This window comes from Chiloscyllium plagiosum, unplaced genomic scaffold, assembly GCF_037043375.1.
Source record: "Chiloscyllium plagiosum isolate Xiang-an unplaced genomic scaffold, Cpla_swu_hap1 HiC_scaffold_18, whole genome shotgun sequence".
Lineage (NCBI taxonomy): Eukaryota > Metazoa > Chordata > Chondrichthyes > Orectolobiformes > Hemiscylliidae > Chiloscyllium > Chiloscyllium plagiosum.
Genome location: NW_028270156.1, coordinates 9,099,168 through 9,365,402, shown reverse-complemented (window position 1 = coordinate 9,365,402; position 266,235 = coordinate 9,099,168). Strand labels below are relative to the sequence as shown.

The window sequence follows — 266,235 nt, the reverse complement described above, 5'->3', positions numbered from 1 at the left end:
GTTGAGTATTTCTGCAGTGTCCTTTTTTAAAAAAGGCTTTCTGTTTTGCATGCCTCAGGATGTTCTCAACATAACTATTGGGAACAACACTTTATACTGTATGAGGAAGATAATGCTACAAAACATATTTATGCACATTATTTTAACAGTTAAGATGTGACTTCACTTAAAACTTCAAACTAGGTTATCTATTTCTCAAGGGCAAGTAGTAGAATGGGAAAAACGCTGGCCCAACAATCAATTCTGTGAATGAATAAAAAATACTGCTGACTGGCACGTGAGGTGTCTCAATAAACTTTCATAAAACAAAGAACTGCAGACGCTGACGATCAGAAACATGCAAGAAATTGCTGGAGAAACACAGAAGGTTTGGCAGTTTCTGTGAGGAGAAAACAGAGTTAATGTGTCAAGTTCTGAAGAAGCCTCACTAGAAATGTTAATTCTGTTTCTCTCTCCACAGATGCTGCCAGACCTGTCGAGTTTCTCCAGCAATTTCAGTTTTTTGAGTGTTTCAGATCTTCAGCTCTTTGTCTTTTTGGGTTTGCTTGGTGGCTGGAAAACGTTAATACAGGACTCATTTAAAAACGAAATGAAGCTCAGAAATAGTAAGTGCATTGAGACACATTTAGAAATTGTTGGAGAAACTCAGCAGATCTGGCATCATCTGTGGGAAGAAAGGAGACATAATGTTCTGATGTCTCTCCATTCAGAACTGATAGCAGCTCAGAAAAAGTGTTGTTAATGCTGGAGCTGAATTTGGGCAAGGGGAGGTTAGTAATGGGAAAAGTGAGTGGATCGGTGGAGACGGAGAGATTTGAAAGTGTTCGGTAAAGAAGGAAATTATGGATAGCAGACCAGAACAGAAGAAAAGCTGCATAAGTGATAATAAAGAGCTAAGAGGAGAAAATGGGTGAATTCTGCTGAATGAAAGCAGCATTATGAGATAATGGGCCCAAAGTATGCAAGATTGTGCTAAAAGCCTAAATGCTAAATGTCATAACAGGACCAGGTGTGGGGGTGGGTGTAAAGCATGGAAGGATGGAATCAGGCTCCAAAGTTATTGGAACTGTATGTTGAGGCCTAGAGGCTGCAGACTCCCAGGTGGAAAATGAGATATTGTCATCTAAGCTTGCATTGAGGGACATTGGAGCACTGCAGCAGGTCTGTGACAGAAATATTCATCAAAGAACATGGTGGTGTGTTGAAGTGGTAAGCAATTGGGAAGTCAAGGTCATTTTTGCAGACATAACATAGATATTCTTCACAGCGGTCATGCGGACTAATTTAGCTTGGTTTGAATAGTCATTCAGATTAAACATAGGACACCCACTGGTTGTTACCACTTGAGAGGGAGATTAGTATCAAGGAACACAGTTTAAGAACGTGAGATCTTCCTTTACAGATGGAGAAAAGGAGGGATCTTTTTCTTCACAGAGATTTTTTGAGTCTGTATTCCAGTTCAAGCTGGAGCATTGAATTTATTCAATTTTGATCATTTATTCACAGGATGTAAGCATCACTTGCTAGGTCAGCAATTATTGCCCATGCCTAATTGCCCAGAGAGCAGTTAAAAAGTTAACACATTGCTGAGGGACTGGAATCACATGTAGGCCAGACCAGGTAAGGATGGCACATTTCCTGAGGGTGGGAGGGGAAAGATTTAAAGGGGCAACCTTTTCACACCAAGGATGGTGATTGTATGGAATGAGCTGCCAGAGGAAGTGGTGGAGGCTGGTACAGTTACAACATTTAAAAGGCATCTGGATGGATATATGAATAGAGGGATATGGGCCGAATGCTGGCAAGTGGGACTAGATTAATTTAGGATATCTGGTCAGCATGGACGAGTTGGGCTGAAGGGTCCGTTTCTGTGCTGTACATCTCTATGGCTCTAAGTACATTGGTGAGTCAGAGTTTTTTTTTTTCCCTGACAATTGACACATCATTGGCTCTGTAATTTCAGGTTTTAATCCAAATTCCACCATCTGCCTTCACAGGATTCAAGCCCTGGTCCCCACGATCTTTGGTTTAACACCATTCAGCCATTGCCTCTCCCCAGAGTTAGATCTGAGTTAAATCTAAGTTAGATGGACTTTTGGTAAACTAGGTTTATGGGGTTGGGATGGGGGTAATGGAGGGGACAAGGATGAAAATTAAGACCAGATCAGCTGGTCTTGTTAAATTGGAGGCTGAATAGTATGCTCCAGCTCCTACATTCTATGTCCCTATGTGGCTTACATACAAGGCATGGGGAGGGAGGACCTGCCTAACTCCAGATCTGGTCACTTCCCATTTTATATCAGAAATCAAGACCATTTTGGTTGTAAGTAAATCAATAATTTTGTGATGTTTACCCCACTCACTCCTCAGGAATATCTGTAATTACATACTATTTTCATACAAAATAATCCTCTTCAGAAATAAAAACGATTCTGCAAAACAGAACTATTGTGCACGCTGGAAATCTGAATTACCTAAAATCTGTAAGCGTTGGAAGCATTCAGGAAGTCAGGCAGTGTCTGTGGAGAGAGAAACAAGAATGAGTATTTCATATTGATGGCATTGTCAGTACTTTCAAGGTTACAGGGGTAGACTGTGGAAGGCTTGGCAGGTGAGTTTCGAAAATATACCAAAATATGGCAGCAGTGCTGCCACATCCAGTTGCGAGTGGTAGTGGCTAATTAAGCAACAAATTACATGAGGAAGCTTTATGTGCACCTCCATCTTTGATAATGGCAGACATAAAATGATGTCATTCAAATATTTTGAGTAGGTGATTCATCTTGGCTTATTCCAGAAGACCCATCATCATTCCTGATCCCAGTTTTCAGCCAATTTATGACCATAAGATTATTAAAAGGTAGGAACAGAAGTAGACCATTTGACCCATCAAGTCTGCTCTGTCATTCAATGAGATTGTGACTGGCCTGATGTCCCTCAACTCCACTTTCCTGTTTTTTTCCCCATAACCCTTGATTCCCTTACTGATTAAAAATAAGCCGATCTCAGCGTTGAATGTACTTATTGACCCAGCCTTGACAGCCATGTACAGTAAAGAATTCCACAGATCCACGGATCTTAGAAAGAAGAAATTCCTCCTCATCTTTATCTTAATTGGCTCATCCCTTACTCTAAGATGATGCCCACTGTCCTTATCTCTCCCACAAGGAGAAACAATGTCTTTGAATCTATCCTGTCAAGTCTCGTAAGAACTGTATGTTTCAATAGCGTATGTTCTCAGTCTTCTGAATTCCAGCACGTACAGGCCCAATCTACACAATTTCTCCTCATGAGATAGTCCCTCCATACCTGGTATCAGTCAGTGAATCTTCTTTGGACTGCCTCCAATGCCCTTAGATAAGGGGTCCAGAACTGTTCACAGTATTCCAGCTGTGATCTGACTAATGCCTTGTATAGTTTTTGCAAAAATTCCACACTTTTACTCAACTTTACTTATTTATTCACAGGTGCGTTGGAGACTGAGGGGTGACCTTATAGACGTTTATAAAATCATGAGGGGCATAGTTAGGATAAATAGACAAGGTCTTTTCCCTGGGATGGGGGAGTCTAGAACTAAGGGGCATAGGTTTAGGTTGAGAGGGAAAAGATTTAATAGATGCCTGAGGTGCAACTTTTTCACGCAGAGGGTTGTGTGTGTATGAATGAGCTGCCAGAGGAAGTGGTGGAGGCTGGTACAATTACAACATTTAAAAGGCATCTGGATGGGTATATAAATAGGAAGGGCTTAAAGTGATATAGACCAAGTGCTGGCAAATGGGATTGGATTAGGTTAGGATATCTGGCCGGCATGGACAAGTTAGACCAAAGGGTCTGTATCTGTGCTGTACATCTCTATGAGTCTCTCGCTCTATGTGAGCATCACTGGCTGGGCCAGCAGTTATTGTCCCTCTGTAATTGCCCAGAGGGCAGTTAAAGAGTCAACCACATTGCTGTGGAACTGGAATCATATGTAGACCAGACAAGGTAAGGATAGCAAATTTCCTTCCCTGAAGATATTACTGAACCAGATATGTTTTCCTGACAATTGACACATCATTAGATGATTCCATTCTCTTTGAAACAAATTTGAAGCATCCCATGGAATATCAAGAAATGAATGAGTGCCCTGGATACTGCAAAGGCAATTCCCACTGTAGCGTTAAAAGCATGTGCTGTAGAAACAGACTAGCCCCTATCCAATCTAGTTCTGTACACCAACAAAGCTGGAATCTACCTGAGTAAATGAAACATTGTCCAGCTACATCCTATAGTTGAAATTGGACAAATCCAATTCAGGTAATTCCCAGCATTTCAATCTACAGTCAACTGTCAAGGTAACATTCACAAAAATATCACATCATTTACTTACCAAAAAACTGCCCCTGATTCCTTCAGGGCCACTTTGCTCAAGACCACATGACATCCTTGGTCCAAACATGGGCAAAGGAACTGAATGCCTGAGCTGAGTGACTTCACTTGACATAGTATTTGTCAGAATGAGCCATCAAGGATCATTTGTAATAGTAGTCAGTGGGTATCAGGAGGAAAATGTTCCAGTAGCTGAAACCACATGTAGCACAAAGGAAGAGGATTGTAGTTACTGGGGGTAGGCAATTATCTTTGTGATGGTGGTGATCATGGTAGTCTCACTGGTCTAGCAATCCAGACACACCAAGTTAGTGGAGATTTAGGTTTGAATTCCCGTACTGATTTTGAATTCAATAATAATTTGGTATAAAAAAGATATGGTCATTTACTAATACCATTAAAGGAAGGAAATCTGCCATCTATATCTGTGCCCAGTCTGACTCCAGACTCACATCGATGGTTGACTCTTTGCCTCTGGACCCTTAAGCCTGTGATGAACAACTTGTTTAAAGAAATACCAGATCATTGTCGCAGGGGCTTCTCAAATGCAATGTCCCAGGCCCAACAATCTTCAATTGGTCAGGCAGCATCTGCACAGAAAACAGAATTATGTCTGCAGCTGGTTGACCCTTCATCAGAACTAAAAGTGTAATGAAGAAGAAATCACTTGAAGTGTAATTCCTTTGTGTTAATTACAGATGCTGCCTGAGCTGCTGAGCATTTCCAGCAAAAAGCTTTTAATCTGGAAATGATCCTGACTCATGGTTATATTCTTAGAGTAGACTGTTCTATGCTACAGTTCACACTGAATCATTGGCATGTTGAGTTCATGCTCACAACCTGGGTCGACAACCTTAATAACAAAAAGAGTTATTTTATAAAATGTAATTGGAAACACAATACCTCAGAGCCAACATGACAAAGCAGTGGCTTTAAGAGGTTATGTTGGCCTGGTTTTTCTTTTGGAGAGAGATTGTAAGGTGGAGGCACCCAGCAGTCTACCAAAATCACTAGAGTAAATGGCATCTGAGGCTTTGGGGATTTTGATTTTAAATTGGAACAAGAGACGCAGTCTGGATGGGTGGAGTGAAGCTCTCACAAACTAGGATGCGTAGGTTTTTTTCAGTTTTTAAGTTTTGCCTTTAAGCGGTTGCAGTTGTTGACTTGAAGAAGTAGAAGCTATCTTCTCCCTCTCTTGGTTACTGGACTTCCTCTTTGCCGCTGGGTTCCCAGTGAGACAATTCTATTTCACTGAATTTGCCTTTTTGGCAAAGGGTATGTTTATGGGATGTTACTATATGGGAACAGTTAATTAGTAATAGGTACTGTATCTATTATTCTGTTACGTTTCCCAATAGAGTTAAGTTCATCTAAGTTCTTTCTTTTGTTGTATTTAACTGTAGTGTTTAAATGAATCATGCATTGCTTAACATCTGGTACAAAGCACATTGCATTACATTACAGGGGTGGCACAGTGGCTCAGTGGTTAGCACTGCAGCCTCACAGCATCCCTGTTCGATTCCAGCCTCGGCCAACTGTCTGTATGGAGTTTGCACGTTCTCCCCGTGTCTGCGTGAAATTCCTCCAGGTTCTCTGGTTTCCTTCCACAATCCAAAGTTGTGCAAGTTAGGTGGATTGGCCATGCTAAATTGCCCGTAGTGTTAGGTGCATTATGCAGGAAAAATGTAGTGGAAATAAGAAAATGGGTCTGGGTGGGTTACTTTTTGGAGGGTCGGTGTGGACTTGTTGGGCCAAAGGGCCAGTTTCCACACTGTAGGAATTCTAAGTTCTAAGACTCTACATCTGCCTTTCAAATAAAAACAGGTTAGAGTCTAGGCTATGTTCTTAAAATATTTTGAGGAGTAAGGTCTGGTCAATAACAGCTATAATGAGAATAACAATGACAAACAGGACAGACCTGTATTTCAACATTGTAAAGGATTTTACAAAGAGACTGATTTCATTAGAGAGAAGTTTGAGAGGTGGGGTAATTGAGATATCAGAGGGTTAAATCGAGTGGACAGTGGGAACGTTTTTCCTCGGATGGTGATGGCTAGCACAAGAGGACATAGCTTTAAGTTGAGAGATTATAGATATAGGAGCACCTTCTTAACCTGCAATCTTCTTCCTGACCTCTCCGCCCCCAACCCCACTCCGGCCTATCACCCTCACCTTAATCTCCTTCGACCTATCGCATTTCCAACGCCCCTCCTCCCTACCTTTTATCATAGCCTGCTGGACACACTTCCCTCATTTCTGAAGATTCTCCTGCTCCTTGGATGCAGCCTGACCTGCTGCGCTTTTCCAGCAACACATTTTCAGCTCTGATCTCCAGCATCTGCAGTCCTCACTTTCTCCTCGAAGATGATAGATATAGGACAGATGTCAGAGGGAGTTTCTTTACTCAGGGAGTGGTAGGAACGCACTGCCTGTGACAGTAGTAGACTTGCCAACTCTAGGCGCATTTAAACGATCATTGGATAAATATTTGGATGAAAATGGAATAGTGTATGTTAGGTGGGCTTCAGATTGGTTCCACACCGAAGGGCCTGTACTGCGCTGTAATGTTCTATGTTCTATGTAGGTAGCAATCTGCTGGCTCAATGTAATAAATTTTAGGTTTTGATCTAAATAGAATCCCTACAATACAGATAGAGGCCATTCAGCCCATCAATCCTCCAAAGAGCTTCCCGCCTAGACCCACACACCTATCCCCTCATTTCCCATGGCTAACCTACTTAACCTGCACATCCCTGGATGTTATGGATAATTTAGCATGACCAATCCACTAACCTGCACATCTTTGGACAGTGGGAGAAAACGACCACCCGGCGGAAACTCACGCAGACACAGGGAGAACGTGCAAAGTCCACACAGATAGTTGGCAAAGCTGTGAGGCAGCAGTGCTAACCACTGTGTCACCATGTTGCTAAATTATCTTGAACATAACATTCCAATGCTCATTATGATTTGTGACTCATTTCTCTGAGGTAACATAGCCATTTTGTAATTTAAATGTTGTGTTGTAAATTTTAAAAATAAAGCCAGTAAATAGGCCACCAAGGAACAGTGATTAAATACTGTTTAATGGCAAGGCAATAAAAATCAGGCTCTTTTTACAAAGTTGAGGCATTTGTTCAAAACTGTTGATCTGTTTAAATGTTATGTGACAAAGCTAATCCCATTTTTTCGAAAAGCTGTTCATTCACTCAAGGAGATTCTGTCCTTGGTTTGTTTTAGAGGGGCCCAAAAACTGGGCGGGGCTCTGATCAGTCTGTTTTGTAACAGAGATGAAAGGCATTTTGAGAGGCTTTTGTTTATATGTAAACAGATGAGATTTCAGGCCAAAGTGATCATGCTTCAGAAGTGACCTGTATAATCAAAGGTGATTGGTCAGTTCTTTAGCTAACCTGAGCTGAGCAGTTTTAGTTCAGTCTTGTTTGGAGTTCAACAGGGAGCTGTATGGAAGCTGTCTCTCTCTTTTCTGCCCTTCAACCTCAACCTGTAAGCATGTGTTCCATTGATACTGGTTTTTAAAGGGAATTTGCTTATTGGGACTATTGTGTATATTTGGAACAGCACAACTAAGTCTAGTTGGATAGGCTGAGTTCTGTAGGGTTTCTTTATTCTGTCCTTTGTATTTCATTGTGTAATTTTGTGAATAAAATTTTGTCTGTTTTAAAATCTAGTAGTCAACCTAGTTGTCTTACTCCAGGTAATTTTCACTGTACACTTACCAAAACAAATTGCAAAGCTATGGTCTGGGGCTGCCTGCTTAAGAATGCTTTGAATGGTCTGGCTTAGTTCAAACAGTTAAACCTTTCATTCATTTTCTGCACATTGAAAAATGCAACACATCCTTTAGTTGTGATTAAAATTGTTTCAAAGTTTAGTTTATGGCTAAATCATTTTCTTCATGGTATAGGTGAGACTTGACATACTAGCAACAGAGAGAGAATTCAACAGGGGTTCATTAGACTCATTCCTGGAATGGAGGAACAATTGATTAGACTGAGTCTTTATTTCCTCGAGTTTAGAAGAATGCAAGGAAAATGCATTCAAACATACAGAATTTTCACAGGGTTTGACAAGGTCAGTGTAGGGAGGATGTTTCCCCATGACGTGTAGACATCAGATGTGGGTGTGCAAGTGGTGTTGGAGATATAGAACCAGAGGCACAGTCTCAGAATAAGGGACCACCCAGTTGGGGCTGAGATGCGAAAGACTTTCTCCACTCAGAGCATTGAGAATCTGTGCCCTGAAGACAGTGAGGGCTCACAAGTTGAGTATGTTCTATATTGAAATCAATAGAATTCTAAAGACTAAAAACATTACAGGATACAGGGATATTGCAGGAAAATGATGTTGAGTCGAGTGTCAGCTATGATTTCACTGAATGGCAGAGCAGACTTGGAGGGCCGAATGGCCTCCACCTGCTGCTATTTCTTCTGGCCAATAGCATTACCGATATCATCTTATCATTGAAACTGTCAACAGTTGGACTTTACAGTTTGAAAATGAACATAATGCATATCAAGGAATTGTAATCCGCAAATGACCCATTCTTAAATTCTTGGCCTTCTGTCCGCCTTGTTGCTTTCACCTGAACTACTCACAACAAGGGTCTACACAAACGTCAAGTGTATATAGCTGAAAATTGATATCTATCCCTCCAGCACTGACTTCTGACTGTTATGCATATCGAGATTTGATCTTGTGTCACATATGAGACGGATTGTAAGCTATTAGGTTGTAAACCAGCCCTTCCTTTTGCTGATGGTTCATCTTTATTAGTGACAGGAGAATCTTTCACCAGTAACTGACTCAAGATCAGCTCAAATGAATTCAATAGTTTCCACTCACACTCACACCCAACACTTGACTTCATCAGTTATGTAACCTAGTCACACAAGAGTCTGGAAAACCATTTAAAATGTTGCATTCTGTAAGCCTTGATGAGTTGGCAAGAGTTAGCGTCTAAATTCAGGGTTAACTTCCAGGATTGCATGCCAGTCCAGATGGAGTAGTTATTAGATCAATGGTAGTATTCACAGCTCTGACTGAGGAAGGGTTGTTTCAGGCTGTACTCCAGACAGCCTCGGGCATGTGAAGATTGGGGCACCAGCACTAAGTTGACACTCAATAAGAGTGTGGGGTACCTCCTTCCTTGAATGTAAAGTTTAAGAGGGGAAATTTGGCCTTGGTGGCTGCACCCCTCCAAAAGGAGGCACACAAAAAATAATACCCAGTAGGAAGGCAATTCATCTGCCCAGCTCCAATAAATAGCTCAAGGATCAAATGTGTAAGTCTTGGGTTCAATCCTGTTCAAGGGTAGATGTTGATTTGATTTGGTTCATTGTTGTCATTGTTGTACTTAAGTACAGTGAAAAGCTTTGGTTTGTGAGCAGTACATGCAAATCATACCAAACAAGAACATTCAGATCATAGGGTGTTTGGACAGAGTGAGGCATACAAGGTTACATCTACACAGGAAGTGCACAAAAGCAAGGTCAACATTAGATTTGAAATTACAGAGGTCCATTCAGCAGTCTCAGAAGAGCAAGGAAGAATCTTGACAATAACTGAATGGTAAATGTTACATCCAACCAGCTAACAATTATCTTAGTCATACTTGAGTAGAATAGTTCCATCTGCTATGAAACTGTACAATGATGTCTCTCTATAAGTGTGTATCATGAAAGTTAGCTGCAGTTCTTTAGTTCACAGAGACTTCTGAAAATTGCGGGCCAAACTTTAGTATTAAAAAAAATTGTGGTCAGATCAGAAGTTAAAAATCTCAAAATAAAACCTAACTCTTAAACAATTTGCTTTAGGTTTAACAGACAGCCAATCTGGTCTGGGAAGACAGGTTGGCAATTTAAATTGTTTATGAGCCTCTTATTTAACCTGCTGTTTAGCATTAATTGTGGCCTACCTTATACCCCAGGCCTGGGAAAGCCAAAGAGCTGAAAGGAAGTGAGTACATTGTTAGGGAGATCAGAAATGCTGTTACAACAGAGCTTGTTGGCTAAGAGGAAAAGACACAATTCCTTCACTGTGCCTTCTTGTCTCACCACACAGAGAGATACCTGGTGCAGACGATCAGACTTCGTTGGGATTATATACTCCAATTCCAGTGTAATTCTCCCTCTAAAGATGGGGATCTCAATCTTACCCCCACCTCCTACAAGATGCAAATCACTACTGTGCATGGGAACACAACACCATCTCTACCCCCAGGATTGAATCCCTCTCTGTAACCAGAGATCAAACTTACATTATCCCGTGGTCTGCTGCAGAGCCCTCTGTAACAGGCTGGAAGCTGAGCCCAACAGTCACGCTACCTTCCAAATGAGAAATCTGACTGAATTGAAAAGATACCTGTACACTGTGGATAAAACGTGAAATTCCAGGTCATAGAGTCATGGAGATGTACAGCATGGAAACAGACCCTTCAGTCCAACCCGTTCATGCCGACCAGATATCCCAACCCAATCTAGTCCCACCTGCCAGCACCCAGCCCATATCCCTCCAAACCCTTCCTATTCATATACCCATCCAAATGCCTCTTAAATGTTGCAATTGTACCAGCCTCCACCACATCCTCTGGCAGCTCATTCCATACACGTGCCTCCCTCTGTGTAAAAAGTTTGCTCCTTTGGTCTCTTTTATATCTTTCCCCTCTCACCCTAAACCCATGCCCTCTAGTTCTGGACTCCCCGACTCCAGGGAAAAGACTTTGAAAATTTATCCTATCCATGTCCCTCATAATTTTATAAACCTCTATAAGGTTACCCCTCAGCCTCCGACGGTCCAGGGAAAACAGCCCCAGCCTTGTCAGCCTCTCCGTATAGCTCCAATCTTCCAAACCTGGCAACATCCTTGTAAATCTTTTCTGAACCCTTTCAAGTTTCACAACATCTTTCCGATAGGAAGGAGACCAGAATTGCATGCAATATCCCAACAGTGGCCTAACCAATGTCTTGTACAGCCGCAACATGAGCTCCCAAACTCTATACTCAATACTCTGACCAATAAAGGAAAGCATACCAACCGCCTTCTTCACTATCCTATCTACCTGCGACTCCACTTTCAAGGAGCTGTGAACCTGCACTCCAAGGTCTCTTTGTTCAGCAACACTCCCTAGGACCTTACCATTAAGTATATAAGTCCTGCTAAGATTTGCTTTCCCAAAATGCAGCACCTCACATTTATCTGAATTAAACTCCATCTGCCACTTCTCCGCCCATTAGCCATCTGGTCCAGATCCTGTTGTAATTTGAGGTAACCCTCTTCATATTTCACATTTGAAACTCTAAATCTCCCTGCTTGGATCAGTGTTGGGAGCCTTGTTGTTTGCAGTTATATATAAACAATTTGTACTTGAATTCTGGAAGAGTTGACCAGTAGGTTCATAGGTGATACAGAGATTAGTGGGGTAGTAAATAGTGAGGAGGATAGCCTTAGGTTATAGGAGGATATAGATGGGCTGGCCAGATGGGTAATCAGTGGCAAATAGAATTCAATCTGACAAAATGTTTGGTTATTCAGGACAAACAAGGCAAGGGAATACATAATGAACAGTAGGACCCTGGGAAGCACCGAGGTTCAGATGGATTTGGTGTGCATGTGTACCACTTCCTTATGGCGGCAGCTCAGGTGATTAAAATGGTTCAGAAGGAATGTGAGATACTTGCCTTTACTGGCTGAGGCATTGTGTTTAACAGCAGAAAGGTTATACTGGAACCAGTATGAAAGTTGGTTAGGCCACAGTTAGAGTGTGCATTTCTGGAATCCACAGTGGAGTAAAGGAGACTGGGGTGAGGGAGCGAGGGGGTGGTGGTGGTGTCATGACAGTAAGAACATTTTTCCATTTGACAGAGGGATCAATGACTGTAGGCTAGATTTAAGGTAAGGGACATAAGGTTTAGAGGAGATTATTTTTCACTTAGAAGAAGGTGAAAATGTGGAACTCAATGCCTGGAAGGGTGGCAGATCCAAAAATTGTCATTATATGTAAGAGGTATTTAGACATACATTTGCGATGCCAAGGCACAGAGGACCAAATGCTAGTAACTGGGATTAGAATAGTTAGATGGTTATTTTTGACTGGTGTAGACTTGATGGGCTGAAGAGCCATTTTCTGTGCTGTAGATCTCTATGACTCCTTGACATTAGATGCAAATACATGGGAAGAGGTGATCCAGAAATGTAAACATATTTCCCATCACCTTCAAACTCTCAGACCATAACAAATATCGAGAATGTAGATCCAGTTGGGTCATACCAGGAAATGATGATCTCCCAGAGAGACTCCAATGACCCTTTCATGACAGTTAGTGGTATTACCATCGCTGAATACCCACTATTAATATCATGGGGCTTACCATTAAGCAAAAGGTGAATCAAACTGGTTATATAAATACAATGGCTTCAAGACTGAGTCAGGTGCCAGAAACTCTGTGGAAAGTAACTCACATCAAAGCCTGTTCACCATCAACAAGGCACAAGTCAAAAATACGATGGAATACTCTCCAATTGCTTGCATAACTGCAACAATCCATGTTCAAAAGCAATACGATCTGGGCAATATCCAGGCTTGGGCTGACAAGTGGCAAGTAAAATTCGTGCCACACAAATGCCAGGCAAATCCTCAATAAGAAACAATCTAATCACTGCTCATTGACATTCAATAGTGTTACCATCACTGAATACCCCCAGCATCAACATTCTTGGGGGATTATCATTGACCAGAAACTAAACTGCACTCACTGCATAACACAATGGCTATAAGAACCGATCAGAAGCTAGGAATACTGCGATGAATAACTCATCTCCTGACTCCCCAAAGTATGTCCATCACCTACAAGGCACAAGTCAGGAGTGTGATGGAATACTCCCCACTTGGCCTGGATGGGTGCAGCTCCACCAATGCTCAAGAAGCTTCACAGAATCCAAGACAAAGCAGCCCACTTGATAGGCACTACATCCACAAACACTCACTCCCTCCAAAACCAATGCTCACTTGTACGAGTGTGTACTATCTACAAAATGCACTACAGAAATTCACAAAAGATCCTTATCAGAACCTTGTAAACACATGACCATTTGTATCTCAAATGACAAGGGAAACCTCCATCTGCAAGTTTACCTCCAATCCACTCATTATCCTGACTTGGAAATATATCGTCGTTCCTCAACTGTCAATGGATCAAAATCCTGGAATTCCGTCCCTAAAGGCATTGTGGGTTTACTGACAGCACATGGACGGCAGTGGCTCAAGAAGGCAGCTCACCATCACTTTTTCAAGTGGACAGGCAGTAAATGCTGATTGGTCAGTAATACCTACAACCCACAAGTGAACAAAGCAAAATCTTTATATCATCATGCAGGACAAAGCAGCCCGTTTGATTAACACTTTCAACACTCCAATCTCCATTACCGATGCTCAAAGGCAGGAGTGTAACATCCACAACACATACTTCAGGACGGCTAGAGAGAGAATTCACCTTAGAGAGAGTACTGTGCAGATTTGCCAGAATAATACTGCAGTGAGGAGAATTAAATTATAAGTGGAGGTTGCTTGGGCTAAGCTTGTGTCCCTTGACTATAATTGAGTAAGTGTTGCTGAAATGGAAGCATTTATGAAATAATTAAATAATTTGATTGCATAGACTGAATGTTTCCTTTGGTCGGGGAGTCGAGAACAGGTGGTGTTATGTTAAGAGCATGACCATTTCAGGGAGATGTTGAAGAGTAATTATTCACACAAAAGGTAATGCACATTTGGTACTCACCACCCCATTGTCCTAAAACAAAAACTTGCTGAGAAATGGTTAATTGTAACTCTCAAAACTGAAATAAAAGCAACATATTCTGGATGCTGAAGAGCTGAAATAAAAGCAGAAAGTGCTGGAGAAACTCAGCAGACCTGAAGACAGCAACAATTTAATGTTTCCACTCTAATGACCTTTGAATTCTCAATGAGTTCTCAAGAAGAGTCACATTGGACTCAAAACATTAACTGTTTCTCTCTTTCCACAGATGCTGTCAGACCTGCTGGGTTTCTGCAGCATTTCCTGTTTTTATTTCAAAACTGAGGTTAATAGTTTATTTTTGTCAACAAGAGTGTTAAGTGATATTGAATTAATCTGTGAAATTCAGTTTAGATAAAAAATTGAAGTAAGTGTCACGAGTTTAAGGGGCTGGATTACCTACTCCTGTCGAGGTAAAAACAATGACTGCAGATGCTGGAAACCAGATTCTGGATTAGTGGTGCTGGAAGAGCACAGCAGTTCAGGCAGCATCCAAGGAGCTTCGAAATTGACGTTTCGGGCAAAAGCCAGTACCTACTAATCCAGTACCACTAATCCAGTACCTACTCCTGTCCCATTGACGCAGTGAGGGATAATTAGATACACAATAGCAACATTACATGGACACCAACGTAGGGGTGGAGTGAAGGACAAATGGTATTCTGAAACAAAAGCAAAATTGATTTGTGCAGAAATAAGTAGCAGCATAGAAATTTTTAATATATAATTGAGATGAAAATACAAAGAGTAATCTCAAGCTTTCATCTTTGCAAATGCTCTGTTGCTCTAATTGAAAAGCACATTGTCAAAAAACATCCTGTTTCCTTACACAATCATACCAACTAAACTGAAATGATTAAAAAAAATTATATTTGAAAAAAAATTAGTACAGAAAAGATTAATTAGCACCAATGACATTCTAAACTGTGAGAGAGATGTCAAATATTTATCAGTTATGTAAGGTACTCAAGGTAAGTCAACAGTGGAAAGTGCACAAACATCTTTAGGAATATGTTGGTGCCATGCAGTCCCATGAAAGCCTGAGAATCCATAGTGATAAATGATCAATGTGCATTCTATGGGGGTGTTAGAAACAGCTTGGATACCAAACCATCTAGACTGGATGGACTGCAGTCACCTTGAACCTAACCTGTCTTTTGGTGTCTTTGCAACAAAATGAAAGGGTCTTTTTTAGTGAATTTTTGCTGTTGCCACTTGCCATAAAATAAAATAAAGGGTTGATACAAGTGTTGAAGCTGCAGATAGCCATCTCCATTGAGAAACCCACATCTGAGCTGTAGACTAGTTGTGTCTGGTTGCTCCAGAAGGCTCTCAGTATAATGCAGGCGTTCCTCACCAGGTGGTAGGGCAAGTACATGAGGCCAAAAATGATCAGAACTGAGTACATCAACCTGAAGAGTTTCTTCTTCTTTTGGGTGCAGTGCTTCTTGAGCTCCTTGGTACAGTTCCAGTAACAATAGCAGATGGCAACAAAGGGCAGGAGGAAGCCAGTCACTGTGCTGATAACTGTGTAAGGTAATGTCTTGTTGGTGTTGTCGGAGAAGATGTAGAGGGTGCACACCGTTTGATTTTGGGAGCAAGGAAGGATGAAGGTCATGAGGGCAGATGGAATGCTGACTACAGTGGTCAGCACCCAGATCCCCACACACACAAACAAGGATTGTCGTCTGCTCAGCAAGAGGATGGACTTCAAAGGGTGCACCACAGCCAAGTAACGGTCGAGGCTGATGCAAGTCACAAAGTAAATGCTGGAGTAGAAGCAGGTGTGGTACATACACCTTACCATCTTGCAAACAAAATCTCCGAAAACCCAGTGCAGCCTGGCAAAGTGGTAGTAAATGAGGAAAGGGAGGGTTAGCATCCATGTGGTGTCAGCCACTGTGAGGTTGCAGAGGAACAGAGTGCTACGGTTCCAGGGCTTGTTCTGGTGGACCATAACCCACAGGGCCTGGCAGTTCATTGTCAGCCCAATGACCAAAACCAGCAGAAATGCTGCTGGGATCACATAAATCTGAATGAAGAACAACGACTGTTCCTGATCCAATTCACAGAAAACAGATTCCAACCCCTGCAAAAGAGGAATGATTGACATAGTTGGGGAATGATGAGGCTTAGTGTATTCACAAAAGCATTGATTGTTCTGTCAATGATCTGGAGCTAATTAAACACAACATGCTACAACAAGGTGTCACTTTCAGTATTAACCATTTTTAGAATACATTACCACCTTTTACAGATGCAGTTCATCACCTCCTAGCTGATCTCAAGCTCTTGAATTGAAGTGATTTTAACCCAAAGGCAGTAGGTCAAAACTCTAAACCTGCATGATTAATACCATTCTCCTGCCTTGCTTTTGCACAGGTTGAGCTGTGGGGCTTCCCATGTGATTAAAGAAAATATTACTAAAAAATAAACACCTGACTCTTCTTTCATATGGTGACCACATGCTTAAAATTGCAAGTTCAAATGTTTTTAGGTTGCAATTGTGTATGGGGGACTGAAAAATATCCCAGTCGAGAGTGGGCACTGGAAAAGCACAGCAGGTCAAGCAGCATCTGAGGAGCAGGAGAATCGACGTTTCGGGCATAAACCCTTCATTTTCCTGATGACGGGCTTATACCCGAAACGTCAATTCTCCTGCTCCTTGGATGCTGCCTGACCTGCTGTTTCTTTTGCAGCACCACACTCTTGACTCTGATCTCCAGCATCTGCAGTCCTCACTTCCTCTTCCCTGAAAAATATCCCACTGTGGTATCAGAAAAATCAAAGAACAATCCTTTTCACACAAAGAGTAAACTTGAAAATCTTCCCCATCATTCACAGAATGTGGGCATTACTGGTTGGGCCAGCATTTATTGCCCGTCCCCAATTATGTATCTAGATTCACATGTAGATCCGACCATGTAAGGACAGCAAATTTCCTTCCGTAAAAAGCATTAGTGAACCTAAATATGCTTTTAAAGTAATTGTCAGTGGTTACAAAGCCACCATTAGATGAACATTTTATTCCAAGCTTATATTAAATAGACATTTTGCCACTGGGTATGATTGGGATTTCAACTCATTCTCACAGGACATTATTCTGGTATTCTCGATTACTCGTCCAGTACGTTGCTACTAAGTCATCACCACCCCCCTAAAATGTACCCCTTGAAGGATCAGAGATTGAAAACCATAATTTTCTTGGATGGTGGGTAATATTAAAGAGTATAGAGAAAAGAATCTTCAACTTCATTTTAAATTGGCAACCCTTTATTCTGATATTATGCCCTCAGGTCCATGAGGGGAATCAACATTTCCACATCTAGTTTTCTGCGAGTTAAGGTCTAATAATGTTATAACAATGCCATCAATAAATAGTTTTCTTTTTAAATTTAAGACCAGAATTCAGAAGTTATCTCAGTGCCTGGATCTGTGAAATGTCTTTAGTCCTTGAACATCAATGTAAGATTCCATTATTTATCCATGGCACCAACAGTTGCCTTCCTTTCAAAGAAAATGCAGGGAAAGTACAAAACAAACTCTTGTCACCCTAGGCACTGCAAGTATATAAATTGGAAGATTATTTGAGTTCATTGATCCAACATGTGATGACTTGTGGTGCACCATTTCACTACAGGTACTATATATTCAAGACTATTCAAGTGCTGGAAAGTGGCAGTAGAGTAGCTTACAATAGTTTTCTTGAATGAGACTTGATGGGCAGAAAGGCCTCTTCATTGTATTATTCTATGCTTTCAATGTCTGCAGCATTTCAGAATCACTTGCCTTTTCAATTTGAAATTACTAGTAAAACGAATCTTGAAAGTGAATGGTCATAGAGTCATAGTATTCAACAGCGTGGAAAAAGGCCCTTCGGGCCATCAAATTTGTGCCAATCGAAAACAACCAGCTAACTATTCTAATCCCATTTTCCAGCAACTTGGCTCATAGCCTTGTATATCTTGGCATTGCGAGTGCACCACTAAATATTTCTTAAACGTTATAAGGATTTCTGCCTCTATATCCCTACAGGAGGTGAGTTCCAAATTCCCACCATCCTGTGGGTGAAAAGAGTCCCCTCACATCTCCTCTAAACCTCTTGCCTCTTACCTTAAATCAATATCCATGGTCACTGATTCCTCCACCAAAGGGAATAGTTTCTTCCTCTCTACCCTATCTATGCTGCTCATAATTTTATACATCTCAATCATAGTACTATCTCAGTCTCCTCTGCTCCAATGAAAACAATCCCAATCTGTCCAATCTTTCCTCATGAAAAAGGGGCAGGTGATGGCCTAGTGGTATTATTGCCAGATTGTTAAATTAGAGACCCAGTAAATGTTCTGGGGGGTCTGGGTTCAAACCTGGCCACAGGAGCAGATGGTGGAATTTGAATTCAATGAAAAGGAAAAGGATTTTGGGTAATCCAAGATAGAGGATGGGGAAAAACTTGTGACTGTAAGAGCTGCTCCTTTTTTGAGTTATTTTCAGTGTGGGAGCTGATTTCCTCAAATTCCAGAAGCAGTAATTACTGTTTTATAAGCTGTTGCATTGTTTTGGAACTTTGGGGAAAACAAAATCAAACGACACTTTAAAAAGAAAGAAGAGAGACAAAGGCTGTGACCACATGATGTGATTAGGAAGGATTTAGAGGGATATGGGCCAAATGTTGGCAAATGGGACTAGATTAATTTAGGTTTTCTGGTCAGCATGGACAAGTTGGACCGAAGGGTCTGTTTTCACGCTGTGCGTCTCTGTGACTTTATAACTGAAACTCTCCATGCCAGGAAACATCCTGATAAAATCTCCAGTGCAATCGCATCCCTCCTATAATGTGGATTCCCGATTAGCTGCTTCTGTAATTGATACATTCAATCAATTATTCATAAGTTTGAGATAAAAAGCGTTGGCTGCTCCAAGAGGTCTCCTGGATTGTTCTTTTAACCTCATAGTGATAGCACCAATTCACTCAATGCACCTCTGGCCAAAGCTGAGATCAGTTCCCTGAAAAGTTATTTTGTTAACTGCAAACTTTCCTGATCAACCATAAAACCAAGATAGAAATCCATTCTGGAGGATAGATAACCCTACTTCACAAGGGGCCTCAAACCTGGAATTAACTTGCAAAACGTGAGGGCTGCTTTGAAATTCTCACACCAGAAGCATAAATCTCAGAATTTCATGAAATAATGGATACTCAAGTGTCAAATGATTTTACCTTCTCCAATCAATAATTTGGTGATGTACCAACTCTGATAAACTTTTATTGCCCCTTGCCATCTCCTGCCCCTTAAATCCATTCAGATTCCAAATAATTGTACATGAAGGACGATATTTGTAACAAACAGGTTTAAAATCAACAGGTTATTCCTTTTTTTAAAAATAAAGCCTTTCATATAGAAAGACAAAAGGAATGAAATTAGTTCGGGTTCAATCTGGATTGAATACTCTCACTAATAGTAATATTGGAAAATATGCTGCTGATTATTTGAATAGCCCACTTACTTGTGTAGTTGTGACAGCCATGCCTCCAGTTTCTCTAGTCTTCCAAAGTGGGCAGTTTGAGCTTTACTGGCTTGTCAGTTACTGACTCTGCAGCGTTCAGCTGCTTATTACATTTTCACTAGGTAACCCGGCTATGTCGGGGGGGGGGTGTGTGTGATCAGAATGCTATTATCTAAACTGTTACCATGTCTACCAAAACCTACACTACGTGTTGGATCCTGTATCCATAACAAGATTAAAGGTACGAGAAAAAAACACAGTCAACAGAGATTGGTGTGAACTGGGTCAGGTTAATTGACGTTTTCACACAATGGCTTACACCTATAGAATCCAGTCCAAATTAGAGTCCAGAAATCATTCCTTCTATACAAATGTTGGGGAATAATGTTTTCTGGCTGGAACACGAAGAGGTAAATTTAGGGTTTGCTGTGGAGAGAAATTATCTCCTCCTTGCTTTATTTAAGGATCTATTGAACTGAGGTAGCCCTCCACTTCAAATCATAGAATCCTTACAGTGCAAACAGAAACCATTCAGCCCATCTGCACCAACCCTCCGAAGAGCATACCACACAGACCCATCACCACGAACTAACCCTGCAATTACCATGGCTAATCCACCTAGTTTGTACACCTTTAGTGCTGGGAGCCAACATTGCTAACCACTGAGTGACTGTGCCTACCTTATCAGGGAATCTGTGGAACTGGTGATTATTGGGAGCATTGGCAAGACCAAATCTGCAAGACTGTGGAGAGTTTTGGCTCCCTTATTAAAGGAAGGATGCAAACACATTATAGACAAAGAGGTTTACTAGATTGATATCAGGAATGAGTAGATGGTGGAATGATTAGACAAGGTAAACCAAATCATCCGCCGACATTTCCGCCAACTCCAAACGGACCCCACCACCAGGGATATATTTCCCTCCCCACACCTTTCCACCTTTCGCAAAGACCATTCCCTCCATAAATACCTGGTCAGGTCCACGCCCCCCAATAACCCACCCTCCCGTCCTGGCACCTTCCCCTGCCACCGCAGGAATTACAAAACCTGCGCCCACACCTCCTCCCTCACCTCCATCCAAGGCCCTAAAGGAGCCTTCCACATCCATCAAAGTTTTACCTGCACATCCACCAATATCATTTATTGTATCCGTTGCTCCCGATGCGATCTCCTCTACATTGGGGAGACTGGACGCCTCCTAGCAGAGAGCTTTAGGGAACATCTCCGGGACACCTGCACCAATCAACCGCCCTGTGGCCCAACATTTCAACTCCCCCTCCCACTCAGCCGAGGACATGGAGGTCCTGGGCCTCCTTCACCACCGCTCCCTCACCACCCGATGCCTGGAGGAAGAACGCCTCATCTTCCATCTCGGAACACTTCAACCCCAGGGCTTCAATGTGGACTTCACCAGTTTCCTCATTTTCCCTTCCCCCACCTCACCCCAGTTCCAAACTTCCAGCTCAGCATTGTCCCCATGACCTGTCCTACCAACCTATTTTCTTTCCCACCTATCCACTCCACCCTCCTCTCTGACCTATCACCTTCATCTCACCCCCATCCACCCATTGTATTCTTTGTACCTTCCCCCACCCTCCTCCCTGACCTATCACCTTCATCCCACCCCAACTCACTTATTGTACTCTATGCTACTTTCTCCCCACCCCCACCCTCCTCTCATTTATCTCTCCACCCTTCAGGCTCTCTGCCTCTACTCCTGATGAAGGGCTTTTGCCCAAAACGTCGATTTTATTGCTCCTCGGATGCTGCCTGAACTGCTGTGCTTTCCCAGCACCACTCTACTCCAGAATGATTAGACAAGACTGGGCTTGTGTCCATCAGAGTGTAGAAGAAGGAAGGGTGGCTTGATCGAAGTAAGTAAATCTTGCAAGTTTTGATAAGGTGCACATAGAAAGATGTTTCTTCTTAGGGGGAGTCCAGATCTGTTTAAAAGTTAGACATCCCCACACTTTCAGGACAGAACATAGAACAGTACAACACAGTACAGGCCCTTGATATTGTGCCAGCCTTTTATCCTACCCTAAGATCAGACTAACCTACACACCCTTCATTGTACTATCTTTCATGTGCCTATCCAAGAGTCACTTAAATGTCCCTAATGTATCTGACTCTACTGTGACTGCCAGCATTGCATTCCACACACCCACCACTCTCTGTATTAAGAACTTGCCTCTGACATCTCCCATAAATATTTCTCCAATTACCTTAAAATTATGCCCCCTCATGATAGACATTTCCACCATTGGAAAAAGTCTCTGGCTTATCCACTCTACCTATACCTCTCAACATCTTGTACACCTCTATCAAGTTACGTCTCATCCTTCTTCACTCCAATGCGAAAAGCCCTAGATCCCTCAACCTTTTTTCATAAGACATGCCCTCCTATCCAAGTAGTATCCTGGTAAATCTCCTCTGCACCCTCTCTAATGCTTCCACATCTTTCCTATAATGAGGCGACCAGAACTGAACACAATATTCCAAGTGGTCTAACCAGGGTTCGATAGAGCTGCAGCATAATCTCACGGCTCTTAAACTCAATCCCCTGCTAATGAAAGCCAACACACCATACACCTGCTTAACACTCTTTAAATTTGGGTGGCAACTTTCAGGGATCTGTGGGCGTGGATCCCAAGGTCTCACTGTTCCTCCACACTGCTAAGAATCCTGCCTTTAACCCTGTAATCTGCATTCAAAGTTGACCGTCCAAAATGAATCACTTCACACTTTTCCAGGTTGAACTCAATCTGTCTTCTCAGGTCAGCTCTGCATTCTGTCAATGTCCTGTTGCAACCTATAACAGCTCTCCACACTATCCATAATTCCATGAACCTTTGTGTCATCAGCAAACTTACTAACCCACCCTTCCAAATAATCATAGATCCTGTCTGTCAGAATTCTCTCCAATACTTTGCCCAGCACTGACGTAAGATTGATTAGTTTGTAATTCCCAGAGTTATCCCTATTCCCTTTCTTGAACAAATGAATAATATTTGCCATCGTCCAATCATCTGGCACTACTCGAGTGGACAGTGAGAATGCAAAGATCACCACTAAAGGTGCAGCAATCTCTTCCCTCACTTCCTGTAGTTTACCTGGGGTATATTCCATCTGGCCCAGGGAATTAATCTATCCTTATGTTTTTCAAAATTGTCAGCACATCCTCCTCCGAACATCAACCTGTTCTGGCATATCAGTCTGTTTCACACTGTCCTCAGAAATGTCAATGTCCCTCTCAGTAGTGAATACTGAAGCAAAGTATTCATTAAGGACCTCCCCTATCTCCTCCAAATCCAGATGCAAGTTCACTCCACCATCCCTGATCGGTCCCCACCCTCACTCTGGCCATCATCTTGTTCCTCACATAAGTGTAAAACGTCTTGGGGTTTTCCTTAATCCTACCCACGAAAGTTTGTGCGAAGATTTGTAGCTCGGGTGCTTGTTGTTGTGGTTCTGTTCACCGAGCTGGAAGTTTTTGTTGCAAACGTTTCGTCCCCTGGCTAGGCGACATCATCAGTGCTTGGGAGCCTCCTGCGAAGCGCTTCTTTGATGTTTCCTCCGATGTTTATAGTGGTCTGTCCCTGCCGCTTCCGGTTGTCAGTTTCAGCTGTCCGCTGTAGTGGTTGGTATATTGGGTCCAGGTCGATGTGTTTGTTGATGGAGTTTGTGGATGAATGCCATGCCTCTAGGAATTCCCTGGCTGTTCTCTGTCTGGCTTGCCCTATGATAGTCGTGTTGTCCCAGTCGAATTCATGTTGCTTGTTGTCTGCGTGTGTGGCTACTAAGGATAGCTGGTCGTGTCGTTTCGTGGCTAGTTGATGTTCATGTATGCGGATTGTTAGCTGTCTTCCTGTTTGTCGTATATAGTGTTTAGTGCAGTCCTTGCATGGTATTTTGTACACTACATTCGTCTTGCTCATGTTGGGTATCGGGTCCTTTGTTCTGGTGAGTTGTTGTCTGAGCGTGGCTGTTGGTTTGTGTGCCGTTATGAGTCCTAGGGGTCTCAGTAGTCTGGCAGTCAGTTCCGAGATGCTCCTGATGTATGGTACCCACGAAAGCTTTGCCATGGTCCTTTCTGGCTCTCCTAAGTCCACTCTTCAGTACCTTCCTGGCTACCTTGTAACCTTCTAAAGCCCTGTCTGATCCTTGCCTCCTCAACCTTAAGTAAGTTTCCTTCTTCCTCTTGACTAGACGCTCCACATTCCTTATCACCCAAGGTTCTTTCAACATACCATCCCTTCCTTGCCTCAGTGGGACAAACCTGTCCAGCACTGTCAGCAGATGCTTCCTAAACAACCTCCACATTTCTGTTGTGCATTTTCCTGAGAACATCTGTTCCCAGTTTAGGTGCCCCAGTTCCTGTCTAATAACATTGTAATTCCCTCTCTCTCAATTAGATATTCTCCCATACCATCTGCTCCTATCTCTCTCCCTGACTATAGTAAAGATCATAGAGTTCTGATCACTATCACCAAAATGCTCTCACATCGAGAGATCTGACACCTGGCAAAGTTCGTTGCCTAGCACCAAATCCAATATGGCCTCCCAGGGAAGAAATTTTCTTTTCCTCCCAGATGATGTGGAACTTTAGAACTCTGTGCTTCAGAACGTGATGGAAATGTGCTCATAGAGTCTGTCACAAAGTTGGTCCATTTTTTCGAAAAGCTGTTCCTTTTTCTCAAGGATATTGTGTCCTTTTTTTCAGAAGGGTGACAAAACTCTTCCGGTTCCGATTAGACTGGTTTGATATCGAGATGAAAAGGATTTTGAGAGACCTTTTGATTATATGGAAATAGATGAGACTTCAGGCCAAAACCGTCATGTTTTAGAAGTGACCTGTATAATGGAAAGAAAGTGGTCAGCTGTCTAGCTGAGTAGTTCAGTCCAGTTGGGAGTTCAACAGTAAGCTGTGTGGAAACAGGCTCTGTCTCTCTCTTTCTGTCATTCTAACTTCAACCTGTAAGCATCTGATCCATTTTTTAACTGTTTTTTTAAAGAGGGTTCGCTTATTGGGACTGTTGTGTATATTCAGAACAACATAATTAATTCTAGTTTGGATAGACTGAGTTCTGTAGGGGTTCTTTATTCTGTTCTTTGTTTTCATTGTGTAATTTTGTGAATAAATTTTTGTCTGTTTTATAACCTGGTAGTCAACCTCGCTAACTTACTCTGGGTAATTTTCACTGTACACTTACCAAAACAAATCGCCAAGTTATGGTCTGGGCTGTCTGCTTGAGAATGTTTTGAGTGGTCCGGCCCAGTCCATAACAGACTGGGGGCTCTTTGCGGGATTTTAAACAGCGAGTGGTAGGTGCTAGTGTCTTTATTTCGGGTGTTGGTTTGGTTGGGTAGACAAAAATTGTGATAGGAATGACTCTTTCAGTCGCCAAACGTTTTCTGGATGTGGATGCAGTGACTTTGGAAGTTTTGCATAAAGTGAATAAGACCAAGCTGCGGAAATTAGCAGGGGAGCTGTATTGGAACTGCCTGCTTCTGTGAGGAATGGAGAGATAATTACAGCAGCAGATCAGCATTTAAACTTGCTGGAGAAACCAGCAGAATCTGTAGTGATGGCAAAAATTCAATTGCAAATGTAGCAGCTTGAGTTAGAGGCGAGAGATAAGGAAAGAGCAGCAGAAATGAAACAGTTTGAGTTACGATTAAAACCAGAAGAGAAAGAAAAAGAACGAAGGGCTCTAGCAGAAGAGAAAGAAAAAGAGAGAACTTTTGATCTTCAGAAAGTGACACTTAAAAAGGAAAGTCAGCTTAAAAGGCTTGAGATAAAAGCTGAAGGCAAGTCTCATGAGGAAGAGAGCAGGGATGTGCAAACCCATGGTGGGCGAAAGCCTGATGAGAAATTGTTTAAGTATGTTCAAGCATTGCTTAAATTTGATGAGAAGGATATGGAAGCTTTTTTCATTTCATCTGAAAAAGGGGCTAAACAGATGCAGTGGCTATGTGGGTTTTGTTGATCCAAACGAAACTTGGAGGTAGGGCTAGTGAGGTATTCACATCACTATCGGAGGAGGTATCTGGGGAGTATGAGCAGGTGAAAAAAACCATTTGAAGTGCATCTGAGCTTTTGCCAGAAGCCAACAGACTACGTTTCATGAATCTAAGGAGGGATCCTGGTCACACCTATATTGAGTTTGAAAGGATCAAACAGAGGAATTTCGACAGATGGATAAGAAGTTTAAAAACTGAGCAAACCTCTGATAGCCTTAGAGAGGTAATTATTTTGGAGGAATTTAAAAAGTCACTGCCTGAAGTAGTGCGAACTCATGTGGAAGAGCAGGGAGTTAAAACAGCGAGGTTAGCAGCTGAAGTGGCTGATGGTGATGAGCTGGTTTATAAAACACGATGTGGCTTCTAGAATCGATTTCCATAAGACCATAAGACATAGGAATGGAAGTAAGGCCATTTGGCCCATCATGTCCACTCCGCCATTTAATCATAGCTGATGGGCATTTCAGCTCCACTTACCCGCACTCTCCCCGTAGTCCTTAATTCCTTGTGAGATCAAGAATTTTTCAATCTCTGCCTTGAAGACATTTAACGTCCCGGTTTCCACTGTGCTCCATGGCAATGAATCCCACAGGCCCATCACTCTCTGGCTAATGAAATATCTCCTCATTTCCATTCTAAATTGATCCCCTCTAAGGCTGTTCCCATGGGTCCTAGTCTCCCAGCCTAACAGAAACAAATTCCCAGCATCCACCCTTTCTAAGCCATACATTATCTTGTAAGTTTGTATTAGATCCCCCCCTCAACCTTCTGAACTCTAATGAATACAATCCCAGGATCCACAGCTGTTCACCATATGAAATTTCAGTCCATGAGTGATAGAAAGCGGGGCAGAGACATCCTCACGTGCAAAGGGAAAGGTAGAGCTCAGTGAAGATTACAAGGATAACTTACCTCAGGGTAAAAAAGAAACTCTTGAGGGGGACAAAGAAGTTAAAAAGCTCTGGTGTTTTCATTGTAATAAAGTGGGCCACACAAAATCACAGTGTTGGTGGGCTAGGAGAAAGCCAGATGTAGGAAAACCAGACAAGCCTGGGAGTTTTGTTGGACTAGTAACAAAAAGCACAAGGGAAGTTAGACAACTGCCTCAGAGTGTACAAGATGATCAGAGGTTGATTACGGAGCAAGTGCCAGATCTGCTTAAAAAACATACATGCAAGGGTAAAGTTTATTCACGTAAGCCAGGAGTAGCAGGTAAAGAGGTTCCAATATTAAGGGACACAGGATCCTCTCAGTCTGTAATGTTGAAGGATGAGGAGATATATACTCCTGAGGGACTATTGCCAGAAAAGGGACTGGTAACAGGAATTCATGGTGAGACAAAAATGTGCTCAATTATGTAAAATGAGGTGAGAGAGTCCAGAGAAGAGTAAAGAATTTGTGATAGGGGTATTGGACAAACTCTCAGCTCCAGGAATACAATTTGTCCTTGCAAATGATATAGCTAATTCACTGGTAGGCATGCTGCCTACTCTAGTTGAAAAGCCAGTGGGGATGCAGGTAACTGAAGATTTGGAGAATATTTATCCAGGAATTTTCCTAGGTTGTGTGATCACAAGATCACCGAGGCAGAAGTTGAAGCAGGACAGAGCAAAAGGCACAGATAAGGAAGCTGACATAGCTTTATCTGAGACATCTTTTAATCAGATAAGTGGGACAGTGCAGGAGCAAATAGATAAACATGCAAGTATCTTTAGCTCTGCTAAGCTGATTAAATTACAGCAGTTGTATCAAAAGACATATACAGCAGGTGAGTGAATGCATCCCTGTATGTTATTACTTAACAAATGATGTTTTAATGAGGAAATGGAGACCATCACACATTCAATTAGATGAGAAATGGGCAGAGATTCATCAAATTGTTTTACCAGTATGGTATAGGAAGGAGGTGCTGCAAGTGGCGTATGAGCTACCGCTTGGAGGTCATTGAGGGGGTGAGGAAAACACAGACTAAAACACAAATACATTTTTACTAGCTTAGACTACACAAGGATGGAGTTGAATTTTGCCAAACATGTCATACATGTCAGCTAATCGGAAAACCCACAGGCAGTAATAAAACCTCCACCATTAATTCCTATCCCAGTGTTTGGGGAACCCTTCACAGGAGTCAATTGATTGTGTTGGTCCACTGCCTCAAACAAAAGTCAGAATAAGTATTTATTAACAATAATAGATGTGTCGACTAGATTTCCAGAGGCAATCACACTACGCAACATCACAACAAAAAGGGTTGTAGAAAAATTACTTCAATTTTTTATTAGATATGGACCTCCATAAAGTCAGATTAATGATCAAACTTCACATCCAAACTATTCAAGGATGTTATGGATAACTTGGGAATAAAGCAATTCCAATCTACTGCGTACCATCTGTAATCGCAGGGAGCGCTAAAGAGATGTAATCAAACATTAAAGACCATGTTGCGGGCTTATGGATTATCCAGATGATTGGGATAAGGGAATTCCATTTGTACTTTTTGCGATCAGAGATGCACCAAATGAATTGATAAAATTCAGTCCATTTGAATTAATTTTTGGGCATGAAGTAAGAGGATTGTTAAAATTGATTAAGGAGAAATTAGTAAGTCAGAATTCAGAGACTACCCATTTAGACTATGTGTCAAATTTTAGAGAACAATTAAATAGATCTGGAGAGTTGGCTAGACAGCATTTAAAAGTATCACAGCTACAATGAAACAGGAAGCAGATAAGAAATCACAAATTCACCATTTTGAAATTGGGGATAATGTTGCTTCCAGTGACAGGTGAGCCTTTAAAAGCAGTGTTTTAGTGGACTGTATCACATTGAGAAGAAATTGAGTGAGGTGAACTACTTGATAAGGACTGCAGACAGGAAGAAATCTCACAGAGTGTGTTATGCGAACATGCTCAACAGGTATTTTGACAGGGAAGGAAAGCAAGAGGAGAAGGGGTTAATGATTACAGCACAAAAGGAGAAAGCAAGTTCAGAGGATTCTGAATTGGATATTCCTCAAATCAAATTGGACAATGAGGAAGTTGTCAAAAATTGGGATAAACTATTAAGTTACCTTCCACAAGAAAATCAAAATGACCTAAAAGAGTTATTACTATCACATAGAGAGATATGTGAAAATAAATGGGAAGTACTAACCTAATTGTGAATGATGTAGAGATAGGAGATGCTATTCCGATTAACCCTCTAAAGTTGGCTCAGGTTCAGAAGGAGATAGACCACGTGCTCCAAGATGGCATAATCAAAGTGAGTTACAGTGACTGGAGCTCACCCATAGTCATGGTGCCAAAGCCAGATGGTTATGTGTGGACTATCGCAAAGTCAGGGTCTTTACAAAAACTGATGCGTATTCAATTCCATGGTTGGAGGACTGTGTCGATAAAATGTGACAAGCAATTTACATTTCTAAGTTGGACTTGCTCAGAGGCTACTGGCAAGTACTTCTGTCAGAGAGCGCAAAGGCAATTCCTGCTTTTATAATGCCAAATGGACTATATCAGTTCAAAGATATGTCTTTTGGTATGAAAAACGGTCCAGCCACATTTCAGAGACTGACTAATAAGGTCATTGCCAGGTTACACAGTTGTGTTATTTACATTGATGTCCTGGTGGTTTTTAGTCACTCATGGAAGGAACATTTTCAGCATTTATCGGACTTGTTCATTCGTCATGGGAGGGCAGGCTTGGTGGTAAACCTGGCTAAAAGTGAATTTGCCAAAGCCCAAGTCACCTTCCTGGGCCGTGTTATTGGACATGGACAAATGGCCCCACGGGATGCGGAAACGAAAGTAATTTGGGAATTTCCCACACTGTCGATGAAAAAAGTAAAACTACAGTTCTCGGGGGTTGAGTGGATTTTACCGAAAGTTTGTGCTGAACTTTGGCCATGAATTGTTAAAAAAGGGCAAGAAATTTCAGTGGATAGCGGACTGTCAAAAGGCATTTTACAGCCTAAAAATGGTGTTAACCACTGCCCCGGTATTAGCCACACTGGATTACATGAAGCCTTTCAAGGTGGCTATCGATGCCAGTGATGTGGGTGTCGGTGCAGTGCTCCTGCAGGAGGCTGACGAGGGAATGGAAAGACCCATCGGGTATTTTTCCAGGGAATTGAACGTGTATCAACAGAAATATTCAATGTTGGAGAAAAAGACTTTAAGCTTGGTGTTGGCATTACAACATTTCAGTGTTTATATTACCAGCAATGCATCTGAGACAATTGTATACATTGGTCACAACCCATTGACATTGTGGAAAAATTCCAGCCTGTTTAGATGGAGCTTGTTGTTGCAGCCATTCCATTTGAAAACTGTGCATCTGGCAGGTCGTGAAAGTGTGATTGATGATGCGTTGTCGAGACTCAAATGAGATACGGGGGTGTTCGGTGGCGGGTGTGCCGTGGCCTGGATTTGCATGTGGTTGTGCATGTTTGCATGGGAATAGCTAGTATAGTGTATATGTGTGTTTTATACTACAAACCAGTGTGTTATTGAAGGGTTTTAAAAAGAAAGCCATCTTTTGGTATAGATGGTTCATTTTTTTAAGGGGGAAGGTGTCACAAAGCTGGTCCCTTTTTCCGAAAAGCTGTTCCTTTTCTCAAGGATACTGTGCCTTTAATTTTTTTCAGAGAGGTTATAAAACTGTCCCAGTTCCAATTAGGTTGGTTTGAATCAGACATGAAAAGGATTCTGAGAGGCCTTTTGTTTTTATGTAAACAGATGAGACTTCAGGGCAAAGTGGTCATGTTTTAGAGGGAAGTGGTCAGCTCTCTAGCTGAGCAGTTCAGTCCAGAACCAGTTGGGAGTTCAACAGTGAGCTGTGTGGCAACAAGCTCTGTCTTTCTTTTTCTGCCCTTCTAACTTCAACCTGGAAGCATCTGTTCCATTTGTTTACTGTTTTTTAAGCTGGGTTCGCTTATTGGGACTGTCGTGTATATCCGGAACAGCATAATTAAGTCTAGTTTGGATAGACTGAGTTCTGTCGGGGTTCTTTATTCTGTTCTATGTTTCTCATTGTGTAATTTTGTGAATACATTTTTGTCTGATTTAAAACCTGGTAGTCAACCTCGCTAATTTACTTTGGGTAATTTTCACTGTACACTTACCAAAATAATTTGCAAAGTTATGGTCTGGTCTGCTTGCTTGAGAATGTTTTGAGTGGACTGGCCAAATCTATAACAAGTCGCAGAGTTTTGGAACTGTATAGCATGGAAACAGACTCTTTGGTCCAACTTATCTATGCTGACCAGGCATCCTAAATTCATCTACTTTCATTTTCCAGCATTTAGTCTATATCCCTCTCAACCCTTCCTGTTCACATGTCCATCCAGATGCCTTTTAAATATTGTAACTGTACCAGCCTCCACCACTTCCTTTGGCAATTTATTCCATACACACACCATCCTCATTGTGAAGTCCAGAGATGCTTTAAACTACACAGTACAAGCAGTCAGCTGAGCAGGTTCACTGCTCCTTTTGCTCACCTCCCACGTGGTGTCTGCTCTCCCTCTTGTTACAAAGTGCAGTTGTTTTGATCCTTTATTCCAAAGTTCCAAAATAATACTACAGCTTAGAAAACATTAATTACTCTCCAGGAAATCAGCTCCAACACTGAAAAAAAAAATCAAAGAAGTGCAGCTCTTATAGTCACAATGTTCAGCCATCCTCCATCTTGGATTACCCAATGTCTCGAAAATTTAGAGAAACGAATGATGACCTTGTTCTGTCTGTCCTGCTATTGGAAATCCATAACAAGTAAAAAAAAAGTTACTAGTTTTTTGAACGGTGCTTTAGCTTCAAGTGTCTTCAAATGTATAACTTCTGAAAATCTGCGGTTAGTAAATTTGTGAATGAATAGAATAATTTGCAGTGGAATTGTGGATTGTGCGGAAGGATGTTGCAGATTACAGAGGGACAAAGATGAGCTGCAGAGCTGAGCTGAGAGGTGGCAAATGGAATTTAATGCAGACATGTGTGAGGGATTCACTTTGGAAGGAGTAATAGGAATACAGTGTACTGGGCTAATTGTAAGAATCTTGGTAGTGTGGATGACCAGAGATCTCGGTGTCCATGTACATAGATCCTTGAAAGTTGCCACCCAGATTGATAGGGTGTACGGTGTTTTAGCTTTTATTGGCAGAATGATTGTGCTTCAGAGCCATGAGGTCATGTTGCAGCCGTACAAAACTCTGTTGCGGTTAAGAGGTGACTTAATAGAGACTTAATAGAGACATACAAGATGATCAGAAGATTAAATTGGGTGGACAGTGAGAGCCTTTTTCCTCGAATGGTGATGACTAGCATGAGGGGACATAGCTTTAAACTGACGGGTGAAAGACATAGGACAGATGTCAGAGGTAGTTTCTTTACTCAGAGTAGTAGAGGCATGGAATGCCCTCCCTGCAACAATAGTAGACTCGCCAACTTTAAGGGCATTTAAATAGTCATTGGATAAACATATGGATGATTATGGAATAGTGTAGGTTAGATGGGCTTCAGATTGGTTTTATGGATCAGCGCAACTTCAAGGGCCAAAGGGCCTCTACTGCACTGTATGTTCTATCTTCTATGTTCTGTTAATCAAGTTATTATATCTCCATAAGTGTAAGGATAAACTGTGTCTCTAGAGTTCTTGTGGTGCAATAATATCTGTGTTCAAGTCTGACCTGTAACTAGATCCCACACATATACAGATGCTCTATTTGGTAATGGTTCGATATACTCTACTGACACTCACCTGAACGATTCTTCATAAACTGGTGCAGGTTTGATTTGAACTTGACATTTTGCCACTAACCTGACACACGGCATTGTTTTACAGAACTGTATGACATGAAGACCTGGCCATTTGGAAAATGCTTGTTTATTAATGATTGGGTTTTCCATATTTCTATATATCTTGCTTTTATAATTTAATGTGTTACCCACATTATCGCTTCATGATATCTGGGTGATATTATCATCCACTGAGCAACTGTCCAACTATCATCAGGTTTCCATTTTTAGCGTACTAACATTACAGAACTCATTCAGTCTCAACTTCAGAACAGGCTGATTGTAACTAAGCAAATGTAGACCACTCAGCCCCTCAAACCTGCTCTGCTAATCAAACAGAATAGGGTTAATCTGTTTGTGTTTTGAATTGCACATTCCCACCAATCCTAAATATTCCTTGCAAGAATCTACCCAACTCCACCTGTAAAATATTCAGTGAGTCAGAGGTAAACAGGGTAGTGAAGACGGCATTTGGCACATTTGCTATTATTGGTCAGTGCATTAAGTATAAGTTCACAAGTACAGCACGTAGTGTCCTTGAGACCCTTCGGGAAAAGGAGAGGGTAGATCCTATCGAGCGGTTCCCCGAGCAGACTGTCAAAGCCATTTGGTAGAATGCCTCATCGCCAGAATTTTCCCACAAGCACCAAGACATGGCTTGGCTGGTGGTGAGAAGGGCTCTGCCTGTGAGATCCTTTATGCACGCCCGGACTCTCAGCCGCACCGCACGCTGCCCTCGAAGTGGCTGCGGGGGAGGACGAGACTGTCACTCACCTCCTTCTGGAATGTGCCTATGCAGAAGAAGTCTGGAGAGGAATGAAGTGGTGTTTGTCGAGATTCGTCCCGAGCAGTGCTGTGACGCGGGACTCTGTGCTCTATGGTCTGTTCCCCGGGACGCACACCGAGACGAACATCAACTGTGCCTGAAGGATCATCAACTCGGTGAAGGATGCTCTCTGGGCGGTCCGAAACCTGTTGATCTTCCAGCTGAAGGAGTTGACCCCGATTGAGTGTTGCAGACCGGCACATTCCAAGGTCCAGGACTACGTGTTAAGGGATGTGTTGAAGCTTGGGGCAGCTGTCATTAAGGCGCGGCGGGGAAAGACCACCGTGTAATGTCTGCCTGCCTAAACACAGGGGGCTGACGCAGTAAGGGGGCTCCGCTGACACCCCCCCAGCTAAATATGTGGATAGTAATCGTACAGACTGGTATATATGACTGATTACTCTGTCTCTGTATACAAAGAAATGGAATGTTTATGTATGTATGGCATGACCAATTGTACAGATCATCAAAATATTTTATGAATAAAGTATATTTTTGAAATTAAAAAAAATAAGTCCACAAGTACATAAGATATAGGAACATAGGTCATTCGGCCCATCGAGGCCATTCGATCATGGCTGATATGTTCCTCACTCCCATTTTCCTGCCTCTTCTCCATATCCCTTCAAGCCATTACCAATTAAAAATTTGTCCAACTTTGTCTTAAATTTATTCACTGTCCCAGCATCCCCCGCACTTTGGGGGAGCGAATTCCACAGTTTCACAACTCTTTGGGAGAAGTAGTTTCCCCTCAACTCTACCTTAAATTTGCTCGCCCTTATCCTAAGAATATGACTTCTCATTCTAGAATGCCCCACAAGAGGAAGCATCTGCTCCATGACTATTTTATCCACACCTTTTATCATCTTGAATACCTCAATTTGATCTCCCCTCATTCTTCTAAATTCCAGAGAGTGTAGGACTAAACCAGGAGTTGGGGTGTCATGTTTGGTCAGTATAGGATATCGGTGAGGCCATGCTTGGAATGCTGCATTCGATTCTGACCTCCCTGCCAAAGGAAAAATGTTGTTAAACTTGAAAGGGTTCAGAAAATATTTAAAAAGATGTTGCTAGGGTTTGAGGGTTAGAGCCATAGGGAGAGGCTGAATAGGCTGGGGCTATCGGAGGCTGAGGGGTGACCTTATAAAGGTTCATAAAATCATGAGGGGCATGGATAGGGTAAAAAGCCAAGGTTTTTTTTCCCCTAGGGTAGGAGAGTCCTAAACTGGAGGGCATTGATTTAAGGTTAGAGGGGAAAGGTTTAAAAGGGACTTAAGGGACAACGTTTTCACGCAGAGGGTGGTGCATTTATGGAATGAGCTGCCAGAGGAAATGGTGGAGGCTGGTACAATTACAACGTTTAAAAGGCATTTGGATTAGTATATGAATAGAAAGGGTTTAGAGGGATATGGACCAAATGCTGGCAAATCTGGTTTGGATTCCTGTTATTTGCTAGAAATATTCCCCAAATGAATACAGAGGAATCTTGATTATCCAGCATTTGATTATCCGAATATCGGATTATCCAGCAAGATCGCAAGATCCCAATACTTGGCTAAACTATGTTATCCGGCATTCGATTATCCAGAATTCAATTAACTGACCGAAATACTTCCCGGCCGAGACCTTCGGATAATTGAGATTCGTCTGTATATTTCTAAGTCAAGCAAAATATTTGAGATAGAAAGGTAAGCCATCAATTCTGGATTATGTGTCCATATAATTAGCATACTAACCTTCATTGCTCAGATCATTGAGTTTAGGAGTTGGAATGTTATGTTGAAGTTTTACAGGATGTTGCTGAGCCCACTTCTGGACTACTGTGTCCAGTTCTAGTTCCCCTGTTATAGGAAGGATATTATTAAAGCTTGGGAATGTTCAGAAGAGACTTACTCAGATCTTGCCAGGAACGAAGGGTTTGAGTTTAGATTCCCTTCAATATTGAAACAGGCCCTTCAGCCTAACAAGTCCACATCAACCCTCTAGGAGAAAGTGAGGACTGCAGATGCTGGAGATCAGAGTTGAAAATGTGTTGCTGGAAAAGCGCAGCAGGTCAGGCAGCATCCAAAGAGCAGGCCATTCCTGAAGAAGGGCTCATGCCTGAAACGTCGATTCTCCTGCTCCTTGGATGCTGCCTGACCTGCTGCACTTTTCCAGCAACACATTTTCAGCCCACATTGACCCTCTGAAGAGTAACCCACCCAGACCCAGTTCTCTACCCTATATTTACCCCTGACTAATGCATCTAACACTATGGGCAATTTAGCATGGCCAATTCACCTGATCTGAACATCTTTGGATAGTGGGAGAAAACACAGACAGTTGCCCGAGGTGGGAATCGAACCCGGGTCCCTGGCACTGTGAGGCAACAGTGCTAACCAGTGAGCCACCATGCTGCTCCTTATTGGAACAGGCCGGATAGGCTGGGAATCTTTTCAATGGAGGTTGAGGGGTGACCTTATAGAGGTTTATAAAATCATGAGGGGTACAGATAAAGTAAATGGCAGGTGTCGTTTCCCTCGGATGGGGAATTTCAAGACTAAGGAGCATATTTTTGAGGTGAGAGGAGAAAGATTTAATAAGGACGTGACAGCAATCGTTTTAGTTTGTAGTGTGCAATGAGCTTCCAGAGGAAGTGATGGATGTGGGTACAATTACAATATTTAAAAGACATTTGGATAAGTTCATGAATGAGAAATGTTTGCTGGGATATGGGCCAAGATCAGGCAGGTGGGACCTGTTTACAGTTTGGGATTATGGTTGGCATGGACTGGATGGACAGAAGGGTCTGTTTCCATGCTCTATGACTCGGTGATTATGACTCTCTATTCCAGAGACAGTCATACAAAATAGCACAGAAGTGTTTCAAAACATCACAAGCAAAGATGAAAGAATGGACGGACAGATATGCTGAAACTAAAACATTTCAAACAGGAGATGAAGTATTAGTATTATTATTATTAAAAGAAAGTGCTGGAGAACACTTAGCAGGTCTGGCAGCATCTGTGGCAAGAGCTAACATTTTGAGGTCAGTATGACTCTTTTTCAGAGCTGAAAAGAGCTGTAAAATGCTGTATCTTCATTGTATAGATAGAGGAGTGGGGAGGAGCAAGTAGGGGAGATTATGAGAGTGTCCAGATCAAAAGGCAGATTAGTGGTAAAGGAGTGAATAAGGTCTCTTTTCAAGGACAGAAGTCACACGATAACAAGTTATAGTCTAACAGGCCTATTTGAAATCACATGCTTTTGGAGCGCTTCTCCTTCATCAGGTGAAATGAACTTAGACTTTATCTGAAGAAGGAGCCATGCTCTAAAAGCTTGTGATTTCAAATATACCTGTTCGACTATAACCTGGCATCATGTGAGTTCCAACTTTTTCCACCCCAGTCCAAAACTAGCACCTCCGTTTCCAGGAAGAGGCAGCATCGGCCTCTCACGGCCTTCCTGATGGGACCTTGCACTGCGTCAACTAGACTCTGTCACTAAGTGTAAGCTAGGAAATAACAGTAAAGAACCATATAGAAATAAAACCAGGGAAATGAAGATGGGATTGAGAGTAGGGGGTGAGGCAGAAATCATTTTATTAATTCTTAAGAAGTCAAAATGGTTGAGACACCAAATATTCTAAGGTGTACTGTCAATGCTAGATCGTTAGTTTGGTTGTAATTATGATTCACCAGCATCTCCCTCTAACTGGAAACTCCTACACAGATCTTGGAAAAGTCAAATCCTTAAGGTTTCTGTGTGTATATAGACTTATAAACAATTTTAAAAACCCACACATTTAAGTGAAAATGTGTGTAGAAAATAGAAAAATCTGAGTGGTCATTGTTTTCACATGATGAAATAATTAATTTAAATGAAGCCACCGACCTGTCTACACCTGAAATTAAATCCCAAAGGAATCGGAGACTAGAGGTCCTGCCCATAAAGAGTTTCAAGCCAATCGGAAGGTTATATTTTATTCATTCATATTATTTGGTCACTGTTTGAACTTATTGCTTATCCTTAATTGTCTGGACAAAGCTGGTGAACTGCCTCTTGGATTGTTGTGGTCCACGTGATGTAGATTGACCCAAGAATGTTCTAGGGAGGAAGTTTCAGGATTTTGAAACAAAGGCACTTAAGGAACAGCATATACTTCCAAGTGAATGATTTGGAAGGGAAATTGCAGGTAGTGATGTTCCCATGTGTCTTTGAACATTGCCCTTCGAGATGGAAGTGGTCATGAATTGGAAGGTGTTGTGTGAGGAGCCTTGGTGAATGTCTGCAGTGCATCTTCTAGATGGTACACGTTGCTGCTACTGAGTGTCAGTGGTGGAGAGAGTGAATACTTGTGGATATGGTGTCAGTCAAATGGGCTGCTTTGGCCTGGATGATGACAAGTTTCTTGAGTGCTGTTGAAGCTGCACTGATCTGTGCAAGTGGGGAGCATTCCATCACATTCCTGACTTGTACTTTGTAGATTGGCTTTGCGGTGACAGGAGGTGAATCACTTGCTGAAGAATTCTCAGTCTCTGACCTGCTTATGAACCCATGTTGTTTTTAATGGCTGGTTCAGTTCAATTTCTGCTAAATGGTAAACAACAGGATGTTGAGAGTGAGGGATTCAACAATGGTGTTGCCATTGAATGTCAAGGGCTGATGGTTAGATTCTCTTTTGTTCGAGATAGTCATTGTGAGGTGCGAATGTTACTTGCCACTTGTCAGCTCAAACCCAGATATTGGCCAGGGTCTTGCTAGATTTGGAGATGAGTTGCTGTAGAATCTGAGGAGTTGTCAAGGGTGATAGGCATTACACAGTCATCAGTGAATGTCCCCCACTTCTGACCTTCTACTGGGGGAAGGTAATTAATGGTGTAGCTATGATTGGTGGTGTTCATGACCATATCCTGAGGAACTTCTGCAGAGAGACACAAAATTAAGATGACTGACCTGGATTATAAATGACCTGGATGAGGGTGGGTTAGTAAATTTGCAGACGACACTAAGGTTGGTGGAGCTGTGAATAGTGAGGAAGGATGTAGTAGGTTGCAGAGAGACATAGATAGAATGCAGAGCTGGGCTGAGAGGTGGCAAATGGAGTTTAATGTGGACAAGTGTGAGGTGATACACTTTGGACGGAGTAATCGGAATGCAAAATACTGGGCTAATGGTAAGATTCTTGGGCGTGCAGATGAGCAGAGAGATCTTGGTGTCCATGTACACAGATCCCTGAAAGTTGCCACCCAGATTGACAGTGTTGTTACGAAGGCAAACAGTGTTTTGGCCTTTATTAATAGAGGGATTGAGTTCCGGAACCAGGAGCTTATGCTGCAGCTGTACAAAGCTCTGGTACGGCCACACTTGGAGTATTGTGTACAGTTCTGGTCACCGCATTATAAGGAGAATGTGGAAGCTTTGGAAAGGGTGCAGAGGCGACTTACTAGGATGTTGCCTGGTATGGAAGGAATGTCTTACGAGGAAAGGCTGAGGGCCTTGAGGCTGTTCTCGTTAGAGAGAAGAAGGTTGAGAGGTAACTTAATAGAGACATACAAGATAATCAGAGGGTTAGATAGGGTGGACTGGGATAGCCTTTTTCCAAGTATGGGGATGGCAAACACGAGGGGACACAACTTTAAAGTGAGGGGAGATAGGTATAAGACAGATGTCAGAGGTAGTTTCTTTACTCAGAGAGTAGCAAGGGTATGGAATGCTTAGCCTGCAACGGTAGTAGATTCGTCAACTTTAAGTCCATTTAAGTCGTCATTGGACAGGAATATGGACGTACCTGGAATAGTGTAGGTGGGATGGGCTTCAGATTAGTATGGTAAAAACAATGACTGCAGATGCTGGAAACCAATTCTGGATTAGTGGTGCTGGAAGAGCACAGCAGTTCAGGCAGCATCCAAGGAGCAATAAAATTGACGTTTCGGGCAAAAGCCCTTCATCAGGAATAGAGGCAGAGTACCTGAAAGGTGGAGAGATAAATGAGAGGAGGGTGGGGGTGGGGAGAAAGTAGCATAGAGTACAATAGGTGAGTGGGGGAGGGGATGAAGGTGATAAGTCAGGGAGGAGGATGGAGTGGATAGGTGGAAAAGAAGATAGGCAGGTAGGACAAGTCATGGGGTCAGTGCTGAGCTGGAAGTTTGGAACTGGGGTGAGGTGGGGGAAGGAGAAATGAGGAAACTGTTGATGTCCACATTGATGCCCTGGGGTTGAAATGTTCCAAGGCGGAAGGTGAGGCTTTCTTCCTCCAGGCGTCTGGTGGTGAGGGAGCGGCGGAGAAGGAGGCCCAGGACCTTCATGTCCTCGGCAGAGTGGGAGGGGGAGTTGAAATGTTGGGCCACGGGGCGGTGTGGTTGATTTGTGCGGGTGTCCCGGAGATGTTCCCTAAACGCTCTGCTAGGAGGCGCCCAGTCTCCCCAATGTAGAGGAGACCGCATCGGGAGCAACGGATATAATAAATGATATTGGTGGATGTGCAAGTAAAACTTTGATGGATGTGGAAGGCTCCTTTAGGCCTTGGATGGAGGTGAGGGAGGGGGTATGGGCACAGGATTAGCAATTCCTGCGGTGGCAGGGGAAGGTGCCAGGATGGGAGGGTGGGTTGTTGGGGGGCGTGGAACTGACCAGGTAGTCACAGAGGGAACGGTCTTTGCGGAAGGCGGAAAGGGGTGGGGAGGGAAATATATCCCTGGTGGTGGGGTCCATTTGGAGGTGGCGGAAATGTCGGCAGATGATTTGGTTTATGCGAAAGTTAGAATGGTGGAAGATAAGCACCAGGGGCGTTCTGTCCTTGTTACGATTGGAGGGGTGGGGTCTGAGGGCGGAGGTGCGGGATGTAGACGAGATGCGCTAGAGGGCATCTTTAATCACTTGGGAAGGGAAATTGCGGTCTCTAAAGAAGGAGGCCATCTGGTGTGTTCTGTGGTGGAACTGGTCCTCCTGGGAGCAGATATGGTGGAGGCGGAGGAATTGGGAATACGGGATGGCATTTTTGCAAGAGGTAGGGTGGGAAGAGGTGTAGCTGTGGGAGGCAGTGGGTTTGTAAAATATGTCAGTGTCAAGTGGGTCGTCATTAATGGAGATGGAGAGGTCCAGGAAGAGGAGGAAGGTGTCAGAGATGGTCCAGGTAAATTTAAGATCAGGGTGGAATGTGTTGATGAAGTTGATGAATTGCTCAACCTCCTCGCGGGAGCACGAGGTGGCGCCAATGCAGTCATCAATGTAGCAGAGGAAGAGGTGGGGAGTGGTGCCGGTGTAATTATGGAAGATGGACTGTTCTACATAGCCATCAAAGAGACAGGCATAGCTGGGGCCCATACGGGTGCCCATGGCTACCCCTTTGGTCTGGAGGAAGTGGGAGGATTCGAAGGAGAAATTGTTAAGAGTGAGGACCAGTTCAGCCAAACGAATGAGAGTGTCGGTGGAAGGGTACTGTTGGGGGCATCGGGAGAGGAAGAAATGGAGGGTTTGGAGGCCCTCGTCATGGCAGATGGAGGTGTAGAGGGATTGGATGTCCATGATGAAGATGAGGCGTTGGGGTCCAGGGAAACGGAAGTCTTGGAGGAGGTGGAGGGTGTGGGTGGTGTCTCGAACATATGTGGGGAGTTCCTGGACTGGGGGGGGTAGGACAGTGTCGAGGTAGGTAGAAATGAGTTCAGTGGGGCAGGAGCATGCTGAGACAATGGGTCGGCCAGGATAGTCACACACCAGATGGCCACCTTCTTTAGAGACCGCAATTTCCCTTCCCACGTGGTTAAAGATGCCCTCCAACGCATCTCGTCCACATCCTGCACCTCCACCCTCAGACCCCACCCCTCCGACCATAACAAGGACAGAACGCCCCTGGTGCTCACCTTCCACCCTACCAACCTTCGCATCAACCAAATCATCTGCCGACATTTCTGCCACCTCCAAACGGACCCCACCACCAGGGATATATTTCCCTCCCCACCCCTTTCCGTCTCTGCAAAGACTGTTCCCTCCGTGACTACCTGGTCAGGTCCACGCCCTCCAAAAACCCACCCTCTCATCCTGACACCTTCCCCTGCCACCGCAGGAATTGCTAATCCTGTGCCCACACCTCCTTCCACACCTCCATCCAAGGCCCTAAAGGAGCCTTCCACATCCATCAAAGTTTTATCTGCACATCCACCAATATCATTTATTGTATAAGTTGCTCGCGATGCGGTCTCATCTACATTGGGGAGACTGGACGCCTCCTAGCAGAGCACTTTAGGGAACATCTCTGGAACACCCACATCAATCAACCACTCTGCCCTGTGGCCCAACATTTCAACTCCCCCTCCCACTCTGCTGAGGACATGGAGGTCCTGGGCCTCCTTCACCGCTGCTCCCTCACCACCCGACGCCTGGAGGAAGAATGCCTCATCTTCCGCCTCGGAACACTTCAACCCCAGGGCATCAATGTGAATTTCAACAGTTTCCTCATTTCCCCTTACCCCACCTCACCCCAGTTCCAAACTTCAAGCTCAGCACTGTCCCCATGACTTGTCTTACCTGCCTATCTTCTTTTCCACCTATCCACTCTACCCTCCTCCCTGACCTATCACCTTCATCCCCCCCCACTCACCAATTGTACTCTATGCTACTTTCTCCCCACCCCACCCTCCTCTCATTTATCTTTCCATCCTTCAGGCACTCTGCCTCTATTCCTGATGAAGGGCCTTTGCCCGAAATGTCGATTTTATTGCTCCTCGGATGCTGCCTGAACTGCTGTGCTCTTGTCGCACCACTAATACAGGTTCGGATTAGTATGACAGGGCGGCGCAACATCGAGGGCTGAAGGGCCTTTACTGCGCTCTAATGTTCAACAATTACAATCATCTCAGGTGGCATGGCGACTCAGTGGTTAGCACTGCTGCCTCAGCACCAGGGACCCGCATTTGATTCCATCCTCCTGTGACTGTCTGTGTGGAGTAGTACATTCTCCCCATGACTGTGTGGGTGTGCTCTGGTTTCTTCCCACAGTCCAAAGATGTGCGTGTTAGGTGGATTGGCCATGGGGAATGCAGAGTTACAGGAATTGGGGGGTCTGGTTGGGATGCTCTTCAGAGAGTTGGTGTGGACTTGATGGGCTAAATGACCTGCTTCCACACTGTAGGGATTCTATGATCTCGTTTGTACTGGGTATGACTCTGACCAGAGAGGAGTTTGCCCCCATTTCCCAGTGACTCCAGTTTCTCTAGGATTCCTTGATGGTATACACGGTCACATGCTGCACTGATGTTCAGGGCAGTCACCCTTACTTTCGCAGTTTTGGGGGTGGGGGATCTTACAGTCAGTCGCACCATGGAGGAGACCATGACTGCTCCCGGAGACTTCCTCAGGATACTACAGGGTGAAGTTTCTCATACATAGTTTCTACATTCAGTTCAGAGGAGTACAAGGGTTTTATCACCCTAACTGAGATGCCAGAGTTACCATCAGTACCAAGGAACAAGAACATTGTTTCATGTTGGGGTCTGATCTTGGGTTGCAGGATTTCACCAGTATCAGAAGGAAGGTCAGGGGAGTTAGTGTTCAGCAGATGCAACCTCTGCCCAATGTCCAGTTCTGTCAATTGGATTTGCAAGAAAAACCATCTCACCTCCTGAGTTAACACCATAAGGCACACATGCAGCTGGGTTCACTCCTGTGGCTTGGGGCCTATAAGTATTTCTTTATTTACTGCCTGGAAGTAATTCCAGTGGTGGAAAAGTTAGTGTGTTTTGGGTACACCCACATCCTGCCTAATTAAATACCTTTCCTACATCCAGTATTGATCTTTTGGCTGCAGAACTTTCTCCATCTGTGTGCTTCAATCAGTTCTTTTTTCCATCTGATTGACTCAAGAGACAGATCATCACTTGTCCCGTTCACACAGATCCCTGATCCAGTGCAGAGCTCTATGTTAGATTTTGATTTCCAGCACCTCAGAGCCCACAGGGAGACTGTGGTCAAGTGCATGTGCATTGATGGTCAATAGCATGCTGCAGAACCCAGGCCAGACACGTTTTCTCAACAGCTCAATGCAATGTTGCCTTTTGAGAAATATCAGCTTGAAAGTTACTGTTCGGACAAGTCCCACATTCACAATTCAGTGGCTCACACAATCTACACAATGAATGCTGAAGGTCATTTGTAATAAATCTAGATAGAAGGCAAAGCCATTACACCACTAGACTTTTTTTTGTGGCTAATTTTATAAACTGACAATTAAAGTGCATTCAGGCACATGATTTAAAACAGGTGTCACTGTTTAAATTAAACATGTCTATCCCAGGTCAAACAGTAGGATTAGATAACAGCACAACAAAGTCTCAATTGACGCACCTTAACCCATTCAATTCATTCTATTTGTGTCACAGGGAAGGTGATTCTTATTCCCTTGCCTGGTCCAATAATGAGGACAGGAAGTCATATTGGCAGGTGAGGGAACTTAAGGTGTGGTTGTATCAAGTTGATTGATTTGGTCTTCATTCAGGGGGGTGCAGCATTATTGCCTGACAGTGCTGCAGTTGCAATAGACCCAGCAGGAACTCCAGTCACTGATAGGTCGCCTCTCCCATGCTTGCGAGGATTTGGGGCTGACTATGAATCTGAAGAAGACTAGTGTCCTGGGACAGGACACAGAGACACTGCCGGTCATCACCATCGATGACTAAAAACTCAATGTTGTCCATCAGTTTACATACCTTGGCTCTACCATCACTGACAACCTCTCCTTGGACACAGATATCAAAAGAGGATTGGGAAAGCAGCCTCAACTCTTGCTCGCCTCATGACTTGAGTATGGACAAATCCCAAGTTGACAGTGAAGACAAAACTGTCAGTTTACAATGCCTGTGTCATAAGCACACTGCTGTATGGCAGTGAAATGTCCCAGACAAGAGAGGAGACTAAACACCTTCCACTTGAGGAATATCCGTTGTATCCTGGGCATATCCTGACACAGAGTGTCCAATGCAGTATTCCTATCTCTCGCTGGCCTTCCCTGTATGTATACTCTGCTCAGGCAGCAGAGACTGCGCTGGCTGGGCCACGTCCACCACAAGGAGGATGGATGCATCTCCTCTATGGAGAGATTGCATCCAGGAAGAGACCCACTGGGTGTTCCCAGTTGCGCTACAAGGATGTCTGCATAAGGGGACATGAAGGCACTTGATATTGTTACGGAGTCCTGGGAACAGCCTGCAGCTGACCGCATGAGCTAGAGAAGGACCCTGAGTCAACCCCTCAACACAGGGGAAAGGAAGCTGATGAGCGCTGCAGCAGACAAGCAGGCACGAAAGAAGGAGTGCAGCAGCTCTCGCAGATCAACGACCACATACAGATGTGACCTCTGTGACCGGGACTGTCACTCCAGTATTGGTTGCTCCAGGGAAGCAGAAAGCTAGAACAACGAGGATGCAACCCATGGTCAGCCATGACTGAAACGGGTCTCATTCACTCGTGGGGAGGTGGGACCCATTCATGAAGAATTGAGAACAAGAGGGCATAGATTTAAAATGTTTTATAAAAGAAGCAAGTGTGATATGAGGAAAAACTGTTTCACACAAGAAATCATTAAGGTCTGGAACACACTGACCAAGAATGTTGTAGAGGCAGGTTCAATCGAGGAATTCAACAGGGAATTAGATGATTGTCTGAAATGGAGATATGTAGGGAGTGTTCTGGGGTGGAGACAGGAAAATGGCACCAATTCAATTGCTCACTTGGAGAACTGACAGAGACACCATGGTCTCCTTCTTTAAAAATCAGGGATGGCACATTTAAAACAGATGAGGTGACATTTTTTCTGAGGTTGCTGAATGTTTGGAATCCTCTGAAAAGGTGGTGGAAGCAGAGGTGTTAAATATTTTTAAAGCAGAGGTAAATAGATTGTTGTTAACCAAGGCGGTGAAATGAGCTCAGGGTCAGCAGAATTGTGGATTTGAGGTTACAACCATCATCTTTTTGAATGGTCGACTCATTGCTCCTTGCTCCTACATTTGCATGTTTGTAGGTGGGACTTGTACAAGACAGAGAGATGAGCCATATCACTGAATCTTGAAGGAAGTTCCTATTGAAACATGGATGCACCAATGGTTATCCTTCAAAATTCTATGAATGGTTCCTTCATAGTGGAAGGTATTTAAGGAGAAAGATAAATGAAGAATGGAAATTTATAATACCTATTAGTTCTACATTATGCATTGGGAAAATGTTAGGGAAGAGGTTTGATAACTGGAGACTTAGAAATTAACATTAATATTGGCCAGAGTTAAAGTAGATGACCGCTAGAATCGGGGATTGTCATCTCAGAATAAGGGTTCACCCATTAGGACTGAGATGAGGATGAATTCCTTCATTCAGAGGTGATGAACATTTGGAATTCTCTACCCCAGAGGGTTGTGAAAGCAAATCTTGAGGAACATCATGACAAGAAGATAGATTTCAGATAACGTTAAAGGGATATGGGGATGATGTGGGGAAGTGGCACTGAGGTACAGTCATACAATCGTAGCGTCATACAGCATGGAAACAGAATCTTCGCTCTAACTCATCCAATCTTACCAAGTTTCCTCAACTAAACTAGTCCCATTTGGCCCATATCCCTCTAAATCTTTCCGACACATGTACCTGTCCAAATGTCTTTTAAATGTTGTAATTGTACCTGCATCTACCACTTCCTTTGGTAGCTCGTTCCATATACAAACCACCATGTGTGTGTGAAAAGTCCCCCCCCTCAAGCTCCCTTGACTGAATGGGAAAGCAGGCTTGAGGGGCTGAATGGTCTGCACTTGCTCCTAAAACCTATTATGCACCTAACATTTCCTGTTTGGAGGTCAAGATCTGAAATATTTTTTCAGGGTTCCTTTCCGTGATATTGCCAAGATCTGCAGGATGCGTTGAGAATTTTCAGTTATTTGAGATTTCCAACAGTTGTAGTATGCAGCTTTTAACTTAGAAAATGCTTTTGGTTTGTTAGGTAAAGACAATGAAGGTTCAGTTCCACACCAAATAAATCTTGTTGAAACAGAGACCATGTTGAGACACGTGGAGGGACAAACTCACATCTGGACTACTCAAAATTCCTCAGACAGCTCATAAGAGATCAAAAGGAACAGCAAGTATATGAAAACAATACAAGCTGCAATTCTAAAGGTGCTCTGTGCCGATCAGTATGAGTGGTGATTTGCCAAAGAATGTAGGACGACAGTGTTCAGTTTAATGGAATGCAGCTGTATTTGACATCCAGACAGGAATCTAACTATGCCTCCATCCAACTGAGTAAAACCAGGGCATTTAATGTTGTGTGTCTTAATCTGGTATTAACTCACCGCTTGTACTGAGAGATAAATTCCAGAATGTCTATTTGCTGGAAGTTGTTATTGAAAACTTCCAACTGGGTTGGATTTGTCCTGTATCTTTTGTGTCCCGGACACACCTGGGCAATTTTCCACATTGTTGGGTAGATGCCAACATTGTAACTGCACTGAAAGAGCTTGGCTAGGGGAGCAGTGAGTTCTGGAGCACAAATCTTCAGTACTCTCGTCAGCATGTTGTCAGGGCCCAGAGCCTTTGCAGTATCCAGTGACTCCAACTGTTTCGTTTGCAAAATAAGCCATATCAGACTCAAAACTTTAATTCTGTTTCTTTCCATGTCAGAGTTGCTGAGTTTCTCCAGCAATTTCTGTTTTGACAGGAATGCAAGTCTTTCGTTATGGGGCATCCCCATGAGGTTAGTTGTCGGTGGGTGCAATGTTTGGAGGTTAGAGTTCCTGCCTTGGGCTGGGAGCATATTCATAATGTGGTCAAACAGGTTGACTATAAACCTGCATATCTTTCCACCATACACCAATCTCAGAGGTTATGTGTGGGAGACATTCCTAGTTAGCCGTATGATAGTCAGGAAAAGTCATAAAATGCCGACAATTATAAACAGGTCCAGGCAGTGGGCTGTGGAGGGGGTCATTTCAGCCTCTTCTGAGGATATTTTTGAGCCTGGGTCTCAATAGAGAGGGAGTGCGTGGTGTTCACCAACACTCTCGTTGCCTTCAGGGATAGGTGGGGAAAGCTTGGGGTGGTTTGCATTATTACCCCTTCCAGCTCTATTTTGATTTAATCCCTACCCTCCCCCTTCACTTTTTCTTTTCCACACAGCTTTGCCCTGAGTGGGCTTTGCTTGGTGTTGGCTCCCCAGCCACATGAGGAGTGTTTTTCCCTGATGATGGAAATATTGAACAAAATTATTTGCACAATGGTGTTGAAAAAAATAGAATCTTTTACAGTGTGGTAGCAGGCCATTCAACCCATTGGGTCGACACTGACTCTCCGAAGAGCATACCACCCAGACCCAAACACTCCTGCCCTATCGCTGTAACCCTCCATTGCCTCTGGCTAACCCACCTACCCTGCACATCACTGGACTCTATGGGTAATTTCCCATGGTCAATCCACCTAACCTGCACATCTTTGCACTGTGGGAGGAAATCCAGAGGAAACCCACGCAAATATGAGGAGAATTTGCAAACTCCACACTGTCTCCCGAGGGTGGAATCGAACCCACGTACTGGTGCTGTGGGGCAGCAGTGCTAACCACTGAGCCACCATGCTGTCCATGCCCCTTTCCTCTGCAAATTGGACCCTCTATCATCACTATTCACAGCTTTAGAACACAACCTATAAGTAAAAGTGCTTGTGGCCACAGCCGTTTGGATTTCTGGGAATGTTATTTGAGTAGAGAGATCTTGTGGATCAGATTGATACCAGCAGCGTGGGGTTTGACCCCTATTCCAAAGGCCATTGGATCAGTGATCTGCTCTTTACCCACACTGGAGATTGATTCCGATCTGCCCTCCCTTGTTGAACAAATAAAGAATTGGGTCTAATAGCAGCGGAACCCAAATCCCATCGAGGTTGGTGCATTCCCTTTCTGATTAATCTTCACTTAGAATCATAGTGATGTACAGCATGGAAACAGACCCTTCGGTCCAACCCATCCATGCTAACCAGATATCCCAACCCAATCTAGTCCCACCTGCCAACACCCGGCCCATATCCCTCCAAACCCTTCCTATTCATATAACCATCCAAATGTCTCTTAAATGTTGCAATTCTACATGTACCACCCGCTGCATGAAAACAATGCCCCTTAGATCTCTTTTATATCTTTTCCCTCTCACCTTAAACCTATGCCCTCTAGTTCTGGACTCCCCGAACCCAGGGAAAAGATTTTGTCTATTTATCCTATCCATGCCCTTCATAATGGGAGGGAGGCGAATGTTGTTCCTCTTTTCAAGAAGGGTAATAGAGAAATCCCTGGCAATTACAGACCAGTCAGTCTTACGTCTGTGGTCAGCAAAGTTGTGGAAAGAATTGAGAGATAGGATTTATGACTATTTGGCAAAGCGTAGTGTGATTAAAGGTAGTCAGCATGGCTTTGAGAGGGGCAGGTCATGCCTCACAAATCTTAGAGCTCTTTGAGGAGGTGTCAAGACAGGTCAACAACAGTCGAGCAGTGGATGTGGTGTATATGGACTTCAGCAAGGCATTTGATAGGGTTCCCCATGGTAGGCTCATTCATAAAGTCAGGAAGGATGGGATACAGGGAGATTTGGCTATCTGGATTCAGAATTGGCTGGCTGACAGAAGGCAGAGAGTGGTTGCGGTTGGAAAGTATTCTGCCTGTAGGCAGTGTTGAGTGGGGTTTCGCAGGGCTCTGTTCTTGGGCCTCTGCTGTTTGTAGTTTTTATAAATGACTTGGATGAGGAGGTTGAGGGGTGGGTTAGTAAATTTGCAGATGACACAAAGGTTGGAGGTGTTGTCGATAGAATAGAGGGCTACTGCAGGCTGCAGCGCAACATAGACAGGATGCAGAGCTGGGCTGAGAAATGGCCGATGAAGTTCAACCTGGATAAATGCGAAGTGATGCATTTTGGAAGGTCAAACTTGAATGCTGAATATAGGATTAAAGACAGGATTCTTGGCAGTGCGGAGGAACAGAGGGATCTGGGTGTGCAAGTACATAGATCCCTCAAAGTTGTCACCCAAGAGGATAGGGCTATTAAGAAAGCATATGGTGTTTTGGCCTTCATTAAAAGGGGGATCGGGTTTAAGAGCCGCGAGGTTTTGCTGCAGCTGTACAAGTCCCTGGTGAGACCACACTTGGAATATTGTGTCAAGTTCTGGTCGCCCTACTATAGGAAAGACACAGAGGCTTTGGAGAGGGTGCAAAGAAGGTTTACCAGGATGCTGCCTGGACTGGAGGGCTTGCCTTATGAAGAAACGTTGAATAAGCTCAGACTTTTCTCTCTGAAGAGAAGGAAGAGAGGAGACCTGATCGAGGTGTACAAAATAATGAGAGGAATAGATAGAGTCAACAGCCAGAGACCTTTCCCCAGGGCAGGATTGACTGGTATGAGAAGTCATAGTTTGAAGATATTAGGAGGAAAGTATAAAAGAGACGTCAGAGGTAGGTTCTTTATGCAGAGAGTTGTGAATGCATGGAATGCATTGCCAGCTGTGGTGGTGGAGGCAAGGTCATTGGGGACATTTAAGTGACTGCTGGACATGCACATGGATAGCAATGAGTTGAGGAGTGCATAGGTTAAGTTACTATATTTTACATTAGGGTTAAATCTCGGCACAACATCGTGGGCCTAAGGGACTGTTCTGTGCTGTACCTTTCTATGTCCTAAAGCCATGTTGACTATCCCTAATCAGTCCTTGCCTTTCCAAATACATGTACATCCTGTCCCTCAGGATTCTCTCCAACAACTTGCCCACCACCGAGGTCAGGCTCACTGGTCTATTGTCCCCTGGCTTGTCATTACCGCCCTTCTTAAACAGTGGCACCACGTTAGCCAACCTCCAGTCTTCCAGCACCTCACCTGTGACTATCGATGATACAAATATCTCAGCAAGAGGCCCAGCAATAACTTCTCTAGCTTCCCACAGAGTTCTAGGGAACACCTGATCAGGTCCTGGGGATTTATCCACCTTTATGCGTTTCAAGACATCCAGCACTTTCTCCTCTGTAATATGGACATTTTGCAAGGTGTCACCATCTATTTCGCTACTTTCTAAAACTTCCATATTCTTTTTCACAGTAAACACTTAGTACCTGTTTCCTCATGCCTCATCCCAAAACCTTACTGACAACCCTGCAATCAAACTCTCACCACAGCACCAGTGGTAAATCAGAAGTCTGAATGACAGAAAAAAGCACAAAAGCTGAATGAGTTGCCGTGACATTGTAAAATGTTTTATTTAATTTGTAGTCAGGTAAAAAGCAGATGTGTTATACAAGTATTCTGAATAATCAAAGTTGTGTCATTTGAAAGGCAAATAGTCTTATGAGAAACAATCTCCTGATACTGGAAATCAGCAACGTGGAATATCATCTGCAATGAAGTTGTCATTAGAAGGAGAGGGAGAACCAGAATGAGTGCAAAAAAACAGGTTTACAAAAATACACTGTACAAATTAATGATGAAAAGCAGCTACTCACAGGCATGTAACATTTTTCCTTCATTGAAACAAAGTAATAAACATATAACTGTAGCCAATATGCATGAAATACTTGGACACATTTGTTTCCCCCAAGCGCCAAAGTCAACAATGCTCAGTCTGGCTGCCTGGAATAGGCAAAATCCCTCTCTAACGGGGTTCACAAGGTAGGGCAATACTGATCTGTATAGGAACTGTAAACATATATGGCTTTATTGAGTTCTTTGTGTGTAAGGCATATTTTCCCTCTGTGCAATGTTAAAGGGAGTTATTTGACTCAACTGTTTGAGAAAGCAGCAACAGTCTAGTAAGGGACTTGCAGTTTTCATTTTTGCCTGAATGCACTAAAACAAGTTGAGAAAACCAGTTTCCAGGAAGAGGATAGGTTTGATGCGCCTGCAATGGTCAGATGGGAAGTATTTTGAAAGAGAATGTTGCATGGATGTGAATATTTTAATGTTTTTTGATGTTTCCTTTGAAGGCACTGAAGTTTTTTTTTAAATCTATAAAAGCCTTTTATAGCAATAGTTCATGGCTAATTATGCTGAGTTCATGATTTATAGTTCAGTGTCCCGGCTTAGTCTATTCTTTTCATACAGATTAGATGCAGGTACATTTAATATTTACAACAGTTATGGAAATATTATACTCAATACATGCTTGTATCTCACTTTACACAATACTAAAGCCTACAGCTCAAAACCCTTCAGAATCTCGTGACTTTGATGCATTTTAAGTTTTCACTTCTAACTGTGGGGGGTGGACATGCATCAATATTTGATTATTTCTATAATGCAAAGGTTAAAGATATTGAATAATATTTGCAGATTAAAGAATCCTGACTCATTTCTCTCCTGACACCATGAGAGTACAGGATAAGCACTTGCACATGAGAATTCATTTAGAATTTGCCACATAATGCATCAACTATTATTTTCCCCCGGGCTCCCTGCCAGCCTACAAATGACTAGTCGCATCACAAATTTCTCAGCCGACTAACTAGTGTTCAGTGTAAAACTATTGAGTAACGTTCAAGAAGTATGGAAAGGGTATCTCATAGATGCTGCATGTAGAATGAAGATGAATCTACAGGAACCAGCTCATCCTTGCATCGCTAGACCAAGCAGATTTCTCTAAGTGGCAGATTGCTCTTCAGATGAGTCTAACACAGCACAACAGAATGATTTTTATGCTGAAATACAGCAACCATCTGGTCAGGGGCAGGTATCCCACCACATCTGCTTGTGTGCCACTGAAAATTGAATCAGTCAACAAGTTGACTTCTCAATTTAGCAGCAAGCCAGTTTTGCTACAGCAAGCACAGAATCTGAAACAAACAGAGAGAATGCTGGAGAAATCTGGAGAAAGAAATGGAGTTAATGTTTTGAGTTTGGTCCTACTCCTCTCCAGAACGATAACTGTTTCTTCACAGATGCTGCCAGACCTGCTGAGTTTCTCCAGCATTCTCTGTGTTAGTTTTAGATTTCTAGCATCTGCAGTATTTTGCCTTTGGGGATTTTCACTAGTCTGATGTTACTGTGCATTTTGATTCTTGCACATTGAGAATTCTTATATCTTTGGTTTTGCGTTTCCATGTTAATGATAACTGATTTTTAAAAATATATATATAGTTCTGAGTTATCACTGCAGTAAATCAAACTGCTTTCTAGGTAGAATCCCCACAGTGCTGAAAGATGCCACTTAGCCCATTGTGTCTGCACTGATTCAACTCCCCTACCCTATACCCATAATCCTGCATTTCACATGGCTAACCCACTTTGCCTGCACACCTTTAGACACTATTGGCAATTTAGCATGGCCAATCCACCTAACCTACATATCTTTGGACTATGAGAGGAAACCAGAGCACCTGGAGGAAACCCACACAGACATGAGGAGAATGTGCAAACTCTACGTAGAGACTCGCCTGAAGCTGACATTGAATCTGGGTTCCTGGTGCTGTGAGGTAGCAGTGCTAACCACTAATCCACCGTGCCGCCCTGTACTTTACAGATAGAGGTTTACAAAAATCTTTTAAGAATTTCAGAGTGTTAATTCACAAGCCATGAGTTTGTGCGGTTTCAATTGATTTGATCAACTTTAAGTGAAATAAATTTTCAATTCTTTTATGTCTATGTTGTTCAGTCAGGACACATTAAGTGGCCAGCAGTGTACAATGATGAAGTAAAACTGTAGCTTTAAAACCTATGGGTTTTATTAACAATCAGAATATTAATGATGGCATCTGAAACAGAATTTAAAATAACCATGCCTCTTAAAAAATATTATAGTAAAAAGTTAGCCAGTGTTCCCACAGTGATAAGGGCAATTAGAAGAAGCAAATTTTGTCAATATTTATGTTACCTGAAGCTGAGATGGCCCTGCAGTGTGTGTTTTTAATCGGGATGTGGGTGTGTGTGTAAAATAGGACAGCTGCCTGGCCTGCTAATTTCCGTGTCCACCTCGAACTTAGCCTCATATTACAGAGGGTGGGCAGGTGGGCAAATTAGCAACCTTACCCAGAAACTTTAAGTAAATAACTAAAGAGTCAACCAAGCTCATTCAAAGGTCAATTGACCACGATAAATGCTGGCATGATCCAATTACAGCTGGAGTGGGCAGCTTTGTTCATAAATGCCCACATGAAGAAAAGTGGTACTGACAAGAGCACGGTGAATCATTTAGGGAGGTTCCCCATGTCCCTACCTGACAGAATCTGCCAACCCCACTATGCTGTCCTTGGATTCTAGGATCTCTCCCACCCTCATAGCTCAGGACCTGCCTTAGGAGTGTGAGGGGGGAGGGGGTGGTAGAGAGGCGGGGAGATGTGCAGGGGCTGCAAAGATTCTCTTTGGGCCCTCTCCCTGCAGTGACCACTACTCAGCCCTGGTGTTGACGGGAGTGATCAGATTGACTGGCAATCCATTTTGAATAAGATCAGAAAAATCCAGAGAACCGCAGACGCGGGAAATCAAAATCAAAACCAGAGATTGCTGGAAAAACTCAGCAGCTCTGGCAGCATCGGTGAAGAGAAAGCAGAGTTAATGTTTCAGGTCCAGTTCTGAAGAAGGGTCACTGGACACAAAACCCTGCTGTCTCTCCACAGACTTTGCCAGATGTGTTGAGTTTTTCCATTCAGTTTCTTTTTTTTAATTTCAAACAAGATTAGTCCTGGTTTTAATGGCAAGAATGATCTTCAGTCCTTTTTCACAGTACCATGTCTATTATGTGACCCAATGGTTTTCATTCACAAAACAAAACACATATGGACTTGCAAAGGATTTTTAGAACTTATAAAACTTCTAAACTTCTAAAGCAAGTTTACAAAATAGCTCTAAATGCAATGAAAGAAAACCTATGATAGCAGATGTAAATGCTGAAATCATTGAATTCTTGGCGGTGAGACTGAAGTACTGTTGAAATCATCTTGCTGCAGCAGCTAATGGGAAAAGGAAGAGTAATCCTTGATACATTATACACAGCAGAGTGCGGTCTTATGTCTTTGCTATTGATAGCTTCAGCTACTTTTGCCTCCATGTCTGAAGGGTCAGGAAAGATGTCTGAATCCAATTTGAGGAGCCAAATGGAGATAGGTTTATCAATCCTATGGACTTGGGAATTTTGAGGATTCTGCAATTGACAGCAGAAGAAATTCTTGATCTTAGAAAGAGAATGTTGCCGGGATGGGGGGGATTGCTGAAGGGACAAGATGTGGTGCAGAAAGACTCTGAACAACTGATGCGTGGAGGGGAGATCCATAGATTGGAGGTTCACAAGAACAAACCATAAATGTACTCAAATGATGGGCAAGTGAGGATTTTCACTGTTTGCTTGTGATGATATACGTAATTTGTATTGACAACTTCACTCCCCACTCCCAGTTCCTGTGAATATGGAGAAAAGTGGAAACAACCTTACTTGGGGATACCAGTCACTGATTCACTTCTCTGCTCCCTGGTTTGCCACAAGATGGGTTACGGTTAGATGTGTCCACTATGCCAACTTTGCCAACAGCGGAAAACATGTCCTTAGCTCTCAGTTCCTACCAATTTTCTTACAGATGCTCACGGTCAAAAACCCCCCATGGCAGATCAGCTGGTTGGGTGAAAAGCTCAGTGCTAGCCCTGAGTCCATGAACGAGGGTCACCACTCACCGCCCCCGCAAAATGGGAATGAATGTTAAATTTAACCAGCAACTTCGAGGAGGCAATGGTGCCCAGGTTACAGCCAGTGCACTTCACATTCTTGCCTTTACTAGGGTGCAATGTCTTGATAAAGATCCTCCTAATGATCTACAGCAGGAGACTCAGTCAAACATGACACCAACATAGTGGTGGATAGCCACATCTGTGCCACTGACATTGGTCAGTCCATCTCCTCACTCCTCTCATCAAAACTGCACGGCCCGAGTTTTCAGCAACGACTGTTTTTTACTTAAGGGTGGCTTGTACGGTGTCCTCTAATAGACATTTTCCACTGGTACTGGCTTTACTGCAATCAAAAAGACTTAAAATTAAAACTGCATTATATATTTAAAAAGAATTCTGTGCTTGGCAATTGCCTATGACCTGAAGTCAGTTTTTAAAGATTATGGTCTTTGGAAAAAAAAGTGATTGAAACTGGGGACTAGATGAACACATTTCTACTTCGACTTTGTGCAAGTCTCTGAGGAAACTAGAACTCTGACTGGATTAATGTGGAAGCACACCTCCTAGAAGTTTGTACAGCAAGTCCTCACTTAAAACTCTGATTACGTCCCTTAAACTCATAACTTTAAGTGAAACAACCTTAAGTGAATCATTGATTCCTATGGGAGCCAATGTTAAAGTCTGAGTTAGGTTCCTTTGGGCAATTTCTTTTTAGCCCAAAACAAAAAACATGTTGAAATATTGTACCATACATGCACAGCACTGTACATTCACAGCTGAAATAACTTGCAAACTAAAATAGAACACAGAATATAAAGAAAATCAAGATCTTTACAGTACAATACAGTATTGTTCAAAATATTCTTAAAATACAGTACCTTAGATTGACCAGGTGCCATCCAATCGTGGAGGATAGTCAGTGCAGAGAGCCCACCAACTTCCACCAGTAAATGGAGCCCATCAGGACAAGTTTGGAACCTACAGGCGGTGTGGGGGAATGGTGAACTGAGTGGCCCAAGAGGCAGACAAAGGCAAGATTATGAGGGGGTGAAGGGGGCGATGGGGAACAGAGATGGCAAGCCAGGAGAGGGATGAAAAGTGGTTTGGGGGCAAACAGGGGACAAGACCCACCACAAAGGCGAAGGAAGTAAAGCCAGGGGGAAGAAAGCATGGGGATGTAACTGCATCAGGTTAGGCTGGAGGTTAGGGGACAACTATGTGATACCAGGATTGTGAATGTAAATCAGAAGAAATGCAGGCCTTAAAAATAAAACAATGTTAAAGTGAACACATTGTGCCAGATAACTTAAAGCATGGATTTAGTGTGTGAAAAATACGCTTTGCCAACAACTATTTTCCTTTCATTAAGACCGTACTGACCTGGGAATAATCACAATCTGATCCTCTATTTTACATATGGCCCATTCACAGGTAGCAACAAAGAAAACCTTCCCCTGGTCTATTGGACTAGTTACTACTCAATGCACTCTTCCTATTTACAAAATAACAGTCATACCAGAATACATCAGAAATAACTCAGAGAAGGGTTAATCAGCCTAATCAAACAAAAACTGCAGATGCTGGAAATCAGAAACAAAAACAGAAATTGCTGGGAAAACTCAGCAGGTCTGGCAGCATCTCGGGAGAGAAAGCAACGTTAATGTTTCGGGTCCAGTGACCCTTCAGAACTTTTTGAATAAGGGTCAGTGAACCTGAAGCATCGCTTTTTCTCTCCCCAGATGTTGCCAGACCTGTTGAGTCTTTGCAGCAATTTCTGTTTTTGTTTATCAGCTTTAAAAGCTGAATTGGATGGGTTGTCGCATGAGGTAAGATTGGGCAAGCTAGGCCTGTTTTGGCTGGGGTTCAGAATAAGAAATTCGATTGAAACCTATAAGATCCTGAGGATAAATGTTGACAGAATTTAGAATCTCATGGGAGAATTTAGAACTAAAGATCAATGTCTTCAAGAAGCCATAGTCCAATTAAAACAGAGATGAGACAAAAGGTTTTTTTTTCTCAAAGTGGGTCAAGAGTCTTTGGAACTCTCTGGAAACAGAGTTTTAATATATTTTTAAGGCAGCCGTGAATAGTTTTTTTGATAAGCAAGTGTGTTGGGGGGAGTGAGGGAAGAGTATTGGGGCTTACGATTAGATCAGATATGATTTTATTAAATGGTGGATCAGGCTCCCCATGCTTATGTTTGTGAATTTATTTTGTTTTTCAGAGAAAAGGTCGTTTTCATTCGCACCTTGGTGAGCCTACGTTTGGGTAACGTACGATCTCTGTGAGCTGCCTCCGTGATACCACATGGGAGGGTGGGGGTCTCCCCCCAACCCTGCTGACCTTTCGGTCCATCTCTGGGCTTTCAGGAAGGAAAAGTTCTTGGGGAACGGGGAATGGCACCATGTCAGCCCAGTCTCAGAAGCTCGCTGGAGGGACCTTACCTCAAGATACCATGGGGTAGATTTTATGTCAGGCAGGTTTTTGGTAGGGGGGGGGGGCGTGCATACAAAATATGCTGAGTGCCCATCCCACCTCCTTCCCACCCATCCCGATCCCATAATACAAAGGAGGGAATACGTTGCCCTCTAGGATGCCTGCTCTTTGGCCGATTGAAGCCAGTTAACTGCCCGCTACACTGGTATTTCACAGCTTCAATCTAGCTCCACTTTCAAGACACACTGGGCATTGGCAGGTGGCCAACGTGTCTAGGCTCTTTAAGAATATCCTTCTTTGATGTCTCTTTATGTCATCCATAGCATGTTATTGCTGCAGGATCGGCTTTTTGAACGTCCATTTGTCTGCTGGCACAGGTTGGGACATCTGTGATTAGAACACACTCACTCCACACCTATTCTGCACTCCAAACAGCCACCTCTTTAAAACATCTTTCAAAGAAGGTTTTAATGCAACCTCCGAGTGTAAATTTTGATTCTAAACTAATTGCATATTTCTTGACTTGTCATTGAAACTAGAGCACGATCCAACATTGTAGCAATAAAGAGGTGTGTAGCATTTAGCTGTGGCGGTATTACAATAAACTGATGGCTTTTTTATTCAGCATGTGCATAAAGTTAAGAATTTTGAACAACCATATCTTTGACACAAAGAAGTCTTTTCTTATAGCAATCTGCCCAGACATTTCCTGTGTGAATGGGTCATTGAGATTTCAGTAGTTACACTATGTGCATTGGTGTCTCACAGTAGTTTCCACTTTAGATTTCATAGAACATGACTTTACTTTGTAAGTTATTTTGTGTAAGTTTTGTTTCATTATGTTACAGACAGTACTGTCGGTCTGATGAAGGTAGATGGAAGAGAAAAGGCGGCGAAGGAATAAAAAGAGACAAGAGACAGAAAAGGAGCGGCCGAGAGAAGATAAAGCAAATATGATGGAGTCAACAACCAAAGGAGTCAAACCAAAAAACATTGCACCTGATCACAAGATTGCATTGGTTCTCATTCTAGATCAGATAAGGTTTAACATAGATTTATAACTGATATCTTGACATTCTTCATTATCCTATATGTGAGCTTTTCAACAGGTCAGTAATGTTTTGGACGGTTTAACAGTCAGTGTTTCCTTGACAACAATAGAAGTGTTCATACGTCAAAGGAATGGCACAGCCAGGGAGACAACAGGAACTGTTAATTGCCAGGTTAGAAAACCACTCTCAACTGTTGCTGCACCAAAAGCATTAGCTCAACAACTTGACAGCAGCATCGTAATTAGTTGCAGCAACTTCGCCATTGCTGGAACTGTCGTCATAGCAGGCCGTTCCTCGCCAAATAAACAAATCAATTTGCTTTACCATGGCAGACACATGAGTCCTTTCTCGCTGCGTTTTAAAGCTGGACTATAACTGCTCGCTCAGCAGTTCCACCTTTTCTGCCTGCACGGAGACTTCCTTGTTTCCAGCACAATTCCCTGAGCCAGCAAGTGTCTCTCTCAGTTTATTGAGCTCATACTCGTGCAAAATCTTCTGCGTTAAATACTTCTCCCGTTTTATCCGAGCTTTCACCTCACTCGGGACATCCGGAATCAGTGCAGCGATTGCAAACTTGACCAGGAAAACAACATGCTGGAAGTGAACAGCAATAACAAAATAAAAACCATAAATAAATCCACATCTACAGCACCGTGGACCTAGTCGGATAAACAGAGAATATTAGAATTCAACAATGAAAGTCATTAGCATGATGTTTCATCTGGGGGTTCAGGGATAGAAAGTTTCTGAGTTCTATAACACCTAACAATATCCTAGGCACTGGTTAATGTGCTCCAGGGAACATTACAGGCCATTTTGCTATAACGTGAGTTTTGTTAGCCCTACTTCACTATAACGCGATTGACGAATTGGGGCCATTGTTTCTAAAGTGTGAACTTTTATAACGTGTGTTGGCTGTAACATGATTATAGTGCCAACATTTTAATCGCTGTTTCTAAAGCGTGATTTTTCTATATCACGGGGTTACACAAGAACGTAAACATCACATTGTAGAAGAACTATCTGTATTCCGAAATAAATATTCAATGTTTACTTGTTTGAATGGTAAAGGTGGAAAGGATGTTTCCTGTATTGGGAAAATCCAGAATTAGGGGCCACTCATTAAAAAGAGAGGTTGGGTGAATCTCTTTTCTCTCAGAAGATGCTAATCTTTGGATCTGTCTTCCTGAACAGGTTGTGGGAGTAGAGTCCTTGAATATTTTTAAGGCAGCTGTAGATAGGTGCATTTTAACCAAAAAAAAAACGTTATCGGGATAAGTGGGAATATCAATGTGAGGTTACAATCAGATCAGCCATGAATGGCAAAGCAATTGGGAACGTGTCTGAGTACTCTCTGTAGCTTCTGCTTTGTACATTTGTGATGAAGAAGTTGCATTTAAAGAATGACATTTGGCTGCTTTACTGGAGTCAATGTGTTGGCAGTAAGATTCCAGAAACGAGCGGTTTTGAAATAATGACTTAGAGAGATGTTTGTTCAGAAACTATGACAGCTCCATAGCCCTTTTCATTAACATACAGAATCATTGATTCTGTACAGTGTGGAAGCAGGCCATTCAGCCTATCGAGTCCACAGTGACTCTCTGAAGAATTCCACCCAGATTCATTCCCCCCTCGCACCCTCCCCCAGGGCTAACCCACCTAACCTGCACACCTTTGGACTGAGAGAGGAAACTGGAACACCTAGAGGAAACCCAAACAGACATGGGGAGAATTTGCAAACTGCACACAGTTGCCTGAGGGTTGGATTGTACTTGGTTTCCGGGCACTATGTCAAGAAATAGATGTCGTTCTAAAAAGATTTCTTCACCTAATCTAACCTGCCAAGACGGTTTACAAATTTAAAACTGGAGCTATTTTCACTAACAGGGCATCATTATTTCATAGCTCCAATTTAATAAGGCTCAACCTGGTGAGCGAACAGCTGAGCAAGATGAGAGGGAGCTGCAGAATTTGCATACTATTGAAGTGCTGGTAAATACACAATTCTATTAAAAAATATATTCACAGGTTATGGGTGTCACTGGCCTGCACTTTTTGCCCGGGAGCAGTTAAGAGTCAGTCACATTGCTGTGGGTCTGGAGTCACATGTAGGCCAGACCAGGTAAGGTTGGCAGATTTCCTTCCCTGAAGGAGATTAGTGAACCAAATAGGTTTTTTCCACTTACAATGAACAATGGTTTCATTAGACTCTTTAACCCATAATTGTTTGTCTCCAGAATTTTTTTTTATATTCTATGGCAGAATTCGAATCCACATCCCCAGAACATTAACCTCAGCTTCTGGCTTAGTAGCTTAGTGATAATACCACTTGGCCATTGCCTCCCCATCTGAGTAAAGGTGGCAAATTTCAGATGGTGGGAAATTAAGCCTGCTGACCTTCTCAGAGGCAGCTAGCTTCAGGGTTATACTGTGAATATTAATCTCACTCATCTGAGGGAGTAAACCAGTGTCAATATGAATTGACATCAACAAACTGTTAGTTAATCAAATTCCTTCCAAATTAGAAACCACAATCCTATCAGCCTATGTGCTCAGCAGCTTTAATAATATTTTTTCAAACACTTGCATTTCACAATCAGAGGTTAAACTCTAAGAAGAGATTTTAATGATACCTCTAAGATGATAATGAATGCCATTTTTGCAGCCAAGATATGCCAGAACTGCATGTTGTGCTTATACTCTGATGGATGTCCTGCAGGGTAACGATAATCCTTATACCTGCACATTTGAAAAGGAAACATCTTTGTGAAATGAAAAAAGTCTCATTCAGTTTGCTATCAATAACAGCAACTTTTGACAGTGGTCTGAAAATCAAAACACTTCAGGTCAAAGCAGCCCTGACTCCCACACAAGTGATAATCAGAATTCCCCTCTAGCCAGACAGACAGGGGGTGTGCATGGGAACCCTGTAGAATCCCATTGCAGCAGACTCCAGGGGAATGGCCTGGGAAAGTGAACTTTCCCCCTGTACAACCTCCTCACATCTGCAACCCTCCAAAAGTCTACACTTAATTTGGAGAAGTTGGACAGTTCTGATGAAATTGAGTAATTAGTTACCCAGGAAAGGTTAGACTATTAAATGCAGAGTCTATCCCCACGTTTATCTCATTCAAAACCCACAGATCCCTTAAAAACCTAGATATCGATCCAAGAAGCCCTTTCCTGCTCCTGATACACATCTCCCCAGTCAGTAGCACCCACACCCTCATCTCTGCCAGATTAAGTCCCAATTCTGTGACCCAACCAGCAAACGCATCCTGTTGCCAAAACTGGAGCAATCTCCACCAGGACGCAACCTGACCCCTACTCCCCCTGCAGACCCTAACTGGTCCCCTAATACTAGAGCGAACCACCTACAGTCATTATCTGTCTGCCCAATCCTCAGTGGACCCACCCTGAAAACCTACCTGCCCCCTCCCTTCTTATAACCTGCCTTCCTACCCCACCCTTATTAACTGTCACCTTACATACCTGGCACACAACCCACTTGGCACCTTACCCTCTATCCCTCTGGCACCCAACCATCCTGGCACTCTTAATATCACACCCATTTTCTGCATACACTGTTTGATAGCAGCTGTCACAGTGACTCTGTGCGATTCCTGGCCTTTGAAATTCAGGATGTAACAGCTGCTGTGAGCAAAGGGGCACGGTTGGCCTTCCTCTGACAGTTCTGTGCTGTGAAAGTACTGTCACAATGGAAGTACAGTTCCACATTTCAGCGGAAGCGCATCTCAGAAATGCGGAGCTCCCTTCCTTCATCAACAAGGGCAGTAATGTCAATCTGAGGGAGATTGCCACTGGCAGGAAAATCAGGCCCATTTTCAAACTTTGTCAAAAGAACTAGATTGTTCTCTTTCGTTTAAAAATACATTTATAACTGAATCACCATTGGTAATCCACTTACCCGCAAGAAGGACATAAAAGTGTTTGTGAAATCCTTACCGGCAAGTGAGGATTTCTGAATTTCTTTCCAAGTTGGGGTGTATCTTTGAAACGCTGGCGATTGACAGACTGTTGTTGATGTAGCCTTGCATGGGTAGTCGAGGATTTTCAGAATAAGCATACATGTAAACTAAACGGGGAATCATATCTGAGGTAAAAGCCACAATGAAAGCCTAAAAGAATTTGAAAGGAGGAGTCATGATTGTAGTACAGGGTAATTGCATATTTCTACATAAATAAACCATTTTTTGAGAAGTTAGATATATTAACGGGATGGTGAAAACCTTACCAATTTGAACACTCATTATAATATTATTCCCAAACTAATTTGTCCTACACTGCTAACATGTAATTTATTGGAAAAAGGAAATAATATCTCACACAATTATACTACAATGAAAAAATTAGTTAAATTCCGCCCATTTTCCAGCATCTAATTGTGAAAAAAAAAAAATCAGTCTTCTGGAAAGTCCCTTAAAGCATTTTTAGGAAAAATTGGCAAGTTTTTTTCCTTCATTGTTCAGCTTTCTCTCTTCTCTAGGAGATGTACCACCAAATCGTAATTTGTTTTGGGTGCTTATGTTTAAAGGATTGTGAAAATTAGTTTATTTGAAATAAAAACAGAAGGTGCTGCAGAAACTCAGCAGGTCTGACAGCATCTGTAGAGAGAAAACGGAGTTAATGTTTCGAATCTATTGATACTTTTTCAGAACCTCAGGGTCACTGGACTTCACGGGAAATATTCAGTTTCATATTTCCAGCATCCACAATATCATAAGAAATAGAAACAGGAGTAGGTCACTTTGCCCTTCAGCTTGTTTTGCTATTTAATGGGATCATGAGTGATCCAAATTTCCTCATGTCAGGAAAATGGGACATTTCCCTTTAATCCTTGACTCCCCTGCAGATCAAGAACTTATCTTAGCCTTGAATAAAATCAAGGAATCTATCCCCACAGTTCTCTGTGAGGAGGAGTTCCAAAGACTCTCAGAGAAGAAATTCCTCCTCTCTCAGTCTTAAATTGGTGCCCCTTTTTTCTGAGACTATGCCCTCCAACCCTAGACTCTCATGTGATGGGAAACATCCCCTCAGCATTTAACCTGTTCAGCCCCTGAAGAATCCTAAATGTCCCCATGAGATCATCTCTCATTCTTCTAAGCTGCAGTGTGCACAGTCCCAATCTCTTTAGCCTTTGCCCATAGACAATCCTCCATACCAGGGATCATTCTAGTGAACCTACTCTGAACTGCCACCAACTGAAAGATACCTTTATTTAAATAAGGGGATGAAACTTCTCCAAACATGGTTTCACCAGCACCTCCTACACAATTGCTGCAGGAATGATCCCAAAATCAGAGATGCCTGTCATTTCAATAAACCATCAGGTATACTTGCCAACATTTCTGTCCTGGGGTGACTGTGATGTTCTAATGAAACACAATGTATTCTCAAAAAACAACATCTAATTTTCCAATTAGATACTCGACAGCCTCAAGGTCTCAACATTGAATTCAAAACCTTCAGAGACTGATTACTTTATACATGCCCTCTATTTTTCTTATATTCTCATTCAACCCCCTTCCCTAAGTTTGTAACTTGCTTACTGTGCACTCAGAAGAAAGGACTAATTCCCTTCTTACGCACCTCAATACACATCCTTTATTCATCTATTATTTTTCTCTCTTCACTATTAACAACCCATTTTTCTTTTTGACTGGGCCACTATACATTTGCTTAAAAATGTGTTGCTGGAAAAGCGCAGCAGGTCAGGCAGCATCAAAGGAACAGGAGAATCGACGTTCGGGCGTAAGCCCTTCTTCAGGATTCCGGAACCCTCCAACCACAAGGGTTGAACTCAGATTTCTCCAGTTTCCTCAATTCCCCTCCCCCCACCTTGTCTCAGTCAAATGCCTCAAACTCAGCACCACCTTCCTAACCTGCAATCTTCTTCCTGACCTCTCCGCCCCCACCCCCACTCCGGCCTATCACCCTCACCTTGACCTCCTTCCACCTATCACATTTCCAACGCCCCTCCCCCAAGTCCCTCCTCCCTACCTTTTATCTTAGCCTGCTGGACACACTTTCCTCATTCCTGAAGAAGAGCTTATGCCCGAAACGTCGATTCTCCTGTTCCTTGGATGCTGCCTGACCTGCTGTGCTTTTCCAGCAACACATTTTCAGCTCTGTCAAAAAAGAACCTATTTTCCAATTTATTTTCATTCCAAAGAGTCATGTCAGACTCGAAACATAAACTATTTCTCTCTCCACAGATACAGCCAGATTTGCTGAGTTTCTCCAGCATTCTCTGTGTTTGCTTCAGATTTCCAGCAGTATTTTGCCTTATTGTGTGCTGAAAAGTTTTGCATCTATATTTCCTAAGTCATGTTTTATAAAAAGAAATTGTTTATCAAAAAAACTTTGTTGGTGAATTTCAATTCTGCAATCAATAGTTCAGAACATAAACTTGGCCATAGCAATGTATCGGTAAAACCTAAATTGCTGGAGACAATCAGCACGTCTGGCAGCACCTGTAGAGAGAAAGCTAAGTTAAGTTGATTCATATACACTATTTGCTGAAGAAAAGATCAATGTGGACTCCACCAGTTTCCTCATTTCCCCTTCCCCCACCTCACCCCAGCTCCAAACTTCCAGCTCAGCACTGTCCCCATGACTTGTCTTACCTGCCTATCCACCTATCCACTCCACCCTCCTCCCTGACCTATCACCTTCATTCCCACCCCCACTCACCTATTGTACTCTATGCTACTTTCCCACCACCCCCACCCTCCTCTCATTTATCTCTTCACCCTTCAGGCACTCTGCCTGTATTCCTGATGAAGGGCTTTTGCCTGAAACATCAATTTTCCTGCTCCTCGGATGCTGCCTGAACTGCTGTGTTTTTCCAGTTACCACTCTAATCTAAACTCTGGTTTCCAGCATCTGCAGTCATTGTTTTTACCACTTTGAAGAAAAGAGTACAATTTGGATGAATGCCATAAAAATATCAACTCTGCTTTCTAAAGTGATTCCTGTGTTTATTTCATAGAGTCACAGCATGGAAACAGACCCTTCAGTACAACCAGTCCATGCCGATCAATATTCCAAACTAAATTAGTGCCATCTGTTTGTACTTGGCCCGTATCCCTCCAAACCCTTCCTACTCATGCACTTATATAAATGTCTTTTAAATATTGTAACTGCACCTGCATTCACCAGGAACCGCCCTCTGTGTAAAAAAGTTGCTCCTCATATCCTTTTTAAATCTTCCTCCTGTCATCTTTGAAATATGCCCCCTAGTCTTGAAATCCTGCACTATATGGAAAAGACACCTGCCATTCACCTTACCTATACCCCTCATGATTTTAAAAACCTCTATCAGGTCACCCCTCAAACTTCTGCACTCCAGTGAGAAAAGTCCCAGGCTATCCAGCCTCTCCTTATAACTTAAACCTTCCAATCCTGGCAATATCCTGGTAAATCATTTCTGAAATATCCTTCCTACAACCAGGACAGATTTCCACATCTGGAGTTCTTTGTTTTATTGAGAGAAAGTGAGGACTGCAGATGCTGGAGATCAGAGCTGAAAATGTGTTGCTGGAAAAGCGCAGCAGGTCAGGCAGCATCCAAGGAGCAGGAGAATCGACGTTTCGGGCATAAGCCCTTCTTCAGGAATGAGGAAAGTGTGTCCAGTAGGCTAAGATAAAAGGTAGGGAGGAGGGACTTGGGGGAGGGGCGTCGGAAATGCGATAGGTGGAGGGAGGTCAAGGTGAGGGTGATAGGCCGGAGTGGGGTGGGGGTGGAGAGGTCAGGAAGATGATTGCAGGTTAGGAAGGCGGTGCTGAGTTTGAGGCATTTGACTGAGACAAGGTGGGGGGAGGGGAAATGAGGAAACTGGAGAAGTCTGAGTTCATCCCTTGTGGTGGAGGGTTCCCAGGCAGAAGATGAGGCGCTCTTCCTCCAACCGTCGTGTTGCCATGGTCTGGCGATGGAGGAGTCCAAGGACCTGCATGTCCTTGGTGGAGTGGGAGGGGGAGTTAAAGTGTTGGGCTACGGGGTGGTTGGGTTGGTTGGTCCGGGTGTCCCAGAGGTGTTCTCTGAAACGTTCCGCAAGTAGGCGGCCTGTCTCCCCAATATAGAGGAGGCCACATCGGGTGCAGCAGATGCAATAGATGATGTATGTGGAGGTGCAGGTGAATTTGTGAGGGGGGAGGTGTGGGCGCAAGTTTTGCATTTCTTGCAGTTGCAGGGGAAGATGCCGAGGTGTTTTATTGGAAATGGGTAATACCTTGTCGAGACTTCAGAGAGACAATGTTCTCCACTAAACTTGGTCCTAAGGATAATTTATTAAAATCCCTACAGTGTGGAAACAGGTCCTTTGGCCCAACAAGTCCACATCGACCTTCTGAAGAGTAACCCACCCAGACCCATTCCCCTACCCTATATTCACCCCTGATTAATGCACCTAGTCTGCACATCCCTGAACACTATGAGCAATTTAGCATGACCAATTCATCTTTGGATTGAGAGAGGAAACCGGAGCACCCGGAGTAAACCCACGCAGACACGGGGAGAACACAGACAGTTGCCCGAGGCTGGAATTGAACCCGGGTCCCTGGCGCTGTGAGGCAGCAGTGCTAACCACTGAGCCACCATACCACACACTTCAAATATAGTACAGAAGGTATCACAGTTTTGTGGGACAGGCAGGGTAGACCATGTTTTTTTTTCTTTTGGTTTGTCCAAAGTATACTCAAGGGACTTTATGAACTAACCCTGCTCCTTTTCCTTACTTTCTGGCAAGATTGTAGTCTGACTAAGACCTGTAGTAATACTGCTTTATACACATGACGCCAACAGTCTGACAGTTACCAAAGGATGAGGTCGTTAGTTAGCTCACCAAGCACACACTGGCCAAAGAACTACAACGAAAACTGAAACACCCTCGTCAGCAGATCAACCATTCACTCGGCCCAGGAATTCACTGACAACCTTAGGAACACTGATATTGAGGAGGATGAAGTCAAGGTTTCATTCAATGTCACAGCTCTATTCCTCTCCTTTGATACATCACTAGCCAAAGAGACAATTGCCACACCACTAGAGGAGCTGGTGAAAATGACTCGCAGAAACACCATCAGCACTGACAACAAACTCAAGCTATTAGGCCTATTAGACCTACGCCTCACCCCCATTTTGTCTTCAACAGCCAGAATAAGTCAACGGCACACCATTGGGCTCTGCCATCTCAGGACTCATCGCAGAAGCGGTCAGGCAGAGATTTGAAAACACAGCCCTTCCCCTAATCTAACTATGGATACAATACGTGGACAACACATTTGTCATCATCAAACATACTAGACTGGTAGAAAAACACTATTCACCGGCATCAAGTTTAACAGAGAGGAAGAGAACAATAGACATCTCCCATTCCTAATTGTCATGGTAGAATGGATGACCAACAGAGGATTTACAACTAAAGTACACAGGAAATCCATCCACATGGAGCAGATCCTTAATTACTATAGCAACCACCCCAACATCCACAATCGAAGTTGTGTCAAGACCCTATCCAAAAGAGCCATGACACACTGCAACACACCAGAATTGCGCAAGGCAGAGGAAGAACACATACACAAAGTCTTTGCTAACAATGGATACCCCATCAGCTTGGTCCACCAATGCTTGCCCAATAGACAATGCCAAGTAGACACTGTATCTGCCAACATTCTTGCCACCCTACCCTACGTGAAGAACACATCAAAATGAACTACCAGACTGTTACAACTACTGGGTATTATGGTGGCACTCCAACCAACAGCCACACTATGCCAGTTACTTAGCAGGACTAAGGACCCCATATCAATAGCATGCAGGACCAACTTGGTATACACAATGCCTTGCAACAACTGCAACAAGCACTACATCGGACAAACAGGAAAGCTAGCCATCCAATTTCACAAACATCAACTGGCTACTAAATGACATGATCCACTCTCCCTCATCTCCATATACATGGACCAAGAGGGCCATCAATTCAATTATGACAAATTTACTATCCCAGAGACACGACAGAGAGTTCTTGGAAGCCTGGATTTCAACCAAAAAGGCCATCAGTAGATATATAGAGATAGACCCAGTGTACAAACCGCTGCAGAGAAGACCTGGAAGTGACACTCCCCCCAACAGATCAGACCCACATTAAAACCAAAAGAACAACAGTGCTTCATGGAAGTCACACTGATGCTGTTACCCAGCATGGTAAAAAAAATTTGCTTGATCACCTATTAGCTCATAGAGCTAACCAACAACCTCATCCACAACCCGAGCTACAGATCTTTGTGAATATGTTAAAAATTAGCTACCAAAGGACTATAACATATAATCTAGGCAACTCCCAAGTCCACGCCAATGGGGAAGTACTTAATTCCTTGTTTTTGGCCTCAGTTCAAGGTTGGCCACGTTTCTTCGCAAGCAAGGACCTTGAAAATCTGAATGAAGTATTTTGCATAAAGAATTTACGGTGCTACACCAACTGGCATGAATACTTACATTTGTAACCACAGAGAAAACGGCCACACCGTTCAGAATCTGGTGCCATATTCCTATACTGTGAGCCTTTGCTGCCATGGGTCTCTTGAACTGTGTGATGAACTTCCAGGCATCCACACGGATTTCGATAATGTTGTTGAGCAGAGCAAGAACTGGTGCCAGAGGAAATGAGGCCACAAAGAGAGTGACAAACCCAAACTGGATAACTGTAATAGAAACAGCGCATAACACAGCTTAAATCCTTTCCGTTCTCAATGCTCTTTGTCATGTTTCATTTATGACTGGCTTTCATTATTACTTAATGGAAAGATGGCTTCAAATTTTGACCACAATTACATAAAAAGGCACTCCAGAAACAGGATTCCCTTATGCTATTTGCTGAAGAAATCATAATGAAAAGAGTATAATTTGGAAGGAAAAATGGGAGGCACGGTTGCTCAGTGGTTAGCACTGCTGTCTCACAACGCCGTGGACATGGGTTCGATTCCAGCCTCGGGGCGACTGTCTGTGTGGAGTTTGCACATTCTCCCAGTGTCTGTGTGGGTTTCCTCCGGGTGCTCCAAAATCCTCCCACAGTGCAAAGATGTGCATGTCAGGGTGGATTGGCAATGCTAAGTTGCCTATAGTGTCTAGGGATGTGCAGGTTAGGTGGCTTTTCCATAGTAAATATGGGGTTAATGGGATAGGGTGGTATGTCTGGGTCTGGGTGGGATGTCCTTCGGAGGGTCAGTGCAAACTCAATCAGTGCACTTCCCTGATTCTATGAAAATGCCATGAATTTAAGATTTAAGTTTGTGTTAAAGTGGAGTTAAACTCATGAAAAATATTCACTTTTAGATATTACATTTTATTTCCTCCTTTTGTGCAATTTTTCCTTCAACTACTTTCTACCTTATCGTAGAAAGATTACTTGGATATACCTGAAATGGGTCAATTGTCTAATGACAAAAGGTTTTTCTCACTGGAGTTCAGAAGGGTAGGAGGTGACTTGATTGAAATGTGTACGATCCTGAGGGGAAATATATTTCCTCTAATGGTAAAACCCAGTCCTCGGAGTTGCTATGTGAAAATAAGGGATCACCTATTTAAGGAGAAATTATTTTCTTGAGGGTTGTAAGTCTTTGGAATTTTTTGTCAAAAAGCACTACAAGCAGAGTCCTTGGATATTTTTTGAGGCAGCAGTAGACAGATAGATTACGCATAGGGGTGAAAGGTTATTGAGGGCAGGTGGGAACTGGAGCAAGATTCCCGATGAAGGGCTTTTGCCCGAAATGTCGATTTTCCTGCTCCTCGGATGCTGCCTGACCTGCTGTCCTTTTCCAGCACCACTCCAATCTAAATTCTGGTTTCCAGCATCTGCAGTTCTCACTTTTGCCCTGGGAACTGGAGGAAGCAGATCTTAGAATCATAGAATCCCATTCGGTCCATCACGACCACACTGAGCCTCTGAAGAGTATCCTGTCTGCCCTATTGCCATAATCCTGCAATTCCCTACCTAGCCTGCATATCCCTGGGAAATTTAGTGTGGCCAAGCCTCCTAACCAACACATCTTTGGACTGTGGGAGGAAACCCATGCAAACACGGGGAGAATGTGCAAACTCCACAGAGACAGTCGCCCGAGGCTGGATTTGAACCCAGGTCTGCTGTGAGGTAACAGTGTGAACCACTGAGCCACCTAATCGCTGGCAGAACAGGTGTAAGAGTTGAGGGGCCTACTCCTGTTCCTAATTCATATGATGGCTTGTTCATAAGTATAATACTTTTCCAGATCAACACAACCTCCTGTTTTTGTTCTCAGACTTTTTATTAGAATATTAACTATTCAATGCTTTCTTTCCATCTACTCCAGTCCTTCCAGTTCTGTCAGTGTTCTGAATAAGAAAGCATACAAACTGTTATTACAAAGCGCAGCGAGGGAAATACTTGAAAATGACAAGGCTTTGAAGACTTTGTTTTGCAAAGATTGTCTTGGTTCAATTTGAAAGTATGTTTGTAATAAGTTTCCTGCTTAAAGGAAATAGGAAACAAAACAAATTTAACAGAGAAAATCCTAATATTTATGAGTCTTTAGTTCAATATTGTCATTTTATAATATCTCATAATTTTGTAACACCATTAAATTGAGTCCAACAATTATAGAGAAGCGCTGTACAAGAACCAAAGGCACAGGCTGACTTTGGTTTTATGCAATTATCAACGATTAATTATCAATTATCATATCAACTATTCAGCTAGAACTCATTTGGCATGTGGAGGTAGAAAGGAGATGATAATTCAACATGAGTTACAGAATCATACAGTATGGAGGCAGGCCCGTCAGTCCAACTCATCCATGCCAACCAGGAATCTGAAACTGTATTAGTCCCATTAGCCTGCGTTTGGCCCATACCCCTCTAAACCTTTCCTATCCAAACATCATCTTAATGTTGTAATTATACCCACACCCACCACTTCCTCTGCCAGCTCATGGTGTACAGGCACAGCCCTCTGTGTGAAAAAGTTGTCCCTCTGACCCCTTTTAAATCTTTCCACTCTTACCTTAAACCTATCCCCTTTAGCTTTGGACTCCCCTACCCTGGGGAAAAGACCTAGGCTATTCACACAATCCACACCCCTCATGATTTTATAAGTCTTTGTGAAGTTACTCCTTTGCCTGCAATGCTCCAGGGAAAGATGACCAGGCCTATCCAGTCAATCCTTTAAACCCATCAGACCCAGCAAATTCCCTTTAAATTTGTTTCTGTAACCTTTCTAGTTTAACAAGCCGATAGTCACTGGGATGTTTTCCAACTGCTCATGAAGAAGCAACATTGGAAAAAAAAAGATTGGATTAGGTTCCCTGTTTACACCCTTGGGCCAGCATGTTGAGCAGAGATTTGTGATGATACTGTGGCTTTAAGAGGTCTATTTTGTCCTTTTCTTTTCAAGAGAGGTTTTAAGGCAGAGAAAATGCACACTCTACCAGTCCCACTGGAGTAAACAGCTTGACGGGGCCTTGATTTTATTTAAAATTTGGAACAATAGAAGCAGCTTGAATGGGTGTGGTCAAGACCCCACAGAACCAGGATTTTTCGTTTTTAGCTTTCAGCAGTTGCTGTTGGGGTCTTGAAGAAGTGGAAGCTATTTTGTCCCCCTCTCGGTTACAGCTAAAAGCTGGGGGTTCTCTGCTAACTGCGGGAGCTGCATGTGAGACAGTCTGTTTACTGAATTTGCCTTTTGCCAAGAGTATGTTTATAGAATGTTACTATATCGGAACAGTTAATTATTAATAGTTATTGTGCCTATTATTCTGTTAAGTTTTCTAATAGAGGCAATTTACACCAATTCCTAATTTCTTTTGTTGCATTTTAACAATAGTGGACGAATAAAGTGTATTCTACCTTAAATCCGATAGTTCGACCAATCAAATTGCAACTGGAACATAACACTTTAACTTTACCTTTAAAATAAGAAAATGTTGGGGTCTATATTTTCTTCTGAACATTTTGAGGGGGGTTTGGTCTGGTCCATAATAGATTAAAGAATGTCGAAAGAACAAAAATATTTTGTAGTATTCGGGGAACTGACCAAACAAGCAACTGGATATTGTAACCTTGTGAAAGGAAGGAATTTGGGTGATTCGGGCTAAAATTAATTGATGGTCCCAGTAAAGAGACAAGATAGTTCAATACTGGGAGCATTTCTCTCCTGTATTTCTGATTTGATATTGGTCAGTTATTTCACTCACCCATTTCTAGATATTCATAGAAAAGGCCAAGTTGCCCCATATCCTGTAAATCGTGGTCCTGCTCCCAACGAGAGTACAGTCTCTCTGGATGGTGCCTGGCATTCCGACTCACCCACCAGTTTTTCACCCAGCTGCAGAAGAAAGCAGTGAAGAAATGAAAGGTTAATGTCACTGGTGCTGAGAGTTCACCTGGTACTCCTGTGTGATGTCACACAGTCTACTTTATCTTGGTGAGTCATGACATGTTGTCCAGCAGCCACAATCAATACACAGGGTGATGTCAAAGAGTCACATCATCTGGTCCCATCTCTGAAGATTATACATTGTCGCTCGGGCTCAGAGTTTCAAGTTCGCATTTTAATGACAAAAACAAGTAGTTGAGGTTTGCTTTTGACCGGTGGGGACTCAATGGGCCAAAGGGCCTTTTCTCTGTGCTGTAGACCTCAATGACTCTGGCTATTTATCAAAGTCAGATCAGGATTCAGAAAGTGAATGATGTCAGATATAAGCTCCACATTTGGGATGAGAAGGGAAGTTATTAATTGTCTTTTCCCCTTCACCAAGGGTCTCTGGAGGACCAGAGCACTTGGGTTTAGACTATGTAAAAATAGGAATAGTTTGGATATTGTATACTAGGTTATGGACGAGGAGTATCATTGGGGAGAGAAGTCGTACAGTAGAAATGATTCTGCAGGGGTTAATGTTCACATTACATTGACTTCATCCATTGTATTGATGTCACATACATTCTGTTGATGGAGACCAAAGATTATTGTCTCACCTTCAAAGAAAGCCTTTTGGGCAGCACGGTGGCCCAGTGGTTAGCACTGCTGCCTCACAGCGCCAGAGACCTGGGTTCAATTCCCGCCTCAGGCGACTGACTGTGTGGAGTTTGCACGTTCTCCCAGTGTCTGCGTGGGTTTCCTCCGGGTGCTCTGGTTTCCTCCCACAGTCCAAAGATGTGCAGGTCAGGTGAATTGACCATGCTAAATTGCCCATAGTGTTAGGTAAGGGGTAAATGTAGGGGTATGGGTGGGTTGCGCTTCGGCGGGGCAGTGTGGACTTGTTGGGCCGAAGGGCCTGTTTCCACACTGTAAGTAATCTAATCTAATCTAAAAAAAAAGCAGATGTACATGTACCATCATGCCAGACCAAATACCATTGTATTTATTGCCATCATAAAATAAATCTTTTTGTTATCCAGGGACAGTGCCTTTGTTGCGGGCACTGTACTCACTCTGCTCTATCCTCTACTGCTAACTACTAGGTCAGCCCAAGCCAAAGGCAGATTGGTTATAGAAAGCTCCTTCAAACCAACCATAACCAGTACATACAAAGTCATAGAGATGTACAGCATGGAAACAGACCCTTCAATCCAACCCGTCCATGTCGACCAGATATCCCAACCCAATCTAGTCCCACCTGCCAGAACCCAGCCCATATCCCTCCAAACCCTTCATATTCATATACCCATCCAAATGCCTCTTAAATGTTGCAATTGTACCAGCCTCCACCAATTCCTCTGGCAGCTCATTTCATACCCGTACCACCCTGTGTGTGAAAAAGTTGCCCCTTAGGTCTCTTTTATATCTTTCACCTCGCACCCTAAACCTATGCCCTCTAGTTCTGGTCTCCCCCACCCCAGGGAAAAGACTTTGTCTATTTACCCTATCCATGCCCCTCATAATTTGTAAACCTCTATAAGGTCACCCCTCAGTCTCCGACGCTCCAGGAAAAACAGCCCCAGCTTGTTCAGCCTCACCCTATAGCTCAAATCCTCCAACCCTGGCAACATCCTTGTAAATCTTTTCTGAACCCTTTCAAGTTTCACAACATCTTTCCGAGACCAGAAGGAAGGAGACCAGAATTGCACGCAATATTCCAACAGTGGCCTAACCAATGTCCTGTACAGCCGTAACAGGACCTCCCAACTCCTGTATTCAATAATCTGACCAATAAAGGAAAGCATACCAAACGCCTTCTTCACTATCCTATCTACCTGCAACTCCACTTTCAAGGAGCTATGAACCTGCACTCCAAGGTCTCTTTGTTCAGCAACACTCTCTAGGAACTTACCATTAAGCGTATAAGTCCTGCTAAGATTTGCTTTCCCAAAATGCAGCACCTCGCATTTATCTGAATTAAACTCCATCTGCCACTTCTCAGCCCATTGGCCCATCTTGTCCAGATCCTGTTGTAATCTGAGGTAACCCTCTTTGCTGTCCACTACACCTCCAATTTTGATGTCACCTACAAACTTACTAACTGTACCTCTAATGCTCGCATCCAAATCATTTATGTAAATGACAAAAAGTAGAGACCCAGCACCGATCCTTGTGGTACACCACTGGTCACAGGCCTCCAGTTTGAAAAACAACCCTCCATCACCACCCTCTGTCTTCTACCTTTGAGCCAGTTCTGTATCCAGATGGTTAGTTCTCCCTGTATTCCATGAGATCTAACCTTGCTAATCAGTCTCCCACGGGGAACCTTGTCGAATGCCTTACTGAAGTCCATATAGATCACATCTACCTACTGGTCAAAGAACCAGAAGTGGTCATCTGGGAAAATAGCGCATGGGTATATCAGGGTAGATCTGAACCCCACCACAAGGAGAAGAATTCCAGATAAAAAAAATGTTCAAACAAGTTCAGATCAACCATGATCCTATTAAATAGCAAAACAGGATCAAGGGGCTAAACGGCCTACTGGGTGAAAGTGAGGACTGCAGATGCTGGAGCTGAGTTGAAAGTGTGGTGCTGGAAAAGCACAGCAGGACAGGCAGCATCCGAGGGGCAGTAGAGTCGACATTTCAGGCAAAAGTCGACCTTTAGAGCAAAGTTTCCTGATGAAGTGCTTTTGCCTGAAATGTCGATTCTCCTGCTCCTCGGATGCTGCCTGACCTGCTGTGCTTTCCCAGCACCATACTCTCGACGCTAAACGGCCTACTCCTGTTCCTATTTCTTACCGTCTGCAGTTATTGGCACTTTAAGAGCATTATCGCTTGAAGATGATACAGACAGTCACTTAGCAGCTAAAATGTGATTATTGAGAGAGAGAGAGAGAGAGAGGAAACTGTGGGATGCTGGTTAGAAGAGTTGGGGCAACAGTATGGGCTAATAAAAGTGAGAAAATCCAGCCACACTTAGAAAATCCAGAGGCCTTAGTGAAGGGGGCTGAGTAGACACAACTGAAGGCCCCATAAAACCATCAGATAGAAGAACAGAATTAGGCCATTCAGCCCATCAGTCTGCTTCAACATTCATTGATTGGTTTCTCAACTCCATTCTTCTGTTTTCTCCCCATAACCCTTGATCCCTTTATCAATCAAGAACTTATCTATCTCTGTCTTAAATACACTCAATGATTTGGCATCCACATCCCCCTGCGGAAATGAGATCCAAAGCTTCACTACCATCTGGCTGAAGAAATTCCTCATCTCAGTTCTAAAGGCTCATCCCTTCACTCTGAGGCAGTACTCTCGGGTCAGAGTCTCTCCTACTAGTGGAAACATCTTCTCCATGTCCACTCTATTGAGGCCTCTCAGTATTCTGTAAGTTTCAATCAGATCCCCCTCATCCTTTTAAATTCCATTGAGTACAGACCCAGAGTGCTCAATCACTCCTCGTATGACAAGCCCTTCAGCCCCAGAAATATTCTTGTAAACCTCCTTTCGACCCCCCTCCAATGCCAGCATAGATACGCGGTCTTAGAAATACGGCCTGAAACTGCTGACAATATTCCAAACGCAGTCTGACCAGAGCCTTATACAGTCTCTGCTCTTGTATTCTACCAGTCTTGAAATGAATGTTAACATTGCATTAGCCTCGCTAACCGCCAAATGAATCTGCATGTTAACCACCAGAGAATCCTAAACTAGGACTCCCAAGTCCCTTTGTGCTTCAGATTTCTGAAGCTTTTCCCCATTTAGAAAACCATCTATGCCTTTATTCTTTTTACCAATGTGCATAACTTCACACTTTCCCAGGTTATATTCTATCCGTCATTTCTTTTCCCATTCCCCTCGCCTTTCCAAGGCTTTCTGTCACATCTCTGCTTCCTCAACACTATTTGTCCCTCCATCTATCTTTGAATTATCCGCAAACTCACCTCCAGCAGGGTAACAGTGGAGATTCTAAAGGAAAATAAGGTACATGATCAGAAAAGGAATGCAAGAGATTGTAAATGAGACTTCTTACCTCTCAAAAAGAGCATCACAATATTGACATTTGGGCACAAAAAGTACAACTAAAAAGTAGGGAATGGGCCAGGAAATAAATTTAGATTGTGTTTACAGAGTCTGGCAGAAGATAAAAATGTCAAGAAATATTAAAGATTTAACAAGCACCAGAGCTCAGTAATTAAGCTGTTGTTCTGGCAGGAAGATTTGTAAAGTCCACAACTAGATAACTTTATTTGAAAATACTGGGTAGATGGAAGTGTTTGATGCTTTAGACTGTCAGCGGCAGAAGGGCGACATGGTGGCTCAGTGGTTAGCAATGCTGCCTCACAGCACCAGGGCCGTGGGTTCAATTCCAGCCTCGGGCGACTGTCTGTGTGGAGTTTGTACGTTCTCCCTGTACATGCGTGGGTTTTCTCTGGGTACTCTGATTTCCTTTCACAGTCCAAAGAAGTGCAGGTCAGGTGAACTGGCCACGCTAAATTGCCCAAAGTGTTAGGTGCATTAGTTAGCGTCAGGGTGGGTTACTCTTTGGAGGGTCGGTGTGGACCTGTTTCCATACTGTAGGTCCTCTAATCAAATGTGCATTTTATCCAAGAAGACTCTATCTTAGTTGTTTAAGACAGGAAAACCCCAAGTGAAGTGGATTGCCATCATTTTGATCGTGGAGTTGTGGGAAAACCCTTAAAGGGGGAGAAAACCCACCAGCCAGTGGAACGATGCAAAGAATCAAATTTAAAAAACATTGAAATCAGCACATTGCAAGAGCACTGCAAGATTTTGATACCTGATTCAACTTAAGGACAAATAAACCTCTTGAATGAGCATAACTGAACCAAAAAGTTCAAATTCTAGCAGAATCCATCGATAATTTAATGAATGGCCTGCACAGGTGAAAATCTGTGAATATGGAAATTTGAAATGATAATTTATAACAGGCAGAATCATTGTTAAAATTCATGATGATTTTTGGTTTGTCAGTTTTGTTACTGTCGAAGGTAGATTTACTCTCTTCAAATTGCGCTGAAAGCAGAAACCTGAAAGAGTCACAGGAAAATTCAGAGAGGAAAAGACCAACACTACCTCACGGGGGGACAAAGGAGCCTATTCACTTCATAATGTATAGCCATTCTAGAGAGGTATGTGACACACCCACAGAAGAACAACTCAAACAGCTGATAATATAAACCAGTGACAGCACAGCATTATAACAAGGTCACATAGGTACAGATAATGTCCAGTCATCACTCTGGAACAGCATTATAATAGCAACGTTTAAGAGACATTTGGATAGACACATGAACAGGTAGGGAATACAAGGATACAGACCATGTGCAGGCAGATGGATTCACTTAGAATGACATCATGGTCAGCACAGACATGGACCTTTTCCTGTGCTCTAACGTTCCATGTTTTCTATGTTTGATGAATGTTATATTTATAAAGCTGCAGGTGATTTTCAGACAATGTGCAAAAGTAAGACATGGTTTCTGAACAGTGGAAGTACTGGTGGTTGCACAAGTGAAGAATTCTATACAGTAGAACATCCATGACCATTATTAAGATATATACATTTGATGTGATACTTCCATGCGAGAAGATACCTGATCTAGCTGATCCAGATATGCCAGATGAAGCAAAATTCATCTATGTCAATTGATAGCCTTTTAATTTTGGGCTTGATGCAGGATAAAGTTCCTGATCAAGCCTGTTACCATGACTGAAGAAGCAAAGGTTATGGCCTACAGAGATAGGACATTACAGACCTGTATAGCCCAGTTGATTCACACCTACAATATTCAGAATGACAGTGACCTGCAGACCATCTAGATTGGACACACAATGATGCCAGACACTGGAATCCACAAAGGAACTACATTTCAGGCAACAGTGTTTCAGCAGCAAAGCAGAGAACAATAAAGAAATTTGAAATGATAACAGCAAAAAGTTGGAAGGTCTTCCTCTCCCGAGCACTCTCAACCCACAAAGTCAGTGCCTGGCAAATAATCAACTTGCAACAACAAACATTTAGAAAACCCAAGATATCCACAAATTTTAGTACTGCTAGAGAAATAAGACAGCAGCTAAATAGTCATGAGTCAGGTCATTATCGCAACTGAAGGACTCAAAAAACCTTAACTGAAATTGCCTTTACCTGCACTAGACACTCTCCCCTTCCCTTTTCTGTTTATTTCCCATGCTTCTGTGTGTGTGTGTTTCTGTTGCGTTTTTGTTATCCTTTCAGGGTTATAAATGATGCAGACCTTTCTTAAACTCAAGAAACCATTGTAACTTTTATCTAATTATGTTTTAATTCAAGTGTGGTAGTTTTTTGTTAGAAAGGAAATAAAAATAATTCTTGAAACCAACTGAGAGAGCTTTAAAGAAGATTTCCCATCTTCACTTGGTTGTAACAAGTATATAAAAAGCAATTTTACAGCAATATTGAAGTATATTGCCCAGTGTACAACCAGTTTCCCATATAAAAGTGATCATATCAGCCAACAAATCTTCTACACCATGCAAAGCAGCGGGATTTAAAAATATATATACTTACGGCAAAAACGATTCCTGGATATTGCCCCAGATTTGCTTACCGGCCATAATAATGGTAAGCTGTGTTGTCAGCTCAATGAGACAGCCACCTGGGTCACACTGTGAAAAGTGGGCAGAGAGAAGTCAAATGTAATAAAGATAAACATTCAGCAAACAAATACTTCAAATGGAAACACTCTGAAAAGTCAAAGTGACATGTCTCTTCATGACTTTTTATAAAACAGTGAAGCGTAGTGATCAACCTAAATGGGGCACATTGGGAATGGTTCATTTCCCATAATGTTTTACCGAGATACAGCAAAGTTGCCATTCAATACCAGGTATGATTAACTCTGTGACTGGGGTATATTGGTGGGCATAAGTGCCTTCCAAACAGTTGGTTCCCGGCCAGCAACAGGATTTAGGGTGGCTCAATGGTTAGCACTGGTTCCTCACAGTACCAGGGATCCAGCCTCTGGCGACTGTCTGTGTGGAATTTGGATGTTGTCCCTGTGTCTGTGTGGGTTTTCCTCCAGGTGCTCCAGTTTCCTCCCGCAGTCCAATGACGTGCAGGTTAGGTGGGCTGCCGTGCAAAGTTGCCCCATAGCTTTCAGGTATGTGCTGGTTAGGTGGGTTAGCCATGGGGAATACAGAATCATAGGCTGGGCGTGGGTGGGATGCTCTTTGGAGTATTGTCACAGACTTGATGGGCCAAAAGGCATCTTTCCGCTCCATTGGGACTCTATAATTAAAATTCAAAAATCTCTGTGGTTGCTTTCACTCAGTATGACAGTGTGGATGGGTGACCATGAATGGGACAATCCCTTTTATTTCTCTCCGGCATCAGGACATAGTTCTGAATCACAAGGTTCATCAGGACAAACATCCAAGATTGATGCTCCAGTCCAAGGCTGAGGGGGTGCTGCACAGTCAGAGGTACCACCTTTCAGTTAAGACATTAAACTGAGGCCCAACCTCCCCCCCCAGGCAGATATAAAAGAACCCAATGCAACATTTTGAAGACAAGCTGGTGAGTTAATCCTGATGTCCTGGTCAATATTTACTCGTAAATGTCATCTGTAATTGACATAACACTAGTTATGAGGAGTTATTGGCTTCAAATTGACTGCTGTGTTTCCTACGTTACAACAGTGCCTACATTTCAAAAGCACTTCAAGAGATTGTAAAGCACTTGGAGACCGCCTATGGGCTTAAATCTTTTAGACATTATTAAAATGATGGAAGTCTTTCTTTCTTTCTCCAAATTTTATTCCCACTGAAATTAAAGCTGAAAAACCTTCTGCAGAAGGGTCACTGGACTCAAAATGTTAACTTTGCTTTGTCCCACGGATGCTGCCAGACCTGCTAAGTTTCTCTATTTTGATTGCTGATACTGACTTGCAGTTTTTGCAACAGCCGAAATAAACCACAGGAGGGAGCACTTGGCATAGTAAAGGACCCAAAGCTTGAATACAAACCAAAATCCCTATGGAAGTATTAAGATCAAAACGGAGACCAATTAATGGAGCCATTCTTAATGCACTCAAGGAACCAATTATTTGGAACAGCAGGTACAGTACACTTTAAAATTAGCAAACTTTCCATTTGTGTGAGCAGGAATTACGACTTACAGCCTTCAACAATTTTTTTTTGGAGGATATATGTGGTTCATTAAATGTTGCATTTTGGCAAAGTCTGTGTAGTAAAAATTTATCTTTGATGTGTCCATCACCAGCCTCCTACTTCACTCTGTGACCTCACTGTTTAAAAGTCCCTTCCTCCTTCCCCATGGCCTCACCTCCTCCCTATCTCTGTATCCTCACTCACCAAGTCCATCTGACAAAATTCACCCTCCTCCTCTTCCTCAGCCCCATGAAATTGCTCAACTCCCCTCCCCGAAAACCCCAACAATCTGGAATGTTCTGCCAACGGCCAGCCTGTTTCTAGGGATTCTGGAAGGTGAGTTGGGAGAGAGGGACAGCGGAGTTGGGAGAGAGGGAGACAGGGGAGTGGGGAGAGAGGGACGGGGGAGTTGTGAGAGAGACAGGGGAGTTGGGGGAGAGAGGGACAAGGGCGCTGGGAGAGAGAGGGACAGGGGAGTTGGGGAGAGAGGGACAGGGGAGCTGAGGGAGAGAGGGACAGGGGGAGTTGGGAGAGAGAGGGACAGGGGAGTTGGAAGAGAGAGGGACAGGGGAGCTGGGAGAGAGAGGGACAGGGGAGCTGGGAGAGAGAGGGACAGGGGAGCTGGGAGAGAGAGGGACAGGGGAGCTGGGAGAGAGAGGGACAGGGGAGCTGGGAGAGAGAGGGACAGGGGAGCTGGGAGAGAGAGGGACAGGGGAGCTGGGAGAGAGAGGGACAGGGGAGCTGGGAGAGAGAGGGACAGGGGAGCTGGGAGAGAGAGGGACAGGGGAGCTGGGAGAGAGAGGGACAGGGGAGCTGGGAGAGAGAGGGACGGGGGAGCTGGGAGAGAGAGGGACGGGGAGCTGGGAGAGAGAGGGACAGGGGAGCTGGGGGAGAGAGGGACAGGGGAGTTGGGGGAGAGAGGGACAGGGGAGTTGGAAGAGAGAGGACAGGGGAGTTGGGGGAGAGAGGGACAGGGGAGTTGGGGGAGAGAGGGACAGGGGAACTGGTAGAGAGAGAGACAGGGGAGCTGGGAGAGAGAGGGACAGGGGAGCTGGGAGAGAGAGGGACAGGGGAGCTGGGAGAGAGAGGGACAGGGGAGCTGGGAGAGAGAGGGACAGGGGAGCTGGGAGAGAGAGGGACAGGGTGGTTGGGGGAGAGAGGGACGGGAATTGGGAGAGAGTTGGTCGGGGAGTTGAGAGAGAGAGGGACGGGGATTTGGAAGAGAGGGACGGGGATTTGGAAGAGAGGGATAGCAGAGTTGGAAGAGAGGGACAGGAGAGTTGGAAGAAGGGGACAGGGGAGTTGGAAGAAGGGGACAGGGGAGTTGGAAGAAGGGGACAGGGGAGTCAGGAGAGAGGGACAGGGGGAGTCGGGAGAGAGAGGGACAGGGGAGTTGGGAGAGAGGGACAGGGGAGTGTGAGTAGCATCTGGGATGTTTTGGGGCATGGCGGGGTGGGGTGGTGTGGAGGGTGAGTACTGCTGGAAGTTGTTGGTGGGGGAGGAGAGGTGGTGGTGAACATTGCTGTGGGTACTGGAGAGCACAGATACTCCAGATGATTTACTTAGAGCCACACTCCTGAGCATTCTTCACACCCATGGTGAAAACCCCTTAACTAAATCTGTGTAAAATTCACGGTAAATACAGGGAAAACAGCCCAAGTCAGCCTGGTTCCTCCTAGCCAGGGAACAATCTGGTCAGTGCAAAACTGGCAATCAGGAATGTAAACTTTCTGCAGCGGTGCCATGGTTGTGCTTATGTTGGGATTTCCTCAGGGTCCTGACACGCATGGATCCTCCAAGGTCTCCATGCACCTCCAATTCCATTCCCTCGCACATCCCACCTTCCCCATAATGACTTTGTCTTCATCGACTTTGCCCCGAACATTGGAATTCAAACGCTAAAGCTTTCAGCCACCACACCTCACTTTCTCCTGTAACTCCTTTCACGGAATCTAGCTCAAAGACCAAGCTGCTGGCTCAGTGTCAAAGTGTCTCTGCCTATACTGCTGTGAAGCACTGCGGGCGGTACATGCCACAGAGAGCTGTGGGGGCAGAATGTATATTTATGGCGGAGATAGATAGATAGATAGATCCTTGATTAGTCAGGGAGTGAAGGGTTACAGGCAAAAGACAGGAGAATGGGCGTGAGGAACGTTGGATCAGCCATGATCCTATTGATAGTGGGATAAGCTTGAGGGGCCTACTCTTCTGATTTCTTACAGTCTATAAATGTTTTACTAGTTAAAGACCTTATAAGAATCCAGGTTGTTATCATTATCTGTTCGGATGTCCTACCTCTTCATTTCGCCATATCCCAAACAGACGGTTATAGTCCCCAGGGTGACCAATGAACTTCCCTTTGAAGAAGGCAACATAGAAGCAGGAGGAATAGTAGTTAACGAACTGGAAGAGGAACATTTTCATGGTCAACCGGTTCTCATACTCCAAGTGAGTCCTGGGGATCTCTGGTAAATCAGAAAGAGAACAAACAACATGGAGTTGACAAAGTACTGCAGATACTAGAATCAGAAACAAAAACAGAAATGACTGGGAGAACTCAGTGGATATTGTGTGATCTATAGAAAGAAAGCAGAGTTAATGTTTCAGGTCCAGTGACCAACAAGTTACTGTGCTGCCCTTTGAATATCTCCTCTCTAAGATGTGGTGTCTAGAACAGCTCACAATGACTCCAGGTGTAGACCTGCCCAGACTCTATACAGCTAGCTCATGACTGCTACTATCTTACTTTCTAATCCACAGAAAATGAGGTGTTGTTCTTCCAACTTGCACTGAGCTTCGCTGGAGCACTTCCGCCAACATGAGACAGAGATGTTGGCCAGGGAACGGGGTGAGGTGTTGAAGAGGCGGGTAACTGGGAGTTCAGGGTCAACTTTGCAGACAGACGCAGGAGTTACGCCTTCTGGGTTTTCTGTGGAAGGTACTGTCGGGGCTATTGTGGGAGAGGCGGGGTGGTGTAGGAAAATGGAGGAGTGGACCAGGGTGTTCGGGACAGAATGGTCCTACGCATAATGCTGACAATGGAAGGGAGCGTCACGTGTGTCTGATGGCATCAACCTGCTGGACGTGGCAGAAATATGTACAAAAATCCCCCAGAACCATGTTCCCTCCAATACTCTTTCTTCAGCAGATATACCACCTTTCCCTGGTTAAAATCAATTCCAAAGAAGGGTCATTGGGGCCGAAATGTTGACTTTGCTTTCTCTGCACAGATGCTGTGAGACCTGCTGAGTTTCTCCAGCAATTTCTGTTTGTGATAGAAACTGATAGAAGTTTGGAGATGAATAACATTAAGGGATTTGGCGACAGCACAGGAAAATGACATCGAAGTAGATAATTGGCCATGACCTAGAATAGTAGAACAGGCTTAAGGGACTGAATGGCCTACTCCTGTGATTGTTGAACCAAATCATGAACGTTCCTTCAATGGTCAACAGATTGTGGCATGGGACTTCAGCCTAATGTTTCTGGCCCAGAGATAGACATTATCATTGCACCATAATCCCAGAGCATCATAGGCTGCTCTCTCATGAGAGAGAGAGAGGGGGCTGATGGTGAGGTTAACTTGAGGTGTCGGGTTGGGCGGAAGATTGAGAAGTAACCTCAGCAGGTGCAGGACTTGAACCTGCTCTGCTGGAGTCACTCTGCATCACAAAGCAACTGAATTACATAGCAACCTGTACCACAAGACCTGTTACAAATTCAGTCAGTTCTTCTATAACGTGATGGTTGCCTTCTTGTTTAACCCTGCGTTATACAGAAATCATGGTTCAGGAATAGCGTTTAAAGTATTGGCGATGTAACCATGTCACAGCCAACACACGTTTTAAAAGTTCGCGCAGTAGAAACATTGTCCCCCATTCGTCAATCACGTGACAGCGAATCCGCGTTGACAAAACGGGTGTTATAACAGAATAACCCATACCACAATAACCATTTGAGAATCTAAATCTGTTTCAACAAGCAATCTGTAAAATGACTTTGCCATAAAAATATAATTGGGTTCTCTCCAGTGTCAGCTGCCTTTACTCAGTCTCAGTCCCGCCCAGCACTAACTTCATTGACTGCCCTTCAAAGTGCCCAGCAATATACTCAGTTTTACGAGGGGTGAGGCACCAAGCTTATCAATGAATAAAAGAATTGCCCCTCAGCGTAGCAAATTGTAGCATTAAATGGGAAGCTTTCACTTTGGAAATGATTAGCATCATGTATAAAAGTAAACACCTTGATAAAACCAGAAGGTTCAAGAACAGCTTCTTCCCTGCTGTTAGGAGACTGCTCAATGAACCTCTCTGATTTCAAATCGAATGTTGATCTTGCTTTGTGCGCCTCCTGTGCAGCCATAACCTTGTATGCTTCGCTCTGTCTAAGTGCCCTCTGATCTGTATGTCCTTGTTTGCTGTGATCTGCCTGTACTGTTCACAAAACAGAACTTTTTCACTGTACTTGGGTACATGTGACACAAACAAATCAAATCAAATCAAAACATTAAGAAAAACATGGAGAAAGATGGTGAAAGGACAGCTTTACCAAGATCTGTGATCCAGATTGCCACCCTCTCGTAGAAATAGTTTAGAATCATGATGATGATAAAGTTCAGGACGGACGCTGTGACCGAGGTTGCCATCTGAGGTGTGAAGAAAGTGCCAATGTACCTGACCTTCTCCATGTTCACCGTGATCTTGGCAAAGGTGGCATACATCGAGAGGCGGTACACGATAACCGCAATGATACAGATCAGGATTAAAAAAATCTAGGTGGAAAGACAAATAAATAATAGCATGGTAATGGGAGCTTTGCTGAAAACTGGATACATTTTGTGGAATCTTTCAGTCTGATACATATCAGGACAAATGCAAGAAAGCCAATTTATTGCTTCCTTTGAACTTTGGAATTCTTGCATCTGTCCTGATGAGTGCAAGGTGAAAAGCTTTAACAAAGTACAACTTAATTCATTGATTAGAAAGGAGAATTGTAATGAGCATCCTCCATGAAAACTTTTCACACTCCGAAATTTAAATTTGGCCTGGTCAGGTGGTTCACAGTTCACACCTCACTGCAGGCCATTGGAGCTGTACTGCATAGCTGAAAGGGTTTTGTTTAGAGATTTTGCGCTCTGTCCTTGTCTCAAGAATGGATGTGGTAAAATAATTTGTAGTGTACTGTGTGGTGTCTTGGAATAAACTCTGCTGCAGTAAACAGGCCAAAATACCAAGCAGCTGCAAGCAACCAAAAATGTTCAACTTATTTTTACCTAAATTGCACTGGCACTATGATAAGTCAATAAGAATTATCAAAAATAAACAAATGAAGATATTTAGCAGGAGAACTGTGGAAAGGTCGACATAGGTATCCGAAAACCCACTGCCTGCTTACTTACTCCATCTAAAGTTCAACTCCCTGAACTCTAACATTACTTTTGTAAATTGTTTCATGCGATGTGGGCATAGCTGGTTAGGCTGACATTTGTTGCCCATCCCTTATTGCCCTTAAACTAATTGGCTCTCTAGGCCATTTAAGAGAGGGGCTAAGAGTCAGCTACACTGTGGGAGTCAAATGGAGGCCAGACCAGGTAAGGACTTCCTTCCCTAAAGGACATCAGTAAACCAGGTGGGCTTTTGTGGACAACTGGAAGTTGTTTCATGATTAGCATGACTGGGACTAGCTTTTTATTAAATACAACTAATACAGCTTACATTTAAATTCCACCAGCTATTCTGGTGGGATATGAACCTATGTACTAACGCATTGGACTTTGCACCTGGAACACAGAACATAGAACATTCCAGCGCAGTACAGGCCCTTCGGCCCTCAATGTTGCACTAACCTGTGGAACCAATCTGAAGCCCATCTAACCTACACTATTCAATTTTCATCCATATGTTTATCCAATGACCATTTAAATGCCCTTAAAGTTGGTGAGTCTACTACTGTTGCAAGCAGTGTGTTCCACACCCCTATTACTCTGAATAAAGAAACTGCCTTTGACATCTGCCCTATAGGTACTATCACCCCTCAATTTAAAGCTATGTCCCTTCGTGCTACCACCATCCGAGGAAAAAGGATCTCACTGTCCACCTTAACTAACCCTCTAATTATTTTAAATGTCTCAATTAAGTCACCTCTCAACCTTCTTCTCTCTAATGAAAACAGCCTTCAGTCCATCAGCCTTTCTTCATAAGACCTTCCCTCCATACCAGGTAACATCCTGGTAAATCTCCTCTGAACCTTTTCCAAAGCTTCTGCATCCTTCCCATAATGCAGTGACCAGAAATGTACGCAATACTCCAAGTGTGGCCGCACCAGAGTTTTGAACAGCTGCAACATGACCTCGTGGCTCCAAAACTCAATCCCTCTACCAATAAAAGCTAACACACCGTATGCCTCTTAACAATGCTATTAACGTGGGTGGCAACTTTCATGGATCTATGTATATGGACACAGAGATTTCTCTGCTCATCTGCACTACCAAGAATTGTACCATTAGCACAGTACTCTCTATTCCTGTTGCTCCTTCCAAAGTGAGTCACCTCACACTTTTCCACATTAAAATCGATTTGCCACCTCTCAGCCCAGCTTTGCAGCTTATCTATGTCCCTCTGTAACATACAACATCCACACTGTCCAAACCTTAGTGTCATCCTCAAATTTACTAACCCATCCTTCTACGCCTTCATCAAGGTCATTTATAAAAATGACAAACAACAGTGGACCCAAAACAGTGATACACCATTAGTAACTGAACATTTCCCATCAACCACCACTCTCGGTCTCCTTTCAGCTCGCCAATTTCTAATCCAAACTGCTAAATCACCCTCAATCCCATGCCTCTGTACTTTGTGCAATAGCCTACCGTGGGGAACTTTATCATATGCCATACTGAAATCCATATACACCACATCAACCACTTTACCCTCATCCACCTGTTTGGTCACCTTCTCAAAGAACTCAATAAGATTTGTGAGGCATGACCAACCCTTCACAAAACTGTGTTGACTATCCCTAATCAAATTATTTCTTTCCAGATGATTATAAGTCTTATCTCTTACAACCTTTTACAACACTTTACCCACAACTGAAGCAATGCTCACTGGTCTAAAATTACCAGGATTGTCTCTACTCCCTTTCTTGAACAAGGGGAAAGCGTTTGCTATTCTCCAGTCTTCTAGTACTATTCCTGTAGACAATGACGACAAAGATCAAAGCCAAAGGCTCTGCAATCTCCTCCCTTCCCAGAGAATCCTAGGATAAATCCCATCCAGGCCAGGGGACTTATCTATTTTCACACTTTCCAGAATTGCTAACACTTCCTCCTTGTGAACCTCAATCCCATCTAGTCTACTGGCCTGTATCTCAGTATTCTCCTCATCAACATGGTCTTTTCCCAGTGTGAATGCTGATGAAAATTATCCATTTGGCGCTTCTCCTATCTCCTTGGACTCCATGCACAACTTCCCACTGCTATCCTTGATTGGGCCTCATCTTACTCTAGTCATTCTTTTATTCTTGACATACCTATAGAAAGCTTTAGGATTTTCCTTGATCCTATCTGCCAACAACTTTTCATGTCACCTCCTGGCTCTTCTTATTTCCCTCTTTAGGTCTTTCCTGGCTAACTAGTAACTTTAAGTGCCCTAACTGAGCCTTCACATCTCATCCTAACAAAAGCCTTCTTCTTTCTCTTGACAAGACATTCAACTTCTTTAGTAAACCATGGCTCCCTCGCTCGACCACTTTCTCCCTGCCTGACAGGTATATACTTATTTAGGACACGCAGTAGCTGTTCCTTGAATAAGCTCCACATTTCAATTGTGCCTATCCCCTGCTGTTTCCTTCCCCATCCTATGCATCCTAAGTCATGCCTAATTGCATCATAATTGACATTCCCTCAGCAATAATTCTTGACCTATCCCATTCCATCGCTAAAGCAAGCATAATCAAATTGTGGTCACTATCACCAAAGTGCTCACCTACCTCCAAATCTAACACCTGGCCTGGTTCATTACCCAGTATCAAATCCAATGTGGCCTCACCCTTTGTTGGCCTGTCTACATACTGTATCAGGAAACCCTCCTGCACACATTGGACAAAAACTGACTCATCTAAAGTCCTTGCACTGTCATATTTCTAGTCAATATTAGGAAAATTAAAGACCCCATAACAACTATCCTGTTACTCTCACTCCTGGCCAGAATCATCTTTGCTATCCTATCCTCTACATCTCTGGAACTATTCGGAGGTCTATAGAAAACACCCAACAGGGTGACCTCTCCTTTCCTGCTTCTAAACTCAGCCCATACTACCTCAGTAGACGAGTCCTCAAACGTCCTTTCTGCCACCATAATACCGTCCTTGACTAACAATGCAACATATCCCCCTCTTCTACCATCTTCTCTGTTCTTACTGAAACATCTAAATCCCAGAACCTGCAACAACCATTTCTGTCCCTGCTTTATCCATTTCTCCGAAATGGTCACAACATCAAAGTCCCAGAAACCAATCCACGCTGCACCTTCACCCACCTTATTCTGGATATTCCTGGTGTTGACGTAGGCACACTTTAAACCACCTTCTTGCTTGCCGGTACACTCTTGCAACCTTGAAACCTTATTTCTGACCTCACTACTCACAACCTCCTGGACACTGGAACTACAATTTAGGTTCCCATTCCCCTGCTGAATTAGTGTAAACCCTCCCAAAGAACATAAGCAAATTCCCCACCCTCCCAGGATATTGGTGCCCCTCTGGTTCAGGTATAGATCAACCAGTTTGTAGAGGGTCCACTTACCCTAGAATGAGCCCCAAATTATCCAGGTATCTGAAATCCTCCCTCTTGCACCATCCTGGTCATCCTCTCTCTCCCTATTCCTTGCCTCACTAGCACATGGTATGGGTAACAAACCAGAGATAACAATGTGTTTGTTCTAGCTCTAAGCTTCCACCTTATCTCCCTCAACCTCTACCTTAAATCCCCAACTCTCTTCCTACCTATGTTGTTGGTTCCTTTGTAAACCACGACTTAGGGCTGCTCCCCTTCCCCCTCAAGGATCCCGAAAACATAATCCAAAACATCATGAACCCTGGCACCTGAGAGGCAACACACCAACCATGAGTCTCTCATGATCCCACGGATCCTCCTATCTGTCCTCCTAACAATGGAATTCTAATCCAATGGCAGTATCACAATGCCACTGCCTGAATGTTGGGCTGGAGTATCAACAGTGGAAAATGCAATCCTAACTTTACCATATTGCTGTTGACATCCCATTTTACCATCACAATACTCTAAAACTGAATTCTAACATCTTTAGCATGAGACAAGCAAGTTAAAATAAGTGGACCCACTGGATTGCGAGGAGTGGTAGAGATGGGAGTATTTCCAATAAAATCAGGGAAACCCAGAACAGAAACTAGAATTTTGAATGTCACGGATATTAACTAGAACCTGGTTTAAAGGACTTTAAAAAAGGTACTCACCCAAAACAAAACCGTAGCTCCAGACACACAAGAGCGTAACGCCTGGTCTGATATCGGGATGTAAGGCTCCGGTTCCTGAAAATAAAAGATTAATATGTGAACATTAGCAATGAATAAACAGCTCATTTTGTAGTATGAACATGCAATGAAGGACACTGAAATCTGTTCTGTATGAATAAATACAAATGCCTATGCATTTAGAAACCCCTTGATAAGGTTTTGACAAACTGTGGAATGTCAGTGGAAATCAATTTTACAATTAAAGCCTTTTTTTTTAATCAATATGGGCAAGGAGAATGGAGGAAATAGAAGTCGTAATAGGCTATTCGGCTCCTCTAAGACTCATCAAGATCATGACTGATCTTCGATCTCAAGGGTTTAGATGGAGAGGAATTTGTTAAGTGTGTACAAGAAAATGTTCTGATTCAGTATGTGGATGTACCTATTAGAGAAGGTGCAAAGCTTGACCTACTTTTGGGAAAGAAGTTAAAAATCACACAACACCAGGTTATAGTCCAACAGGTTTAATTGGAAGCACACTAGCTTTCGGAGCGACGCTCCTTCATCAGGTGATTGTGAAATTGGGAATTATAAAAATTGGGAAAGAAGGCAGGGCAGGTGACTAAGGTGTCAGTGGGGGAGCACTTTAGGGTCAGCGACCATAATTCTATTAGTTTTAAAATAGTGATGTGAAAGGATGGACCAGATCTAAAAGTTAAAGTTCTAAATTGGAGGAAGGCCAATTTTGACAGTATTATGCAAGAACTTTCAAAAGCGGTTTGAAAGCCCAGACTTTTCAGAACCTGTGTCTTTATGACCTCTTGGGAAAAAAAACCAAGGACCACACCAAATGGGCGGCACAGTGGCACAGTGATTAGCACTGTTGCCTCACAGCGTCAGGGACTTGGGTTCAATTCCCACCTCGGGTAACTGTCTGTGTGGAGTGTGCACATTCTCCCCGTGTCTGCATGGGTTTCCTCCGGGTGCTCCGGTTTCATGCCACAGTCCAAAGATGTGCAGGTCAGGTGAATTGGCCATGCTAAGTTTCCAAAGGTGTTCGGTGAAGGGGTAAATGTAGGGGAATGTGTCTGGGGGGTTGCTCTTCGGAGGGTTGGTATGGACCTGTTGGGCACTGTAAGTAATCTAATCTAAACATAACCTTGTTAAAGGAGCAGCATCATTACATTTCCCACTTACATCCACAATTATTCTGCTGCATTATCCACAAATTCTTGTTTTCCGGTCCCTGTCATATCCTCTTCAATATGGATGTGCAATCCCTTGATACCCCCATCAGGGTGGGGAAAGAGGGGTGAATGATTGCCAGTTGGACTCTAATTGGCCGTGGTTTTGCCATGAACAATGCTGCTGCCCTCTTCTCTCATACAAGAGGTATGTAGGTTTTCTCTTTTACGTTATTTTTGGGAATTGTCCTGATGAGTGCAAGATGAAAAGCTTCAGCAAAAAATATCTGTTTTTATACAAATTTACATTCTGAAGAAACAATGGCTTAACATTGATGAAGGATGATTTGGGCATGGTGGTGCAGAGCACTGGGATAAGAGGTTATGAGTTACCAGATGAACATTTCTATGAAGTTTCTATTTTGCAATGTGATAGGATTCATTAATGATCTCGCACTGATGGCATTCCATGCTAACAGCAACCATATCCGAATGTTATACTGAGGGAGAGAAATATGGATCTAAGGCTGTTCTTTACATTTAAGTGAGGTTAATTATAAAGGGCAAATAAGCAGAGCTGATTAAAGTTTGTGTGAAGATTTGTAGCTCGGGTGCTCGTTGTTGTGGTTCTGTTCGCCGAGCTGGAAGTTTTTGTTGCAAACGTTTCGTCCCCTGGCTAGGCAACATCATCAGTGCTTGGGAGCCTCCTGCAAAGCACTTCTTTGATGTTTCCTCCGGTGTTTATAGTGGTCTGTCCCTGCCGCTTCCGGTTGTCAGTTTCAGCTGTCCGCTGTAGTGGTTGGTATATTGGGTCCAGGTCGATGTGTTTGTTGATGGAGTTTGTGGATGAATGCCATGCCTCTAGGAATTCCCTGGCTGTTCTCTGTCTGGCTTGCCCTATGATAGTAGTGTTGTCCCAGTCGAATTCATGTTGCTTGTTGTCTGCGTGTGTGGCTACTAAGGATAGCTGGTCGTGTCGTTTCGTAGCTAGTTGATGTTCATGAATGCGGATTGTTAGCTGTCTTCCTGTTTGTCCTATATAGTGTTTTGTGCAGTCCTTGCATGGTATTTTGTACACTACATTAGTTTTGCTCATGTTGGGTATCGGGTCCTTCGTTCTGGTGAGTTGTTGTCTGAGCATGGCTGTTGGTTTGTGTGCTGTTATGAGTCTAGGGATCGCAGTAGTCTGGCTGTCAGTTCTGAGATGCTCCTGATGTATGGTAGTGTGGCTAGTCCTTTTGGTTGTGGTATGTCCTCGTTCCGTGGTCTTTCTCTTAGGCATCTGTTGATGAAGTTGCACGGGTATCCGTTTTTGGCGAATACCTTGTATAGGTGTTCCTCTTCTTCTTTTTGCAGTTCTGGTGTACTGCAGTGTGTTGTGGCCCTTTTGAATAGTGTCCTGATGCAGCATCGTTTGTGTGTGTTGGGGTGGTTGCTTTCATAGTTCAGGACTTGGTCTGTGTGTGTGGCTTTCCTGTATACCCTTGTAGTGAATTCTCCGTTCGGTGTTCTCTGTACCATCACCATGGATTAGTGGTGCTGGAAGAGCACAGCAGTTCAGGCAGCATCCAATGGAATCATAGAGTCATACAGCACAGAAACGGATCCCTTGGACCAATTCATCCATGCCGACCAGGTTTCTGAAACTAAACTAGCCCCATTTCCCTGAGTTTGGCCATATCCCTTTAAGCCTTTCCTATTCATGCACCTATCCAAATGTCTTTTAAATGTTGTAATTGTACTCACCTCTACACGTTCTGCAGCAGTTCGTCCCATACATCCACCACCCTCTGTGTGAAAAAGTTAGCACTAAAGTCCCTTCTAAATCTTTCCCCTCTCAGCATAAACCATGCCCTCCAGTTTTAGACTCCCCTACTCTGGGGAAAATATCCTAGCTATTCACTTTATCCATGACCCTCATGATTTTATGAGATCACCCCTCAGCCTCCAATGCTCCAGGGAAAAAAGTCCCAGCCTATCCAGCCTCTCCCGATAACTCAAACCTTCCAGTCTAGGTAGCATCCTAGTGAATCTTTACTGCATTCTTTCTAGTTTAATAAGATCCTTCCTATAACAGGGAGACCAGAATTGTACATCGGACTCCAAAAGTGGCTGGGCAAATTAGACAAAGGATAGGTTAATAGAGATGCACCAGGAGACATTAAGGGAATATTTCAGAATATACAGAAAAGAAGGACTTATAATTCTTATAGGGATCAAAACATTCAGGGAGAAAGAGGGAAGGAATACTGAATTGGATGATCAACCGTGATCATATTGCGTGGTGCAGCAGGCTCGAAGGACTGAACGGCTCACCCTAGCCCCTGTTTTCTATGTTTCTTGTCAACGGCTAAAGTGTTGTTTTAAGACAATGGCTATGCATTTTACACTGCTATACTTCACTTACGTCTGAACAAGTGTGCATAGAAACACTGAGCAGACACATTCCAACAAGAAAGAATAAAGGCAAATTACTATGGATGTTAGAAATCTGAAACAAACAGTTTTGGCTGGAGAAACTCAGCAGGTTGGCAACATCTATGGAAATAGAAACAGAGTTACTGTTTCAGGCCCAGTATGTCTTCTTCTGGACTCGAGCAGTTCTTCTGTTGTGGGCGGCACGGTGGCACAATGGTTAGCATTCCCGCCTTGGGCAACTGTCTGTGTGGAGTTTGCACATTCTCCCTGTGTTTGCGTGGGTTTTCTCCGGGTGCTCTGGTTTCCTCCCACAGTCCAAAAATGTGCAGGTTAGGTGAATTGGCCATACTAACTTGCCCGTAGTGTTAGGTGAAGGGGTAAATGTAGGGGAATGTGTCTGGGTGGGTTGCTCTTTGGAGGGGCAGTGTGGATTTGTTGGGCCGAACGGCCTGTTTCCACACTGTAAGTAATCTAATCTAATCTTCTCTTGACTTGAGAAACTCTTGGACTTTTCAAAGGGCTCTGAAGAGGAAGTCATACTATACTGGAAACATTAACATTGCTTCTCTCTCCACAGATGCTGCCGGTCATCCCGACAGAAGCAGCATTATGCTAGAAGCGCCCACAAGCCAGGAGCTTAAACTGAGCATGTCACATTTTAAGCCACTAACTGTACCTGCGTAACTGGGTTTTTCTTGTAGTGCTTGCACTTTGCCTCATACTCTGGGCGTATCTGAAGTTGTTGCTGCTCCTCTTCAAAGTCCACAAGGTCCCACTCATATTCCAGTTTCGCCTGTCGCCGCTTCCACAGCTCCAGAAAGAGAGTAACTGCTCGAGAAACAAATCAAAGCCAGTTACATAAGCAGCCGCTCACCCTTCTGAAATCACAATTCTACCAGCTTTTTCAATCCCCATTTATGTACATGAGCCATCTCACTACAGTCAAAGAAGCTATCTTGATAAACTCAAGGCTTTCAGAATTTTCCCTCTGTGGCTATATTCCACAAATTAATTTGATTTCCTATTATCTGACTCAAATAACAGAAAGGCACTCACCCCAGATGCCCATAAAAACAGCAAAAAACAAGGTGGCAGCGTTGTCAAACAGGTGAGAATTCTGTAACAAAATAAAGGGTTGAATATGAGAGAACTTTCATAAGTAAGTTTCAAAATTAGTGCAATATTGACCAAACGGGCTAGGTTACTTTCAGGACCATCAAAAACGCAAAAGTATTCCCACTCAAAAACAGAATAGCTTTTACAAGTTTAAACTCCAGTAATCCCCCTCAAGGGAGCAAGTAAGGCATGAATATGCTTAAGCAGAGCTAAAGTTTGCAGATTGAGGGTGTGTCACGAGTGCACTTAGTCTTGTCAACTTTTGAAAAACGTTTCTTCATGGGAGGTGGGCGTCACTGACCCTCATCAGCCTCTAGAAGGCAGTGGTGAGCCACCTTCTTGAATCTCAGCATCTACCTGATGTTATTTTGACCCAATGTCAGTGAAGGAACAGCGATACAATTCCAAGCCAGGATGATGGGGGGTTTAAACGGGAAGTTTAAGGTGGTTCCCATGTACTTGCTGCCCTTTTCCTTCCAGACGGTAGATTCGGCGAATTGTTGCAATGGGCCTTGAATGCACTGTTGAGGGAAGGTTTAACTTGTTGAGTATGACAATGCCTGGTATTTGTTGAGGAAATGGTTAGGCAAGTGTCTTCTTTTGACATGTTTTCCTCCATTGGAGATTGCTTATACACTCTCATCTACAGAGTTAGCAGCACCAACAGTTCACACATCAAAGAAAATAAAAACCATGGCAATTTTCAACATTCACTGTGGACAGCTAACACAAGGGCCATTTGAACATATAAAACGGCTTACAGATGCAGGAAATATTTTTTAAAATGATAAGGTGTGCTTTTGGTAACTAAGAAAAATGCTGTAGCTACATTCAAATTCTCCAATTTATTTTCAAAACTGTTCAAACCTGTATAACAAAATTAACAAGATTCCTGAATTATCATCTTCAGGTTGACTTGGAGGTGCCAGTGTTGGACTGAGGTGGACCAAGTTAAAAATCACCAGGTATTAGTCAACAGGTTTATTTGGATGCACTAGCTTTCGGAGCGCTGTTCCTTCATCAGGTGGTTGTGGAGAATAAGATCATGATCACAGAATTTATAGCCGAAGGAGTCCAGTGTGATGGAGATATGACACATTAAACAATTTTAGATAAAATCTTTCATCTTTTAGAACGGGATATGCTGGTTTCTGTTCTTTGATATATAAATCCCAGAACTTAAATTACACTGTAATTAAAAAGTGATTCCAAATAAACCTGTTGGATTGTAACCTGTGTGTGTTGTGTGATTTTTAACTTCACCTTAGGATTGGAAGAGTTGTGAAGAGCAGAGTTTCCCAGATAGATCCTTTAGAATTGGAGACCCTTCTGCTCAAAGCTACGCACCTTGGTCGATTCACAGGTAGTATTCAGTCTCCAGAAGTCGCAATCATAACACAAGGGACACATGATAATCTTCCCTCCAAGTTCAGCATCACAAATTTCTTCACTAAGGGTGGAAAAAAAAGTGATCAAACTCCACCCATTGGGAATTTAAATTGTAATGCATACTCAATTAAAGAAGTAAATGTAAACCTTCCTTTTAACTTTTCAAACTGTCAGTCATTGCATGCCATTGACTGACCTGGGCTTTCTGCTAACCACATGGACATGGAGGACTGATAGTTTCAAATGTCAACAATTGCAGAAGCATAGCTCAGTCATACAGGTGGCATGGTGGCTCAGTGGTTAGCACTGCTGCCTCACAGTGCCAGTGTCCCAGATTTGATTCCAGTCTTGAGCACTGTCTGTGTGGAGTTTGCACATTCTCCCTGCGTACGTGTGGATTTCCTCTGGGTGCTCTGGTTTCCTCCCACATTCCAAAGATGTGCAGGTCAGGTGAATTGGCCACGCTAAATTGTCCACAGTTGTTAGGTGCATTAGTCAGAGGAGGGTGGGTTACTCTTCGGAGGGTCGGTGTGGACTTGTTGGGCTGAAGGGCCTGTTTCCACACTATAGGGAATCTAATCTTAAGAAGAAGTGGAAGCTAAGAAGTCTAATAATGAGAAGATATATTTTGCTGGAAGGTAAATTTTAAGGTGTTTTTGTACAGTCTCTAAAATGAAGCAAATTGTACACAGTGGCAGGGACTGGGATGAGGAGTTTAATAAGCTTTCCTTTATTTTCTATATCCTCATGTACAATTTTAGCTATTTGTTGCTGAAATTGGGAAAACTTAAGAAGAGTTCCTTGGTTTATTTTTAAGCTTTACAATTTTCAGAAATAGTGTGGGAGGAGCTCATGAAGTTAGTGGAAGAGCTTCCTGCTACATACGCTCGTTTCCATGTCCCTCAAGACTTAACTTGTCTGACTTTGTGTAATTTTAACCAAGTGCTCAACTTTGATCCACATTGTATCAAACAAATGAGACAGCGAAAATCATACCTGTGGTTTTCAAATGGTTAGGCACCTGTAATTGAATACATCAGTCTGATCACTGATCCTTATACGTTACTCAATTGATAAGCTTGTGGAAGGAGCTACCTTATAAAATAAATCCTTCACTTCTTTCAAATTAAGGATTGTTCTGATGCTTGATTCCTTACTTGTTGACATCCCCCAAACCTGGCAATCTCTCCTTACCTTACCGAAGGACTGTTTCTATGTGTTGCTGAGGTCAATGTAAAATGCCCCTTCCGTTCCCCTCCAAATAATTTTGGTTGCCATCTTCCATCAGTGATATCATCCCACTAGCGGTGGGTAGGAGTTGGAGTGAGCAAATGAGGCTTGAGAATTAAAATATCCGCAAGTCATAGCCTGATATTTAATAGTCTGCTAATGTCCCTATTACACCAGTGTAGAATAGAAGTAGAGGCATGGTGGTAATGTCACTGGACTAGCAATCCAGAGCCCTAGGACAATGATGTGGTGGACCTGGGTTCAAATCTCACTTTAGCAGATGGTGAAATTTGAATTCAATAAAATCTAGAATAGAAAGCTGGCTAATTGGTCACTGTTAACTGTTCTAAAAAAATTAATTTTGTCCACTATTATCCCAGAGAGAAGGAAATCTACTGTCCTTATCTGCTCTGGCCTAAACGTGACTCCAGGCCTACAGCTGTCTTATCCCTCATTGCCCAGAGAGAAGTTGAGAAATAAATGAGTCAAGAAGTGTGGTGCTGGAAAAGTACAGCCGGTCAGGCAGCATCCGAGGAGCAGGAGATTCGACATTTCGAGCATAAGCTCTTCATCAGGAATGGGGAGGGCCCCAAGGGGACTGAGAGATAAATGGGATGGGGGTGGGGCTGGGGGAAGGTAGCTGGAAATGCCATAGGTGGATGGAAGGTGGTAAGTGTGGTGCTGGAAAAGTGCTGGGAAATAACTGGCTAGTGATTCACACTCCCTCGACTAATAAAGGAAAAATAAATCAGTGTCTGAATGAATCTCTTAACCATGTTAGAATGGATATTATTGCTTTTGTCATATTTTGGGGAAATGTCAGGAAGTATACTGCTTTCATGCAGGTTTTTATACTTAACACAGCAAACAAGTTAGGAAATAGCTTGAACTCTGTTTTTAAACGTATTAGGGAGGGGCTCGTACACGTTGAATTACATTCCCTTGTGGGATTACAAAACCAAGTCTCTCCTCCCAATTGATCAAGTGTTATTAAATCAAAATAGACAGTTACCTCCATATGTTTCCATCCTTAGTTATGCAGCCATACAGAAAGCAAATGAAACCAATGGCACCTGCAATCCCCAGCATTTCTGTGTAAAAACCAAGCCAGGCAAAATATATTCCAATCTTCTCTCCATAGTATTTCCTAGAAAGCAGAAACAGAGAAATGAGACCCAATAAAAGTTACAGGTTCTAAAATCTGAGAAATTGACGGACTGTTTTTTTTAATTTTGAAATTCATTTGTGGGATGTGGGTATCACTGGCTGGGCCAGGTTAGAATGTTAGAATCCTAGAATCCCTACAGTGTGGAAACAGGCCCTTTGGCCCAACAAGCCCACACTGACCTTCCAAAGAGTAACCCACCCAGACTCATTCCCCTATCCTATATTTACCTCTGACTAATGCACCTAACCTACACATTCCTGAACGCTATGGGCAATTTAGCATGGCTAATTCACCTAACCTGCGCATCTTTGGACTGTGGGAGGAAACTGGTGCACCCTGAGGAAATCCACGCAGACACGGGAAAATGTGCAAACCCCACACAGACAGTTGCCCGAGGCAGGATTCGAACCTGGGTCCCTAGTGCTGTGAGGTAGCAGTGCTAACCACTGAGCCACCATGCCACCAATACTTGTTGCCCGTCTCTTGTTGCCCCTTGACAAGGTGGCGATGAGCTGCCATCTTGATCCGCTTCAGTCCATGTGCTGTTGATAAATCCACAATGCTTTTACAGAGGGAATCCCAAGACTTTGACCCAGCGAAAGTGAAGGGACAATGATATATTCACCACCCAAGTTCGGGTGGTAAGTGACTTGGAGAGGAACTTGCGGGGGATGGTGTTCCCTATGTATTCGCTGTCCTTATCCTTCTCGGTTCAAGTGGTTGTGGGTTTTGGAAGGAGCTATTTGAGGATCTTTGGTGAATTTCTGCAGTGCATCTTGTAGACAGTCCACACTGCTGCTACTGAGTATCGGTGGTGGGGGGGAGCGAATGTTTGTGGATCTGGCATCAATCAAGCGAGCTGCTTTGACCTGAAAGGTGTCAAGATTCTTGCATGCTGTTGAAACTGCACGCACCCAAGCAAATGGACAGTATTCTCCAATACATTTTGTAGCCTGTGCGCACTGCTGCTAATGAGTGTTGATGGTGGTAATGGTGATTTCTCAGAAGTGCACTCTGGGTATAACCAAGCAAAGTTTCCTGCTAATAATGTGAATTTGGAGAACTGCCCTGCTATTAGAGGTTACTTGATAAATTTATGTAAGCTATGCAACTGAGGTTTTAACATTGAATTTAAGCCGGAATCCTATCAAAACATAAAGGGGGTAAACCAGAGAACCATATGCTTGATTTCTTAACGTGCTCTGATGTAGCCCCAATTTTACAAAACAAATATCCTATATATGGTTCTCAACAACTTCTCTTTCAAATGCTCCCACTTCCTTCAGATGAAAGGGGGTAGCCATGGGAATCCACATGGGCCCCAACTACACCTACCTCTTTGTAGGGTATGTGGAACAGTCCATCTTTCGCAGTAACACTGGCACTATTCTCCAGCTTTCTTCTGCTACATCGATGACTGTATGGCACCACCTTGTGCTCCCACGGGTGTTTGAACAGTTCATCAACTTCACTTACCTGACCTCTACCCTGACCTCAAGGTCACCTGGACCACCTCAGACAACTCTCTCCCCTTCCTGGAGCTCTCAGTCTCCATTTCTGGCAAACAACTCAACATGGACATCGACTTCAAACCCACCAACTCCCACAGCTATGTAGACTAACCTCCTCCCATTCCTGGCTCATGGGAAAATGCTATCCCTTACTCCCAATGCCTCTGCCTTATCTGCTCCTAGGAGGAGCAATTCCACGCCAGAACATCTCAGATGACCTCCTATTTCAAGACCGCAATTTCCCCTCCACGTGGTCAATAATGCCCTTCAGTGCATCTCCTCCACTTCTCTCCCCTCTGCCCTTGAACCCCATCCCTCCAATCACAACAAGGAATTAACTCCCAGTCCTCACATCCACCCTACCAACCTCCAGATGCAACACATCATCCTCCGCCATTTCCGCCACCTACAGTAAGACCCCACCACCAGAGATATATTTCCCTCTCCACCTCTATCTTCGTTCCATAGAGATCATTCCCTCTGCGACTCCCTCGTTAGGTCCATGCTCTCCACCAATGCACCCTCCATCCCAGCACCTTCCTTTGCAACCGCAAGAAGTGTAAAACCTGCGTCCTTTTCACCTGTCCATCTTCTGTCCCATCTATCTGCTCTGCTCCGACCTATCACCATCACCCCCACCTGCATCTACCTATCGCCTTCCCAGCTACCCACCCCCAAGCCCCAACCCCCTCCTATGTATCTCTCAGCTCCCTTCTCCCACCCCCACATTCCTGATGAAGGGCTTAAGCCTGAAACATCGATTCTCCTGCTCCTCGGATGCTGCCTGACCTGCTGTGCTTTTCCAGCAACACACTCTCGACTTTGATCTCCAGCATCTGCAGTCCTCACTTTCTCCAAATATCCTACATATGCCCATTATTTTCAACACAGCAGGTACACATGTTGTGAAAGTTTCTGTTTATATAAAAGAAACCAGCCAAAGAAATAACTGTGGAAAATATGGCACTAAAGCAAGTATTAATGGAAAAAATGTTAACATTGGCAAACTTTTATTTTCAAGCTTGGATTCCTGCAATCTGGCTCTGTTATTTTGTTGAAAAATTATCCTCCCTTTTCTTTAGCTCTAGAATTCTATCTCATAGACAATACAAGCAGGGCTAGGGGTGCACACCAGTACTGCTTCTGCCTGGTATATGTGTTAATCTTCTCAGAATCACACAATGACAGTAGAATGAGACCACTGGCTCCTGTTGTATGCATCAGCTCTCTAAATGAACATTCTAACTGAGTGCTGTCCATTTGCCTTTTTCCCTGTAATCCTGCATGTTATTTGTATTCAAAGCATCATCCAAAACCTTTGTCTCAGTTGAACCTACCTCCACCACTCTTCCAGCACTACATTCCAAACCTGAACCACTTGCTGTGTGAAAATCCTTAGTTCACATCACACTTGCTTCTTTTGCAAATTACTTTAAATCTGTCTGTTTTTGTTCTCAGTTCTTTTACAAATAGAAGTAATATCTCTTTATTTACTATGTCAAGACTCCTCCTGACTTTGAAAATCTCCATTAAGTCTCCTCTTAAGCTTCTCCTCTCTAAGACAAATACTCCCAATTTCGCCAATCTATCTTCCCAATGAATGTTATGGAGCCATTCTTGTAAATCTCTTTGCAAACTCTTTCCAATGTGTTCACATTTGTTCTGAAGTGCATTGTCTAAAACTGTACACAACATTCTAGCTGAGGTCTAACTGGTGTAAGTTCAGCATAACGTCCTTGCTCTTGCACTCTGTGCCTTTATTAATAAAGCCTGGGATATTGCGTGCTTTATTAACTGATGTCTTCACTTGTCCTATTGCCTTCAATAACGAATGCACATATGTTGCCAGATCTCTCTGCTCCTGCACACACTTTAGAATAATATCCTTTATTTTGTACTCGATCTTCACATTCTTTCTACCAAAATGTTTCACCTCACACTTCTCCATATTGAACTTGATCTGCCACCCAGCTGCTCACGTCACTGACTTGTCAATATCCTTTTGAGGTTTTCCACACACTTTATAATTCTTACAGGTTTGTATCCTGAAATGCAAACTTCAGTGGCAGTAATATAAAAGCCTCATTAACTTTGTCACATATAGAAACATAGAAAATAGGAGAAGCAGGCGATTCAGCCCATTGAAACAATTCCAACATTCAACATGATCATGACTATTCATCGGTCTCAGCCTTATAAACCTATACTGCTGCCACAACCCTTGAGATTTTTAGCTTCTATTGATCTATTTCTCACTTAAATATATTCAGTTACTTTACCTCTACAGCTTCCTGTGATAAAGAATTATATAGGTTCACCAGCCTCTGAGAGATGAAACTTCTCTTCAACTTACTCTGAAATGGTTGAGACAAATCCCAAGACCACTATCCCATGTTCTGGACCTCGTGGTCAGGAAAAACGTCATCCCTGATCCAGCCAGCTCTGCTGGAATTTTATACATTTCAGTGAGACTCCCTCTGATTCTTCTAAACTCCAGTGAATACAGTTGTCTCAATCTCTCCTCGTTCTGGGATTCAGCCTGCTCAACCGCATACTGTCTCCATGGTAAGGACATCTTTTCTTAGGTAAGGAAATCCTCTTGTAATGAAGGTCAATGGACCATTCGTCTTCCTGACTGCTTGCTGCATGTATACACTTGCTTTGAATGTACAAGGACACCCAGCTCTCTTTGTGCATCTACTACCATTCAAAAAATACTCTGCCATTCCGTTTTTCCCTTCTGAAGTGGAGAACTTCAATTTAGCCATGTTATACTGTTTCTGTCGTGTCTTTGTTCACTCACTCAACTTGTCTAAATCATCCTGAAGCAAATTTACATTCTTCTCACCAATTTCCATCCCATCTAGTTATGAGGCAACTTGGATATTACACTTGATTCCATCATCCAAACCCTTGGTAACATATTGTAAATAGCTAGGACATATGCCCTGATGCTTATAGTACTCTCCTGTTATCACTTTCAATTCCAAAAAAAATGACACATTTATTCCTACTCTCCATTTCCTGCCTGCTATCCAATTTTTAATCTTACCATCGATTCAAATGATGTGATTTTGCACAATAATGTCTTGCCTGTGATTTTGTCAAAAGATTTCTGAAAATCCATATAGACCACATTTACTGATTCTTTTTCATCTATTCTACTCATTATGTTCTCAAAAAAAAAAGTCCAGTAGACTTGTCAAACATGATTTGACTTCATTAATCCTGCGTGGAATCCTGCTGGCATTTTCTAAGTGTTGTGTTGTTACATCCTTTATAATAGAGTGCAGCATTCTCCAGACTAGGGATGTTAGGTTAACCGGTCTATGGTTCCCAATACTGTTCCCTCCCTTATTTTATAAACAGTGAGGGTTACATTTGCAACCCTCCAATCTATCATGTGCAGAATCTACAAAAACTTGGAAGGTGACAACCAATGCATTCACTGCTGGGGAGGAGATGGTCTAGTGGTATTATCGCTGGACTGTTAATCCAGAGATCTAGGTAATGTCCTGGGGACCCAGGTTCAAATTCCACCATGGCAGCTGGTGGAATTTGAATTCAAATTCAATAAACATCTGGAATTAAGAGTCTAATGATAACCGTGAATCCATTGCCAGTTGTCAGAAAAACTCATCTAGTTCACTATTGTCCTGTAAGGAAGGATATTGCCATTCTTAGCTGTTCTGGTCTAGATATGACTCCAGGCCCACAGCAATGTAGTTGACTCTTAACTGCCCTTTTGGCAAGAAATGCTGACCTAGCTAGATTCACCCACATCCCATGAATGAATTAAAAAGAACATTTCTATTGCAACCCCCTGTAGTACTCTGGGCTGTAGATAATCAAGGTCTGGGTGTCATCAGATGTTAGCTCTGTTCATTTATCTAAGACTTTTTGTTTACTAATATTAATTATCTTCAATGTCTCCTTCCAAAGGATTCTTGCTTTTCCAGGACTTTTGGGAAGCTATTTCTGTCAAGTTCTGTGATGGCAGAGTAGAGATAACTTTAATTGATTTGCCATTTCCCTTTACTTTGTATCAATTCTTCAATTTTAAGTTGTAAAGGGCCTACATTTGTCTTCATTTTTTTTTCTTTTTACTAACTTAAAGAAGCTCTTACAGTCCATTTTTATGCTCCTTGCAGGAGAAACATGGGGAAAATTATTGAACAAACAAGAAGGTGTGAATTATTAATAGAAAATGATCAACTTCAGAGTCATCTGTGAACTTGAGATCATGGTTTGCTCAGTACCATGTCATGCTTAGACAGGAGGGAGATGTATAAAGCTGGAGTGTTTCTTAATTATTCTTCTGACTTTTGATCGGACATCACTCAGCAGTCTACCAACTCTGGTCTTCTCACCTTACACTATTCTCTAACAGGTGTCAGCGGCAAACTGGCTGGTAGCTTCCATGGCCTGGAAACAGTTAGAATTGTGTTTCGCAAACATGGGTATAATCTGGGGTTCAGCTGCTAGTATTCTTGCCTCTGAGTCACAACATTCCTGGTTCAAATCCCCTTCCAGGGATTGTGTGCAAATATTAAAGTTGAAGCTTCTGTGCAGGACCAAGGGAGTGCTGCATAGTTGGAAGGTTCACTCTTTAGGATGAGGAGAAAGTGAGGTCTGCAGATGCTGGAGATCAGAGTCAAAAAGTGTGGTGCTGGAAAAGCACAGCCGGTTAGACAGCATCCGAGGAGCAGGAGAGTCGACGTTTCGAGCATAAGCCCTTCATCAATGCTGCCTGACCGGCTGTGCTTTTCAAGCACCACACCTTTTGACTCTTTTGGATGAGTCCAAGGCCTCAAATGCTTGTTGAGGTGGATATAAAGATCCCATGGTACAAGTCTGAAGATGAGCAAGGGAGATATCTCTGGTTTGACCAATATTTATCCCTCAATCCTAAAACAGATTATATGTAAGTATACTATGTACATATTGGCTGTAGTGTTTCCAAAATTCATTACATTTGAAACAATGGACACGTCATCAGTTATAAAGTGCCTTTAGACATTGTGAAGAAATGCAACATAAATACAAGTCTTTCTTTCTTAATTCAGATGGATTAGTAAAGTAAAAGAGCAACTGGTCAGGGCAATGATTTTGGCTGGACAGGAGAGAAGGCATGTGACAGGGAAGGCTCAAGGTCTCCTCTGTGGAACAGAAAGCACATTCCTGCTGACAGTTACCAGTCTGCTCACCTGAAATCTGTCACTTTGGTCTCAAGCCCAACAAAATACAGTCAATCCCATCCAAAGTCTCTAACCTGATGAGGTGCAGGGGCTGCTCCTTATAGAATCGACCAAAGCGTGCCCACTCTTTATATAACGTGTATCGTTCATTCTCACTCTTGGGATCATGAGATTTCTTCCAGTACCTGCACTGTAAAGACAAACATGTGAGTATATGATAATATTGCAATGCTTCAGCGAGATGACGATGAAATGTTTTCAGATATCCATTTACACAAAAGTGGAAATGATCTAGAATGAAATCTGCACAGAGAGTAAGAGCAGGGTAAAGTCCTGAGAAGTTAGCGGCCACTTCCCATTTTTTCTTTGATGTGCATAACAGTTGCAATACAGAAGTGGGCTTATTCTCAACTCTATAGTAATGAAGGTTGCTAGTGGTGGCCTTAACAGCTAGTTAGCTCAGTTGGTTGGACTGTAACGCAGAGTAATACCAACAGTGTAAGTTCCATTCCTGCACCAGCTGAGGTAACCATAAAGGTAACTTCTGAACCTCAACTGCCAGATGTATGGCGACTGTTATGTTAAACTGACCACAAATTATCTCTCTCTGATGAGGAAGGGACCCTGAGCAACCCTCTGGGACTATGTGACTTTATTAATGTTACACTTTTGCTAATCTGAATACTCAAACGTCCAAAACTGTAAGTGTGCCGTAGACAGAGTCAGTGCATCTTGAGATTGTGTCATTGCTATGCGCTTTATTGCCTGCTGCAGTCTGAGGACAGGTAAATGCTTGCATGTCATTAACAATGCACAATTCGCCAAGTCTGAGACATTTACCAGTCAGTGCATTGAGTATGGGAGTGGGAGTCAAGATTAGAGTGGTGCTGGAAAAGCACAGCACAGCATCCGAGGAGCAGGAAAATTGACATTTCAGGCAAAATCAGGAATTTTGCCCGAAACATCATTTTCCTGCTCCTCGGATTCTACCTGACCTGCTGTGCTTTTCCAGCACTACTCTAATCTGAACTCTAATCTCTAGCATCTGCAGTACCCACTTCCGCCTGTAGGTGTTGGGAGGTCATGTTGCAGCTATACAGGACATTGGTTAGGCCACTGCTGGAATATTGCGTGGAATTCTGGTCTCCCTGCTGTAGGAAAGATGTTATTAAACTTGAAAAGGTTCAGAAAAGATTCACAAGGATGTTGCTGGGATTAGATGACTTGAGCTATAGGGAGAGGCTGAACAGGCTGGGGCTGTTTTCCCTGGAGCATTGGAGCTGAGGGCTGACCTTAGAGAGGTTTACAAAATCATGAGACACATGGATAGAGTGAATAGTCAAGTTCTTGTCCCCAGTGTACGGGAGTCCAAAACTAGAGGGCATAAGTTTAAGATAAGAGGGGAAAGATATAAGAGACACCTAAGGGGCAACTTTTTCACGAGGGTGGTGCGTGTATGGAATGAGCTGCCAGAAGAAGTGGTGGAGGCTGGTACAATTACAACATTTAAAAGGCATCTAGATGGGTATACGAATAGGAAGGGTTTGGAGGGATATGGACCAAGTACTGGCAAATGGAATTAGATTAGTTTTGGATACCTGGTCGGAACAGACTAGTTGGACTGAAAGGTCTGTTTCCTTGCCGTACATCTCTATGACTCTATGTATCACTCCCACCATGAGCTGAACAAAAACATACTCTAATGACTGGAGGGGGATAAAATCAGATATCCCTCACTAACTCAGAAACACAAGCTGCTGCAGAAAGATAAATACTGCAGAACAGCAGAGCAGGCACACCTGCCTAACTAACCCAAGGTCACCCAGAAAAGCTGGCGTCACCCCCATACAACCCTGCCCTAGCCCCAGCCCTCCTCACTATGATTTTGAACATATGTGTAGCATGTCATTGTATGCCTTTATAAACATCATCGTGAATACTGTGCAGCTGCATAAATAGGTTAAACCAGTGCTTAAAAAACGTGACAATAATGGTACGACATGCCCGGCATTGCGCGTTGTGCTATTTTTAAAGACAACTTCGTAATATTAGTCTAGCTACTCATGCCAAGCTTCCTGAATTGGCAAGCTGCCAATACATGACAGTAACATTTCTCACCACATTGTGCATGCAGCTGGTCTAAAAGGCAATGAGAGAGAGAGAAAGAGAGAGAGAGAGAGAGAGAGAGAGAGAGAAAGCGAGAGAGAGAGAAAGAGAGAGAGAGAGAGACCCTCCTTTTCTGATACATTCAAAGGCATACACTTCCAGGAAGAATTCATTAACATCTAAGGCAGCGCAGCACCAATTTGGAAAAATCTTTTCCTGATGTTGAACCTAATTTCTAAATAACAGATAAAATCAGAACCAATACTACTCAGAAGAACCTTGATATCTTACATGACTCATCTGTGAAGCAAGCAGAACATGTTTTTAGTTTGACATCACCATCCTGTTGGCGGCAACCACCACTTACATTGCCACTGCATAGTATTGCCATTAAACAGATAGCTTCACTTCATCGGTTGAAGAAATGTTCGAGATAACTTCCCCTTTCAGAATAATTTAAGGCGGACTGGGCTCTTTTCAGGTCAGGAATTAATTTCCTAAAGGCAAACATGTGAGCACACTGTCACAAATATGTGAGTTTATGTGGCACACTGCCAGCAAAATGATTTGATCAAGGTTATGGTGATCCCACAGGATAGTGAGGAAGTTCCCTATTTTGGCCTCCCAATGACGAGTGCAGATCATTGCAATCAGCACATTTATTCAGCTGTTCAAAAGAGGCAAAGTACTGATTGCACTGTCCCCAACTCTGAAAACTTGATGTCTATGATCATATGTGATTCTATTATTGGACAGCACTTGCTAAATAATCCAGAGTGTGTCAGGAATGATATCTAATGACCAATATAAGATTACCATTAGGGCTCACAGTGTGGTTCATTTCTAGTAGCTGGAAATTCTCTACGTATGCATGTAGAAACCTGACTTCTGAAGGCAAATCAAATGTATGCAGATATTTGTGCTGATTTATTCATGGGATGTGGGCTTCACTGGTGAGGCCAGCATTCTATGCACATCCATAAATTATACCTCCTTTTATTAAAAGCAAAGCATGGGGAACAGTAGTTCAATCACACAATAATTTCAGTGGCTGCTTAATTGCAGTATCTGACATCAGTGCCTCACCAGTTCATTCAGTGAATTTTCAGTTCAGTGTACAAGTCTGAAAGAGCCAGTAACACGATTTAGGAGTCAACTTTCTGAGTGAGCATAAATCCAGAGTAGGAATTAAGAATTCAATATTGACACAGATCGTTTGGTTAATTCAGAGTCACTGCTGGCTGCCATATTTAGCTCGCGCAGTGAACTGTACATAAGCACAGGCAGAACCTGTGATCAAAATGATATAAAGATTTAAATCAACCTGCCAATTTAAAAATGTCATTCCTGAGTCCTTGCTTTAATTTAAATCTCTTAACATAAATAAAATGCATCAAAAGCTGCCACTTCATTCATGTCCAATGGATTATATTGCTAAGAGTTCATTCTTCTGAAAAGTGTGCATCAGCACCGCACACGTTTATTGTATAATAATGGGAGCTTACTTTGCAACAATATCATCAGTCTGGTAACAAATTTGCTACATACGGCTTGTGTTGAAGTAGATCTGAAAACCTTCTATGGTACTCAAAATTATTTCTTTTTTCAAATTTAGAAATTAATATGACTAAGTACTTCTCTACTGAGAGCTGGTCACTTGTTCTGAATAAAGCAACTGGAAACAGAAATCAGATTTCTGAGATTTCAATTAATGAGCAGTAAGTATTTTTTTACAGCATGGTTGTGGGTATGCTCGCTGAGTTGGGAAGCTGATTTGCAGATGTTCCGTCCCCTGTCTCGGTGACATCTTCAGAGCTTTGGAGCCTCCTGTGAAGCGCTGCTGTACTGTGTCTTCTGGGATTTATTTGGTTCCATTTTTGGTGCTTCCAGTTACCGGTTCCGGTTGTTTCTTGTCGTGGCCGGTATATTGGGTCCAGATCTATGTGCTTGTTGGTAAAGTCGTGGTTCAGTACCATGTTTCTAGAAATCCTCTGGCTGTCCTTTGTTTAGCTTGTCCCATGATTGTTGTATTGTCCCAGGCAAATTTGTGGTCCTTGTCATGTGTGTGTGTGCCTACTTGGGACAGCTGGTCGTGGCGTTTAGTGGCTAGTTGGTGTTCGTGGATACGGATTGCTAGTTGTCTGCCTGTTTGTCCGTGGCACTCAGCCACAGACTCCATCAAGAAGCAGATTGACTTGGACCCAATATACCGGCCACTACAACAAACAAACAGAACCAGCAACTGGAAGCAGCAGGAACGGAACCAAATAAATCCCAGAAGACACCGTACAGCAGCTCTCCACAGGAGGCTCCAAAGCACTGAAGATGTCACCGAGACAGGGGACAGAACATCTGTAAATCCACAACAAACCCACAACTACAGCACCCGAGCTACAAATCTTTACGCAAACCTTGATTTTTACTGCAAAGCAAAGATGAAAATATACTTGTCTGAATATACCTGTGGGATTTTGAAAGTTAAGGCTTGTTTGATTGTACCTCTCAAACAGTGACTTTAACACCTAGAGGGACAACAGCAGCAGATGCTTGGGGACAACATCACTTGAAAGTTCCCTCTAAGCCCCACGCTGCCCTGATGTAAAACTATTTGCTGTTACTTTGTAAGTCCTGAAGAAGGGCTTATGCCCGAAACATCGATTCTCCTGTTCCCTGGATGCTGCCTGACCTGCTGCGCTTTTCCAGCAACACATTTCCAGCTCTGATCTCCAGCATTTGCAGACCTCACTTTCTCCTGTCATACGTACATACAAGTTAGGAACTGTAGGCAATTTAGCTCTTCAAACCTGATTAAGGCTGATTTGATTCTGGTCTTACACCATTGACTCCCCCACTATCAACATCCTGAGGGCATTACCATGGACCAGCAACTGAACTGGACTAGCCAGATAAATACTATGGCTATAAGAGCAGGTCAGAGGCTAGGTATTCTGCAGTCAGTAACTCACCTTTTCACTCCCTAGTGCCTATCCACCATCTACAAGGCACAGGTCAGGAGTATGATGGAATATGCCCCACTCCAGAATTTGTGCAGCACTAGCAAGACTCAAGAAGCTTGATACCATTCAGGACAAAGCAACCCATTTGATTGGCATCACATCCATAAACATCCACTCCCTTCACCACTGACACTCAGTTGCAGCAGCATGTACCGCCTACAGGATGCACTGCAGAAATTCACCAAAGATCCTTAGACAGCACCTTCCAAACCCACAAACACTACCACCTAGAAAGACAAGGGCAGCAGAGAAATGGGAACACCACCACCCACAAGTTCTCTTCGAAGCCACTCACCATTCTGAATAGGAAATATATCAGTGTTCCTTCAGTGTCGCTGGGTCAAAACCTTGTAATTCTCTCCCGAACGGCAACTTAGAGGTACCTACGCAAAATGGACTACAATGGTTCAAAAAATGTTCATACATAACAGTGATGACTTCTTCAATTCAACTTTCTCAATCTGCTGGCCTGATTCAACTTAACTTCTGTCCAACAATCAAGTAAACTTTCAATGGATTCGAGTTACAACACATATAATAATGTGATGAAGGACAGAGATGAAGGGGTAGATAAACCAGAGGGGTGGTGTTCAAGTAGAGCAGTCAGATCCTCATGCACAGTTGAAAAGCTGTCTTGTTGTTGACGTGAAGGGTCTCAAAGCTCGAGGCAAACACAGCTGACTTCAAACGCAAACACCAAATATTAGTCAGAAGGTGGTGGCTGGCGAGAAATCAATGTTAATATTTTCACTGGCACAGGGAACAGGACTTGGCACAACCAAGTGAAATACAGCAAACTATAACCCACTTGTGGGCTAGCTGGGGTGGTGCTGAACCTGCTCCAGGGATGCAGGAACAACATTATATTTTGGTAAAGTCTGATAACTGATCAAAGCCACAGATCGGTGACGAATGGGGCTGCTTCAAAGGATGGTAAGATCAGAACACATTTGCCTGCCTGCCTGTCTGCCTTCAGGAAGAGCACGGGATAAAATCCCTGCTGTTTAAACAAAACCAATGTTTCCAGACTTCAGTGACATTTGACGTAGTGTGTTTGAACGTCAAGTTATAGAGATGCCTTTGACTGAAGTGACACAAGGAACCCTTTCAGAAACTGAACCTTTAATGTACATAACTGACACCAAAACTACATTTCCGCTCTAGGCTTTTCCCTTCAATTTAGTCACGGAGAGTGGGCCTCGCTGGCTGGGTTGGTGTTGTTTGCCTCTCCCTAGTTGGGTCTTGTGAAGGTGATGGTCAGCAGCGTTCTTGAGCCATTACTTTCCATTTGGTGTCGGTACAGCATAGTGCTTTTAGAGAGGCATTTCCAGGATTTGACCCAGTGACAGTGAAGGAATGGTGAGGTATTTCCAAGTTAGATGTCAAGAAAACTTGGAGGGGGTGGTGTTCCCATGTATCTGCTGTCTTTGCCCTTCTAGATGGGAGTGGGGTCATGGTTTCAGAAGATATTGTCCAAGGAGGTTTGTTGATTTGCTTTTGCATTTATAGCTGGTGCACATTGCTGCTACTGAACCTTGATGGTGGAGGGAGTATGTGTTTGCAGATGTGGTGCCAATCAAGTACGATGTTTCTCCTTGAACAGTGTCAAGCTTCTTGAGTCTCATTGGAGCTGCACTCATCCAGTAATATTCCATCACACTCCTGACTTGTGCCTTGTAGATGGTGGACAAGGCTTTGAGGAGTCAGAAGGTGAGCTAATTGTCATCAAATCCCCAGTGTCTGACCTGTTGTTGTAGCTAACATATTTATACATCTCATTCTGATCAATGGAAACCCTCAAGCTGTTGAACAGTGGGGGAAAGAAGGGAAACAGACCCTTCCGTCCAACCAGTCCTTGCTGAGCACAATCCCAAACTAAATTAGTCCCACCTGCCTGTTCCTGGCCCATATCCCTCCAAATCATGTACTTACTCAAACGTCTTTTAAACATTGTAACAGTACCCACATCCACCACTTCCTCTGGACGTTTGTTCCACACGTGAGCCACTGGGTTTAAGAAATTGCCCCTCATGTCTTTTTTAAATCTTCCTCCTCTCACCTTAAAAATGTGCCCCCTTGTATTGAAATCCCCCATCCTAGGGAAAAGACACCTTAATTATACCCCTCATGATTTTACAAACCTCGATAAGGTCACCCCTCAATCTTCCGTGCTCCAGTGAAAAAAGTCTCAGCCTTTCTTTAAAACACAAACCTTCCATTCCCGGCAACATCCTGGAAAGTCTCCTCTGAAACTTCTCCAGCTTAATGATATTCTTTCTGTAACAGAGTGACCAGAACTTGTGCTAAACACGAGAGGGCTGGGACTGTTTGGTATCTGACATTGAACTTTGTGCAATAAACACTTCCACTTTTGACCTTACAATAGAAGGAAGGAAGAATCAGCTGAAGATGGTTGGGCCTGGGACACTACCCTGAGGAAATCCTGCAGCGATGTCCTGGAGCTGAGATGACTGACCTCCCACAACCATGACCAACTGCTCATGTGCCAGGTATAACTCCAACCAAAGGAGAGTTTTCGCCTGAACCACATTGACTTCAGATTTACCAGGCCTCCTTGATTCCACATTTGGTCAATTGCTACCCTGATGTCAGGGGCAGTCACTCTCACTTCCCTCTTGAGTTCAGCTCTGTTTCTGTGTTTGGATGAAGGCAGCACTGAGGTCAGGAGCGGAGTGGCCCTGGCGGAACCCAAACTGGGTGTCATTGAGCAGGTTATTGCTGAGCACCTGCTGCTTGACAGCACTGTTGATGACACCTTCCATCACTTTACTGATGATCGAGAATACACTGATGGGACGTTAACAACCTGGGTTGGTTTTGGCCTGATCCTTTTTGTGTACAGGACATAATCTGTGCAATTTTGCACATTGTTGGGTAGATGCCAATGTTGTTACTGTACGAGAAGATCTTGGCTAGGGTGTATTGTGGAGCACAACTCTGGAAAGTTGTCAGGGCCCATAGCCTTTGCAGTATCCAGTGCCTCCAGTTGTTTCTTGACATCGTGAGGAGTGAATCGAATTGGCTGAAGACTGGTATCTGTGATGCTGGGGACCACTGGAGGAGGCTGAGATAGATCATCCACATGGCACTTCTACTGAAGGTGGATGCAAATGCTTCAGCCTTGGCTTTTAACCTGATGTGCAAGACTCTTTTACCTATGAGGATAGAGGTATGTTTGTATATGCTGACCTACAAACCATAGTATAATTGGAAGTGGGGAGGGGAGAAATAGAATACTAAAGTGAAAGAACATAAAGGAATTGTACAGAATGAATTCCCTTTCAACTTTCGCAAGGGACTGTTTCTCCTGCAATACCCAGGTCCACTCCTTATTCGTTCCCTAATACTCTCTCCTTCCCTATATGTACAACACTTATTGCTACGTTCGGTCTTAGCAAGACTGTGCTTAGGAGCAGAGTGTGGGAGGTGACTGACTGACTGACACTAGCTGGCAATATCCTCCAGAGATGTGTAATTTTGAGACTAAGGTAAGACTGCCAGAACATCAAAGTGTTCCTGCACGTGTCCAGTCCACCAGTGTCCTCAAGATTCAGCCATTAAAGAAGCACAGATGATACATTTTATTACAAACGTAATATGATGCATATTTTTTAAATCTCTGAAAAATCAACTGAGAGGTTTAAACACAACAATAGGATTTAGGCAGAAGCACGCTATCTTTACCAAACAGAATACATACGTCATGAAGTGGGAAAGCAGCCGTGTATGTGCCATTGTTGAGTAATCTCTTAATCCCAAATTTCCTCTTCCCATCTTCTGTCGCATACTTGCATCGAGAGAGAATGTAATACACCTGGAGTATGAATCGAAAGATAATGAATAAGTGTACAACACAGATGCCCTTTACAGCATGGGAGAGGATTTGGAAATTCATAATAATGCTTGCAGCTTTAGGAAAAAAACCACAAAGTTCCACTTCAAAAATGCTGTTAAAGTCGAAACCCTATTCAAATCCAGTGCTCCATAGTGCAAAGAAAACAAACTGATTGATAATTATAAATTAGATTATTGCAGAATGCTGTTGAGAAAGCAAGGAGAAAATATTAATGAGATCAAGCAGCTGCTTTCAATAAATATGAGATTATACAGCTGACCTGACATCCTTTGTGTCTCTACAGTGGTTTGCATTGGTGCAAATAGATCAGTGCAGCAAAGAGGGGTATACTGAAGTCAGAACAAAGTCATCTAAGTTAAGTAACACTCAAAATGCTGTATCAAAAGCAAATGGTTTAAACTGATTGTACTTACAATCCGGTTGCGAGTCGAGGGCGAGAAGAAAGTCTCTTGGTCATTAATGAGGAAAAGCTCCTGCCGCTGTTTACTGAAAGGTGCCGTGAAGTAATCTGGTTCAGGGTTTATTATTGCTGGATTCAGTCGAAATGGTTTCAACAACCAGTCAAATGGGTTCTCTCTCGCTTGGGGAATATCGTTTTCTTTAATAGGCACTTTAATGTGCATAACCTCTGCATAGGTGGCCAAAACATCCCAAGGAGCATGAATCTTCGTGAAGTACGTTTTCCCGTCTTCTGAATCCTGGAAATGTATAAATCATCTTGGTTTAAAGTGCAGCTCCATTTTATACACTCTGTGATGTCTTGGTGGTTTGTGGTCAGGATTGAGTGCTGCCACCAATTCTCCTTCCAAAGCCAGTCTAAGGGGCTGTTCAGTAATGGAGGATGGGTCACAAACAGCTCTCAGCTTGCCTTTTCATAACAATGTGGTTTCTTACATCTCAGGTTACAATAACTGGGACCTAACAGGCAGCTTTTTCACACAGAAGGTGATGTGTGTATGGAATGAGCTGCCACAGGAAGTGGTAGAGGCTAGTACAATTAGAACATTTAAAAGGCATTTGGATGGGTATATGAATAGGAAGAGTTTAGAGGGATATGGGCAAATGGGACTAGATTAACTTAGGATATCTGGTTAGCATGGATGTGTTGGACTGTTCTGTGCTTTACAACTCTATCAATCTATCTCTGAGGCATATTAACTATTACTAAGAAGAGGTGGACACCCATAGCATGGCATCTGAGACCATGCTAGAGTCTGATTGATTCTCTGTTCAGAGGCTGGGAGACATCAGACTAGAGGAGCTCAGCATTAACTCTTTCAGAACTAATATGTCATACACACCCTCTGCTCCCCATGTCTGACAGTGACATCAACCAGGAAGATGAGAGTGTCCCAAATTTAGCCAGCTTTATTGAACTCTGACCGAACAGGCTCGAGGGTGTGAACAATCAATTGACCTTCCTATGTTGTTCTGTCAATCTTTTCCCTAATGCAGGAAGCATAATTTAAAAACAAACTATTTTCTCATCAACCTTTTCAGAGATGTTATTACACACCTCTGAGACAGGTGGATCTTGAACCCTGGCCTTTTGGTTCAAGGGTAGAGATACTATCACTGAGGCATAATGAAATACTGAATGAGTTCTCCCAATCCTTACATCTGTAGTTTAGAACAAATGTTCCATTGGATCCACTAATCGAAGCCTGATTAAAGACAGCTATAAATTCTGCAGCGCAACACACAGTTTGCATGTGGTGCCGGAAAGCCAGGAGTATTTTGGTGACTGCCAAAAACACAGCATGAAATTGCTCAAACCTGTTATGGGCATTACACACAATTACACCCAAAAATGAGGGGCCCTACATATAACAGGTCTGCCCTAATGGGAACTGCTTTCTATCCCAGTCTTCCCTGCTGCCTGACGTGAATACACAACTTCCTGGTGGCCATCTCCCACTCAGTTCTTCACTGACCCTCATGGTCATGGTGTGCACTTTTGATCCCATTATTTGAGGAAGGATGTCCTGGAGGGAGGGCAGTGAAGGTTACCAGACTGATTCCTGAGATGGCAGGACTGAGGTCTGAAGAGAGACTTCTTCAGAAGGGTCACTGGACTTGAAACATTAACTCCGCTTTCTCTCCACAGATGCTGCCAGATCAGCTGTATTTTTCCTGTGATTTCTGTTGTTGTTTCTGATTTCCAGTTCCTGCAGTTCTTTTGTTTTATCTTTTCATTTTACTTGTTTTATGAAGAGAGGTTGGATCGGTTAAGACAATATTACACTGGAGTTTATAAAAAGGAGCAAAGGTTTCATGGAAACGTATAAAATATGAATGGATCTACACAGGGTAATTGCAGGGAGGATGTTCCCAATGATCAGGGAGTTCAGAACCTTGGGGATAGTCTAATGATATAAGGCAGGCCTCTTAGGACTGAGGTAAGACGTTTCTTCATCCAGAGAGTGGTGAGCCTGTGGAATTCTGTGCCGCAGAGACCCAAAACATTGTAGTGTTTTCAAGAAGGAGATAGAATCATAGAATCCCGACAGTTTTGAATGTAGGTTAGCTCACTGAGCTGCAGGATTTATTTCCAGACATTTCGTTACCCTACTAGGTAACATCTTCAGTGGGCCTCAGGCGAAGCAATGCTGAAAATTCCTGCTTTCTATTTATATGTTTGGGCTTCTTTGGGTTGACCGCACCAACCTAAAGAAGCCAAAACATATAAATAGAAAGCAGGAATCTTCAGCATTGCTTTGCCTGAGGTCCACTGAAGATGTTACCTAGTATGGTAACGAAATGTCTGGAAATGAATCTTGCATCTCAGCGAGCAAACCTACATCCAAAACCTCAACCTGAGCTACAAATCTTCTCAAAATCTCTAATCCCTACAGTGTGGAAACAGGCCATTTGACCCAACAAGTCCACAGCGGCACTTCAAAGAGTAACTCACCCAGACCCACTCCCCTACTCTACATTTGCCCTGACTAATGCACCTAACCTACATATCCCAGAACCCTACGGGCAATTTAGCACGGCCAACTCACCTAACCTGCACATCTTTGGGCTGAGGGAGGAAATCGGAGCACCCGGAGGAAACCCACGCAGACACGAGATAGACACAATTCTTTGGGCTAAAGGGATCAAAAGATCTGTGGAGAAATTGGGAACAGGGTATTGAGTTGGATTACCAGCCATGATTATATTGAATGGCAGAGCAGGCGTGAGGGGCTGAATGGCCTCCTGCTGCTCCTATTTCCCATGTTTCTATTTCATGGCAGTGCTATCAGCAATACTATCTTTCATCGAGCTGCTTGTTCTTTTCCATCATCCTGGGGGGGTGGGGGGGGGGGGGGGGGTGTCAGACAGAGGTGTTTGTTTCAAATATGGCTGGAGGACCATTTTCTTTTGTTATTGAAAACCAAAAATACTGAAGATTGCAGCTGGTCAGGCAGCATCCATGGAGAGAAAACAAGATAAAGTTTTGCATCTAGATGATTCTTTGTTACACTCGAAACATTAGCTTGCTCTCTCTCTCCATGGATGCTGCTTGACCCACTGCGATCTCCAGCATTTTTTGTTTTCAGTTCAGATTCCATCATCTACAGTAGTTTGCTCCTTGTTTAATTCAATCATGGAAGTGGGTGTCACTGTCTCAACCAGCATTTATTGCCGGTCTCTAGCTGCCTTTGAGAAAATGGTGCTGCGTTGTCTTCTGGAACTGCTGAGGACCCACACTGTTTCTAGAGAGGGAGCCCCTATCTCACTGGTGTCTTAGGTCTGATCATCCACTCCCTGGGATTCCAACACAAGCTTCCAGAATCACATGCCCAATACTCCAACAGTGTCTCTACTAACACCACCTGGATTTCATGTTATTGAAGATTTGTTCCAAAATAATTCAGATTGCATATTTTCAGGACTCATTGATACATCAGAAACACATACAATTTAAAACTCCCATCTTTACTGAATACCCTCTGTGTGTAGCTATTGCAAATAATCCCAATTCCATGTTCCCTCCTTTGTTTTCAAGTGAGCAGCTGGGGACCTGTTCAATGATTCACAAACCACGAGCTGCCCCTGTTCTGTCTAAAGTACCGTGTAAGCTCCACTCTTGTGCTTAAGTGAAGAATCCACTGTATTGCCAATCAAGTCTAATCCAGTGGAACAGAGTTCTCAGCCAGCTTCCATTAGGGTTTGCTATAAATTGAGAACAATGACAAGTTACATTTATATAGCACCGCGAATTTAGAAAAATGCCCCATGGCACTTTGCAAGTGTGGAATCTGACAAATAAAATGGCTCTAGTTAAGCTGAAGGAGATTGAAATGGATTTTAAACTATGTCTCAAAGAAAGGAGGCAGAAGTAAAGGGTATTCCTAAGGTTTATTAAATTTATTCATTCACACAATGCAGCATTTATCGGACATGCCTAATTTCTCTGAAGAATGACATCAGCCCTAGATCATCAGCCAATAATCAGATGATGGAATAAAAGTGACTTTCACTTACATCCTTATTTTCAGTTTCCAGTTCAAGGCCTGTCTTCATAAGATTCATCTCAAACTCTTTTCTTCTCTCCTGAAAAAGAGAAATTTAACATAAAGAACGTTTAACATAAAGAACAGCAACCAATTATAATCCCCAGACACAGAACTAGACTTGTAACCACAATTGAAAAAGTTGCCCGTCCTACATAGGAATCTCACAATTCAATTACCACAGAATGTTACATTGTAAGTGATCTGTCAGTTGGTTACACTACCACTCACCTCCAGAAAAGGGGTCACTCTGCCCATCCAGATTAAAAATCTTACTGGTAGTGGCAATTAAATATAGATTTGGCTGTCAGTGATTCAAGAAGTGATTGCTGCCATTTTAACTTTCCCAAGCAACACAGAGGATCTCCAACCAGAAGGACAGATGTATGTTTGAAATATCTGAAATTTCACCTAAAATATCTACTGCTGCGTCTCTACGATTCATCTCTAGCCTCATATACCAGTTCACTTCAGCAAGCTCAGCTTTCATGCCCAAATACTTGCCCTTATTTATGTTTAAACAACTAGTCTTAGACCCACACTACTCCCTTTTAAACTGAATGTAAGTTTCAATCATATTGGAGATGCTGCTACTAATGGATGCTTTAATGCTGAAATCATTAATTAATGCTGTCACGTTACACATTATCAAGTCTAATATAATCCACTCTCTGGTGAGTTACAGAATGTTTTGGTCTAGGAAATTATCTCAAAAGCATTCGATGAACACAATCAGCTACAATCAGTTCTGATGAATTCAGGAACGTTAATTCCGCTTTCTTTCCACAGATGCTGCCAGACCTGCTGAGCTTTTTCAGACAGCTTCATTTTTGTGTCTGTGGACTCCTGATCTAGCTAGTGCTAATATCCACGGTAGCTCAGTGGTTAGCACTGCTGCCTCACAGCACCAGGGATCCAGGTTCGATTCCAACTTCGGGTGACTGTCTGTGTGGAGTTTGCACATTCTCCCTGTGTCTGCATGGGTTTCCTCTCACAGTCCAAAGATGTGCAGACTGGGTGATTTGCCTTGGAAAATGCAGGGTTACATGGGGTGGGTCTGGGTGGGATGCTCTTTGGAGGGTTGGTGTGGATTTGATGGGCCAAATAGCTTGCTTCCACACCCTAAGGATTTTAGGGTGGTACGGTGGCTAAGTGGTTAGCACTGCTGCGACAGAGTGCCAGGGACCTAGATTCCCTGTCTGTGTGGAGTTTGCACATTCTCCCCGTGTCTGTGTCGGTTTCCTCTAGGTCCTCCGGTTTCCTCCCGCAATCCAAAGGTGTGCAGGTCAGGTGAATTGGCCAGGCTAAATTGCCTATAGTGTTTGGTGCATTAGTCAGAGGGAAATGGGTCTGGGTGGGTTACTCTTTGGGGGGTTAGTGTGAATTTGTTGGGCCAAATGGCCTGTTTCCACACTGTAGGGAATCTAATTACGACCGATGGATTTTTTCAAATTATAAGCAGATTAAAGACATTTGTTGCCATCCCATCATAACAAGTGCACAATATTTTTTCTTGTATACTTGGTCCCACATTGCACTAAACTGTTAAGAGGCTTGTAGATCAACTCCATTCATGATTTCTTTCCCTCACTTTCTCTCATCTCCATCCAGAACAATTCTACATTCTGATCTTCTGACTTAAAGTCATCTCTAACTAGTGCACAAATACCATTCTAGATTGACAGTGCCACTCTTCCATGTTTAAACAGCTTCCTATTTTTCTTGAAGGTCATACACCCTTCAATATTCAGACCCTGATCTTTGTCATCCTGAAACAATGCAAGATCTGTTGAATGCTATCGATGAAATTATCAGTCGCAAGAGGTCAAGCACACTTGGTTCTACGGTAATTCTACGGTATAAAACAGAGGGCAAAGAAGCAAACGCCAGTGCTATGAACAGTAATAGTTTGGGTTGCATGGGTTGGAAAGGAGAATGGAACCTGCCACATTGGATTTCAGAGATGGAGACAGAGAAACTGCAAGTCAATTAGTCAAGGGGAGATTAGATAGAGATATTCAACATTCTAAAGGATAGTGATATGAATAAATAAACAGTAACTGTCTCCACTGGTAGGTATGTAATGACCAGAAACCACAGAGTTAAATATAATTCACCTAAGAACTGAATGAAAGATGCTTGAAGTTTTTTTTTTAAACAAAGCATGTTATTGCAAAGTGAAATGTGTTGCTTGAAAAGGAGACTGAAGTAGATGATAACTTCTGAAAGAAAAGTTGAGAAACACTTGAAAAATAAAAGATTTTCCCAGGAAAGCAGAAAGACAGGAGAGTGGAGAAAGGCAGAAGAGAGGGATAAACCTTTCGTTTTGTTTACGGGAGCCAGCAGATAATTGACACATGTCGAGTCAGGCAATAGGCCTTCTCCTGTGCTCGAAGATTCAGTGAATAATTACCATTTTTTGGAGATGTGACAGACTGTTGCCCCGATCAGAGATCTTTAAAACTCACTTTTAACTTCCCTTTTACAAATCAAACAATTAAAATTAAGTTCATTCGCTGACATCCATTATATATGAACACAGAAGGTTGGTATACTGGGACAACAACCAACTGAGAAGCTAAGTGATATGTTGGCTCTTAATGCAAGGCATGGAAGGGGAATCCTGGTCCAGTTATACACAGTTTTAGCGTAACTATCGGCACTGAAACTGGGCCCAGTTTCAATCTCATTAAGAATCTCGAACTATAAGTTCAGGATAGTGGGTTGATGGGGTGTGAATCTTTAGAATTCTCTACACTATCACGATGTGGATGCTCAGTTGTTTGTACATTTAAAGGCTGAGAAAGATTGATTCTACAGAGAAAAAAAAATCTAAGTAGTGACAATGAGGTCAGAGATCCACGTACTGTCTTAGAACAATGCTTAAGACTGTATGTTCTGGTCCTGTATTTTCTCATTCAAATTGGAATCAAGGAAATGGTTAGTTATTATAAGGAACAGGAAAATGGTTGAAATATCTATATTTAGAGTGGGAGTTAGGTTGAATCACACAACCAGTTGATACAAAATCTGAACTAGCCTGCATTAAACACCTCTCAGAGCTTTTCAAATGTCCGTGTTCATTCATATAAAATGAGAGTTAGACAGAACATTTTGATCCTTCTCTCTGAACAACAACATCATGCCTTCTCTACCAGCAGGGGGCACTGGTTTCCATCAGAATAACCTTCCTCACAGCAGGATCTCTTTCAGTGACTGGGCAAAATAAATCATAAGACATCAAAGCAGAAGTAGACCATTCAGCCTATTGAGTCCGCTCTGCCATTCAACGAGATCACGGCTGATTAAATAATCCTCAACTCCATTTTCCACAGCACTGGATTCCCTAACTGATTAGAGATCTGTCGATCTCAGCCATGAATGTTCTTAATGACCCAGCCTCAATAATCCTCTGTGGTAGAGAATTCTACTGATACACTACTCTCAGGGACAAACATTCCTCCTTATCTCAGTCTTAAAAGAGTGATCCTGAAATAACTCCACAGAACCCGTATCCCATCACTAAGCCATCTATTATTTACATCTGGAGAATCCCTCAAAGCCATCTCTCAGAGTGACCAGGACGTCTGACACTCCTTTTCACACCTGTCAGTCAGGGCTCCTTGATGGGGATTATTAATCTGGTCCAGTCAGGGGACTCGTATTCTATGAGGTCTATTTGGCTGACCTCATTACAACCATTACAACCCCTTATTCTGAAATTACGCCCTCTGACCCTTGGCTCTCCCACAACTGGAAGCAGCCTCTCCACATCGACCCTGTGAAATCCCCTAAGAATTGAATATGTTTCGATAAAGTTGCCTTTCATTCTTCCAAACTCCAATGACTATTTATACACAGGAGCTTTGTCTTTGTCTTTGAGGTCACCGAGTCCCTGAACCTGCTCTTTAGTGGAGCCTAAGGAAGTTCCTAAGAAGTACTTCGGACTCATTTTTAAAGGAACCTCTCACTCAACTGGAGAAATGGCAACTTTTCATTCTCAAGTCGTGCTCGGGGGACTTTGGGAAGATGACTGATTGGAGGCGAGGATTGAATTAACCTCATGGGTAAACTGGACCACTGGTCTGCAAACATGAGAGACTAGTGAGCCTTGGTTTTGTTAATTCCTTAACCAGTAATTAATTTAACCTTAACTCAATACCAAACAGTGACATGGCTCTCCAGAGAGTTCATTCAGTAAGTAAATGAACTGTTCGGTATCCAGGCTCCTACTCTGTACCAGGTGGTGGTGGTGTGTTACAGTTCAGTCAGGAAGTCCATGCTGCTGAGACAACATGTACATGTACACAGCAAGGTCTGGAGCTATGGTCAGTTGAAGTAGAGATTTCAATATTCTTTTCAGTGTATGGCTGACCAGGAATCTCTCCCATTGCTGCTGCCCACCAGATTTTTAATCTGTAAGAGAATCAAGGGTTATGGGGAAAAAGGCAGGAAAGTGGAGTTGAGGGTTATCAGATCACCTACAATCTGCTTCAATGACAGAACAGACTATGTGGGCTGAATGGCCTACTACTGCTCCTACATTTTATGCTTGTCTTATTGTCATTGGCATGTGTTGGAAGGACTTGTAGGTTAATGTTCAGCCTGATGTATTACGACATCTTCCTTGTCCATCAAGTTCCAGGATGAGACTTGTAAGCTAGCACTTCCTTTTAACATATTTCTTTTTTTAAAACTGTGTGATTGTTTCATTTTTCCTGGGTGAAGTTATACAGCTTGCTTACAAACATAGAAGGACCATTTGGCCCTTCGAACCTGCACCACTATTCAATAAGGTCATGGCTGAACACACAACCTCAGGGTTCTATTCCCGCCCTCTCCCCACACTCCTTCACACCTTTAGCTGTAAGGTGCACATCCAGCTCCCTCTTGAAGGTATCTAACAAACTGGCCCCAATAGCTTCCTGTGGGAGAGAAAGGCCATGTGTCAGTGTAGTCACATGGAACATTTGAAGAGAAATCACACTTTGACTGAAGACTTATGAAGGACTGCATTGTGGAAGCAAGGCAGGATGGGAAATTTGGTCAAGACACAGATTTGCTGAATCTGTGTGTACTGCAAAGTGATCTAAATTGTATAAGAAAGGAGCTCAAATGCAAGACGAAGATACTTTCTGCTCTATACACGTTCAGGCCTAATCCATTTCAGCCTATGCCAGGCTCTGAAACTTCATATCAATGAAGAGATCAAATCTAAACAACAGTTTGTATCATCATGGGACATGTACAGATGGAGCCTTAAAAAAAACAGCGATCACATTCAAAGAAGGAAGCAGGTGCATAAATTACCTACTCCAGATTCAGATAGATATTGAACCTAACAATCCTTTTGAGGCTTTAATTGGAAGGTGCACACTCTAACTGCTTCTAAGTGTTCCCAGAGTCAGAGATGTACAGCACGGAAACAGATCCTTTGGTCCAACCCATCCATGCCAACCAGATATCCAACCTAATCTAGTCCCATTTGCCAGCACTTGGCCAATATCCGCCTAAACCCTTGCTTTCATATACCCATCCAAATGCCTTTTAAATGTTGCAATTGTACCAGCCTCCACCACTTCCACTGGCAGCACATTCCATACACGTACCACCCTCTGTGTGAAAAGGTTGCCCCTGAGGTCCCTTTTATATCTTTCCGCTCTCACCCCAAACCTGTGTCCTCTAGTTCTGGACCCTCCAGATTTACCCTATCCATGCCCCTTATGATTTCAGAAATCTCTGTAAGGTCACTCCTCAGCCTCCAACACTCCAGGGAAAACAGCCCCAGTGAGATAATGAGAATCCAGAGAAAGTATATTCCTGTCAGGGTGAAAGGAAAGGCTGGTAGGTATAGGGAGTGCTGGATGACTAAAGAAATTGAGGGTTTGGTTAAGAAAAAGGAGGAAGCAAATGTATAGACAGGATAGATCGAATGAATCCTTAGAAGAGTATAAAGAAAGTAGGAGTATACTTAAGAAGGAAATCAGGAGGGCAAAAAGGGTACATGAAATAGCTTTGGCAAATAGAATTAAGGAGAATCCAAAGGGTGTTTACAAATACATTAAGGACAAAAGGGTAACTAGGGAGAGAATAGGGCCCCTCAAAGATCAGCAAGGCGGCCTTTGTGTGGAGCCACAGAAAATGGGTGAGATACTAAATGAGTATTTTGCATCAGTATTTACTGTGGAAAAGGATATGGAAGATATAGACTGTAGGGAAGTAGATGGTGACACCTTGCAAAATGTCCATATTACAGAGGAGGAAGTGCTGGATGTCTTGAAACGCACAAAGGTGGATAAATACCGAGGACCTGATCAGGTGTTCCCTAGAACTCTGTGGGAAACTAGAGAAGTGATTGCTGGGCCTCTTGCTGAGATATTTGTATCATCGATAGTCACAGATGAGGTGTCGGAAGACTGGAGGTTGGCTAACATGTCCCACTCTTTAAGAAAGGTGGTAAGGACAAGTCAGGGAACTACAGACCAGTGAGCCTGACGTTGGTTGCGGGCAAGTTGTTGGAGGGAATCCTGAGGGACAGGATATACATGTATTTGGAAAGGCAAGAACTGATTAGAGATAGTCAACATGGCTTTGTGCGTGGGAAATCATGTCTCACAAACTTGATTGAGTTTTTTGAAAGAACAAAGAGGATTGATGAGGGCAGAGCAGTAGATGTGATCTATATGGACTTCAGTAAGGCGTTCGACAAGGTTCCCCATGGGAGACTGATTAGCAAGGTTAGATCTCACGGAATACAGGGAGAACTAGCCATTTAGATACAGAACTGGCTCAAAGGTAGGAGACACAGGGTGGTGGTGGAGGGTTGTTTTTCAGACTGGACGCCTGTGACCAGTGGAGTGCCACAAGGATCGGTGCTGGGTCCTGTACTTTTTGTCATACATGTAAATGATTTGGATGCGAGCATAAGAGGTACAGTTAGTAAGTTTGCAGGTGACACCAAAATTGGAGGTGTAGTGGACAGCAAAGAAGGTTACCTCAGAGTACAACAGGATCTTGATCAGATGGGCCAATGGGCTGAGAAGTGGCAGATGGAGTTTAATTCAGATAAATGCGAGGTGCTGCATTTTGGGAAAGCAAATCTTAGCAGGACTTATACACTAAATGGTAAGGTCCTAGAGAGTGTTGCTGAACAAAGAGGCCTTGGAGTGCAGGTTCATAGCTCCTTGAAAGTGGAGTCGCAGGTAGATAGGATAGTGAAGGAGGTGTTTGGTATGCTTTCCTTTATTGGTCAGAGTACTGACTACAGGAGTTGGGAGGTCATGTTGCGGCTGTACAGGACATTGGTTAGGCCACTGTTGGAATATTGCATGCAATTCTGGTCTCCTTCCTATTGGAAAGATGTTGTGAAACTTGAAAGGGTTCAGAAAAGATTTACAAGGATGTTGCCAGGGTTGGAGGATTTGAGCTACAGGGAGAGGCTGAACAGGCTGGGGCTGCTTTCCCTGGAGCATCGGAGGCTGAGGGGTGACCTTGTAGAGGTTTACAAAATTATGAGGGGCATGGATAGGGTAAATAGACAAAGTCTTTTCCCTGTGATCGGGGAGTCCAGAACTAGAGGGCATAGGTTTAGGATGAGAGGGGGAAAATATAAAAGAGACCTAAGGGGCAATGTTTTCATGCAGAGGGTGGTACGTGTACGGAATGAGCTGCCAGAGGATGTGGTGGAGGCTGGTACAATTGCAACATTTAAGAAGCATTTGGATGGGTACATGAATAGGAAGGGTTTGGAGGGATATGGGCTGGGTGCTGGCAGGTGGGACTAGATTGGGTGCGGATATCTGGTCGGCGTGGACGGGTTGGACCGAAGGGTTTGTTTCCATGCTGTACATCTCTCTGACTCTATTCAGCGTCTTAGCGAGTTTTGAGAAGATTGGTGCTCAGGTTGAGGATTTGGATTTGCTTGTTGAGCTGAAAGGTTCATTACCAGACGTTTCATTACCTTACTGGGTAACATCTTCAGAGGGCCTCATGCAAAGCAATGCTGAAAATTCCTGCTTTCTATTTATATGTTTGGGTTTCAGCCTCTCCCTCTAGCTCAAACCTTCCAACCCCAGAAATATCCTTGTAATTTTTTGCTGAACCCGTTCACGTTTTGCAGCATTGCTTTGACAGGAGAGAGCGCAGAATTGCATGCAATATTTCTCGAGTTGCCTGACCAATGTCTTAGTTGAATGCTGGGATTGAGCTGTCAATCCACAGTGAGGAAGGCCACTGCCTATGTCAGCCCCTGCCTCATGGCACTCCCTCAATGCTCTTAGCTGAGTGTTCTGGGAGCCCAGAGCAAGAAATATCAAAGACAACAAGGAGAATGGAAAGAAAGTGCGAATATGGCATTGAGATACAGGGTCAACCACGAGCATATCGAGTGGTGGAGCAGCCTCAAAAGGACTGAATGGCAGACTTGTTCTCCTACCTTCCGTGTTGCTATGGTTTGGTGTTCTATTCTGTAAACTCAGGAAACAGGCAGGTGGCCATCCTGGTCTCTGCTGACTGGGTGTGTCCTGTAGCAGCTTTCCCCTTACCCATATCCAACGGTTTCCTGACTCTGGGAGGTTTCTGCAAACTCTTTCATTTCCATTGTACTACATAATAGTGTTGGTTCTCCATCAGTACACCTCTGACTAATACAAATTGTTCCATTTTTTCTTCAAATCTGTTGGACTTGACAACTGATATCACATCCTGATATACATAACTGTCTCACTGTCATACCCATTGGTATTACATTGCACTGGCCTTCATTATGAAGGGACCAGGGAGATGCATCAATACACACAAATGTTAAAAATAAAGGAGCAGATGTAGGCCATTCAGCCCATCGAACCTCTACATCCATAAGATAGTTGTGCTATCCCGTGATCCTTTGTTGCACTGTCTCGATAACAAAAATATCCTGCCCGGGATATGGAGACTGAAATCGCAACAGTACTACACGTGCAGTCTCACCCAGCTCCTACACAATTGAAGCACGACTTCACTATTCCTGTACTCCAATTCTCATGTGGTAAAGACTGCATTCTCTAGAGTTTCTGAGAATGACAGGTGATCCAACTGGAAGCGATAAATTGCTTAAACAGGTAGGTAGAGTAGTTCCAGGATTCCCCTGGTTGGGAAATCTAAAACCATTGTTTACATTGGGTTGGAGATGAGAAGAAATGATTTTACTCAGCAGGGACCTGAAGCTTTGAAATTCCCTATTACAGCAGGCTCAGGAAGCTCAGCCTTCGAGTATGCTCCAGGTAGATTAGATTAGATTAGATTCTCTACAGTATGGAGACAGGCCCTTTGGCCCAACAAGTCCACATCGACCCTCCACCGAGCAACCCACCCGGACCAATTCCCCCACCTTCTATTTACCCCGGACTAATGCACCTAATACTATGGGCAATTTAGCATGGCCAATTCACCCATCCTGCTCATTTTTGGATTGTGGGAGGAAACTGGAGGACCCAGAGAAAACCCACGCAGACATGGGGAGAATTTGCAAACGCCATTCAAACAGTCATCCAAGGCGGGAATCGAACCCGGGTCCCTGGCACTGTGAGGCAACAGTGCTAACCACTGAATGACCGTGCCACCCTGTAGAGACAATAAAACATAGGAGCAGAATTAGGCCATTGAGCCCATTGAGTCTGCTCCACACTTCAATCATGGCTGATCAATTTCTCAGCCCCATTCTCCTGCCTTCTTACCATAACCCTTGATCATCTTACTAATCAAGAAGATTGATAGATTTCTCACTAACACTGGTGTTCAGGGTGATGAGTATGGGGTGGGTAAAACACATTAAATTGCTTGATCAGCAATGATCATACTGAATGATGTGGCAGGGGCCTGATGGTTTGAATGACATACTCCTGTAGACCCTTCAGGAACTTTTACATTACAATCAGCTCACCCTTCACTTTTCTAAACTCCAGTGGAAACAAACTAGGTCTGTTCAACCTTTCCTCATAAGACAATCCATTCACTCCAGGTATCAATCTTGTGAACCTCCTCTGAAGCAATGCCCCACTTACAAACTTACTTAAATAATGTGACCAAAAGTGTACACCATGTTTAAGATGAGGTTTCACCTTTGCCCTTTACATAACAGCCTTACTTGTATGTTTTGTTTCTTTCACAATAGAGCAGCGCATTAGCCTTGTTGTCATGATGTCATTGGCTAGGTATTATATGTTGAAACTTTATTGCTGGAACAGCACAGCAGGTCAGGCAGCATCCAGGGAACAGGAGATTCGACGTTTCGGGCACAGGCCCTTCTTCAGGAAACAGGAGATTCGACGTTTCGGGCACAGGCCCTTCCTGAAGAAGGGCCTGTGCCCGAAACGTCGAATCTCCTGTTCCCTGGATGCTGCCTGACCTGCTGTGCTGTTCCAGCAATAAAGTTTCAACTTTGATCTCCAGCATCTGCAGACCTCACTTTCTCCTCGCTAGGTATTATATGGCAGGGACTGTAGAGGAAGAAGGTATAAAGGACAAATTCACTGAGACACCAGGCAGCAGTGGGTTAGAATGACCTGATCAATTATTCTGAAGTTACGTGAGGAACATTATTGCCAGATTAAACACCAAGGTGACGTCTTTGTTTGCAGGGCCATATAACCAGTTTCGTCCGTGGACTATTACTCAGTGGTGTTAATAAATCTGAACAACCTTTGGGTGTGACAGTTTTTAAAAAATTCACTCATGCAAAGTGGGCATTGCTGGCTGGGCAGTATTTTATGCCCTCCCTTAAATGCCCTGAGAAGGTGGTGGTGAGCTGCAGTTGCTACATCATTGGCACACAGGTTGGAGGTAGGAACGTTTGGAGATGGTACTGCAGACTTGATCAAGGCGCCTCTGGCTCAGAGGTAATGGTAGACTCCACCATGCCACAAGATCTCCTGCTTCCATGGGATGTTCAGAAAGGCTGCTGTAACTACCCTCAGTGTCTGGAGTTAAGGAAGGGCAAAGCAGCCAGTGAGTGACAATCCAGCACCCATGTTTAATGTGGTTAGTATGGGACAGGATCCAATTTGATCATGATGCGGGTGTGAAAAGCCTGCCATTGATCGCATGTGAATGCTGCTTTTCAGGTTGTGTCTCAGCAAGAGTTCCATCCTTCAGAAAGGCAGAGGGAGACAAATAAATCTGGCAAAAGGAGAGAAACTCATGACTAACAATTTACTGGAACCAGTGTAGCCGGCAATGTACTAAGGCAGTGTAAGTAAGTTCAAAACACAGAGTCTATCAGCAAGAATATCCTGGAAGCTCTTGCTTTTAAAATACTTCCCTGCAGAAGGATTGCACCAAGCAGAAGGACTTACTTTGAGCAGGATTTGTCCGGCTACCTGGTGAGCTGGAGGTGGGTGGGCTGGCAAAACGGCGTGTGTGTGTGTGTGTGGAGGGGGGTGGGGGGGATGGGGTGGGGGTTGGTGAGAACAGAGGGAAAGGTAGTTACATTGGAACAGTCCCATGGCACAAACCCATGAGGGAGTTTTCCCAAGAAACGGCTCACAGCCCCCAATTGGAATGATATTCTATTCCAACTGGCATTGTGCCAGTGATAGAGGGAACCATGTGAGTTGGAGGCACCAGGTCCTACCAAGGGCTGGACAGACATCAAAGGGCTGCCTTGCAGGAGGACCCTCTACCCCAACTGTTGGGAACTGGAGTCCCCTTTAGAACTGAATTCTTGTCATGTTTTGAGATTAATATTTTCTGTGTAACATGTAACCTCACTTAATTGTGTTACAGTAGAAAGTAGCTTTTGATAAACACAGTGTTTGGGAAAATAGGAGTTTTTGGTTCTTTGAAGGACCTTAAAATGGAGGAGGCAATGGTTGTCCATCATGAGTAACTAGCCATGCTCATTAGCTAAAAGGCTTCAGTTGGGCCTTTGATTCAGCATAGACTGCCAGTTCCCAAAATAAGGGTTAGTAATAGAGATGGTTAGTGAGAGTTGGTGAGTGAGTTAGAGAGAAGCTAATGGGCCAGGGGAATGAGCCATTTCCTTCTTGGGAGAAGTCAGGAGTTTTCATGCATCAGCCCAAGGGAAGAACAAGGATTGTTACCACTAAAGACTACAAAACATCAGGCTCATACATGGCGCCACTCCAACACTGTAGGGTTGCACTGCCCTGCTGCTCCATTCTGTGGAATGGCTTCAGGATCGGTAAAGGTGGGACAGTTACCCACGATGTCAGGATGAACATCGCCCCCTTGTCCATCTCCATTTGAGTTTTCAGTCACCTGTAAGCCTGTATGACATAGCAGTTCGATATCAGTGCGACTTGCCCCTGTAGTGAGTCCACTCCTAGCAGGTGAATCACTTACTACAGAAACGCTGTGTAAATAAAACTCATTTCAGTGATAAAAAACGCAGCAAGTATTACCTCCAATGTGCTAATGTTTTACACTGTGTCAGCCAAAGTTTGTGAGGGCGGTGGGGGCAAGAATAAACTTGAAACGCACAAGTAAACATACAGAGTCCACTCGCACAGCAAATAGGGTCTGTTCAACAACATCCCAATTCACAGGACCGGTGAGAACTTGGAGGCAAATCCTTTAACAGAAGGAAGTATTCTAAAAAAGACAAGTATTTTCTAAAACTGAAGCCAATTTGCTTGAGAGAACAGTAACGGTACTGTGTCACAGCCACCAAGTGAGTGGGCGTGTTTTCACATGCTGCTTCCCAGTTTCAGTCTAGCAGACAGACCGTCTTTTTCCCCAGGGAATGACAAGTCAATTCAAAACCACAAAGTCAGTCAGAACACTCACACTTTCCAACTACTCCAGCCGAAACATCCTGCCTGCTGACATGGTGAGCACGAAAGCAAATTAATACACATAATGGAAGAGTCCATGACAATTTAATTTTTGATTAATAGACAATAGGTGCAGGAGTAGGCCATTCTGCCCTTCGAGCCTGCACCACCATTCAATATGATCATGGCTGATTATCCTTAATCAGTATCCTGTTCCTGCCTTATCTCCATAACCCTTGTTTCCACTATCCTTGAGAGCTCTATCCAACTCTTTCTTAAATGAATCCAGAGACTGAGCCTCCACTGCCCTCTGGGGCAGAGCATTCCACACAGCCACCACTCTCTGGGTGAAGAAGTTTCTCCTCATCTCTGTCCTAAATGGTCTACCCCATATTTTTAAACTGTGTCCTTTGGTTCAGCACTCACCCATCAGCGGAAACATGTTTCCTGCCTCCAGAGTGTCCAATCCTTTAATAATCTTACATGTCTCAATCAGATCCCCTCTCAGTCTTCTAAACACAAGGGTATACAAGCCCAGTCGACCCAGTCTTTCAGCATAAGGTAGTCCTACCATTCCAGGAATTGACCTCGTGAACCTATGCTGCACTCCCTCAATAGCCAGAATGTCTTTCCTCAAATTTGGAGACCAGAACTGCACACAGTACTCCAGGTGTGGTCTCACCAGGGCCATGTACAGCTGCAGAAGCACCTCTTTGCTTCTATACTCAATCCCTCTTGTTATGAAGGCCAGCATGCTATTAGCCTTCTTCACTACCTGCTGTACCTGCATGCTTACCTTCGTTGACTGGTGTACAAGAACACCCAGGTCTCTTTGTACTGCCCCTTTACCTAAATTGATTCCATTTAGGTAGCAATCTGCCTTCCTGTTCTTGCCGCCAAAGTGGATAACCATACATTTATCCACATTAAACTGCGTCTGCCATGCATCTGACCACTCACCTAACTTGTCCAGGTCACCCTGTAATCTCCTAATAATCTCCTCACATTTCACCCTGCCAGCCAGCTTAGTATCATCAGCAAATTTGCTAATGTTATTACTAATACCATCTTCTATATCATTAACATATATTGTAAAAAGCTGCGGTCCCAGCACTGATCCCTGCGGTATCTCACTGGTCACTGCCTGCCATTCCGAAATGGAGCTGTTTATCACTACTCTTTGTTTCCTATTAGCCAACCAACTTTCAATCCAAGTTAGTGCCTTGCCCCCAATACCATGCACCCTAATTTTGCTCACTAACCTCCTATGTGGGACTTTATCAAAAGCTTTCTGAAAGTCCAGGTACACTACATCTGCTGGATCTCCCTCGTCCATCTTCAGAGTTACATCCTCAAAAATTCCAGAAGATTAGTCAAGCATGATTTCCCCTTATAAATCCATGCTGAGTCTGACCTATCCTGTTACTACTATCCAGATGTGTCGTAATTTCATCCTTTATAATAGACTCCAGCATTTTTCCCACCACTGAGGTCAGACTAACTGGTCTATAATTTTCTGCTTTCTCTCTCCCACCTTTCTTAAAAAGTGGTACAATATCAGCCACCCTCCAATCTGCAGGATCCCGAATCTATCGAACTCTGGAAAATTATCACCAACGCATCCACGATTTCTCGAGCCACCTCCTTCAGTACCCTGGGATGTAGACCATCAGGCCCCGGGACTTATCAACCTTCAGACCTAACAGTCCCAACAACACCAATTCCTGGCAAATATAAATTCCCTTAAGTTCAGGTTCTTCAGCCACTGTTACCTCAGGGAGATTGCTTGTGTCTTCCCCAGTGAACACAGATCTGAAGTACCAATTCAATTCTTCTGCCATTTCTTTGTTCCCCGTAATATATTCCCCTGTTTCTGTCTTCAAGGGCCCAATTTTAGTCCTAACCATTTTTTTGCCTTTCACATACCGAAAAAAGCTTTTACTATCCTCCTTTATAAGAGAAAAGGGTATACAAGCCCTTGTATACAAGGGTATACAATCGAATACACTTTAAGAGAAAAGTGTATTCGATTGACACAACCAGTTTACTGCCAAGCTGGCATGTGTGGGGTGCAGATGGTATTTGTGGCCCCAAGCAAGTGAATGAGCAGATGAGGGTGAGGGGCACATTTAAATGGAATGGGAATCTAGCCTGCACCTTCTCACCCTGCCCTGAGCCGTTCCTCTATCACAAAGAGCTGGTAAGGCATCAGCCAGCCCACCAGTTAGTGGTCTAGAGTTGCCAAACTCCATGGGCCACGCATCAGGAGACGTCGGCAGACAGGAGGTGACAGAAAACTAACAACATGATTTGAGTGGTTTCTAGGCTGGGGGTGAGGGTTATGTATCAGAATCCCTTCCAGCTAGACTTTATCAAAAAGGAGATCTGAGAAAAAAATAATTCACCCAGTGGGTATTGGGCATCCAGAACTCACTGCTTTGAAGGGTGCTAGAGGCAGGAACCTTCAAGATACTTGAGAAATATTTAGATGAACACTTGAAACTCACATTCTCTCTGTAACTTTGTTCTCTACAAATTCTGAGAACCATTGTTAGGGGAGAACAGGAATAGACCCCCGTTATAGAGGTCCACACCGACATATGTTTGAGCATCAAGTTCAGCTTCTACAAACTATCCATTAACCAGAATAAATTCATAGCCTAATAGTGTCAACAAATAGAGAAGCAATAGCTTTTCCCTCACATGAAGAGATATAAACCTGAACTCTGAAAATATAGATGTACGTTTTCCTTCCATAACCTCAATCCTATTCCATGTCATTGATCTTGGCATTTCTCATCATCTTTGCTACTCTCCATTTTTGTTTCGTAAAGTTCTGTTTCCTTGACTCTCTGACCTTCACATCTGTACACAAAAGGAAATTAAAGATCCATGAAAATGTCATAGGTGGAAAACATATTATTGGCTGCAAAGTTTTTTTGCACAATAAATCTTAAACAGCCACAACAAAAACTTGCTTGTTTTGTAATCATACAGAACTCACTGGCACAGAATGGCTCTAACTGAGACACAAAGGATTTCTGGCTACTCAGAAGGGAGCTCTTGTGTTTTATGTCTCACAGTCAATTGTCAATTTATCTTTAAGAAACATGTTCATGATATCTTCATTGTATCATAGCTTATGGCTAAAAACCTCAGAACTCCAGGTTATAGTCCATCAGGTGGTTGAAGGAGCAGTGCTCCGAAAGCTAGTACTTCTGATTAAACCTGTTGGACTATAACCTGGTGTTGTGCGATTTTAACTTTGTACACCCCAGTCCAACACCGGCATCTCCACATCATAGCTTATGGCCTAAGGTTAAAAGATCACACTACTCCATCTTACCAGACATCACTTGAAACGCGCAACCCTCCTGTAAGCATGCTTCTCTGTTGTAACTCGATGGTGTAAATATTAGCTCAGACACTCCTGTGCTTGAGGAATGCAACATCTACATATCATAATTAGTTACTCAATTCTTCAATACCACAATAAATATCCAGTTTCTCATATCATGGGAGATAATATAAGCACTATTGCATCATGTATGACAGCTTGATATAGAATCCTGTAGCATCCTAATGAGGTAAACTTCCATTCTCCAAAACTCTAAGAGAATAAAAGGTTCAATTTTCTAAAGCTGTCATCATAGAATAATCCCCCTCAAGCCAGGCACTAATTTGTCGAACCTTCACTGTACCACAACTGATGTAAAGTATATACTTTCTTAAGTGTGGAGACCAAAACTCCCCACAATATTCCAGATGTTGTCTCATTAAACCCTGTACAACAAGACATCTTTATTCCTGCACTCCAATGCCCTTGCATTAGAAGCCAACATTCCCAATTGCTTGCATGCAACTTTCTAGGTATGTTGCACACACCTTTCTCGGTACCTGTGGTTCAGTCACGTATTAGTGGGTTGTTCGGCTCATCTCATGTAACTCTAAACCCTGAAAATGAACAGAGAACTTCCCAGTTGGCAGAAGATCAAGCAGTACATTTGCATATAGATCATGCAGCTTAAACCATTGTATCAGGGAAGCTTTGTATTTCATTTATTGCATCAGCCAGTCAAATAAAAATGAACTGCAGTTCATCGCTAGGGCAACAAGATATAAAAGCAAAGTGGTGAATGGCACTGGTAAATCAATGTTATAACTGCAAACCAGCTCATTATTAGTTACAGAGAATCAAATAGGGTCTCTTGTGGTGCGGTGGTAGCGACTGTACTTCTGGACCAGGAGGTCCAAGTTCAAGTCCCACCTGCTTCAGAGGTATATCATAACATCTCTGAACAGGTTTGCTTTGAACTACCTAGAATCAAAAAGGCTGGATTGATATTTAGGTTAGCATTATTGAACCTGACAGGACAGCAGTTGTACCAACATGCTCTTTGAGCAAGCTATCGAATTATTCTCCCACTTACCCCATAGCCCTGCAATGCTCTCTTAGGTACCTAACCAGCTTCCATTTCAAAATTAACATTCAAACTATTTCTGCTGCCTGTGAATAGCTCTGCAGATCGCAACGTGCTGCATAAAAATACATTCACTGCCATTTTAGAATTACAATGTCTTGAGGCTTTAAGTAATTCTTTTGCCTAACACAGTTTAACAGAAGCATTCACCTGCACAGTTCACCACACAAACTTCATTTCAAGATGTTCTTATTCCTTTCTGCACAGTATTGTACCCATTTCCACAGCTAGCCGACAATACCACAAGGTGGCAGTATCACAGGGTCCTCTCGTGTGGTCTATTTGTTCTGCATATTCTGTCCAACCACTGCAATAAGCATGGATATCAAAAGACCACAAGATAACACTTACTGTTTAACTGCTGTTGAATTCTTACTTCCTGGAATAATCCAATTTCCCTATTCATTTTACTAACTGCTGATTTTAATGAACAATATTTCCATAAACCTTCCTGACAGGAAAAGATCCATCTGGGCAACTTATTATTCATCCACTGACGTTTGTTTGTGTTAATATAGGGAGGGGGTCCTGATTGGGTTGGAGTGAGGGGAGGGGAAACACAGTGACAGGGAGAGACCCAGGGTTGGATGGATATGAGAGGTGGGAGGCACGGGGGGAGTGGGAGGGAGAAGGGGATTGAGGTGAGGGGAGCGTACTGGGAAGGGGAAAGGCTCAGTGAGGTAGGTATAGGGGGTACACGCTGGGTGGAGGTGGAGCAAAGGGAAGGGTGATGGATCCAAGTTAGGGGTCAGAGCACTGTGGTGGGGAGGCGCTTATTAAAGAGAGGAGGGGACAACTAAGGGAACAGGCATCTTTAAAGGGGAATGGTGTATTGGGAAGGATGAGGGGCACAGTGTGGCAAAGGGCACTATGAAGGGAATAGGGGCACAAGTGAAATGAGGAGAGGCAAGTTGGCCTGAATTAGCTCAATGCACAGATCTCAAAAAGTCATAATTGGTGTCTAGCAGGCAGGGGATCACAAACTTTCACAGAGGGTTACAGAAAGGAGTGACAGACGTATCTGACGTTATACAAGGAGCTCATTCTCAATGAGCTGAAGACTGTGGAGACAGCAGACCTGTGAACATTGCTCTAGTCACCTGCTGAGTGCTTTACAAAACAGCTTTGGGTTTCAAAAGTGGGAGGAGAGGTACAGCTGTACTGAGGAAATATTGGGGATACAGAAGCTGGTATTCTCGATGACAGATCGACTGTGATCCAAGGTTGACAGCTCCAGATTCAACCCGCGGAGACAATGAGGCAGACATCACAGGCTGAGCTGGCCATGTAGTTTCTGTCAACTTTCAACACTGCTTTGACATTGAAAACGCAACTGGATATTTATTGATTGGCGCAGAACTAGGATAGAGAGCCAGAGGGCCAGATTCTCATTGTTGAGATGAGTCAGAGAGTTATCCATCTCATCCATGCTGACCAGATGTACTAAATTAATCTATTCCCATTTGCCAGCAATTGGCCCATATCCCTCTAAACCCTTTCTATTCATACACCCATCTAGGTGCCTTTTAAATGTTTTAATTGTACCAGCCTCCATCACTTCCACTTCCATACACGCACCACCCTCTGTGTGAAAAAGTTGCCCCTTAGGTCCCTTTTAAATCTTATCCCTTTCGTCATAAACCCATATGTCTAGACTTCCCTAACTTGAGAAAAAGACTGTCTATTTACCCTATCCATGTCCCTCATGATTTTATAAACCTCTACAAGGTCACCCCTCAGCCTCCAACACTCAAGGGAAAATAGACCCAGCCTATTCAGCCTCAAACCCTCCAACCCTGACAACATCTTTGTCAATCTTTTCTGCGCCCTTTCAAGTTTCACAACATCGATACTATGGCAGGGAGAGCAGAATTGAATGCAGTATTCCAAAAGTGGCCTCACCAAAGTCCTCTACAGCTGCCCAGGAATTGGGAAATTCCAAGCTTCCCAGGGGAATGAAGTCGGTATGGGGGTGGGGGGGGTGGGGTTGAGTTGATTTTCAGGTAAAGTTGCATCAGCTGTACCCTGAACAGAGATAACTTTCAGCTTCAGTTGATGATGGAGAGCTGTCTAAAAGGCCCATTTTGTCCTGACTTCATCCCAGCTGCAATTAAACAAAATAGGGAAAGAAGAAATCCAGGAGTAGTGCCTGACGTACAGCCGAGTTGATAATGCTGGGTATGAGGAGGTATGTTGTCTTATGTCTCTCAGTCAGTACGTCAACTTTAGAGCCTTTCAAAGTCACGCCTCTAGTATCTGTCTATCATAGGATGTGATCTGAGCACATAAAGCAGATCTCATACCCCTTCCTACCTCTGACCACTCAAAGTATATCCCTCTACATGCCTTTTGTTACAATCCTAACAGCTTGACATTTACCCAGGCACTCACATACCTGAGGAACGTACATAATAATCAGCAATACTGAAAGGCTGTAGGATTCTTCAAACCACAATCCATGCTTATTTTCTTGTATTACAGGAGTTAATATCAGCTTTACTGTCGCAGGTAGTTGGAGGTAAACTCACATGAATATGAGTTCTGAAATTAAAGGGAAAGTCAGCATAGTTCAACCAGATCACAGGGCTGCTCCCTCATTCGAGGTGACGGTTTACCGGTGAGTAACCACACCTCAGATGAGGAAAGAGGTTGAGGAGGAGAGTCCTTCATGGTAACCTCAGCTAGTGCAGGAATTAAACCCACACTGTTGGCATCATTCTCTATTGCAAAGCAGCCATCCAGCCAACTGAGCTAACTAAACTAAATTATTGTGTGTAAGATGAAAGACATTCCTCAATTTACTACTTGTCTGCTATTTCTGATCCAAAAACAAATGGTGGAACATCTACTCACAGACATGAGAATGCCACCTGAACATCTTAAACATTAACTGTTAAAAAAGATATAAATGGAGCCATTCGAGAGCTGAGCTGGAGAAGCAGAATGATGCAATAAAGCCCTCTAATGGTGACAGAGCTGAGAGAAGATTTAGCGAACAGTGTTAATTTTTGCACAAGATGGGTAAACTGATAGGAATGTAAGACAGACTCAGTAATTTCTGCTTGTAAGAAACATGACGCAGCCCACAGTAATTATACACATACAGATGATTCATTTCACAGCAGGGCTTGAGATATAAAAGCTCAAGAGACATGATCATAACAGAGAAACATTTTGAAAGGATCTTTTATTTTGAAGTGACGTGCCAAAATCTGCATTAAAAATCCCCGAGGTCACAATTTTTATCCCATTATTAACTAGCTGATGTGGGACTATATTTACTGTCATTGCCTCAAAAGCACGAAACTCCTTCCCTAACAGCACTATGGGATTAGCTACACCTCATGGACTGTAGTAGTTCAAGAGGGCAGCTCACTCCCAAGGCAATGAGGGAATGGGCAAAAATGCTGGCCCAGCCAATGATATCCACATTCCATGAATGAACAAAAATAATACTCCAGAGATTAATCAGGCCCTTGTCTCACAGCACAAAGAGTTGAGAATGGTAGATGAGTTTTAATTTCAAAAGTTAACTGCTGTCTATTGCTTCATTATAAATGCAAAATGGCGCACTGCAGGACAATATGACCCATTGAAGCTTACAAAATGTTTAAAAGGATAGATGTTTGTCTGCAGGTAAGATGTTTCCCCTAGTTGGGGAGTCCAGCACAATTTCAAAATAAGGTGGATGGGCATTTAGGTCAGAGATGATGAGAAATATGTTACTCAGAAGATTGTGAACCTTTGAAATTCTCCAGCACAAAAGAATGTAAAAGCCCAGTCTTTGAGGCATATTTAAAACTGAACAAAAGCAGAAGTTGCTGGAAAAGTTCAGCAGGTCTGGCAGCATCTATGAAGAAAAATCAGAGTTAATGTTTCAGGTCTGGTGACCCTTCCTCAGAACTCAATACTTGATTGCCAGTGGCGTACAGGGCTCTGGGCATGGGCTGAGTAAAAGGCTTTGAAGTGTTCTATCAGCCATGATCACATTGAATGGAGCGATAGTTTCAATGGGCCGAATGGCCATATTTTGTTGCTGTGTCACAGTAATAGTGATCTAATTCTAAAGACAGATCCCTAAGAGCAAACTGCGATATTTTGAAAAGTTGTTAAATACCAAAAACATCCTATGACTTCTGCGGGAGATACTAGATAAAAGGTAAAGATTAAACCCAGCATCCTATTTGTTTCAGACAATATCCTTTTCTGGTCAGTGAGGAGAAACATAGACTGTGTAGTCAGATCATTCCTGGAGTGCTGAGAGAAGATGATTTACTCTCTACTCAGTAAACACTAAGAGCACATTTATTAACTATTTACACTAATTACAGGAGACATGTAAAGAGATCTTTGCTATCTACACACTCAGATTCCACATCACTGACAATCTAGTCTACTCATCAACACTGTAAATATTCACCCATTACCCTACGCGCACAGAGATTGCATATAGAGTGAACCTGAATCAGCCACCAGTATATTCAGCTTTGCTCAATACATTTTTGATTTTCAGAAATATGACCTTGCTTTCACTTTTGTTTCAATAACTGAGCAACAACTACATAACGTTTATAACGTCATAATGAAGCAGAAAGGTCTGGAGCCTGATGAAACTTAGATTTTGATTTCCAACATGCTAAATTTCCCACATTTTAAATATTCATGATTTTCATTGAACTGTATGTCTTATTAAAGATCTTACATACAAGTATTGTCTAAAATATTTGACTTCCTGTTCTGTTTTGCTAAATTTTAAAGATTTTTTTCTACATGAACAATCTTTGTCACCTGGGGACTTATCAAAGGAAACTCAGCAATTTATCAGCATAATTCACTCAAAAAGCCTTTGGAAATTAATTTGCTTTCCACTGCCGATTTATCTCAGTAAGGTGAATGTTTATTGCCCAATGTTTAGCATTTAAACAATTTTTTAAAAGATCCATGTTACAATGTTGATTTCTTAATTTCACTAAGTAGTTTGGGATCTTTAATATTCATCAAAATTACTGCGGAACAGTGTCACTTGCTTCCAAAAGCATGTGTGGCTCTCAGTATGGGTCACGCTGTCTGAGCATGTACAACTCCATTATCTAAAACGCCCTAGAACCATTTAGCTAACTGTTCTAACTCTCCTCCAAACGTCTTCAAAAATTATTATTCAAAAGGCTATAGGAACACATTGCTCGGGTATAGCATACTTGTATAAAAGAATGTCTGCTTGGATGTGAGAAGGTAGACAAGCAGGAGGCTGGAAGAACACAACAAGCCAGGCAGCTTCAGAAGGTGGAGAAGTCAACGTTTTGGGTGTTCTTCAGGACTAGGCGTGGGTGTCGGGGGAGCTGCAGATAAAGGGGGTAGTGGGGGCAGGGTGGTGAAGTGGGGATAGGTGAAGACAGGCAGAGGGTATGACCTGGTTGGTCAATGGGAGGAATGAATCAGTTTGGTGACTGAGAGGAGTGGAAGAGAGGGGTGGGGCTGGGAAAGGAGTCAGAGGATGGGAAGGGAGATTATTTGAAATTGGAGGACTCAATGTTGAGTTCTCGAGACTGTAGGCTGACCAGGTGGAAGATGAGGGGTTGTTCTTCAAATTTGCGGTTTGGTTCATGTGGCAATGGAGGAGGCCGAGGATGGTCATCTCGGAAAGGGAGTGGGAAGGGGAATTGAAATGGGCGATGACTGGGAGGTCCGGTCCGCCCCTGTGGGCTCGGCTTAGATGTTTGGCATTTGGCTGCTTTGCATGTTCATTGTAGCTTTTGCTTCATTTCCGTTAAACTTCAGAGCGTTTACCAAGCACAGAGAATTGCAGAATCATTGGTCTAAAAATTTCCATTGGACAGTAATGTTAAAATAGCGGTAGCAGGCTCTACCAGAGTTTATACCAATTGGGGTGTAAAACGACACCTAATTTGCTTCAGACATTCTGCAACATGGTTATGAAATTCTAACACTTTCTCTTTAAGCAAAACAGCATTGTCATAGAGATAAATTTTGGACAAATAAACAAGAGAGAGTTTTGAAGCAAAAGGCTTTATAAAAATGCCACCTGACTGCTACTTTTTGTTGATAAGTAGCAATTATATTTATATATTCCAACAGCTGTCAAGTATAACTTGAGATAAAAACATGGCTGAGACTGAGGAGTGACCTTATAGAGGTTTATAAAATCATGAGGGGCACGGATGGGGTAAATAGACAAAGTCATCTCCCTGAAATAGGGAGAGCCCAAAACTAGAAAGACATAGGTTTAGGGGGAGAGGGGAAAAATTTAAAAAGGGACCTAAGGGGCAACACTGTCACACAGAGGGTGCTGCGTGTAAGGAATGAATTGCCAGAGGAAGTGGAGGAGGCTGGTACAGTTATAACATTTAAAAGGCATGTGGTTGGGCATTTGAATAGTGTGTTGGTGGGAAAGCACAGCAGGTCAGGCAGCATCCGAGGAGCAGGAGCATCACCATTTTGGGCATAAGCCCTTCATCAGGAATTCCTGATATATGATATGAATAGGAAGGGTTGACAGAGGTACGGGCCAACTGCTGGCAATTGGGATCTATTTAGGATATCTGGTTGGCCTGGACACGTTGGAGCGAAGGGTCTGTTTCTGTGCTGTACATCTCTATGACAAGGACAAGCCAGGGCCTCAAGGCAGTCAAACCCTATCACTGGGGCAAAACAGAAATTGCTGGCAAAGCACAGCAGGTCTGGGCTGCATCTGTGGAGAGAAATCAAAGTTTACGTTTCAGGTCCAGTGATCCTTCTTCTGAACATCATAGGGACCTTGGTAAATACCCAACCCATTATGCACTTATGAAAAGACACAAACTATGCTGCATACTCTCAAGGACTGTTCCCTCTAAACACTGCATTTCTACAGAAGTATTGTCCTGTCCATTGGAGGCCTTAGGAATGAAGCAGAGGTGATTAGATGGGGTGATGGGACTGGTTTAACATATCATGGCAGCAATTACAAACTCTGCCATTTGACAGAGGAAGAGAAGTTGGGTCACATAGACTCATGGTGGTGGCAGTGTCGATGGAGGCAAGATGGCACCAGGAAGTAGCGTCTCTTGAATCATTGGCACAGCGAGGGTACATACAGCTGGCTGCTTCAGACCTGTGGCTGATTCAGGGGTAGGTAAGACTAAGACATCTCTGACACACATTAGAAATTGTCAGTGTTAATTTTCCTTTTGTAATTACATCCTCCCATCCTGATGTCTCCACGGTGCACAGAACTTGCACCTTTATTCAAGGGATGTGAAAATCACTAATTAGACCAGCATTTCTTATCCATCCACAACTGCCTTGAACTGAGTGCCTTGTTTTGCATGTTCTCCCTGCATCTGTGGGGGCTTCCTTCGGGTGCTTCAGTTTTCTCCCACAGTCCAAAGATGTGCAGGTCAGAGTGGATTGACCATGCTAAATTGACCATAGTGTCCAGGGTTGTGCAGGCTAGGTGGGTTAGACATGGGAAGTGCAGGGTTACCACAGACAGAGTAAGAGGCTGGATCTGGGTGGGCTACTCTTCAGAGGGTCAGTGTAGACTCTATGGGCCAAATGGCCTGCTTCCACACTGTAGAGATTCTATGATTCTAAGATCTCAGAGAGTAGATAAGAGTCAACCACATTACTATGGGTCTGGAGTCATTTGTAGGCCAGACCAGGCAGGTCTCCTTCCCAAAAGGAAATTAGTGAGTCAGATCAGTTTTTACAACAATCAATTATAGTTTCAAAGTCATTATCAATAAAACTGCTCTCAATTCCAGATGTCATTCATTGAATTTAAGTTCCACTAGCTACCAGGGTGGGTTTTGAAACCATGTGTGAACAGCTTGGGACTCGGGATTACTCATCCACTGACATCACCACCCTGTTGTTTTCCAGCTTTTCGAAGCTTCAACTATAGCAAACCTTGTTTTAAATGGCACCTAACAAACCATCAAAAATGATATACATCCAATACTGGAGGTTTACTTTATTATTACAATCTTTGCGATGTCTGAGTGGTCAGTTGAGGGTGTGAGTGAGAAAGCGCTCTGTCGGTAAGTTTTATTTAAGACAAAGTTGCATTATTATTTAAGTGATTTATGATATAAATAGAGTATAACAGTGATGTGCAAACCCCTGCATCATGTTTCTGTTACTGCGTGTGTGATTTTACATTGATTATGTGAACCTCTTGATCAACCATTATATTTGATCAACTGGTACCCTATGGGCGCCAGTTAATAAAAAACTTTGTACAACTTCTAGTATACATAGAAACTATGTGCAGGAATAGTCTATTCAGCCCGTCAAACCTGGTCTGCCATTCAATATGATCACGGCTGATTGTCCAACTCAGTCCCTTTTTCTAACTCTCACCCTATGCCCTTTGATCCATTTAGCCCCAAGAACTCTTTCTATCTGCTTTAGTAAAACATTCAGTGTTTTGGCCTCACCTGCTCTAGTGGCAGAGAATTCCATGGGTTCACCGCTCTCTGGGTGATGAAATAACTACTCTACTTCTCTAAGGGAGATAAATCTTTCTGTAAACTTTCTTATAAAATCTTGTAAAAACCAACGACTGAATGGAAGGTGTTAAAATTAAGACCAAATTCTCTGTGGGCCCTGATTGGTGTATTCCCCATCCTCTAATAGAGCTGGGGTGAAGATAGCTGAGAATGTGATAGGTAGATGAAGTTGGGGGTGAAGGTGATAGGTCGGAGAGGAGGGTGGAGCGGATAGATAGGAAGGAAGGTGGACAGGCAGGACAATTCAAGAGGGCAGTGACAAGTTGGAAGGCTGGATCTGGGACAAGGTTGGGGTGGGGTGAAATCCACATTGAGCCCGTGCAGTTGAAAGGTCCACTCCCAATGCCTGGAGGAAGAACACCTCCTCTTCTGTCTTGGGATCTTCCAACCACAGCATCAATGTGGATTTCACCAACTTCCTCATCTGATCTCCAACATCTGCAGTTCTCGCCTTCTCCGAGCAATATTGAGAGCAACAGATTTTATTTTGGCTCCCCCAATGTGTCAGTACTATTTCATTAGTGCATTCTCCAGCACAGTTAGAATATGATGTGGAGATGCCAGTGTTGGACTGGGGTAGACAAAGTCAGAAGTCACATGACACCAGGTTACAGTCCAACAGATTTATTTGAAATCACAAGCTACAGGAACAGCACTCTGAAAGCTTGTGATTTAAAATAAACCTGTCAGACCATAACCTGGCATCATGCAACGTCTGACATTTCAGACAGCAGAATCACTTTAATTAACAAAGCTGACTTTCAGAATCACCAGTCTTTGATGGGTTGACACTGTTCCCAATTCCTTCACTCAGTGTAGCTCAGTAATGGGAGACAGGGACAGACAGGAGAACACAAGGAGTTCACTGCAATTTAATGCAATTCAGATTTGCGCAGCACATGTTCACAATCAGAAACAGATGAGGGATTCCCCAGGTCAACAGAGCAATGTCAATGTTCAGAAACATCTAACCATGGACAGAAATGGGAAACATTTTCTTTCTCCTCACATGTTAACAACACATTCTCACAAAAATCACATTGGGGAAAGCAGGCCCCTGGCTTAAGAAAAGGCTGCAACGTTTGACTTTTTGAACTTTACTTCTTTATTTTTCTACTTCTATCATAAGAAAACTGTATTACTGAACTTTTTTAACTTATTCCTTTGTTTTTCCACTTCTGTAGCTAAGATTTTGTACCCAGGTATTCTGCACTTTTGATGGTGCCGTCTGTGGTGACACTGTACACTTTTCACAATGCTCCTGTATCCCTGAAATTGAGTACAGGCGACGATAAAATCTAAATCTAATTCCACCAGAAACTACAAAATCCATCAGTTGCAAAGTCAACTTATTAAATAAATCTTAAACGGAATCCAAAGCAGAAAATGCACATATTCTGGAAAGTGAGTCACAAGCGAATTGCAGAAGAGGGATTCACCATAACTAATCTTTTAACAGATCAAAATGAAACCATTTGGGGGAATGTAATCAATTTATATTTTCTTTACTGACATTTATTTATTTTTTGACCTTTTGTACAATGTAATTACTGTGAATATGATCAAATCAAGTCTTAACACAGCAAGTAGTTCAGCAAGTGATTGGAGGTGATTGTCTAGTTATGTGTCTGGGTAGGTTTAAAGGGGGTACAGCTGGGACTGAGATGTGGTAGGAACTGCAAACCTGTATTGTGGGGCTCTTGTGCCACAATAGTATTGTCCCACCTTTTATCCAAAGCATTTGAGTTCAAGTTCGACCAGTGTTGGAATTGTATCGTAATATGCCCAAATAGGTCAATTCACAATACTTTAATTGAATTGTAGGGGCTCTTCTGGGACATTGGGATTTAAGTCCCACACATTCCTGAGGTGTGTACAAACATTATTGAACAGGTCGATCAGAAAATATACCAAGACTGAGTAGTAAGAGCTTTTGTGGTGTAGTGGTGATGTCCCCACCTCTACACCAGAAGGTCCAACTTCAAGTCTTCCCTACTCCAGACATACGTTATAATGTGTCCGAACAGGCTGTTTAAAAATATCTGTAAGACTGATCATCTCCTACCTCTGAGCGGGCTCTTGTGGTAGTGTCCCTACCTCTGAACCAGGAGTCTGAGTTCATGGGAGGCAATGGCCAAGTGGTATTATACTGGATTGTTAACACAGAAACCCCAGAAATGTTCGGGGGACCCAGGCTCACATTCTGCCAAGGCAAATGGTGGAATTTGAAGTCAAAAACTTAAAATCTGGAATTAAGAGTCTAATGATAACCATGAATCCATTGTTGCTAATGCCCTTCAGGGAAGGATCCTTACTGGGACTGGTCTACATGTGACTCCAGACATACAGCAATGTGATTGACTCTGAACTGCCCTCTGGGAAATTAGGGATGGACAATGAATGCAGGCCTAGCCAGTGATGCTCTCAATCAACTCAAGTGAATTTTTAAAAAAAACACCCGCACCAAATGAATGCTTGAACAATTCATTTAAAAAGAAGTAAGACTGGGTAGTTAATAAACTATCTGCAAAGAAAGGAGATAGTGTCAGAATACAACAAATACTGAAGATTACAGCAGGTCATACAGCATCCATGGAGCGACAGCAAGCTAACCATTCATGTCTAGATGATTCTTCATCAGAGCTGTGTTGGTTTCTCTCTCTGACTAGCTTACATCTGACTTGACATGTGGAACATTTGCCAGATTTATTCTGAAGGAGCAGTACACAACCATATTGGTTTCTGCCCCAACCTCTTCTCTGTATCTGAGATGTGGTGACCCTCAGGTTTAATCACCATCTCTCCCAAATGAGACAGCAGCCCTATGTTCTGCTAAGACTATGGTAACTTTACCTTTTTATAATTATCATACAAATAGATGATCACTGAGCAAGGGTAGGCCATTCGACCCTTTGAGTCTGCTCCTCCATTAAACACGATCATGGCTGATCTGACTGAAACCCCAAATCCATATTCCCTCTTACTTCTGATAACCCTTTGCTCACAAGGGCCTATCCCCCTCTACCCTGACAGTGTTCAAAGACTCTGCTTCCACCACCTTTTCAGGAAGAAGCTTCCAAATACTCTCAAACCTCAATAACAACATAAGAACTAGGAGCAGGAGTAGGCCATCCGGCCCTTCGAGCCTGCTCCGTCATTCAATAAGATCACGGCTGAACTTTTTGCGGACCTAGCTCCACTTACCTGCGTTTTCACCATATCCCTTAATTCCTTTGTTTTTCAAAAAGGTATCTACCTTAGTTTTAAGCGATTACTGAAGTAGTGTCAACTACTTCCCTAGGCAAGGAATTCCATAGATTAACAACCCTCTGGGTGAAGAAGTTCCTTCTCAGTTCAGTTCTAAACCTGCTTCGGCTCATCTTGAGGCCATGCCCTCTTGTCCGAATTTCACCCACCAGTGGAAATATCCTCTCTACTTCTATTTATCCACTCCCTTCATAATTTTATATGTTTCTATAAGATCCGCCCTCATTCTTCGGAATTCCAATGAATATAATCCCAATGTACTCAGCCCCTCCTCATAAGCCAAATCCCTCAATTCCAAAATCAACCCAGTGAACCTCCTCTGCACCCCCTCCAGTGGCAGTACATCCTTTCTTATGTAAGGAGACCAAAACTGCACACAGTACTCCAGGTGTGGCCTCACCAGCACCTTGTACAGCTGCAATGTAATCTCTCTGCTTTTAAACACAATCTCTTTAGCAATGAAGGACAAAATTCCATTTGCCTTCCTAATTACTTGTTGTACCTGCAAACCAACCTTCTGTGATTAATAAGAAATAAATTATGTGTAAATTGGGACTCTACTTTTTAAACAGTGAACCAGAGTTCTACTCCCTCCCAATCCTCTCCACATCTACCTTGGCAGGACCCCTCACGACCTTAGTTGTTTCAAGCAAGCCAAACCTCCAAAGGGATTGGCTCCATTACTAATTCCTCTGGGATAATGAACTGTCCGTGACAAAGTGAATGCTTTGCATACTGTAACAGATAGAAGAGTTTATGAAGAGCTGTGATGTGGAGGTGCTGGTGTTGGACTGGGGTGAATAAAGTCAGAGGTCACACAACACCAGGTGTGGTTGGACAGCCTACCTGGAATAATGAATTAATGATGGACAATAATAAACTTAGCATGGAATTACAAAGGATGGACAATGATTAAAAAATGCTTGGAAATCAGCCTTGACTGAAGTGACTGTGGTAATCCGCTGCTGCAGAATCTAGACAGACTGCAGCTACCCACAGACAGCTTGCTAACAAACCTGACATGTAGACCCTCCAATACGCACCTGACGTTGGACTGGAATGGGACATGATTTGGAGATGCTGGTGTTGGACTGGGGTGGACAAAGTTAAAAATCACACAACACCAGGTTATAGTCCAACAGGTTTATTTGGAAGCACTAGCTTTCGGAGCACTGCTCTTTCATACTTCCCAGCCACCTGATGAAGGAGCAGTGCTCCGAAAGCTCGTGCTTCCAAATAAACCTGTTGGAGTATAACCTGGTGCTGTGTGATTTTTAACTTTGAATGGGACAACGGAATGTCTCTCTCAGGACAATCAGGAGCAGCAATCATTCTCTAGACACTGAGGTGCCTAGCACCCTTATTTGGATGAGGTTATGTACACACAGCACCTACCACAATGGACACCTAAGAGCCACCCTGACATCAATGTGCCACCCCTGGTTGGGTCTGATTGATTAGGGTAACCGAACCTGATCAATCCCTTGGTAGATCCTCCACAAGGACACAAAGACTCAGAAGGACAAGAATTGCTGCAAAACTCCACTCAGGGTGGTAACTCGAGAATAACTACTGAAAGAGAAGACATCTCCAAGACCATCGGAAGAAGACATGACCTAGTGGAGCCTGGTCAAGTTCTAGTGGGGTGGTATACAAAGTTAAGTTAAAGCATAAGATAGTTTGTAATGTTTTTTCATTAGTTTATAGTATACTTTATTTTTCTAATATTAATTGTGTTCAGTAAATGAATATTATTGTCTAAGAGTCGACTCACAGTTCTTTTGCTGAATATGAGAATTTAAACAGTCTGAGTGGTGGGTATAGCACAGGTTATAGCCCAACAGATTTATCTGAAATCACAAGTTTCTGGAGAACTGCTCCTTTTTCAGGTGAAGTGAGCTCCTTTGCCTGATGTAGGGGCAGTGCTCTGAAAGCTTGAGACTGCAAACAAACCTGTTGGACTATAACCTGGTGCTGTGTGAGTTCTGACTATGAAGAGTTGGTGATGGATATATTTTTATACAGCGTGGTCACAGAACAATCTATGATACAATTTCCAATTAATGCTGTGCAGTAAAGCAGCCTGATTAGGCTGGATGAACACTGCAGTTGGGAAACACCTACATCCCAATCATTTGTAAACAGGATGTGCTGAGGTCCCTTCATATCACTATAAACAGCATCAGATAGCAACTGTAACTATAGTCTAGCCATCCATATGACTCTGTACAAATTGGGTGGGTGGGTTATGAAGTGCATTTGGTGTTGAGTAGGAAGAAAGTTACAAATATCTCATATGATAGTGTACACATATGTCTTCCCAGAATGACTAACCACTTACAAGATAGATGACTATGTTGCTGTATCCCAGTCAAGAGTTTCAATTCCTGATCCAAGATTTGAAAACATATTCCCCACAGGCCACAGACAGCCCTGTCATGCAGTACTGAGCTTTTGTTTCTACATTACATAATTGCTTTTAGGAATTAGTTCATAAAACTCTCTCTCATATAAAACTCTATATTGCTGTCAACGTTGTAGGGATTGTAATGAAGCCAGGCAGGTGGACCTCAGAGAATATAAGTTCCCTGATTAGGACTGTTAACCTGGTCCAATTAGGGAGCCCTGGCTGACAGATATAAGCAAGAGTGTCAGGGATTCTGTTCAGTTGGGTACTGTTCACTCAGAGGCCTGCCTCTGATGGAGCTGGATCAGTGTCATGTGCAACTGAAGAGGGATGTGGTGACAGGATACTGGCCTTAGTGGAGTTATTTTAGTAGCACAGAGAGAAAAATGCGCCCCTTTAGAGATTCGCTCACCTGACACCCGCACTGACATGAGCAGAATTAGCTAACTGGGTAAACGTGAAAGCCCATATACTACAAGTATACTTTCAGATATGTGGTAAATTTACAGTGGCTGAGTGACAATAGCCTGAAGCATGCTACATTCCCTTACTTCTTTCGAATGATGCTTAGTTTTGACTGGCATGTTCCCTTCATGGTGAATCAATATGAAATTGGCTGACAGCCAGCACCCAAAGGCAAGCAGACAACTGCAGACCCATGAGGCACAGCGGCCTAACATGACACTCTGAGAGATCCTAAATTTCATTCACTAATGGTAAGGCCACAGACTTAGACTCCTGTGGCGAGGAAGTGATGCAAAGTTGGCAATGTTCGCAGAAAAAAAATGTCTCTCCTGAAAGAGAAAAAAAACCCAAGTTTTTTTAAAAAACTGGATTGGAGCCTAAACAGAATAAGTATTATTACCTGCCACTCGAAACAGCTTACTACTTGAATCTGCAAGTTTAAGTCAATAGAATAAGAAGCCTCCAAGTAAATGAGCAAATTTATGAAAAATTATGAACAAATGAGTTTGGTTCTGTGTCAACACTTACTCCAACACTAGCGGGGAATATCAGTTTATTACTTCTGTGTTTAGATGCCTGTGTTCAAAGACTGAAAATGCCCTAAAAAAAATAGTTATCAACAAGACACCACTCATTGAGGGATGTTAACCTTACCATCATTAATATTGTTCATCTTTCACCAACAAATCTAAGTTTTTCACAACCTCAGAGCATTGTAAAGAACTCATAGTGATTTTGAAATTAGGTCACTATTGGAGAACAGGGAAATGAAGCAGCTAATCTGTGCACAGTAAGGTTCTACAAAATGCACCGTTAATCTGTTCAGATGATCATAGAAGAGGTCCTTTCGCCCAGAGTCTGTACCAACAAAAAATAAACTCAATCTACATTAGTGCCACTTCCCTGTGAAGGTGACTGAGGGATTAACCTTGTCCAAGAAAGCAAAATGACTCCAGTGCAATTCTTCCAAATATCGTGTTAGGGTCTCTACTCAACATTTCATCTTAAGGTCCCCACTTCAGACATTGCAGTGCACCACTGATGCTGTACAGAAATGTAAGCCTGGCTGATAAACACAAGTTTCTGTACAATAGCCTGAAAGCTCAGTACTGACTGGCTCAAATGCCACCTCAAAAATGCCCAAGGAACATGAGTAGAAAATGAAGGGGGGAAAATTGCGGTGAGTATCAGTCTTGGCACTTGCTCTGTTATTTTCAGAAACGTGACGATAATGAGAACAAAACTGCAGTACGTTGTTGTGAAAACAACAAATGCTGGAGATCACGGGTCAGGCTGCAGTCATGGAGAGAGAGCAAGCTAACGTTTGGAGTCAGGTGACTCTTCATTAGAGCGCAGTACATTGACCTGTTTCTCTCAACTACCTAGGTGTGGGGCCTTGCCACTGGGTCCTGAACATGCATAACCATTCCCCCAACCCCACTGTATCCCTCAAAACTACCGCTTCATTTAGCGAGCATAAGCACACGTATTCAGTTCCACAATCACTGATGCTAGTTCAGCACATTCCATAAATTTACAGTGATCTGTGGGTGGAACTCTAGGACAGGCAGTCACAGACTGCAGTTGTGGCCATGTAGGAAGAAGCCAAGGAAGAGAAAGAATTCTCTTTAAGCAAGGGAAAAAAAAAGAGAAGATCGCTCATCTCATTCGTAGTAAATTCAAGTTGCTTTCTGGACCAAATGTCTAATCGGATACACATTCACACAACATGAATGAATTTGGTCCCCTTACTAGAGGTCGATGCATTTGAAACAGCTCAGAGGAGGTTCACTAGGTTGATTCCAGAAATAAGGGATTTGTCTTATTAAGAGAGAGACACTAATCCTATCGTAGCTGTGGAATTTAGCAGAAAGAGAGGCAATCTAGTTGAGGTATACAAGATGCTAAAGGGATTGACAAAGTAGATTTGGAAAGGATGGTTCTTCATGTGGGGCAATCTAGAATGAGAGTTCATAGCTTTAGAAGAAGGGTAGCAGATTCAGAATAGAGATGAGGAGAAATTACTTCTCTCAAAGGATTGTGAAAGTCTGGGATTCTCTACCCCAGAGTGTGATGAACGTTGGGTTACTGAGTAAATTTAAAGAGGAGGTAGACAGATGTTTAATTAGTTATGGGTTGAAGGGTTATGGAGAGTGGGCAGGAGATTGGAGTTGAGGCAGAGATGATACCAGCCATGAGGGGCTGAATTGCTTACTCCTGCTCCTCGTTTTTATGTTAACTTGAGTTAACAACTGCGTCCAAGATTGTACTTTCTAGCTGTGACCCAAGAGAAATAAAGAATTAAATATACAGAAATGGGAGACAGATGTGAAAAGAGTAAAGTCAAAAGTGAAATACCATTCCATCTTCCCTAGATTGCAGACTTCCATGACCATTACATGTGGAATGAACACCAATATGAAAAGCCATAGTTCTTACCATTTTCTTTTCGGCATCTTTAGGATCATCCACATAGGAAAGGATGAAGTCAATTCTTCTGACTCCATCGCAGAAGAAAACAGAGTCTTTGCTGTGGATCTGCTTGTCAATCTGAGGAATAAGCAGAAGATGTGATGCAAAAACCATGCGGCTGAGCAAAGGGAAAACAGACCCATTTTCAAACTCTGACACGGCAGGTACTGACCAGAAGGTAAATAATCTGGACACAGCTGCAGCAGAGAGACCATGTACACTTATTCAGCGATAGCAACGAGGTACGCAGGAATCTGGTGCACAAGAATGCTCTTGGTTCTGACAAAGTGTCTTCTGATCACAAGACTAGGTCCCTCATTCATTTGTTATTTACAGCCATCGAACACAACTACAATTGTAATATAATATAGCTATTCTTGCTCAACAAAACAATTATAATGCAGCATCCTTCTTTGTCTGGTGAATTTTAGAGAAGGGAGTTGAAAGACCTTCCTCAGAGCATTCATCTTCAAGTTACTTTGTTATCTAACGTTGATCCAAATCACAAGGCAGCCGACTGAGTCACCACATAAATCAATGCAAGGCTAAAAGTAGGAAATGACAATAAAAATTGCTGTGTTGCTGTAAAATGCCAAACCTATCGGATTTGCTACCATCCTTTATGGCAAGAAACAACCTCATCTGATGACTCTAAATGCCTTTGTGCAACTAAGGATGTGTGATAATAACAGCCCTCCACTGTGTCAGTGTCTTCCAATTCTGAAAGCACATTGAGAAAAGGACAATATATGCTATGCAGTTAGTGACCAAAAAACTGCAGATGCTGGAATCCAAAGTAGACAAACAGAAAGCTGGAAGAACACAGTATACCAGACAGCATCAGGAGGTAGAGGAGTCAACGTTTCAGGCATAACCTTTCTTCAGGACTACGCAGTTAGTGTCTTATTTTGGAAGACTGAAGAAGTAATTGAGAACCAGGGTCTAAAAGCTGAGATTGAGGTCATTGATCAACAGGGAGCAGTGATCCTTGCTGTTCCTGTATGTTTAGATTAGATTAAATTCCCTACAGTGTGGAAACAGGCCCTTCGGCCCAACAAGTCCACACCGACCCTCCGAAGAGCAACCCACCCAGACCCAATCCCCTACATTTACCCCTGACTAATGCACCTAACACTATAGGCAATTTAGCATGGCCAATTCACCTGACCTGCACATCGTTGGACTGTGAGAGGAAACCGGAGTACCGAAGGAAACCCACGCAGACACAGGGAGAATGTGCAAACTCCACACAGACAGTTCCCTGGTGCTGTGAGGCAGCAGTGCTAACCACTAAGCCACCATGCCACCACGTTTCAGAGACTTGGGAAACTTACAACAACCACAAAGTACTGAAGAGGTCCGACCACTAGTATCGTAGTAGGATCCTCCAAACCTGGTACAAGGCTGCAGTCCTACAGTCATATTGTCTCTGAAGCAATCACCAAACTAGATCCACTCAGTAAGACATACCTGACACCAAGCAGCCGCTCTGCACAGAACTTGGCTGCAGCAGGAAGTTCCCCAGGAGGACAACAAGGAGAATTTTCCAATATCCTTAACCCATCCTTTACAGGACAAGCTGTTTTGGTTTAGTCAGAAAGGTATGAAGCCAATCGAGAGACTTGGTGACGAATATGCAGAGCGGAAGGCAAACTATCAGTGGGAATGCGCAAACCTGCAAACCTTCCCATTTATTCAACCATTCCAGCAAAACCTTCTCTGCATGTAGCGGGGAAATGGTGACTGAGTGGTCATCTCAGAACCCACTGAACTGAGTGGAAGCAAGGCATCCGGGATCCTAAGGGGCTGCTCACGATAAAGTAATTGTGTAAATGTTGATGTGTAGGTGATCTGGTAACTGATCTGTTGCTAACAAGGACTCCACCCTGGAAACAAATTCAGAAGCAGATTGTCATGTTCAATATTGCTGGAGCAGGACAATGGTCTGGCATTCTACCCTGACACAGAATTAAACAGCTTTACGTGGATGAAATTATGCAGGCCCCTTTCATATGGAATTGAATACATCCATCACACAAAAACAGGCCTTTTTAACTGGTTTAATTTTCCATGGTGTATATAATTCATGCAAACCTCTTCCTGTTCTAATTTAATTTTGTAACTATGCCTTTCCCCTTTTCTGTATGCATCATTCTCTTAACTGCAACAACTCTATCTATTTCAACCACTCAGTTCTTTCCTGTCGAACACTGTACACTCCCTGTGTAAGAAATTTATCCTAAATTCTTTAACTGAACTGCTGGTGATTCTTTCACATTTCTGTTGCCTTGTCCTGGCCTCACCTACAAGTTGAAACGGTTGCTCCACACCAACGTTATCAAAGCACTTGATTATTTTAAATGAAGTCTATCAGGTTCCCTCATCATCAATTCCTTTTCAGGAGAAAGCAGCCCCCAGTTTGTATAATCCTTGCTCCAGTTGAACCCTCTTAATTCCTACAGCATCCTTGCAAATTGGCTCTGCACTGCCTGCAGTGCTTCAATCACCTTTTTATGGTATAGACACTAGAATAGAGCACAATGCTCCAACTGTGGACTCACTGACAAAGGTTCTAAGTACAGTCCATGTAACCAAGTACAGGCTTCTCTGCCTTTTGTGTTCTATGGCTGGGCACTTTTCATTTACATGTGAATTAATTCTGCTGTTTTGAGGCAGCCAACAGAACACAGAGCTCATTGGAACAATGCCTTTTGATTTCCAGTCACCCATTGGGTAGGAATTCTCACCCAGCTGAGTCTAGATTTAAGAAGGTCGCTTCCTTGGGTTACATTCTGCTGTGTGGATCTCATCGGGTTATACTTTAAAATAAATAAAATTGCCTTTAAAAGCTGAACTGCCACCTGTGTCAATATAAACACAATATTATTCAGATGTGCTTTATCTCTTGTTCAGATCCTATCCACAGCAAGCAAGAAATCCTCAATTATAAACCACCTCCTCCCCCCCGGAATAAGGCTGTGATTCCAGAGATTCTGAAAGATTGACATTGAACATGCAGACAGTTCTCATGTCAAGATTAGAGTGGTGCTGGAAAAGCACAGCAGGTCAGGCAGTATCCGAGGAGCAGGAAAATCAACGTTTTGGGCAGGATCCTAATGAAGGGCTTCTGCCCGAAACATCAATTTCCCTGCTCCTTGGATGCTGCCTGACCTGCTGTGCTTTTCCAGCACCGCTCTAATCTTGAGTCTGATCTCCGGCATCTGCAGTACCCACTGTCTGCATGCAGATAGTTCTGTCTGTGTACACGTTGTGAAACACTCTGCCAGTATAAAACACGTAGCACCCAAATAAGCACAATAAATGGGTTGGAGTGACATCACTTGCACAGATACAGCACATGAATGTTTTGCTGAGAGTGGTTTGAGGTGTCAGCACACATTCTCTTGATTCTAATACAACACCCATTGTCATTTAAAAAAATATGAACAGAGGAGCAAAGTATGAGATTACCTGGAGCAGTGCTATCAGGAGTCTCCCATGCTTTCAGATCAGACTAGTATCTAGTTTAATTTGCACCAACTACAAGATTCATTTTATGGATTACAGATGTAATGCTGAATTAATATTAGAGTCTCTAAGGCATTCACTGAATGGATAATGTCACTAGGCTAGGAATCCATGCTCTGGGGACATATGGTCAAAACCCACCAAAGCAGTTGGTGAAACGTAAACTCAACTATTGAGTCTGGAATTGAAAGCTAGTCTCAGTAATGGTAACCATGACAGCTCAGGGATGGTCATAAAAGCCCATCTGATTCACTAATGTCCTTTTAGGAAGGAAATCTGCCTTCCTTCGCTGGTCTGACCAAAATGAGAGTGCATGTCCAGTTCGGTTGACTCTTTACAGCCCTCTAATAGCCTAGGAAGAGACTCAGTTCAAGGGCAAATAGGGATGGGTAGCAAATGCTGTTCTTGCCAGTGATACCCACATCCCATGACAGAAAAAGATAGGTAGATATCCAGGTCTCAGGGAACTAATATCAACCACACACGATCCACCTTCAATACTTACTCACTCCATCTATGCTGCATGTTGACTGCAGTGTACATTGTGTTATAATATGGTTACTCCATACACAATGGTTAGCTCAGTTGGCTGGACAGCTGGTTTGCAATGCAGAGCGGGACCAACAGCTTGGGTTCAATTCCTGCACGGGCTGAGGTTAGCATGAAGTACTCTCTGTTTCAACCTCTCCACTTGCCTGAGATGTAGTGACCCTCATGTTAAACCACCTACAATCATATATAATGCCAGCAGCCTGGTGACTTCAGCTTTACTATTTGTAGGATGCATTACAGGAGCGCGTTAGAATGGTCTTGTTGTTAGCTGAAACTTTATTGCTGGAACAGCACAGCAGGTCAGGCAGCATCTAGGGAACAGAAGATTCGACGTTTCGGGCACATGCCCTTCCCCGAAACGTCGAATCTTCTGTTCCCTAGATGCTGCCTGACCTGCTGTGCTGTTCCAGCAATAAAGTTTCAGCTTTGATCTCCAGCGTCTGCAGACCTCACTTGGTCTTGTTGTTACCCCCACTAAAACCTGAGGGGGGCCATCATATCCAGATTCCTTGTCCAAATCCCCTGACTTGAATATGTATTGCCTGGACATGATGATGACTGGCCCAATATACTGGAACTCCCTACTTGGTTACTACAACACAGGGATTGCAGCAGTTCAAGAAAAAAAAGGCTCATCCCCAATCTTTTCAGGAGCAAACAGTGATGGGCACTGATGATGCAAGTTGGGGGAATAAATATTTACCAAACTGCTCTTCCCCATCCAGTGACAGTGCTCTTTTATATTCACCCAAAAAGGAGGACAAACTTCAGCTTAACCTCTGATTAGAAGTATCAGACTACATTCTGTGAACAAAATTCTGGAACTGAGCTTGAACCTGAGGTTAGACTTGCCTGAAATTACCTAAAATGAACTCTAGAGTGGATTCTTGGGTCAGAGTATAATTGTGGATTGACACAGAGCAAAATGAATCGTTGAACTAAATTATAGGCAATTTCTCTCGCTCTCAACTCAACAAATAGAGGTGTATGTCTGTGTGTGCACGTGTGACTGTGTGTGTGTACGTCTGTGTGTGTGTGTGTGTGTGTCTATGTAACAATTGTGTATACTGTACTCCTACAGCTGGTCTTGACCTGTGCTGGTTTTTCTTGTCTACGGCTTGTACTCGTTCAGTTGCTGCCAATGAGGCTGTCATACATGGTCTGGAATTCTCCATGAGATAGGAGGATGGTAGCATGGAAACGGCGTGTCAGTGCACATAACGTCACAGACATTCCAGAGAACACAGCGTGAGTCAGCCACTCACTAAAATTACATACAGTAGATAAAAACTTTGTAGGAAATGCTCTCACACTGACTAAGCTGCAACCAGTCAGCATTAAAACCCACCTTTATTCACACAAATCCATACACATTCATTGAAAAAGAATTTGGTCATCAACATGTTTTAAAGGAGCAGTTTTTAAGAAAAGCCCTACTTACTCAAGATGATGTTTCCCAACTGTTTTAATTTTTAACTCATCAAATTATACTGAGTTGGCCTACTTTCTTTAAACACATTAAACCTAACACTGCCCAGAGTGAATAGCTCCAGTTCTGTTTATCTCTCATCATTATAAAGAAAAGCCCAGGAATATGGGCAAGGTTATAATCCCAGCTGATGGCAATACTTGAAAAGTCAGACTTGAGAATTAAACCTTACTTGACAGATCGTATGATTTCTTTTTAAGTGATGGTTAGTCACTGAAACGTATTTAAATGAGGCTGCAGATGTTCTTTAAGAACAGAAGGTAGTGAAAACAAACCAAGGAAAATTGTAACTTAAAACAGCAAAGTTACAAAGTATTGCTTAACTTCATCAAGTCCAGAGAAATGAAGTTTCTATTTAAGTAACTCTTCCTAATTTCTTTTCTGTGGATAACGGAGACAATTTTATGCTTCACTTCCAAATCCAGCAACATGAATCTTTCACAAATCTAAGGGCCTGAATTTTCTCAATCATAATAGCAATGAGCCTGTAACACAAACTCTCCAAGCTTCTAGAGACGAGAAAGCACTTCTGTTAAGGTGATTGGTTTCCCCTATACTGAACTGAAAAGAAGTCTGGCTAAGAAAAAAAGACCGTTTCCCTTTTGAATTAATATCTTGTTTCTTCTGAACAGCCCCCAAAACAAATCTCATGTTTTAGGACTCTGCTGCTCATGAACTCATGAGTATATACATCTTCTCCATTAACTCTACAGGAGTTGTGTCAGGCACTTGATTGCAGTTGAGTGTTTTCTTGCCAATAGTACATTTAGGTCACTGTTCAGAATGACTTTGACCTTTCAAACAAGACTCCTACACAGAACTGATCAAAATCGCTCTGCCTGTATTCCAGAATCCAGCTTCCTAAAGTTATATATATGTGTGTATCTTTAATCACACAGTAACATGGTTTAATTGTATATTGAGTATAATTTCTTTAAACGTATCTTTCCATTTGGCAGAATCGCACTGTTACACCACACATTAAAACCACGTGTTACCACCAGAGCTTTTCGTAACAATCCTCTCCCTGTTGGCCTCTTATCTTGCACCCCCCCCCCCCCAACTTGAATTCAACCAAAATTCTGTTTCCCATGTGCTAATCGACATTAGCTTCTGTTTACTCAGAAGTGACTTCTCATTTCCATTGGCAACCAATCTGAGAACATCAGCAATTTCAAACACTCACCCTGGTTTTCAAAGCCCTCCTTCCCTTTTTTGATCTCACCATTCACGGTTCTAGAAGGTTCCTCAGTCCCTCCAATGCTCCGATCTTGGTCTCTTGTGGGCAGATTTTCACTGCTCCACCAAAATCTCTGCCTTCAGCTATTATGGCGCAAAAAACACTGGAATTTCCTCCTGGACTTCTTTACCTCTCCATCCCTATCTACTTTTTCAAGATTCCTCCTTAAAACCACCCTCAGCTGAGCTGTTGACCACATTTCCTTGTTCACTGGGCCTGTAAAATTACCATGATGCCAACACCTCCTGCAGCATTTGTCCTGAATATGCTGATTTAAGTGTATGGAGGTTGTCCAACTTAATATTCAATGTTTGCTTTGCTTGACTCTTGTATACTAAACATTTTTGTGCTTTTAAACCATGGAACTTTGTGGCTTCATTCTCTTAATAAACAAACAAAAGTTCAGATTTTACAAAAACATTACTGACATTGACAGAGATCATGAGATACTTACCACATAACTTTCAACATTTTAAGTCCCTTCTAGTCATTTGATATTATCCTTAAATTCCTCATTAAGTCACAGATGAATCTTTCTTTTGTTTTACTATAGCACCCATTTTTAATTGAATTGTTCCTTTATATCTTTCCAACTGTTTACTTATCACCATATCTTTTGATATATTTCATCAACCAACTTGAGTATGAGTCATTCCTCATCCGTGTGTAATTGGAAGATATTTGTTTGTGACTGGAGTACAGGAAGTCCTCATGTAAGATTGTGGTGGCTGTATTTCTGAGAAACATGACTTTAGGGGAAAGGACTCCTTTAATTATCTCACTGCTGCCAAGGCAAAGGAGTGGCTATGGGCAACCGGATGGATCCCAGTTATGCCTGCCTTGTTATGGGGATGTGGAACGATCCTTGTTCCACTCTGACACTGGTCTCCTCCCACAACTCCTTTTTTTCTGTACATTGACCACGGCTTTAATGCCACTTCGTGCTCCCACCAGGACCCTGAAAACTTCATTTTATCCCCAATTTCTACCCCTCTACAACTTTCACACCAATCATTTCTCACACTCCCCTTCCTTTCCTTGACCCCTCTGCCTCCATTTCGGGGAATAAACTGCCCTCTGGCATCCACTACAATACCAATGACTCCCATAGCTACCTGCACTACAGCTATTCATACTCCACACCCTGCAAAGTCGCCATCCTATTCTCTCAGTTCCTTTGGTTATGATTTATCTGTTTGGATGATGCCATCTTCCAACACAGTGCTGCTGACATGGCTTGCCTCATCCAGAACCGTGCGGAAAGTGAGGACTGCAGATGCTGGAGATCAGAGCTGAAAAATGTGTTGCTGGAAAAGCGCAGCAGATCAGGCAGCATCCTTTGCTGCTCCTTTGATGCTGCCTGACCTGCTGCGCTTTTCCAGCAACACATTTTTCAGCTCACCCAGAACCGTGGTTTCCTGCTCATTGTGGTTGACAGGGCCCTCAACCACATCCGACCTATCGCCTGTGTTACCGCCCTTGACCCTCTCATCACTCACAACAGAATGATGGGGTCTCCCTTGTACTCACTTTTCATCCCAGCAGCCTTCGCATTCAGAGTATCATCTCCGGTATTTCAGACAACTCCAGCAGAATGCCACCAAACACACCTTCCCCTCACTCCGCCCATCCGCATTCACGTGGATCATTCCCTCTGGGACATGCTAGCCCATTCCACAACCACCAAAACCACCTCCCCCGCCCTACGGCACCTTCCCATGTAAGGGCGGCATGGTGGCTCAATGGTTAGCACTGCCGCCTCACAGCGCAAGGGACCCAGATTCAATTCCCGCCTTGGGCAACTGTCTGTGTGGAGTTTGCACATTCTCCCTGTGTCTGCATGGGTTTCCTCCGGGTGCTCCGGTTTCCTCCCACAGTCTAAAGATGTGCAGGTTAGGTGAATTGGCCATGCTAAATTGCCCATAGTGTTAGGTGCATTAGTCAGGGGTAAACATAGGGGAACGGGTCTGTGTGGGATGCTCGTCGGAGGGTCGGTGTGGATTTATTGGGCCAAAGGGAATCTAATTTAATCTAAATCAAACCGCAGAAGGTGCAACACCTGCTCCTTCATCACCTCCGTGCCCACCATCCAGGGGCCTAAACCATCTTTCCAGGTGAAGCAGCATTTCACCTGTTCCCCCTCCAACCTTGTGTATTGTATTCGCTGCACCCAAAGTAGCCTAGTCGAGAGACTGGTGCTGGAAAAGCACAGCGGGTCAGGCCGCATCCAAGGAGCAGGAGAATCGACGTTTCAGGCACAAACCCTTCACCAGGGCTTATTCCCGAAACGTCGATTCTCCGGCTTCTCGGATGCTGCCTGACCCGCTGTGCTTTTCCAGCACCACACTCTCGACTCCGATTTCCAACATCGGCAGTGCTCACATTCTCCTACCCAATGTGGCCTACTCTGCACTGGAGAAATCAAACAGAGACTGGGTGATTGCTTTGTGGAACACATCCGGTCTGTGTGCAAGCATGACCCTGACCTTCCTGTAGCCGGTCAGTTTAACACTGCGTCCTGCTCGCACGCCCACGTGTCTGTCCTCGGCAGGCTGCGGTGTTCCAGTGAATCACAGTGCAAACTGGAGGAACAACATCGCATCCTCAGACTCGGCACTTCACAGCCTTCTGGACTTAACATTGAGTTCCTCACTTTCAAATTGTGAACCAACCACCATTTCTTCCCTTTCTTTAGCTTGTTACATTCTGCTATCGTGTCCTCGCTCTCCTCTTCCATCTCCTTTCAAGTTTGGCAGTTAGACACAACCTTGTTCTGCCATTCTCACATTCTAATCATTTAATCTGAACTATCAACATCTTTTCTACACCAGCACCCTACACCCACTACTCCTGCATCCACCCCCACACACAACTATAGCACTTCACTTCAGCTCTGACGGACAATCATCTAGACTCAAAACTTGAGTTTGCTCTCTCTCCATGGATGCTGCCTGACTCGCTGTAATCTCGAGCATTTGTTGTTTTCAGTGACTCTAGTTCAAGTCATGTTCCTTGGGACATTTTATCACCTGGAAATAAAATGCTGCACCATTCATCTGCATTCATAGCTGATTCAATGCACACAAAACATGTAAATCACTGAATGTAGCAGAAGTACGCATTTATAGTGGATAAACTGATAGATACAAGCATTACAATAGGGTCATTACTCCCACGAGCTGTGCATTTGTGACATATATGATGTGGAGGAGCCGGTGTTGGACTGGGTGGACAAAGTTAAAAATCATACAACATCAGGTTATAATTCAACAGGTTTAATTGGAAGCACTAGCATTCGGAGTGCTGCTCCTTCATCAGGTAGTTGTGGAACTGGATCATAAGACATTGAATTTATAGCAAAAGATTACAGTGTCATACAACTGGAATGATATATTGAACAAACCTAGATTGTTGTTAAGTCTTTCATCTTTTAGAATGGGTTGTAGATTTCAGTTCATTAATATTTAAATCCCAGAACTTTTAGGTCAGATTCTCAAGATAAGTTTTTTTAAAATAAAACCTTAAATTGACATCTCAGCTAAGACAATGAATTAAAGTGTGAGGTTGGAGTCTGTCAGTATCCCAATCTTGAGTCAGACTGGTTCTACATAGTGTGGCGCTGGAAAAGCACAGCAGGTCAGCAGCATCCGTGAAGCAGGAGAATCGATGTTTCGTGAATAAGCCCTTCATCAGGAATGAGACTTGTGGGGTGGGGGGCTGAGAGATAAATGGGAGGGGATTGGGGTTGGGGGTGGGGGGAGGTAGCTAAGATAGATGAAGGTGGGGGAGTTGAAGTATTCAGTCACGGGGTGGTAGGGTTGGTTGGTGTGGGTGTCCCAGAGATGTTCGAGGGCAGCTGGTGGTCATGACTAGACTATGGCGACAGAGTTCAAGGAATTTCAATCCAAACAGGTGGGTGGGAACATGCTGTCCAAGAAAGATGGGCCGTTCATGAGCGTTTACTGGAAAGGGACATGAAAAGGCAGGGCAGGCGTGGAGTAGGATGAGGATATTGAGCTGGAAGAACAAATATTTTCCAATCACTCCTGAACAGACAGACATGTGCCAGCCATGCCACATCTGCACGGAGTCGCTTTCCAGTTTCTATGCCTCTACACTGCCAGCGAAGGGAACCGCTGAACTGTCAACATTTGACCTGGTGCACAGCTGGGATTTAGGGAAGCACGGTGGCTCAGTGGTTAGCACTGCTGCCCCACAGCGCCAGGGACCCAGGTTCGATCCCAGCCTTAGGCAACTCTCTGTGTGGAGTTTGCACATTCTCCCCGTGTCTGCGTGGGTTTCCTCCCACAGTCCAAAGATGCGTAGGTGAAGTGAATTGGCCGTGCTAAATTGGCCACTGTGTTCAGGGATGTGTAGGATAGGTGCATTAATCAGGGGAAATGTGAGGTTGGGGAATGGGTCTGGGTGGGTTACTCTTCGGAGGGTCGATATGGACTTGTTGGGCTGAAGGGCCTGTTTCCAAACTGTAGGGATTCTAAATATATACACCGGCACCAGGGATGCTAGTACAGATACACTGAAATCAACCTGCTTGGGAATATTATGTGGTGCAGGTAGGACTTGAACCTGGGTCTCCTGACTATGAGGGAAGAACACTATCAGTGCACCATAAGGACTGTAAGTGCTGGCACTAGCAAACACTTCAGTCTATGGTGATTGGGTGAATTGAGCTAGCTTTGGATGTGAAGGGAATGGTAGATCTTTAATGAAATGAGTTTGGAACAAAAGCATGAATGAATCCTCTGGTCTCATGGAGAGAAATCCTTCAGGTAACTCAACAAAAAATTACACTTAGCCAAAAGATTCAACCCCCCCGCCCCAGTTGTCAGATTGTTGGAAGTCCTATTTTGCTGACAGCATCACAGTTATATCTTTATTCCTGATGAAGGGCTTTTGCCCGAAACGTCGATTTTGCTGCTCGTCGGATGCTGCCTGAATTGCTGTGCTCTTCCAGCACCACTGATCCAGAATCTGGTTTCCAGCATCTGCAGTCATTGTTTTTACCTCACAGTTACATCTGTCTCATCACGAAAACTGTGCTGAAATGAAGATGTAATTCTCGGGTTCAATTAAAAAAAAATTGAGGGACTTTTTTTAAAGATTAGATTAGATTACCTACAGTGTGGAAACAGGCCATTCGGCCCAACAAGTCCACACTGACCCTCCGAGGAGCGACCCACCCAGACCCATTCCCCTACATTTACCCCTGACTAATGCACTTAACACTATGGGCAATTTAGCATGGCCAATTCACCTGACCTGCACATCTTTGGACTGTGGGAGGAAACCGAAGCACCTGGAGGAAACCCACGCAGACACTGGGAGAATGTGCAAACTCCACACAGACAGTTGCCTGAGGCTTGAATCGAATCTGGGTCCCTGGCGCTGTGAGGTGGCAGTGCTAACCACTGAGCCACCGTGACTTGCAAAGGGAAAATTTAATTCTTAACCAACAACATCCATGTTGCATTTCCCACTAGACTAGCACAGTAAAGCAAATATCTCAGAGTTTAGCCATAGTCAGGGCACTTGATTTATAAGAGATCATAACGATGGGCACTGGATATAATTATCATGGCACTTTTGAATTTATATTAAACATTTTAAAATTAATTTTCTCCATCAGTGAACAGCCTAGTACGGATACTGCAAGGGTAGAGTGACTCATTGAACTACAAATTAATTTGCATATTAGAGCTGAAAGCATTATACAGTATAAAGGTTCTTTGTCATCAATTTGCTCAACTGAATTCAAATAACACCTAATTAATAGACACAGTCCTATAGGCAAAAAATAACATGAAATTCAGACTGTGAAAGAGAGTAGACAAGATATGAATGAAATGCTAGTCGAGTTGCACTGTCAATAATATAACCTTCATCATTAAACTGCAACAGTTGAACTACTTGAATAAACTACTTGGGCAGCATGGTGGCTCAGTGGCTAGCACTGCTGCCTCACAGTGCTGGGACCTGGGTTCAGTTAGACTCTCATGTGACAGCCTGTGTAGAGTTTGCACTTTGCCCCCTTGCCTGCATGGGTTTCATCTGGTATCCTTGCATCGTCCAAAGACGTGCTGGGTACATGGACTGCCAATGAAAAATTGCCCATAGTGTCCAGGGATGTGTAGGTGAGATGGATTCATCATGGGAAATGCAGGGTTATAGAGAGGGTGTGGGTTGGTGTGGACTTGACAGGTCGAATGGCCTGCTTCCACATCGTAGATACTCAATGGGTTTCTAAAGACATGTAGCTTCTTAAATGTTGTTGGAGATGCACTCATTCTCAGAATTCCACAACCTCACCCCTGCCACCACCACAATGGCACCCATCCCACCCATTACCACCTTGTTTCTCTCAGTATAAACATGCAGTGGCTATCACAGCTGGTTTCTGGACACCAGTGATTGCTCACAGGACTCAAGCACAGAATTGTTGTCCTACAGCGGTCATAGCTGATGGAAAGTCCAACGCTGCACAAACAGGTGTCTGATTTGGAAGGAATAACCTTGGGCCCCTGGAGGAAGGGGATGCAGGATCTTCATTGGTTCTCCCACCAGCAGACGAGAACACTGCGCCTGGATTAAATCTGTCAGGTGCACAAGTCAACCAGTGATGGCTCAATGGTTAACACTGATGCCTCATAGCGCCAGGGACCCCAGTTCAATTCCAGTCTCGGGCAATTGTCTGTGTGGAGTTTGCACATTCTCCCAGTGTCTGCGTGGGTTTCCTCCGGGTGCTCTGGTTTCCTCCCACAGTCCAAAGATGTGCAGGTCAGGTGAATAGGCTATGCTAAATTGCCCATAGTGTTAGGTGTGTTAGTCAGGGGTAAATACAGGATAGGGGAATGGGTTTGGGTGGGTTTCTCTTTGGAGGGGTGGTGTGGACTTGTTGGGCCAAAGGGCCTGTTTCCACACTATAGAGAATCTAATCAAATATGCAGCTCAGACCACAATCAAATTGTGCATGATCTTGTTGAATGGCAAGAGGGAGCTGAATGGACTATACTTGTCCCAAGATCTTTTGTTTACAGGAAGATGGTGCGGGCTAATGGTATTTCAATGGAGTCTAAGATTGAGCCAAAGCATCACAATTTCAGATTTTCAGTAGATACCATCCTGGTCTCCATCTCATTGGTTGCTATATAGATGGATTCCACATTTCTTCCATTGTAAAGTTGCCTCACAATATCTACTAGGAGAATTTTTTTTTTCTTTTTTGGTTGGGGTTGGAACGGAGGGAGTGGAGGGCTGCACGTTCCGAGGGTGAGAGGTTGGAGTGGGTGAGAGGGGTGGAGAGGTTGAGGCGGTTAATGTCGCGGCACAGTTGGCTATGAAGAGATCGAGGGTGGGTTTTTGATTCCTGAAGAAGGGCTCATGCCCGAAACGTCAATTCTCCTGCTCCTTGGATGCTGCCTGACTTGCTGCGCTTTTCCAGCAACACATTTTCAGCTCACAATATCTACTGGTATAACAGTGTAACAATAGCATTTGAGAGTTGGTCAACTCAGTTGGTAGATGGCTGGTTTGCAATGTAGAGTGATGCTAACAGTGTGGGTTCAATTCCCACACATGCTGAGATCACCACAAAACAATCCACTTCTCAGCCCCTCCCCTCACTATGGAGACCCCCAGGTTAAACCACCACCAATTGTCTGTCTGTAATGATTCCAGTGCGATTATGGCAATATTTATAAAAATAATTTATGATAGTATAACCATGACATTCTGAAGCTGCACATTTTTTTTCAAAAGAGAAACATTTCTGATTTAAACTCCGCACACTGCAAGTTAAGGTCAAAGGTCTCTTCGAGATAGATAACCACAGGTATGTCTGTTTATATCAGAACTGTTTGAGAATAGTGTTAGCTCAGTCTCAAATCTAACAGTAGGGAGACAGATCCAAACAAGACCCCTGAAATACAAAGGGATGAGAAACAGTGTGAGGATTCAAGCTTCTGAACAGCAAGGAGATTGGTGACACAGTTGACCAGATGGCTATTGGGTGATGCAGAGTGACATCAGGTTCGAATCCTGTACTAGCTGTACAGAGATCTGCCTCTTAGCCTAGTCTCATGATTAGATTCCCTACAGTGTGGAAACAGGCCCTTCGGCCCAACCAGTCCACACCGATCCTCCGAAGAGTAACACACCCAGACTCATTTCCCTCTGACTAATGCACCTAACACTGTGGACAATTTACCATGGCCAATTCACCTGACCTGCACATTTTTGGACTGTGGGAGGAAACCGGAGCACCCGAAGGAAATCCACGCAGACACGGGGAGAACGATTCCGATAACCACATACTATTGGTGTGGTGCTGACCTGCTGGCAAATAAATCTGTTTGATGATGATGTTTACATCTCGTGTACAAGTTAAAAGACAAGACAGCTTTTGTTCTCTGGCTTGAGACCCAGTAGGGAATTCTACCACCTGCCTCTAACGCTTGAAATCTGAAGAACAAATCATACTGTAAACCAAGGGTGAAGCTCTTTGAATGTGGGGAACATGATTTAATGGAGAGCTAATAACCAAGGCCTCTGTCATTGAAAGCTAGGAAGAGCAGCTACTGACCACAGTACTTATGCACTCTGCAACTGTAACAGAGATCTTCCACAGCTTTTCTGTCATAAGGTGTTCTTCTGGTGTCTCTAACAACATTGTAAAATGTCTTCTTCTCTAACAACTCCACACCCTCCTGAGTATTGGATTTTCTTTAAAGCAACTTGGGATTTCTCCCCAACTCTGCCCTGATTGTTTTTGGAAATTACTTATAGCACCTCTGCTCCTCTGGACTCTTTTCTCTGAATGTTCTGGCCCTCTTTCTTTCTCTGGATTGTAAAACTCACGTCAGTAAATGCCTTCGCAGTTATCTTCCCAGGTGCCTTGCTGGTCATTGACTAAAACCTCATGATTTCTTGGAAATGCTGTCCTTAGTTTACTGGTCAAAATTACTCTCTGACCTTTGAAACAAATAAGACCATCATGGAATGAAAAATAAAATGAGTTTTAATTCCACTTTGGAACCTGAGTTCCCAAATAACAATATAATAATACCATGAGATTCCATCAAGGAGGTGGCATGGTTTCTCAGTGGTTAGCACTGCTGCCTCACAGCGCCAGGGACCCAGGTTCAATTCCTGCCTTGGGTGATTGCCTGTGTGGAGTGCGCACACTCTCTCAATGTCTGCGTGGGTTTCCTCTGGGTGCTCCTTTTCCTCCCACAATCCAAAGATGTGCAGGCCAGGTGAAATGGCCAAGCTAAATTGCCCCTAGTGTTAGGTGCATTAGTCAGGGGTAAAGATAGGATAGGGGAATTGGTCTGGGTGGGTTACTCTTCAGAGGGGTGATGCAGATTTGTTGGGCCAAATGGCCCATTACCATACTGTGGGGAAGCTAATCTAATCTAAATGACAAGAAGCAATTATATCAGACTCTTCCGAATTCGAGGCAACAAGATTTGAATGGAATGTCACATTTGGCTCACTTCTTCTCTGAGCAGTCATAGACAGAAACAGTATTTGCATAAAGTATCATATATACTCCAGTAATAGTTCAATTTTTTTTTTACTATTTTTAAGGTTAAATTTATGGGGTCGACTATTACTATTACTGGATACTATTTTTGAGGGGCTGAAAAATTCATGCCTGTCAAAATTCATACCGTTATCATTAGCAGACGGCCAATGGATCTCTAAACAAATAAAGATAAAAACACAACAAAGTACAGTAATCCTGAAGACCCGGGGTGGAGCTGGACGAACAGCACACTGACTCATAAATGTTGGTCCGTTATATGTGAGGAGCTAGGATCGACTTTTACACAAGATATATGGAACATTCCAGATTTTTGTGGCCAAAACTAGGGGGTCGACTTTTCCATGAGATCGACTATCACTCGAGTATGTACAGTACTTTGATGAGACTGTGCTCACTCACTTTCCATAAAGTAATATGAATGAATGGGAAATCTAGTCAGCTTGCAGGCTAATGTTACAGCCGAGTGGTTGATGAGAGGAAATTAGTTCTTTTGAGCCATAATATTTCCCCTACAACATGTTTCCTCAATATTGCCAGTTAATTCCATCAACCTACTCATTTAATTTCCAAAGGAGAAAATGTATTTGTGCACAAATTCTTGAGCATGCTCAGTTTGATGATGCAGCCTTCTTTGCCACACACTCACGAAAGCACATATATCACACACCCGTAAGACATGCTGCTTCTCTGGCTCATTTCCTAATAGAAGATATGTGCATTACTGAAAAAAAAATGTTTCCCAAAAAATAGTTGTGTTGAAGGCACAGACTCTCACAAAGCACTTCATTTCCCAGCACGGCATGCGTGCATTACATTGAAAAGATATTAATTAGACAGTTTTGTCATCTTTCTCATTAAGCTTTCTGGTAAAGTGGCAATTCTACCAAACATGCAAGTACAATTATTCTAAACGAAAGCAACTTGCAACAGTTTCAAGGTATTATTTGGTATGCAGAATATATCCATATGCTGACAAGGCTCTGCTGTACCATTCAGCTGCTTGGGTTAAATGGCATAGTAATTGTAAGTGATCTCTAGCCCAGCACAAGCTTCACAATTTAATGCAGCAATGTAACCTCTAAATCAGGCTGTAAGAATTTCAAAATAATTCTAAATGGTGAAATAGAAAAACGTGTTTACCCACATTTCACTAGGTCAGGGGTGTTGCAAATGGGAACACCAGACTGTATAAGTACTTGAACAATGTTATTTAAATTTATCATTTGTAATTCTTAATTGTATTCTCAAGGTTTAAAATCTCTTTGTTGTGAGGCACAGCAATTAAAAACCAATAAAATTGCATGACCAATAAAGTCCAAGGGCTTTTCAGTAGAAACAAAATAAAATTAGCTCGGAATTAATCCTGGAAATGGGACAGAATTAATGGTGTTCTGCAGTTTCCTGCCTGAACCATTTGAATTGAATAAAATATAATGGTACAAAGGCAAATCAAGTAAGGAAATGATTCACTCAGTGCATCAATTTGGAATGAGAACCACTTTATTTGTTAAAAACAGGAGTAAATTTTTGAATATTAAAGGATACATTGCTGCTTTAACTGTGGGTAACTGCGGGCTCCAAGCCACTGTTATTATTTAACACCGATGATGCTTTACCATACAGTACCCTGAAACGTCTATTCACGAAGAGCAAATGTTTTCTCTGCATCTGTGGAGTAACCATCCAGAGAGTCAAAATAGTACAACACTGACAATGAAAGACATCAAACCCATGCAGGACGTCAGTAACAGTCCCATTACTAATCCACTGTACACAGCTTATCCAGATAGAAGTAGCATAGCGTAAGATTCCTGCACTGCCAATTTAAGCTCACCTGCCTTCATAAAGCAAGTTTTACCAGTATACACTACCAGACTGGCCACTGGCTGACTATATGGACAGATAAAAAAGAAGATAAAACAGAGCTTTGATAAGAAGGCCCATTCAAAAAGTAATCCACCACTGCTAGTCACTGAGAAATTGAGTTATAAACACAGAGATCTCCCTGTCCATGAGCACAAATAGAACAACTAAGAAATGCTACACCAAAATACAGTTACAAATGTACTCCGTGCTATACAACTACTGAACTGTGAAGAAGAGGGAAACCACAAATTGAATGTTTGAGGCATTTAAAATTGTGTCAGTACTTTCCTGTTGTATGCACTGAATTCCACATAGGCTTTACATCAATTAGCAATGAAACAAATTATTGCAGCTGTTCAGATGTGGCTTCAAATCCTAAGGAAATATGTTGGCGTCTCATCGAATAACAACAGTTTAGTGAATAATCTTTACACTGCTCTCACAAACCAGAGGCCAGGTCAAAGCTACAAATACGTAGGAAAATCTCCAAAACTCTTAACTTCAAGACAAGTCTTGCTGCACTAAAACTGACGTAGATTCATTGTTGTTTCTGACTTGTTTCCCTGTATCTCACCGAATCATTCCACAATCCACCCTCTCCAATTTACCCGGTTAAAGCTTCATTTGATGGCCTTCATTTCATACTATCCAGCCTTATGTAAAAGGGACTTGTGAGTAAAGGGACCATTTGGCCATCGGATGCTCTCTGCCATTCAATATGATCATGGCTGGCCATCTGTCTCAGCCAATACATCCCCTCTCTCCTCATACCCCTTGATGTTTTTTCATTTCCAGAAATCTATCTTTTTCTGTCTTAAATATATTCAGTGACTTGGCTTTCACAGACTGATGTGGTGGTGAATTCCACAGGTTCACCTTGAAGACAGCCTCACAAGTAATACCTTCAGAACTTGGATCAAATTGTTATGAACGTCAGAGGAATAATCAGTAAGTTGGCAGAGTTATGAAGATTGATGCTGTGGTAAATAGAAACACGATCAAAACTGGTGTTGAAGGTCATCAGATCTGCCTCAATCTCACAGAATGGCTGAATAGTCTATTTCTGTTCCTATGGCTTATAGTCTAAGTTCTGAGGGGCATAGACAGTTGAATATGGAGAAAGGTTTCCCTTTAGTAGAGGGGTTAATAATCGGGGGTCACAGTTTTAAGATGAGGAACAGGAGTTTTAGTTTTAGTTGAGGAAAGCCTTTTTCATCCAGAGAGTTGTGGGCATCTGGATCTCATTGTCTAAAAGGGTGGTAGAAGGTAGGAACCATCAAGACACTGACAGAGCATTTAGATGAGTGCTTGAAATGCCATGGTATACAAGACCATGGGCCGAGTGCTGGAAAATGGGATTAGAATTGATGGATATTGGATGACTGTCTCAGACACAACGGTCTGAAAGGCCTCTTTCCGTTCTGTAATATCTTTAGGACTCTCACTACTTTTGCCTGAAGTGATCTACCCTTCATCCTGTGATCACAAACTGCTTGTTCTAGGCCTCTTTAACCAGGGCGAGCATCATCTGTGTTCAGTCTGTCAAACCCTATCAGACTTGGGGTGGCACAGTGGCTCAGTGGTTAGCATTGCTTCCATTGGTTCGATTCCAGTCTCAGGCGCCTGTCTGTGTGGAGTTTGCACATTCTCCCCGTGCCTGCCTGGGTTCCCTCTGATTGCTCAGGTTTCCTCTCACAATCCAGACATGTGCAGGTTAGATGAACTGGCCATGCTAAATTGCCCATAGTGTTCAGGGATGTATAGGTTACGAGCATTAGTCGGGGTAAATGTAGGATCATCCGCAAGGGGAATGGGTCTTGGTGCGTTACTCTTCAGAGGGATTGGTGTGGACTTGTTGGGCCGAAGGGCCTTTTTCCACACTGTAGGGATTCTATATTCTTTAGAAAAGTGAGAGGGGACGATATTGAAATGTAAAGTATCTGGAAAGGAAAAGTTAAGAGGGATATGGGCCAAATGCAGACAAATGAGACTAGTTCAATTTTGGAAACTTTGAAATATTGGGCCAAAAGTCCGTTTCCATGCCCTATGAGTCTAAAGTCTTGTGAATATAGGCGCAATTGACTCAATCTCTCCTCACATGACAAACCCGTCTTCCTAGTAATCAGTTTGATCTGTAACTCACCATGGCAAGAATATTGGTTCTTAGATAAGGGCAACAAAACTGCACACAATATTCCAGGGATGGTCTCACCAATTCCCTGTACAAGTGCAGCAAAACATCCTTGCTACCATATTCAAATCCTCATGTAATGAAGGCTAATATGCCAGTTGCCTTCTTAACTCTTTGCTGTATCTGTATGCTGTCAGTGACTGGTGTGTAAGGACACATTCCTACATCAACATTTCCCAGCCTACCAACATTTAAGCCATACTCTGATGTTCTGTTTCTTCTTCCAGATGGATAACTTCACATATCCACATTATACTGCACTTGCCATGTATTTGCTCATTTACTTAAATTTATCTAAGTTATCCTGAAGCCTCTTTACTGCTTCACCACTTCTTGCAATTGCTCTGAGTTTTGTGTCATTAGCAAATTTGATTCCCTCATCCAAACCTATTCTGAATAACGGGTCCAAGTCCCTAAGGTACCCCACTAGCTATCACTCATCATTGTGAAAAAGACCCATTATTCTCACTCTCTTTCCTGTCTGCCAATCAATTCTCAACCCATGCCAGGACATGATTTCTATCTCATGTGATTTAATCTGGTACTCTAACCTCTTATGTGGGACTTTATCTAAAGCTTTCTAAAAATCCAAACACACCATATCCATTGGTTCTCTTTCAGCTATTCTACTTATTATATCTTCAGAAATCTCCAGTTGGCTTGTCAAACATGATTCCCTGTACATAAACCCATGTTAACTTTGTTGAAACTTGCTGACAGTTTCCAAGTGTCTTCTTATTACATCCTTTATAACAGTCTCCAGCATTGTCTTTACTTCTGATGTTCGGCTAACTGTTCCATGATTCCCAATTATTCTCCTACCATTCCTTTTTAAGATTGAGGTTACATTACCATTCTCCAATCTGCTGTGACAGTTAGAGAAACTGCAGATTTTTGGAAGGTGGCAAGTAACACTTCCAATATGTCCATTGCCATCTCTTTTAATCCCTGGGTTGGTTATAAAGTGCTGGGGATTTATCAACTTTCAGTCCCATTAATTTTTCCAGCAAAATATTTTTTATGACTACTAATTCATTTCAATTGTGCCTTAATAAATGCTTGCTCCTCTATCATTTCTCGGAAGTTATGTCTTTTGCAAAGTAAGAACTAAATTGATTGCTTAATGTCTCTGCTATTTCCTTGTTCTCCATTATTAATTCTCCCATTTCAGACTTTAAGGGACCTACACATGTCATCACCCATCTGTTTCTTTACATACTTCTCGAAGCTTTAGCAGTTCACTTTTATGTACGTTGTAAGTTGCAATTGATATTCCATTTCATCCTCTGCAACAATCCCTTTGTTCTCCTTTGCTGAATTCTCAACCTTGTTGATATATAGCCTCAAGCTTTCACTGGCAACTTTACGTGAATCCCTTCAGTTTTAATACAATCCTTAATTTATTTTGTTAACTATGGTTAGGCTACTTCCCCTGTTGTTTTTTTGCCTCAGGAAAAAAAAAATGGAAATCTGTTGCAATATAGTTATTCATTCCTCAACTATTAGACATTGCCTACCTACCATCATGCTTTTTAAACATGTTGTCTGATTTATTCACCCCTCCAAAACTTTGAGCTTTCATTTGTTAGATTTAGAACCTTCGCTTTGGATTGGACTGCTTCATTTTCTTTCTTAATTAATAATCATATTATGTTATGATCACTCTTCCTTAGTAAGGATCTCTCGCAACAAGATGAAGAATTAACGCCCTTCTCATTACACAATATGAAATCTAAGTTATCCTGTTCCCTAGCTGGTTCCCCAATATATTGATTTAAAAACAAATCTTACACACACTGCAGGACTCCCATCACTGGAACACAGTGTGCTGCTGCCTCGTCTCTTGAATGGGAATGAACTCAGTAAGTGCTCGCTGTGTCAATCTCATCGAACTGATGGGGGTGGGGATGGGGGAGCGGGAGGCTTCAGCAATGCTGCAGGTCTCTTCCACACAAGGGTGTGTCTGCTCAGAAACAAACCCCGAGACAGAGAGAGGGAGCAAGGCAGGCAGAGCGAGGAAAAAGGAAACTTCAGAGTCTCAGAGGAGAGACATTGAATCAGTTATCCGAATAATCAGTATCCAAACAAAATAGTGCCCGCTCATCTCGTTCGGACAATTGAGGTTCCTCTGTATTTGCTAATATGGTTTGCTAGATCATATGTCGAAGATATGTAGATTAGACTGTAGCACAATTGCTCCATATAATAAATTACCTATTTAATGCCATCACTATTTGATCACTACTGTTTAGAAACCTATAGATAATCCTCTTTAATGTTTTTCATCCCCTGTTCTTTTGTGTTCCACTCAGACTGATCTTACTTCTTGATTTGCTGCACCTCACTTTTTAAAAATCTTTTCCACATTATTGCACTATTAGCGAGTTTTGAGAAGATTTGTAGTTCAGGCTGAGGTTCTGAGCTGAGAAGGTTTGCTCACTGAGCTGGAAGGTTTGTTTTCAAATGTTTCATCACTATACTAGGTAATATGATCAGTGAGCCTCCAGTGAAGCACTGGTGTTAGTGACCCACTTTCTATTTGTGTGTTTAGGTTTCCTTGTGCTGGTGATTTCATTTCCTGTGGTGATGTCAGTTGTTGTGGTGCTGCCATCTGCTGTTCTTTCTCTCAGAGGGTGGTAAATGGGATGCAACTCCATGTGTTTGTTGATAGAGTTCCGGTTGGAATGTTATAGACTAGATTTAATTAGATTACTTACAGTGTGAAAAAAGGCTCTTTGGCCCACCAAGTCCACACCGACCCACCGAAGCTCAACCCACCCATACTCCTACCCCTACATTTACCCCTTATCTAACACTACGGGCAATTTAGCATGGCCAATTCACCTGACCTGCACATCTTTGGACTGTGGGAGGAAACCGGAGCACCCGGAGGAAACCCACGCAGACACGCTTCAAAGAATTCCCTGGTTTGTCCTAGGATAGATATGTTGTCGCAGTCGAACACGACATTGGAAAAACAGGTAGAAAACTAGCCACCAGGATACATGAACATCAACTAGCCACAAAAAGACATGACCCACTCTCACTAGTATCACTGCATACAGATGAGGAAGGCCACCATTTCAACTGGAACAACACAGCAATCCTAGGACAAGCCAAACAGGGACATGCACGAGAATTCCTAGAAGCATGGCATTCCAACTGGAACTCTTATCAACAAACACGTCGACTTGGACCCCATTTACCACCCTTGGAGAAAAAGAACAGGAAATGACATCACTACAGGAACTGACATCACCAACACAAGGAAACCTAAATATGTAAATAGGAAGTGGGTCACTCACACCAATGCTTCACCGGAGGCTCACTGATGATGATATCTAGTATGGTGACAAAACGTCTGAAAATGAACCTTCCAGCTCAGCGAGCAAACTTGCATCCAGAACTATTGCACTATTTCATCCTTTACTAACAATGCTTCTCAACCTTCCTTTCCTTTTTGCTCATCCTTCCTAAACATCATTTATTCCTGAATGTTCAACTCTCCATCTTGGTTAACCTATAGTCATGTCTCCATAACTGTAACTATATTAGACCAGTTTCCAGCTACCATGCTGTTAATTCATTTACCTTGTTTATAATACTCCAAGCATTCAGTTACAATGCCTTTAAATTTGTCTTTTTAACATTTTTTGTACTATGGCTATATTTGCTATTAGTCCAGGCTTCCTTCATCTTCTACTTTTGGGTTCCATTATTCTACAGTTCATTCCTAATTTTTTTTTGACTCCCTGCTCGGGTTCCCGTTCTCCCCACCACCCCATTCCAGTTTAAAGCCTCCGTCATAGTACTAGCAAATGTCCCTGCAAGTATATTGAGCCCAGTCTACTGGTGTGATTCCCTAGAACTGATCCCAATACTTCCAGCAGATAAATCTCACTTCCCTACAACATCTCTCCAGCCATATCGTTAGCTGGTCTATTATCCAGAGTCTGATCTTACTCGCATGTGACACAGGGTAATCTTAGCACGTGACATTGACAGCAATGCTTTAAGGTCCAACTTTTTAATGCAGAAAGTGAGCATAAGGTCAATAATAGAAATCTAAATGACATATTGCCTTTATTGCAAGTGGATTGAAATACAAGTCAAGGCATCAAATGGACACAGCTTTGTTTAGGCAGCTAGTTTTGTTACCACTTGATCGATCATTTCTTGAGCAATCAGAGTCAACCTGCCTGATTTGAAACCTAAGTTTCTTGCAGTTAACGGTCAATCATCATTCCTGATGAAGGGTTTTTGCCCAAAACGTTGATTTTCCTGCTCCTCGGATGCTGCCTGACCTGCTGTGCTTTTCCAGCACCACTCTAATCTTGTCAACCATCATTACCCATTTCACAAAACAGCAGAAATTTCTGGACAAAGCTCAACAGGTCTGGGAGTATCTGTAGAAAGAAAGCAGAATGAACATTTCAGATCCAGTGACCCTACTTCACAGCTAAAACTTGTGTTCTGAAGAAGTCTTACTGGACCCGAAATGTTAATTCTATTTGTTCTCCACAGGTGCTGAGTTTCTCCAGCAACGTTTTTTTAAAAAGTTATTGATTTCCAGCATCTGCAGTTGTTTGTTTTTTTTTGTTTAGTGATTGACTATTGCTTCCTTCAACACAACAGCTCTACTCATAAGAGACCAATCAGTACTAACTCTCATATTGTATGAATTTTGATTTTTCCATTTATTGATAATCCTGTAGACTATTCTGATGAATAGAAAATGAAAAGCTTCACAAAATACATTGTTCTCAGCAATATCTCAATACCTACATGACCCTGGGGATACAATGGCCTAGTAACATTATGACTGGACTATTAATGCAGAAAATTAGGTATTGTTCTGTAGACCCAGATTCAAATCCTGCCAAGATGTCAGAATTTGATTTTATTTCACTAAATATCTGGAATTACGAGCCCAAAGATGACCATGAAACCACTGTTGATTATCAGAAAATCACTAACGTCCTTCAGGGAAGGAAATCTGCCACCTTTACCTGGTCTGGCCTATACTCCAGACTCTCAGTAATATAGGTGAATCTTAAATGCCCTCTGAGGTGGCTGAGCAAGTTGCTCAGCTGTACCAATACACTGTATCAAAAGAGAGACGTACAGCACAGACTGCAGTGGTTTTGCAAAGCAACTCACCACCACCTTCTCAAGGGCAGCTAGGGATGGGCAATAAATACTGGGCTGAAAATGTGTTGCCGGAACATCGCAGCAGGTCAGACAGCATCCAGGGAACAGGAGAATCGACGTTTCGGGCATAAGCCCTTCTTCAGGAATGAGGAAAGTGTGTCCAGCAGGCTAAGATAAAAGGTAGGGAGGACCCAACGCCCCTCCCCCAAGTCCCTCCTCCCTACCTTTTATCTTAGCCTGCTGGACACACTTTCCTCATTCCTGAAGAAGGACTTATGCCCAAAACGTCGATTCTCCTGTTCCCTGGATACTGCCAGACCTGCTGCGCTGTTCCAGCAACACATTTTCAGCTCTGATCTCCAGCATCTGCAGACCTCACTTTCTCCGCAATAAATAGTGGCCCTGGCAAATATACTCACGTTTCCAAGAGGAAATTTTAAAATTGCTTTTTTAAATGAATGAGTGATAGTTATTCAAAACCAACTTTTTTCTTTGAAACTGTACTTTCATTTCTCTCTTAAGTGGTGACTAACTTACCATTTTGATGGTCGCTTTTTAAAAAAAGGTTTCTAGATATTCAATGTTTTCTTTTTTATATATTAAAATAAGGGAAATGATCAAAATAATATGCTGTGTATGGTGCTTTTCATTTGTAAATATCCCAACTGCTTCAATACTTATTTCTTAACATGTATAGTCACTATAATGGTTGGACGATGTGAAAGAATAGAACTTTCTTCATTGATACACTGTAACTAAATTATAACAAACTATCCAGACTTCAGCACAGATCGAATATTAACATGGAAACACATTCGACTATGTGCGACAGTGGAAACAGACAACACAAAGTAGGCAGCTGATTTTATATTCCCCCCAATTTTGATTTTCATTGAAGGCAAGATGATGGTGACTTAGTATCATTTTATACAATCTCACTTATACCGCATCTTTCCCGATCACAGGGCATCCCAAAGGTATTTCCAGCCAAGAAAAAAGTACTTCTAAATAGAGACAACAGGAATATGACTGAGAGTTGCTTATTTTTTGTTTCCATTAATTCATAGGATGTGGCTGTTTTAGGCAACGTGTATTAACGATCCCAAGGACATTTTCTAGGGACTTACTGGTCTAAGCAGTAAAGATACTCTTCACGGTGTTCTTAAGTGGGGTGCTGCAGATATTTTGAATCAGTGACCAAAAAGTGATCAATTTAAAAGTTAGGATGGTGCAGGACTTAGAGGGTGACTTGAGTCAAAAAGTGTGGTGCTGGAAAAGCACAGCCGGTCGGGCAGCATCCGAGGAGCAGGAGAGTCGGCGTTTCGAGCATAAGCTCTTCATCAGGACCGCCAACCCTCCTGCTCCTCAGATCCTGCCTGACCGGCTGTGCCTTTCCAGCGCCACACTTTTTAACTCTGATCTCCAGCATCTGCAGTCCTCACTTTCTCTTCAGAGGGGGATTTGCATGTGTTGGTCTTCTCATGTGTTTTTGATTAGAGGTTACAGATGGTAGAAAAGCTCCTGTAACAGTGCATGTTGTTGCAGCGTGTGCTGTATACAGTGTGCACAGTACAGCCACATTGCACTGGGCATGGAGCGAATGTTTCAGCTGGTGGCTGGTGGCCAATGATGTGGTTACACATAAATATACATACGAGCAGGAGGAGTCAGCCACTTAACCCCAAACCCCTTGAACTTGCTGAACCATTTAATAAGATGCTGATGGATCTGACTTTAACCACAAATCCACACCCCCAACTCCTTTACAGTTGACTGTGGAATGCTGGAGGAAAAGAGGTGTCCATGTTTATTAAGGTGGCCAATGATGGTGCTCTGATTGGAGGTAAACTAGCCATTACATAAATATCTAAAGCTTCCATGCAGGTGAATTCATACAGGCTTACAAATTAGGAACAGGAGAATGCTACTTTATGCCTTGAGTCTGCACGGAGTAAGATTATAATGAAAACTGAAAGAACTGTAGATGCTGGAAATCAGAAACAAAAAAACAGAAAGTGCTGGAAAATCTCAGCAGCATCTGTGGAGAGAAAGCAGAGTTAGCATTTCGGGTCCAGTGTTCTGAAGGAGGGTTACTGGACCCGAAACGTTAACTCTGCTTTCTCTGCACAGATGTTGCCAGACCTGCTGAGATTTTCCAGAAATTTCTGCTTTTGTTTCTGAAAAAAGACCGTGGCAGATCGGATTACTCCGCATTCCCAGTGACTTCCAACAACCTTCCACTCCCTTGCTTATCAAGAATTGCTCATCAACCAGCTCGCCCATAAAAGTGTTCAAAAACTGTTTCCACCACTTTTTAAGGAACAGCGCTCCAAAGGCTCACAACCCTCTGCAAAATAAAATCTCGTTTCTGTTCTACGTGGTATTCCTATATTCAGGAGTGACCCAGAGTTCTAGATTCTACCATAAAAAGAGATGACTTTATCCTGGATATTGTTGCGTTTCAGGATGGAGTTGCAGAAGCTACTTCCCATCCAGTCAGGTGGACAAAATTGTATCACATTCCTGACTTGTGCCTTATTGATGGCCAAGATACTGTGGGAAGTCAAAAGGTGAGGTCAATGTAGGATCACCAGCCTCTGAACTGAACCATAGCTATAGGTATTCATCAAGGAGCAGTGGTTAGCTGATCTTAAGTCAATGAGTTCATTCACTCCCATAGCAATGTTCTGGAATTAACATGCTTAGCCAACAATAACCACAATCATTTTTTAGAATAGTTAGCAGGAGGAACAGATGTGCAGCATATTTTTTAAAACGTTAAGAGGTCGGAAAGTTGAGACATACAAAAAGGACTTGGGTGTCTTCGTCAATAAGTTACTGAAGGCTGACATGCAACTTATTATTAGGAAGGCTAATAGAATGTCAAACTTTATAATGAGAGGATTGGAATTCGGCAATAATGGAGCCTTGCTTCAACTATATAAGAGCTTGGTTCGACTGCACCTGGAGTACTGTGTGCAGTTTTGGTCTCCTTACCTCAAGAAGATCTTATTGCCATAGAGGGAGTGCAATGAAAGTTCACCAAACTAGTTTCTGGGATGGCAGGACTGTCTTATAAAGAGAAATCAGGCAAACTGGGCTTGTATTCTCTCGAGTTTTAAAGAATGAGAGGTGATCTTATTGAAATGAACAAAATACTTAAAGCAATAAACAGTGGGACACGGTAAGGTATTTCTCCTGGTCAAGGAGTCTAGAATCACAAAGCAAACTTCAAAACTAGGGAGATGCCACTCAAGTTTGAGATTAAGAGAATTTATTTTTTAGTCAGAGGGTTGTGAACCTTTGCAATTTTCTCCCATGGGTGCTCAGTCTTTGAATATATTTACGGTGAAGATTGACAGATTTTGGATTAGCAGTGGTGTTCATGGCTATGAGGATCGATTGACTGAGAGACATTCAGCCATGGTCATATAGAGTGGTGGAGCAGGGTTTAACAAGCTCATGCTAACAGTTCCATCATCAGAGCTGAAGTGAAGTGTCAGTTGATGAAGAGTCATCTAGATTTGAAACGTTAGCTTGCTCTCTCTCCATGGTTGCTGTCTAACCCATTGTGATCCCCAGTGTTTGTTGTTTTCGGTACAGATTCCAGCATCTGCAGTGACTTGCTCCTCAACAGCATCACGGTTTATTCTAGCCATTGCAAGATTTCCCCCATTCCTGCTGGGTTTGGTTTGACTACTGGTATGTTGGTGCTGCATCTGGGCCAGTCACTCTCACCTCATCTCTGGTATTCAGCTCTTTATTTAAAATTAGAAGAATGTACTAGTAAAAACTGGAGCTGAGTGGTCTTGGGAGAACTGACCCAAAAATCGGTGAGTGGATAATTGATGAGGAACTGCTGCTTGATAGCACTGTTGCTGAATAGTATCATCCGTCTGTTGATAATGGAGAATAGACAGTAGCATGAGAATTAGATTTATCTGTGGCATTTTTATGGAGAGGACATATTTGGACAATGGGTATCTGCCATGATGGTAACTACACCAGGACAGTTTGGCTGAAAGCACCATTGTTTTTGGAACACGTCACCCTGGATGTTAATAGGGATCAATAGCTAATGCTACACCCAGGGCAAATCAACCATATCTTCCTATCACCTGGAATGAAATAAACCGACAGTTGACTGACACCAATGACTGTGCAACTCTCAGGAGAAAGACAATCCCAGATTTTTGAACACTTACTTGTTTGCGAGTTCAAAATAAGCCAAAAAATGACGTTCTTTTGACATTTTAATAAACTGAGGCACCAACACAGACAAGAACCATGGTCTAGGTTAACAACATGCACTACATTTACAGAATGAGTGTGCAGACACATGCAAACACCCACATGCAGACCGATGTACCTAACAAATGCTGCTTACCACCTTTGTCGGACCATGGATGAGAGATGCAGTCTCTGTTGTTGTGCTTAGCACCTGATGAGTACACCAAGGAGAGATTTGCATGTTAGATCAAGCAAGCATCCTTTCAGGTTATACAGCTGTAAACTGGGTTAATAAATCAAATGTAACTGGAGCACAGGTGTGCCAGCATGCCAGTGAAAGTAGCAGTGGTGGTAGCATACATGCGAGTGTCGGAGGAATGCTGTTTCACAGAGTGGTTACACCATAACTCCTTGTTTACTGATGCATTAAACAATTAATTGCAGGAAAGTGAGAGAAAAGTAATTAAAACAAAAAAACTTTCCAAAGATATAACACCATTATTGTAACAGTAATTGAAACAAACTTCAATCAGTTTCCTTGGGTTAGAGGGGTGGACTTGTCAGTTTTTTTCCCTGTAGACCAGTTCCTAACATGGAGTAGAACAGTCCAGGATTAATTACAGCACAGAGTTACCACCAACTGGATGGTTAACAAGGCAGTTGTTTGACTGACAATTGAGACAATCAATTGTATGTCTTTTCCATGAATTATAATCAATTACATTTCTATTCTCTACAAATCTAGCAGTAAAACACTCTTATCTTTGGCTCACTACAAATAGAGATATTATTTTGTACAACCACACTGTGTACCCAGATCAGAATCATTCAAATATGATTTTAATTGAATTCCCTCTGCTGGAAACTGCCAAAGTCAAAATGGGTAAAATGCTTAATGATTGATGGCGGTTCTGAGGAAGGGTCACCGGCCCAGAAACATTAACTCGGATTTCTCTTCACACGTGCTGCCAGAACTGCTGAGTTTTTCCAGCAATTTGTGTTTTTGTTTGTGTTTAATCACCGTACCATCAATCACATGCTGGTTGGTTTAGGTTACAAAAAAAAGCTATCCTCAAATTGGGTTCTTCTTTTCCCTTTACTCATTAGCTTACAAGTCAGTACTGTAACGACAACATTTCTTTTGGACTGTGGACTGTGAGCAATGTGAGCAAAAGATACTGCTTTAAACCAAGGAGACTGTGTAAAATGATGTTGCAACTTTTAAAAAGAAAGTTACTGGATTTCTCCAGGAGTTGTAACTAGGAAGAACAGTGAGGGAACATTCAAGACAGAATGATGTTGCTTGTGCATTTGCACTGAGACAGATTTGTGATTGGCTTTTCAGTCGGGATGAGTTGTCGTGTGCTCAGGAGGGTTTAGTATGGTTACAATCACTTGATTAGTACCTGGATGTAGAGACAATACAGTAGAAATACCTATCATTCTCTCCCTGTGTGGAGAAGGGAAAGAACATTCTGAATAAGGTACTTTTAACGGGGATGTGCAGAGGGAAGAGAAGTGGTGGGGGGAAGAAAACTATCTTCAGAGGCATTAAAAGGGCAAATCCTCAAACAGTGAATGAAAGACTGAGAATCAGGTTATTGACAACTCTTGTATCATTAGCAGAAGAATAAGCCATGAATCAAAAGAAAATGACTCATTGGTGTCTGTGATCGAGACTAGTGCCAGAAATGTGCTTCACTGGCTGCCTCCCCAGCCACAGTATTTGGTTCTTGTCTCTTCATGTACCTGCTTGCATACTTATGGGAATTTTAAGGAAGGGGTTCCATTTGAGGCAGAATTATAAATTAGCAATTCAATTTATCTAATTTTTGCCTTGGTTTAAAAACTAATTTGATTATAATAAATATTTGTTTCTCTGTTAATTGAAAAAAATACAGCGTGCAGATTCTTTTAACGTGAATTAGACAGTTGGGTAAAATTGGGCAACTTAATCAGATTTTCACACTCAGAAATAGAAGAGCTTGATTATTCCTGATGCATTGAACGATGGCAATGACACTGTGCTAATTTTCAAACAATCTTTACTTTGAGGGCAAGATTTTCCAAGCAACATTCTTTCCAACAGTGAGACAGCCACTGATGGGTTAAAGAGACCGTTAGAAATAAGCTGACTGCAAATCCAGGATTGAAAGGAACATGGCTTTTGTGTTGGGAGTGTGATTGATATCTGAAGGGCAATCCACCTACCTTACCCTTTTAAACTAAGTAGTTTGCCAACAAGACAAAGTTTGGCCTCAGTGCCATCACTTTCTTATGAAAGAAGCGCTTTATCCTTTGGAATTTGCTGAAAGCTATTTGATCAGAGTTTCCTCATCTCAGGAATGTGTTATTAGTCAGCTCTGGTTAAAAGCTGAGCAATGTGCCTGTTCATTCCTTCCTCATTGCCTTTAACACTACATTCTAACCGAGAGGAGCTGCACTACGTCAGTGCTGTGCATGGAAATACAGCGCACTGGCAGCCACTCAGCAGACGTCTGCACATTTCACAGTCATCTGATCCCACGCTCCCCCAAGTAAAAATACCGCACTCTGAAGCAATTCTGTTTCTTCAGACAGACAAACCTGTTCAAAAAGGCATCTTAGTGCCCAGCTTGAGCCTCCTCAAAAGAACACAGGGCAATGGAAATAAAATGCAGCAGCGCAGCCCCTTGTTAAATTCCACAGATTGCTCCACGACATGCTTTGTTATTATTTCAATTACTGGGCTTTTTCTTGGAAACGCATTCTAGAGGAACGGATATTTTTAATCAACCTCTTTGGAAGTGTTCTTACAGACCTGTTCTACAGGTGGTTTTATAGGGACACTATCACTGCACTACACGGATTCCTATGAGGCTGGCATCTTCTGCATATCCATCCATTTGAACATCCATGGCTTCTCGCAGATAGTTTCTAAATCAACCTGTTCAGAGACATTATTAATGGAGCAGGTGGGGCTTGAAACTGGGCCTCATGATCCAGGAATAGGGCCTCTACCACTGCACCACTTGAGTTCCATGGCATCTGATCTTTGCTCTTGGCAGATAGGACCCATCTGCTGGGAGAACACTGTAATACAAATTACATAATGGGAACAGGAGTCGGCCATCAAGACCATGGGTCCCTTTGTCTTTCAATCATGGGAGTTCCCAACAAGGGGCAACACTGCGATTGGTCTTTCAGGACAGAGATGAGCAGAATATTTTTCTCAGAACGTTTTGCAACTTTGGACCGCTTAGCCTTAGATGAAGGTAGAGTTAGGGTCAGGTCACTGACTATGTTCAAGGTGGATACACGGACAGATTCTTGTTAGCCAGGGGAAGCAAAGGTTGCCAGAAGCAGATGGCAAAATGGAACTCTCAACATAAGCAATGCACTGAATACTTGAGTTGGGAGGTCACTTTCGGGTTGTGCAGAATATTGGTTAGGCCACTTTTGGAATATTGTGTTCAATTCTGGTCTCCCTGCTATAGGGAAGATGTTGTTAAACTTGTAAGGGTGCAGTAAAGACTTACAAGGATGTTGCCAGGGTTGGAGTGTTTGAGCTAAAGGGAGAGGCTGAATAGGCTAGGGCTGTCTTCCCTGGAGCGTCAGAGGCTGAGGGGTGACTTATCACAGTTTATAAAATCATGAGGGTCATGGATAGGATAAGTAGACAAGGTCTTTTTCCCAGGATAGGGTTTAAGGTGATTGGGGAAAAATTTAAAAGGGACCTAAGGGGCAGCTTTATCACACAGAGGGTGGTGCATGTGTGGAATGATTTGCCAGAAGTAGTGATGGAGGCTGGTACAGTTACAACATTTAAAAAGACATTGCGACAGGTACACAAATAGGAATGGGTTTAGAGGGATATGGGCTAAATGGAATTAGATTAATTTAAAATATCTGGTTAGCATGGACAAGTTGGACCGAATGGTCTCTCTCCATGCTGTACATCACTATGATTCTATGACTTAGATCACCCATGATCTTATTGAATGGTGAGCCGGCTGGAGGGGCTGAATGATGGCCTCTTGTGATGCTCTGGGTACTTGGGTTCGAAACTCGCCATGGCAGATGGTGGGGAATTGGGTTTCAATTTTAAAAGTGCTGTTGCTCCTACATGGACTCTTGTGAAACAGTGTTAGTGTCCCTACCTCTGAACCTGGAGGCCTGGGTTCAATTCTCACCTGCGCCAAATATGACATTGCTGAACAGGTTGATTAGAAAATATCTTCTGGTTTTCCCTTTGAGAGACCTACACTTTTAAAACTGACCAAAACCCTTCCTGATGAGAATATGTTTGTACAGGTTTATGGCTAATCTGATTGCACTTTCTCATCTATCACACATATCCTTTAATTCTCTCAGTGTTTAACAATTAATTGACCTCAAGGCTGAGTATCTGGAGTCCCCAGGACACAGAATTCCATAGATTCAAAACTCCAAGTGAAGAAATGCCTTTGTCTTGACTGGCTGACCCATTTTCCTATACCCTGCTAAACTGCCTTAACCAAAGTCTTGTGAAAATTGTCCCCTTTATTCCATGCATAGACAGTGAGACCATAAAATGTAGGAGTGAAAATAGGCCATTTGGTCTATCTAGTCTCTTCTGTCATCAATGAGATCACGGATGATTGATCATCTTCAACTCCTCAGCTAATATTCATCAAAACCCATTAGTGACTCGTGAGAACATACAGTGATAGCCTTGCTTCCACAAAGAGGTCCTTGTTATATTGGAGCTCTCTAGACTATTGGCCACTGGAGTTTAAAATCTCACAAACTGTCCTTTATCAACCACTAAATCTTTCGCCTTTCACAGAAAGCATTTAGGCAGGGCTTTTTAAGATTGAAATAATTAACGTGCAATGCCATGACTGCCAGAAGGTATAATACATACATAAAATTAGATGATTCGATCTTGTTGGAGTAATAGGTTTCTTATTTTCTGCTGCCCACATCATCTCTCTAAATTTGCTTCTGGGTCATGCAATCAGCTTGATTATTGGATGTTTTAGCTGTATTTGGCTATTGGTGATGTACACACACAGTTGAAACTTTATTGCTGGAACAGCACAGCAGGTCAGGCAGCATCCAGGGAACAGGAGATTCGACGTTTCGGGCACAGGCCCTTCTTCAGGAATTGATTCCTGAAGAAGGGCCTGTGCCCGAAACGTCGAATCTCCTGTTCCCTGGATGCTGCCTGACCTGCTGTGCTGTTCCAGCAATAAAGTTTCAACTTTGATCTCCAGCATCTGCAGACCTCACTTTCTCCTCGAAGATGTACACACACACTATCACCAGAATGGCCTCATCTTGGGATGAAACTTCTGCAAGTGGGATCAACCCAGAAGACAAATTACAGAACCATTCAAGAAAAAAAGTCCCTCTTTTAAATTGTTCTGTAAAAGATGGTGGTGTGTCGAGGCAGAAAAGGTAGCTTGACTGTGGATAAAGAATTATTCAAATCAGCCCTTAGCAACCTTTCAATTAATCCATGTAGGCATTGCATAGAGACTGTTGTGGGTGATCAATAGGATAGGGTAGGGGGCAGTTTGTTGGGTAACTAGAGGTCATGTGCCTAAACTTCCAAGACTGCATCCAACCAAAGTTCTTAACTCTAACAGTCACACACTTGCATATCTTTGAAAGGAAATTCTTCTTCATTTAGTAGATCCCCATGTAGCAGTGAAAGGCAAGTAGAGATGAGATGCTGCAGGAGCCAAACACTGGCAGAACTGTAGGTAATAATCCCTGTGAATGCCCAGGGATTAAACTGTGTGGGTTAGAGATTCTCTTGTAGCCCTATCTGCTCATAACTTCTTCATTCAAACGAGTTGGAAAACGTGCTACGATAAGATTCATCCTGATTTTGGTGATGTAATTGAATACTGCAGAAGTAAGATTCTAGATTAGAGTGGTGCTTGAAAAGCACAGCAGGTCAAGCAGCATCCGAGGAGCAGGAAAATCGACGTTTCGGGCAAAAGCCCTTCATCAGGAATAGAGGCCTGTTTTTATCTACTGCAGAAGTAAGCAAATGGACAGCAATCCCTGTTTGACCGTATAAAGGAGGGGTAGTGGGGTTGGGGAGGGAGAGAGGGACAGAGAGAGAGAGAGGAGCACAGAGAGAGAGAGAGAGAGAGAGGTGCACAGAGAGAGAGAGACAGGTGCACAGAGAGAGAGGGAGAGGTGCACAGAGAGAGATGGAGAGGGGCACAGAGAGAGAGGGAGAGGGGCACAGAGAGAGAGGGAGAGGGGCACAGAGAGAGAGGGAGAGGGGCACAGAGAGAGAGGGAGAGGGGCACAGAGAGAGAGGGAGAGGGGCACAGAGAGAGGGAGAGGGGCACAGAAAGAGAGAGAGAGAGAGAGAGAGAGGGGCACAGAGAGACAGAGAGAGAGAGGGGCAGAGAGACAGAGAGAGAGAGGCAGAGAGAGAGACAGAATGAAAGAGCGAGCATGAGAGAGCGAGAGAGTGTGTGTGTGTGTGTGTGTGTGTGTGTGAGAGAGAGTGAGAGTGAGAGAGAGAGTGTGAGAGAGAGTGTGAGAGAGAGCGCGAGAGAATGAGGGAGAGGGAGAAAGCATGAGAAAGAGAGAGCACGCACATGAGAGAGAGCAAACATGAGAGCGAGAGCATGAGAGAGAAAAAGAGAGCATGCGCACGAGAGAGAAAGTGCACACATGAGAGAGAGAGCGCATGAGAGAGACAGCGTGAGCATGTGTAAGAGAGAGAGAAAAAAAGAGGGGGAGTGAGAGTGAGCATGAGAGAGAGAGAGAGAGAGAGAGAGAGAGAGAGAGAGAGAGAGAGAGAATGAGAGACAGAGACAGAGAGAGAGAGAAAAAGAATGAGAAACAGAGCGTGAGAGGGACAGAGCGAGAGAGACAGTGAGAGAACAAGAGCGAGAAAGAGATTTATGTGGAGAAAGCAGGAATATGTCATAAGGATAGATGACCAGCTCTGATCATACTGAAAGGCAGAGCAGACCCAAACGAGCTGAATGGCCTACTCCTCTCGAAGTCTGTGAGAGATGCCACAGACACTACTAGAGAACTGAATGTGATTGCCTACAATCTACTGATGTAAACAGAGTCATAGCAATGTACAGCATAGTAACAGGCCCTTTGGTCCAACTTGTCGATGCCGACCAGATATCCTAAATTAATCTCGTCCAATTTTCAACACTTGGCCCATATCTCACTAAACCCTTCCTATTCATGTCCCCATCCAGGTGTCTTTTAAATGTTGTAATTATACCAGCCTCCACTGCTTCCTCTGGCAACTCATTCCATATATGCACCACCCTCTGTGTGAACAAGTGTTACATGACATCAGGAGTTTAAACACCTTATTTAAATGACAAGAATCAAGCATTCTCAGGAACAGTGCACGTGTACATATCAGTCCAGAGATACTCCCTCCAGTACCTCAGTGTGCAAGAAGCAGGACTGCCTTAGAGCAGCAAAAGACAAAGCACAGACCATCATGAAGCAACAACTGTTGAAGTAGAACAGCTGGGGAAATGTTTATAGCCTCAGGGCGAACAGACAAGATACATGCACGGAGTCAAAACTAAACTAGACTCCCAAATACAGAGTGCGAGAATGTGGAAGACTGCTTTCAAATGACAGCGGGGCAGGCTCACACGCAAACAGTCTTCCAATATAACAAGCTGGGCTCAATCAAACTAAATTCTATCCCCTGCCTCTCTCAACAAAGCTGAATAACTTTTAGACATTGCTAAGCAGCTGAAAACTAACTGTTATATTTAACATGTCACTTGCTGTTGGTTAAACCAAAAGCAGCTGTGGCAATTTTCATCCTTCAATAGTCTGACTAGAGCTTTATCTGTGCACACAGCAGTGGATTGGAATTTACAATCTTTGACAGTTCCATTGAAGTTCGGAAAGAGTAAATACTGCTTATTTCAGAATAATGAACAAGAATCAAAGGGTTTATTGCCTCAGCATTGTGCCGATGGCAGCATTGTAAGAAATGCCTCCTGCGGCTAACATTTGACAGTTGATAGTGCAAGAAACATTGATAATCCACCAGGACTTGTTTTTGGAGTCCCCAGCAGACTAGACTTTCAGATCTTTAGAATCTCTGAGCAATTAGGGAGAAAACCCACAGAGACGTTAAAAAAAAAGTACTCCTTTAGACTTCCTTTGAACACGTTCATTTATTTGTTTTCAAAATATTGGAGTTGGGAACTTGTGTGGCTTTACTACAAGCAAGCTAGAATAAGGACAAAAAAAAACACATGCACCTTTGAAAAAGTTACCCGAGGCAATTTGAATACTGGGTTAAAGAAGCTTGATGAGAAAGATGATTATAGTGCTATCATACTAGAAGCAGCTAGACTGTGAAGAATGGGATGGGAGACTCTGATCAGTCAGGTATAACCTGTTTAATAGTCTCAGAGAGGGTGCAGAATGGTCTCAAGGTGGAGTGGGGCCAGCAGGAGGTCATTGCACACACTGGAACCAACGACATAGGAAGGGAAAACGTTGAGATTCTGAAGGGAGATTACAGAGAGTTAAGCAGGAATTTAAAAGGGAGGTCCTCGAGAGTAGTAATATCTGGATTACTCCTGGTGATACAAGCTAGTGAGGGCATGAATAGGAGGATAGAGCAGGTGAATAGGAGAAAGTGAGGACTGCAGATGCTGGAGATCAGAGCTGAAAATGTGTTGCTGGAAAAGCGCAGCAGGTCAGGCAGCATCCAAGGAGCAGGAGAATCGACGTTTCGGGCATGAGCCCTTCTTCAGGAATCAGAGCAGATGAATGCATGGCTGAGGAGCTGTTGTATGGGAGAAGAATTCACATTTTTGGAAGTCCTTTTGGGGTAGAAGTGACCTGTACAAAAAGGATGGATTGCACCTAAATTGGAAGGGGACAATTATACTGGCAGAGAAATTTGCTAGAGCTGCTTGGGAGGATTTAAACTAGCAAGGTGGAGAGGGGCGGGGCGGGGAGGGGTGGGGAGGGGTGGGGAGGGGCGGGGCGGGGAGGGGCGGGGCGGGGCGGGGGGGGCGGGGAACCCAGGGAGATAGTGAGGAAAGAGATCAATCTGAGTCTGGTACAGTTGAGAACAGAAGTGAGCCAAATAGTCAGAGCAGGCAGGGTCAAAGCAGAGAACAAGGTAGGACTGCATTTTAAATTAAACTGCATTTATTTCTATGTAAGAGGCCTAACAGGGAAGGCAGATGAATCAGGGCATGGTTAGGAACATGGGACTGGGATATCATAGCAATTCCAGAAACATGGCTCAGGGATGGACAGGGCTGGCAGCTTAATGTTCCAGGATACACATGCTACAGGACGGACAGAAAGGGAGGCAAGAGAGGAGGGGGAGTGGCATTTTTGATAAGGGATAGCATTACAGCTGTACTGAGGGAAGATATTCCTGGAAATACATCCAGGGAAGTTATTTGGGTGGAACAGAGAAATGAGAAAGGGATGATCACCTTATTGGGGTTGTATTACAGACCCCCTAATAGTCAGAGGGAAATTGAGAAACAAATTCATAAGGAGATCTCAGCTATCTGTAAGAATAATAGGGTGGTTATGGTAGGGGATTTAAACTTTTCAAACATAGACTGGGACTGCCATAGTGTTAAGGGTTTAGATGGAGAAGAATTTGTTAAGTGGATGCAAGAAAATTTTCTGATTCAGTATGTGGATATATCTACTAGAAAAGGTGCAAAACTTGACCTACTCTTGGAAAAAAAGGCCGGGCAGGTGTCAGTGGGGGAGCACTTTGGGGTCAGTGACCATAATTAGATTTAAAATAGTGATGGAAAAGGATAGACCAGATCTAAAAATTAAAGTTCTAAATTGGAGAAAGGCCAATTTTGACAGTATTAGACAAGAACTTTCAAAAGGTGATTGGGGGCAGATGTTCGCAGGTAAAGGGACGGTGGAAAATGGGAAGCCTTCAGAAATGAGATAACAAGAGTCCAGAGACAGTAAATTCCTGTTAGGGCGAAAGGAAAGACTGGTAGGTATAGGGAATGCAGGATGACTAAAGAAATGGAGAGTTTGGTTAAGAAAAAGAAGGAAGCATATGTCAGGTATAGACAGGATAGATTGCGTGAATCCTTAGAAGAGTATAAAGGCAGTAGGAATATACTGAAGAGAGAAATCAGGAGGGCAAAAAGGGGACATTAGATTGCTTTGGCAAATAGACTTAAGAAGAATCCAAAAGGGGCTCTTCCAAATACATTAAGGACAAAAGATTAACTAGGGAGAGAATAAGGCCCCTCAAAGATCAGCAAGGCGGCCTTTGTGTGGAGCCGCAGAAAATGGGGGAGATACTAAATGAGTATTTTGCATCAGTATTTACAGTGGAAAAGGACATGGAAGGTACAGAATGTAGGGAAATAGATGGTGACATTGTGAAAATGTCCATATTACAGAGGAGGAAGTGCTGGATGTCTTGAAATGCATAAAAGTGGATAAATCCCCAGGACCTGATCAGGTGTACCATAGAACTCTGTGGAAAGTTAGGGAAGTGATTGCTGGGCCTCTTACTGAGATATTTGTATCATCAATAGTCACGGGTGAGGTGCTGGACGACTGGAGGTTGGCTAAAGTGGTGGTAAGGACAAGCCAGGCAACTACAGACCAGTGAGCCTGATAGTCAACATGGCTTTGTGCATGGAAAATCATGTCTCACAAATTTGATTGAGTTTTTTGAAGAAGTAACAAAGAGGATTGATGAGTGCAGAGCTGTAGATGTGATCTATACGGACTTAAGTAAGGCGTTCGACAAGGTTCCCCATGGGAGACTGGTGAGCAAGGTTAGATCTCATGGAGTACAGGGAGAACTAGCCACTTGGATACAGAACTGGCTCAAAGGTAGAAGACAGAGGGTGGTGGTGGAGGGTTGTTTTTCAGACTGGAGGCCTGTGACCAGTGGACTGCCACAAGGATTGGTGCTGGGCCCTCTACTTTTTGTCATTTACATAAATGATTTGGATGTGAGCATACAAGGTATAGTTAGTAAGTTTGCAGATGACACCAAAATTGGAGGTGTAGTGGACAGTGAAGAAGTTAACCTTAGGTTACAACAGGATCTGGATCAGATGGGCCAATGGGCTGAGGAGTGGCAGATGGAGTTTAATTCAGATAAATGTGAGATGCTGTATTTTGGGAAAGCAAATCTTAGCAGAACTTAAATACTTAATGCTAAAGTCTGAGGGAGTGTTGCTGAACAAAGAGACCTTGGAGTGCAGCTTCATAGCTCCTTGAAAATGGAGTCGCAGGTAGATAGGATAGTGAAGAAGGCGTTTGGTATGCTTTCCTTTATTGGTTAGAGTATTGAGTACAGAAGTTGGGAAGTCATGTTGCGGCTGTACAGGACATTGGTTAGGCCACTGTTGGAATATTGCATGCAATTCTGGTCTCCTTCCTATCGGAAAGAGGTTGTGAAACTTGAAAAGGTTCAGAAAAGATTTACAAGGATGTTTCCAGGGTTGGAGGATTTGAGTTACAGGGAGAGGTTGAACAGGCTGGGGCTGTTTTCCCTGGAGCATTGGAGGCTGAGGGGTGACCTTATAGAGGTTTATAAAATTATGAGGGGCATGGATAGGATAAGTAGACAAGGTCTTTTCCCTGGGGTCGGGGAGTCCAGAACTCGTGGGCATAGGTTTAGGGCGAGAGAGGAAAGGTATAAAGGGCAACATTTTCACACAGAGGGTAGTACTTGTCTGGAAATGAGCTGTCAGAGGAAGTGGTGGAGGCTGGTACAATTGCAACATTTAAAAGGCATTTGGATGGGTATATGAATAGGAAGGGTTTGGAGGGATATGGGACGGGTGCTGGCAGGTGGGACTAGATCAGGTTGGACCCAAAGGTCTGTTTCCATGCTGTACATCTCTATGACTCTATAATTTTTCTGAGTCTGTATGGTGAGGAAAATGTTCCAATTGGATGTTTAGTCCCAAGTGGGAATCACAGAATTCCATGACAGAGGGAGGACACCATTCACAAACCTTCATGTCTTTATTAGCTTTGTGAGCATTTTGACTTAATGCCAATCTCATGCTTTTTCCCATTGCCCTGCACATTGTTTCTACTTCAATAATCATACATTAAGCAAACATAGTGCATGGATAGCACGGTGGTTATCACTGCCACCTCACAGCACCAAGGACTTGGGTTCAATTCCAGCCTCAGTGGAGTTTGCACAATCTCCCCGCGTCTGCGTAGGTTTCCTCTGGGTGCTCCAGGATCCTCCCTTAGTCCAAAGATGTGACAATTAGGTGGATCGGCCATGGGAAATTACCCTTGGTGTCAAGGGATGTGCAGGTTTGGTGGATTAGGTATGGGAAGTGCAGGGATACAGTGATGGGGTGAGTCTGGGAGGGATGCTCTTTGGAAGGTCAATATGAACTTGATGGGCTGAATAACCTGCTTCCACACTGTAGGATTCTATGAATACTTTCAGCCCACTTCCAGGCAGTGTGGTCGTAACCCAAACCACTCTCTGTATGAGCAAATTCTCTCACCTTGCCTTTGCTTCTTTCGCAAAGGCATTTTAAAAGTTTGCCTTCTTGCTCTCGATATCTTTATGAGTTGGAATAGTTTCTCCCTGTCTACTCTGTTCAGATCCCTCATGACTTTAAAAACCTCTATCATGTTTGCTCTCACTCTTCACCTTTGGATGGAGGATAGTGCCAACTTATCAAATCTATTCTCAAACCTACAGCTTCCCATCTCTGGACCTGTTCTTATAAACCTCTTCTGTGCTCTCTCCGATGTGTTCATAGACTTCCCAAAGAGTGGCAGCCAGGGCTATACATAATACCCCACTGAGGCAAAACTATCTAAAGTAGTTTTGTTTTAATTATTACTTTTCACAAATTACTTCAGCCAGGATGTACCAATTCATCGTTTCATGTTATCAGTCGATTTTACAGATCAGGCATTCCCCTCAGATATGTATAAACAGAGATGGCATAGGCTGAGAAGGAAGATCCTGTCAAGATCATGCATTTTATTTTTCTGTATTTCTGAAGTGGGAAAACAACTGCTTCTAAAACAAAATGTGTTGATGGAATGCTACTCTTCTTGAAAGCAAGCAACCAGACACTCATTGTCAGTGCTATTTACACAGCTTCTCATTATAGATTCATGGAAGCCTGGTTGGAGAAAGGCTGGAGCCAATGGCTCTGTAGAAATGGAGCAGCAGGTGGCAACAAGTAGCTGATTGGTCTGAGGACGAGTGACAAGTTGTCAATAAAATAGATCTTCTGCCTACCAACAACAATGTGATTGGTTTCCAGGTAGCTGAACAGCTTTGGGGGTGTAAATATTTGGCAAAGTCATTGGATTTCTGCAGGGACAGAAGCTCTCTCTCTTTCCTCTCCAGTAAAAATAAACTTAAGCCTCATTTTACCCTCAGCTGTTGATAGAAGCCTGTGGCACTGAGCCAGTAAGTCAGAGACTTCACACATGTGAACCAGCAACCCTGCACCTTCAAGCAGATACAAGTTCCCAGAGAAAGAGAATCAAGGTGCAGCATTTCCTGCCAACCCAGAAGGTCCACCTCAACAAACCATGTTAAAAAGGACCATTTCTGCTTTCCCAGACTTCCCCTCTGCCCAGAACACCCTTTTGTCCTCTTCAAGTCTGTCCCAGTGTGAGAGTAGTGAGTGTTTATAAAGGGGTTAGAGTAGTGGGAGTTTATAAGGGGCATTAGAATCACTACCAGTAGAGTTAAACATTGCTAGTTCCTAATCGTTTATTGATAGTTTGAATCTAATTATTTGAGATAACTAGTCAGTCATTCTTGTTAAGTACAGAAACCAGGTCTGTGCTTTTTATCAAACTAGAAAAAGGGCAGGCAAATTGGTTTTTTTTTTGCATACTTTTACAAAACATTTCACTGATGTGAAGACTCAGGAGCAGTAGGGATTGATTTCCAACATGCTACCTCCAATGAGGCATGAGAAAGGTGTGAACTGGAGGGGTTTTCTAGTTATCCAGGAATAAGTCTGAACGGGAATGGAGAATGGTGTGTTTCTGTTGGTTCAACGTTAGCCAGACTATTATACACACAAATATTATTCGATGCCTGTCAAAGTTTCAAAGGAGAAACCCTTTGCAGGAAATGCATTTTTTCATCATTCATACTGGTAGAAAATTTATACATTAATTCTTATCAATACTTTTGTGTGCATTAATTTGCAAGTCATATTTCACATTAATGTTATTGCCCAAAACATTTTAAAACAAACCTCATTTTATTTAGGACACAAGGGTAAAAGGAACAAAATTAAAAAAACAACAAACTTAAGTCACTGTAAATGCTACCGATACACAATAGGTCCAACAGATCAGTACAGAAAGAATGTCAAGGCTATCATTTTGAACACACACATTCACATACACAGTCACAACTAACTGTTCACTGGATTCAGTTTGTTATGTCTTACCCTTCATTTTCAGCATTTCTTGCTTTGTTTTTCCCCCAGTGTTGACCTTTCTACCAGCATTGCCATTCTACAGAACTTGTAATATAGAGAGATACAGCACAGATCAGGAAAACAAGGTTTACCTCTGAATTGCCAGGGATTTCTCCTTCTCGGCTACTGTTGGAAGGATCATAGTAAGGTCCGTTATCTTCCCCTAAAATATAGAGGGATCAGAACGAAGAACGTGAGTTTTTTTACCAACACAAACTGAATGTTGTTGGTGTTTCAGAACACGATGAAGGAAATCTTTTCTTTCAAAACGTTTTTCTGGTCTTTTTTCCAGGGATTTTAGAAAGGAGGCAGCAAACTGAAACTGAAGACTAAGATTAGCCTAAGAGGTGAGTAGATGGGCTGGAATACACTGATGGGATTTAGCAAATAGCATAATAAGCTTGAAGAGTTGAACAATCTCGTCCACAAGACGGAGGTTGAAGTAGGCCATTCAGCCCATCGGGTCTGCTCCACCATTCTATGACACCATGGTTGATTTGATAATTGAATATACTGAATGACCTAGCTTCAACATCCCTTTGCAGTAGAGAATTCAACAGATTTATTACCTTCAGGGAAGAAATTCCACCTCATGTGGGTCTAAAAAGGGCAATGCTTTTATTCGGAGATTATGTCCCTGGTCCTACAAGGGGAAACAACCTTTCTGTATTTACCCTGTCAAGTCCATGAATAATCTTGTATCTTTCAATAAGATAATTTTTCGTTCTTCTAAACTCCAATGAGTACAGACACAACCTACTCAACCTCTCCTCATAAAATAACACCTCTGTACCTGGGATCAATCTTAAATATGCAAGTTAGCTTGCTGAGCTTGATGGTTTGTTTTCAGACGTTTCGTCACCATACTAGGTAACATCATCAGTGAGAGTCTCTGATGATGGTATTTCCCGCCTCTCTATTTATAGGTCTTGGTTTCTTAAGGTGGGTAATCTCATTTCCTGTCCTTTTTTTTCCCCAAGGTAAGGTAGATAGGATCTAAATCAATATGTTTATTGATGGAGTTCTGGTTAGAATGCCATGCCTTTAAGAATTTTCATGGGTGTCTTTGTTTCGCCTGTCCTAGGATGTGTGTGTTATCCCAGTCAAAGCAGTGTCCTTCTTTGTCTGTGTATAGAAACACACCATCAGCGCTTCACCAGAGACTCTCACTGATGATATTACTTAGTGTGGTGATGACATTTCTGAAAACAAAACCTTCAAGCTCAGCAATCTAACTTACATATTTGTCATCAACCTGAGCTACAAATCTTCTCAAAAATTGCCAAGTGAACCTTCTTTGGACTGCCTCCAATGCTGGTATATGTCTTTTCTTATATAAAGGGGCCCAAAACTGTTCACATGGTATTCCAGTTGCAATCTGATGAGTGGCTTGTATAGATTTGGTAAAGCCTCCTTTAACTAGTTGACCAAAGTTTAATTAAGAGTTTACACTCTTGCTAACTTATAGGGTGAAGGGATGTGGGAAGTGTGGCACACTGGCTAGCTGTGACCATCCAAACTGAATGAGCTCTATAAAAGATTATTTATGGACTCATGCGCATTCAAGTCAACGGCAAATAGACTGGGAGATTGACATGAGCACAGCTATTTGGAGAATGAACTATTCTAGGCCTCCTATTTGGACTAAAGGTCACTTGTAGGAGGCGACGATGGGTTGGGCAGTCTCTGGACTTCTGTCTATGTCTGTCCATAGATATCTTTGCCAAAGTATTTGGTTTACTGTATGTTGCCACAGAGTCAGAATCAAGCTTAATCAATGTCCAAACTGTTACAAGCCGATTCAATCAGAAATTTCTACTTTGTTTGCAGGAGATCCCCATCAAGCCCTTCCCCAGTTTTACAAGGAAATCTCAAAATACTATGGGTCCTTTCCAGCAAATTTTGTTTCCTTGCGGTTGAACACTAATGGGGAGAAAAGTTTCTTTAGTTCTGTAAACATTAAAAGCAGATTAGCTGAGCTCCTCCACACAAGATCCCTTTTCTTTAAATACATGCTGCAGTGAAAGCTGTTGAGGCAGCTTTGAAACACGCTGGAGCTCTGTTGTGTTCACTGAACGCAGTTTGCAAAATCCCGCAAAACTACACTTAGAAAGATTAAAACACAAAAGGAACAGACTTGAAAACAGAACTATTTCTTTGACAAAAAAATGAAAATATCAAGGCGAAGAGTCAACAAGAAATGAGCCCATCATTCAAATTAACAGGCAAAGGAATCCACCTGAAAGTCCACACAGCTTAGAACCAATACGAATGTAAACTCTGGCAGAAGAATTTTTGCAGGGTTATAAAAATAATTGGTGGCACTCAATTGAGGAAATGCTGCTCCCAATTCTGACAAATCCCATTTCTGCCAGCAGAGGGAAGGGAAGGGGAGGAGCAGGATATTCACAGTTAATGGAAAACAGGAGGGTCATTTGAACTTAGTACTGATTTGAAACTGATCCCAATTAGAGGATCTTAATCTGCACTGTAAGCATCACAAATTAATAGATGTTAATTGACAGGAAGATAAGGTCGGTTTTAGTGTCATAGTCTGAAGGTTTTAAATACCCTGCAATTTAATCATGGAAACAACAAAATTAAGCTGCTAGTGAGATTTTTAAGAAAAAAAAAACTCTCCACCAGGCATATTCTAACCTCCACCTGGTGTAGGTTAGAAAGCAAATACCATTGTTTGTACCATTTCAATACAAGTCTTTGTTAACATTTCCCCATCATTACATCAGTAAGAATGTTTGGCTGAGTTTCAAAAGCTACAATTGTCTCAGTTGGGGGCCCTGAGTTTACAGTTTGGCTGAAAGTTTAAACAGGCTATGAAAGGATTAGCTGTCTTTGTTGTGAGGTCTGAAAAGATGTTTGTTTTACAAAAAGATTAACCACTTAGAGATTTAACAGACTTTAATGGGTTTTATTTTTGGGAGTTTTTTCACTATCCGGTGCACTGGAATGAGTGAGAGCATTATTAGATTGTCACATTAGTTACTTTCATATTCACATGGGTGCATGAGGGGGCATAGACAGTAAGTAGGGGGCATATAGTGATGGGAGGGGTTAGGATTAGAGAATCTAACAGATCTAAAACAGGGAGAAATCCCAGGGAACTCAAGTGGGCCCTCTCACCTGTTCACCTATCCCATAGCCAAATCCTAGAGTAAAAATTAAATCCAAAGGAGTTCTTTACCTCAGGGTAAGGGATTCAATCAGGTCAGTGGTGGGAGTTTTCAGACTTGAGTTAGCTGTCTCAGTAGTGAAGAATTCTTCTGCTAATGATATTTGTTCAGATTAGGAATAGCATGTGGCTTTTCAGATGAATGAATTCACTTTCTAGAAAACTCTAGGAAAACTGATACATGTAACATTTCAACTTAATTACCATGGTGTCCCACAAAATGCAATGACATTTACACAACATCAACAGGAGCACCGAAAAGACCAGCAGGCATAACTTTGAATCACTTTTACATTGGTTTGACATTTGGAAATGAAACACAGCAGAACACAAGACGCACAATGTATTAGCAGAAAGATTGATTATACCTGGCGATTCACCTGCGATACCAGTGATAACAGCAATATCTTAAAGGAAGAAAATATTGTTTAGCAGGGGGAGCAGGAGTCCATTGGGATAGAATAAAGGTTGTTGCAACAATATATCAAACCAGCAAGTTATATTAACAGAGGATGAATAGCGTACTTGCATTTTCATTAGTGAACAATGCATTTTTTTGTCTCCATAGATGCAGATCTCATTAGTAAAGCCAGTTGGAATTGTCCTTTAACCAACTGTCTTGCCAGCATTTCAGTATGAACCACATTGCTATGGGTGTGGAGTCACATGTAGATCAGACCAGTTATGGACAGTAGGTTTAGAAGAAACAGGGGGGATCTTATAGAAATATATAAAATAATGAAGGGAATAGACAAGATTGACATAGGATGTTTCCACTGGCAGGTGAAACTAGGACAAGAGGTTATAGTCTCAAAATCAGAAGGAACTTCTTCACCCAGAGGGTTGTAAATCTATGGAATTCCCTGCCCATTGATGCTACTTCAGTAAATGTTCTTAAAGCTAAGATAGATATTTTTTGAACAATGAAGGAATTAAAGGTTACGGTAAAAGGGTGGATAAGTGGAGCTGAGGCCATGGAAAGATCAGCCATGATCTTATTGAATGGTGATGCAGGATTGAAGGGCCAGACGGCCTACTCCTACTCCTAGTTCTTATGTATACTCTTATTTCCTTCCCTAAAAAGCATTTGTGAATTAATGAGTTTTGGCAGCAATTGACGATACGGTAGTTGTACCATTGTTGAAATTAGTTTTCACGTTCATAAATGATAGAAGCAGAAGCAGGCCATTGAGTCCATCGAGTCAGCCCTGCCATTCAATGGCTGATCTGATTGCCCTCAACATTTTCCTGCCTTTTCCTTGATTAAAACCCAATGATTAAAAATCGGTCGATCTCAGCTTGGAATATTCATAATGACCCAGCCTCTACGATGAAGGATTCCGCAGATGCACTACCCTCAGAGAGGTAGTTCTTCCTCATCACTGTCTTAAATGAGCAACCCCTTGCTCAGAGGTTATAACCTCTGGTTTTAAACTCTCCCAGAAATGGAAACAACCTCTCCACATCTACCCTGTCAAGTCCCTCAAGAATCTCCAAAGTTTCAATGAGATCACCCCTCATTCTTCTAACCTGCAATGAGTAAAGGCTCAAACTACTCAACCTCTCTCCTAAGAGGGTCCCTCTCTATCTGATACCAGCCGAGTGAACTTTCTCTGGACTGCCTCAGACACCAGCTCATCTTTCCTTCAATAAGGGACCAAAACTGTTCATAATGTATTTCAGCTCTGGTCTGACGAGTGTCTTGTATAGTTTTAGCAAGATCTCCCTGTTTTTATACTTCTCTCCCTTTGAAATAAAGGCCAAAGTTCCATTTATCTTACCTATTACTGAATGAACACGGTTATTAGCTTTTAGTGAGCACTCCCAAATACCTCTGTGACACAGCTTTCTGCAATCTTCCTCCATTTAAATAATATTCAGCCATCTCTATCCTTCTTGCTAAACCATATAACCTCACATTTTCTGACAATATATTTGGCTCAGTGGTTAGCACTGCTGCCTCACACAGGAACCCGGGTTCAATTCCACCCTCAGGTGACTGTAGAGTTTGCACATTATCCCTGCATCTACCTGGGTTTCCTCTGAGTGCTCCGGTTTCTTCCCACAATCCGTGGGCGGCATGGTGGCACAGTGGTTAGCACTGCTGCCTCACAGCGCCAGAGACCCGGGTTCAATTCCCGACTCAGGCGACTGGCTGTGTGAGTTTGCACGTCCTCCGGGTGCTCCAGTTTCCTCCCAGACAGTGTTCAGAGATGTATAGGTTAGCCATGGGAAATGCAGGGTTGCAGGGATAGGGCCGGGGGGGATGGTTAGGGGAAGAGTCTGAATGGAATGTTCCTCTCCTTCCTATTGGAAAGATGTTGTGAAACTTGAAAGGGTTCAGAATTAGGAAGGGCATGGATAGGATAAATAGACAAAGTCCTTTCCCTGGGGTCGGGGTGTCCAGAACTAGAGGGCATAGGTTTTGGGTGAGAAGTGAAAGATATAAAAGAGACCTAAGAGGCAACTTTTTCATGCAGAGGGTGGTACGTGTATGGAATGAGCTGCCAGAGGAAGTGGTGGAGGCTGGTACAATTGCAACATTTAAGAGGCATTTGGATGGGTATATGAATAGGAAGGGTTTGGAGGGATATGGGCCAGGTGCTGGCAGGTGCGACTAGATTGGGTTGGGATATTTGGTCGGCATCGACGGGTTGGACCAAAGGGTCTGTTTCCATGCTGTACATCTCTATGACTCTATGACTTGTTGGGCTGAATGGCCTGTTTCCACACTTTTGGGATTATATAGCAGCAGAGGCATATGCTGATATGCCAAGTTTTTGTCCATATGATTATCCTGTCTATGTCATTCTGTAGATTTGGTGTCATCCTCACCACTTGCATTCCCACTGTTTTTGTGTCATGTGCAAACTTCCCTGTAGTACATTCACTTCCCTCATTCAAGTCATTAAATATATTTTAAATAATCGTGGCCCTAGCACTGATCATTGTGGTTTTCCATTAATTATAGTTACCACCCTGAAAGGGTATCCAGTAAATAAGAAATATTTGACTGAATGTTATGCACTGGCTACATTGAATTGATGGTACAAAGACTTCGAAGAAAGGTCAGAATCCTTCCAATTCCTAAGCTTCTTTGCCCAGAAGTCCATATGCCATCATCATAGTACGTGGTGTTTTGGTTACATGCAGTATTAACCTTTTATGACAATTTTAGACTGTTACAGATCAAAACAACCTCTCGCACAAAAGTCTCAGAACTTAAAATGGAAAGTACAAACATTGGCCAAGTTAGATTTTAGTTGTAAGCCATGTCCTGTAATTGAGGTGACTGATGGGAACTACAGCAACTACAGCTTTCTCCTTGAGGATTATGAAATTCAATTCAATTTGCGCCACTGGAGAAAGTTCCATTTCTAAACCAGACTTTGGCATTTTCCTGGTTAATTTGCACCAGACAATGAAATTTATTTTCCACATCAGCAGCAACACTCACTTGTAAAACTCTCAGCATTCCAGTTGTTTGCACAGCGATGTTAAATAGAGATCCCACACACCCTTTGAGGACAGAGTCATACAGCACGGAAACAGACCTTTCAGTCCAACTCATCCGTGCTGACCAGACATCCCAATCTGACCTCGTCCCATTTGCCAGCACTTGGCCCACATCCCTTTAAACCCTTTCTATTCATGTACCCATCCAAACATCTTAAATGCTGTAATTGTACCAGTCTCCACCACTTTCCTAGCAGCTCATTCCATACACACACTACCCTCTGTGTGAAAACGTTACCCCTCAGGCCCCTTTTGAAACTTTCCCACCTCACCTTAAACCTATGCCCTCTAGTTGTGAACTCCCCTATCCTGGGGAAAATACCTTAGCTATTCACTCAATGCACCTCATGATCTTATAAGGTCACCATTCAGACTCTGACATTCCAGAGAGGAAAGCACCAAACCATTCAGCTTCTCCCTATAACTCAACCCCTCAGGATGGAAAAGATCCCATGTCATAGAGTCAGAGTCATAGAGATGTACAGCATTGAAACAGACTACTCAATTCAACTCGTCCATGCCAACCAGATATCCTAACCTAGTCTCATCCCATTTGCCAGCGCTTAGCCCATATAAAAAAACCTCAAAATCCCATACCTGAAAAAGCTGCCCCTTAGGTGCCTTTTACCTTAATCCCTTCCCTGGGAAAAAGACCTTGTCTATTTACCCTATCCATACTCCTCATGATTTTATAAACCTCTACAAGGTCACCCCTCAGCCTCCAACCTTGGCCAACATCCTTGTAAATCTTTTCTAAATCTTCTCAAGTTTCATAACATCCTTCCAATAGGAAGGAGACCAGAATTGCACACAATATTCCAAAAGTGGCCTCATCAAGGTCCATGTCTTTGATCTCAAAAACATTTGGGGAGTTCTCCTCAGTATGATGGTCAATATTTATCCTCAAATGAACATCCTCAGCATCGAATATTTGATCACTTTTTTTCTGGAATTTTGCTGTATATAAATTCTTATGCCAGAAACATCGATTCTCCTGCTCCTTGGATGCTGCCTGACCAGCTGTGCTTTTCCAGCGAGACACTCCCGACTCTGTATATAAATTAACGGCTTCACTGGCAAACATTATAGCAGTGACTGTACTTCAGAAGCATTCTCCAACCCCAGACCATGTGAAAACGTGGACTGCAGTGGTTCAAAGGGACAGTTCACTACCAACTGCCCAAGAGGGTCAAAACGTATTAGTCTTGCCATTCTAAAGCCGAATAGAACACAGGGGCATGACCCTGAAGAATTTATCGACAGCCGAAAGGGGTCCAGAGACAGTTTCAACCCAGTTAAGCTTTCATCCAGCAACCAACTGTTGATACAGTTGAGTGATGAATGAAGAACTGACATCATATACTTTATATTTTTATTCTGAGATACTGAACATCATAAACACCACTGTACATGATTCCTGGTGATTGCTATTTCATAACATCGGTGCCTTTTTCAAAAAACAGAAGATTAATGTTGACCAGCGTGAGCACTTGAATGTTAGAACTTAGATCATTACCATATTTGGATTTGCACTGCAATTGACTGCTCCTCATTCTCTGGCAACGCTACAGTAATAACATCAGCAAAGAGGCTCAAGCTTCTCGTTAATGAAATTCAAGAGGGTATTCAAGAAACTACAGTCAGAGAAAAGGAATGAATGGCAGAATGAACTGAAGACTACAGCTAGGAGCAGAGGATAGGGTGGGAGATTTTTCAGGGAGATTACTTCATGCAAAGGCACACACAGCACCCTTATAGTGTCCTATCCTGCCTCAATGCATCTTTGGATTTCCCTTAATTATTGTAGATTTTATGTCCTGGAATCACAATCGATGATTCACTATTTGGACTTTGTCAGGAAAAAATGTTTTCCTAAATGTGGAATGGTTTCATCATGATGCGATAAGCTAGAGTCCTCTCTCACTGAATTGTCAGTCACTGGTTTCTGACATTTGCAAGACATCTGGAAGGCTGACTTGGGGTGCAAACTCCTATCAAAAGCATGGACTCAATTCCAGTAGTGCCGAAATTAGCCAGGAAGGCTCTGGCTGCTCAGCATTACCCTCACTCAAGGCATGGTGACCATCAGGTTACCCCTTAAATGAGAGAGTAGACTCTGGCACTGTGACAAGTGATGCTTGCATGCAATCCCATGACATGCACACCCCCAACAGAGAGATGAAGGTGCTGGATATCAGACCTGCTAGGATTCACGGAATGGCAGAGCAGACTCGATGGGCTGAATGGCCTACTTCTGTTCCTACATCTTACAGCATTGACATTGACAACCAGGACACCTTCACCCGTGAAGGTGAACTGTTCAGAAGAATATTAGAAATAACGGCGCAGGATTAGAAAGCTCAAGTGGCTGCAAAGTGGGGCCCTAGAAAACAGTTGACTCCAAATCAACCACCTTCCTTCAAGTGACATGGTGGCTCAGTGGTTAGCACTGCTGCCTCACAGCTCCAGGGACCTGGATTTGATTCCAGCCTCGAGCAACTGTCTGTGTGGACACAGTCTTCCCATGTCTGCGTGGGTTTCCCCCAGGTGCTCCAATTTCCTCCCACAGTCCAAAGATGTATAGATTAGGTGAATTAGCCATGACAAATGTGGGGTTACAGGGATAGGATAGGGGATGTGTCTGGGTGGGAAGGTCGGTGTGGACTCAATAGGCTGAAGGAAACACTGTAGGAATTCTAATGTTCCTGAGACGCACTTGGCAACAGTGAACACAGAATTTACAACCATGGCACAATAGTCATCTGAGGAGATGGAAGACTGCCACACATGTTGGCCAATATTACCAGCAGATGATTGACTTCAAATCACATCAGTGAAATTCCAGGCAAATTAATTTACAGTTAGACTGAAAGCGCAGGTCACACAGCAGGCTGGTCTGTACTAGGACACATATTAAATTGAAAACAGCAGTGAGGATGCTGCTGCATTTAGAAAATCGAATCATGAAACTGGATGGAAGGGAATAATATAAATAGATCTTTTACCCTACCTCCAATCACGTGAAAGCCTTGACATTGCAATCCAGATAAATTAGGAATAAATGCAGTAAAGGCAAGTTGTGCTTTGCTACAATGTAAATTCAAATTAATCTTCACTTCTCACACCACCCAGTTATTCCTTCTCATTATCTGTCCAATGGAGATGGAGATAATTGGCTAATCCAGCATTTATTACATAGCCCTGGAGAAGGGGGTGGTAAACTGCCTTGTTGAACCACTGCAAGGAGAAAGTAAGGTCTGCAGATGCTGGAGATCAAAGTTGAAACTTTATTGCTGGAACAGCACAGCAGGTCAGGCAGCATCCAGGGAACAGGAGATTCGACGTTTCGGGCACAGGCCCTTCTTCAGGAACCACTGCAATCCTTGCGGTGTAGGAACAACCACAATCCTCTCAGGACATTTTCCCCATGGCACAAGAACGGCAATACAGTTCAAAGCCAAGAAGGTGTATGGCTGGGAGGAAAACATGGTGATCTTGTTGATCCCAGGTACCTGCTGCCTTTGTCCCTCAAACTTGTACATTTTGAATGTGCTATCAAAGGAGCTTTGGGAGTTACATTTTGTGGATGATACATACTCCTACCACTGTGCATTGGTAGTGGAGGGAGTGAAATTTGAAGGTGGTGGATGGAGAGCTAATTAACTGAGCTGCTTTATCCTGGATGATATCAAGCTTCTTGAGTATTATTGGAGCTGCATATATTCATGTATTGTGTACATTTCTCCAGAGTCCTTGTAAATATGTCTGATTAGCAATGTAGTTAGATCCTGTGTCACCTTGCAACAAACAACCTTATTAGCTAACAAAAGTCCCTCTTTATGGTGGTGTAACATCTACCACTGATTACAGAGACCCGGTGGCAGTAAACTGCTTCAAACACCTCTTACTCTGGTCCCAAATATGGGCAGAGTTGGCAGATACCACACTATGCCAGGAATAATACCCCAGGGGCCAATGCTCTTTTATCTGACTTGGAGATGTTAGACGAGTGTTGCTATAAATTCTGTGTCTTATGATCTTATACTCCACAACCACCTGACGAAGGAGCAGCACTCCAAAAGCTAGTGGTTCCAAATAAACCTGTTGGACTATGACCTGGTGTAGAGTGATTTTTTTTTCCTTTATCTGACAGCACAGTGGGATACCACAGTGACACAATGCTTCTTAGGATATGAACTGACAGAAGTAACCATAATGTGGCAATGCTGGTGCTGGACTGGGACAGACAAAGTCAGAAGTCATATGACATCAAGTGATAGTTCAACAGTTTTATTTGAAATCACAAGCTTTTGGAGCGCTGTTGGCCTATCACCTGGTGTCGTGTGACTTCTGACTTTGTCAAAAGTAAGTAATAAACTTAGCACAGAATTATGACCAGTAACCCATAAATTTACATGTAAAGGTCGGTTATTAATTTTTCAGCACTGTTGATTGATGCAAGGTGCTACAATTAGATGGTCCTTCCTAGATATAATGTTTTAAACAAAGGGGAAGCATGATGTAAATTCAGGTAGGTTTTATTTTCCGAAACAAGCGCCATCTGGCACAATTCTATTAAATAAAAACAGGTTATTTACATTGTTCAACAAAACAGGGCCAGGTGCCTCTAAGCAATTCATATTATAAAATGGACCAATAATTATAGTTAGAAGTGAAAACTGATGTAGATATTATCTACCTTTCACTTAAGACCTTGAGTAAACTTCACAAAAGGATTCAATGCAGCAAAAAGGATTTAAAATAGATCACAATGGAAACTCAAAAATCAGAATTTTCCTATAAGTTCTGTGTCTTACAATCTTATACTCCACAACCACCTGATGAAGGAGCAGCGCTTTGAAAGCTAGTGCTTCCAAATAAACCTGGAGTACAAACCTGGTGTTGTGTGATTTTTAACTCAAAAAAAAACAGAAAACAATCAAATTGAAAAATTATTACCTTGAAGAATGTGGTGCAATACTTTCGTGTAAACCCAAGGAGAATCAGAAATAAAAGTTCTAGTATAATGGATTTAGATAATATAATAAAAATACTGATACTATTTAAGGGTAACGGGCATCTGGAATGTTTAAACCTGGCCAGCCATTCAAGAACATTCTCTGGACTTTGGCATAGGGCATGGTTGATGAACTGTTGCTTAGTGCAGAAATCCAGGAAATTTCAGGACCTGGTGCAAATCCCACCATGGAAGAGAGTGGAGTCTGAATCTGATAAAAACTAAAATGGTGAATGATACCATACTCTCTGGAGGTTTGTTTACGTGCATTTAAATGAGGGCTTTCAACCCTTGAGGTGAATATTTCCATGCATTAAGAACATGAAGAGACAAGAGAAAAAAGACTAGGCTGTTGACCAGCAACATTTCACGTAGTGGCACAGGAGACAGAGATAGAAATAAGTTAATTTAGAAAGGCAGTGTGCAGGTTTCTTTCAGAGAGAAAAATAAAACAGCAGAAGTGCTGTTTAACACTCTCCAAAACAATTAGGGAAGAAGAAAATAAATTGTAAATGGCTTAGAAGTTAGCAAGAAAGATCTACAAACCAATCACAGCCAGGCCAACTGAACAAGAAACTTTAAAATGGAAACAAAAATTTACAGAATTGCGGATGTTGAAAATCTGAAAGAACAGATATTGCTGGAACCATCTGGTTTGGCAACATCTATGGAAAGAGAAAGCATAGTTAACTTATCGGGTCCAAAGGGTGACTAGACCTGAAATGTTCACTCTATTTTTATAGATGCTGCAAGACCTGCTGAGTTTCTCCAGCAAATTTTGTTTTGTTTAGAGAGTCAAGTCATACAGCACAGAAACAGACCCTTCGGTCCAACCAGTCAATGCTGACCATATTCCCAAACTAAACTAGTCCCACTGCCCGTGCATGGCCCATATCCTTCCAAATATTTCCTATTCATGAACTTATCCAATTGTCTTTTAGACACTGTAACTATATCCGTATCCACCACTTCCTCTGGCAGTTCATTCCACACAAGAACCACCCTCCATGTAAAAACGCTGTCCCTCATGTCCTTTCTAAATCTTTCTCCTCCCACCTTAAAAATATGTCCCCAAGTTTTGAATTCGCCCACCATAGATAAGGTGAATACCAAGGGTCCTTTTCGTATGTCCCTCATGATTTTATAAACCTCTATAAGGTCACCCCACAGCCTTCTACACTCCAGTGAAAAAAGTGCCAGTTTTTCCAGTCTATTTTTATATTGGACACCCTCCATTCCCAGCAATATCCTGTTATGAAATTTATGAAATGAAGAATATTATGCTTCAGTAGTAAAGGGCATTGGTGAGACCACATCTCGAATAGTCTGTGCAGTTCAACACCTTTGCTTCAAAAAAGCAGAGGATTAAAAGGTGGTTCAGGGAGACTTACTAGAATAACACTTTGAATAACTCTGAGTTACCTTTCTGGAAAGATTTGGACAGGCTGAGCTTATTTTCATTCAACTTGGGAAAGCGACATGGTGGCTCAGTGGTTAGCACTGCTGCCTCACAGCGTTAGGAACCTGGGCTCAATTCTAGCCTTGGGTGACTGCTTGTGTGGAGTTTGCACATTCTCCTCGTGTCTGCGTGGGTTTCCACCGGGTGCTCTGGTTTCCTCCCACAATCCAAAGATGTGTGGGTTAGGTGATCTGGCCATGCTACGTTGCCCATGTGTCCAGGGAAGTGTAGGTTAGGTGCATTAGTCAGGGGTAAATGTAGGGTAGGGGAATGGGTCTGGGTGGGTTACTCTTCGGAGGATCGATGTGGACTTGTTGGACCAAAGGGTCTGTTTCCATAATGTAGGCATTCTAATTCTAATTTGATTGACGTTTATCAGCAGGTAGATGGGAATGTGAAATTTAGAACATAAACTGATCAGCGATCAGCATACAGGATGGTCAAGCCAGCCTGAAGGGCCAAATGGTCTATTTCAGCTCTTAATGTTTGTACACAGTGGGGTAGGTGAGGGATCAGAGTAGGTTAAGTGACCAACCTGACATTAACTGTCTCTCGACATGGTTTCCATCAGGCAGTGCAAACTAGGGTTGTTAAAACTCGAGCAGAGTGCTGTGCTGTGGGATGGAGGGAGCAAACAAGAAACTTGCTCCCATCGTTTTATTCATCAAAAAAGTAACTACAAATGCTTCCTCCACATTGGTTGGTCCACTTTCACAAGTTGTATTAATGAGGATGCACCGTTTAATGTTGCAGATATATTAAAACCGGCTTTGTGAGCAAATCCATTAAGTAGATTGCTTAAATATAACAAAACAATACATTAAAGCAAGTGTCATATGGCCATTTGTTGAACCCTTGAGCGAGATTACTCCCTAACAGGCAGCTGCTATTTTCTGTGTAACAAACCAAAAGGTAAGTTCACTGTAATCAGGGCTCTCCAACTATAGTTTAGATGGATATTAACTTTGTGAGGAACGAAAGGGTAAAATAAAATGAAGAAACCAAAAGGTAAAATATGCAGCTTAGATCGTTTTCTATTCATTCATTAGATGGGAGTTTGCTGACTGTGCCAGTGTTTATTGCCCATTTCCAGTTGTCCCTTAGTCTGACTGACTTGATCAAACCAATTTACAGGGCAGTTAAGAGTCCACCACACTGCAGTGGGTCTGGAGTCACATGTAGGCCAGACCAGGTAAGGACAGCAGATTTCCTGCTCTGAAAAAAAAATACCATTAAACCAGACATGCTTTTACAACAGCCAACAGTGATTACATGGCTGCCATTAGGCTAAATTTGTAATTCTAGATTTTTAAAAATTGAATTCAAATTTCACCACCTCCCTTGGTAGGATTGGCATACACACCCCCAGAACATTAATGTGGGCCTCTGAATTACTAATCCAGTGACATTACTAGTATGCCACCACCTCCCTAGGTTCTTAAATTCTTTATTCTTTCACTGGATGTGGGTGTTGCTAGAAAGGCCTATATTTGGTCACTTATCCCTAGTTGCCTTTGAACTGATTGGCTTACTAAGGCATTGCTGAAGGTCACTAAGAGTCAACCACACTGTTCGGGTCCTAGAGTCACATGTAAGACCAGGCATAGACACAAATAAACCACGTGGTCACCATTACAGAGTCATAGAGATGTACAGAATTGAAACAGACCCTTCGGTCCAACCAGTCCATGCCGACCAGATATCCCAACCCAATCTAGTCCCATCTGCCAGCACCAGTCCCATATCCCTCCAAACCCTTCCTATTCATATACCCATCCAAATGCCTTTTAAATGTTTCATTTGTATCAGCCTCCAGTACATCCTCCGGCAGCTCATTCCATACACGCACCATCGTCTACGTGAAAAGGTTGCCCTTAGGTCTCTTTTATATCTTTCCCCTCTCACCCTAAACTTATGCCCTCTAATTCTGGATTCCCCAACCCCAGGGAAAAGACTTTGTCTATTTATCCTATCCATGCCCCTCATAATTTTGTAAACCTCTATAAGGTCACCCCTCAGCCTCCGACGCTCCAGGGAAAACAGCCCTAGCCTATTCAGCCTCTCCCTATCGCTCAAATCCTCCAACCCTGGCAACATCCTTGTCAATCTTTTCTGAACCCTTTCAGGTTTTACAACATCTTTCCAATAGGAAGGAGACCAGAATTGCACGCAATATTCCAACAGTGGCCTAACCAATATCCTGTACAGCCGCAACATGACCTCCCAACTTCTGTACTCAATACTCTGACCAATAAAGGAAAGCATACCAAACGCCTTCTTCACTATCCTATCTATCTGCGACTCCACTTTCAAGGAGCTATGAACCTGCACTCCAAGGTCACTTTGTTCAGCAACACTCCCTAGGACCTTACCATTAAGTGTATAAGTCTTGCTAAGATTTGCTTTCCCAAAATGCAGCACCTCGCATTTATCTTAATTAAACTCCATCTGCCACCTCTCAGCTCATTGGCCCATCTGGTCCAGATCCTGTTTTAATCGGAGGTAACCCTCTTCGCTGTCCACTACACCTGCAATTTTGGTGTCATTTGCAAATGTACCTCTTATGCTCGCATCCAAATCATTTATGTAAATGACAAAAAGAGACCAGCTTTCAATTTTATATTTTATTTGCTCTATTTAAATTTCAACAGCTGGTGTGCCGAGGTTTGAACCTACATCCCCAGATCATAGGCCGAGGTCTGGATTATTACCTCAGTGACCATAATGCCACTCCCTCCATCTCCACCTCCCTTCGCCCCATGCTCTCAGGATGTGGGAAGCACTATTAAGGCTACATTTCATTGCCCAATTGTCCATCAAAACTTGTCTCACGGTGATGCTGATGAACAAATGTGTTAAACTCCAGCCTGCCCAACCTCCCTCCCTCTTAAACTCAGTTCAAGAATTAGCCATTTGCTTAATTATCGATTCCTTAAAAAATTTCAATTAACCTGGAAATGTTTTTTTGAAAAGCATCTTAGAATTTCAATGGTCAGTTTGGCGGTTGAAGAACAGCCTAATATCCCAATGTTCTACTTGCTGTTGTGGGATTTTAAGGCACAAACTCTGGATCACAATTTGATGTTGATAACTAGCAACAATATCCACCTCTTGTAATCCACCTTGGAACTGCTACGAAAAATACACCCAACTGGGTGGCATAGTGGTTAGCACTGCTGCCTCACAGTGCTCGGGACCTGGGTTCAATTCCAACCTTGGGTGACTATCTGTGTGCGGTTTGCACATTCGCCCTGTGTCTGCATGGGTTTCCTCTAGATGGTCCGGTTTCCTCCCACAACCCAAAGATGTGCAGCTTAAGTGAATTGGCCATGCTAAATTTCCCATAATGGTCAGGGATATGTAGGTTAGGTGCTTCAGTCACAGGAAATGTACTGTACTTACAGTAATAGGATAGAGGAATGGGTCCGAGTGGGTTACTCTTCGGAGGGTCGGTGTGGACTTGTTGGCCGAATGGCCTGTATCCACATTGTAGGGATTCTATGATAATTTGAGTTGGACCATAATCTGGGAACAGAACCGAAGAATAAACATTAACCAAACTGATAGGTTGTTAAAAATCCCATAACACCAGGTTATAGTCCAACAGGTTTATTTGGAAGCACTAGCTTTCGGAGCACTTTCAAATAAACCTGTTGAACTATAACCTGGTGTTGTGTGAATTTTAACTTTGTACACCCCAGTCCAACACCGGCATCTTCTGGAGTTCTACCTGGATAAATGCGAAGTGATGCATTTTGGAAGGTTAAACTCGAATGCTGAATATAGGATTAAAGACAGGATTCTTGGCAGAGTGGAGGAACAGTGTCTTCTGGGTGTGCAAGTACATAGATCCCTCAAAGTTGCCACCCAAGTGGATAGGGTTGTTAAGAAAGTATATGGTGTTTTGGCTTTCATTAACAGGGGGATCGAGTTTAAGAGCCGTGAGGTTTTGCTGGTGAGACCACACTTGGAATATTGTGTCCAACATCGTGGGCCAAAGGGCCTGTTCTATGCTGTACTTTTCTATGTTCTATGTTCTATCTTCAAATCAAACCGATATAAGGAGTGCTGGATCAATCATGATCCTACTGAATGGCAGAGCAGGCTAGAGGGGCCTGTTCCTATTTCTTATGGTTTAACAGCATATCAGAACCAAACAGGAGGAGGACTGGGCGCTGTCAATATCCAAAATCTTTGAAATTGTTCTTAATTTGACAAAGTTACAAATTCACAATGTGAATTGTACAGTAACAGGGGAGGGGAATGGGTCTGGGTGGGATACTCTTCGAAGGGTCGGTGTAGACTTGTTGGGCCAAATGGCCTGTTTCCACACTGTAGGGATTCAATGATTCTATAAATTCTGATTTATGGGCAAAGAACCTGAGTTGAACTGAAGAGGAAAGCAAACATGGTGGTTCAGGTGCTACAAATAGAGTCATCTAGATTTAAAAAAATTAGACATTCCACTTTTGGCCAAACCCATTCACCATGAGGACCTCAAACAGACATTCTGAACCTTGATTTAATCTGAAAAGAAAACAAGATTTGTCTCAGGCCTGAGTACTGCCCGTTGATTCTTTTGTAGCCATTGTCAACCTGGTGAATGATGCACATCCAGGTCATAATGAGGGCACACTTCCTGTTGTCAACTTGGAGTTTTAGGTCATCTCCTGTCCAAGTATCAGGCCTTGTGCAGCCAATTCATAGGATCATTGGGACTCTCCTGCATCCTCATGCCAATCTTCTTTATTTTGACACATAAATCGCCTGGTTCTTTGAAATAAATCATCTAATGCTTCCTAACTGAGACAAATTCAGCTGTTTAGCCACATTCTCAGTACTATATTTGTATCATAATTGATGGTAATCCCAGTAATCCATTTACAATGGCCCTCTGTGCACACAAAGTCAAACCAATTGGCACTTACAAAGCTGACCTTCAAACATACTCTTGGAAACAGATAATACTACTTGGTGTTTTCAATGTAGGTTTAGTATTTCCTAAAACATATTAACCAGGCACATTACATTAAGACTGAACCACTGCCAGACTGAGAGTTTCTCCAGCAAAGTCGGTTTCTCTTTCAGAACCAGCATAATTGGAGTGAAATTAAATCATCAACAAGAATAAATTCCAAAAACAAACTATAATGAGTTATACGTTCAACACAAAAACAAAAGGGCATCACTCCAATAAATGACAGATAGAAATAGAGAGTGAGAACAGATGTAGAGCATGTGATCCTTCAACCCAGCTCCACCAATGAATATGATCATTCAATTCAGTACTATGTTCAGGTTTCCTCCCGCATACTAGGATGAGAGCTACACTGGATAAACAAGCATTTATTGCCTATCCCTAACTGCACAGAGGATAGTTAAGAGTCGACCACATTACTGAGAGTCTGGAGTCACATGTAGGCCAGACCAGGTAAGGATGGCAGTTTCCATCTCTGAAGGACATTAGTGAACCAGATGGGTTTTACGACAATCAACAATAGATTAATGGTCATCATTAGACTCTAAATTTTATATTGATTGAATTCAAATTTCACCATTTACTGTGGTAACATTTGAACCCAAGTCCTCAGAACATCATCTGTGTCTCTGAATTATCAGTCCAGTAATAAAACCCATTGATTCCTTTAACCCTCAGAACTAGATCTGGCATCACAGATGTTTTGGCCTCAGCTATCTTCTGTGGCCGAGAATTCCACAAGCTCTCTACTCTCAGGTGAAAACATTTCTCATCTCAATCCGAAATGGGTTTCCCTGTATCATTGGACTGTGACCCATTGGTCATTGGAAGCATCCTTCCTGCCTTTATCCAAGTCTACTCTGTTCAGTGACGCCCAGTTTGGATTCAGCCAGGGCCACTCAGCTCCTGACCTCATCACAGCCTTGGGTCAAACATGGACAAAAGAGCTGAACTTCAGAGGTGAGATGAGGTGAGAGTGACAGGCATTAACATCAAGGCTGCAATTGACAGAGTGTGACATCAAGAAGCCCGAGCAAAACTGGAATGGGTATCAGGGCAAACTTTCCATTGGTTGGAATCATACCTGGCACATCAGAAGATGGTTGTGGGTTGTTGACAATTATCTCAGCTCCAGGACACCTCTGCAGGAGTCCTCAGGGTAATGTCCTAGACTGAACCAGCTTCAGCTGTTTCAAAAATGATCTTCCCTCCATCACAAGGTCAGATGTTCACTGATGATTATGCAATGTTCAGCACCATTCACAACACCTCAGTTACTGAACCAGTCCATGCTCCAATCCAACAAGATCTGGACAATATCCAAGCTTGGGCTGACAAGTAACCAATAATATCCATGCTACACAAGTGCCAATGAACATTTCCAGTCAGATACAAATCTAACCACTGTCCCTTGACGTTAAATGTTGTTACCATCACTGAACCCCACGATCAACATCCTAGGGGTCACCATTGACTAGAGACACAACTAGACTCACCACAAACACAGTGTCTACATGTCAGAGGATTGGAATACTGCAGCAAGTATCTCACCTGCTGACTCCCCAAAGTCCTCCATCATCTGCACGGCAGAAGTCAGGAGTGCGATGGAATATTCCCCACTTGCCTGGGTGGGTGCAACCTCAACAACACTCAAAAAGCTGGACAGAATGGCAAAATAGCCCACCTGATTGGCACCACATCCGCAAACATCCAAACCATCTACCACCAATGCTCAGTACACACTGCTACTACTACTACCACCACCTACAAGATGCACTGCAGAAATTCACCAGAGATCCTCAGACAGCACCTTCCAAACCCACGACCACTTCCATCCGGAAGGACAAGGGCAGCAGATACATGGTAACATCACCATCTGCAAGATCCCCTCCAAACCACCTACTATCCCGACTCAGAGATTTATCACCGTTCCTTCACTCTTGCTGTTCAAAATCCTGAAAATCTCTCCAAAAGGGCATTGTGGGTCAAACCACAGCACATGGACTCAAGAAGTCCAGCTCAAGAAGGCAGCTCACCACCACATTCTGAAGGGCAACCAGGGACGGGCAAGAAATGTTGGCAATTATACCCATGTTCCATGAATGAATTAATAAAGCTGTTAGTATTTTATCGATGATCGGCTCAATGAATAGTTAAGGCTTTCCTAATATCTTTCCATGTACTGATCCATTTTTAAAAACAAAATCCTGTTAGAGCTTTATCATGTATATGAGACAGATTATTAAAGCCGATCTTGGCTCTGATCTTGAATTTCGTCATCGTAACCCAGAAGGTTTGTTTTAGATACACTACAACAAGACCCAGAAATAGGCAAAGCTAAACAAAGACAACACTGAGGAATCTCATGGTTTGCAAGTTGTCCTGCCCCATTGCAGTTTGATTACTCTGAACGTGTATCTGCAGGTAAAAATAACACCAGATCCACAGAAAAAATATAACAGGATGTTATAACAATACTGAGAGTTTGAGCGAGATCAGAAGTCACAGGACACCAAATTAGAATCCAAAAGGTTTATTTGAGATCACAAGCTTTCGGAGTGCTGCTCTGAAATAATTTCATCTGATGAAGCAACAGTGCTCTGAAAGCTTGTGATTTCAAATAAAGCTGTTGGACTCTAACCCAGTATTGTGTGACCTTGTCCACCCCAGTCCAACGCTGGCACCTCTGCACCATGGCTACTGAGAGATTGAGTAGAGGAGGATTGTGTCTGCCTTCTACTGGAAATGGGACCAATAAATGCACCAACTGTTCATCTATCCCAGTACATCAATGGTCTGGGGCTCACTCTATACTTCTTCTCCATTTTCAGTTTGATCTGGCAGCTGGGTTGATTTTTGTTCTGTGGTTTTACATTACACCGAGTTATTAACACACACCACAACTGCAACTCTCACTGTCGGCTACACAGAGGCCTGGAAGATTTGCATCTTGCAGATTAAATTTAAACATTTCTTCTTCTCCCGTTTTTGGATTTTTAAAGCAGCTCGAAAATCATGAACTCTAAAGAAAGGACAGTTTCTCAGAACTCTATCATTATACAAAAATCCTGAACAGAGATTCTAGAAGACACAACAAATCAAATCACCGCTAATCAGGGGTTAATGAACAAAAGGCTGAGGGGAAATTCAATTGAAATTTACAGAATACTGAGTGGCCTGGACATAACAGACATAGAGCTGATGTTTCCACTAGTAGGAGAGACTAGGACCTGAAGGCACAGCCTCAGAGTGAAGGAGTGACCCTTTAGAACTGAGATGAGAAAGAATTTCTTCAGCCAGAGGGTGGTTAATCTGTGGAACGGATTGGTGCAGAGAGCTGTGGAAGCCAAGTCACAGAGTGTATTTAAGACAGAGATGGATAGGTTCCTGATTAGAAAGGGGATCAAAGGTTACAGGAGAATAGGATTGAGAAACACATCAGCCACGAACGAATAGCAGAGCAGACTTAGTAGGCCAAATGGCTTAATTCTGCTTTTGTCTTATGGCCTTTCCACTTTTAAAATAAGTGAGGTACCATTGCAGACAAACATTAAATTCAAGCATCACTGCCAGAACTCCCATCAACAAACAAGATATTTGTCAAATTCGCCAGGCTACAGGTGCAAATTAAACTGCAAGACCAAGTGATTAAATTCTGACCAAAATGGCTGTTTTGAAAGTATGATTACATTAACTTTTCTATATTTAGTGGTTTCACCAGCAGAGTACACCCTGCATTTAGCAAATTCATTGAGAGATGAACACGTCTCCTCATGATTGCCTGGAGGAGTTTATTATTGGTTAATAATAGGTAGAAATATGCAATTACAGGTTTCATTTTTAAACATCTGCCACCCACTAACCTCTTGCTGCATGTAATGATGGGCAAGAAAGGAATGACTGAGGAATTAAAATCTGGAAAACATTGATGCCACTTTCAAGCAACAATAATAACAGCAAGTGACAAGTCAGATCACACAGGAGGCTCACAGTAAGAGAACTGCAGAACCCTACAGATGGACCGTCAATGTCACTGTCCAATTACTCGATCAGCGCTGTGAGATGGAGATATTCTCTCTCAGTCTGCTGCCTATCAACAAACCCACAACAGGAAAGACTAACTGCCCCCACAAAAGGTGATTATAATTCCTCAAAATTATTTTGTTTGGGAGTAAGACCAGACCCCACACAAAAACAGAAGTCCACATGCTGCCACCAAATCCTAAACGTACCCAGCACCGCAACATCGGACCACTATACCCCCGAGATCCACCGCCCTCTCCAAACGACTGCTCCTGGATCTGCAATCACAGGTGATGATAGTGAGGCCATTCTCCCAGTGCCCGGGGACCGTGAGGGCCGTTCTCCCGGTGCCCGGGCTAGTGGCAGCAGCAAAGCCTCTTCCAGTGACTGATGGAAACGGACTCTTCGAGGTGGGGGCACTGAAAAGCGACACCGGCAGCTGAAGAGGGACTCCTGGCCTGGCAGCGGAACCAGAGACTCCTGGTTATGGGTCGAGTGTGGGTTCAGCTGCGTCCATGAAGTGGGTCTAGCAGCAAAGGGATGACTCTTAAAGTGGGGCAACTCCTAGGTTGGTGGGACTGGCACAGGTGGTGAGGTAATGGAGGTCTCCCCCTCAGGCTTGGTGCCAATATGGACTGGGGTCGGGAACACTGATATTCTGACCATTTTACTTCTTTGTTTTTCTAATTTATTCCTAAGACCTACAACGCTAGACTATGTATTTCTTTACTTTTCTAATTTTGTTTTGATCCTAAGTACCCTTACTGTGTACCTTTGTACCTCAGATGGTACTGTAATGCAGTGGCTTGTAAACGTTTCACTGGACTCATTTGAGTACATGTGACAATAAAGCTGATTCAATTCAATTTGATTTATGAGGCAATGCGATAGGCTTGGCTGGGCCTCCATACTCTCCAGTGGTCCAAGGGGGAGTGCATCACCCACTACTCAGTTCAAGCTCACCGTTCCCACATGTGTATGAGGTATATCTGGGGATTATAGAAGGCTCAAGGTCTGCACATACAAAGGTAGGGCCCAGTACTTGCAAACACCTTATTTATTTAAATTTTCCTGAAAACATGTCAGTTTCATATAGCCAGAATTTCACCTTGTGCACTTGGGGAACATTATTTCTCCCAGGAGGTCTCACAACTCTGTTTCAAGCACAGAAAACCCAAAACCCAAGTTGAAAGAAACATGCTTTCAGCTTGTCAAGCATTCAAGGCCACACAAGTTCTAAAGCTTAAACGCAGTGGCGGCACATTGCCTCAGTAGTTAGCACTGCTGCCTCACAGCACCAGTGAACCAAGTTCGATTCCAGTCTCATGTGACTGTGTAGGCATTGAGTATGGAAGTTGGGACATTGTGTTACGGTTGTATAAGCTGTTGAGGCCACACTTGGAATATTGTGTACAATTTTGGTTACCCTGTTATTGGAAAGACATGGCTAAACTGGAAAGAGAGCAAAGTAGATTTATGAGGATATTGCCTGGACTAGTAGGCCTGAGTTACAGGGAGAGGTTTCATACAGTCATAGAGAAGTAAAGCAAGCTAACAGGTCCTTTGGTCCGACTCGTCTGTGCCGACCAGATATCCTAAATAAATCTAATCCCATTTGCCAGCACTTGGCCCATATCCCGCCAAACCCTCCCTATTCATATACCCATCCAGATGCCTTTTACATGCTACCAGCCTCCACCAGTTCCTGTGGCAGCTCATTTCATACACGCACCATCCTCTGCATGAAAAAAATTGCTCCTGAGGTCCTTTTTATATCTTTCCCCTCTCACCCTAAACCTATGCCCCCTAGTTCTGGATTCCCCCACCCCAGGGAAAATACTTTGTCCATTTACCCTATCCATGCCCCTCATCACTTTATAAACCTCTATAAGGTCACCCCTCAGCCTCCAACGCTCCAGGGAAAACAGCCCCAGCCTATTCAGCCTCTCCCTATCACTGAAATCCTCCAACCCTGGCAATATCCTTATAAATCTTTTCTGAAACCTTTCATGTTTCACAACATCTTTCCGATAGGAAGGAGAACAGAATTGCATGTAATATTCCAACAGTGGCCTAACCAATGTCCTGTACAGCCGCAACATGACCTCCCATCTCCTGTACTCAATACCCTGACCAATAAAGGAAAGCATACAAAACGCCTCCTTCACTATCCTATCTACCCTCGAATCTACTTTCAAGGAGCTATGAACCTGCACTCCAAGGTCTCTTTGTTCAGCAACATTCCCTAGGACCTTACCATTAAGTGTATAAGTCCTGCTAAGGTTTGCTTTCCCAAAATGCAGCATCTTGCATTTATCTAAATTAAATTCCATCTGCCACTCCTCAGCCCATTGGCCCATCTGATCAAGATCTTGTTATACTCCGAGGTAACCTTCTTCGCTGTCCACTATAGCATGGACCAGTTTGTGCCAAAGGGCCTGTTTCCATTCTGTATTAATCGATGACTCCATGACTGTCTATGTGGAGTTTGCACATTCTCTCCGTGCCTGAGAGTTTCCTCTGGGTGCTCCAGTTTCCTCCCACAGTCCAAAGACATGCAGGTCAGGTGGGCTGGCCATGGGAAGTGCAGGGTTCCAGGGAAAGGATAGGGCAGAGGGTCTGGGTGGGATGCTGTTTGGAGGGTCTGTGTGGACTCGATGGGGTGAATGGCCTGCTTCTTCAATGTAGGATTGTATGGTACAGAAACGTCCAGCTTACAATTACAAGCAAGGAGCCCCCCCCACCGCCTCAATTCAGTAATATACCACCCGAGATATTACTTTCTTGAATAGTTAGCTGGAGCTAACTACATGTGAGATGTATCTGCAGCACTGGCCTACTCTTCCAGCTCCACGAATTGACCAACGACAGTTTGACAATCAACAATGAGTTGCTGTAGACCTTCCTACCAGAATACCCAGGTACATATTAAATGTTCAAGTTACACAAAACACTGCTCTCTCCCAGTGCAGTCCACCTTGCACTTCTGTCCATGCTGACCTCCATTGGTTTTCCCACTGTCTCAAAATAAAAATATTCTGATTCTTAAAATAAGGAACTGTGGATGCTGGAGATCTTAAACAAATGCAGAAGTTGCTGGTGAAACCATCTGGGTCACAAAAGCCCTTCAGGGAAGCAATCTGCCATCCTTACCTGATCGGGCCTACAGATGAGTCCAGACCCACAGCAATGTGGCTGACTCATAATTGTCTGTGAGCAATTAGGGACCAGCAATAAATGCTGGAGTGGCCAGGGATAACCACATCCCATGAATGAACACCAACACGTTCACAAACAGTTTCTTCCCCACTGTTTACTGGGCTTCTGAATGGATCTCTCAAATTTTTAAATTTAATGTTGATCCTACCCTTGGTGCACTTTCTCTTCAGTTGTATTCCTCACTGTATTCTATTATGCTAATGCACTTGTATGGAATGATCTGCCTGTACTGCACACAAAAAACTTTTCACTGGACCGAGGTACATGTGACAATAATGAATCAAATCAAAGATTGATTACTGTGGACAGCCTGTGTGCTGATATCATGTGATACATAAGACAAGTTGAGAGCTCAGGCAGAAATCAACACACCCAGGTATAGGCAGGATATAACAAAGTTGGAGAGGGTTCAGAAGACATTTACCAGGATGTTGCCAGGTATGGAAGGTTTGAATTATAAAGAAAGGCTGGACAGGCTTGGAATTTTTCTCTTTGGAGAGTAGGGGATTGACGGATGGTCTGATAGAAGTTTATAAAATAATAAAAGATCGGGTTATCTTTTCCCAAGGACGGGGGGATTTCAAGATTGGGGGCACATTTTTAAGGTCAGAGGAGAGAGATTTAAAAAGGGATGAAGGGCAAATATTTTACACAGAGAGTGGTTTGCATGTGGAATTAATTTCCTGAGAAAGTGGTGGATGTGGGTACAATTACAACGTTTAAAAGATAAGTTCATGAACAGGAAAGGTTTGGAGGAATATGGACCAACCACAGGCAGGTGGGACTAGTTTAGGTTGGGATTATGTTCGACATGGACTGATTAGACTGAAGGGTCTATTTCCTTGCTGTGTGACTTTCTGGTCTTGAAACTCAGCAGCACTGAGGACATCAGAAACTGAAGGGAGGGAAATAGAAAAACAAAGACTCGCCACCAATTTAGCACTTCCTTAAACTGTGACCCCATTAATCTAAGCAACAATATCAGAGAATCCCTACAGTGTGGAAACAGGCCATTTGGCCCAACATGTCCACATTGCCCCTTCAAAGAGTAACCCATCCAGACCCATTCCCCTACCCTATTACTCTACATTTCCTCTGACTAATGCATCTAGCCTATACATCTCTGAACACTATGGGCAATTTAGCATGGCCAATTCACCTGGCCTGCACATCTTTGGACTGCAGGAGGAAACCACAGCAAACCCATGCAGACACAGGGAGAATGTGTAAACTCCACACAGACAATCGGTTTCCCCGCACAGTCCAAAGATGTGCAGGTTAGGGAGGACTGGCCACGCTAAAGTGCCCACAGTGTCCAGGGATGCGTAGGGTAGACAGGTTAGCCATGTGGTGTGCAGGGTTACAGGGATAGAGGAGATGGGAGTATGGTCTGTGTGGGATGCTCTGTAGAGGGTCAGAATGGGCTGAATGGCCTGTTTCCACACGGGAGGGATTCTATGATTCAACTTGGTTAACTCTTAATCACCCGCTGGGTGGTAAATATTAACCTAGACAGGGGAGAATTTGTTAAAAATCATTTTGAGGCAGGAACGTGAAGAGTTAAATTGCAAGGAACAGTTATACAATGGATAGTTGCGTCTCCTTAAACTGAGATCATTAAGAGATTGAAGACTTTACGTACTGTTTGAAACTACTTGGCTTGCTACTCAAACTATTGCTGTTGACTGGAGTGTCTGGGACTGTAGGAGACCTGGACTAAAAATTGAAGACAGACTTTCCAGGGGTCAAGACAGGAAACAGATGCACACTCAAACACTTAGTTTGCAACTTTCTTCTTTAGAAAGTAAATAATGCTGAGTAATTTCATAATTAAAAATTGGAGACTGAGGTTACAAAGTGTTCGCCGGAGTCTTCATTCCTTCAATGGTCGAAACAAACTTGGTGGTGGGAACACAAATTGGTGACTTTTATCCCTCAATTGATACATTTTAATTTGAAGGGTGGAGAGAGAGAGAGAGAGAGACAGACAGAGAGAGAGCCCAATGTGTGAAAATGCTGCCTGACCAAACTAAACATGGTCCATTTGGTTGCACAGAAAGTAAAAAAAAAACTTATAGACAACAACAAAGGCTCATTATATTGAGAAGCAAGCCTATACTTAACACACAAATCTCATTTTACAAGCATTATAATAGCAACGATAAGAGCCAACTATTTCAGTACAATGATTAAGATCAGCATCTCATGTTGTTAAATCTAGGATTAAACACATTCATTTACCCCAAAGAGAAATTACCACCCTCGTATCATACATTTTATTTATGAGCATTAAAAACATTGCATCTCTACGGTGCAGGGAGATGCCATTTGGCCTATCGGGTCTGCACCAACCCTCTGAAGGGCATTCCAAGCAAACCCAACTCCCCCACCCTATCACTGGAACCTTGCATGGAATTTATACCATGTCTAACCTTGCTTGCATGCCCCTAGACACTATGGGGCAATTTAACATGGCCAATTCACCTTACTTGCACATCTTTGGACTGTGGGAAGAAACCAGAACACCCAGAGAAAATCCCCACAAACATGGGGAGAGAATACGTAAACTCCAAACAGCCAATCACCTAAGGTTGGAATTGAACCCAGGTCCTTGGTGCTGTAAGTCAGCAGTGCTAACCACAGAGCCACTGTGCTGCCCCAATAATGGGACACTATACAAAAAAAAAGCTGGATCAATTCCCTAGGGAAGAACAGAAATGGAAAATTACAAAATGCAGAACCTGTGAATTGTTGTCCTATCAAACTAACAAATTGTTGTTCCCTTTAGCCCAACAAGTTCCACGATCAGAAAAATGTAGCCATTACATCTTCCAAATAAAATTAGATATTTTTACCATATTCATGCAGTCTGTCTGTCAGAAGTAATCTAAAGATTAGCTCCAGTGACAAAGTGTCATTTTTAATGTTGGGGTTTGAATTAGAACATTTGTTTAGAACTTATGCTTTGACATATCAGAATAATTCCAGTGTGCGGTCAATACTCCAAGACATAGTGACCAGAAGACAAGCAGCTGCTTGTCTGCTCCTGTCATGTCAACGGCATAACAAGCACTAAACAACCGACTGATAACAGCAATTCATTGTCATCAGCACAAACACAATCAAAAGATGCAATGTACTCAGAAGAAACAAGGTACTCCACTGCATGTTTTCCTTTCCCTCTCCAGAAGGCTTTCGTACTGGGATATGGATCTAGGCCCTCATTTTTTATGGATTAAAACTTTAGAGTGATGGAGTGACAGGGCTGTGTGTGGACTCTTGCTCAGATCAAATCTGCTCCCATCTTTTCCTCTTTGTTTTTCTTTTGCTTCCACTGTTTTCATTCACCTTACTTTCTTCTTCTTTTGGTCTTTTCTTTCTTCTTTCCTGTGGCCGGTTGGTTGGCAGGACCGACCTGGCAGCAGAATGGTGGATGTGGTTTCTCCCAGCGAAGAGGCCGGCAAGCGCAAAGCCTCCTCCAGCGATCGGGGGCAGAGGTGCTGGCGGCAACAGACTCTCCAAGATGGTCGCACCTGCAGCCGGAGCGGGACTCGTGGCGCAGCAGTGGAGCCAGAGACTCCTGATTATGGGGAGAGCGTGGGCTCAGCAGCATCATTGAAGTGGGCCTAGCGGCAAAGGGATGACACTTAAAGTGGGGCAACTCCTATGCTGGTGGGTCTGGCACAGGTGGTGAGGCGATGGAGGTCTCCCCTCAGGCTTGGTGCCAACATGGACTAGGGTCGGAAACACCGAAATTCTGAACATTTTACTTCTTTATTTTTCTGAAGTATTCCTATGACCTTAAACTTTGGACTATTCCTTTATTTTTCAAATTATTTCCATTTCCCAAGAGTTTGATCTTAAGTATTCATACCTAGATACCTTTGCACCTCAAATAGCATTGCAATGCAGCGTCTTCTAAACTTTTCACTATACTCATCTGAGTACATGTGACAATAAAGCTATATCAACTCATCGAGGCAATCAATGCCAACAGAGTAGCTGACCACGAAGTGCATCACAATGGAGTGCAGCAAGTCCTGAACAAAATACTAGCCCAGATGAATTTTCCATTAGGCAACATTGGCTACAAGAACAGGTCAGAGGCTGGGAACACTGCAGCGAGTAAATGACCTCCCGATTCTCCAAAGCTGCCCACCAACCATGAGTTAGGAATATGATGGAATACTTGCCTGGATGGGGGCAGCCCCCACACTCAAGAAACTTGACACCATCCAGGACAAAGCAGCCCACTTGACTGGCACCACATCCACTCCCGCTATCTACAAAATGTACTGCAGAAATTCACCAAAGATCCTCCGTCAACACCATCCAAACACATAATTACTTACATGAGGGGGGGCAGGGACAGCAGATATGTGGGGACAACACTACCTTCAAGTTCCCCTCCAAACTACTCACCATCCTGACTTGAAACATATCACCATTCCTTCACTGTCGCAGGATCAAAAACCTCCCTAAGGGCATTGTGGGTCAACACACTGCAGGTGGACTGTAGCAGTTCAAAAAGGCAGCTCACCACCACCTTCTTGAGGGGGCAACTAGGGATGTGCTATCAATACTGGGCCCAGCCAGCAACTCCCACAAATGAATTTTTAAAATTTGGGAAATAACAGCTGTTTTGGAGAATGCTACCAGTTCATTGAATGGTTAACTACAGTATGATGTACCATCTTATTACCCAAAATCTGTCTCCCTTAGTCTTGAATACACATAATGATCCAGCCTCGATAGTCTTCAGTGGTAAAGAATTCTACAGATTCACAATCCTCAGAAGAGATTCCTCCTCATCTGTCTTCCTCTGACATTATTCGCTCTGGTCCTAGACTCTTTCCAGAAGTGAAAACAATCTCTCCACATCTACCCTGTCAAACCCCCTAAGAATCTTATATGTTTCAATGTGGTCTTCTTTGATTCTTCTAAATTCCAAACTTTTATTAAAACACTTTAAAACTTAAACTTACAGGCAGAATTAAGGACATTTAATACAGACTGGAATTTCTGAAAACAAATTGCTTCACTTGTGCAGGTCGGGAGAAAGTTAGCAGCAATGTTCTTCACATTAATTAAAACAGACATGTCAGTGTTACGTTGTGAACTTGTAAAGGCTGCTCCAGCTGCTTGCATTGAATAGGACTTCTTCAGACTCTGGGAATATTTATTCCATGGAAACAAGCTGTGTTAAGCTGTTGAAATGGAGGGTATGTCAAGGCCAGGCGAGTGTGGTTCTGAGGTAAATCTGCACCGCTGCCCGTCTTGGTAGAGGAGCTGTTACGTCCCTCTTTTAAGTGGGGAAGCTAAAGGAACAACTTGGGTCGAGTGTGCTCCTTGGTCGAAACTAGGCGGATACTCAAATGAAGTTTTTAAGGGAGTGTCACCCTGTTGAATGAGATAAAATCGAGACTCCACTCACTGCCTCTCAGGTGGATGTAAAGGTTTACAGTTCATTACTTAAAAACAGGATTATGAGCGTCATCCCTCGAGTCCAAGCCATGTTTCAGCCTGGTCTCTCAGATGCAAAAACAGAAGATTGGTTGGTATTACAGTAACAGGCCATAACCAACTATAGTAAACAGAGAAACATTAGAACATGTTAAAAAGTGCTCACTCTGGCGGGTTACTGATGTGAGTACACATAGTGGCCAATAAAATCAACCTGCTCCCTCTAGGCAAAGGAGGGGAGGGATGTGGTGGTATTGCAGTAATGTCGTTGAGCTGATAAACTAGAACCCAGGCTATCATCTTTGGAGGACACGCATTTAAACACTACCAAGCAGAAAACAGAATTTGAATTTTAAGAAATCTGGAGTAAATAGCTAGCTAAACTGTGACTGTGTAATTATCAGCTAGGTCCATCTCATTCCGTAATGCCCTTCGATGAAAGAAATCTGCTGTCAATGTGTGACTGTAGAGTGAGAACAATGCAGAAATGACTTAGCAGGCCACTCAGTTAAAGCTGGGCAACAGGTACCCAGTGACATGCACATCCCAAGAAAAAATTGTTAACATGCACATAGAACAATCACAGGCACCTATGCTGCAACACTGACTCACAAAAATAACACGTCTGGTCAACTTGGATGAGACTCCTCGGATGAAGCAAGTTGTATTAACCTTCACTATTTAATGTAAGGTGAAAGAGCTGATACATAAAACCAATACAGTTGTGATTTGTCAATGCAATTGAAATATTGTTAATCAGATGAGAGTCACTGTTATGTATGGGAATATAAATTTGGGAGAGTTTTGCTGACAGCTCTTTATTAACTCTGTTACCATGAGAAATTCACTAGCCTTAACCCTGGGTGCTTTTTCTGAATTCCTGTTTTCCCATGAGATGACAGAGCTGCCAGGAAAGGATAGAGGGAGGAAGTCATTACTCACTACCTTTTAGTTATCATGAATGTGTAATAGGCTTGCTCATCCAGATGGTCTTTAATCGACTCACACATTTTAGCCACTCATAGTCCCCACAGAGGAAGGATGTAAAACCAAGTTGCTTAGATATACTCAAGGCAAAAACTCAACAAGCATCCTGAAGCAAAACAAGGCAAATGACAGCAGGAACTGGTCAGACTGGAAAAATAGACCTCTGATCTCTTATAGTCCTGAAGTTCGTACTCTGCAATTAGAATAATAGCCATACAGCACAAAACAAACAGACCCTTTGGTCCAAATTGTCCATGCCTACCAAGTTTCCCAAACTAGACTAGCCACATTTGCCTGTGTTTGGTGAATATCTCTCTAAACCTTTCCTATTCATGTACCTTTCCAAATGTCTTTTCAATGGTGTAACTGTGCCTGCACCTACACTTCCTCTGGAAGTTTGTTCCACGTACAATCCACCCTCTGTCTGAAAACATTGCCCCTCAGGTCTCTTTTAAATCTTTCTCCTCTCATCTTAAAAATATACCCCTTAGGTTTGAACTCACAATCATTCAAACCAGATTTCACCCTTCTTTAAGTCCCAATGGGGTTGAATTAAACAATTGTGAGGGCTTCCTACCTATTCATTGGAAAACCCATGTCATCTCCATGTGAGCAGGCCCACTAGAATGAAGTGTTCATCAGGCTCATAACGAAGGGTGGAGGGGTGGGGGGTGGGGTGGAGGAGGAAGGTTTAGCACCCAGGCGCAGAAATCCCATGTCTCCGTGACCACCTGTTTCACTCCCCAATCCAACCTCTGATTGGTTAGTACCACTCCGCTACCCATCAGCACCACCAAGAACAGTGGCTGATGCTGGTATTGCAACTGCTGGAGGCCAAAGGTACACAAGATGACCCAAGCAACAGGTGACTAAGGGCAAAATGGGGGTTGGAGGTTGGGAGGAGGAGGGGTCTAGGGAAAGAGCAAGGGTATGGTTTGCAGCGGGCCGTGTACACTTCCCCCTTTCAAAAATGGCTCCCTTAAAGCACCAGAGAACAGCAATTTGCTTTCTCAGGTTCCTTACCAGAAGACTGGCCCACTCTCCACATGGAAAATTGTTCATCAGTTTTTCTGCTATAGATGTCATTGGAGGAGAGTTGGGAGGTGGGGGGGATGGGAAGGCAGTGATAGTAGGGGTGGTGGGGGAAAAACACAACCCAGCAACCCCCCCACCCCTCCCCCACTCAATTAAAAAGGCCCTTCCACTTCAAACCCACTTCCGGTGAGTTCCATCCAATATGCGTGTCAGACTGAAGTAAGTAACTGTTAATGTGCGCCCAGATTCCAGTCCACAAGCAACTCTCAAGTTACTGAAACAAATTACACATTAAAGCTGCTGAAAAGCTTCGTGTAAATAAACCTATCAAGAAACATGAGATATTCTTAAGGCCAATCACAAAAGGCATTGGAAAATAAATGGTTTTAAATTAGATCAGAGGTAAAACAATTCCATCCTTCATTAGTGTTTTTACCAGTTGCTATATCAACAAGCTTTATGGTTTCAGATCAGACCAAAAGATATCTATATCAGAATTCAGTCGCTAAGTTCAATTCATCAGAAGAAACACATATTATGTTATACTTTAGTCTCACGATTTCCCCCTGGAACTCAAAGAATTTAACCTTCAAATACCCATTACCAATATGCTGGGAGTCATCACTAACCAGATATGTAACTGAAGTGGTTACATGAATACTGGGCTACAGCAGCAGCTCCTCTGGGTTGTGGGCGCCACACAGAGAGGGAACAGATCAGGGGGACATAGTGAAACACTCTTCACTTGCCAGGCTGAGTGCAGCTTTGACAACATTCAGTACAGCTAACACTGTCTATATTTCACGGAAGCTCCTGGAATGTGTCACTGCAAGCCATGGTGGAAGGGGGGGGGGGGGGGAATCAGAAAGTTTGCAAAATACCCCCTCCCCACTTTCCTTGAAGAAAGTCAGGCAACCAACTGACTGGTTGGTTAGGAGCTCTCCTCAAAGCCAGAAAGCACCATGGGGAGTGTGGTGGAGGGAGGGATAGAAGAGAGAAACAATTGCTCAACTTGCTCTGAGTGGGACTTGCCCTCACTGAGAGGTGGACCCACCCACTCTGGAGATCTTGGTGCCCAATCCTGATTAGCCAGCAATGCTAGAGCTCTGCAGCAGGTGCTGCTGAGGTTGTATAGAGACCACACAGGAAGACCCACCGAACAAGGTGACAATCTCCACTCACGAGAAGATCCAAACAGGACGACACAGATTTAAAATCATTTGCAAATGTGGCAAATGTGATACAATATAAAAAAGAACCTTTTCACAAGAGTGGTTCGGGTCTGGAATGCATTACCTGGAAGGCAGTAAATGTTTATTTAAATGGAAACAATGTGGTAGGGTTTGTGGAGAAGGTAGGAGAATGCAATAAGGTCATAAAGCTCATTTGGAGAGTCAATGTGTCATTAGCCCCCTTTTGTGCTGTAACACCTCAGTGACTTTGAGACGTTTGTGGGCTGTGTGCTGGTTTTTTTTTTAACTGGCAACTCAAGGACCAGGAAAAGGCGGTTGGGTTAAAAGAATTTCAGCTGGGAAGGATGAGGGTTTGGGGATTCTATCTTCCTAGATGTTGCCTTTGATGTGCAAGAGGCAACCACCAATGATAGCATACTGCATGTTTCCCATCAATTTAAGCATCATTTTGAAAAAAAGATGCTGAATCCCATTTTTGCCCGACTGCCCAAACTGAGTGTTTTATGGAGTGGGTGGCATAATAAATAATCAAGCACAGTTGCCCCTTGTTTGATTATTGCCATATAATGGGTAGGCTGCCAGTTTTGGTGCCCTTCTAACCTCTGTATTGTGGGGTCAAGCTCAGGGGTAAGTTCGATGTCGGTGCACTAGACGCGTGACCTATGTTATACCCACTCCCACCCCTCACGGCCAATGCACATGACAAGGGCTTGTAGCATCCAGTCCGTGAGGAATTCTTGACTTTTCAAGTTGTAGGATGGAAAAAACTGATATTCCCCAAAGTTCGACTCTTGGCGCACCATCTTTCTTTACTGTTTATAAAAGACTTGGATACTGGAATGGAAATATCCAAAATGTTGACAACTCATCTATTCCCAGGACTGTTTACTTCCATGCTTTTGTCATCACTAGACTTGATCTCAATAATGTTCTCGAAACAGGAATCCCTCCACCTAGAATCTCCCAACACAGCAAAAACACAGGTGGTTACAGCCTGTTTCACTTTCCCTTTACCTCTACCAAGGATTTAATCCAACCAAAAGAAGAATTTGAATCTTGGCCAAAGGCAAAGTAGTAAACAGCTATGCACAAGGCCTTGAAAATGTTTGCTGCAAAGAGCAGAGATGCAAGCTGTATTTCAAAGAGACAGACTTGACAGGCACTGAATAATCGGAAAGAATTCAAATAAGACAACCGTGAAACATTCTCCCAAAGCAGGAGATTTTTTTTCAAATCAAGCCTCGAGGTAAGCATTGATGTCAGATCGAGCCATCGTAGACCAAGGAAAGTAAAGGTCTAAAATAAGACCTTCTCAATCCTAAAGACCATACAAAAGGTGCAATGATGACATTGATTGTGAGCACAGTCTTTGTTTATTATTTAATTGAATAAAGGCACCATTGACATGACTGAACCATCTCTCTCATGAGCAAGAGAGAGAGAGGTGGTGGGCGAGAGAGAGAGGCAGCGGGCAAGAGAAAGAGGCACACATAATGGGTTTAAGCTGAGGGTCACCACACCTCAGGTGAGACATTGAGATTGAGGAGAGTGCTTAAGAGCAACCTCAGCTGGTGAGGGAATTGAACCCATATTGCTGGCCTCATTCTGCCTACAAACAAGCCATTCAGCCAACTGTGCTAACCAATCTGCTAGTTCTGAGTATCCTACAGCCTTAAGTGCTACTAGCCAAGAATAGGTTCTCATGCTGGCCACTCAATGTTATCTCCACAACTCCAAGCAAGGGATCCACAACTTTGTGAAGATCGATCTCCAGACTTTTCGTTGCTGGCACAATGAAATCCTTCATTGTTATCCTTTTTCCTCATCTTCCCAAACCGTGGTGTCTTGTCCTTGGTGGTTCTTAGCTCATCTGACAAGTGTCTTTCCACTTATGGGCTCCCTCCAAGGACACTGTTAGGATTACTTCATTATTCTTCCTCCAAATAAGGCTTTGCACATTCTGTCATTCCTGTGATTTGAATCAGTTCAAGTGGGGCTCGGGTGACTTCAGTTCACAAGCTTCTTGTCTTTATGTATAAGCAGTCCCTGGCCAATGTCATCCTGCTACCTCAAGCTCCTCTGTCATTAGTCTCTATAAATCCATTCCTTCTCTTCTCTCCTTTTTGAGTATTTTTCTCAAACTTCAGCTTTCTATCCAAATCTTTCCAATTGAACTTCTTCAAATCTTTCCATTCACAGCTGCTGACCCATTTCTGTCCATTTCTGAGCTTAATCACTGAAATCAGAATTAGCATTAGCACAAACCACAGCACAGCACTCAGTAACTTCACTGGGCAGGTAAATAAAATGCAATTTCTGGCAAGTGCCAGCATTAGCAATCGCTCACTAATGTGTTATGATTGTTCACCTTGGAAATTTCCATGTCACTGGGTTCTGTGGATTCTTATGAGGCTGATGAGCCCAGTCGTGGAACCACATCTCCCACCACACATTAAGCAATTAGTGCATTTGCGATGAAGATAAGTGAAAACTCTCTGAGAAAGAGCAGTGAGTTTGCCAAGGATCTCAAAACTCAGTCAAGGAAAGCAAAATAACAGAAGAACATGAGAACAGAAGTTATAAATATTAGCAAAGATCAAACAGCTCAAGCCTCTTTTCTCTACAATGGCGGTGTCTTCGGGTGATGTGATAGAGGTTATAATCAGGATCTGATTGGATATTCCAAACATATATATCTAAATATATAGATAGAATCCCTACAGTGTGGAAACAGGCCCTTCAGCCCAACAAGTCCACACTGACTCTCCAAAGAGTAATCCACCCAGACCCATTCCCCTACCCTATTGCTCTACATTTACCACTGACGAAAACATGTACCCCACACATCCCTGAACACTACAGGCAATTTAGCAAGGCCAATTCACCTAACCTGCACATCGTTGGAATGTGGGAGGAAACCCACACAGGCAAGGGAAGAACATGCAAATTCCACACAGACTTTCACCCAAAGCTCAAATCGAACCCAGGTCTCTGGCACTGTGAGGCATAATGAAAATATAATGTAAAATGTTCACTAGTCAATCTACTTCAGAAGGAATCTCTGTTCTCAGTGTAGTTAGTGTTCTGTATTGGTCTGAAAGGGTTAAGACTGATTAGCGACATCTCACATGGACTTATGGGTAAAACACCTTTGGATGTCAAAGCAGTGACACCCAAGTCTCTGCAATAATATGTCATATTGATGTAACTTACAGCTAGCTACTAACATTCCTGTTAGGGTGAAAGAAAAGGCTGGTAGGTGTGGGGAATGCTGTATGACGAGAGAAATTGAGGCTTTGGTTAAGAAAAAGAAGGAAGCATAGGTCAGGATAGATCGAGTGAATCATTAGAAGAGTATAAAGGCAGAAGGAGTATATGTAACAGGGAAATCAGGAGGGCAAAAAGGGGACATGAGATAGCTTTGGCAAATAGAGTTAAGGAGAATCCAAAAAGATTCTTTAAATACATTAAAGACAAAAAAGGTAACTAGGGGGAGAATAGGGCCCCTCAAAAGATCAGCAAATCAGCATGTGTGTGGAGCCACAGAAGATGGAGATACTAAACGAGAATTTTGCATCAGTGTTCACTGTGAGGACATGGAAAATATAAAATGTGAGGAAACAGATGGTGACATCTTGAAAAATGTCCATATTACAGAGGTAAAGATGCTGAATGTCTTGAAACACATAAAGGTGGATAAATCCCCAGGACCTGATCAGGTGTACCCTAGAAATCTGTGGGAAGCTAGGGAAGTGATTGCTTGCCCCCTTGCTGAGATATTTATATTATCGATAGTCACAGGTGAGGTGCTGGAAGACTGGAGGTTGGCTAACGTGGTGCCACTCTTTAAGAAAGGTGGTAAGGATAAGCCAGGTAACCATAGACCGGTGAGCCTGATGTTGGTGGTAGGCAAGTTGTTGGAGAGAATCCTGAGGGACAGAATTTACATGTATTTGGAAAGGCAAGGACTGATTAGGGATCGTCAACATGGCTTTGTGCGTGAGAAATATCTTACGAACTTGATTGAGTTTTTTGAAATAACGAAGAGGACTGATGAGGGCAGACTGGTGACGTGATCTATATGGACTTCAGTAAGGCATTCGAAAAGGTTCCTCATGGGAGACTGGTTAGCAAGGTTTGATCACATGGAATACAGGGAGAACTAGCCACTTGGATACAGAACTGACTCAAAGGTTAAAGACAGATGGTGGTGGTGGAGGAGGGTTGCTTCTCAGACTGGAGGCCTGTGACCAGTGGTGTGCCACAAGGATCGGTGCGGAGTCCATGCTTTTCATCAATTAAGTAAATGATTTAGATGTGAACAAAGGAAGTAATAATTAGTAAGTTTGCAGATGACACCAAAATTGGAGGTGTAGTGGACAGCGAAGTGATCAGATGGGCCAATGGACCGAGGAGTGGCAGATGGAGTTCAATTTAGATAAATGTGAGGTCCTGCATTTTGCAAAGACAAATCAAAGCAGGACTTACACACCGCCTGGTAAGGTCCTGGGGTGCAGGTTCATAGTTCCTTGACAGTAGAGTCACAGGTAGATAGGATAGTGAAGGCAGAGTTTGGTATGCTTTTCTTTATTGATCACAGCATTGAGTATAGGAGTTGGGAGGTCATGTTGTGGCTCTACAGGACATTGGCTAGGCAACGCTTGGAATATTGTGTGCAATTCTGGTCTCCTTCCAATCGGAAAGATATTGTGAAACTTGAAAGGGTTCAGAAAAGATTTACAAGGCTTTTGCAAGGGTTTGAGAATTTCAGCTATAGGGAGAGGCTGAATAGGTGGAGCTGTTTTCCCTGGAGCATCGGAGACTGGGGGTGACCTTATAGAGGTTTATAAAATCATGAGGGGCATGGGTAGGGTAAATAGACAAGGTCTTTTCCCTGGGGTGAGGAAATAGGTTTAGGGTGAGAGGGGAATGACTTAAAAGAGATCTAAGGAGCAACTTTTTTACGCAGAGGGTGGTGCATGTATGGAATGAGCTGCCAGAGGATGTGGTGGAGGCTGGTCCAATTATAGCATTTAAAAGGCATCTGGATGGGCACATGATTAGGAAGGGGTTTAAAGGGATAAGTACTGGCAAATGGGACTAGATCAGCTTAGGATATCTGATTGGCATGGATGGGTCTGTTTCCGTGCTGTACATCTCTATAAGTTTACAATAACATGCAATAAACGAGATCTTTTTTAACAGTTCTGCCAGTTAGACCAGGAGATAGTTGCTCTCTACCACAGCAGGTAGGCAGGCACTGCAGTTTCCTACACTGAGAGAGAATGGCAACAGAACCTTCACACTGTACGGCAGCATTGAGCTGGCCCACACAAACACTTACAACATGGAATTCATTACTATTTGGACTGGTTGAGATAAAGACAGTCAATTAATTTAAGGAAAAGTTACTTAAGTACATGAATGGGAACAAAACAAAATGGTTTATGCTGAGAAGGTGAGATGAAAAAGAGACAGGATTAGTCTCACGTGGAGGTTTGTAAACACTGGCATGGCCTGATCCTGGGTTGGCAATTTTAAGGATGTGTACATTCAGAGGTATAACATGCTATCCCAGATTGATCACCTACACATTAACCTTTGATGAAATAGAAGGCAGGAAGAATTTAATTGCACAGGGGTATCAAAACTTACATGAGAAATACTTTACCCTCCACAAAAAACAAACAAATCCTCGTTCAGAATCTATTTTGGAAAAATGACAGATGTTCAGTTACTATTTTAACATCATCCATCAACAGTAATAATACCAAGTGATTAACATCAACGAGAGCTTAAAAATAAGCTACAATATGGCACCAATAAAACACCTGCCCGGAAAGACTGTCAGTGGATGACTGTTCTCTGAAATGAGTCACACAGACACAGGAGTAGGTCAGGGGTGGAAGGTCACCTCCTGAAGGTCAGGGGTAGAAGGAATCCTTCCAGTTTCAGGTGCAATCCTTTGCTTGTTATAATATTTACCCACAAGTTGCTACAACAGCTTGGAAGCAGTTGAGTGCCAATACTGAAACTGACTGCTTGTAAAACAAGAAAACTAGAACTTTCCCACTGTAATGAAAACTCCAAAACCAGTTTGTGGAAGCCATTTCCTGTCATGGATCTGCTGCAGTGTACTCCTGTAACTGTAATGGAATATTAGTGAGACATTTTCTCACATTGCAGTTTCGCTTATGTTGAGTGATTTTCTTTTGCCCAAATCCATAAGTTTGGGCTCAAGACAGGCTAGTCAAAGCAAATCGAAGTTTCGGGCATAAGCCCTTCATCAGGAAGGGCTTATGCTGAAATGTCGATTCTCCTGCTCCTTGGATACTGCCTGACCTGCTCTGCTTTTCCAGCACCACACTCACGGCTCTGATCTTCAGCATCTGCAATGCTCATTTTCTCCTAGTCAAACAGAAGGCAAGATTAAGAACTATCTTCAGGGTTGAATTCCTTTGGATTAAACACTACACATTCAGATTAAAAATTACAACACATGCTATTCAGGAGATAATGCAATGGTAAGGTATACCAGGCTCTGTTAAAAGACTATTCCATAAACTACTGTTAGTCGGTCCTACTGCATGTGTTTATAATATTCACATGGCTATACTTTTGGGTTCTACTCTGCTTGTTTTGCTCTCTTCCTTCTTCAACTCCACTCAAACTGTGCTATTTATGCCCAGTGAAGCACAGCTCCATAACACCTTCGTAAGGTTGCTTCGGGGTCCTAGAATGCAATTCCCCATGTTTCTAATGAAGTGGCTGTAAATTATGGCAAATAATGGCAAGTGTGAACATGGCATAGGGTCAACGTGGAGATTCTCTGGCCACTTTCACTTTGAGCTGAATCCTTTGATTTTTTTTAAGCTAAGTGTCAGTTTCATTGAACTTCAAGGGTTCTCTCTCTTAGTGAGGTGCCACACCTCTGTCAACGAATTGACCTTGTTCACTATCTCTTTTGCCCGTCTCTCACCCAAGTCTAGCCCAAGTCTACCATCAGCTGTTCCCCGAAAAAGTTGCCACTCACCGGATATCTGCCTAAAGATGGGCATTCCTGGAGCCCATGCCGTTGTACCCAGACAAGTGTGGGCAATCTGACAGTGCCCAAACAACTCAATTCTTTCACCTTAGTTGCTGTTTAACCATCAAGACACACCATTTGCCTGTCCTTAGCTACAGCCTGTCTGACCATCTCTCATTCTAGTCACTGCTACTCTGTGCCCAGTGGCCACTGTAGACCTACAGCATGTCACTCTCCAGGAGAGAACCATCACAGCCAGGTGGGAAAACTGACAAATAGAACCAGGAGATTTTAATTACAGACAGCAGAGACAAACTAAACAAAGCAGACGCTTCAGTTCACCCCCACAATGCAACAAAATGCTGCTACAATAACCAATGACATTTTACGTCCCATGATGGACAGTTACAACAACTTTCAGGCTTCAACCAGGTCCTCTCTGGCTTGTGCCAGGAATTGCAACTGAGACCTCATGAAAAAGGAGAGCTGCTTCCTCCCCAGGAGACTGCTCCCATTCTCCCAGTTCCTCCAAGTCCAGGAGAGCACCTCATTGGCTGATCCAATTGTGCAGGATGATGTAGCACATTCTGTCTGGAGTATTCTGGAGGATCCAGTCCAAGCAGCGGAATCACATCTTGAACAGCATCATCGTCTGCAGCACCAAACCTGCTTGATCCTGTTCGAAAAGTGGTGTTGGTCTGGGGCAGCATTGTATCTGTGCTCCTCAGTCAGGGGGCTGTGCGACGTTGTCATGAGCCAGTAGCCCTGGTCCCCTTAGTTCATTTCTCAGGGCAATTACTTGACCAATCAGAGCCAGCCTCAGGGATCACGACTGGAGCCACAATTATTTACAACATATATTAATGACTTGGATGAGGAAAATTTATATACCATTGTCAAATGTGCAGGTGACACAAAAATAGGTGAGAAGGCAAACAATGAAAATGACACAGAGTCTGCAGAGGGACATAGACAGGTTAAGCGAGTCGGCATAAACTTAGCAGGAATATAACAGGGGAAAATGTGAAGTTATGCTTGTATCACGTAAATGGGGGAAGCTGAGTATCACGTAAATGGGGAAAGACTGGGTAAAGCTGCACCACAGAGGGATTTGGGGTCCTTGTGCATGAATCACAAAAAGCTAGCATCCAAATCCAGTTGGTAATAGGGAAGGCAGATGGAATCGTGGCCTTTATTTCAAAGGGAATGGATTGTTAAAATAGGGGTCTTGTTAAAACAATGCAGGACACTTGTCAGCTACAGCTGGAATGTGGAGAAAGGTTTTGTGCTCTTTATCTCAGGAAAGATATACAGGGCAGTGGAGGCAGTCCAGAGAAGGTTCACTAGGTTGAATCTGGCTACAGAGGGATTTTCTTATAAGGAGAGGTTGAGTTGTTTGGATCTATTCTCGATTTAAAAGGATGACAGATGGCCTTATTGAAATGTATGAAAGGTTTGCTTTTTTGGGGGGGTTTGGGGGTGTGTGTGTGGAAGAGTTAAACAAGGCCAATGCTCAGGAGGTTGTCTCCCCATGTGGGAGCCTAGTATGGCAGGGGGATGATCTCAGAATAAGGGGTCACCCGTTTAAGATAAAGAGGCAGAGGATCTTTTTCTCTCAGGGAGTAGCAAGTCTGTCGAATTTTTTACTGCAGTGCTCTGTCAAGGCTGGGTGATTAAGTATATTTAAGGCTGAGATAGATTTTTTTTATCAGTAAGGGAATCAAGGGTTTGCGGAAAAGGGAGGAAAGTGGAATTGAGAATGATCAGATCAACCACGATCTCATTGAATGGCGGAGGAGACTCAATGGGCTGAGCGGCCTACTTCAGCTGTTACAACCACATGGGCCTCCAACCTCAGTTAAATTTGAAACAAACCTCCAGCAGTTAACTGTCAGTCATGATTAAATCATGCGTTCTTTGAGGTGACACCTCTGCCAATCAGCACTCTCCTCCCAAACAACATAAATGTTGCTTTCCTTTACTTGATAATTCTTGCGAATTATCCTGATGAACGCAAGATAAAAAGTTCAGTAAAAGGTATTTTCTTTCAGAAATAACCAAGTTCTGTACTACCAAATGACTAGATGTAGATAAGAATTATGAGTGGGCAAATATCTGCTAAAGGGAGTATAAAGTGGGAAAATATAAAGTTATTCCCTTTGTCATGAAGAATAGGAAATACTCTTCTTAAAATTAGACTTTGGAATGCTGTCTCACAAGTACATTCTTGTACACAAAACACAAAGGTAAGCAAGTAGACCATGTAGTTAGGAAGGCAAATGGAACATTGGTACAGAGTGGAAGTGAAACGGGCATGAAAAGTATTGAGATCTTGCTACAACTGGAAGGATGTTGAGGAGATCACACCTAGAGTACAGTGTACAATTTAGGTTTCCTTATTTAAGGAGGAACATGGTTGTATTTGAAGCATTTCAGAGAAGGTTCACATGGTTGATTTTTGGGTCAAAGGAGTGAAGCTGCAGAAGCTTGAGAATGTACTCATTGGAGTTCAGAAACAATATTCTGGGTGAATTGGAAGGGCAACTAAACAGAGGTGGTGGCATTGCGGTAATGTCACTGAACTAGGAATCTAGAGACCCAGCTAATACCCTGTGTTCAAATCTAACCATAGAAGATGGTGGATTTCAACGGAACAAAAATCTATTGATGACCATGAAACCCATCTGATTTTTTAATACCCATTCACGATTGGAAATCTGCCATTGCTCACACTGCAGACACATAGGAATACAGTGGACTCAACTGTCATCTGAAAGGACCTAGCAAGATATTCACGTACCTAATGATTTGAACGCCTTGAAAGAAGAACAAACCTGGGTAGCCCACTTGGCACCTGAAATGACCAATGTCAAACTCAGTCTGCAAGATTCTCTGTTGGAGAATTGGGAGAGCTGTCCCACAGACTAGTCCTGCAATAGCCTGACACAGTTGTACTTATAGCATCATATCGGAGAGATAGTGCACCCAACACCACCACCACTAAACCTGGTTATGTCTTGACCCACCGGCAAGACAGATGCATTGGCACAGTGTATAAACTTCAGAGAGAGTTGCCTTGAGGGTTTTGAGCATTGACCCTACACTCCATCAAGTCTCAGGTCACGAGGTCAAATACAGGCAAGGAAACCTCCTCCTGATTACCAAGAACGGCCCGCTCTTGGCTGATGAATCAGTGCTCTTCCATGTTGAACACTATTTGGAGGAAGCACCGAGGTAATCAAGGATGCAAAAACATGCTCTAGCTGAAGAATTCCCATGTCCACCACCAAGAGTGGCTTGGGAGCAGCACAACTGACTGAGCTGGTCAAAGAATAAGTGATTCAGTTTGCGGCAAGTGGTGAGGAAATAACGGAGTGAGCAAACTACACTTGACCTCATCCTCACTAATGTGCCTAGTGCAGATGGGTCTGTCCATGACAGTATCAGAAAGCAGGTGCGTCGCACTGTGCTTGTGGAGACATATTGATGACACTCTACATTGTGTTGTCAATTATCTGAATTATCTGAACATCCCAGGTAAATAGTGCGGTGAAGAAGGCATATGGCGTACTGGCTTTTATTGGTAGAGGAATTGAGTTCTGGAGCCCTGATGTAATGTTGCAGTTGTATAAGACTCTGGTGCGGCCGCATCTGGAGTATTGTGTGCAGTTTTGGTCGCCATACTATAGGAAGGATGTGGAGGCACTGGAACGGGTGCAGAGGAGATTTACCAGGATGTTGCCTGGTATGGTAGGAAGATCGTATGAGGAAAGGCTGAGGCACTTGGGGCTGTTTTCATTGGAGAAAAGAAGGTTTAGGGGTGACTTGATAGAGGTGTACAAGATGATTAGGGGTTTAGATAGGGTTGACCATGAGAACCTTTTTCCACATATGAAGTCAGCTATTACGAGGGGGCATAGCTTTAAATTAAGGGGTGGTAGGTATAGGACAGATGTTAGGGGTAGATTCTTTACTCAGCGAGTCGTGAGTTCATGGAATGCCCTGCCAGTAGCAGTGGTGGACTCTCCCTCTTTATGGGCACTCCAGTCACCCCAGTCCAACACCGGCATCTCCAAATCATGATGAAAGGAAGATGGTTGTGATTGTTGGAGGACAGCCATTTCAGCAAGAGTTCCTCAGGGTAGTGTCCCAGTCCCAACCATCTTCAGCTGCTTTATCAATGACCTTCTCTCCATCATAAGGTCTGAAGTGGGGGTGTTCGCCGATAACTGCACAACCTCCAGCATCATTCCCATCTCCTTAGATCATGGTAAGGAATATTAGCATCACACTGGCATCAGCCAATTACCATCTCCAACAACTCAGAATCTACACATCATGCCTTCACATTCAACAGCAATTCTGTTGCTGAAGCCTCCTCTATCAACATATTAAGACTTTGCATTGACTTGAAACTAAACTCAACTAGCTATGGAAATACATTGGCTGGAAGAGCAGGTCAGGGCAAGGAATTCTGAAATGAATAACCCATCTCCTGCTTCTCCAAAACTGTCCATCATTTACAAGGCACAGGGTAGGAGTCTGGTCGAATATACCCCACTTGCATGGACGGACATAGCTCCAAGAACACTGAAGAAACTCAACACCATCCAGTATAGAGTGGCCCACACAATTGACAACATATCCACAAACATGCACTCTCTCCACAACCCGATGTCCAGTAGCAGCAATAAGTAACATCTATAAGATGCACTGCAGAAATTCAGCAAAGTTAGACAGCAACTTCAAACCCATGATGACTACCATTAGAAAGACAAAGGCAGCAGTTACATGGGAACACCACCACCTGCGAGTTCCCCTCCAAACTCCACACCATCCTGACTTGGAAATATATTGCCGTTCCTTCAGTGTCACTGGATCAGGATCTTGAAATTGCCTCACTAATGGCATCATGGGTCTACCCACACCCCAAAGGCCTCAGCAGTTCAAGAAGGCAGCCCACCACTATCTTCTAGGCAATTAGGTTTGGACAATAAATATTGGCCCAGTCAGCGATCCCAATAAATAATGGCCCAATCAGCGATACCAATGACTGAATAAGAATGTTGCTGAGAGGCTGTTTCCTCTTTTGGGAGCAAGCTTCAAAATAAAGGATCTTCCATTTAAGACAGACATAAAGGAACAATTTCTTCTCTTGAGCTGTTATAATTTTTGGAATTCCAAACCTAGAAAGCAGTAAATGCTTTGCCATTGAACTTTATTCAAGACTGAGAGGACTTTTCTTTTGAACTGTTGAGGTGGTGAGCAACTGGTAAGAAAGTGGATCGGAGGCCAAAATCAGATCAGCTATGATCTTAACAAATGCAACAGCAGACTGGAGAAAATATAAGGCCTAAGTCTGCTCAAATTTCTTGTCTTAGACTTGGGAATGAGAAGAGGAGAGGTACTCTGTTTTTCAAACTTGTGATGAAATGATTGAGAGGTCACAATGCAGGCGATATTAATATGTTAAAAATTGTATAGAAATACAAAGGAAGAATAATATTACTAATTAAAACTATGATGAACCAAGGGAAAAAGTGAGGACTGCAGATGCTGGAGATCAGAGCTGAAAAATGTGTTGCTGGAAAAGCGCAGCAGGTCAGGCAGCATCAAAGGAGCAGGAGAATCGACGTTTCAGGCATAAGCCCTGAACCAATATCGTCTTTGTCCTTTTTTTCATTTCACTAATTTACTTCTCCAAACCCAATAGGCTCTTCACAAAAAAAATTGAATTGTGGTTAGTCGAGAGTGAAAGGACAGTGTACAGCATTGTGACTGAAACGTTGTTCAAGAAAATCAGAATGACTCTTGCTTTTTTGAGCATCAATCCCTAGTTTCTATCCGGTCTTCAACATACTGAAGCTTCTTCAGCTGCTGAAGCAGTGAGTCCACACCTGAATGACCCCATTTTCACGATTACTCACCACGCACATTTTATAGTCCCAAACCCATGAAGAAAAGAACATAATCAGGGCACTGATAGGTGGTCACTGTAGGGTGAAGAAAATGGAAATCCTGCTCCAAGTACCTTCAGATTGAAAGTTTAAGCCCTAACCTCAGCAATACACTTATTCTTAACATGAGAGGATTAAAAGGTTTCAATTGAACAATTAAAGCCTAAAGGTTTAAATCATAAACAGCACTTTCAACATTAATCCAAAGGGATTAGCACAATGCATGAACAGCAGAAAGCAAAACCTTCCCTTACTGACAGCAATGGTTATCTGTTACCGAACAGCATGTCATGTGCCCATCACATAATTTTGTGGCAAACTTCACATACACTTAGCCATGAACATGTCAATCTTCCTTTTGTTAAAATAAATAGAAATGGAAACAACTGTTAGATTCAAACTATTCAAAAGATGATTTTGAAGCTTTAACACGGTAAAGCATTTGTAATGATGTGTGCCTTTAAGAGGGATTTGCTGTTTCCTGTTTGCCAGAGAGTCATAGATAGAGTCACAGAGATGTACAGCATGGAAACAGACCCTTCGGTCCAACCCATCCATGCTAACCAGATATCCCAACCCAATCTAGTCCCACCCGCGAGCACCCGGCCCATATCCCTCCAAACCCTTCCTATTCATATACCCATCCAAATGCCTCTTAAATGCTGCAATTGTACCAACCTCCACCACATCCTCTGGCAGCTCATTCCATACATGTACCACCCTCTGCGTGAAAACAGCCCCTTTGGTCTCTTTTATATCTTTCCCCTCTCACCTAAACCTATGCCCTCTAGATCTGGACTCCCCGACCCCAGGGAAAAGACTTTATCTATTTACCCTATCCATGCCCCTCATAGTTTTGTAAACCTCTATAAGGTCACCCCTCAGTCTCCAATGATCCAGGGAAAACAGCCCCAGCTGTTCAGCCTCTCCCTATAGCTCAAATCCTCCAACCCTGGCAACATCCTTGTAAATCTTTTCTGAACCCTTTCAAGTTTCACAACATCTTGCCAATAGGAAGGAGACCAGAATAGCATGCAATATTCCAACAGTGGCCTAACCAATGTCCTGTACAGTCACAACATGACCTCCCAACTCCTGTACTCAATACTCTGACCAATAAAAGCAAGCATACCAAACACCTTCTTCACTAGGAGAAAGTGAAGACTGCAGATGCTGGAGACCAGAGTTGAAAGGTGTGGTGCTGGAAAAGCGCAGCAGGCCAGGCAGCATCCGAGGAGCAGAAGAATCGACGTTTAGGGCATAAGCACTTCTTCAGGAATGAGCCTCATTCCTGAAGAAGGGCTAATGCCCGAAACGTCGATTCTCCTGCTTCTCGGATGCTGCCTGGCCTACTGCGCTTTTCCAGCGCCTTCTTCACTATCCTATCTACCTGTGACTCCACTTTCAAGGAACCATGAACCTGCACTCCAAGGTCTCTTTGTTCAGCAACACTCCTTAAGACCTTACCATTAAGTGTATAAGTCCTGCTAAGATTTGCTTTCCCAAAATGCAGCACCACGCATTTATCTGAATTAAACTCCATCTGCCATTTCTCAGCCCATTGGCCCATCTTATCCAGATCCTGATGTAATCTGAGGTAACCCTCTTCGCTGTCCACTACACCTCCAATTTTGGTGTCATCTGCAAACTTACTAACTGTACCTCTTATGCTCGCATCCAAATCATTTATGTAAATGACAAAAAGTAGAGGGCCCAGCACCGATCCTTGTGGCACTCCACTAGTCACAGGCCTCCAGTCTGAAATACAATCCACCACCACCCTCTGTCTTCTACCTTTGAGCCAGTTAAGTATCCAAATGGCTAGTTCTCCCTGTATTCCATGGGACCTAACCTTGCTAATCAGTCTCCCATGGGGAATCTTCTTGAACGCCTTACTGAAGTCCATATAGATCACATCTACTGCTCTGCCCTCATCAATCTTCTTTGTTACTTCTTCAAAAAACTCAATCAAGTTTGTGAGACATGATTTCCCACACACAAAGCCATGTTGACTATCCCGAATCAGTCCTTACCTTTCCAAATATACATATATCCTGTCCCCCAGGATTCCCTCCAACAACTTGCCCACCACCGAGGTCAGGCTCACCAGTCTATAGTTCCCTGGCTTGTCTTTACCGCCATTCTTAAACAGTGGCACCACGTTTGCCAACCTCCAGTCTTCCGGCACCTCACCTGTGACTATCGATGATACAAATATCTCAGCAAGAGGCCCAGCAATCACTTCCCTAGCTTCCCACAGAGTTCTCGGGTACACCTGATCAGGTCCTGGGGATTTATCCACTTTTAACCATTTCAAGACATCCAGCACTTCCTCCTCTGTAATCTGGACATTTTGCAAGATGTCACCATCTATTTCCCTACAGACTATATCTTCCATATCCTTTTCCACAGTAAATACTGATGCAAAATATTCATTTAGTATCTCCCCCATTTTCTGTGGCTCCACACAAAGGCGACCTTGCTGATCTTTGAGGGGCCCTATTCTGTCCCTTGTTACCCTTTTGTCCTTAATATATTTGTAAAAACCCCTTGGATTCTCCTTAATTCTATTTGCCAAAGCTATCTCATGTCCCCGATTTGCCCTCCTGATTTCCCTCTTAAGTATACTCCTACTATCTTTATACTCTTCTAAGGATTCACTCGACCTATCCTGTCTATACCTGACATATGCTTCTTAACCAAACCCTCAATTTCTTTCGTCATCCAGCATTCCCTATACCTACCAGCCTTCCCTTTCACCCTGACAGGAATATACTTTCTCTGGATTCTTGTTATCATTTCTGAAGGCTTCCCATTTTCCAGTCGTCCCTTTACCTGCGAACATCTGCCTCCAATCAGCTTTCGCAAGTTCTTGCCTAATACCGTCAAAATTGGCCTTTCTCCAATTTAGAACTTCAACTTTTAGATCTGGTCTATCCTTTTCCATCATTATTTTAAAATGAATAGAATTATGGTCGCTGGTCCCAAAATGCTCCCCCACTGACACCTCAGTCACCTGCCCTGCCTTATTTCCCAAGCTTTGGTCTAGGTTTGCAACTTCTCTAGTAGGTACATCCACATACTGAATCAGAAAATTGTCTTGTACACACTCAAGAAATTCCTCCCCATCTAAACCTTTAATACTATGGCAGTCCCAATCGATGTTTGGAAAGTTAAAATCCCCTACCATAACTACCCTATTATTCTTACAGATAGCTGAGATCTCTTTACAAGTTTGTTTCTCAATTTCCCTCTGACTATTGGGGGGTCTATAATACAATCCCAATAAGGTGATCATCCCTTTCTTATGTCTCAGTTCCACCCAAATAATTTCCCTGGATGTATTTTCGGGAATATATTCCCTCAGCACAGCTGTAATGCTATCCCTTATCAAAAATGCCACTCCCCCTCCTCTCTCACCTCCCTTTCTATCCTTCCTCTAGCATTTGTATCCTGGAACATTAAGCTGCCAGTCCTGCCCATTCCTGAGCCATGTTTCTGTAATTGCTTTGATATCCCAGTCCCTTGTTCCTAACCATGCCAAGTTCATCTGCCTTCCCTGTTAGGCCCCTTGCATTGAAATAAATGCAGTTTTCTTTTTTAGTCCTACGATGTCCCTGCCTGCTCTGACTGTTTGACTCACTTCTGTTCTCAGCTGTACCAGTCTCAGACCGATCTCTTTCCTCACTATCTCCCGGGGTCCCACCCTCCCACCTTACTAGTTTAAATCCTCCCAAGCAGTTCTAGCAAATTTCCCTGCCAGTATATTAGTCCCCTTCCAATTTACGTGCAATCTATCCTTCTTGTATAGGTCACTTCTACCCCAAAAGAGATTCCACTGATCCAAAAATGTGAATCCTTCTCCCATATACCAGCTCCTCAGCCATGCATTCATCTACTCTATTCTCCTACTCCTGCCCTCACTCGCTCATTTGTCTTGAAGACGAGGTTGTAATCCTGGTGTGCTCCATGGAAATGCAGAGTAAACAGCTTTGGGGTTCTTCTTAAAGAAGACAAAAGAAGCATGTGTGGGTGGATTCAGGCTCATACAGACTGAGGGCCTTGTTTTCAGGTGTTGAAGTTGGGGTGTTTGGAGTTGAAGCTGCTAGATACCGCTCTCTCTCTCTCTCTTACTTGATTTATACCATCAGTGTTCCTTCTTCTGGACTGGCAGAGATAGCAAGTGAGGGAAATCTGTTTTACTGAATTTGCCTTTGCCAAGGGTGTGTTTATGGGCCGCTGCTATATTAGAACAATCAATGAGTACTAGTTAAATAATATATTAGGTTACTAAATATTTCAATAGTTAAAGTTATTCTTTTCTTGTTTGTATTTGTGTGAAAAATTGACCAATTGAATCACCACGTGGAGCGCAATGCCTTAGGTTAGATTCCCGACAGTATGGATCAGGCCCTTTGGTCCAACAAACATACTCCGACCCCCCCCCCCAAGAGGGTAACCCACCCAGACCCATTCCCCTACTCTACATTTATCCCTGCCTAATGCACCTAACACTATGGGACAATTTAGCATGGCCAATTCACCTATCCAGCACATCTTTGGATTGTGGGAAGAAACCAGAGCACCCAGAGGAAACCCACGCAGACACGGGGAGAATGAGCAAACTCCACACAGACAGTTGCCTGAGGCTGGAATCGGAACCAGGGCCCTGGCGCTGTGAGGCAACAGTGCTAACCACTGAGTACTGCTCAAAAATGTAACCTATTTTTCCTAATCAACCTGTTCAAAGATAATTATTACACAGCCCTAGAGAAGATGGGACTTGAACCCAGGCTTCCTGACCAAGGGGTAAGCTCATGATCACTGGACCACAAGAGGGTTCCTGAACATTCTCATCCAAATCATTCATATAAATTACAAACAAAAGCAGATCCAGCACCAGTCCCTGCAGAATACTGCTGGTCACAGGCCTCCAGATTTCAGATTTTGAACAATAAATGAGGGTGGAGGATATGATGACGTGGGGAAATCTTTTATTTTACAGAATGGTGATACCCAGAATTCACTGCCTATGAGAGCGGTGGTAACAAGAGAGAATGATTTCCATAAGGCAGAGAATGATAGGATGGAATGGACTGGATCGTACTACAGAAAGGGCCAGGTGTCCTCCTCCTGTGTTCATGACTTTATGAACTGAAATGAGAATATAGGAGAAAGTGAGGACTGCAGATGCTGGAGATCAGAGTCAAAAAGTGCAGAGCTGGAAAAGCACAGCAGGTCAGGCAGCATCCAGGAAGGAGAGTCGATGTTTCATGCCTAACCTCCTCATCTGGAATGTTGAGGGGGCTGAGAGATAAATGGGTGGAGGTGATGGTTGGGGGGGGGGGGGGGGGGGGGGAAGAATGAGGAGAAACATTGAGCATAAAGAGTATTATGACCATCTTGGCATTTTGGACAGTTTTGGTGTTTTTGGTAAAAACAATGCAGAGGTGTGTTCCCAGATTCACCTCTTCACTTTTGGTGGATGCGCCTTCTCTTTGTCCAGCTTCCTAACTCACTCTAACTCCACATTCTCCTTTAAGGTATTTCCTTAAACACACATTTTCTTACTTCTCTGATCAACCTTTTGATCATTAACCTGAACATCTTTCAGAGATTTATGTCTAACTTCTGATAATGCTTCCTTGAACTACCTTGGAACACCATACTCTCTTTAAAAAAATGCTAAATCACTGTTGTTTATTGGCAGAAAAGTAGAGCTGATTTTTCTAGACTAGCATGTTCAGGCACGGAGCTGTGCACCAAGAGTTAAGCTTCAGCAACCCACAATTAAAGTTGAAAGCCTATTTGTGTTTTAGATGTAAATCAGAGAAATGGAAAGAATAAATTTAAAAAAAATTAAACCCCAATTTGTTGAACAATCTCAATTGTCAATAAGACAAAGACATGCATTTATATAGCAGTATGAATGGGAGCTTTACACACTATTGTAACAGAAGGTCCAGTCGTGTTTTTATTAAAATTTCTTCTCAGTGATGTTTGCAAGGCCACATTAACAGCTTACCCCACGTCCAGTGAAGGTGCGAATGGGACTAACTCATGATCTACTGCAAGCTTTGTGCTGGTAGCATTTTCATGAGGTCAGATGAAAACACTATGAACATGATGGGGATGATGTAGATAAACCTTTTTGTGTTCAAGCCAGGCAGGATGGTTTAAGAGGTCTCACAGAATGTCACAGAGTTTGGAAATGGTTGCCCCTCATCATGCTACAACCAAACTCAGACAAATCGAGGTGAAGGGTCTTTCCAGTCTCCTCAAACATGATGGGTTGGTAAATTTGTGTCTCTGGTACAGCTTCATTCCTGGTATTCCCTCCATTTCTTCTACACTTCCTCCAGGAACCCAATGTGGCAAGAGAATACTAAATGGAAAACCCTTTTGTGCATAGTCTGAGGGAGAGTGGGTGAGTAGTGTGGCAGTGTGGGGGTGGGATGCTTGATGGTATCTTCATGGTATAGAACAGAGAGTTGAAGGAGTCAGCACTGGCAGAACAAATTCTGAAATCTTCCAGCCTTTTCCAGTCCTATCCTTGTTTTCATCATTTTCAGAACATCAAGCAAAGGTTAAACTGTTGGCATGTGGTGGTGTGATTACAAGAGTACAAATTACAGAATTTGGCATGTCTGTTGTCCCCTTATCATTACTATATCATTGATGCCCTCCCTCAGCTGATGAACCAGCATTCTTCTGTGCTGGAAATCACTTGGAAGAACCATCAAGACTAGCGAGCATGCATAAGGAATCTCTGCACTGGGGGAGTTCAATGCCCCAACACAATGACTGGCTCAGTAGCACCACTACCAATGTAGAGCTCGCTCAGTTGTATGACATCACGGCCAGAATGGACATCGAGCGGATTATCATGGAACCAATACAGGAAGATAGTCTACTTGATCTTGTTCTTATCACGGATGTGTCAAAGATGCAACTATCCACGCAACGTCAGTAGGGGTGATTGCTGCATTATCCTTGAGGTGGTCACATCTTCGCATTGAAAATTACCTCCGTTGTGTTGTGTGGTGCTCCCACAGTTGCTGTATGGGCTGTTTTCAGAGCAGATTCATTGCCTCGAAATGAACAGTTGGTTTCGTATCCGTTGCCATTTCAAAATTTTACCGCTCGCTGTGCACAGCTATATCCAAATGTCATTTGAGAAAGGGCGGGCTCCACCTTTTCAATGGGCATGATTTGAGCTGCTCTCTCAAGTAACATCTTATCATTAGAAAAAGTGCCATCAAACTCAAGGGTGGACTCCACAGTTTAACCTTTGCTTGATGTTCTGAAAATGAGTACTTTGTTGGCTCATATTGCAGTTACATTCCTGAAAACATCATTTACCTTCAAGTTGTAGTTCATTGGCAATAATGGGAAAATCCAATACGATATAAAAGCTGTTGTTCAGTTTTGTGTGACCATTCTTCTCAATAACATTCAAACGTCATACCCTGTATGGTAAAATACTGTATACTCCTTAAGTCCTACATTTGTAAATAAAATATGTTGACTCTTTCCATTTGCAGTGCCTCCCACTCACTGCCTCTCAGACTCGTCTCTTCTCTTCTCATTTTCTTTTTTAACTGCATTCAAACTGCACTAGCTGCCATGGTGGAATTTGAAACCAGGCCCCCAGAGTATAAAAGGTCAGGCAGCATCCAGGGAACAGGAGAATCGACGTTTCGGGCATAAGCCCTTCTTCATTCCTGAAGAAGGGCTTATGCCCGAAACGTCGATTCTCCTGTTCCCTGGATGCTGCCTGACCTGCTGCGCTTTTCCAGCAATACATTTCCAGCTCTGATCTCCAGCATCTGCAGACCTCACTTTCTCCCCAGAGTATAAGCCTGGCACTCTGGATTTCTAGTCCGTTGATTTTACTACTATACCACCACAATGTTACTACCAGTTGCTCTCATGTACTCTATGGGGTGGCATGCTGGCTCAGTGATTAGCACTGCTGTCTCACAGTGCCAGGGATCCAGGTTTGATTCTGCCCTCAGGCCGCTGTCTGTGTGGAGTTTTCACATTCTGCCCATGTCTGCATGGGTTTCCTCCAGGTGCTCCGGTTTCCTCCCACAGTCCAAAGATGTACACATTTGGTGGATTAGTCATGAGAAAAGCAGGCTTTACAGGGATGGAGTAGGTGAGGTGGGTCTGGTTAGGATGCTCTTCAGAGTGTCAGCGTAGACTCAATGGGCCTGATTTGAGCTGCTCTCTCAAGTACCATCTTATCATTAGAAAAAGTGCCATCAAAATCAAATAAACATTTGCAGTAAATGATTCAGCTTCATGAGGTTGATCTATCATTCAATTTGATCATCATTAATCCATTCCTCAACTCCATTCACTTGCCTTTCCCATCACAGACAAATAAATCCAAAATAGCCAGATGCCCAATTGGCTCCTCAATATGATGGTCCAGACACTCAGCTTGCGCACATACCAAGGACTCATCCTTTCTGACATGTGTTCTGATTTAGTTATCCCAATCAACAGGCAAATTATAGTCACCTATAAATACCAAATTACCCAAAATAGATACATCTCTAATTTCTTGACTAAGTGTGCACAACATTAGCACAACAGTTTGGTATCCTATAAACACTGTTGCTTCTTAGCTCCACCCAACTGATTCTATATCTTGACCCTTTGATCTAAAATCCTCCCAAATTAATTCAAGTAGATAGGTTAATGAAGATGGTGTTTGTTATGCTTTCCTTTATTAGTCAGTGCATTGAGTACAGGAGTTGGGAGGTCATATTGCAGCTGTACAGGACATTGGTTGGGCCACTTTTGGAATATCATGTGCAATTCTGTTTGCCCTCCTGTAGGAAGGAGGTTCTGAAACTTGAAAGGGTTCAGAAAAGTTTTACAAGGATGTTGCCAGGATTGTAGGTATAGGGAAAGGCTGAATAAGGTGGAGCTGTTTTCCTGAGACTGTTGGAGGTTGAGGGGTGACCTTATAGGGGTTTATAAAATCATGACGGGCAAGGATAGGATAAATAGACACCCTTGGGTGGGGGAGTCCATAACTTGAGGGCACTGGTTTAGGGTGAGAGTGGAAAGATTTAGAAGGGATCTAAGGGGCAACTTTTTCACGCAGAGGGTAGTGCGTGCATGGAATGAGCTGCCAGAGGAAGTAGTGGAGGCTGGTACAATTGCAACATTTAAAAGACATCTGGATGACTAGGAAGGGTTTAGAGGGATGTGGGCCAAGTGCTGGCAAATGGGACTAGATTAATTAAGGATATCAGGTCAGCATGAACGAACTGGGCTAAAGGGTCTGTTTCCGTGCTGTACATCTCTATGACTCTAATGTGCTGACTTCATTCCTTAGTAGGACCGCTATTTTCCACCTTTTCCTTTCTGTCCAATGCTCGTCAATGTGGAATAAACTTGGACATTCAGTTCCCAATCTCAGTCACATTTTCTCAGTACTGGCAATTTAATCATTTCCATTTGTGGACTCAAATCAACCATTTTGTGACCGCTACATATTCCGACAGATTATCTTTAATTCAACCTTTACAACATTCTGTTTAATGCTTGACATTGCCTCCCCCATCCTCTATTTTTGTTTATGATACTTTAATTCCTTTTTACTGGTTATGGTTTCCTTAAAACAGAGCACTTTGGCCCATCGCATTCAGACACTCCCCAACAGAATGGGGAAATCTCCCTTCACGGAGGTTAGTGTCAGTCATGCTGTGACACAGCCTGATGATCTTGTAATAGGTCTGTCCTTCCACAGGAGTGGCCCCAATGACTAAAAAGTCTGATGACCTCCCTCCTACACTAGTTTTCCAGCCATGCATTCAGCCACTCAATTTCACATTTCCACACTTACTCGCAAGTGTAATTAGGAGTAATCCCGAGCTTACTGTTTTAGATACCCTGCCATTCAGTCTCCTCCTTAGCTCCCTGAAACCTTTCATGACCTCATCATCCTTCCTATCTAAGTCGGAAATGGATCACAAGCTCAGGTCTTCATCTTCCTCCAGAAAAACATACTCCAACCACTCAGTGATATCATTAATTCTAGCAACATATCATCCTGGCTCTGTATTACTGATGCAGTGCAATGGGAATATCACTTTAACAATGCCAATGCTTCATGATCGAATCTATCATGAGTCAATGGCAACAACCTCTTTGGGCGATAGGATATATTTTCCCTCCCCTTCCTTTTGGAAAAAGACTGTGTAACTTTCTGAAATGAATGGATTGGAAATATAAAAGGGGGGAGGAAGCAGGGAGGATATGGGGAGAGGGGGAGTGGGGAATGATCTGGGGATATCGGAAATAATGGAGATGTGGGGGGGGGGGGGTGAGGAGGGGGTGTTGGAGATGTTGGAGGGAGGGGTGATCTTGGAGTAAGAGGGGGTGTTGGAAGAAGGGGTGGTGTAAGGAGGATGTTGGAGGGTGTGGAATGTTGAAGGGAGGGAGCTGTTGGAGGGAAGGAGGGGCGGGGAGAGATGTGTGAAGGAAGGGACAAAGGGAAATGTGGGAGGGTTGAGGTGGATGTTGAGGAGGCAAGATGTTGGGGGGCTGGAGGGGCAGGGTAAGGGATGCGGTGGAAGGGTGGGGGGGATGTTGGAAGATGGAATTGAGGTAGGGATAGGGGAATGGATAGGAGATGAGGCTGGGGGTAGGATCAAGGGATAGGGGTGGGGATGGGGCTAGTGATGCGGTTGAGCCGGGTGGGGGGTAGCAGTAGGGATGAATGAGGTAGAGGGATGAAGTTGAGATAGGGGTGGGAGATGCTGGTTTGGGGAGACACTCCCTGATGAAGCTGATGGGCCGGGGAGCGGAGCCGGACTCTCCCTGTGACTGTGTCAGTGAGTGGGAGCCGGCAGCCAGCGCTAACCAGGGGCAGCTTAAAGGCAGGGGCACCTTCCCTTCCCCACCCCACCCCACCCCACCCCACAACCCTCCCTCAGTCCCCAGGTCCCCAGCCTGAAGCTGCATTGATCAGAATCAGAGTCTTGTCCCTCTCTCCCCGGGGGGAGCCATAAACAGCACCAATCCGGGGCTGGGTTACTAACCCTCTCCACCCTTTAGTCTCTCCTCAGCTCCAATCTGTAGAGTGAGTCAACCCTGTATTTTTCAGATAAAATAAACCATTGCACCTACCTCCTGTTTCATCCCCCGCGGGGGACATTTCAATGAGAGTCTCCGCATTTTTGCCATTGAATTGATCCATGTTCTCCCATGTGGAAGCCTCTAATGCCGCCTGCTCTCTCTCTCTCTCCACAAATATTTTGCATTCAGTTTTCTTGACGTGTGCCTTAAAGGGGTGGTACCGTTCCTTTTTCAATCGGCAGAATATATTTCCCTGCAAAGGCGGCAGGTTTGAAGTGATCGCCAGTCATTCTGTCAAGGCTGGCTTTGTCTCAGGAATGATATTATTAGGTTCCCCGAAGCCTTTGCATGTATTTAAACACAGCACGCAGCAGAGCATTTAACAATTTTGGGGGTGGAGTGCCTTCGGCCCATCGTCCCTACGCCTGCTCTCCACATGAGCATTCCCTTTTTGTGTCTTTTTTTTAAAAAGAATCATTCACAGAATGAAGGAATCACTGCTACACCAACATTTATTGCCCATCCCTAGTTGCCCAGAGGGCAGTAAAGTGTCATAGCGGCATGGAGATGTACAACACAGCAACAGGCCCTTCAGTCCAACTCATCTATGCCTACTCGATATTCTATATTAATCTAGTCCCACTTGCCAGCACTTGGCTCATATCCCTCTGAACCCTTCCTATTCATATACCCATCCAGATGACTTTTAAATGTTGTAATTGTCCCAGTCTCCACCACTTCATCTGGCAGCTCTTTCTATACTTGCATCTAAAAGTTGCCCCTTAGGTCCCTTCAACATCTTTCCCCTCTCACCTTAAAACTATGACCTCAGTAGGGTAAAGACCTGGATTATTCACCCTGTCCATGCTCCTCATGGTTTTATGTATTTCTGTAAGGTCACCCCTCAGCTCCAGGGAAAGAAGCCCCAGTCTATTCAGCTTCTTCCTATAACTCAAACTCTCCAGTCCCAGCAACATCCCTGTAAATCCTTTCTGCCCCATAAAAGGTTCACGGCACCTTTAGTGGGAAGACCAGAACATGGCTGTCTGGAGTCATATGTAGGCCAAGCCACATAAGGATGATAGATTTCCTTCCCTAAATGACATTAATGAACCAGATGGGATTTTCCCCCAACAACTAACAATGGTTTCACTGTCATTATTAGATTCTCAGTTGCATTCAAAATTTACCATCTGCCGCAACATTTCACCCTGCTAAACTCTTCCAAAGTGCTTTCTCTTCTAACAGTGAGTCTACTCTCACCAGCATTCTGCAGCCACTGCCTATAGCTGGGCTATTTTGATGAAGAGTCCCTGGACTGGGAATGGTAACTCTGCTTTCTTCCCACAAGGGAAATACATACAGGTTCCTGTTCTCACACACACAGACACGCACACACACTGCAAACTAAATGCCGGTATCTTCACTTTGACAGTTTCATCATGATCTTCTCTGTCTGACTTGCATCTGGTGGAACTGGTGTCGATCAGGCCCTGTCTGCCTTGTAGAGCCCAGCGCAGCTAAGCTCTTCACTCACACGTAGGCTGTCCTCCAGCTCAATGTCCTCAGCTTTCTCCTCTGAGAACTCTTCCATTCCTCTCAGCATATAACATATTGCATCATTGCCTGCTCTGTGCAGTACACAGCAAGTTAGAATATTGCGGCACACTTTGTCTGGACTCGACTGGAATGCCCCACTGCCCCAAACCCAGACTCCAAGCTCTGAATTGGACCTTTAGCAGCCGCATCATCTGTTTCACCACAGTCCAGCATGTGATAGGGTTAGGATTAGGGTTTGGGTTCAGTTTAGAGTTAGGTTAAGGTTAATGTTAGGGTTAGGGTTAGGTTTAATATTAGGATTACAGTTAAAGTTAGAGTTAGGTTTAGGATTAGGGTTAAATTTAGGGTTAGAGTAAGGTCAGGGTTAGTGTTAGGGTTAGGGTTATAGTTAGGGTTCGGGTTAGAGTTAAGGTTAGGGTTAGGTTTAGTATTAGGATTGCAGTTAAGGTTAGAGTTAGGTTTAGTATTAGGGTTAAATTTAGGTTTAGAGTCAAGGTCAGGGTCAGTGTTAGGGTTAGTGTTAGGGTTAGGATTACAGGTAGGGTTAGTTTTAAAGTCAGGTTTAGGGTTAGGTTAAAGTTAGTGTTAGGGTTATAGTGAAGATTAGAGTTATGTTAGGTTTAGTGTTAGGGTTGCAGGTAGTGTTAGAGTTAGAATTAGGGTTAGGGTTAAAGTTAGCGTTAGAGTTATAGTTAGGGCTAAAGTTAGGGTTAGAGTTAGGTTTAGGGTTTGGGTTAAAGTTAGGGTTAGTATTATAGTTAGGGTTATAGTGAGGGTTAGAGTTAGAGTTAGGTATAGTGTTAGGGTTGCAGGTAGGGTTAGAGTTAAAGTTAGGATTCGGGTTAGTGTTAGGGTTATGTTTAGTCTTAGCGTTAGGGTTACAGGTAGGGTCAGAGTTAGGGTTAGGGTTAAAGTTAGGGTAAGAGTTAGGGTTAGGGATGCAGCAATAGGTTAGGGTTAAGGTTAGAGTCAGGCTTAGAAATGCAGCACGTGCACCAACCTGGTGAAGAAGCCACAATGGCTGGGTGACATTACCTTCAAGAGGAAGTCTCTGCTGCACTCCAACCCCCTCCCATCCCACACCCACCTCAACCATTTCACGTTTGATTGCTTTCTCTAGAGTTATACTTACACGTACCATGATGCTGCAAGGTTCCTCTGGTCCTGCTACACCCTTGGGTGCTTTCCAAATGATGAGCACCTCTTTTTAAGTGAAAGGATATCCAGCACATTACAAATTGCCTCCATCTGTCCCTCCTGACACTTGAACCCTAACTGTCCACCTTAATAACACCCACCACTTTCAGAGGTAGAATTTGAACTCAGTAATAATCTGGAATGAGAGTTAAAACCACTGTTGATTGTTGGAAACAACCATCTGTTTCACTAATGCTCTTTAAGGAAGAAAACTGCCATTCTTATCTGGTCTGGCTGACATGTGACTCCAGACCCATAGTGATGTGGTTGACTAATCTGGGTAATTGGTGATGGACAATAAATACTGACCGAGCCTGCAATGCCCACCTCCCATAAATGAATAAAATGAATTTTAAAAAAATCAGGGCCTGCTGTTCGTTCCCATGTGTCCAGTTGGGAAAACTGGCATTTGAGTTTCAACAGGACTAGCCTTGGTGCCCCTGTCACCATGACAACCAGGTCTTATGGCCTTGTCACTTCAAGGCGGGCAGTCCATTTCTCTATGTTATTTGAACTGAAAGAGAAAGCTTAGACATAACCATGTTTTAAGTTCTCACAATTGTAACAGTATATGCAATTTGAGAGAGCATTTACACAATGATGCAGTCATTTGTTCTCTCACATTTCATGGATTTTTAATCTAAAAACAAAGAAGAGTATGAGCTGCAGGGAGAGGCTGAACAGGTTGGGGCTGTTTTCCCTGGAGTACTGAGGCTGAGGGGTGACCTTATAGAAGTTTATAAAATCATGAGAGGCATTGATAGGGTAAATGGACAAGATCTTTTCTCTGGGGGGGAGTTCAGAAGTAGAGGGGATAGGTTTAGGGTGAGAGGGGAAAGATTTAAAAGGGACCGAAGGGTCAATTTTTCCACGCAGAGGGTGGTGCGTGTATGGAATGAACTACCAGAGGGAGTGGGGGAGGCTGGTACAATTGCAACATTTAAAAGGCACCTGGATGAGTATATGAATAGGAAGGATTTAGAGGGATATGGGTCCAGTACTGGAAAATGGGATTAGATTAGGTTAGGATATCAGGTCGGCATAAACAAGTTGGACCAAAGTGTCTAATTCCATGCTGTACATCTCTATGACTCTATGAGTCTATAACTGAAGGTCAATAAGTGACCACATCCTCAAAACAACCTCAATAGTCATTTTCCATCTTGTGATTTAATTTTCTCTTTCCCATAATATCCACTTAATTTACATTGTGTCTCTCTAAGTTTCTCGTCAATGGTAACCTCCTGTCCACATCCAAGGAATTACCATTGACCAGAAACTCAACTGTCTAGATTAGAGTGATGCTGGAAAAGCACAGTAGGTCAGGTAGCATCCGAGGAGCAGGAAAATCGGCGTTTCAGGTAAAAGCTTGTCCCTGATGAAGGGCTTTTGCCCGAAACGTCGATCTTCCTGCTCCTTGGATGCTGCCTGACCTGCTGTGCTTTTCCAGCATCACTCTAATCTAGACTCTGGTTTCCAGCATCTGCAGTCAACTCAACTGGACTCACCATATAAACACAGTGGCTACAAGAACAGGTCAGAAGCTAGGGATACTGACAAGAGTAATTCAATTCCTAACTCCCCAAAGCCAGTCTATCATCTACAAGGCACAGGTCTGGAGGGTAATGGAATATTCCCCACTTTTGGATGAATGCAGCTCCAACAACACTCAAGAAGCTTGACACCATCCAGCACAAAGAAGCCATATCCACGAACATCCATCCCCTGCACCACTGACACAAAGCAGCAGTTTGTACAACCTACAAGATGTGCTGTAGAATTTCACCAAAGATCCTTAGGTTACACCTTCTAATAATTCCATCTTAGAAAGACAAGGACAGGAGATACATAGGAACACTACCATCTGCAAGTTCCCCCCTGAGCCACTCACCATCCTGACTTAGAAATATATTGCCATTCCTTCACTATCACTGGGACAAAATCCTGGAATTCCTTCCCTAAGGGCATTATAGGTCTACCACATGGACTTCAACAGTTCGAAAAGGCAGCTCACCACCAACTTCTCGAGGGTAACTAGGGATGGGCAATAAATACCAGCCATCCAATAATACCCATGTTCCACAAGTGAATAAAAAACAACCCTTTACCCTCCAGTTCCCAAGAGTGAATCCAATCATACAGACTTTTTCACTTTGCCTGATTCTAGTTGTAGTTGTAACGAAATAGCTGAACTCTTTTCCTGAGCATTCATAACAATCTGAAACAATAACTTGAAAAAATATTGCATAGTTGCTGGTAATTTGAAAGGCCAATATCCTGTTTTACTTTGCATTTGAAAACAAGAAAATCTTTGTCTTGTCTCCAGCCAGTAAATATCTTGAGCTAGCAATTCCACCTTAATTCTGTCAAGTAACTAAAATACAAGCTTCAATAAAAATAAACAAAGGTTTCTTCCATATGTCGTGGAATTGTGATTATGGTATAGAACCTGCAAGCTGATGGTCAAGAGTTCAAATACCACATGGTACTTTTCAAACTAAATTCAATAAATCTAGCAATTTGCAAGTTAACCTGTTACTTGATGATGGCGGCAGAGAGAATGAGGAGCATTGTAATCGTCACAGAGAATTTCTGTGTGGTTTTGATTAGGGTCGTTTCAGTGCAAAAATCTGATCAGAGAAACAAGAACAGTAGAAATGATGGACAAAAATTTGGAAGGTTAATAGCAACTTTGATGGTTTTGTTCAGGGAGGTGGGAGAAAAGGAGGTTGGAGTAAGAGCAGTAATAATTTACAAGGAGAGAAGAGGGGAATGGGGAGGATTTTTTTGAGGAGAGAGATCACGAAGGCAAACAATTTCCAAGGTCGGTCAGCATTGCATATTGACATCTTAGTGGAAAGAGGGATAAGAAGCTGATGTTCACGGATAAGACAAGGCCCATGAGGAACTAGGAGACAAGCTCATTGCTGGCTATGTTAAGCAGAATATTTGAAGCAGGTTAGTTTATGTCAATGAATTCCCCTCTCCCCTTGTTCTTTCCACAAATTTATCTTTTTCTCCAGTGTAATTACATTGTTACCGGGATTGATGACTGATGTTATTGAAGACTCTTACCACTGATACCTTTCATTGGTAGGCCTACCCGACACTCCGGGCTGATGGTAAGTCTCTTATCTTCAAACTTCACCTTGGTCTCAAACCACTCATTCTGAATTTTCTCCTAGTTTTGTTACCTCCTGATGTTAGACTTCACTTGCCTCTCTTTTCTCATATGGCACTCATGCCCCACATCGAGCTTGTTCAATAAAAAGAATCTTCCTTTTTTTCTCTGCGGAGTCTTTCCACCAAATACCTCCTTATTCTCAGGGGTTTCGACTCATTTCACGCCCTCTTTACGTTTACTGCCTTGCTGTCCTCCTTTGGTGCTTTTCTCTTACCCTTGACTTTGCTGAACATTGGGAGCTCCAGAAAGGTATGAGGAAATGGCTGGGAAATGGCACCAAGCCATCCTCACTGGAAAGGTGGCACAAATGATGGGCTGAATAACCTCTTTATGCTCTATTTAACTTTACAACAATTTTGTGAAACATTGTGGATGAGAGTTAACAGTGGGTGCTCTCTACATGAAAGATGCACGGTGGCTCAGTGGTTAGCACTGCTGCCTCACAGCGCCAGGGATTCGAGTTCAATTCCTGCCTCGGGCAACTGTCTGCGTGGGTTTCCTCTGGGTGCTCCGGTTTCCTCCCACAGTCCAAAGATGTGCAGGTCAGGTGAATTGGTCATGCTAAATTGCCCATAGTGTGAGGTGCATTAGTCAAGGGTAAATGTAGGGGAATAGGTCTGGGTGGGTTGTTCTTTGGAGGGTAGGTGTTGACTTGTTGGGCCGAAGGGCCTGTTTCCACACTGTAGGGAATCTAAACTAATCAAAAGTTTTGATATAATGCTGAAAACAGGAGGCAATATTATGTGCTCTCTCTCTATGCCCACCATCTCAATCACAGACAGGGCCATTTGTGACCAGTTCCTTGAATCACCCACTTCCTTTTCTGACCATCCTTGGGATAATCTGTTGCCAAATATCACTTCCTCTTTGTGGATGGCTCTGCGTTGCTGCTGCATTCAGGTTATTGATGCAGTCCAGGGACCAATCTCCGTACCAGATTCTACATCAACCTGCTCAGAATCCTGCCTCCCAAGCCTTAGAAAGAGAATCAGCAAGACCCCATCCTTTCTCAAGGCCGGCTGAGAACGGCATCAGTAGGAGACTTTGGGAGGTCAGTGCAAGTGAGAGAAATGTTAATTGATTAATAATGATAGAAAGGGACATAAGGAGTCTTTGTGGTGCAGTGATAGTTTCCCTGCCTTTGAAGCATGAGGCCTGGAGTCAAGTCCCATCTCCTTCAGCAAAGTGTAATATAATTTCTGAGTAGGTTGATTAGAAAATATCTGGAAAGGGACACAAGGTTTGGGAGAGTGTGCAGGACAATGGTTACAGCCTATTATGCCTATGAATATTCTATATTGTCAGTGGTACTTGGTGAGGAGAGCCAGATGGAATTAGGACATAATTCTTTTTGAAATCTCCTCTCCAACCCAACGTAAATCCTACTCCTTCAAATCATACAAATACAATCACACTCAATCATCGTTCATCATTTATATAAATAATTTCATGTGAGTATAAGTGGTATAGTTAGTAATTTTGCAGATGACACCAAAATTGGAGGTGTAGTGGACAGCGAAGAGGGAAACCTCAGATTACAACGCGATCTTGATCAGATGGGCCAATGGGCTGAGAAGTGGCAGATGGAGTTTAATTTAGATAAATGTGAGGTGCTGCATTTTGGGAAAGCAAATCCTAGCAGGACTTTTCCACTTAATGGTAAGGTCCTAGGGAGTGTTGCTGAACAAAGTGACCTTTGAGTGCAGGTTCATAGTTCCTTGAAATTGGAGTCGCAGGTAGATAGGATAGTGAAGAAGGCGTTTGGTATGCTTTCCATTATTGGTCAGAGTATTGAGTTCGGGAGTTGGGAGGTCATGTTGCAGCTGTACAGGATGTTGATTAGGCCAATTTTGGAATATTGCGTGCAATTCTGGTCTCCTTCCTATTGGAAGGATGTTCTGAAAGTTGAAAGGGTTCAGAAAAGATTTACAAGGGTGTTGCCAGGGTTGGAGGATTTGAGCTGTAGGGAGAGGATGTATAGGCTGGGGCTGTTTTCTCTGGAGTTTCAGAGGCTGAGGGGTGACCTTATAGAAGTTTATAAAATCATGAGGGGCATGGGTAGGATAAATAGACAAAGTCTTTTCCCTGGGTTGGGGGAGTCTAGAACTAGAGGGCATAGGTTTAGGGTGAGAGGAGAAAGATATAAAAGAGACCTAAGGGGCAACCTTTTCACACAGAGGGTGGTACGTGTATGGAATGAGCTGCCAGAGGAAGTGGTGGAGGCTGGTACAATTGCAACATTTAAGAGGCAGTTGGATGGGTATATGAATAGGAAGGGTTTGGAGGGATATGTGTCGGATGCTGTCAAATAGGACTGGATTGGCTTGGGATATCTGGTTGGCCTGGACGAGTTGGACCAAAGGATGTGTTTCCATACTGTACATCTCTATGGCTCTATGACTCTAATCACATTTAAGACAGTCAAAAGACAGACAGTTTAACACATATTGTATGGGTGGAAAAGAACATAAATAAGGTAACAAATTTCCAAAGATCAACAGTTCAGACCACAAGCTGGAAAGTTATTTTTTTCACAGTCTTTTTGATTTTAAAAATGATGACATGTGTTGTCTGTAGGTTGATAGTCATTCTTTAATTCAATGGTTGATCTCCTTAACACAAAAGTTTCTGGTGTTGTTCAGTCTCAAATTCTTCCTTCAACATCCTTCAAAAGGCAACACTGTATTGCACTGTTCAACAATAGGCAGCACTTTCTTTTTAAGTTGCAAAACATTCCTGGAATTTCACATCCAGCAGTCCAACCTGCATTTCACTTCAGAGTCCAGAAAACAGAAAATATGTGGCCTCTTACACAATAGAGATTTAGTGAGTTGAAAGGTGCTCACAGTTTTACATCTCACCCAATGCCCATTGGCAACTCCATAACAGGATGAGGAAATGGCAGGAGAATGGCATTAAACCGTGATTCTCACTGGAGAGCTGGCACAGACAAAACGGGCCAAATAGCCTCATTCTGCTTCATTAACTCTACCACGATTCAATAAAACATTGTGGATGAGAGCCCAAAGTAAGTGTTATTTTTATGAAGTATGCTTAGCAAATGCTGAAAATGGTAAGCAATATTTTCAGATAGTGTCACTTTTAAGGAAGATGACATTCTTTCTCTCCCTTTGTTGATTTTTGCTTTGTTTTAGAAACTTTGGGCCTGAAATTGGTCACATGAAATTGCCAGCTTCATAGAACAGTGGAAAAGCCATTCTGCCCATCCAGGCTGGTGCACCATTCAATACTACCAAAGCTGAACAAACCCTTCAATGTGTTTAGCCCAACATATTTCCTTAACTATGTCCACCAGTCTGCCTGATTTTGCGACAGAAATCCAGTGTGGAGTTGAATATTAGCATTTGATTCATTGTCAGCCGCTCCCAATCGTCTTTGTTTCATAACGAAACAATTAATTGGAAGGTTGGTTCAATGCTCCCTCTGCTGGCCAAAGTTAAAAATCACACAACACCAGGTTATGATCAAACAGGTTTATTTGGAAGCACTAGCTTTCGGAGTGCTGCTTCTTCATCAGGTGATTGTGGAGCAGGACCATAAGACACAGCATTTATAGTAAAAGATTACAGTGTCATGCAACTGAAATGATATATTGAAGAAACATAGATTGCTGTTAAGTCTTTCATCTTTGAGAATGGGTTGCAGGTTTCGGTTCACTTATATGTAAATTCCAGAACTTCTTAAGTCACATTTTTGAGGTTACTTAGAGCTTTATAAAAAAAGTGACATCTCAGCTTAGACAATGCATTAAAGGTCTGTCTGTATCCCAGTCTTGAGTCAGACTGGTTCTATTTCCAAAGTGGGAATTTATAAAATATGACATGGATTGACTGCCTGCTGGCAGCATTGACAGTAGGAAAAGGTTGGCAGTGCCTTTGTGAGGTTTCCTTTAGGGGAATCTCCTGGAACAGTCCAATCTTGTCCGGGGTGGACCCAGCTGCCTGGAGATCAGCCCATCCAGCCTTCCTCCTCCAATCACTAACACACACAAATTGTCCACCATCATCTGCGCTGCCAACAATAGGAAGACACAAGGTAGAATTTAAAATGATCCGAAATATTTGGCAGTAAATTATAGCAAGAACGGGAGTAAACACAAAATCATGTTCCTTGTTGTAATGTGAGAGATTGCTGGAGGCAGGTATTTGTCAGAAGGTGACTTCACAGGCTCCCCAGATCAAACTGACAGTGAATGATCCACACCAAACTCACTTCCAGTCATGGGCTGCA

The 266,235-nt window shown here is 43.0% G+C and overlaps 2 protein-coding genes across 10 annotated transcripts; both read right to left on the bottom strand.

Annotated features, from left to right (window-relative positions):
- Positions 1-15,297: 15,297 nt before the first annotated feature.
- On the bottom strand, positions 15,298-16,296 carry LOC148146850 (P2Y purinoceptor 1-like). Its single transcript, XM_087996864.1, has one exon. The coding sequence runs from the start codon at positions 16,294-16,296 to the stop codon at positions 15,298-15,300; it is 999 nt and encodes a 332-aa protein (XP_087852990.1).
- Positions 16,297-50,544: 34,248 nt separating this feature from the next.
- ano5a (anoctamin 5a) lies at positions 50,545-256,188 on the bottom strand. 9 transcript variants are annotated; one of them, XM_043705403.2, is made up of 23 exons: positions 256,095-256,164; positions 201,438-201,476; positions 197,972-198,042; positions 183,584-183,637; positions 171,615-171,656; positions 153,582-153,692; positions 119,214-119,282; positions 115,151-115,435; positions 114,582-114,695; positions 105,812-105,927; positions 98,873-99,007; positions 96,589-96,691; positions 95,182-95,242; positions 94,802-94,953; positions 90,524-90,598; positions 85,577-85,799; positions 83,324-83,493; positions 79,428-79,525; positions 72,691-72,821; positions 68,963-69,168; positions 62,414-62,586; positions 61,081-61,186; positions 50,545-59,041 (listed from the first exon to the last, which is right to left on the bottom strand). In XM_043705403.2, the coding sequence occupies exons 1-23, from the start codon at positions 256,162-256,164 to the stop codon at positions 58,817-58,819; spliced, it is 2,829 nt and encodes a 942-aa protein (XP_043561338.2). In that variant the 3' UTR covers positions 50,545-58,816. The 9 variants fall into 9 exon arrangements, with proteins under 9 accessions (XP_043561338.2, XP_043561339.2, XP_087852405.1 ...); XM_043705404.2 differs by lacking the exon at positions 201,438-201,476 and having other exon boundaries at positions 256,095-256,188; XM_087996279.1 differs by lacking the exon at positions 201,438-201,476 and having other exon boundaries at positions 183,587-183,637; positions 256,095-256,188.
- Between the last annotated feature and the right edge of the window lie 10,047 nt (positions 256,189-266,235).

Coding starts and splice junctions, on each gene's coding strand:
- LOC148146850 (XM_087996864.1), bottom strand. CDS start 16,296: ATGTCAATCATTCCTCTTTTGCAGGGGTTGGAATCTGTTTTCTGTGAA.
- ano5a (XM_043705403.2), bottom strand. CDS start 256,164: ATGGATCAATTCAATGGCAAAAATGCGGAGACTCTCATTGAAATGTCC. Junction 153,693..171,614: donor TCGTGAATAGACGTTTCAGG/GTACTGTATGGT, acceptor CTTATTCCTCAG/ATTGACAAGCAGATCCACAG. Junction 85,800..90,523: donor GAGCTACGGTTTTGTTTTGG/GTGAGTACCTTT, acceptor CTTTCCACCTAG/ATTTTTTTAATCCTGATCTG.